This window comes from Nycticebus coucang, chromosome 3 (genome assembly GCF_027406575.1).
Source record: "Nycticebus coucang isolate mNycCou1 chromosome 3, mNycCou1.pri, whole genome shotgun sequence".
NCBI lineage: Eukaryota > Metazoa > Chordata > Mammalia > Primates > Lorisidae > Nycticebus > Nycticebus coucang.
This window is the reverse complement of record NC_069782.1, coordinates 45,057,081-45,291,237: the sequence shown is the minus strand read 5'-3', so window position 1 is coordinate 45,291,237 and position 234,157 is coordinate 45,057,081. Positions and strand designations below refer to the sequence as shown.

At 39.5% G+C, this 234,157-nt stretch overlaps 1 protein-coding gene and 2 long non-coding RNA genes across 6 annotated transcripts; 2 read left to right on the top strand and 1 right to left on the bottom strand.

Moving 5' to 3' along the window:
- Positions 1 to 52,230: 52,230 nt before the first annotated feature.
- Positions 52,231 to 164,889, top strand: LOC128581878 (uncharacterized). The gene is made up of 3 exons (XR_008378934.1): positions 52,231 to 52,285; positions 101,486 to 101,612; positions 164,871 to 164,889. It is a non-coding gene; the product is annotated as an uncharacterized LOC128581878 (long non-coding RNA).
- Positions 164,890 to 166,130: 1,241 nt separating this feature from the next.
- Positions 166,131 to 209,642, top strand: LOC128581877 (uncharacterized). Of its 4 annotated transcripts, XR_008378933.1 has the most exons (6): positions 166,131 to 166,479; positions 166,858 to 166,970; positions 167,694 to 167,832; positions 181,162 to 181,366; positions 209,121 to 209,285; positions 209,452 to 209,642. It is a non-coding gene; the product is annotated as an uncharacterized LOC128581877 (long non-coding RNA). The 4 variants fall into 4 exon arrangements; XR_008378931.1 differs by having other exon boundaries at positions 166,131 to 166,970; positions 167,694 to 167,812; XR_008378930.1 differs by having other exon boundaries at positions 166,131 to 166,970.
- Positions 170,749 to 224,329, bottom strand: E2F7 (E2F transcription factor 7). Its single transcript, XM_053585183.1, has 14 exons — positions 224,283 to 224,329; positions 223,854 to 224,110; positions 223,039 to 223,131; positions 217,674 to 217,949; positions 209,305 to 209,473; positions 204,155 to 204,445; positions 202,458 to 202,616; positions 200,937 to 201,071; positions 183,022 to 183,207; positions 182,482 to 182,554; positions 180,281 to 180,764; positions 178,625 to 178,880; positions 175,515 to 175,924; positions 170,749 to 173,782 (listed from the first exon to the last, which is right to left on the bottom strand). The coding sequence occupies exons 2-14, from the start codon at positions 223,884 to 223,886 to the stop codon at positions 173,615 to 173,617; spliced, it is 2,733 nt and encodes a 910-aa protein (XP_053441158.1). The 5' UTR covers positions 223,887 to 224,110; positions 224,283 to 224,329; the 3' UTR covers positions 170,749 to 173,614.
- Between the last annotated feature and the right edge of the window lie 9,828 nt (positions 224,330 to 234,157).

Below are 234,157 nucleotides of genomic sequence, written 5' to 3'. Positions count from 1 at the left end.
CCCATTATATTTGTAGCAACTTCTTCATTCTCTGGAACCCATCAACCAATTTTGAATTAATCTGTCATGGTCAAACTTGTCCTAAGGCAAGTTGAACCAAGGTTGCCTTTATTCATGACCTTGTACTTCAAGTTTAGATATTTCAAATATTTTTATTTTTATTTCATACCACATTTTAACAAAACTCTGAATCAGATGAGTTTGACTGTAAGCATAAGGTCTCTTTATTTTATTTTATTTTAGGGTGAGAATTGCTCCCCAGAAGCCAGCTGGATTTAGTGGAGAAGAATTTTTTAGTATAATATTTTTTTTTTTGAGACAGAGTCTCACTCTGCCACCCTGGGTAGAGTGCCATGCCATCATAGCTCACAGCAACCTCAAACTCTTGGGTTTGAGCAATCCTTCTGCTTCAGCCTCCTAAGTAGCTAGGACTACAGGCACCCACCACAATGCTGGGCTATTTTTAGAGACAGGGTCTTGCTCTTGCTCAGGCTGGTCCTGAATTCTTGAACTCAAGCAATCCACCTGCCTCAGCCTCCCAAAGTGCCAGGATTACAGGCATGAGCCACCACACCTGATCTAGTATAAAAATTTTAGTCAAATAAAAGAAAAATTCTCACTTTGCTAATCTACACACTTAGTAATACAAAAAGAAACAGCTGGTCTACCTTTGTTCTTAGCTAAGATTCAGCTGCAGTGGTAGTAATTAAAAATGACTCATGCTCAAGACTGTGATGCATCATCTGACAAAGATGATTTAGGTTTAAATTTTGAAAGGTAGATTAGATTGTTCTTCATGTTTGTCAGAGTTGCTTTTTTAAACTTGCCATGGAATCCTACTTCCTCATACTTGGTGTACTTCCTAACTCTTTTCTCCTGTAGGAACTATTTTCCTTCAGTGTTATTATCTTTTATGACAGTGTTTTGTGCTCTTTTCAACCAGAGCTTTGTAGTTTTTTTGAGCTCTGTTTATGCTTTGTATTACAACAGAGTTGTTCTACCACTGCTAGTACATACATAAAAAACACTGTTAGTTTTAACTTCCTAAATGGCCCATTCTATCCACCTTATTTCAATCCCTTGGATGTCCTTTCTCTCTCATTTTCGGCTGGTGACATTGTAATGCCCTAACTCCATTGTGTACATAGAGCCAGGTTTACTCCATTTTGCTAAGGACTTTGCTAAGAGCTTTTTTTTTCCTTATACAACATTTATTAGAGAATATCATATGAAATCATATGTAATCAAAAGTAAAATCATACAGACAATATCATATAAAATCAATACAATTACTGTTTTCTCATGGTTTAATTATTCTTTCTGAACAAAGAGTCAATCTTGACCCATCTCTTATTACAAACGTAAGTGCAGAAAGCACTCTCAACGCTGGCCACACCACTCAGCATACCTGGGCATTTTTCTGCAGCAAATGACTTCAACTGCATTATCAGATGCCTGACATCCTCTTCCTTCGGAGTCTCTTCCACAACTTCTGTTGAAACGTCATTGGATTCACCACACAAGACTTTCTGGGAGATCTTGTTTCGTAGTTTAAAATTTTCAAGCCAACCACTTGATGCTTGGAAATCTGCCACCACGAATTCCTGTGCGAATTTCTTTGCCACTTCTCAAATCATCGGTCCAGAGATCCGGGCATAAACTGCCCTCATTTGTTTGAACCAGCTTAATGTGGCTTGATTGACTTCATCCAGGGAAGTTTTCCTCTTTTTCCGCTGTGGTCTCCACTGTCTTTATTGTATTTCTCTAAGTACTCATGTTTACGTTTTTGGATGTTGCTAACTGTGGTCTTGCTAACACCAAAATGTTCTGCTGTCTTTCTCTGGCTGCTGCTTTCTAGAAAATGTAAAAGATCGACCTTTTCCTTTAATGTCAGCTCTTTGAGTTCTTTCTTTTGCACCATTATGTCTCAATTAAATATAAAATTTTCAGGTCATTGCAGGATGTACCAGGCCTTCACATCGAAAAATCTTTCCCAACACATGATAAACAATAGGACATTAGGCCTGATTTAACATACAGTAATAATATGATGTGAAAAAAGAACTTATACTAAAGAAAAAATAATACAATGAGCAAAGTTCACAGTTTCTACCTCTTGGTGTAGAGTGAACCGAACTGGTCAAGTTATAGAGGGTAAATTAATAATGTATGTTACACCGTCCAAGTAGTCAAGATACAACTTACAGAGGTGGTCTTCCATTGAGTTCATGTGGTACATGTCCAGTCTATGAACATTACATCAACTGAAAGAGATGGTCAATGTAGGGAGGTGGTCAACTACTGTATTTTCATATATGCAGCAGACTTATGGAAGAAAAGGATGATCCACAGCAGCCCAACCATGTCGTACACGTTGAGCACCACTAACTGGTTAGCCCCCCATCCTCCTCCCGGTGGCCGCCGCCTCGTCCTCCAGCCGCTCCGTCTCCGCGGGGCCCGAGGTCGCTGTCGCCCCCGCCGGCGCTTCCGGGGCCTGAGCCGGGCACTAAGCGCACAGCCCGGCCCGCGGCAGCCGGGACGGAAGCAGCCGGGCAGCTCAGAGGCGCCGCCGACCGGGGACTCTGCGCGGACCGGGCGGACCAGCGGAGGCCCGCTCTGCTAAGAGCTTTCAACAACAGGAAGCTCAGCTGAAAGATGCAGAATTTAGCAAAAACTACAAAAACCACAGCTCCCCCTTGTAAGTACTCCCTTTACCCCATAGATCTAATTTTGCAGGTGTTGGCTCTTGTGAAATTCAGCTATCATTAAGGACTCCCCCTCCCCTACCAAAAGCACCTAAAAGGTTTCCACGCCCTGCTTGTAGGGGTCGAGGCCTAAGCCCACTCTTGGCTGGGCTAATCAATACAAGACCCTTTCTTAATTTGGATTCAGTGTGCTGGCGTTTCTCTGTTCCACTGGCTTTGTGTGTATGAACATTGCCTTCTTTGTTCACATCCACAGCCCCCAGCCAACATTTCCTCACCCTCCTTCAAATCTGCCCTGAAGCATCCATATTTTCTCCTATGTTTATCCTTGCTGTCCCTGATCTTGGAGGAGAGGGTGAGACTCCCACTCCTTACCAAAAATATCCACTCTGCCTGGGTTTTTTGATCCATTTCATTGGCATTCTTTAAAGTTGTCTATCACTTAACAAGGGGATATGTTTTGAGAAAGGTGTTTTAGGCGATTCTGTTGCTGAGTGTAAACATCCTAGCATACCTGCACAGACCTAGATGGTAAAGCTAGCACACATGGGCCGTGCGGTACCTTCTGTTGCTCCTGGACTACAAACCTGTGCAGCCCACAACTATACTCAGTGGTATGGGCAACTGAGGCACAATGTAAGTATTTTTGTATCTAAATATAGAGATGGTGCTGGCTGGGTGTGGTGGCTCACACCTGTAATCCTAGCACTCGGGAAGGCTGAGGCCCATGGATTGCTTGAGCTCAGGAATTCGAGACCAGTCTGAACAAGAGTGAGACCCTTAGCCGGGCGTTGTGGCGGGCGCCTGTAGTCCCAGCTGCTCGGGAGGCTGAGGCAAGAGAATCGCGGAAGCTCAAGAGTTAGAGGTTGCTGTGAGCCGTGTGACACCACGGCACTCTACCCAAGGGCGGTACAGTGAGACTCCGTATCTACAAAAAAAAAAAAAAAAAAAAGAGTGAGACCCTGTTTCTACTAAAAATAGCCAGGCATGGTGGAAGGTGCCTGTAGTCCCAGCTACTTGGGAGGCTGAGGCAAGAGGATTACTTGAGCCCAGGAGTTTGAGGTTGCGGTGAGCTATAATGTCACAGCACTCTACTCTGACTCAAAAAAATCAAGATAACTTAAAAATAGTAAATAAACATGGAGAGCAGGTGCAGTGAAAACACAGCATTGCTGGGCAGCACCTGTGGCTCAAAGGAGTAGGGCGCCGGCCCCATATACTGGAGGTGGTGGGTTCAAACTCAGCCCCGGCCACAAAAAAAAAAAAAGAAAACATAGCATTGTATTCATAGTCCACTGTTGTATAAGCAGTCTGTTGTTGAGTACTCCCTTGCTCTTTAAGTTCTAGGTCTTCCCTGCTTCCTTTCAGGTGATAAAAATGCTATTTCTCCATATTTTAGAAAACTGGCAAAAATGTCCTTGACTCTTGTACTAGGTACTTGTGGTTCGTTTCTCCAGCATCCACCTCTCTCTATGTGGTTTCAGGGAAGTGATTCCACAGCCCCGGCTTGGGGCAGGGGTGGTGGGAATGTGACCTCATTAAGTTGGAGTGAATCTCAGGACTCTGCTGGGGTGCTGAGACAGCGCCATGCTCACCTGTTCTGGAAGGTGCTGCATCCACAGAAGAGCCCTGGAGTTACTGTTGACAATTTTGCTAGTAGAACCTGCGGAAGATGATTTGATAGAGGGAGCAGGACAAAGAAATGGAAACAGAGCTCTAAACAAACTACTTATCAAGTTTGCCTACCAGTGTGATCTCTTCCCTGTGGGAGCAAATGAGTTCCCACTGTTGTTTAATCCACTTTGAGATGGATTTTCTGTTACCTGTAATCAGGACTCTCAATGGTTTCGATGTTCCTCCTTTAACTGGTGGAATTTAATTCATTCCCCTCCCCTTGGATGTGGGCTATTTAGTGACTTGCTTCTAGAAAATAGAGTAAGGTTGGTGGCGCCTGTGGCTCAAAAGGAGTAGGGCTCTGGCCCCATATACCAGAGGTGGCAGGTTCAAACCTGGCCCCAGACAAAAACTGCAAAAAAAAAAAAAAGAAAATTGAGTAAGGTGTGTGATTATGATTCTGAAACTAAGTCAAAAAAGGCTTTCTCATTCTTCCTCCCACTTTCTGCTCTCTTAACCCCTGTGTGTCCGTCTGTCTCTTTCTCACTTGCTGGAGGGGAAGCCAGGTGCCACGTCAGGAGGACATTCAAGATGCCCGTGGAGGGCTCACGTGGGAGGAACAGAGGCCTCTAGCCAACAGTTCCAGAGGAGCTGAACCGTTCTGCCAACAAAAATATGAATGAGCTTGGAAGGAGATATTACAACCCTGTCAGGCCTTGAAATGATCCCAGCCTTTGACTGCAACCTTGTGAGAGTTCGTGAAACACTCACTGTGGCCATCAGGGAGTTCCTAATTGCCAAACCAATTACTATTTTTCGGTCCTTACCCTACTTGACCTGTTGGTCATTTGACAGCATTGAATGAATATGTGATTGTATAAACATGCGCAGAATGGAATGTTTTAGTAGGATTATGCTTCTGAAGTTTCGCACAAATATGAAACATGTATTTCTCTGGGAAATGATGTAAGGAAGGTTAACTAGATTTTGGAAACAATACACAATGGTATAATTGATAGGCACTTAATTATTTATGGCATGTGCCTGCCAGGAGTTTTGTGTAATCCTCACATATGGGATTAAAAGTCATTTGTAAAATGAAACTTTCTTGTAAAAGAAAAAAAAAAACTATCATGTTTCTATAGCTCTCACCTCATAAAAAAAGTGTTGAGCTATAGGAAAAAGGTTAATGCTTTTAAAAAAACAGCTTGTGTAAATTCTATATTTATATCTTTATAAGGAGTGTGGGCTTAGATTTTACTTTAAACATTATTGACTTACACTGTTCCAAAGAACATTATGGCAGCACCTAATTCCCATTCCTAATTCTTAAATAATGTCATGTGTTAAAAGATGTAAGCTTTTGGGTGGTGCCTGTGGCTCAACGGAGTAGGGCACTGGCCCCTGAGGTGGTGGGTTCAAACCCAGCCCCAGTCCAAAAAAAAAAACTGCAAAAGAAAAAGATGTAAGCTTTTGATTTATTTGTCCCTAAGTTCACTTCAATTAATATATATACACAGTGTGTGTATATCGCCTAAACCCAGGAGTTGGAGGTTGCTGTGAGCTGTGTGATGCCATGGCACTCTACCAAGGGCTACAAAAAAAACAAACAAAAAATATTAATTGAATGTTTCTCACCTGTCAAACACGGTAGAAATATTTTTCTGGTCCATCCAACAACCTTATAAGGTTGTTATCTATCTTTCCATTTTCCATATAATTAAAGTGGGACTCATAAAAACTGAATAACTTGTCCAAGGCCACATAGCCTGTAAGTGGCCGAAGTGGGATTCAAATCCAGTCTGGACCCAAACTTCACATTCTGTCCATTAATAAATGGGGCCTTTTAACAATGAAACAGTGATTCTATCCTGTCATGCTAGGGGAGTGGGGAAAAAAAGTAACTTTGCTTGAACACACTAAGACCTGCTAGCTCCTTGGGAGCAAGTCTTTGGGCAAATCAGACTTACACATTTCCAGTCCTCCGCAGCACAGCTGACTGAAGTGAAGGCTAAGGCAAGTAGTGCTACGCATGCACAATCCTAGCTGGCCTTCAACTAGGGAGCAGACTGGGATGGGGCCTCTGCTGAAGAGAGGTGGGATGAGGGGATGTGAAGAGGAAGCAAACACATTAAAAGGCATTGCACTTGGACCATCCTCTCAGGACTAAAGCCTGCCAGATGATGGATGAGCATGTTACATCACGCTAACACAAAAATATCAAAGTCCAACTTGGAGCACAGCCATTCTAGCCCGCGTCCTCTTTGGGGCATAAGGGTGATATAAATTCCTCATACAGAGTGGGAATGAGTAGACGTGTATGTGGCCTTGCCTTTGTCACTACCTATCTGTGAAATCTTTGGTGAGTCATTAAACTTCTTTGAACTTAGGTTTCTTAAGTCTAGTTGATCATTCAGGTCCCACGTAGCTCTAAAAGTCTACAAATCTATTAGTAGCAATTACATGGTATCGTAGGTGTGTATTTTCTGACAAGGAAAGGTGTTCACATGTATCTATCAGGGTTCTTAGTTGCAGATAACAGAATTTCCAAGAGGGCAGAATTCTAATGATGCTATAGAGTCAGCATCCCTGCCCGACCCCCAGCACCCCAGTTTTAAAGGATTCCCCATTGCTGCCTGTGCCTGGATGTCAACATCTGTTTTGCTTGATTCTGAGAATAGACCTCCTATTTCAACTACTAGAAGATCTGTTGTCACTGGCCATGGCTAGCCCCTGGTTATCCATTTATCTTCCAAATCTGGCTCAAGGTACCTGCCATCAGGGCTCGGTGGAAACTAGGTTATATGTGAAACCCAAGCTTCAAGGGAATCTTAGAAATGTTTAGCTTTCTATCCTCTGGAGTACAGGAAAGTGAGTGGTTGTTAAGTGAGGCAGTGTGCAATGTCTGCCACATCATGTTTCACTGCTGTGCAGAAAGTCAGGGAGAAATAGTCTATACACCATGGAGTTAGTTATTTTACACTATATAAAAAAATATGCTCCACAAAAATGTCTGAAAGGGTAGACTGAAATTTTAGTAGTGTTTTCCTTTGATCAGAAGGATTACTATGTTTTCTTTCTGCTTCTCTGTATTGACCAATTTTTCTGTCTTGAATGTGTATTACTTGTATAATTTCCTGAAAGAATGATGTTATTTATGTGCCTATGACTCTATCTGATGTAGAGGTAGTGTCCCTATCTGTTTTGTGTCTTGCAGATGTCTGTCTTCAAGATACAGGCCAAAGGATTGGACCTTGAAAATAACTTTAAGGGGCATGTAAATCATTATTCCAATTCTGATCACATCATAAAACTTCTAGGTATTAGAATTAATCTTTTAAATGGAGACTCAGAAAATATAGCAATGTCACAGAATTATCTGGAGGAGTCTCTTTTTTTCTCCCTTATTTTTTTTCTTTCTTGTGTCTCTCATTGTTTATAAAGCAATGATAAATTTTTATGAAGTTCACAGTGGTATTAAACAGTCTTGTTAATAAGCAAAGATAAATTTTAATTACAGATTATTTCCATGAAGGTCACACAACATTATCCACAGAAATGGTGAAGGAAAACAAAAGATAAAGCTGGAAAGGAAGTAAGAAGTAGACCTTATGGGCTTTGAACTATGTTAAGGAATTTGGACTCAATCTAAATCTTGTTTCCTCTAATTCCTTCAATGGGTACTGAATTTTTTTCAACTAGAAAATGCTAAAATATATTTAACCTATCATTTAAACTTAAAGCCTCCTTTTGAACTTGGAACAGTGGCAAGTGAGATTTCTAAATTGATATATGGGGTATCCATAAAGTTTGTGTACAGTTTAAAATAGTTGATATTTTAAACTGCACACAAAATTTATGAACACTTGTATAATTATGATTCATAAAACTCAGCTTAAACTAATTTATTTAGTGCCACAGAGGTGTTTGGTACCTATAGTGTGTTTATTGTACAAATTCTCAATTTGATTAAATCTAGTTTTTTAAGTACCTGTTATATACAAGTTACATTGCTAGGCTTTGAGGGGTATAGCATTTAAACAGGGGTTCTGTTCTGAAAGAGCTTACAGTTTAGTTTGGAAAACCAAGATATTCTCAAACCCCTGTGATACAGAGGATAAAGTGAGACATATTGTAACACAGGAATAAAGATGCTCAGATGAGGACATGACCTTGATACAAGGATGCAAGAACAGTCAGTTTGGTTTGGAAGGTATAGGAAGGTACCAGAGTGGGGAAGTGACACAATAAAAGAAGATGGCTGACAGAGGGGACAGTCTCAAGTCAGTCACCAGTGTGTTTGCCTGGAGCTTACCTGGGGAAACTGGAAAGGGAGATTGACACAAACTTAGCATTACTCTACACAAGGAGCAAAGAAGCGGAGGTGCTTATTGACCAACCTCCATCAGTCTTGGATCAGGGGCTTTTCTGTAGGGACCTATTTCAAGCATTTGTATTCTGCCAAATAAGAGAGCAGAGTGGGCTCTCTCAGGTTTGGAGGAAATTTTCAGTCAAATAAATACATATTGCTTCTAGAATGTGGAGTCTACCTGAGAGCATTTATGGTAAAGTTGGAGGCATATGGATGGAATGTGGAGATCTTGACGCTTCAGGGAGAATGTGGTGCTTCACTTGAACCTTAAAGAGGCAGGACACAAAGAGGTATAGGGAAAAGCCATTTCAAACACAGGGAATAGTTGGAATGAAGACCCAAAGAAGGCAAAGTTCAGGACACTGTAGATAACTAAAATAATCATTTGCTTTTCTCCCCATATTTTATTTTTATTTTTATTAATGCCTAGCATTTCACTGTGTTAACTCAGTGATTTTCAATGAGTGTCCTGCAGCACACTGGTGTCCATGAGAGGATCCTAGGTGTGCCTCGAAAACTTTCAAGGTCATTAATTATTTTCTAAAGAAGTTCAAATAACAATGAACTATGAAGTATATGTGCTTTGAAAATATATTTTTACTTTTTTTCTTTGATCAACATAATTTAAGTGTGCCAAGGGAGTTTAACTATAGGTTCAAGCATGCTGTGAAATATAAAAGCTCAAAAAAACACTTTGCTCAACCATTCCTCAGTATCTAAACAATCTAGGTTGTTTTCAAATTTCCTATAAAAAAAAGTTCATTTAATCAACAAATATATATTCCACAGAGACGGAGATGAGCAAGACAGATCTAATACCTATCCTTAGGGAGCTGACATTTGAGTAAGGGGCACCGTTGAAACACAGCATGGAGATCAGTTAGGCTGCCGTAGTTCACAACTGGGACACAGTGGTTCTCCTCTGGGAGAATCAGGTGGCTGGCTATGAACTCCTTACAGGCAGGACACTGGCTTCCTTACATTTAAATCCCAGATCAATATCACATTGTCTGGCACATAGTAGATGCTGGGTAAAATTTGTTAATTAGAGGACAGAATCCCTAAGTAAAATATGAAAGGGGTAATAGGAGAAATTTAGTTTAGATTCTTATAAAACAATCATTGTGCTTTGCAGCACATTTTTCCCTGTATAACTTTCTGCAAATCCTAAGATGTAAAATCTGTATTTCACATATAACCTTCTGGGGTCTTTAGCTCAGGAGGGAACATTTCCTTGGAATATGGCCAGCCAAGGCCACATCTCCCTTGTTAACACCATAAAACATAAAGAAAGCTCTTTGTTAAATCCTAGAAGCCAACTTTATTTATGGCATGGCTGTCTTCACCACTTGTGACTGCATAGAAACACCTGCCCAGGCATCTGGCTTTCTCTTGAATTATATCTCAGAAAGCAGTTGCATTCTATAATGTTTTATCTTGTGATGTTTTTGCTCTCACCAGAACAGTTTGTGAATCACTTTTTGTAGTTTTCATGTAGGCTACAGGATGAGCTTATTTTTATATAGATCCAATTCCCCTGTTTTCAGGACCATTTTCTCAAAACAACTTCTTATTACTACAAAAACTGCATCTTGAGCATCAAACTAGAAAGCCACGTTGGGGTGTGCCCTGCGGCTAGTGAGCTGGGTTCATTCTTCATCAGCTGAGCGTCTCATGTTCCAGTGTGCCACCTTACTCCAGCAGAGTCACAAGTCACAACAGCAATGGTGCTTCTTCTGATAAAAAGCTAACATTGAAAACAGCACATTTACAAATTCCAAGGAACTGCTCTAGTATTTCCCAAACCGGGTTCAAAGAAGCTTTAGAGTTTCTCAAGTACCTAACAGGTGTTTGGCAAAATAAAATGGTTCTGTTGTAAAATAATTTTGGGAAACACTTCAATTTCTATCTTCTTCTTGGAAAGTCATCAAAACGAACTAACATAACAGCTCCCTAACCTTATTTGACTACACAAACCTTTCACAAAGCAGCTATTAAAAAAGTCATAAAATACTAAGTTTATGAAGAATATCATTTGGAAAAATTGATCTACATGATTTCTGTGGAGTTGATCTCCTGGATTTATCAGATAAGAGGACAGGAACAGCATCTTAGTTCTTGTTCTCTGTGTCTGCCTATGTTTTCAGACATCAATACTTATAACTGTATCTATTACTAACAGGTTTTCTCTTAACTATCAGCGTGGTTCACACTCTATTGTTGATTCGTAGATGAATATCATTTGTGATGTCATCAGTTGAACAGTTTAACACAGAGCTTGTCAAAGTGTGGTTCTGGACCAAAGGTTCCTGAATCACCTTAGAGCTTGGTAGAAATGCAGATTTTCTGGTCCCATGTCTACTTAATTAGAAACTCTGTGGGACCACTATCTGTGCTTTACCAGTCATGTCAGTTAATTCTGATACATGCTGAAGTTTGAGACCTGCCAGTTGATCATAGTCTGAGATTTCACTTTCTGCTGAGAAAGAATAACAAAGACTGGATTTGCCCTGCTACACACACACACACACACACAAAATTGGGAGAAAGTATATAAAGCAATGGTTTTCACACATTAGACAAGAGGGAGCACAAGACAGTTGTGGGGAGCAGGCTGTGGCTGGCAGGGCCCCCACAGCCTGGAAGATGCTCAGAGAGCTTTCAACTAAAGCTTTCTCTGTTCCTGAATAATAAATCTTAAAAGCAAGTCTTGAAAGAGTCAAACTATTTTCAAAATGATATTAACTGTATCCCAGAAGAGAGCACAAGACTATTGATAGCTTACAATGACTGGTATCAAATAAAACTTTACCAAGTATGCAAAGAAAGTGGAAAATATAATTCATAATGAGGTAAAAAAATTGATAAATAGAAACATATCCAAAGAAAGGATATTAAAACAGGTATAAGTATATATTGTATGTTCATATAATAAAGTTGAAAATGTTTGAGTATGTTAAATGGACATATGGGATATTTTTATTTAAAGGTCCAAATTGAACTTCCACAGATAGTAATGCAATGTCTGAGATTTTTTTAAAATGTAAAAATATATTAGGCTCTGCAAGATAAAAAATTAAATAACTTCATGACATAGCAACAGAAGCTATCCAAAATGAAACACAGAGGGGGAAAAAAAAAGACAGAAAGAAATGACTAGATCATTGGTAAGGCATAAGACAATTTTATGTGACCTACTTCATGAATTTTGAGTTCCCAAAAGTGGAAGAGCACTAAGAATATCTGAAGAAATAATGACCAGGAAATTTCCAGATTGCATGGAAACTCTAAATCTACAAATACAAGCAATTCAACAACCCCCCCAACAAACAAAAACATGGAAACTACACAAGGCATATCATTACCAAAATGCTTAAAATCAGTTATGATGGGGGAAATATTAAAAGCATTGCAGTATAAACAGAGGAATAAAATGAAGATAATGACAGCAGACTTCTTGTGAGAAACAATGCAAGCCACTGGATAGTGGAACAATATCCTGAAAGTATTTACTGACAGAGAAAAATCTATCAATTTAGAATTTAAAAACCAGCAAAAAAAAAAAAAAAAAAACTTAAAAAAATGTAGGTAAAATAAAGTATCTTTTAGATATATAAAAGATGAAAGAAGCCATCCCAAGAGACTTGAACCAAACAAAATGTTACAAAGAAATCCTTTAGTCAAAGAGAAGATGATACAAGAAAGAAATCTGTACCTGCAAAAGGAACAAAGAACACTATGCAGGTAAATATAAATCAAATTTTTTGTTGTTGTTGCAGTTGTTGTTGTTTAGCTGGCCTGGGCCGGTTTTGAACCCATCCACCTTGATGCATGTGGCTGGCACTGTAACCACTGTGCTACGGGCTCTGAGCCATAATTAAAAAATTTTTTAATTAAAAAATCTGTTCAAAATATACTTGACTGTTTAACAAGAAAACACTAACAATGTATACAAAGTAGAGTTTATAATGTGTGTAGAAGTAAAATGTACGGCGATTATAGCCAAAGATCTGAAGGAGGGAGAAGGAACAGTGCTGTTACATTTTTATACTATACGTGAAATGAAATATTATCAAATGAATGTAAATTATATAGGTCAAGAATGTGTAATATTAACCCTAAGGCAGTGATTTTTAACTGGTGTGCCCTGAGAATTTTTAAAGGTCATTAATTAAATTATTTTCAAAAGAAGTTCAAAGCACAGTGGGTATATTCTTTCTGTACTCTTTTTTTTTTTGATCACCATAATTTAAGTGTGCCTTGCAAGTTTAACTATAAGTTCAAGTGTGCTGTGAGATAAAAAAGGCTTTAAGACACTGCTCTAAATCAACCACTAAAACAAAACAAAAACAAATAGTTATAGCTAATAAGCCATCAAAGGAAATAAAATAGCATCATATAAATAATCAAAAGAAAGCAGAAAATATTAAAAAGAGAACAAAGAACAGATGGATCAATAGAAAACAAATGGCAAGATGATAGATTTAAATCCAACCATGTATGTAAACAGTCTACACTCTTAGGCAAATAAATTAACTTTGATCTCTTATAGGCATTAAATTTCTCTCAAAGTTGTTCAGTGAAAGATTAGAAACTAGAACTAATCATAGTTATACTAGCAAAATAACCTTAGCAGTGATTCCTTTTCTACGTAAGCATATCACAGAGAGATGTCTAACAAGTTCAGCCAAGGAACACTGTGCTGAAGGCTCGTTGCATTTCTTTCTTCCTGGAGCATTTAACTCAGAGTGCCATAGTGTAACGATCAATGTTCAAAAGGGATTTCTGCAGTGACTATTCCCTTTCTCACAGGCTGAGGCTTAGGAGCACTATTAAAATGACTTTCCTGTATCTTCCTTAGACCCAAAGAAACTCTGAAACCCTTTTGGGCCAGTCTCAATTGTTTTGGTCATTGGCATCTGCTCTTTTGAAGTTCATCATGTGAAGTTACTTGGGCCTGCCCTGCAGCCTCATCATGTCTCCCACTAGCTCACTCCCAACACACCTCAACCTCCTTCCAGGCTTTGGGGCCTGTTTAATGATGTGTCTTTTTCCCAGGACACTTTCTCATCTGGCCAGTTTTGTTCACTTTGTGAATTCCTTTTCATCCTTTAGCTCTTAATTCTCAACTCTGGTACTACCTTCCTCCAGGCCACCCCACCCCTACCCCAAATTCTTACCACATTTTGAAATGATGTACTGTCTGGTATAATAGGATGGCAGAGATGGAAGCAAAAACACTATAAGTGCATTTATCACCTCCTCAGATTACAATAGTCTAATGCCGGCTGTGGCGAGGTACCTGTAGTTCCGGCTACTTGGGAACTTGAGCCCAGGAGTTTGAATCCAACCTCCATTACCCAGATCCAACTCTTTAAAAAAGTTTTTTGTCACTGGATTCCTCCCCCCACAATTTTAGACAGAATTTATGAATTTGATTATGAAGTTTGGGGAAATCAGTGGAGAGAAAATTTGAGAAACAGGTAAGCATAGAAGATCCATATTGGGGAAGGAAGGTACTAGGGGTGAAGGAAAAGTGGATCCAGATGAAGGAGCTAAAGTGCAGTAAATAAGGAAAGGACAGCAGGGATGTGAGCTCGGGTAGGAACTGGACAATGAGTGTGAAGCAAGGCATTGGCACAACTGTGGGATATGAGAGATACTGAGAATTGGAGAAAAGGCAAATGTTAACACATGTGTCTGTAGGCTATGAATTCATTCCCCTTTGACAACCTTTGAGAGGCACCATTAAGGCTGGAAGTTGCTTTAGTGAAATTTGGGTTGCTCTATTTATAGTATTTGGGAATAGGAGGTGCATAGAGAGACTGGTCCACATAGGGCATTGTAGTCAAGTGAGGCTAGAGGTGCTTTGGTTGACAAGGTCTATTCCCCCTCTATTTATAAGGCACCCCAGTTTCTTCTGGGGACTGACTGTCTTGACCATTCCCACTCCACAGGCTTTTACTGGAACTGGCATGTGACTTCAGCCTGGCCAGTCATAGTACCACATACTCCTGGCCAGGATTATTTTAGAAATGTGTGTGTGATCTGTTTTGAATTAATGAAGAGTTATGCCAAGAATATTTGTTAGGAGGAAACACTGTTCATTTATCACTGGGTTTGAACGTGGAAATGAAACTAAATACAGACTAGCAGGACTGAAAGAAGAGGCACCAGGTCCTGGTGACATTGTTTGAGCCCCTACACAAAACCATCCTCCACCTAGCTTTTGAGGCAATAAATACCTTTTTTTTTTTTTTTAATTTTGGCGTTTGCAATTTTGAGTTGGGGTTTTGGCCATTTGGAACTGAAAGAGTTCTAAATAATTATACAGCATTCAACTTATATCTGTGTTACATATGATTAACACCTGTCCCCATAATTAACTTTGATGAGCCAGGGACTATGCTTTTTTTTATTCTCCCTATGACTTAGTGTAGTATCTGGAATATTTGTTGGATAGATAAATAAATAAATAAATTCTGTATAAATATATTGTTTTGTGACTGGATATTGCATTCTGGGGGCCAGGATTTCTTGTCTCACTAATTTTGAGTGCCCAGACTAATGTACTAGGCTGAGAATATTTGAGGTACTTCATAAGTATTGGCAGAATAAGTGAACAAATATACAAAATCAAACCAGAGTAAGCACTCATATGGAAAAGCCAATTAACTTGGTTTTTATGAATTAATTTCTCAGATACATACACGTAATGTGTATAAAGCAAAACCTTAGTTCTTATTGAGAGAAGATAGTCAGGAAAAGGAAGGTCTGAGACAACAAAAGTCTTCTCATGGGAAGCCCCAAGGACACACTTACAAAGTCCTCCCCATGCTGACTCAGCTCTTAGGAATTTGTAGAAGGGTGGTGCCTGTGGCTCAGTCGGTAAGGCACCAGCCCCATATACGGAGGGTGGTGGGTTCAAACCCAGCCCCGGCCGAACTGCAACCAAAAAATAGCCGGGCGTTGTGGCGGGCACCTGTAGTCCCAGCTACTTGGGAGGCTGAGGCAAAAGAATCGCTTAAGCCCAGGAGTTGGAGGTTGCTGTGAGCTGTGTGATGCCATGGCACTCTACCGAGGGCCATAAAGTGAGACTCTGTCTCTACAAAAAAAAAAAAAAGGAATTTGTAGAAACTTAACATCCCGGGACCAGGAAACTAATGCTTGCTTCCACTTCTGTAAAAGCCTGAGCCCACCTTCTCCAGCTTGATTCAAACTGACCAATGAGAAGGGTACCTGTGGACAAAGAGTCCTTGACTGGAGAAAGGGAAAAGACAGAGCCAGTCAGGAAGTGTGACCATTGTGGACTCTAGTCTACCATGGTTCTTTTGGCTGCAATAAACTCTTCTCCATATCTTGGTGTTCAAGTTATTCTCTTTCCATTGGGCCCTTGTCTTCCCACAAAATTATAACAGATTTGGAAAACTGGAAATGAATTCAGTATTTATAACTACTATTCTATGCTTCTCCACTATTTTATATCATCAAAAGAGGTAACTTTTTACAACTGCACCTTTATGCTTCTTTGATCTTAAAGTCTAACTTTAAGAAACCCAAAGTTTAATGTAAGAGTAATGGTTAACATATCATTACATATTTATACATTTTCAGTATCTAAAGAATAACAATTTAAATGCTATTTATGGTATTTACAATGTCAAAAGTTAAGGCAGAAATTTAAGCTACATAAACTACATTTCTAGATCATTTAAAATTCTAACTTTTTTTATTTATTTATTTATTTATTTATTTATTTATTTATTTATTTTTTGTAGAGACAGAGTCTCACTTTATCGCCCTCGGTAGAGTGCCATGGCATCACACAGCTCACAGCAACCTCCAACTCCTGGGCTTAAGCAATTCTCCTGCCTCAGCCTCCCGAGTAGCTGGGACTACAGGCGCCCGCCACAACGCCCGGCTATTTTTTGGTTGCAGTTTGTCCGGGGCTGGGTCTGAACCTGCCACCCTCAGTATATGGGGCCGGCGCCTTACCAACTGAGCCACAGGCGCCGCCCTAAAATTCTAACTTTTAAAGATATAGAAGTAAATATCCAGTAAAAATCCTAAAAAAACAAACAAACAAACAAACAAAAAAACCCATAAGTAATTTTAAAACCCACTCAGGGACCCGGGCATGTAATGAATCTATTCTGAGAACAGGAAGAGAACTTAATTTTTTCATCATTTCCTCTCCCTCTTTAGGTCTTGCCTGTGATTCAACCTATATATATATGTGTGTGTGTGTGTATCTAGAGAGAGAGAGAGACAGAGAGAGAGAGAGAGAGAGCGATGCCTGAAAAACAATTGTATGGTGTGAGTTCTCTAAATCTTCTTTAGTAGTGGGGTGAAAAGCTGTGATTCCAGGCAAATGTAGTTTTTCAGGTGACCTTTTTCTCTCAGGACAGCACTGGTGAAGAGGAAAAGCTTTCCCCTTCTCCAGCAAGACCAAACTCAATCCTGAGAAACAAAAAGCTAACCCACAGGAACAAAGCAGGAAATTCCTTCATCAGTCTGTGACAGGCTTCTCATGTGTTCCACCTTTCTTTCTCTTAAGTGAAATAACCCAGTAAGTTCACATCATTGACCATGTCATGTGTAGGAATCTCAGATTTCTTAGGCAGATTTTATCAGTTAATTAATGCATGATGTTGGAAACTGTAGTAGTCAGTTCCCATTACAATGAGCCTTAGAAAAATAAAAAAAATTAAAACAAGAAATTTAGTTTTAACAGGCTCATGGTTAAAAACAAGTCTGAAAGAAACAACATTCGTTCACTTTGTTGTAACAAGGAGAAAGGATTGACCTTAGAATGGAGGAAATTCTTCCATTTTAAAGTTAATTCTAGAGTAAGGATTTAACAATTTATACAACATAAAAGGAAGTGAGTCTTTCTTTTACATCAGGACAAAACAAATATGTGGCTTTTAGCTACCATTCACCTTAAATTCCCCTCTAGAGGAAATAATTATGAGCCAGTGGAATATTTCTTTCTTTTCTTTTCTTTTTTTTTTTTTTTCTGAGACAAAGTCTCACTGTCTCCCTGGGTAGAGTGCCTGGTGTAATCATAGCTCACAGCAACCTCAAACTCTTAAGTTCAAGTGATCCTCCTGCCTCTTGAGTATCTGAGACTATCAGCACCTCCTAAGAGGCCCGGCTAGTTTTTTTTTACTTTTTAGCAGAGACCAGGTCTTGCTCTTGCTCAGGTTGATCTCTAACTTCTGGACTCAAGCAATCCACTCCAGAGTGCTACAATTACAAGCATGAGCCCTCAGTGCCCAACCAGAGTAATTCATTTTTTAAAAAGAGATGTGGAAAAGTATTTACAACAGAAAAAGAATATTGTGATCAGATCAATAGCATACGGATGTTGTGGATACTTTGTCATGATTTTTATATATCTGCTATATAAAATCCTTTATAATATTTATTATAATATTTTTGTGTGATATTACAATACTACAGCATCAATCATTTTACATTATTTTTTTGATAATTATTATTATTTTTTTATTGTTGGGGATTCATTGAGGGTACAATAAGCCAGGTTACACTGATTGCAATTGTTAGGTAAAGTCCCTCTTGCAATCATGTCTAGCCCCCATAAAGTGAGACACACACCAAGGCCCCACCCCCCTCCCTCGATCCCTCTTTCTGCTTTCCCCTTCATAACCTTAATTGTCATTAATTGTCCTCATATCAAAATTGAGTAAATAGGATTCATGCTTCTCCATTCTTGTGATGCTTTACTAAGAATAATGTCTTCCACTTCCATCCAGGTTAATACGAAGGATGTAAAGTCTCCATTTTTTTAATGGCTGAATAGTATTCCATGGTATATATATACCACAGCTTGTTAATCCATTCCTGGGTTGGTGGGCATTTAGGCTGTTTCCACATTTTGGCGATTGTAAATTGAGCTGCAATAAACAGTCTAGTACAAGTGTCCTTATGATAAAAGGATTTTTTTCCTTCTGGGTAGATGCCCAGTAATGGGATTGCAGGATCAAATGGGAGGTCTAGGTTGAGTGCTTTGAGGTTTCTCCATACTTCCTTCCAGAAAGGTTGCACTAGTTTGCAGTCCCACCAGCAGTGTAAAAGTGTTCCCTTCCCTCCACATCCACGCCAGCATCTGCAGTTTTGAGATTTCGTGATGTGGGCCATTCTCACTGGGGTTAGATGATATCTCAGGGTTGTTTTGATTTGCATTTCTCTAATATATAGAGATGATGAACATTTTTTCATGTGTTTGTTAGCCATTCGTTTGTCATCTTTAGAGAAAGTTCTATTCATGTCTCTTGCCCATTGATATGTGGGATTGTTGGCTTTTTTCATGTGGATTAATTTGAGTTCTCTATAGATCCTAGTTATCAAGCTTTTGTCTGATTGAAAATATGCAAATATCCTTTCCCATTGTGTAGGTTGTCTCTTTGCTTTGGTTATTGTGTCCTTAGCTGTACAGAAGCTTTTCAGTTTAATGAAGTCCCATTTGTTTATTTTTGTTGTTGTTGCAATTGCCATGGCAGTCTTCCTCATGAAGTCTTTCCCCAGGCCAATGTGTTCCAGTGTTTTTCCTATGCTTTCTTTGAGGGTTTTTATTGTTTCATGCCTTAAATTTAAGTCCTTTATCCATCTTGAATCAATTTTTGTGAGTGGGGAAAGGTGTGGGTCCAGTTTCAGTCTTTTACATGTAGACATCCAGTTCTCCCAACACCATTTATTGAATAGGGAGTCTTTCCCCCAAGGTATGTTCTTGTTTGGTTTATCGAAGATTAGGTGGTTGTAAGATGTTAGTTTCATTTCTTGGTTTTCAATTCGATTCCAAGTGTCTATGTCTCTGTTTTTGTGCCAGTACCATGCTGTCTTGAGCACTATGGCTTTGTAGTACAGACTAAAATCTGGTATGCTGATGCCCCCAGATTTATTTTTATTACTAAGAACTGCCTTAGCTATACAGGGTTTTTTCCGGTTCCATACAAAACGCAGAATCATTTTTTCCAAATCTTGAAAGTACAATGTTGGTATTTTGATAGGAATGGCATTGAATAGGTAGATTGCTTTGGGAAGTATAGACATTTTAACAATGTTGATTCTTCCCGTCGATGAGCATGGTATGTTCTTCCATTTGTTAATATCCTCTGCTATTTGCTTTCTGAGAATTTCATAGTTTTCTTTATAGAGGTCCTTCACCTCCTTTGTTAGGTATATTCCTAGGTATTTCATTTTCTTTGAGACTATGGTGAAGGGAGTTGTGTCCTTAATTAGCTTCTCATCTTGACTGCTATTGGTGTATACAAAGGCTACTGACTTGTGGACATTGATTTCATATCCTGAACATTACTGTATTTTTTGATGACTTCTAGGAGTCTTGTGGTTGAGTCTTTGGGGTTCTCTAAGTATAAGATCATGTCATCAGCAAAGAGGGAGAGTTTGACCTCCTCTGCTCCCATTTGGATTCCCTTTATTTCCTTGTCTTGCCGAATTATATTGGCTAGAACTTCCAGCACTACGTTGAATAGTAAAGGTGACAGAGGACAACCATGTCAGGTTCCAGTTCTAAGAGGAAAAGCTTTCAGTTTTACTCCATTCAGTAAAATATTGGCTGTGGGTTTGTCATAGATAGCTTCAATCAGTTTTAGAAATGTGCCACCTATGCCTATACTCTTCAGTGTTCTAATTAGAAAAGGATGCTGGATTTTATCAAATGCTTTTTCTGCATCTATTGAGAGGATCATGTGATCTTTATTTTTGCCTCTGTTAATATGGTGGATAACGTTTATGGACTTGCGTATGTTAAACCAGCTTTGCATCCCTGGGATGAATCCTACTTGATCATGATGAATGACTTTTTTGATGATAAGCTGTAATCTATTGGCTAGGATTTTGTTGAGGATTTTTGCATCTATATTCATGAGTGAGATTAGTCTGAAATTCTCCTTTTTGTTTGGGTCTTTTCCTGGTTTTGGTATCAGGGTGATATTTGCTTCATAGAATGTGTTGGGGAAGATTCCTTCCTCAATTTTTTGGAATAATTTCTGCAGTACAGGAATAAGCCCTTCCTTAAAGGTTTGATAGAATTCTGGTGTGAAGCCATCTGGACCAGGGCATTTTTTGGTTGGAAGATTTTTTATTGTTTCTTTGATCTTGGTGCTTGAAATTGGTCTGTTCAGGAGCTCTATTTCTTCCTGGCTGAGTCTAGGGAGAGGGTGTGATTCCAAATATTGATCCATTTCTTTCACATTGTCAAATTTCTGGGCATAGAGTTTCTGAAAGTATTCAGAGATGATCTCTTCTATCTCTGTGGGATCAGTTGTTATTTCCCCTTTATCATTTCTGATTGAGGTTACTAGAGATTTTACTTTTCTATTCCTCGTTAGTCTGGCCAATGGTTTATCTATTTTATTTATTTTTTCAAAAGACCAACTCCTTGTTTCATTAATTTTCTGAATGATTCTTTTGTTTTCAATTTCATTGATCTCTGATTTGATTTTGGATATTTCTTTTCTTCTACTGAGTTTAGGCTTAGATTGTTCTTCTTTTTCCAATTCCATAAGATCTCTTGTGAGATTGTTGATGTGCTCTCTTTCTGTTTTTCGAATGTAGGCATCTAAAGCGATGAATTTTCCTCTCAAAACTGCTTTTGCAGTGTCCCACAGGTTTTGGTAGCTTGTGTCTTCATTGTTGTTATGCTCAAGGAAGTTAATGATTTCCTGTTTTATTTCTTCCTTCACCCATCTGTTATTCAACAGAAGATTGTTTAATTTCCATGTCTTTGGGTGGGGTCGAGCATTTTTGTTAGAGTTGAGTTCCACCTTTAGTGCCTAATAGTCTGAGAAGATACAAGGTAAAATTTCAATTCTTTTGATTCTGTTGATATTTGTTTTGTGTCCCAGGATATGATCAATTTTGGAGAATGTTCCATGGGGTGATGAGAGGAATGTATATTCTTTATCTTTGGGGTGGAGTGTTCTATATGCATCTGTCAAGCACATTTGTTCTAGGGGCTCATTTAAATCTCTTATATCTTTGTTTAATTTCTGTTTAGAGGATCTGTCCAGCTCTGTAAGAGGAGTGTTAAAGTCCCCTGTTATTATGGTATTATCAGGTATCATATTGCTCAGACTGAGTAAGGTCTGTTTCAAGAATCTGGGAGCATTTAAATTGGGTGCATAAATATTTAGAATTGAAATGTCTTCTTGTTGTATTTTTCCTTGACCAATATAAAGTGACCATCTTTGTCTTTTTTGCCTTTAGTTGCTTTAAATCCACATGTATCTGAAAATAAGATTGCAACTCCTCTTTTCTTCTGAATTCCATTTGCCTGAAAAATTGTCTTCCAACCCTTGACTCGGAGCTTTAATTTGTCTTTTGAAGCCAGGTGTGTTTCTTGCAGACAGCAAATGGATGGCTTGTGTTTTTTTAATCCAGTCAGCCAATCTATGTGTCTTCAGTGGGGAATTCAAGCCATTAACATTTATTGAGATAATTGATAAGTGTGTTAGTATTCTATTCGTCTTATTTGGTGAGAGTCCATTGCTTAGTTTTATCTTTTGAATCAGTGTGGAGGTTAGGTTCTGTCCTTTAATTTCTGAGTTCTTACTTTGCTGCTGATCCATTGTGGTGGTCAGTGTGCAGAACAGGTTGAAGTATTTCCTGTATTGCTGGTCTTGTTGTGGCGAATTTCCTCAATGTTTGTATATCCGTAAATGATTTGATTTCTCCGTCAATTTTGAAGCTTAGCTTAGCAGGGTACAGAATTCTGGGCTGAAAATTGTTCTGTTTAAGTAGATTAAAGGGAGATCACCATTGTCTTCTTGCTTGGAAAGTTTCATTAGAGAAGTCTGCGGTCACTCTGATGGATTTGCCCCTGTAGGTCAACTGGTGCTTACTCCTGGCAGCTTGCAGAATCTTTTCTTTTGTCTTGACTTTGGACAGGTTCATCACAATGTGTCTTGAAGAAGCTTGGTTAGAGTTGAGGCAACCTGGGGTCCGGTATCCCTCTGAAAGCAGTGTGTCAGAATCTTTGGTGATATTTGGGAAATTTTCTTTTATAATATTCTCTAGTATGGCTTCCATTCCTCTGGGGCATTCTTCTTCCCCTTCTCGAATTCCTATAACTCGTATGTTGGAACGCTTCATAAAGTCCCATAATTCTGACAGTGAACGTTCTGTTTTCTCTCTCTTGTTTTCTGCTTCTTTTACTATCTGAGTTATCTCAAAAACTTTGTCTTCTACCTCTGAAATTCTTTCCTCTGCATGGTCTAGCCTGTTGCTGATACTTTACATTGCATCTTTAAGTTCCCTTAAAGATGGGAACTGACTGTTTCAGTTCCTTCAGCTCTGCTATATCCTTTTTATATTCTTCATATCGTTCATCTCTTATTTGATTCTGTTTTTGGATTTCCTTTTGGTTATTTTCCACTTTATTAGCAGTTTCCTTCATTGTTTCCATCATTTCTTTCATTGTTTTCAACATGTGTATTCTAAATTCCCTTTCTGTCATTCCTAACATTTCTTTATAGATGGAATCCTCTGCAGTAGCTACCTCATGGTCCCTTGGCAGGGTTGTTCTGGACTGGTTCTTCATGTTGCCTGGAGTTTTCTGCTGATTCTTCCTCATGAGTGATTTCTTTTATCTGTTTCCTTGCCCTAATTTTCCTTTCACTTCCTCTTGCTCTTTAAGTTCTCGTGCTGTGGACTAAGGGTTAGAGGACCAGAAGGGTGAGAAGGTTGAAGAGCAGAAAAGGGATGAAAGAAAAGAGGACTGAGTGATAAGAAAAGAAAAGAAAAATAGAGAAAGCAGAGGGGGTGGGTAAAAGGAACATTGACAAAAAGAAGAGAGGCACAGAAAGAGGGAGACAGAGCAATATAGGTTTACAGTAGGGTACTTTGACACAACCTTAAAAAAAACCCACCTTCTGGGGGTGCCAAGTTGGGTGGTTCCGTTGAGGTCAGCAGCTCTTTGCTAACCTCATCAGAGACAGTACCCCACCTCCACCAAGTAGAGAGGAAAGACAAAAATGCTATAAATCAAACTAAAACAAGGAAACAGAAAACTTTAAGGGATAAAATTGGGTGACAAAGCAAATAGCAGCGGTAGAAACACTAGCAAAAATGAAGTTCTAGTTATTGAAAAAGGCAGCAATGGGAAATTATAATTAAACTAGAAAAATTGAGAAGGAAAAAGGATCTGTATGGAAAAGGTTGAAATTAAAAAACAAAACAACATCGACAACATCAAAATAAACAAACAAACAGAAAAAACAAAACCAAAAAAAAAACACAACCAAAAACAAAGCAGTATGTATATGTTATTGAATATTGTCTGGGCAACACGTGGTCTTCTGGGGTATGAGATGTTAATCACAGTTCTATATGCTGGAGCTGCTAATTTCTCAAACCCCAGCAGGTAGATACCCTAAATCTCTCTTCAGCCCACTTAAAAGGCACTTTGAACTTGTAAACTTGCTGAGCAGAAGCTTTCCCAGGAAAGTGCTTGTCACTGGAATCACTGCTGAAGTGGCTATCCACTTACCCAGTGTGCCAAAACCGGTCTCACTCTGCCCCTGAGGGTTAGGGCTGCAAGGCAGCTCAGACCCCACCCTTAGGCTACTTGGTCACTGGGTTATCAGCTCCCACCCGATTCTAGCTCTGCAACCCTGAGGGTGGAGCTTGCTGGGGCAGATCACTCACAATGGCTCCCTGTGACCCACAGACAAACACTATTAGCTCCGTCTGGCTCAGCGGCTCAGACTGGGGCCCTAGACAACGGCCAAAGTTCTCCGCACTCCCACTCAGGCTCTCCCCAAGGCAGTTCAACTGAGTGCCAAGTCCAAAGACACCAAAACAGTTCACAGGTAAGGCCTTTCTGGTTTGTAGTCTCGCTGCTACTGAACTTACAGTTGTGGGCGGGTTTAGATGGATTGAACACACGCGACCACTTGCCGTTTTTCCACTGTTTTAGTCCTCCTCTTGGGGTCCAGAAGTCTCTCGCTGACTCCCTGTATCCTCATAGGAGTGATGATAGGCAGATCCCACCAGCCAGAGATGCCTGGAGTCCTATCTCCCCAGACTCACGGTGCCCAGATGCAAGGAAGCTGTTTCTCGGCCGCCATCTTGTTCCTCCTCCCCTATATGATCTTTACATTATTTTTTATACATAGTATACTTTGGGTACTTAATATTTGTTTGTACCAGATATATCATAGATGATCATTAGCTATTGAATAAAAGGATATAAAGTTGATTTGTTTTAGCAACTATTTATTCAAAAATTCTTCTGGACCAGGCACAGGGGCTCAAGCCTGCAATCTAAGCACTCTGGGAGGGTGAGGCAGGTGGATTGCTTGAGCTCAGTAGTTCCAGACCAGCCTGTGCAAGAGCGAGAACTCATCTCTACTAAAAATAGAAAAACTAGCTGGGCATGGTGGCACACACCTGTAATCCAGCTACTTCGCAGGGTGAGGCAGAAGGATCAGTTGAGCGCAAGAGTTTGAGTTTTGCTGTGAGCTATTATGCCACACAGTACTCTATCCAGGGTGACAGAGTGAAACTGTCTCAAGAAAATAAAATAAAATAAAATATTTTAAAAAGTCCTCTAAATTCTTATCTGGCTTTCTTTTTTTTTTGTAAGATAAACCTGATAATTTAATGTATTTATCTCTTCAACAAAAATATACCTAAAGATCCCACGAATGTCTAGAACCCATTGGTAGGTAGCCTTCTAAATGTCATACTTAAACATCAAATAAGATTAATTTACACCGCAATATTCATAGCCTTGGATGCCAAAATTAATTGATGGCTCTTCTCATACTTTATACAGAGGGAAGATTGTTTCTCTATGTCTCAGGGTGAGTTTTGCAAATTAAAGAGGACCTGATCAAGCTGTTTTATCATCAACTTATCTCTGAATGTTAATCCCTAGGATAAACAGAAGGGGAATTAGAATAGTTATTCAAATATCAGGGTTGTTTTTTTTTTTTATAAACTGAATCTTTGAGATATGCTATTTTAGAGAGGCTTGATAGGGATAGAACTTTTCTCTTAAATTTACAATAGCTCTGGCATTTGGTATCTCTGATTTTAACCATACAGGTTAAAGGTGGAAGGAGGTTGAGAAATGTGGAAGACTGGATTTCCCATAGATGGTCACTACTACATACATACCCTATCCCAGACACCCATACAAAGTCATGCTGGTGCTCCTCCTGTCAAGAGTTGGGACTGATGTTTTTTTCCTTTGGATCCAATAGATTTGAAACTATGGTGCGAGTGACACTACATGACTTCTGAGGCTAAGTCCTAAGAGGCAATAGACCTTCTGCCTCATGCTTTTGGATACTTGACCTTGAAACTTAACCAGCATGTTGTGAGGAAGTCCCCACCACAGAGACAGGATGTATGTGGGTATTCCAGACCTCAACTCTGGCTGATAAGCTGGCCAACAGTCAGAATCAATGGTACCTGGGAATGAGAAAGCCTTTAAGATAACTCCAGCAACAGAAATTGTCCAACTGCACAAGAAAAAAAACCCAAGAGAGAATTGCTGAGGTGAGTGAAGTAAAGGTCCAGAATTGTAAGTTAGCAATAAAATAATTGTGGTTGTCTTAAGCCACAAAGGTTTAGAGCAATGTTTTTCAACCTTTTTTATCTCATGGCACACTTGAACCTATAGCTAAACTTCCACAGCACACTTAAATTATGTTGATCAAAAAAAAAGTATAAAAAAAGTAATACTTGAACTTCTTTCAAAAATAATTTAATTAATTATCTTTAAAATTTTTGCGGCACATCAAAGATCTTCTCCTGACACACCAGTGTGCAGCAGCACACCAGTTGGAAATCACTGGGTTGGGGAAACACATTATGCAGCAGTAGACATTCAACCAGAACAAGACAATATACATACAACTGGAACAAGACATTCTCTCTATAATTCCCTAGGTATCCTTTTGTGGTCTAAAGAACTCACAGCATTCTCTATTTTGGGGAGAAGGTTTCCTTCCGATGACATAGCAAGAAACCATGCAAAGAGAAGTCACATTAGACTGCCAATTATGTAGCCCTGGGTGTTGAGCTTATCTCTTAGTTAACTTAAGACTTCTGGGAAAACAATAAAAGCCTGAAAAAATTAGGAGGATACATCAAAAAACTAGGACATAGAAAAACCCAATTATAAACTATGTATATGCAAAATCCAGTATAATTTTTTGTTTTTTAAAAATGTATTTTTTGCGTGCATAACTGAGCTCATTTGAAAGCATAGATTTCTGTCTGTTTTATTCAGGCTGTATTTTCAAGGCCTAGAATAGTGCCTGGCACAGGGTTCAACAAAAATATGTTGAATGCATGAATGGATGTAAACACACCTGGCAGAATAAGCACCAACATTGACTTCTGGCATATATGGTTGTGTATAGCTTTGCTTCTGTATTTCTTCTCTGTTTTGCCTATTTTGTCTACCATGATCATGTATTACTTGTATAAAATGCTTGTAAAAGACCATAGAGTTTTATAATAATTTTCTTGTATTCAATTATTTTTCTAAGCCAAATATCCTCTTTGAGAGAAAAGGTGCATGATAATAGATCTAAAGGCATGGTGTAGTGTGGGCATGGCTATTAATAAATAGAGATTTTTGGAGGAGGGGCAAGATGGCTGACTGGAGCAGCCTTTGACAGAAACTCCTGTCTAGAGGGAAGGATAATGTCCAGAAAGTACCCAATTAGCTGAAGATGGAGCCGAGCCAAGAGAGAAGAGTGATAACTGCAGGTCATCTCTGCTGAGGCAAGCTGCGACTCCAAGAAAGCAAACTTCAGGTACAAAATTCATCCCAAAGGAAAAGTGTCCATCCCTTCCCCCAAGAAATTTGTGGATTTTTTCCCCCTCTTTGATGCTCTTGTAGATTTTCTACAGGCAAGCTGTGAACTGAGGACCTCTTGCCTCACCCCATGGGTGAGAGCTGTAGGAAGTGGGGACTACTTCCCCAGAGGGACCATGTTGTGACCCTGAGCACTCTCTTGCCAGGCAGGAAAATTGAACTAACATTTTCCCTGCCATTCTGAATTTCCAGTCTACTCTTCCCCCGTTGCCTGACAATCCAATAGCCTAACCCCTACAGAGACTGCAGGAGCAGGCTAATGAGCAGTGTCCCCCACCTTACCGGACCAAGCGCCCCTCACCCCTCCAGGCTAGAGTTGCGTGTCCCACCCAGCCAGAGCCTTGTGCCTGCCCTGCTAGAACCGGGCCCTGCACCCTGCCCTGCTGGAGCCTCCACACTGCCCCTCCCCACCCACCTTGCCAGATTAGTGGGCTGAGCATTCTCCATGCCAAAGTCACAGGGTGCCCTCCACTGCCAGAACCGTATGCAGTGTCCCCCACCCTGCTGCTGGATCTGTGTGCCCCATGCTCCCAGAGCTATTCCTATAGCCAACTCCTTGGCTGTGGCAGTTGCCTGGGAGCTGCGCAGGGTCACTTCCCACAAAGATTCAGCAACAATAGAGCAATCCTGTCAGGGTGTAATCTTGGAGAGACACCTCCCTAACTCTGAGTACTGCCAGAGGAAACCAGCCCTCGCTCTGTAGGGATACTGGTGCTACAGAGTGGCTGGGGCAAAGGTGTGATGGCTGAGGGAGAAAGCATTTGTTGACTTGTTATCCTCAGGATTAGGCTGAGTTCAGGTGGAACACTCCCCAGTGGCTATTGACTACCCAAAGTAGGCAGGCCTCAGTTCCCCCAGCTGGCTGGTGGCAGAGAGTAGTGGCCAGGCTGAAGGGGCATTGACCTTCCTTTGATTTTGACAGGTGCAAAGCCCTAGCACATCTGCTTATTGGAGGGAGGAAGTCCTCACCCCTGTGGGGTCGCCAGTGACTGGGTGTGAAAGAGGAGCAAAGTGGAGAAGGAGACACAGCTCTGTGGTCCAATTCTGATACTGGGCAGGCCTTTCTGACTCCACAGAGCACCAGAGTGAGCCAAATTTGAGCAGCCAGTAGACTTCTGCCATCTAGTTGCTGGAGACCTTCCGAACTCTTTCACTTGAGAGTTCATGCTGACTGGGTCAATTGGTTTGGAAATCCTAACCTGGGCCAATCACCCAAGGGACCCTCTTTGGTGGTACCCTGGTTGTGTGGCAATGAGAAGGGCTGATTTTCCTCTTCCACTTGTTGTCCATTAGGAGTGGGGTGTCTTAGTGGCTTGTATTTTTCCACAGCTGAGACTTCAAACCAGAGTCACTGATCCACTAGGAATGGACAAGGACCACTGAATACAAGACAGATCCACCTAACCTCACCACACCAAGCAGGTTTCCTCAGCCTCAGACTGTAATAATGTATGGGTCCTACGCAAAGCTCTGGGGGAAAAAGCTGCAGTCACCAGTCCCAGATCCTTGACAAAGGGCTGGTTAACAACTCCAGGAGCTCCCAATCTAATTTCACCTTATCTGCCCATGTAGCCAACTGGTAAAAAACAATCATGAGGCAGAATCAGTGGAAAAACTCTGGCAACATGAATAATCAGAGTAGATCAACTCCCCCAAAGAACAATTTGGCAGACACAGCACAAGATCCCATTCATAAACAAATGGCTGAGATGTCAGAAAATGAGTTCAGAATTTGGATAGCAAATAAGATCAACAGAATGGAGGTAAAGATAGAATTAGAATTTCAAGGAGTAATTCAAAAGCTGTCTCAAGAATTCAATGAATTCAGACAAAATCACCAAAGATTTTGACACATTGAGATAAGAACTTGCAGCCCTCAAAGATCTGAGAAGTACAGTAGAATCTCTCAGTAACAGAATGGAGCAGGCAGAAGAAAGGATCTCTGACATTGAAGACAAAGCTTTTGAATACTCCCACACACTCAAAGAGGAACAGAAGTGGAGAGCAAAAACAGATCATTCTCTCAGAGAGCTCTGGGATAATTTGAAGAGATCTAATATTCACCTTATAGGAATTCCTGAAGGTGACAAGGTAGCTTTGACGGATACACATGCTCTTCTTCATGAAGTAATCAAAGAGAATTTCGCAGACATGCCAAGGGATTCTGAAATTCAGATAACAGACAATTTCAGAAGACCAGCACAACTCAACCTGAATAAGAAATCTCATAGACACATTATAATTAGCTTCACCAAAGTTAATATGAAAGAGAAAATTCTTCAAGCAGTCAGACATAAGAAAACCATAACCTACAAGGGGAAGAATGCTAGAATGACTGCAGTACTATCTGCTGAAACCTTTCAAACTAGAAGAGGGTGGTCATTGACCTTTAATCTCCTTAAACAAAACAACTTTTTTTTATTATTAAATCATAGCTGTGTACATAAGTGCAATTGAATGTACCCATTCTAAGATGCACCATAGATGTGGCCCCACCCATTACCCTTCCTCCACAAAAACCTCCCCCCTCCCTTCCCCTCCCTTGGCCCTTTCCCCATAGTCTTGTGCTATAGTTGGCTTATAGTCTTCATGTGAAAGCTATAATTTAGCTTCATAGTAGGGCTGAGTACATTGGATACTTTTTCTTCCATTCCTGAGATACTTTGCTAAGAAGAATACGTTCCAGCTCCATCTATGTAAACATGAAAGAGGTAAAGTCTCCATCTTTCTTTAAGGCTGCATAGTATTACATGGTATACATGTCCCACAATTTGCTAGTCCATTCGTGGGTCGATGGGCACTTGGGCTTCTTCCATGACTTAGCAATTATGAATTGGGCTGCAATAAACATTCTGGTACAGGTGTCTTTGTTATATTGTGAATTTTGGTCTTCTGGGTATAAACCTAGTAAAGGAATTATAGGATCGAATGGCAGGTCTATTTTTAGGTCTCTAAGTATTCTCCAAACATCCTTCCAGAAGGAACATATTAGTGTGCATTCCCACCAGCAGTGTAGGAGTGTGCCCTTTTCTCCACATCCATGCCAACATCTCTGGTTTTGGGATTTTGTTATGTGGGCTACTCTTACTGGGGTTAGGTGATATCTCAAAGTAGTTTTGATTTGCATTTCTCTGATGATTAAGGATAATGAGCTTTTTTTCATGTGCTTGTAGATTGTGCGTCTGTCTTCTTTAGAGAAGTTTCTCTTCAAGTCCCTTGCCCACCCTGAGATGGGATCACGTGTTCTTTTCTTGTTAATACGTTTGAGTTCTCTGTGGATTCTGTTTATTAGACCTTTATTGGAGGTATAACCTGCAAATATTTTCTCCCATTCTGAGGGCTGTCTGCTTGCTTTACTTACTATGTTCTTGGCCGTGCAGAAGCTTTTTAGTTTGATCAGGTCCCAGTAGTGTATTTTTGATACTGCTTCAATTGCCTGGGGAGTCCTCATAAAGTATTCACCCAGGCCAATTCCTTCAAGAGTTTTCCCTGCACTTTCTTCAAGTATTTTTATAGTTTCATGTCTTAAGTTTAAATCTTTTATCCAGTGAGAGTCTATCTTAGTTAATGGTGAAAGGTGTGGGCCCAGTTTCAATCTTCTACAAGTTGCCAGCCAGTTTACCCAGCACCATTTGTTAAATAGGGAATCTTTTCCCCACTGAATGTTTTTATTAGCTTGTCAAAAATCAAATAACGGTAAGTAGCTGGATCCATCTCTTGGTTCTCTATTCTGTTCCAGACATCTACTTCTCTGCTTTTGTGCCAGTACCATGCTGTTTTGATCACTATGGATTTACAGTACAGTCTCAAGTCTGGTAGTGTGATTCCTCCTGCTTTGTTTTTATTGGTCAGTAATGTTTTGGCTATTTGAGGTTTATTCTGATTCCATATAAAACGAAGTATTATTTTTTCAAGATCATTAAAGTATGACAATGGAGCTTTAATAGGAATTGCATTAAAATTATATATTGCTTTGGGCAGTATGGATATTTTAACAATGTTGATTCTTCCCAGCCATGAGCATGGTATGTTTTTCCATCTGTTAACATCTTTGGCTATTTCTTTTCTTAGAGTTTCATAGTTCTCTTTGTAGATATCTTTCACTTCCTTTGTTAGGTATACTCCCAAACATTTCATCTTCTTTGGCACTACTGTGAAAGGAATAGAGTCCTTGACTGTTTGTTTGGCATGGTTATTGTTGGTATATATAAAGGCTACAGATTTATGGGTGTTGATTTTGTAGCCTGAGACATTGCTATATGGCTTGATCACTTCTAAAAGTTTTGTAGTAGAATCCCTAATGTTTTCCAGATATACGATCATATCATCTGCGAAGACTGAAAGTTTGATCTCTTCTGACCCTATGTGGATACCGTTGATTGCCTTTTCTTCCCTAATTGCAATGGCTAAAACTTCCATTACAATGTTAAGGAGCAATGGAGACAATGGGCAACCTTGCCTGGTTCCTGATCTAAGTGGAAATGATTTCAGTTTAACTTCATTCAATACGATATTGGCTGTGTGTTTGCTGTAGATGACCTCTATCGGTTTAAGAAATGTCCCTTCTATACCAATTTTCTTAAGTGTTCTGATCATGAAGGGATGCTGGATATTATCAAAAGCTTTTTCTGCATCAATTGAAAGAATCATATGGTCTTTATTTTTAAGTTTGTTTATGTGTTGAATTACATTTATAGATTTACGTATATTAAACCAGCCTTGAGACCCTGAGTAAATCCGACTTGGTCATGGTGTATAATTTTTTTGATGTGTTGTTGGATTCTGTTTGTTAGGATCTTATTGAGTATTTTAGCATCTATATTCATTAGTGATATTGGTCTATAATTTTCTTTTCTTGTTGGGTCTTTCCCTGGTTTGGCGATCAAGGTGATGTTTGCTTCGTAGAATGTGCTGGGTAATATTCCTTCTTTTTCTATATTTTGGAAGAGGTTTAGTAGTATAGATACTATTTCTTCTTTAAAGGTTTGGTATAATTCTGATGTAAAGCCATCTTGTCCTGGGCTTTTCTTTTTAGGGAGATTTTGTATAGTTGATGCTATTTCAGAACTTGATATAGGCCTGTTCAACATTTCCACTTTGTTCTGGCTAAGTCTTGGTAGGTGGCATGCTTCCAGTTATTGTTTGATTTCTTTCAGATTTTCTTATTTCTGAGAGTAGAATTTCTTGTAGTATTCGTTAAGGATTTTTTGAATTTCTGAGTGTCTATTGTTATTTCATCATTGCCATTTCCGATTGATGAAATTAGAGATTTTATTCCTTTTTTCCTGGTTAGGTTGGCCAAAGTTTTATCTATTTTATTGATCTTTTCAAAAAACCAACTTTTGGATTTATTGATCTGTTATATAATACTTTTTTCAATTTCATTTAATTCTGCTCTGATTTGGTTATTTCTTTTCTTCTGCTGCGTTTGGGGTTGAAGTGTTCTTCTTTCTCCAGTTGCTTGAGATGTTCCATTAAGTTATTAACTTCCTCTCTTTCTGTTTTCTTCAGGAAGGCTTGCAGTGCTATAAATTTCCCTCTTAGGACTGCGTTTGCAGTATCCCAGAGGTTCTGGTAATTCATGTCTTGATTGTTGTTTTGTTCCAAAAATATGGTGATTTCCTTCTTAATCTCGTCTTTAACCCATGTATCCTTCAGCATAAGGTTGTTTAGCTTCCATGTTTTTGTATGGGTATGCAGGTTCCTGTTGTTATTGAGTTCAACTTTTATTCCATGATGGTCTGAGAAGATGCAAGGAATAATTTCTATTTTTTTTTAATTTGCTGAGGTTAGATTTGTGGCCTAGGATGTGGTCGATTTTGGAGTATGTTCCGTGGGCTGATGATAAGAATGTGTGTTAAGTTTTTTGGAGATGAAATGTTCTGTAGATGTCTGTTAAGTCCCAATGTTGAATGGTTGAGTTTAAATCTAAAATTTCTTTTGCTTAGCTTCTTTTTGGAGGATCTATCCAGGACTGCTAATGGGGTGTTAAAATCTCCAACTACTATGGAAGTGGAGGAAATCGAGTTGCTCATGTCTGTTAGTTTCCCTTATAAATTGAGGTGTGTTGTGGTTAGGTGCACAAATATTTTTTTTTCTTTCTTTTTTATTGTTGGGGATTCATTGAGGGTACAATAAGCCAGTTACACTGATTGCAATTGTTAGGTAAAGTTCCTCTTGCAATCATGTCTTACCCCCATAAAGTGTGACACACACTAAGGCCCCACCCCCCTCCCTCACTCCCTCTTTCTGCTTCCCCCCCAATAACCTTAATTGTCATTAATTGTCCTCATATCAAGATTGAGTACATAGGATTCATGCTTCTCCATTCTTGTGATGCTTTACTAAGAATAATGTCTTCCACTTCCATCCAGGTTAATAAGAAGGAAGTAAAGTCTCCATTTTTTTTAATGGCTGAATAGTATTCCATGGTATACATACACCACAGCTTGTTAATCCATTCCTGGGTTGGTGGGCATTTAGGCTGTTTCCACATTTTGGCGATTGTAAATTGAGCTGCAATAAACAGTCTAGTACAAGTGTCCTTATGATAAAAGGATTTTTTTCCTTCTGGGTAGATGCCCAGTAATGGGATTGCAGGATCGAATGGGAGGTCTAGGTTGAGTGCTTTGAGGTTTCTCCATACTTCCTTCCAGAAAGGTTGTACTAGTTTGCAGTCCCACGAGCAGTGTAAAAGTGTTCCCTTCTCTCCACATCCACGCGAGCATCTGCAGTTTTGAGATTTTGTGATGTGGGCCATTCTCTCTGGTGTTAGATGATATCTCAGGGATGTTTTGATTTGCATTTCTCTAATATATAGAGATGATGAACATTTTTTCATGTGTTTGTTAGCCATTCGTCTGTCGTCTTTAGAGAAAGTTCTGTTCATGTCTCTTGCCCATTGATATAAGGGATTGTTGGCTTTTTTCATGTGGACTAATTTGAGTTCTCTATAGATCCTGGTTATCAAGCTTTTGTCTGATTGAAAATATGCAAATATCCTTTCCCATTGTGTGGGTTGTCTCTTTGGTTTGGTTATCGTCACCTTAGCTGTACAGAAGCTTTTCAGTTTAATGAACTCCCATTTGTTTATTTTTGTTGTTGTTGCAATTGCCATGGCAGTCTTCTTCATGAAGTCTTCCCCCAGGCCAATATCTTCCAGTGTTTTTCCTATGCTTTCTTTGAGGATTTTCATTGTTTCATGCCTTAAATTTAAGTCTTTTATCCATCTTGAATCAATTTTTGTGAGTGGGAAAAGGTGTGGGTCCAGTTTCAGTCTTTTACACGCAGACATCCAATTCTCCCAACACCATTTATTGAATAGGGAGTCTTTCCCCCAAGGTAAGTTCTTGTTTGGTTTATCGAAGATTAGGTGGTTGTAAGATGTTAGTTTCATTTCTTGGTGTTCAATTCGATTCCAAGTGTCTATGTCTCTGTTTTTGTGCCAGTACCATGCTGTCTTGAGCACTATGGCTTTGTAGTACAGACTAAAATCTGGTATGCTGATGCCCCCAGCTTTATTTTTGTTACTAAGAACTGCCTTAGCTATACGGGGTTTTTTCCGGTTCCATACAAAACGCAGAATCATTTTTTCCAAATCTTGAAAGTACGATGTAGGTACTTTGATAGGAATGGCATTGAATAGGTAGATTGCTTTGGGAAGTATAGACATTTTAACAATGTTGATTCTTCCCGTCCATGAGCATGGTATGTTCTTCCATTTGTTAATATCCTCTGCTATTTCCTTTCTGAGGAGTTCATAGTTTTCTTTATAGAGGTCCTTCACCTCCTTCGTTAGGTATATTCCTAGGTATTTCATTTTCTTTGAAACTATGGTGAAGGGAGTTGTGTCCTTAATTAGCTTCTCATCTTGACTGTTATTGGTGTATACAAAGGCTACTGACTTGTGGACATTGATTTTATATCCTGAAACGTTACTGTATTTTTTGATGAGTTCTAGGAGTCTTGTGGTTGAGTCTTTGGGGTTCTCTAAGTATAAGATCATGTCGTCAGCAAAGAGGGAGAGTTTGACCTCCTCTGCTCCCATTTGGATTCCCTTTATTTCCTTGTCTTGCCTAATTGTATTGGCTAGAACTTCCAGAACTATGTTGAATAGTAAAGGTGACAACCTTGTCTGGTTCCAGTTCTAAGAGGAAAAGCTTTCAGTTTTACTCCATTCAGTAAAATATTGGCTGTGGGTTTGTCATAAATAGCTTCAATCAGTTTTAGAAATGTGCCACCTATGCCTATACTCTTCAGTGTTCTAATTAGAAAAGGATGCTGGATTTTATCAAATGCTTTTTCTGCATCTATTGAGAGGATCATGTGATCTTTCTTTTTGCCTCTGTTAATATGGTGGATAACGTTTATAGACTTGCGTATGTTAAACCAGCCTTGCATCCCTGGGATGAAGCCTACTTGATCATGATGAATGACTTTTTTGATGATAAGCTGTAATCTATTGGCTAGGATTTTGTTGAGAATTTTTGCATCTATATTCATGAGTGAGATTGGTCTGAAATTCTCCTTTTTGTTTGGGTCTTTTCCTCATTTTGGTATCAGGGTGATGTTTGCTTCATAGAATGTGTTGGGGAAGATTCCTTCTTCCTCAGTTTTTTGGAATAATTTCTGCAGTACAGGAATAAGCTCTTCCTTGAAGGTTTGATAGAATTCTGGAGTGAAGGCATCTGGACCAGGGCATTTTTTAGTTGGAAGCTTTTTTATTGTTTCTTTGATCTCAGTGCTTGAAATTGGTCTGTTCAGGAGGTCTATTTCTTCCTGGCTAAGTCTAGGGAGAGGGTGTGATTCCAAATATTGATCCATTTCCTTCACATTGTCAAATTTCTGGGCATACAGTTTCTGGTAGTATTCAGAGATGATCTCTTGTATCTCTGTGGGATCCGTTGTTATTTCCCCTTTATCGTTTCTGATTGAGGTTACTAGAGATTTTACTTTTCTATTTCTAGTTAATCTGGCCAATGGTTTATCTATTTTATTTATTTTTTCAAAAAACCAACTCCTTGTTTCATTAATTTTCTGAATGATTCTTTTGTTTTCAATTTCATTGATCTCTGATTTGATTTTGGAGATTTCTTTTCTTCTACTGAGTTTAGGCTTAGATTGTTCTTCTTTTTCCAATTCCATAAGGTCTCTTGTGAGATTGTTGATGTGCTCTCTTTCTGTTTTTCGAATGTAGGCATCTAAAGCGATGAATTTTCCTCTCAAAACTGCTTTTGCAGTATCCCACAGGTTTTGGTAGCTTGTGTCTTCATTGTTGTTATGCTCAAGGAAGTTAATGATTTCCTGTTTTATTTCTTCCTTCGCCCATCTGTTATTCAACAGAAGATTGTTTAGTTTCCATGCCTTTGGGTGGGGTCGAGCATTTTTGTTAGAGTTGAGTTCCACCTTTAGTGCCTTATGGTCTGAAAAGATACAAGGTAAAATTTCAATTCTTTTGATTCTGTTGATATTTGTTTTGTGTCCCAGGATATGATCAATTTTGGAGAATGTTCCATGGGGTGATGAGAAGAATGTATATTCTTTATCTTTGTGGTGGCGTGTTCTATATACGTCTATCAAGCATAGTTGTTCTAGGGTCTCATTTAAATCTCTTGTATCTTTGTTTAATTTCTGTTTAGAGGATCTGTCCAGCTCTGTAAGAGGTGTGTTAAAGTCCCCTGTTATGATGGTATTATCAGATATCATATTGTTCAGACTGAGTAAGGTCTGTTTCAAGAATCTGGGAGCATTTAAATTTGGTGCATAAATATTTAGAATTGAAATGTCTTCTTTTTGTAGTTTTCCCTTGACCAATATAAAGTGACCATCTTTGTCTTTTTTGACTTTAGTTGCTTTAAATCCACATGTATCTGAAAATAAGATTGCAACTCCTCTTTTCTTCTGAATTCCATTTGCCTGAAAAATTGTCTTCCAACCCTTGTCTCGGAGCTTTAATTTGTCTTTTGAAGCCAGGTGTGTTTCTTGCAGACAGCAAACGGATGGCTTGTGTTTTTTAATCCAGTCAGTCAATCTATGTCTCTTCAGTGGGGAATTCAAGCCATTAACATTTATTGAGATAATTGATAAGTGTGTTAGTATTCTATTCGTCTTATTTGGTGAGAGTCCATTGCGTAGTTTTATCTTTTGCATCAGTGTGGAGGTTAGGTTCTGTCCTTTGATTTCTGAGTTCTTACTTTGCTGCTGATCCATTGTGGTGGTCAGTGTGCAGAACAGGTTGAAGTATTTCCTGTAGAGCTGGTCTTGTTGTGGCAAATTTTCTCAATGTTTGTATATCCGTAAATGATTTGATTTCTCCGTCAATTTTGAAGCTTAGCTTAGCAGGGTACAGAATTCTGGGCTGGAAATTGTTCTGTTTAAGTAGATTAAAAGTAGATGACCATTGTCTTCTTGCTTGGAAAGTTTCATTAGAGAAGTCTGAGGTCACTCTGATGGATTTGCCCCTGTAGATCAACTGGCGCTTACTCCTGGCAGCTTGCAGAATCTTTTCTTTTGTCTTGACTTTGGACAGGTTCATCACAATGTGTCTTGGAGAAGCTCGGTTAGAATTGAGGCGACCTGGGGTCCGATATCCCTTGAAAGCAGTGTGTCAGAATCTTTGGTGATGTTTGGGAAATTTTCTTTTATAATATTCTCTAGTATGGCTTCCATTCCTCTGGGGCATTCTTCTTCCCCTTCTGGAATTCCTATAACTCGTATGTTGGAACGCTTCATAAAGTCCCATAATTCTGACAGTGAACATTCTGCTTTCTCTCTCTTCTTTTCTGCCTCTTTTACTATCTGAGTTATCTCAAAAACTTTGTCTTCTACCTCTGAAATTCTTTCTTCTGCATGGTCTAACCTGTTGCTGATACTTTCCATTGCATCTTTAAGTTCCCTGATTGACTGTTTCATTTCCTTCAGCTCTGCTATATCCTTTTTATATTCTTCATATCGTTCATCTCTGATTTGATTCTGTTTTTGGATTTCCTTTTGGTTATTTTCCACTTTATTAGCTGTTTCCTTCATTGTTTCCATCATTTCTTTCATTGTTTTCAACATGTGTATTCTAAATTCCCTTTCTGTCATTCCGAACATTTCTGTATAGGTGGAATCCTCTGCAGTAGGTACCTCATGGTCCCTTGGCGGGGTTGTTCTGGACTGGTTCTTCATGTTGCCTGGAGTTTTCTGCTGATTCTTCCTCATGAGTGATTTCTTTTATCTTTTTCCTTGCCCTAATTTTCCTTTCACTTCCTCTTGCTCTTTAAGTTCTAGTGCCTGTGGACTAAGGGTTACAGGACCAGAAATGTGAGAAGGTTGAAGAGCAAAAAAGGGATGAAAGAAAGGAGGTCCGAGTGATAAGAAAAAAAAGAAAGATAAAGAAAGGAGAGGGGGTGGGGATAAGGAATATTGACAAAAAGAAGAGAGGCACAGAAAGAGGGACACAGGGCAATATAGGTGTACAGTAGGGTACTTTGACACAACCTTAAAAAACCCCACCTTCTCGGGGTTGGGTGCCCAGTTGGGTGGTTCCCTTGAGGTCTGCAGCTCTTTGCTAACCTGGTCAGACACAGTACCCCACCTCCACTAAGTAGAGAGGAAAGACAAAAATGCTATAAATCAAACCAAAACAAGCAAACAGAAAACTTTATGGAGATAAAATTGGGTGAACAACCAAATGATAGCGGTAGAAACACTAGCAAAAATGAAGTTGTAGTTATTAAAAAAGGCAGCAATGGGAAATTATAATTAAACTAGAAAAATTGAGAAAGAAAAAGGGATCTGTATGGAAAAGATTGAAATTAAGAAACAAAAGAACATCAACAACGTCAAAATAAACAAACAAAAAAAACCAACCAAACAAAAATAAAAGAAAAAAAAATACACAACCAAAAACAAAGCAGTTTGTATATGTTATTGAATATTGTCTGGGCAACACGTGGTCTTTTGGGGTATGAGATGTTAGTCACAGTTCTGATACGACTGGAGGCTGCTGATTTCTCAAACCCCAGCAGGTAGACACCCTAAATCTCTCTTCAGCCCACTTAAAAGGCACTTTGAACTTGTAAACTTGCTGAGCAGAAGCTTTCCCAGCATTCTCGCTGGAATCACTGCTGAAGTGGCTATCCGCTTACCCAGTGTGCCAAAACCAGTCTCACTCTGCCCCTGAGGGTTAGGGCTGCAAGGCAGCTCAGACCCCACCCTTAGGCTACTTGGTTGCTGGGTTACCAGTTCCCACCCGTTTCTAGCTCTGCGACCCTGAGGGCGGAGCTTGCCGGGGCAGATCACTGACAATGGTTTCGTGTGACCCACCGCCAAACACTAGTAGCTCCGTCTGGCTCAGCGGCTCAGACTGGGGCCCTAGACAACGGCCAAAGTTCTCCGCACTCCCGCTCAGGCCTTCCCCAAGGCAGTTCAACTCAGTGCCAAGTCCAAGGACATCAAAAGAGTTCACAGGTAAGGCCTTTCTGGTTTGTAGTCTCGTTGCTACTGAACTTACAGTTGTGGGCGGGTTTAGACGGATTGAACACACGCGACCACTTGCCGGTTTTCCACTGTTTTAGTCCTCCTCTTGGGGTCCAGAAGTCTCTCGCTGACTCCCTGTATCCTCATAGGAGTGATGATAGGCAGTTCCCACCAGCCAGAGATGCCTGGAGTCCTATCTCCCCAGACTCACGGTGCCCAGATGCAAGGAAGCTGTTACTCGGCTGCCATCTTGCTCCGCCCCCCAGGTGCACAAATATTAATAATTGAGATCTCATCATATTGAGTATTACCTTTAACAAATATGAAGTGTCCATCCTCATCCTTAATTATTTTGGTTGGTTTAAAGCTTATTGCGTCTGCGAACAGGATTGCAATGCCTGCTTTTTTCTGCTTTCCATTTGCCTGGAATATAGATGACCATCCCTTCACCTTGATTCTATATCTGTCTTTTAATGTAAGATACCATTCTTGGATGCAGCAGATATTTGGCTTGAGGTTTTGTAACCAGTCAGCCAACCTATGCCTCTTTAGAGCACAATTTAAACCATTCACATTAATTAAAAGTATTGATAAGCCTTTCGAGAGACCGGTGGACATTTTTAATCCTTATGTGACTGTGGAAGTTGGAATTTGATCAAAAATTTTTTGGGTGGAGAATTACGCTGGTCTTTATGGAGGATAGGTCTAAGAAAGTCCTGGAGAGCTGGTTTAGTTGTGGCAAATTTCTTCAACATGTGAATGTCGTTGAAGTATTTAATTTCTCTGTCATAAATGAAGCTCAGTTTAGCTGGGTACAGGATCCTGGGTTGAAAGTTATTTTGTTTTAGGAGATTAAAAGTCAATGACCATCCTCTTCTAGCTTGAAAGGTTTCAGCAGAGAGATCTGCAGTTATTCTGATATTCTTCCCCTTGTAGGTAATGTTTTTCTTTCATCTGGAAGCTTTCAGAATTTTCTCCTTCATATTAACTTTAGTGAAATTGATTATGATGTGTCTGGGGAATGTCTTATTTGGGTTGAGTTGTGCTGGAGTTCTGAAACTGTCTGCTATCTGAATTTCGGAATCTCTTGGCATGTCTGGAAAGTTCTCCTTCATAATCTCATGGAGAAGAGGCTCTGTGCCTTGTAAAGCTACTTCGTCACTTTCGGGGATCCCTATAAGACGAATATTGGTTTTCTTCACATTATCCGAGAGTTCTCTGAGAGAGTGGTCTGTTTTTGCTCTCCATTTCTCTTCTTCTTTGAGGGTTTGGGAGCATTCGAAAACTTTGTCTTCAATGTCAGAAATCCTTTCTTCTGCTTGCTCCATTCTGTTACTGAGGGATTCTACTGTGTTTCTCAGATCTTTGAGGGCTGCAGCTTCTTGTCTCAACATGTCAAAATCTTTGGTCATTTGGTCTTTGAATCCGTTGAATTCTTGAGATAACTTTTGGAATTCTAATTTGATCTTATTTGCTATCCAGATCCTGAATTCAATTTCTGACATCTCAGCTATTTGTTTGTGCATGGGGTCTTTTGCTGTTTCTGCCCCATTGATCCATGGGGGATTTGATCTACTCTGATTATTTATATTGCCAGAGTTTTTCTGTTAATTTCGCCTCATGATTGTTTTTCACCATTGCCTCTGGCTGTCCTCACAGTTGGGGAGGTGTCTCTCCAAGATTAGACCCCAGCGGGATCACTGTATTGTTGCTGGATCTTTGTAGGGAGTGACCCTGTGTAGTTCCTCTGGGGCTGCTCTAGCTAGGGAGTTCTGGTTGTGGAAGCAGCTCTGGTTTGTGACACATCTGTATCCAGGGCTGTGGGTGGTGTGCACGGTTCTGGGAGTGCCAGGTGCCCAGTGACTTTGGCACAGACAGCCCAAGGCTCCAGCAGTCTTTGGCCAGGAGAAGAGCTCTGTGCAGAGGCAGGGAGGGCTCCAAAGGGCATGCAGCTACCAGAGTCCCTGTCCAGATGAATGGGCTAGTGTGGAAGCTGGGAGGACACAGGAGAGAGGACGCAGGGTTGCGTGGCTCCCACAGTTCCTGGTCAGGGAATGTAGAGGCCCGGTAGGTGCGGGTCACAGGTTGGGCATCACTGCACAGCTCTTATGGAGGTCTGGGCGGTGCCAAGCCCAGGAGTTTGAGGTTGCTATGAGCTGTGACGTCACAGCACTCTACCCAGGGCAAAAGCCCAAGGCTCTGGTGTGCCAAAACCGTCTCACTCTGCCCCTAAGGATTAAGGCTGTAAGGCAGCTCAGTCCCCACCTTTAGGCTGCTCAGTCAGTAGGTTACTTTGACCCGCCCAATCCTTGCTCTGAGACCCTGAGGGCGGAGCTTGCCGGAGCAGTTCTTTCACAACAGCTTCCTGCGCCCAGCTCAGTGGCTCAGTCTGGGGCCCCAGACAATGCCCAAAATTCTCCACACTCCTGCTCAAGCTCTTCCTAAGGCAGTTCAACTGAGCGCCAAGTCCAAGAACATCGAAACAGTTCACAGGTAAGGCCTTTCCGCTTTGCAGTCTCACTGCTGCTTGTACTTACAGTTGGCAGCGTGATTAGGTCCATCAAACACACACAACCACTTGCCAGTTTTCCACTGTTGTTGCCAGTTTTCCACTGTTTTTGTCCTTCTCTTGGGGTCCAGAAGTCCCTTGCTGGCTCCCTGTATCCTCAAAGGGATGATTACAGGCAGATCTTACCAGCCAGAGATGCCTGAAGTCTTGTCTCCCAGACTCGCTGTTCCCAGTTGCAGGGAAGCTGTTACTTGGCCGCCATCTTTAATGTCTCCCCTAAACAAAACAATTTTCAACCCAGGATCCTGTATCCAGCGAAACTGAGTTTCATTTATGATGGAGAAATTAAATACTTGAATGACATTCACACGTTGAAGAAATTTGCCATAACTAAAGCAGCTCTCCAGGATAGTTACAGACCTATCCTCCATAATGAACAGCACAATCCTCTAACACCAAAGTAAACTCACTCAGAAACTTTTGATCAAATTCCAACTTCCACAGTGATGAAAGGATTAAAAATGTCCACTGGACTTTTGAACAACTCGTTACCCAAAATACTACCAGGCTTATCAATACTCTCAATTAATGTGAATGGCTTAAATTGCCCTCTAAAGAGACACAGGTTGGCTGTCTGGAACCAAAAATTCAGGCTAGACATCTGCTGCATTCAAGAATCTCACCTTACCTTAAAAGATAAACATAGATTCAGGGTGAAGGGATGGTCACCTATACTTTAGGCTAATGGAAATCAGAAAAAAAGCAGGTGTTGCAATTTTATTTGCAGATAGAATAGGCTTTAAACCAACAAAAGTAAGGAAAGATAAGGATGGTCACTTTGTATTTGTTAAGGGCAACACTCAACATGATGAGATTTCAATTATTAACATTTATTCGCCCAACCAGAATGGGCCTTAATTTATAAGAGAGACTCTAACAGACATGAGCAATGTGATTTCTTCAAGCACCATAATAGTTGGAGATTTTAACACTCTTTCGGCAGTGTTGGATAGATCTTCCAATAAGAAGGTAAGGAAAGAAATTTTAGACTTAAACTTAACCATTCAACAGTTGGATTTAACAGACATCTACAGAACATTTCATCCTAACAAAACTGAATACACATTCTTCTCATCAGCCCATGGATCATCTTCGAAAATTGATTACATCTTAGGTCATAAGTCTAACCTCAGCAAATTTAAAAGAATAGAAATCATTCCTTGTATTTTCTCAGACCATCATGGAATAAAAGTTGAACTCAGTAACAACAGAAATCTGCATACCCTTACAAAAACATGGAAACTAAATAACCTCATGCTGAATGACAGCTGGGTCATAGATGAGATTAAGAAGGAAATTACCAAATTTTTGGAACAAAACAATAATGAAGACATGAATTACCAGAAGTTCTGGGATACTGCAAAGGCAGTCCTAAAAGGGAAATTTATAGTGTTGCAAACTTTCCTCAAAAGAACGGAAAGAGAGGAAGCCAACAACTTAATGGGACATCTCAAACAATTGGAAAGGGAAGAACATTCCAACCCCAGACCCAGCAGAAGAAAATAAATAACTAAAATTAGAGCAGAATTAAATGAAATTGAAAACAAAAGAATCATACAATAGATCAATCAAAAAGTTGGGTTTTTGAAAAGGTCAATAAAATAGATAAACCTTTGGCTAACCTAACCAGAAGCAAAAGAGTAAAATCCCCAATTTCATCAATAAGAAAGGCCACATAACAACAGACTCCTCAGAAATTCAACAAATCCTTAATGAGTATTACATAAAACTCTATTCTCAGAAACATGAAAATCTGAAGGAAATAGATCAGTACTTGGAAACATACCACCTTCCTAGGCTTAGCCAGAAAGAAGTGGAAATGTTGAACAAGCCTATAACAAGTTCTGAAATAGCATCAACTATAAGAAATCTCCCCCCCCAAAGAGAAGCCCAGGACCAGATGGCTTCATATCAGAATTCTACCAAACCTTTAAAGAGGAACTAGTACGTGTATTACTTAACCTTTTCCAACACATAGAAAAGGAAGGAATACTTCTCAACACATTCTATGAAGCAAATATCACCCTGATTCCCAAACCAGGAAGAGACCAAACAAGAAAAGAAAATTATAGACCAATATCTCTAATGAATATTAATGCAAAAATATTCAATAAGATCCTAGCAAACAGAATCCAGCAACACATCAAACAAATTATACATCATGACCAGGTGGGTTTCACCCCAGGGCCCAAGGATGGTTCAATATACATAAATCCATAAATATAATACATCACATAAACAAATTAAAAAACAAAGACATATGATTCTCTCAATTGATGCAGAAAAAGCTTTTGATGATATCCAGCATCCTTTCTTGATCGGAATGCTTAAGAAAATAGGTATAGAAGGAACATTTCTTAAACTGATAGAGGCCATCTACAGCAAACCCACAGCCAATATTGTACTGAATGGAGTAAAATTGAAATCATTTCCACTCATATCAGGAACCAGGCAAGGATGCCCATTGTCTCCACTGCTTTTTAACTTTGTAATGGAAGTCTTAGCCATCACAATCAGGCAAGAAGGCAATCAAGGGTATCCAAATAGGAACAGAGGAGATCAAACTGTCACTCTTTGCAGATGATATGATTGTATGTATGGAAAACCCCAGGGACTCAACTACAAAACTCCTATCAGTGAACAAAGAATATAGCAATGTCTCAGGATACAAAATTAACACTCACAAAATCTGTAGCCTTTGTATATGCCAACAATAGTCATGCTGAAAAAAAATGGTCAAGGACACTATTCCATTCACAGTAGTGCCAAAGAAGATGAAATATTTGGGAGTTTACCTAACAAAGGATGTGAAAGCTCTCTATAAAGAGAACTATGAAACACTAAGAAAAGAAATAGCTGAAGATGTTAACAAATGGCAAAACACAACATGCGCATAGCTGGGAAGAATTAACATTGTTTAAATGTCTGTACTACCCAAAGCAATACATAATTTTAATGTAATCCCTATTAAAGCTCCATTGTCATACTTTAAAGATCTTGAATAAATAATATTTTATTTTATATGGAATCAGAAAAAACCTTGAATAGCCAAAACATTACTCAGAAATAAAAACAAAGCAGGAGGAATCATGCTACCAGACCTCAGACTATACTATAAATCAATAGTGATCAAAACAGCATGGTACTGGCACAAAAACAGACAGGTAGGTGTATGGAACAGAATTGAAAAGGTGAACCCAGACACTGATCGTCATTTGATCTTTGATAAGCCTATCAAAAATATAAATTGGGGGAAAGATTCCCTATTTAACAAATGGTGCTTGGTGAATTGGCTGGCTACCTATAGAAGACTGAAACTGGATTCACATCTTTCTCCTCTAACAAAAATTGACTCACTGGTTAAAGGACTTAAACTTAAGACATGAAACCATAAAAATTTTTAGAGAGAGTGTAGGTGAAACACTTGAAAAAATTGGCCTTGGAGAATACTTTATGAGGAGGACACCCCAGGCAATTGAAGCAGTATCAAAAATACACTACTGGGACCTGATCAAAGTAAAAAGCTTCTGCACTGCGAAGAACACACTAAGTAAAGCAAATAGACAGCCTCAGAGTGGGAGAGAATTTTTGCAAGTTATATTTCCAACAAAGGTCTAATAACCAGAATACACAGAGAACTCAAACTTATTAATAAGAAAAGAACAAGTGATCCCACTTCACTATGGGTAAGAGACTTGTACAGAAGCTTCACCAAAGAAGACAGGTGCATGGTCTACAGACACATGAAAAAATGCTCATCATCTTTAATCATCAGAGAAATGCAAACCCAAACCATTTTGAGATACCATCTAACTCCAGTAAGAGTAGCCCACATCACAAAATCCCAAAACTACAGATGTTGGTGTGGATGTGGAGAAAAGGGAACACTTCTGCACTGCTGGTGGGAATGCAAGCTAGTACGTTCCTTTTGGAAGGAAGTTTGGAGAATACTCAGGGATCTAGGGATCTAAATGTAGACCTGCCATTTGATCCTGCAATTCCTCTACAAGGTGTATATCCAAAAGACCAAAAATCATTTGGCAATAAAGATATTTGCACCAGATTGTTCATTGTAGCTCAATTCATAATTGCCAAGTCATGGAAGAAACCCAAGTGCCTATCGACTCATGAATGCATCATTAAAAAAAATGGAGACTTTACCTCTTTTATGTTTACATGGATGGAGCTGGAAAATGTTCTTCTTAGTAAAGTATCTCAGGAATGGAAAAAAAATATCCAATGTACTCAGTAATATTACGAAACCAATTTATAATCACTCACACTTTCATATGAAAGATGAATTACAACAATAGCCCAGGATGAAGGAGGGAAGGGGAGGGCAAGGGAGGAGGGTGGGTCGATAGAGGGAGGGTTAATAGGGGGACCACACCTATGGAGGATATTGCAAGTACAAGTTGGATCCATCAGATATAGAACACAAATGTCTTAACACTGTAATTGGGTAAATGAGGTGAAGGCTATGTTCTTTAGTAGGACATGAGCACTCCAATGTGTATAAATAATTAAAACATTGAATCCCATAATGGCATAAATATATTCATGATCTATATAAAAATGACTTAATAAAACAAAAATAGAGATTTTCTTGGCCACCATGTGATTTCTCTACAAAATACCATGGAAACAGATTTCTGTCAAGAATCAAAGTAATTACAATATTTCACTTATTTTATTGTCTTATGTGCTCTTTATTTTAGCTCAGCTGGGATTCCTTTTGTCTGCTAATTTAACAACATCAGATTCATGGGTGCAATGGCACACAGCTGTAATCCTAGCATTCTGGGAGGCTGAGGCAGGTGGAAAACCTGAGCTGAAGAGTTCTTGACCAGCCTGAGCAAGAGTGAGACCCCCATCTCTACTAAAGACAGAAAACCTACGTGGGTGTTGTGGCGGGCACCTGTGGTCCTAGCTACTCAGGAAGCTGAGGCAAGAGGATCACTTGAGCCCAAGAATTTGAGCTTGCTGTGATACCACAGCAGTCTACCATGGGAAACAAAGTGAGACTCTGTCTCCAAAAATAAAAAATAAATAAAAATAAAAACGCCAGATCAAAAATATATATAAAACATAAAAAATGAAAAATAAAAACCCAGATCATCACCTTACTTCAAAAAATGCCTTGTGGAAGGTGTCTTGCCTCTACAATTGTTCAAATTTAGAGATGAAGAATAGATTTCTGTGTGCATGTCAATTCCGGCTGACTGTACTTGCAATTAACTAACAAGCTCTGGGAGGAGTTCAGGGCTACAATTACACCTGACTGATTTGCGATGTCTGACGTGGATCAGGTGTAAAGGAGAAGAGGCCTGGCTGCCTGTGAGCATGTGATTTGGTCAGTTACTACTGTCTTACTCTTTTAAAAGAGTATTAGATCTTACTTTTTTACAAATTATTGATCCTATATAGTTTCTTCTCATGAGATCAAAATGTCGTATGCAGGATAATGGTCCCCAAAACTGTCTATATCTCAATCCCTAGAAGTGAGGTAAGGGTCAGTCTTGCCTGAAATGACAGGTAAGATGATCCATTTGCTATGTAACTGGCATTTACTGTGACTTCTCTTTCTGTTGTTGTTATTGTGTAAATACGTCACACAGCAAAGGGGAATTAAGGGAGCAGATGGAGTAAATTTGCCAATCAGCTCACACAGTAGGGGAAGGACCCTGGATTACTGAGGTGGGCCCATCATGCTCACAAGCATCCTACTAGTGGAAGAGGGAGGGAAAGAAGTGAGAGGGATTCCTTGTGACTCCAGAAAGGAAAACCAGAGAATTGGGAGCCTGCAGATTCTGCTTGATGTCTGAAGGCAAAGGAAGGAACCCAAGAGTTAAGGAAAGTGGATTCCAGAAGATGGGAAAGGCAAGGAAACAGATTCTCTTCCACAGACCCCAGAAAGGAATGCACCCTGCTGGCTCCTGAGCTCAGCCCAGTGGGATCCATGTCAGACTTATAATGCACAGGACTGTAAGACAATAACTTCGTCTGTTTAAACTGCCACGTTTCTAGTAATCTGTTCCAGCTGCGATAGAAAACAAATTCACAAAATATGGCATATTCTACCCTTAAAAAGGAAAATGCTACTTCACAATCTCCTTTCAGAGGCTGATCCATTAGCTTTTTCTGGATATCCCTTTAAAACTCATTGCTAGTTCCATCTAACCCTTTCAGGATCAAGTCTCTGCATCTAATATCTTGTAGTAAACTGTATGAAAAACAAGCAGCTTTTACATGAATCATTACTGGTAGTCTGCAAATCTCCTTTCTCTCAAATAATTCTTGTCTATCCGGTAAGACCATAATTCACTGAACAATTATAGGCCGATAAAAGATAAAGTATTTGAAATTAGAGTGCAGTGTAATACAAGGAAGAGAAAGATTAATATTAGCTAGAATTATTGGCTGTGCCTTTGACGAGAAACTAGTCACTGAATATCAGATTAATAAAAAATATTATTTATTAAGAACTAACTATTGCTTTATGTATTTTATTTCATTTAATCTACAGAACAATCTTGTAAGGTAGGAATTATTGTCCTGATTTTACAAATGAGGAAATCAAAGTCTAGTTCAGGAATTAACTTGTTCAAGTAGGACTGTAGAAGTTGGGTAGATCAGGTAACATTTTCCTTGTGCCCTCTGACCTCGCACTCTCAAATCCCTAGTTCAATGACATGATAAACCTTTTGGAGCTTTGGGAATATGTAGATGATTTGTTTTAATATTAAGAACTAGGATTGGTTTTTAAAGAGCCAATAGCACTAATCTTTATTTAATGATTTTGCTTCTCAAATTTTGTCTCATATTAGAAACACCCAAGGAATTTCTGAAAATCCCAATATCCAGGCCATACTCCACATCAATTAAATTTAAATCTTTGCAGCGGATTTAGAAACTAGCATTTTTTTAAAGCTACCAAGGCAATTCCAAGTTTAGGAACTCCTGATCTACAACCAAGAACTGTATTTTCAATAGTTATCCCCCGAGCATTTGACTGTTTTATGGGATGTATTATGTGAGTTTACTGTTTTGTTTTGTTTTTTAATCTCCTTATTTTGAGGACTCACCAGAAAGTTAGTTCCTTGAGCTTAGAAGCTTACTGAAATTGAGCTTCTCTTGAACTATAGATTCATTTTTATTGGTTTTAGATTTTTGAGTCAGCTGGTAATATTACCTTTTCCCTTAATTTGTATATAAACATGTATATTTTTCCATTTGCAATTCTTCCAATACCCTCACTCTCTGTACTTTTTCTATTTGTATCACTAGTATATGTTTAAAGAATATCTGTGCTTATAGTCTATTTCTGTTAAGTTGGTCATATTATATTGACATTAAGTCAACTCAGGGCAGGAAAACCTTTTAAATTGTACTGTAAATAAAGGAAATCCAAACAAAGACACTACCAGTCTTGTGACCTAAGTTCTTACAGAAGAGGTAGTAAAAACTCGTATCCCAGCGAGGCCAGTCAGGAAATCTAAATAAATGAAATGGACCAGTGTGTTTGAAGAGAGAATGACAGGGAAGAAGAAAAGACAGACAGAATAAACAGAGTTCATTGTTGCCAGATCTTCCAGTCTTTAAAGAAAAGCCAGTTAAGTGTCTATGTATTTTTTAATGTCTGCTCAAAAAATTTTAATCACTATGTTATTCAAACAAAACATGTCTGTGCTTGGGACTCAATCCACTGGCCTACCACTTGCAATGTTTTAAGCACACAATGGCGAATATACAGGGGTGAACATCCTTAAGTGAGTGTCCTTGGTATCCAGCCTTGATTTAGAATAATAGCAGATGGTGCAATCCTGGTTCTGTTTTGTTTTGTTTTATTTTATTCAAGCGATAAGATCATTGGCTCCTTGACATCGGGGATAAAATTCAATATTATTTATGTGAACTACATTATAAATTGCATGATAAATTACACGTGTACTGAAACACAATTGTTTGATTTATGACTAGGAATACGATCATAAGACTGAACAATTCTGCATTAGTTAACATAATTGCCTAAATTACTGTTTTCTTGAGTGTGTATAGCTTTGTATTTATTATCTCTTAACAGTATCAATTAGTAAAGAATTAGAGAATTAAGATAATCATGCCTCTGGAAGATTTTATGGCATTGTGGTAACAGTAGCATTTGAGATTAGAACAATTGTTGAGGAACTGGGTTTAAGAGGAAGCAAAAGGATAAGAACCCAGGAGAATGGAGTTTATGTCTGTGGGTAACCAGTGAAATTATTTACTTAAAAGAGGTTTTGATAAAGATGGGTGAATTTCCAAAATAGGAGAAAAACTCATTTCAATCCCATTTTGGGGGAGGGGTGATGGGGGGGGTTTGAGGTGCTTTTGCTGAATGGGCCCGGGGTTGGGGGCTGGCACAGCTTTTGTGTGTGGGACATAGAACCGTACCTAACAAAATCAAATATTTTGACCTGGTTGCTTGTACTCTCACATTAACCTGAAAAAAATTTACTTAAAAATTTTTTTAAATGGCTGAATTTCAAATTCCATTTTTGCGAATACTTTTTATCTCTTGCTTCATTCTAGTCATTATCTATTAAACTCAAAGTCCCTTTTCTCTTCATTGCCTCATTTTTGGCAGAGCATGTGTAGACCAAGTTCCCCGTTTCTCTGATATTCTTCCCCTTCTGCCCTTAAGCTTTCATTTCCTTCTCTCTGGACGCTTTGAATTACATATAATAACACACACGGTTGTAGTTGATCAGTTCTGAAGTTCTGAAGAGTGGTAAGATGATTTACCTGCAGCCCACAACAGATGGAAGTTTAAAGAGTCTTCTTCTTCCTTTTTAAAAATTTGCTTAGCCACTGACTTGCAAAATGTGATTTCTCCATAAACTTACTGCTACTTTCAGTAGTTAAGCTCCACCCTATGGTCAGTTTCCTGAGGTTTGTTAACGGTAAACTCCTTAATTCCATATAACAAAAATAATATCCAAAAAGCCCAGTTTCTTTTAGCTCATTCTGTTGTAAACTAGGTGGCAGCTGCCAAAGGTGAAAAGGAAGTGATGATAATCATCCCTCATTTCCTAACATTATAAAATCTGATAACTGGCAGATTACAAACATACCCGGTAAGCCCTTCTGTTTACAATGCAGGTTAGTGATTTGACCAGTGGAGGTTCTGGACTCTAACCCTAAGGTCTTGGCTTTCACCTCACTGTAAAGCTCCTTGCCGTTGTCAAGGCATTTCCATATTTGAGCCTTTTAACAACACCATACAATAGGCAGGGTGGGAATTATTACCCCATTTTGGAAATGAAAAAATTGAGTTTCCAAGGTATAGAAATATATTCAAGGTCAAATAATTAGAAGCCAGAATGCTCCATCATATTCAGGGTCTCTTAGAGATTGAGAATGTCCAAGCCAGTTCCATTTCTTAAATCTTTTAATGCCTGTAGGAGACCATATAGTTCAAGGGAAGGAGAAGCGAGAGTTAAGCTTTGAACGCTCTGTAACTATCAGAAACACCTGTAATATAATATCTCGGTAATATGACACCTCGGTGATAAGGGCATGGGGAAGGGATTCGGCTCTCCTTAAAACAGAGCACAAGGGCACGAGCATCAGGACTTGGCAGTCTCCACACCTGTGGTGCAAATAGCCGCGGAATCACTTCTATAAACAGCTGCAGAGCGGTGAGTCTTTCCTTCATTCTCTCACGGATTCACTCACTCTGACTCTTTCGCTCTTCCTCAGAGAGCCCCTGGATTGTGAACACTGAGGTGCTGGGAGTGCTCCTGGAGAAGCATGGAAGTGCCTCACCCCTGCCCCGAGTAGCTCTGTCACTTGGCTGCCCCCCAGCTGTACTCTTCATAATAAACCAGTAATGGAAAGCAAAGTCCTTTCCTGAGTTCTGCAAGCTGTTCTAGCAAGTTATTGGAAATGAGGAGGGAGTTATGAGAACCACTAATTTGTATGTAACCCCTCTGTCAGAAATACAAGTGGTAACCCGTGACTGGCCACTGGTGTCTGAGAAGGGAGTGGGCTTGTGGATCTGACTTTAACCTGTGAGGTGTGTGCTGATGCTGGGTAATGAGGGCCGGAACTAACTGAAGGGTAGACCACTGAGCTAGTGTCTAGATAGTTGCAGAAGTGTCCTGGATGAAAACAGTTCAGGGGGTGGGGTGGGAAAGAGCATGGCTCTTTTGTTCATTTGTTTTCTTGGCTCCCTCATCTGTTCCTTAGTGTAGATGGAGCCCCCAGCAGACTTACCTCTCCAGGAAGGGCACTCGAGCTCAGCCCAGATCTGGGAATCCTGCCTTCCTCCCTTCCTTTTCTCCTGTCCTTTTCCCTCCTCCCTTCATCCCTCCCTTGCTCCCTCCCTTCCTTCCAAAAATATTTATCAAGCACTCATCACATTCCAGGCCTTGGGCTGTGGAGTGGAGCAGGGTTCCCAAGGCCCTACTCATACAGGGCTTAGAGTCTAGTCAGGAGAAAAAGAAAACAAATGAACAAGATAACGTGGGGTGAGTGATCAGTGGTGTGATGGAAACAAAACTAAAGCAAGGATATAAAGAGTATGCACCACCCGAGGCATGGGCATTCTATCCTCTAAATATTTGCTAATTTCCGGGGTCCCTCACTTATCTTTTTTACTTAGATAAAGGATTGGTCAGAGATAGTAAGACTTTTATCAGCCATTCCAGGGAGAGCAGCAGGAATCAAAACAAGACTAAAAACTCATGCCACGACTGATGTGGACGTGCACACAGGGACAGCTACGTACACCCCAGCACACAAACACAAATGCCTGAGGTGACGTAACAAGGCTGACTGATAATGGAGTGAAACCACAACTTGCTTAGATAGTCACTTTGAGGATGTCACCTTGGGAAGTTATTTAAGTATCCCATTGAAACTGCCATTGCTAAAACACTTTAAAAATTCTTTTTTGTGACTACTTGTCATCGAAGACCTTGTGGCGCTTTCTTTTAAATGATCTCTAATCCTAGCAAAATGTTTTTAAAGACAGATTTAAATTTTGTAAGGAGACAAAAATGTTTGGGGGGGCAATGCCAGAGACCATATTTTTGGTTTACCAAGTGTGTAGCAAATCTAAAAGTATTTTGAACTGAAGGGGTGGAGAGACACAAAGATAGTAGTTAGAATAAATGTGTCTAAATTTTGAAAATATGTGGTTATTTTGAGGAAGACAACATTTCATTTGAATCAATAAATTCTGACATATTCACTATAAATCATTGCTTCATTTATGCAAAGTAACACTTCTTAGTTTTTAGCTAGACAGACACAGATTTCTAGAGAACAGAAGTTAATTGCTTTAGAGCTTAAAAGTTTATTAGTTTTAGTTCCTTTTTGCCTCGTTTCTACCAAAGCCCACTACTAAAGGGATTTTGTCCTCTTTTTATTGATTATGGCCTCAGATAAAGAATTCTGTGACTTCTCACCTTATTATAACCCCTGGCTCTTTCCAGATCAAGCTGCAGAGCCTAGGAACATAGTGAAAACTGTAGAAATATGTCCAGAGTGTCGTAGTTTTCAAGGCATTTTCTAGTTTGGTCCTTTTAAAGTATCATGCAATCGTCAGAGGGCTTATTATCATTCTGTTTACAAATGAGTTAAATGGTTCTCTGATGATAATAGAAATATGTACAAGGTTATGTAACTGTGACCTGAATTGGGTAGATTATTTCAACAGTTGCGTTTTGATCCTATACGCTTTCCAGAAGGACACTTTGCTAAGGTCTCATGGAGAAGTTGGAGAAAGCTCATGTCTGATCGTAAAATTCAGGATATTTTTATCAAGTTCATTACCATTTATCCAAATACTTCAAAAGCGAAATGTGTTGTGTTTTAGTGTTTACGAAATCATGCGGCTATTTTTAAATGGCTTGGTATTTATTTTGGACTCTAACCCAGATTTTGTTCACAATTTTCCATCAGTCATCTATCTTGTTTGCTATTTGCTTATCAAGATTATGACCAGTTTAGGAGAAATTTGAGGAGGATAGATAGTTCAGTAGTTATTGATGTCTTTGCTATTCATCATTTGATAGATGGTTTTTGGGGAATATTTAAGAAGACAGAAGTTGCTACTGATGATCAGAGTAGCAAGGGAACGCAGGCTGAGGGCTGGCCACCGTCCTCCTGAGATCCTTGGAACTGAAATTACAGTCTTAAATTTACAGGAAAACATTTTTTTTTTTGACATAAAATAGCTTTTCTAAGTGCTGGAATGTATAATTTAAGGCTCTGACTACTCCTTTTTATTTTTTCTAAGAATTTTCACATATGTTATCTCTACCAAGTCCCAAGAGTTGGAAGATGATGTAAATTCCTATGCTTTTCAGATTAGGGAAAGGCAAGGCTCAATTTGCCTCCTGTCATGTAGATAATTCATGGTAGAACAAGAGCCCTGTCTAAGTCCAGTTTGCCTTTTGACGTGTTTTCTGCATGTGGACGTAATGACAGCAATGACTGTGGCCTGCCAGTGAGCATTTTAATATCTGAGAAAAATAACAGCTTGTATGCTTTCCTTCTGTGCCAAGCCACGCTTACCAGCCCCTTGCTATCTTTGTTCATATTTTAAAAAGTCTCTCTTTTCTGTGCTGGGGACTCAGGATCCACAGCTGGCTGGCGGGCCACATGGCCTCCCGTGCTCAGACGCTGGGGTGACAGGCAGGGGAGAGGCACGGGCCCTGAGGAGGGTCCCTGGCAGCCTTCGGGGGTCTCTGACCATGATCACCCAGAGGGCAGCGACCTGGCCTTTGCCATATTGTTCCCAGGATCTCTAATGACCGAAATGATCTCATTTCCACCTGCGTTCCCTTGCCTGGAAATGGGGAGATCCCTTAAATGGATTTGTTTATTGATCATTGAATATATATCAAGGAGCTTTTAATATAAATGGTCCCCCACCCCAGTGTGAATACAAAGACCACCCTGTATCACTGCCATGATGCCTTCTCTGCCCCGTTTAAGGTGTAGATTATTTCATCTTTTTTTTTTGTGGTTTTTGGCTAGGGCTGGGTTTGAACCCGCCACCTCTGGCATATGGGACCGGCGCCCTACTCACTGAGCCACAGGCGCCACCCAGGTGTAGATTATTTCAACTGGTTTCAGGCTGCCCATCACCAACTCTGCAGGTGGAAGACCGGCACCTGAAGCACAGACTGCTGCTAGCTGAGTGCCATCTGGGAACACAAAAGTGACTTAAGGATGTCTTTGGCGAGGATTTGGAAAATTTGATCTTCCCAAGAGTTGATTGGGTCACTTAAAATTTCCGGGAGCCTGAGGAGTACTGAAATAATTGCCTCTGAACAGTCCATAAATATATATTTAAAACAAGGGGGATATGAATAAATATATTAATGTTCTGGGGGAAAAAGCTCTCACTCTTAGATCTTATGAGTGCCTCTATTTTTGGATATATTTCAGGTACACAACATCTTATTCTTACAGTGTGAAATTGCAACTATATTGTAGTAAAGCAAATTAACATATCATCCCACACTGTTACTTTTTTTCTGAATCTAAAACTACTCTCTTAGCAATCATCCTGAACACAATTCAAAGTTATTAACTATTGTACTCAAGTTGTATGTTAAATCTCCACTATGCGTTCTTATACTTATGAGCTATTCATCTTACACTTACGAGCTTTCTTTGATTCAAAACATTGGCTCCTTTCTTGCCAGAGTCCTCATTATCTATAATACGTATTCTGCCACTTGGTTTGTATTTAATTTAAATCTCTAGTATGCTATTTAATCTGATATGTTTAATTCTTCATGTATTCAGCCCTAGTCTTGCCAACATGATGAGGTTTTGTGGGTAAGGACTGAGAAAGTTTTCCATGTGCAATTCAACTATTTTATTTTTATTTTTTCTTCAAGGTTTCTTGATTTTAAAGGTTTTGTAAGATCTATGTTAAAAGGAACATGTTCCCCCCCTCTTTCTTATTTTTCAATTAGTCATTCTTTTCCTAAATTAAAGACAATCAGAAAGGACTGTTGCCAATGTGGTTTTACATCCCACATTTTAAATTTTCTTCCTTATGTCTTTTTCTTTCAAATTGATGTCCAGATTCAAATAGTGAAGTATCTTTGTCCACTTTGTGCTACTACAAGAGAATACCAGAAACCTGGTAATTTATAAAGAAAAAAACATGTATTCGACTCCCAGCTCTGGAGGCTGGGAAGTCCAAGTCTGAGGGTCTGACTCTGGTGAGGGCTTTCTTGCTATATCATCTCCAGTCAGAAGGGAGAAGAGCACCAGAGACCGAGCAGGAGGGAGCAGAACTTGCCTTTGTAACAATCCTACTCCTGCAGTAACAACCCCACTCTGATTGATACCAACATTAACTCGTTAATGTCATAAATGTCACCTCCAGGGCTCTGTCCTCATCACCTAATCACGTCTTAAAGGTCCCACCTGTCAACACTGTTAACTGCCCAACATGTGAACTTTGGTGAGCACATTTAAACCATAATAGGAAGTTGCAAATGACCATGATCAGGGCCTGTTGTATAATTTACAGGGCTCAGTGCAAAATAAAAATTTGGGACCCTTTTTTCAAAAAGGAGAGGAAAGGGCGGCACCTGTGGCTGAAAGGAGTAGGGTGCCGGTCCCATATACTGTAGGTGGCAGGTTCAAACCCAGCCCCAGCCAAAAACTGCAAAAAAAAAAAGAGGAAAATTGCCATTAAAGATCCTAAACTATAGTCTCGGCACCTGTAGCATAGTAGTTAGGGCACTGGCCACATAAACTAGGGTTGGTGGGTTCAAACCCAGCCTGTGTCTGCTAAACAACAATGACAGCTGCAACAACAAAAAATAGCCAGGTGTTGTGGTGGGTGCCTGTAGTCCCAGCTACATGGAAGGCTGAGGCAAGAGAATTGCTTAAGCCTAAGAGTTTGAGGTTGCTGTGAGCTGTGATACCACAGAACTTTACTGAGGATGACATAATGAGACTCTGCCTCAAAAAAAAGAAAGAAAAAAAAAGATCCTAAACTATAAAGCTTTTTTCTTCACAAATACTTTATTACTTATAGAACGTAAGAGGGGTAATAGTGATAAGTGAATAGCAACATAAACTTATAAGTTACAAAATGGAACATATTTTAGGTGTCATAATTTTATATAATAAAATGAATAATGCTACTTTATTATTATAAAATCTTAATAGAGCATAACATTTTTTAGGTTCACCTTTTCTGCAAATTCATTTATAAGGTCATTAAAATCTTTACTTTCCCCATCAATATAATTAAAAGTGATACCAGTTACCCTTGATGAATGGAAGATGACAAATAATTTTTGTCTGTAATTTATTTGTAATTTATTTTTTTATTGTTAAATCATAGCTGTGTACATTAGTGTAATCAAGGGGTACAATGTGCTGGTTTCATATACAATCTGAAATATTCTCATCAAACTGTTCAACGTAGCTTTCATGGCATTTTCTTAGTTATTGTATGTAGACATTTGTATTCTGCCTTTAGTAAGTTTCGCCTGTACCCATTCCAAGATGCAAGGTAGGTGTGGCCCCACCCATTACCCTCCCTCCACCCTAATCTCCCCCCTCCCTTCCCCTTCCTTGGCCCTTTCCCCATAGTCTTCTGCTATAGTTGGGTTATAGCCTTCATATGAAAGCTATAATTTAGCTTCATAGTAGGGCTGAGTACATTGGATACTTTTTCTTCCATTCCTGAGATACTTTGCTAAGAAGAATATGTTCCAGCTCCATCTATGTAAACATGAAAGAGGTAAAGTCTCCATCTTTCTTTAAGTCTGCATAATATTCCATGGTATACATGTACCACAATTTGCTAGTCCATTCATGGGTCGATGGGCACTTGGACTTCTTCCATGACTTAGCAATTATGAATTGGGCTGCAATAAACATTCTGGTACAGGTGTCTTTGTTATATTGTGACTTTTGGTCTTCTGGGTATAAACCTAGTAAAGGAATTATAGGATCGAATGGCAGGTCTATTTTTAGGTCTCTAAGTATTCTCCAAACATCCTTCCAGAAGGAACGTATTAGTGTGCATTCCCACCAGCAGTGTACAAGTGTGCCCTTTTCTCCACATCCATGCCAACATCTCTGGGGATTTTGTTGTGTGGGCTACTCTTATGGGGTTAGGTGATATCTCAAAGTAGTTTTGATTTGCATTTCTCTGATGATTAAGGATGATGAGCTTTTTTTCATGTGTTTGTAGATCGTGCGTCTGTTTTCTTTAGAGAAGTTTCTCTTCAAGTCTCTTGCCCACCCTGAGATGGGATCACGTGTTCTTTTCTTGCTAATACATTTGAGTTCTCTGTGGATTCTGGTTATTAGAACTTTATTGGAGGGTTAACCTGCAAATATTTTCTCCCATTCTGAGAGCTGCCTGCTTGCTTTACTTACTATGTTCTTGGCTGTGCAGAAGCTTTTTAGTTTGATCAGGTCCCAGTAGTGTATTTTTCATACTGCTTCAATTGCCTGGGCAGTCCTCCTCATAAAATATTCACCCAGGCCGATTCCTTCAAGAGTTTTCCCTGCACTTTCTTCAAGTATTTTTATAGTTTCATGTCTTAAGTTTAAATCTTTAATCCAGTGAGAGTCTATCTTCGTTAATGGTGAAAGGTGTGGGTCTAGTTTCAGTCTTCTACAGGTTGCCAGCCAGTTCTCCCAGCACCATTTGTTAAATAGGGAATCTTTTCCCAACTGAATGTTTTTGATTGGCTTGTCAAAGATCAAATAATAGTAAGTAGCTGGATTCATGTCTTGGTTCTCTATTCTGTTCCAGACATCTACTTCTCTGTTTTTGTGCCAATACCATGCTGTTTTGATCACTATCGATTTATAGTACAGTCTCAGGTCTGGTAGCGTGATTCCTCCTGCTTTGTTTTTATTGCTGAGTAATATTTTGGCTATTCGAGGTTTTTTTATGATTCCATATAAAACGAAGTATTGTTTTTTCAAGATCTTTAAAATATGACAATGGAGCTTTAATAGGAATTGCATTAAAATTATATATTGCTTTGGGTAGTATAGACATTTTAACAATGTTGTTTCTTCCCAGACATGAGCATGGCATGTTTTTCCGTTTGTTAACATCTTCAGCTATTTCTTTTCTTAAAGTTTCATAGTTCTCTGTAGAAATCTTTCATGTCCTTTGTTAGGTATACTCCCAAATATTTCATCTTCTTTGGCACTACTGTGAAAGGAATAGAGTCCTTGACTGTTTTTTTGGCTTGGTTATTGTTGGTATATATAAAGGCTACAGATTTATGGGTGTTGGTTTTGTAGCCTGAGACATTGCTGTATTCCCTGATCACTTTTAAAAGTTTTGTATTAGAATCCCTAATGTTTTCCATATATACGATCATATCATCTGCGAAGACTGAAAGTTTGATCTCTTCTGACCCTATGTGGATACCCTTGATTGTCTTTTCTTCCCTAATAGCAATGGCTAAAACTTCCATTACAATGTTAAAGAGCAATGGAGACAATGGGCAACCTTGCCTGGTTCCTGATCTAAGTGGAAATGATTTCAATTTAACTCCATTCAATACTATATTGGCTATGGGTTTGCTGTAGATGGCCTCTATTAGTTTAAGAAATGTCCCTTCTACACCAATTTTCTTAAGTGTTCTGATCATGAAGGGATGTTGGATATTATCAAAAGCTTTTTCTGCATCAATTGAGAGAATCATATGGTTTTTATTTTTTAGTTTGTTTATGTGCTACATTTATAGATTTACATATATTGAACCAGCCTTGAGACCCTGGGATAAATCCCACTTGGTCTTGGTATATATTTTTTTGGTGTGTTGTTGGATTCTGTTTGTTAGGATCTTATTGTGTATTTTAGCATCAATATTCATTAGTGATATTGGTCTATAATTTTCTTTTCTTGTTGGGTCTTTCCCTGGTTTGGCGATCAAGGTGATGTTTTCTTCATAGAATGTGTTGGGTAATATTCCTTCTTTTTCTATATTTTGGAAGAGGTTTAGTAGTATAGGTACTAGTTCTTCTTTAAAGGTTTGGTAGAATTCTGACATAAAGCCATCTGGTCCTGGGCTTTTCTTTTTAGGGAGATTTTGTATAGTTGATGCTATTTCAGAACTTGATATAGGCCTGTTCAACATTTCCACTTCATTCTGGCCAAGTCTTGGTAGGTGGTGTACTTCCAGGTATTAGTCGATTTCTTTCAGATTTTCATATTTCTGAGAGTAGGGTTTCTTGTAGTATTGGTTAAGGATTTTTTGAATTTCTGAGGGGTCTGTTGTTATTTCATCATTACCATTTCTGATTGATGAAATTAGAGATTTTACTCTTTGTCCTGGTTAGGTTGGCCAAAGGTTTATCTATTTTATTGATCTTTTCAAAAAACCAACTTTTGGATTTATTGATCTGTTGTATAATTCTTTTGTTTTCAATTTCATTTAATTCTGTTCTGATTTTGGTTATTTCTTTTCTTCTGCTGGGTTTGGGGTTGGAGTGTTCTTCCTTCTCCAGTTGCTTGAGATGTCCCATTAAGTTATTAACTTCCTCTGTTTCCGTTTTCTTGAGGAAGTCTTGCAGTGATGTAAATTTCCCTCTTAGGACTGCCTTTGCAGTATCCCAGAGGTTCTGGTAATTCATGTCTTGATTGTTGTTTTGTTCCAAAAATTTGGTGATTTCCTTCTTAGTCTTGTCTACAACCCATGTATCCTTCAGCATAAGGTTGTTTAGCTTCCATGTTTTTGTATGGGTATGCAGGTTCCTGTTGTTATTGAGTTCAACTTTTATTCCATGATGGTCTGAGAAGATGCAAGGAATAATTTCTATTTTTTTTAATTTGCTGACGTTAGATTTGTGGCCTAGGATGTGGTCAATTTTGTAGTATGTTCCGTGGGCTGATGAGAAGAATGTGTATTCAGTTTTGTTGGGATGAAATGTTCTGTAGATGTTTGTTAAGTCCAGATGTTGAATGTTTAAGTTTAAGTCTAAGATTTCTTTGCTTAGCTTCTTTTTGGAGGATCTATCCAGCACTGCTAAAGGGGTGTTAAAATCTTTAACTACTATGGAAATGGAGGAAGTCAAGTTGCTCATGTCTGTTAGAGTTTCTCTTATAAATTTAGGTGTGTTGTGGTTTGGTGCATAAATATTAATAATTGAAATCTTATCATATCTGATCATATCTCATTACCTTTAACAAATATGAAGTGTCCATCCTTATCCTTCCTTATTGGTTTATTCCTTTATTCCTTTATATGGTTTAAAGCCTATCGTGTCTGCGAATAGGATTGCAACAGCTGCTTTTTTCTGCTTTCCATTTGCCTGGAGTATAGATGACCATCCCTTCACCTTGAGTCTAAATTTGTCTTTAATGCAAGATGCGATTTTTGTATGCTGCAGATATCTGGCTTGAGTTTTTGTATCCAGTCAGCCAACCTGTGCCTCTTTAGAGGGCAGTTTAAACCATTCACATTAATTGAGAATATTCATAAGCCTTTCGAGAGTCCGGTGGACATTTTTAATCCTTTTGTGACTGTGGAAGTTGGAATTTGATCAGAATTTTCTGGGTGGGTTTACTTTTGTGGTGGAGGATTACACTTGTCTTTATGGAGGATAGGTCTGAGAATATCCTGGAGAGCTGGTTTCGTTATGGCAAATTTCTTCAACATGTGAATGTCATTGAAGTATTTAATTTCTCTGTCATAAATGAAACTCAGTTTAGCTGGATACAGGATCCTGGGTTGAAAGTTATTTTGTTTTAGGAGATTAAAAGTCGATGACCATCCTCTTCTAGCTTGAAAGGTTTCAGCAGAGAGATCTGCAGTTATTCTAATATTTTTGCCCTTTTAGGTGATGGTTTTCTTTCATCTGGCTGCTTTCAGAATTTTCTCCTTCATATTAACTTTAGTGAAGTTGATTATGATGTGTCTGAGGCATGTCTTATTTGGGTTAAGTCGTGATGGAGTTCTGAAACTGTCAGCTATCTGAATTTCAGAATCTCTTGGCATGTCTGGAAAGTTCTCCTTCATAATCTCATGGAGAAGAGACTTTGTGCCTTGTGAAGCCACTTCGTCACTTTTGGGGATCCCTATAAGACGAATATTGGTGTTCTTTGAATTATCCCAGAGCTCTCTGCGATAGTGATCTGTTTTTGCTCTCCATTTCTCTTCATCTTTGACAGTTTGGGAGCATTCAAAAGCTTTGTCTTCAATGTCAGAAATCCTTTCTTCTGCTTGCTCCATTCTGTTACTGAGGGATTCTACTGTGTTTCTCAGATCTTTGAGGGCTGCAGCTTCTTGTCTCAACATGTCAAAATCTTTGGTCATTTGGTCTTTGAATTTGTTGAATTCTTGAGATATTTTTTGAGTTACTGCTTAGAATTCTAATTCAATCTTATTTGCTATCCATATTCTGAATTCGATTTCTGACATCTCAGCTATTTGTTTGTGCATGGGATCTTGTGCTGTGTTTGTTCCATTGATCCTTGGGGGAGTTGATCTACTCTATTCATATTGCTAGAGTTTTTCTGTTGATTTTACCTCATGATTGTTTTTCACCATTGCCTCTGGCTGTCCTCAGAGTTGGGGAGGTATTTCTCCAAGATTTGACCCCAGCGGGATCACTCTGTTTTTGCTGGATATTTGTAGGGAGTGGCCCTGTGTAGTTCCTCTGGGGCAGCCCCAGCCAAGGAGTTCTGGTTGTGGAATCAGCTCTGGAGTGTGACACACCCAGATTCAGCAACAGGGCAGGAGGTGGTACGCATGGTTCTGGGAGTGCCTGGCTCCCAGTGATTTTGGCACCGAGAGCCCAAGGCTCCAGCAGTCTCTCCAGCAGAGAAGGGCTCTGTGCAGAGGCAGGGAGGGCTCCAGAGGGCACGTGGCTACCAGAGTCCCTGGCCATATGAGCAGCCCGGTGTGGAGGCAGGACGCAGGATTGCATGGCTCCTGCAGTTCCTAGGGGCATGCAGAGGCCTGGCACCCACGGATCGTGGGTCAGGGGTCACGGCGCAGCTCTTATGGAGGTCCAGGCAGCACCAAGCCCAGGAATTTGAGGTTGCTATGAGCTGTGACGCTATGGCATTCTAGCCAGGGCAACAGCCCAAGGCTCCATTGTGCCAAAACTGGTCTCCTTCTGCCCCTGAGGGTTAAGGCTGTAAGGCAGCTCAGTCCCCACCTTTAGGCTGCTCATTCACTAGGTTATTAGCTCCTGCCTGATCCTTGCTCTGCGACCCTGAGGGAAGAGCTTGCTGGGGCAGTTCTCTCACAATGGCTCCTTGTGGCCTACAGCCAAACACTGTTAGTTCCGTCCAGCTCAGTGGCTCAGTCTGGGGCCGTAGACAATGCCCAAAGTTCTCTGCACTTCTGCTCAAGGTTTCCCCAAAGACAGTTCAACTGAGTGCCAAGTCCAAAAACACCAAAAGAGTTCACAGGTAAGGCCTTTCCGGTTTACAATCTCACTGCTGCTTGTACTTATGGCTGCCGGCGGGATTAGGTCTATCTGACACATGTAACCACTTGCCAGTTTTCCACTGTTTTTGTCCTCCTCTTGGGGTCCAGAAGTTCCTTGCTGACTCCCTTTATCCTCAAAGGGATGATTATAGGCAGATCCCACAGCCAGAGATGCCTGGAGTCTTATGTCCCTAGACTCACCGCGCCCAGTTGCAGGGAAGCTGTTACTCAGCTGCCATCTTGGATTGTCCAACTTTTGTCTGTAATTTTGAGAAAGTTTTTTTGTTGTTGTTGATGCAACTGTTACTGGGGCTTTTAAAAATATTTTATAATCTGTGACAAAATTCTTATAAATTTCTGATAAATTATTTTGATACTTAAATTTCAGTATATCTAGGGCTGATGGTTCCTGGGGAATAGATTTTCTAAAAAAAAAATGTAACTCTTCATATAACTCAGTTTTGTGTCAGTCTGAAATTAATTTGAAATGTAAGTTTATACAGTGGCATTTTAATTTTCTCTCTGGGGTTTTCTGTTACTTGTGGAGGCCAGTACAAGAAAGTGAAAGAGGCTTTTATGACATGTGTGCATTTGAAAATGTCCTTTTATGAATTCTATTGCTGTATCTTTAATTACAAGAACAAAATTAATGTTAAAACTCTTTCCCCTGTTAATAACTGGTTCAGTCAAACCTTCATATGAAAAGAAAATAGCAACCTTTCTCCCTGAATATGAAAACCTTTAAATTCAATTTCCATTTCTGATCCTGTAGACATTGCTTTGTAATATTGCAGTAGTTTTTAAAACCAGAGATTCTAAACTCTTTTAAGAATTCTAATAATTCTCTAATACATTTTCTTCCATGTCCATGTGTACACACTTGTATTTTGTAATAATTCACTGAGTGGCAGCAGTTATAGTCCTACTTTGTATCTGGGCAGAAATGCCAGGGGTAGATGCCCAAGGTGGCCTTCCACTGCTGGTCCTGGTGCTGGCTGAAATGAATTTGAAATGTAAATTTAAATTATCTGCACACATGCCTTTGTCTGGAGCTCTACTTGGGAGAACCCAGATCCTAACAGTTAGTGCAGTGCTTGGAGATATGATTTTGGACAAGACTAGTTTACTCACTAGCCATTCCTGTAACCCCATTTGCAGATACCCAACATTTTCTCATTATTTCATTAAACAAATATTAATTGAGCACTTACTCTGTGCCAGGCACAATAAGCAGGAAACAAAACACAAAAATCCCCACTTTGGTGGTGTTCCCTTGGAAAGTGTTACAGAAAGAAATACAGCAGGGGAGGGGTTCTGGGATTTTAAATAAGGTGTCAGAAATCAGAAATGGCCGCACTGAGCAAAGACTTCAAAAAATGGAGGGGCCATGCAGTAGCTTGAGAGAAGAGGGCTCTAATTAGAGGCAGGGATGACCGCAAAAGCCCCAAGGTGATAGAATTTTTTGTCTGTACTCTAAAAGCACCAGGCATGACAGCACAGCTGGAAGGCAGTGGCCCAGGGTGGAAATTATAGGAGCTGAGGTAGAAAAGCAGGCTGAATGGAGCAGGACCTTGAAGGTTGTGTGTTTACAAAGGAAATATTAACAATTTTTTTCAAAAGCTTGACATGTTCTGCTTTATAATCCAGGCACAACAGAGTCATACATATGGAAAGCCAACTTAATTGGATACCACAAACTCAACTAACTTTCCAACTTATTTTCTCATGGCTCTCAAAAAAAATTTTAGGCAGTCCTTCTAAATGTTTTATTTGGTAAAAAGTTCAAATTTTACTTCTGATATTAGTATGACACTCTTTAATTTCTCCATTAAAAAACATATTTTGAAACATTTATTTATTAAATTTTTATTCAGCAACAAATGTAAATTGCATTTACTTTTGTCTTTATTCCAAAGAGAACTTTTGTCTACTGGTAGGAATACTTGACATCAATCACTGCCTACGTTCTCTGAAGACCAGCTGATGATGTTGTACACATAATTATTCTCTTTGTTTGAAAATACATAGTTTCCACTCACATGGATTTGCATTTTGATTTTCTTTCCTTTGTTTTGCAGTCAAATATTTTCTTGTTAGCCAAGTATGTAAAAGAAATCTAAACTGAACTGTTTGAGCTCAGAGGTATGACATGAATATAACATGAAATTTTATATGAAGTCAATTATTCTCTGCCATAATTAAGTCAGAATGGCATAAAATTAGTTTTCTGGGTCTTTAGTCAATAGTGTTTTTGTTCAAAGTTTTGAAGATCATTTGAAATAGTCATTGAATCATTCAAAGAAGGCATTTTTCCCGGACTCTAAATGAGTCTCATTTAGATGTTGACAACAAGCAATAGACAAATATTTATTCATGTCCTGGGAGGTACCATTTCACATGTATCACTTACTTGTCTATTTTTTTCACTCTTAACTTGTTTCTCTTTTTTGCTTCTAACCTTTCCTTTTTTCTTTATACTCTACTTCCTTCCTCCGAACCACCCACCCTTAAAAGTTGGCCAACTTGCAGTTGGGGGGCCTGGAGCAGATAAGCTCTAGATTTCAGGCTGGACGAATTATTCCAGTTCCACTTGTTCTTCCATCAAAAGCTCTGTCTAACTGCTCGTGACACGTTCTCCAATGACCAGTGCACTTTCCCACAAGAACAAAATGTTCTCCTCTCTCAGCCAGATTAATGACCTGTGAAATCTTCAGGCAAAATGCTTTAATAAGAGTGTAGAAGTAACTCATGCACTTGAATGGTTGAAAATTTATTCTACTCTTAGGCTCCCTCCTGTCAACTGCATGAGGGCAGGGGTCAGGGGCTTTGCTGTTTGCTTTTATTCCCCCACCAGTAAATGAAATGCGAGAACATAGTCAACATTCAATGCATATTGCTCTAATAAACGACCTAAGAACAAATTTTATAGAGAGTATGGTCCTGTTTCTAAGTCAAAATATTCTGTATGAAAAACCTAGCTGAAAAGGGCAAAGTGATTTAGGAATTGACTTCGAGAAGTTAGTGAATCTGTGGGCAAATATCTGTTGAGAAGAACAAATCCAAATAGGAACTTCTGGAAAATGGCCTGTCTCATTTGACTAGTGGACTAGATAGTATTGAATCATTTCATTTTATGGACAAAATTTACTTTGTTATGTAAGGGCACATTTGGCAATTAATTCATCTTGGTATAAAGGTTGGAACCCTATTTAAAATAAAACATTTGACTGAAGTCATGGTGAAGTGCACATCTGACTTTTTTTTTTTTTTTGAGACAGAGTCTCACTCTGTGTCAGGGATAGAGTGTCGTGGCCTCAGCCTAGCTCATAGCAACCTCAAATTCTTGAGCTGAAGCAATCCTCCTGCCTCAGCCTCTTAAGTAGCTGGGATTTAATTTTTCTACTTTTCCTAATTTTTCTACTTTTAGTAGAGACAGGGTCTCACTCTTGCTCAGACTGGTCTCAAACTCCTGAGCTCAAGTGATCCTCATGCTTTGGCTTCCCGGAGTACTGGGATTACAGGTGTGAGCCACCATGTTGGCATTGGTGTCCTACAGTAGCCACTCACTGTTTTTCTCTAACTGCTCCTTGATTTTGGTTAATGTACCAGTTGTCTTGGCTCTGTTCTCCATTCCAGCAGAGGTATGTGATTCAAACTCAGCCAAGCAGAGCATCACGTTCCCTGAGCCACCATGACTGCACTGGGGATGGACTCATCAGCCAGTCACAGTAAATACAACACAGTGATACATCCGCTGAGATGCTCCGAGGGCAATCCCTTCCATTGTGCTCCAGGTTGTAGTTATGAAGATATTGGCTTTAGCTCATTTACCCTGCAGGATGAGAGTCTGTTTTACAATAAAAGAGCTAACACAGCAGATAGTAGATTTGTAAACTTGGGAGATGGAGAGCAACAGGGTTGAATTTGGCTCATGGGAGTATAATTTCAACTCCTGATTAGTCTATACCTAAGGCCATGCCTATCTTTGGATGCTTTCATAATATGAGCCAATACATTCAATTTAAGCTGGTTTGTGTTGGAGTTTTGATCCTTCATGACTAAAAGAGTTAAAAATTAATGTATATGATTTAAAAGAAAAGGTCTACTGGTCTCTTGTTTTTTCCTAATATATCTGTGCTGCTTTTATTTGGTCCTTGATCAAACTTGCCAGGATTTTTTGTTTATTTCTGTTTCGAAAGCTTTATAGATATTGTCAGCATTTGGTTCTTGTGATCCTCCAGTATTTTTCTATTTCAGTAATTCCTGTTCTTATTTTTATTATTTCCTTTCTGGTACTTCCCTAGGTTATACTCTTTCATGTTTTTTTCTCACTTCCTGTGCTGAAAGCATTTATTTATAGTTACTTGACTTTTCTAATCTATGCATTTAAGAATGTAGATATCTTTATAAGGACTACTTCAGCTGCATTCTGTAAGTTTTACTGTAGTATAATAGTTTCATGTTGTTTGGTTTTTAAATATTTTGAAATTTCTTCTTTGGTTTATTCCTTGATCCATGAACTCCTGACAATTGCATTTTAGAATTTCCAAATGCAGGTACTTGGGCAAGTTATCTTTTTCTTAATATATTCTATTTTTAATGAATTATGACTAGGCAATGTGGTGAGTATTATGTCAATTTTTTGGTAGTTCTGAGATTTGCTTTATGACTTCGTAGCATAAGGTCAGGTTTTATAAATAGTTCATGTGTTTGAAGAATTGTAGTGCTAAGGATTCATATATATTCCTATGTCATTATGTAATGTTTTTGTCTGAAAATCACATTTAGATGATATTAATATAGCTGTGCCAGATTTCTTCTGATTAGTATGTATTTATTACATCTCTCCCAATTCTTTTTCTCTGAAAAAAAAATTTTTTTTTTGAGACAGAATCTCACTATGTCACCCTCAGTAGAGTGCTGTGGTGTCACAGCTCATAGCAACCTCAAACTCTTAGGCTTAGGCGATTCTCTTGCCTCCGCCTCCCAAGTAGCTGGGACTACAGGTGCCTACCACAACACTAGCTATTTTTTGGTTGCAGTTGTTTAGCTGGCCCAGGCTGGGTTCGAACCTGCCACCCTTGGTGTATGTGGCTGGCACTGTAAACGCTGTGCTATACACGCCGAGCCTTCTCTGAATTGTTCATGCATTTATTTTCTTTTGTCAACAACATACATTTAGAGCAATTTCTAAACAGAAAGAAAAAACAATAAAATATATTACTAAAAAACTAATAGAGGCGAAAGATGAGATAATAAAATATGCAATTAATCCAAATGAAGAAATAAATGCACAAATAATGGGACAAATAGAAAACAAATTGTTTGATGAGAGATTTGACCCCACCAATATTAAAAATTTTAATATATTAAATAGAATTCACATTCCATCTAAAAGACAAAGATTTTCAGACCAAATGAAAAAAAAACTATCTCTGGATTCTTTTTCTTTATCAAGTGAGATTACCAGAGAGCTCAGTTTGTGCCGTCTCACTGCAGTCTATAAAATGCTTGCTTTTAGCTGTGCAGTAATGTTATGCTGTCTGCTTGGAGTCTTAGTTGATATAAGAAATGACCATATAAGGAATATTTCTGTGTTATCTGTAGACCCCCAATTAAAGACTTGATGTACTATGTGGTTCAATGTCTCATATAAATTATCATGCAATAAATCTGTCCTAGAGTTAGTGCTAGGAAAACTTTGGTCTCCTGACAAACTGAAAGCTTTCTCTTATTAGAGTTATATAAAATAGCATTTTTCTTTCCTATCTTTTATGTGATAAGTTTAGGGGTAAATTGCATGATTCGTTTTAGTGATTTTTCTTCATCTCAGTTTTCAGTAGAACTAGTTCTTCCTCCCACTTACCCACCACAAATTGTTCAGAGACTAAGGAAACAAAGAATACAAAGATATAAGAAAAAATGGTAAAAACAGACATATAAGTGCTATGAGAGAGATGTATGCAAAGTGCTCTGGGGACATAGGCAGAAATGATTCATTTCAGCTAGCTGGAGCAGGGTTCACAGTAACATCTGAAGCAGGCTTTAAGCACAAATCAGATTTCATCAGAAGAGAAAAACAGACTAGAGCAGTGGTTTCTAATAGAAATATAACATGAGCTGCTCAAGAAATTCCAGATTTTCTAGTAGACACATTAAAATGGTAAAAAGAAATAGATAAAATAATTTTAATAATATATTTTCTTTAACCCAATACATCTACTATATTGACATTTCAACATGGAATACTTTTTCAATAAAACATTGTTAATAAGATGTCTGCCATTACCTTCTGGTACAAAGAATTGGAATTTCAGTGTTCATTTCACACATGCTTCACATCTCAATCTGGACTAGCCAAGTTTCAAGTGCTCGAAAGTCACACATGGCTGGTGGCCGCCATATTGGACAGGGTGGGACTAGAGGACTATGAAAAAAACAAAATAGCATTTTTGAGAAATGACAAACATGTGGCGTGGACATGCGGCTAGAGTGTGGGAAAACATGTGTGTGTGCACTTTGAAGGGTAAATGGAAGAGAAAGGAACCAGAAAGCTAGATGGAGCAAGAATGTAAAAGGTATTTTGGCTTCGTTACATTGGAACTGTTGAAGGTTTTCCGCAGAGGAACGCCACTTTCACATGGAATTTTCAAACTTGAATTTGAGAAGCAATGTGAAAATAGATTTAAGGAAGGCTGGAGATTGGAGGCCTATTAAGGGACATAAGTGATCATTCATTGAAGAGATGAATGAGAACTTGGGTCTGCAGTTCTGACAAGGTGAGGGAAGAAGTTGACAGATATTTTTCAGTTAATATTAACAGGACTTGGCCACCGTTTGGATGTGGAGCATGACAGACTAAATGAAAATGACTTTAGGTTTTGAGCATGGGTAACTGTGAATACCTTTAAGTGAAAGGGAATTTAAAAATAAAGAATTTTGAAAGGGCAGTAATTCATTTGACCTGTTTTGTGCATAGTGGGTTGAGGATTGCAATAGACATTTGAAAATGTGAAGTAGTACTATGTTCAATAATGGCAAAACTGCATCATAAAAATGATAATCTCTACCAAATTGATAGCTGAATTTAATACAATATTAATCCTAATTTCAATTTTTTTGAACTGACGAGACTAATTATTTCATGTGGAAAAATTAACATGTTAAAATTTCCAAGAAAATGTTGAAAAAGCAGAAGACTATTGAAGTAGTTGAAGAGCCGAGTATGTGTTAAAATGTACTTGAACTGCTATAATCACATAAAATAGGAGAAAGAAAAGATAGTGAGTGTAGGCTGGGTGCCTGTAGCTCAGTGGTTAGGTGCCGACCCTGTGCACCAGGGGTGGTTGAACCTGGCCTGAGCCTACTTAACAAAAAAGAAGAAAAAAGATAGTGAATCTAAATAAAAGCTACATTCAAATGAGACTTGGAAGAGAATTTAGAGAGTTTAGGTACAGTTAAGAGAATTTAGAGAGTTTAGGTACAGAGACTGTTTTGAATCACCTTGGTGACAAAGTAAGTTTCTCTCTTCTTTTTGACCTCCAATCTCTTGTAACTGCCTACTATTGGCCAAAGCCAATTTTATTTTTTTATTTTTTTGAGACAGAGTCTCACTTTGTCACCCTCAAGAGAGTGCCGTGACATCTTAGCTCTCAGCAACCTGAAACTCTTGGGTTCAAGTGATCCTCTTGCCTCAGCCTCCCAAGTAGCTAGGACTATAGGCACCCACCACTACACCTGGCTATTTTTGTTGTTGTTGTTGCAGTTGTCATTGTTGTTTAGCAGGACTGGGCCGGGTTCAAAGCCACCAGCCCCAGTGTATGTGACTGGGGCCCCAACCACAGAGCTATGGGAGCTGAGCCCATTTTTAAATCAGGAAGCAAGCAGACCTGGCTGATATAGACCCTAGGGTCGGCTCTTTAGGCTACAGGGCTGGGCAGAGAATGAATCTGAGGGAGCAAAGTAACATTACTTAGCACATAGGGAAAGTTGATATAGATAGCTGCCATTTCAATTTACTGGGGGGAAATATTTTTTTTAAATGGCTCTAAATGGAAGAAAACAGTTGAATCACATATTTCAATAAGTATGTTCTGGATAGATTAATGATCACGATATTAAAATAGCATTTTTATACGTTCTGGTTGAAGAAGGACTTCTTAAACAAAATGGAAAACTGAAAACAAATCATGGAATGATTTACCTATATTAAAAACATTTTTCTGAATGGCAAAAGTCAGTATAAGCAATGTAAATAAAAAAATAGATTAAAAATATTTGCAATATATACGATAGATAAGAAGTAATATTTCCTGTATTCAAACAGCTACTAAAAGTTAATAAAGAAGTTACACAACTTTTAAAACATGGGCAAAGGATATCAATAGGCATTTCTTTTCTTTTCTTTTTTTGTTTTTTGAGACAGAGTCTCACTTTGTTACCCTTGGTAGAGTGCTGGGGTACTCTAGCTCATAGCAACCTCAAACTCTTGGGCTCAAGTGATCCTCTTGCCTCAGCCTCCCAAGTAGCTGGGACAATAGATTTGTGCCACAAAGCCCAGCTGTTTTCAGAGACAGGGTCTTGCTCTTGCTTAGGCTGGTCTCATACTCCTAAGTTCAGGTGGTCTACCCACCTGGGCCTTCCAGAGTGCTAGGATTCTGGCGCACCTGGCCTGAATAGACATTTCATAGAGAAGGAACGCAAATGACCACAAAACATATGAAAACAGTGTTCAATCTCACATTAATCCAGGGAAATTCAAAGCCAAACAATGAGCATAATTTTCAACCATCAGATTGGCAAATTTCCTCCATTATTTTTCTGTTATTGAAAGAAAGCCTACATCCATCTGGTAAAAAAGTCAAATGCTACCAAAGGGTATACAAGGAAGCAAGCTTCCTTCTTACTATAAATCTCTAGTCCCCCAGACTCTATCCAAGGCAGGCATCAAGAAGAGTTTTCTTATGTATCTTTCTAAAAATAGCCTCTGTATATCAGGTATACAGTGGAAAAATACATATATAGTAGTACCTCTGTAAGTTGACTATGCACAGGACTGTAGCCAACTGTTCAACATACAGAGGTGGTCAACATAAGGAACTTCCACTGAGTACATGTGGTGCATGTCTGGTCTATGACGATTAAGTCAATTTAAGGAGGTGGTCAACTATGGAAGTTCTACTGTAACCTAAAAAATTAAAAATTATAAACATGAGCATGCCATACTCATTATTCTGGACATTGATTTTTCATTTTCTATCAGTCTACTTCATTATCTTTTAGAACTATATAGTATTCTGAACTTAGTACACACCATAATTTAATCAGACTTTTAGGTTGATTTTAAACTGTTGCTACTATAAACAACAATAATAGGATTACCCTGTGTGTTCAAGTATACCTATAAGAAAATTCTGAAATGTGTTAATTGCTGGATCAAAGACTTTGGGCAATTCAGATTTATGGAGATTACCAAATTTTCTTCCAAAGTAGTCTCACCAGTTTCCCTCCCAGTAGCCGCAGGTGTTGAAGGATATTCATCAAACTGTTGACACCATTTACCTTAGGGGCTGGAATGAGTGGAGTCAGACTTTAAGTTGTTTTTTTTTTTTTTTTTGACAGAGTCCCACTATGTCAGCCCAGGTAGAGTGCTGTAGTGTCACAGCTCACAGCAACTTCAAACTCTTGGGCTTAAGTGATTATTTTGCCTTAGCCTCCCAAGTAGCTGGTACTATAGGCACCTGCTATGAGGCCCACCTATTTTTGTCGTTGTTGTAGTTGTCATTGTTTTTTGGTAGGCCCGGGCTGGGTTTGAACCCTCCAGCCCTGGTATATGTGGCTGGCGCTATAACCACTGAGCTATAGGCACCAAGCTCAGACTAAGCTTTTCCTCTATCTACCTCTGATTTGTTTTATTCATTAGAGCACCCGTAAATTACAAAGTAATTATTATTTTTTAAAAAATAAAGTAAATGTCAGTCTGAAGTTCAGCAGACATAAATGAGAACAGCCTCAAATTAAGCAGACAGCTGGGTATAGTGAAAATAGTCCTGTTTACATGCATGTTTTAAATGTAAGCCTCCTGGGAAACAGAAAGCCTACAGATTAATGTACGTGTGAAATACATCACTGTTTGGCTAAAATGGAAACTCTAGAGTTATCTTGAGCTGTGCAAGCCCCTATGGAGGTAAAAACCATCATCTCTACCTTTTACCTGCCCCATTTCTCTTTTTTTCTGCACACCACTAAACCACTGGAAAATATCTCTGTCTCTTCCTGAATGTGCATGTGAACTCCTCTTGAAGAAGGTGATTTATCTGGGCCATTAATATGAGTGCACCCCTGACTTTCTCATGAAACAGAAGTTATGTTTTAAGGATATTTTTAAATGTATACCTCTGTTTTCCCAGGCCTTTTGCATTTCCTGGGGGTAGCCCCTTCTCAATGAGATGCTATAGGCTTCTGGAGGACAAAAACCCTAAAAGGGCAGGGCACAGAGTGGGGCAAGTGTCTCCTGTGCCTTCCCAGCCCTACAGGCAGCCATCCTGTACTAGCACCAACCAAGGCGGAGATATGTTGGCAGGTCACTCTGTTCCTGTAATTATAGATCCGAATAATAGCCAGTGACATAGTTTACATTTATTTACATGTTTTCTTTCTTTTTATATTGTGAGCTCTCTGTGGGCAAGAATTATGTTTTATTTATTTTTGTATTTCTAGATTTTGGTATAATGCCTGGAATATAGGAGGGGTTCAATAAGTTTCAATGAATATCAGAATGGATGAATAAGTTTAGTAATTAAGAAAAACAGTATGCTATGTAAAACATAGCTTGGGGCTGAGCCTATTGGCTCACTCCTATAGTCCTAGCACTCTGGGAGGCTGAGGTGGGAGGACTGCTTGAGATCAGGAGTTTGAGATCAGCCTGAGCAAGAGTGAGACCTTGTCTCTAGTAAATATAGAAAAGATAGCTGGGTGTTGTGGTGGGTGCCTGCAGTCCCAGTTACTTGGGAGGCCGAGGCAGGACGATCACTTGAGCCCAGGAGTATGAGGTTGCTGTAAGTTGGGTTAGGCCATGGCACTCTAGCCCAGGCAATGGAGACAAATTGTCACAAAAAAAGAAAATGAAACAAAACAAACAAAAAACACCACCATACACACAGCTCGGGAATTAGACTTGTGCTCTAGACCTGCCTTCGCCATTAGCTATGTGACCTTGAATCACTTCTCATCTGAAATTCATTTTTTAATTAATAAAATGGAGATACTAACATCTAGCTTTCAAGGTTTTCTGGATGTATTATTTATTCAAAATCTCGATTTTGTGATTCTATATTTTATTATTTATTCTGAATTTATTAAGATAACAAATATGAAAATGCCTTTTTGAGGGATTAGCTAAGAATGGGAGTTGGGGTAAGGGTTTGTATTTTGTGTCCTTCAGTAGTTTGCTCTATATCCGCAGCAGAAGTAGGACTAACCCTCCATCTAAGTTACTGAAAGCGAATTCTGCTCTTATCTCTAACACCGGACACGCCTTCCTCAGGATGACTCTGTGCTGTTGAACATTTATTCTCCATTCTCCAAATTTGCGTGGCTCAACTCTTTTCAAATATTTGTTTTTACATGAATGTATCTTTGATTAATTTTCCTTTTCTGGAATATCTAAGGTTATGATTTGAGCTAATAAAACCACTTGTGAGATATACTTTTTGGATCTCTTCCCGGGAATCACTTACTTTTCCTGTTTTCAAATTATTGGAAGTAATGAAGTGAGTGCTTTCATGTAGTGCCAGAACTTAACATGCTCGAGGTGTTTATGTGATGGATGTCCCCAGCCAGGAAACTCCTCTTTACTATTAACTTTCTGTGGTCTGTATCCAAGGCCTCCACAGCATCTCCATTAAGTATCGTGGCCCCACAGTCCCTCTCTCTCTTTTATTTCTCCCTCGTGTCTCTCCTCAGCCTCCACTCTTCAGTCAAATGCAAGTCTGGTCAGTTGATGAGAGAGCAAAGCCAATTTACTTCAGTGTGTGCAGGTCCTGGGAAAGCACATTTCAGAAAGTTAGACCGGTTATAAGTAAATGAATCTCTTGTCCAGTGAATTCACTTTGTCTTTACTTTGTATAAAAGTTAAGCTTTTAAAAGACATATTTTGGCCGGGTGTGGTGAGTCATGCCCATAATCCCAGTGCTCGGGGAGCCTGAGGCAGGTGGATTGCTTGAGCTCAGGAGTTTGAGACCAGCCTGAGCAAAAACAAGACCCTGTTTCTACTAAAAATAGAAGAACTAGGCAGTCATTGTGGTAGGTGCCTTTAGTCCCAGCTACTCAGGAGGCTGAGGGAAGAGGATCAGTTGAGGTCAAGAGTTTGAAGTTGCTATGAGCTACAATGCCATGGTACTCTACAGAGGGTGACAAAGTGAGACTCTGTCTCAAAAAATAAAATAAAATAAAATAAAACTCTTCAAAGAAAACACAGGAGAAATTCTTACAATGTTGGGGTAGGGAAAGACAAATTAGCCAGGACATGTGATATACAAAGCTGTGATGGCTAATTTTATGTGTCTGTTTGGCTGGCCCATGGTGCCCAGATATTTGCTCGAAGATTATTCAAGATGTTCCTGTGAAGGTGTTTTTGTATGAGACTAACATTAAAATGAATGGGCTTTGGGTTGGGCCTCATCCAACAAGATGAAGGATTGAACAGAACAAAAGACTGACCTCTCTTGAACAAGAGGGAATTCTGCCACCAGCAGGCCTTCAGGTGGAACTGCGCCTCCTCCTTGGTGCCTGCGGCTGCTGCCAGCCTGCTCTCTCTCATCTGAGACTCAGCAGGCCTCCACCATCACAATCTCACTCTCTCTTTCTCTCTCCATACACACACATCTAGCTGTTTCTATGTCTCTAAAGAACCTTGACTAATACAAAATCATAAAAGAAAAATGGATAAACTAAATTTCATCAAAATTAAAATCTTTTGCTCTTCTAAAAATACCAGAAAGAAAATGAAAGATACACCACAGACTAGCAGAAATTATCTGATGTGCGCGCATGAAAAAGTACATGTATTCAGAATATGTGAAGAATCTTATAACTCCAGAAGAAACAGGCAGTAAATAAATGGGCCAGATCTGAAGAAGCACTTTCTAAGATAAGAGAAAGTAGAACCTCCATAAGTTGACCTAATTTGCATAGGCCAGACATACACCACCTGTACTAAGGCCTAGTTTCTTATGTTGACCACCTCCGTATCTTGACCAGTTTGTTGCAGTCTTTTAGGTGGTCCACTTAACAGAGGTGCTACTGTACATGAATGACCAATAAGCACATTAAAAAGGCACTTTTTACAAAAGGCAACTAGGCATTTTTAAGAGACAGAGAGTAGTGAGGGTTTGAGCAGAGTCAGGGAAGTGGAAATGTAGAAAGAGCTGGGAGGGTCCAGAGTGGTTAATGTGATCAGGCCTCAGACCCTTGGCATCACAGCTCACAGCAACCTCAAACTCTTGGGCTCAAGCGATTCTCTTGCCTCAGCCTCTCAAGTAGCTGGGACTACAGGCACCTACTTCAATGCCTGGCTTTTTTTTCTTCTTCTATTTTTGGTAGACACAGGTCTCACTCTTGCACCTATTGGCCTCCCAGACTGCTAGGATCACGTGTGAGCCACTGTGCCTAGCCTCCAGTAAAGTATTAACAATTAAAATTTCAAATATCCATTAATGATCTGGGTGTAATCCTAGGACTTTGGGAGGCCAAAGCTGGTGGATTGCTTGAGCTAGGGAATTTGAGACCAGCCTGAGCAAGAGCAAGACCCCATCTCTACTAAAAATAGAAAAACTAATTGGGTGTGGTGGCACATGTTTATAGTACCAGCTCCTCAGGAGGCTGAGGCAAGAGGATCTCCTGAACCCAAGAGTGTGAGGTTGCTGTGAGCTCTGATGCCAAAGCACTCTACCCAGGGCAACAGAGTGAGACTATCTCCAAACAAACAAAAACACAAATATCCATTAATGCAAACATTTATTTAACAGCTCTATTTAAATTGAGGAAACAGAAAATCTATTTTGAAATTTACCTTGGTTTTACCTATAATTATGGTATTTAGATCAGTAGTTGCAAACTTTCTGTAAAGAGCCAGTTTATGTTTTAGGCAGGTGATATTTTCCACCAATCTCTCTTTTTTGAATGACACTTTAAAAATGTAAGACCATTTATAACTTTGGGGACATACAAACTAGACTGCAGGCTAGATTTATTTCAATTCGAAGGACTAACTTGGGCCGGGTACAGTGGTTCATGCCTGTAATCCTAGCACTCTGGAAGGCTGAGGCCGGTGGATTACCTGAGCTCAGGAGTTCAAGACCAGCCTGAGCAAGAGCAAGACCCTGTCTCTAAAAAAACAAAGTGGCAGGGCATTGTGGTGAGCACCTGTAGTCCCAGCTACTCAGGAAGATGGGGCAAGAGGATTGCTTGAGCCCAAGGGTTTGAGGTTGCTGTGAGCTGTGACACCAGGGCACTCTACTCAGGGTGAGAGAGTTAGAGTCTCCCCCCCCCCAAAAAAAATATATATATACACATATATATATGCAAAAAATATATCTATATGCATATATATTTTTAAAAACTACAAAACTTTCTAAAATCAGTTGCACAAAAGGAGGTATATGTTTACATAATAGTTTCATTTAGTATAAAATATGAAGAAAATAATTAACTCAACTAAATATTTATATTTAAAAAATCCATCAAACAACAAAATTAGTAATAATTTAAATAATATAAAGTGTTTAAAAGTTTATATGTATAAACATACATATATTTTATATACTACACATCCCAAATATTTATAATTATATATTACATGTGTCTTAAGGTAATAAAACATATACTGAATCTTTTGTTCACCATTAGAAATAAGCAAATAAAAGAAACCAAAAAAATTCTGGGAAAAAAGCCCCCAATTTTATATAATTAGGAATCAAAATTCATCTTCTTAATTAGAAAATTAGAAAAAATAAAAATGTTTGGGTAAAAGGCTATTTTTCTATTCTGGAAAATTTTATCTTATATAATTAAGGGAATGTTATGTGAGAAGCCACATCCTTCAGGAAAATGAATTCTTAGATGTCCTTACATGACAACCTAGTGTAAATATCTAAAGATTTCTTGTTGATTATCTTTCTTAGATTAAAATATGAAAATCAAAATGGCATGTTGGAAGAATGATAAGTTACCATATTTTCTTTGCTGCTTTCTCCGTGTAATTTACTTAGGCATATACATAAACTAGTGATAATTTATGTAGTTTATACAGAACAGTAATTTCCCCCAGTTTTTGGGCTAACTTCAGTGGTTAATAAATCATTAGAAAGAATTCACTTTGGGGATAGGTGTAATTAATAATCAAGACTTCCAGACCATTCCCTCAAAGCCCCTGTATTAATCAAATAAACTCACATTTCTAAAGGCAGCAGATAGGCATCTATATTTCTGCAGGATGTATAAATTATATTAAGGATAAATATCTTGGAAGCATAATGATATCTTTTCAAATGCGTTTGTGCTTTTCTCTGACTTGTGGAGTAATTTGCTGTAGAAATTGAACAAATTTTTTTTATTTATTTATTTTTTGACTTTTTTATTTTATTTCATTGCTTATTTTTTATTTCTTTACTTTTTTTTGTTGTTGTTATTGAGACTAAGTCCCACCCTATGCCCCTGAGCAGAGTGCAGTGGGCGTGGTAGCTCACTGCAAACTCAGACTCGGACTGTGGGCATCCTGCTGCTGCTTTGGGGCAATGTAATTCTGAAGTGAACAAAATAGAGAAAATGACTAATACTGCAGAAAGTTTCTAAGTTTCAATCTTACAAGGAAAAGATAAAAGGAAAAATTTATCATAGGATATTTATTTAGGATATGCTCTGAAGAATTTCATGTTTTTATTATATAATTCTTCCTTTCAAAACATACATTTTAAGCCATGTGTGGTGGCTCATGCCTATAATCCTAGCACTCTGGGAGACCAAGGTGGGTGGATTGCCTGAGCTCAGGAGTTCAAGACCAGCCTGAGCAAGAGCGAGACCCCATCTCTATTAAAAACAGAAAAACTAACAGGGCCTCGTGGTGAGTATCTGTAGTCGTAGCTACTGGGAAGGCTGAGGCAAGAGGATTGCTTGAACCCAAGAGTTTGAAGGTGCTGAGCTATGACTCCAGGGCACTCTACTAGGGGTGACAGAATGAGAGTCTGTATCAAACAAACAAACCAACAATCAAAAAACGTTTTAGAGTTTCCTGGGGGACCCAGCCCTTCTCAAGGCATTGGCCAATCCTTCCTACAGTAAAACTGGATGGAAAATTGATGTACAGCAGGCCAGGTGCTCCTTCCTTGATAGATGTTGATTCATGCTTCTCTCAGATCTTAGATAGACCTAGGAAAATTTACATAAAACAAAGACACTGTGGTGATAATTGTGTGTGAGGCTACATGTGACAGAGCTGCTAGTAAAATAATAGTCATGAATGTATAAACGGCATCATGTTAGCATGTGATAAAGGAATGCTGACGTCTGCCATCCCCCTCAGTGCCCGGGAGGGTCTGAGACTCACCTCTGGTTATTTCTGACTTAACTGTGCTCCACTTCGGAGTCTCCAGTGGCAGCCAGCTTAGTTTCCAGGCCTCCCAGTGCTGCTAAATTTGCTTCTTGAGATAAAGGCTACTAAGGCTGTGGGGCAATCATTGGCAGGTAAGAAGACTTCCCTTCCTGCCGGCAGGTCTTGTGTCACCATGGCTTGGTGCCCCTGGGAAAGAGGTTTATCAGGCAGCTGTGCTACTGGTAATTTTTCAAGATATTCACTAGATGTCAAGATATTGTAATGGAGTACACACACACGTACACATGTGTACACACACTCATGCCCTCACATACACTGTCACAAACCATACACATATACTCACATATGCACAAAGTTAAGACAGAAATCTTTCCTATCCCCTCACAGTGACAGAAACTTTATAAATGCTGAGCAAATATTAGATTATGAAGACAGAGTTGACTATTCACCATAGTTTAATTTGGCAGGAGAAGAAACAGCTGTTGAGTCAAGTTTTAGTGATGCATGCATTATGTCTACAAGTTGGGGAAAAAACAGAAACACCAAACACAGGCCCTTGAATCAAACTTGCTCATGCTCCATTTCCAATGGAATAAAATGATAGCTAATTTTGGCAGATGCAGTAGTAATTCAGGGTTCTAAGTCAGCACAAAAATTTCTATGTCACAATTTTTCTCATGCAGGAAGGAATCTTGCAAACAATTGATCCTAAAACCCATTGGTGGGAAGCTTATAACCTTGGCATTATAGTTCATCAGATTGGTCAGGAGGGTGGCACCAACTTGTTTGTCCTTTTGACTCAAATAATCTTATTTCTTTATTTGCAGTGAAAATTATTGCTGTTGTATTTCACATTCATTTATATAAATGTCAGGGTCATATAATTGTAAGGTCACCTTGACAAAAGGTGGGAAAATTTTCTCCTTCTAATACATACTTTCTGACCCCTGACTAGTTTTTTGTTTGTTTTGTTTTTAATAACACAGGGAACAATACACCCATTGACAATTATGGCAAAGGCCTCTGAAAAGGCCACTGTAGGGTCAACACGCTCTGGGCTGCTTTTACTTAAATATTCTGGCACCAAATATGTGTAGGTTTTTTTTTTTTTTTTTTCTTGTAGAGACAGAGTCTCACTTTACCACCCTTGGTAGAGTGCCATGATGTCACAGGACTCACAGCAACCTCCAGCTCTTGGGCTTTTGTGATTCTCCTGCCTCAGCCTCCCGAGCAACTGGAACTACAGGTGCCCGCCACAACGCCCGGCTATTTTTTGGTTGCAGTTCAGCTGGGGCTGGGTTTGAATCCACCACCCTCGGTATATGGGGCCAGAGCCCTACTCACTGAGCCATAGGCGCCACCCATGTGTAGTTTTTTTTTCCTCACACCACCAATTCTCCAACTCTCTGGACGCTAGCTCTGTGTCCTACTATTCAATTCAGTCCTGACCATAGCTACCTAGGATTAGTGCAGACTCTACAGGTTAAGGGCTGAGTCCCGCAGGATGGCCCTCCCTGAAAGTCAGTCAGAGTTTCCAGTGACCCTACTGCACCTGTTTCAGATTCAGTGATTTGCTAGAATGGTAGCTCACAGGAGTCAGAAAAACAAAACTTTATTCAGAACTCAAGCAACCTGCACTCTCAAGCAACCGCCAGGCAATCGGGCTAAAAGAAAAAAGAAAAAAAAAATCAGAGTTAAACTCTGTGTGCCATGCTGTCAGTAAGCCGAACCTGTATGTGTGTGGCTCCTGTGCCTCCCACGTACTCTCTGTGACCGTTTTAAGTGTTAATGTGTGTCACTTAATGTTAAAAACATATGGCAGTAAAGTTGTAAAGTGTATTGACTGCCATGTACCTAAAATTGTACTGCACACTGCATTTGCAAAGCTGCTTTATAATACAGTTTTGCAAAACTGTGTTATATTAAGTGAAATTTGTCTTTGTTTTAATTTGCTTTTAATTAGTGTATTGCAATATTAATATCAAGTCAATAGGGTTTATGGTATGGTATGGGATAGTATAGTATGGGGTACAGAATTAGGCCTTTGTTTAACAGCAACTCTCAAGCAACTGGAAACCACATTTATCCAGAATCAATCAATCCCCACGGGTGCCAGAAATCAGAGAGATTCCTGTATTACCATTTATTATAAAGGATACAACTCAGGAATAGCCAAAGAAGAGATGCATGGGGCAAGGTGGGTGGGTGGGGTGGGGTAGCAAGTTTCCAGCCCTTTTTGGGAACACACCTTCCCAGTATATCGATGTGTTCACCAGCCTGGAGGTGCCCAGAACTCTTTCATTTAAGGGTTTTTATGGAGGCTGTATTACATGAACATGATTGATTAAGTCATTGTCAATTGGCAATTAATTCAATCTCCAGGCTTTTTCCTCTTCCCTGGAGGTGAGGAAATGAGGCTGAAGTTTCTAACATGATTGGTTCCTTTGGCAGCTAGACCCCTGAAACTACCTAGGGGCCCACCAAGATCCACCTCATTTACATAAGCTCAGGTGTGGTGTGGTTGAAAGCAGTTTATCACAAATAGCAGAAGATGGTCCTCTTATCTCTATTGCTCAGGAAACTCCAAGGGTTTTAGATGCTCTGTGACAAGAACTCTGGACAAAGACCAAACATATATTTCTTATTATACTGTTGGTACTCAGAAAATAGTATCCCAAAATGAAGGCCTCAGAAGTAGCCTCAGAAGCAAAAGTTTTTCTCTGAACTTTTTCTATCCTCCTCTCTCCTAGTCTCTTCTTAAGACCAGCTGTAGAAACTAGAATCCTTTCCCATGTCAGGGCTTCTTCTGTCCAGAATCCCTTTTCTGGAAACAGTCATAAAACCTAAAAATATGTAAAAACTGGCCATGAAGAAATTATCTGACCTACCTTGTTTGACTACAGGTCATAAGACCCCCATTCTAGAGAAAGCCCTGCCACACCCAGAAGGAGGGAATGCCGTTCAGAGGGGGCCAAGAAGAATCTGTACAGACAGGCCCTGCCGGGTTTCTTCACTCAGTCTATCAACGTTACATCACATTCTTTTTGTCCAATCATTTCTATATAGCTGTCTATACTGTGAGCTAAAATAAAACCTTAAGGTTCCCTCCAGTCCTGACTGACTGACTGGACTCTCCTCTTGGCCAAGGGGTTCTCCTAAAACAGAGTTGCTAGCCATGAGAAAGGAGATCAGACATGCCTCATGGTTTCCCCCTGCCTTCTTAGAGATTTTTTTTTGTAAAAAGAAATTACTTGGCCTAAGGTTCTGCAAGACATCCCTGCAAGGTCGTGAATATACATAACAAACCACTTGAGTCCAGGCTTATGTCCTATAGTCTGTTTCTGATTATAACAGACCCTTATCTTACCCCAAGCACTCCTTTTCACTGACTTCTGATCTACTAGACAGAGCCTAAGTCTTTTAGCCAATTGGCAGCTAAAGAATCTTTAAATTGGAGGCAAAGCAAGATGGCAGATCAGAAGGATCATTCAGCTGAGCTCTCCTAGGACAACTGGGGAAAAGGAGAGAACTGGTGCAGGGACCTTGCCCAGAGTTATCATTTAGGGAGCACAGTGAGAAGGTGGTGAACTAGATACAGTGTATGATCCCGAGTGGTGGAAATATGATGCATTAGGCAATTGATTGTGACCAGCTGGGGTTGGCTGGCCCCCCACAGAGGTCCAGGACACGAGGAAGCCTTTCCAGTGTTTTTGGTTTTGGAGGGAAGCTGCAAGTTGAGTGGAAAGCTTGCAAGAGTGGGCAGACTTGAACAGTATACAGTAACCAGATTTGAATACTAGTTGGAGTGGATTTGCCATATGTTTGGTGGCTTGTGAGACAGCCATACTGGGAAGGTCTCAGTGGCCAGGAGGCTGCCATTGTGGGAAGGCCCTGAGAATGGCTTAGCAGGGGCCTAAAGCATAGCCATCTTAATTCTGCCTTCCAGGATCAGAACTCCACTCTTGGGACAGGCTAAGGGACTCCCATACCCCATGGGAACCATTGTTAGGGGGCACTATAAGACCTGCCCCTGAAGGATTCTGGAGAGCTTTAAGATCCCAACCCGGCAGGGTCTGAATGCTGAGGAAACAATCAAGTGATCACCAAAGACAACTAAGTTAGGAATAAGGATCATACAAGTTGCCAGTTGGATTTTCCATCTCCTAAAAAAGCTATAGCGCCACCTCATGTCCTAGTGACATATTGCAACATATATATCCCTATTAAAGTTGGTCCCTTCTGCTATATATAAATAATATTTTTAGTATTTTTCTTTATTTTTATTATTACTTTTTTTACTTCCTTTATTCTTTTTTTTTCTCTTTTGTATATTGCTGAGGTTGCTACAGTTTTTGGCTATTGAGCTTTTTTTGTTGTTAGTTTTGTTGTGTTGTGTTTTGTTTTTGCTAATTTGTTTGATTTGTTCTATTCTTAACTTCCATTTTTACTTTCATCAAGAGCTAGGACTCGACTCATGTATTTTTGATCATAAGGAAGAGTTTGGCTATGCTCAGGCTGGTAAGGAGCTACTGATTTTGAGGAACCCACCCATCCCAGCCCCTCAAAATCCTTGAATTACAGGTGTGGCCTTAACACCATACTAATCAATACCATTTATTCTATCACTCTCATTCTCTCTTCCTGTCCTCATTCTCTCCTGTTCTTCAAATATTTCTTTCATTCCCCCTTCCATTTTTCTTTTCTTTTTCTCTTTCCTTCTTTCTTCTTCTTTATTTTTCTTTCTATTATTTTCCTCATGTTTCTCCCTGCTTGCACTTTACCCTGCTCTTCCTTTTGACCTAAGCTCTGAGACAAGGTAACTTGAAGCAAAGGAGGGAGTGAGAAGGAAAAAGGAGGATAAGAAGGTGAATAAGTAGAAAGAACACATGAGAAGGAACCAACAGAAAAATTTGGGCAACATGAAAAACCAAAACAGAGCAACTCCCCCCAGGGCCCATGAGGCAGTTACCACAGAAGACTCCACCAATAAAGAATTAATTGATTTGACAGAAAGGATAGATGATTAAAATATGGATGATAAAGACAATAAAAGGAATGGACAAGAAAATGGAAAGACAGAACCAAAAGTTGTACAAGAGATATGTAGAATATAGAAAGGATATGGTGGAGCTTAAGGAAATGAAGGAGACAATCAGGGAATGTAAAGATGCAGTAGGAAGTATCAAAAATAGGTTAGACCATGGAGAAGAAGAACCTCAGAGCTATAGGATAAAGTTTTCAAGTTAACCCAGGTAGTCAAAGAAGCAGACAAAAAGAGAGAGAAAGCAGAATAGGCACGTAGACAACTGCAAGACGCTATGAAGCATTCAAACATAAATAATAGGGATCCCTGAAGGGGAAGAAGATTGTCCCAAAGGATCGGAAGCCCTGCTGGAGACTATCATAAATGAAAACTTCCAAAGTTTTACTAAAGATGTTGGCATACTCCTTTCAGATGGATATTGAACCCTGGGTCATCTCAATTCAAACAGCTTTTCAAAGACACATTGTAATGAACTTGTCCCAAGTCATGATGAAAGGAAAAATCCTGCAAGCAGCCTGGAGTAAGCACCAACTGGCCTACAGAGGCTGAGCCATGAGGATGACAGCAGACTTTCCAAATGAAACTTTCCAAACCAGAAGAGCAGCGTCATCCACCTTCAATATTCTTAAACAAAACAATTTTCAGCCCCAAAATCTGTATCCTGCTAAACTAAACTTCAATATTGATGGAGAAATCAAATCTTTTGTGGATATACAAATGCTGAGGAAATTTGCCACAATAAGACCAGCTCTACAGGAAATACTTAGATCCATTCTCAACACAGACCATCACAATGGACCACCAGCAAAGTAAATACCCAGAAGGTAAAGGTCAAACTTAGCTTCCACAATGGTGTAAAGGAAAACTACATGCCAGACTTTCACAAAATAAGATGAATAGAACTCCAGCACACTTATCAATTCTCTCAATAAGTGTCAGTGGGGATGGAGCAAGATGGCGGCTGAGTAACAGCTTCCCTGCAACTGGGCACGGGAGTCTGGGGAGATAAGACTCCAGGCATGTCTGGCTGGTGGGGTCTGCCTATAATCATCCCTTTGAGGATACAGGGAGTCAGCAAGGGACTTCTGGACCCCAAAAGGAGGACAAAAACAGTGGAAAACTGGCAAGTAGTTGTGTGTGTTTGATCGATCTATTCCCATTGGCAACCATAAGTACAAGCAGCAGTGAGACTGAAAACTGGAAAGGCCTTACCTGTGAACTGTTTCAGTGTTTTTGGGCTTGGCACTCAGTTGAACTGCCTTGGGGAGAGCTTGAGCAGGAGTGCGGACAACTTTGGGCATTGTCTAGGGCCCCAGACTGAGCCACTAAGCCAGACGGAGCTAATGGTGTTCGGCTGTGGGCTGCAGGGAACCATTGTGAGAGAACTACCCTGACAGGCCCCGCCCTCAGGGTTGCAGAGCAAGGATCAGGAGGGAGCTAGTAACCTAGTGACTGAGCAGCCTAAAGGTGGGGACTGAGCTGCCTTACAGCCTTAATCCTCAGGGGTAGAGTGAGACCAGTTTTGGTGCACTGGAGGCTCAGGCTGGTGCCGAGGGTAGAGTGCCATGGTGTCACAGTTCATAGCAACCTCAAACTCCTAGGTTTGGCACCGTCCAGAACTCCAGAAGAGCTGCACCATGAACCCCGACCCACGACTGCCGGGCCTCTGCATGCCCTGACCAGGAACTACGGAAGCTGTGCAAGCCCACGTCCTCCCTCCTGTACCCTCCCTGCCTCCACACCAGCTCGCTCATCTGGCCAGGGACACTGGTAGCTGCATGCCCTCCAGAGCCCTCCCTGCCTCTGCACAGAGCACTTCTCCTGGCCAGAGACTGCTGGAACCTTGGGCTCTCTGTGCCAAAGTCACTTGGTGCCAGCCACTCCCAGAACCGTGCGCACCACCTCCCACCCTATTGCTGGATCCAGGTGTGTCACACTCCGGAGCTGCTTGCACAACCAGAACTCCCTAGCAGGGGCAGCCTCAGAGGAACTACATGGGGTCACACCCTACAAAGATCCAGCAACAATAGAGTGATCCCGCTGGGGTCTAATTTTGGAGAGACACCTCCCCAACTCTGAGGACGGCCAGAGGCAATGGTGAAAAATAATCATGAGGTGAAATCAACAGAAAAACTCTGGCAATATGAATAATTAGAGTAGATCAACTCCCCCAGGGTCAGTGGGGCAGACACAGCACAAGATCTTATGCACAAATAGCTGAGATGTCAGAAATAGAATTCAGAATCTGGATAGCAAATAAGATCAAATTAGAATTCCAAGCAGTAACCCAAAAGATATCTCAAGAATTCAACAATTTCAAAGACCAAATGACCAAAGATTTTGACACATTGAGACAAGAAGTTGCAGCCCTCAAAGATCTGAGAAAAACAGTAGAATCCCTCAGTAACAGAATGGAGCAAGCAGAAGAAAGGATTCCTGACAATGAAGACAAAGCTTTCGAATGCTCCCAAACTCTCAAAGAGGAAGAGAAATAGAGGATAAAAACAGATCACTCTCTCAGAGAGCTTGGGATAATTTGAAGAAAACCAATATTCATCTTATAGGGATTCCTGAAAACGATGAAGTGGCTTCACAAGGCACAGAGTTTCTTCTCTTAGATTATGAGCGAGAACTTTCCAGACATGCCAAGAGATTCTGAAATTCAGATAGCAGACAGTTTCAGAACTCCAGCACGACTCAACCTGAATAAGACATCCCCCAGACACATCATAATCAATTTCACTAAAGTTAACGTGAAGGAGAAAATTCTGAAAGCAGACAGATGAAAGAAAACAATCATCTACAACGGCAAGAATATTAGAATCTCTCTGCTGAAACCTTTCAAGCTAGAAGAGGATGGTCATCAACTTTTAATCTCCTAATACAAAATAACTTTCAACCCAGGATCCTGTACCCAGCTAAACTGAGTTTCATTTATGACAGAGAAATTAAATAATTTAATGACATTCACATGTTGAAGAAATTTGCCATAACTAAATCAGCTCTCCAGGATATTCTCAGACCTATCCTCCATAAAGACCCATGTAATTCTCCACCACAAAAGTAAACCCACCCAGAAAATTTTGATCAAATTCCAACTTCTACAGGCGCAAAAGGATTAAAAATGTCCACCAGACTCTTGAAAGGCTTATGAATATTCTCAATTAATGTGAATGGTTTAAATTGTCCTCTAAAGAGGCACAGATTGGCTGACTGGATACAAAAACTCAAGCCAGATATCTGCTGCATACAAGAATCACATCTTGCATTAAAAGACAAATTTAGACTCAATGTGAAGGGATGGTTATCTATACTCCAGGCAAATGGAAAGCAGAAAAAAGCAGCTGTTGCAATCCTATTTACAGACACAATAGGCTTTAAACCAACTGAAATAAGGAAGGATAAGGAGGGACACTTCATATTTGTTAAGGTAATGAGATATGATCAGATATGATAAGATTTCAATTATTAATATTTATGCACCCAACCAGAACACACCTCATTTTATAAGAGAAACTCTAACAGACATGAGCAACTTGACGTCCTCCAGTTCCATAGTAGCTGGAGATTTTAACACCCCTTTAGCAGTGCTGGATAGATCCTCCAAAAAGAAGCTAAGCAATGAAATTTTAGATTTAAACTTAATCATTCAACATTTGGACTTAACAAACATCTACAGAACATTTCATCCCAACAAAACTGAATACACATTCTTCTCATCAGCCCACGGAACATACTCCAAAATTGACCACATCCTAGGCCACAAATCTAAACTCAGCAAATTTAAAAAAATAGAAATTATTCCTTGCATCTTCTCAGACCATCATGGAATAAAAGTTGAACTCAATAACAACAGAAACCTGCATACCCGTATAAAAACTTGGAAGCAAAACAACCTTATGCTGAAGGATAGATGGGTTATAGATGAGATTAAGAAGAAAATCACCAAATTTTTGGAACAAAACAACAATCAAGACACGAATTACTAGAACCTCTGGGATACTGCAAAGGCAGTCCTAAGAGGGAAAGTTATAGTACTGCAAGACTTCCTCAAGAAAATGGAAAGAGAGGAAGTTAATAATTTAATGGGACATCTCAAGCAACTGGAGAAGGAAGAACACTCCAACCCCAAACCCAGCAGAAGAAAAGAAATAACCAAAATCAGAGCAGAATTAAATGAAATTGAAAACAAAAGACTTATAGAACAGTTCAATAAATCCTAAAGTTGGTTTTTTGAAAAGATCAATAAAATAGATAAAACTTTGGTTAACCTAACCAGGGAAAAAAAGAGTAAAATTCCTAATTTCATCAATCAGAAATAGTAACGATGAAATAACAGACCCCTCAGAAATTCAAAAAATCCTTAATGAATACTACAAAAAGCTCACTCTCAGAAATATGAAAATCTGAAAGAAATCGACCAATACCTGGAAGTACACCATCTACCAAGACTTAGCCAGAATGAAGTGGAAATGTTGAACAGGCCTATATCAAGTTCTGAAATAGCATCAACTATACAAAATCTCCCTGAAAAGAAAAGCCCAGGACCAGATGGCTTTACATCAGAATTCTACCAAACCTTTAAAGAAGAACTAGTACCTATATTACCAAACCTCTTCCAAAATATAGAAAAAGGAGGAATATTACCCAACACATTCTACGAAGCAAACATCACTTTGATCCCCAAACCAGGGAAAGACCCAACAAGAAAAGAAAATTATAGACCAATATCACTAATGAATATTAATGCTAAAATACTCAATAAGATCCTAACAAACAGAATCCAACAACACATCAAAAAAATTATACACCACGACCAAGTGGGATTTATCCCAGGGTCTCAAGACTTGTTCAATATATGTAAATCTATAAATGTAATTCAGCACATAAAAAAACTAAAAAATAAGGACCATATGATTCTTTCAATTGATGCAGAAAAAGCTTTTGATAATATCCAGCATCGCTTCATGATCAGAACACTTAAGAAAATTGGTATAGAAGGGACATTTCTTAAACTAATAGAGGCCATCTATAGCAAACCCACAGCCAATATCGTATTGAATGGAGTTAAATTGAAATCATTTCCACTTAGATCAGGAACCAGGCAAGGTTGCCCATTGTCTCCATTGCTCTTTAACATTGTAATGGAAGTTTTAGCCATTGCAATTAGGGAAGAAAAGGCGATCAAGGGTATCCAGATAGGGTCAGAAGAGATCAAACTTTCACTCTTTGCAGATGATATGATCGTATATCTAAAAAACACCGGGAACTCTACTACAAAACTTTTAGAAGTGATCAAGGAATACAGCAATGTCTCAGGCTACAAAATCAACACCTATAAATCTGTAGCCTTTATATATACCAATGATAATCAAGCCGAAAAAACAGTCAAGGACTCTATTCCTTTCACAGTAGTGCCAAAGAAGATGAAATATTTGGTTGTATACCTAACAAAGTATGTGAAAGATCTCTACAAAGAGAACTATGAAACTTTAAAAAAGAAATAGCTAAAGATGTTAACAAATGGAAAAACATACCATGCTCATGGCTGAGAAGAATCAACATTGTTAAAATGTCCATACTACCCAAAGCAATACATAATTTTAATGTAATTCCTATTAAAGCTCCATTGTTATATTTTAAAGATCTTGAAAAAATAATACTTCGTTTTGTATGGAATCAGAAAAAACCTCAAATAGCCAAAACATTACTCAGCAATAAAAACAAAGCAGGAGGAATCACGCTACCAGACCTCAGACTGTACTATAAATCGATAGTGATCAAAACAGCATGGTACTGGCACAAAAACAGAGACGTAGATGTCTGGAACAGAATAGAGAACCAAGAGATGAATACAGCTACTTACTGTTATTTGATCTTTGACAAGCCAATTAAAAACATTTAGTGGGGAAAAGATTCCCTATTTAACAAATAGTGCTGGGTGAACTGGCTGGCAACCTGTAGAAGACTGAAACTAGACCCACACTGTTCACCATTAACTAAGATAGACTCTCACTGGATAAAAGATTTAAACTTAAGACATGAAACTATAAAAATACTTGAAGAAAGTGCAGGGAAAACTCTTGAAGGAATCGGCCTGGGTGAATATTTTATGAGGAGAACTCCCCAGGCAACTGAAGCAGTATGAAAAATACATTACTGGGACCTGATCAAACTAAAAAGCTTCTGCACAGCTAGGAACATAGTAAGTAAAGCAAGCTGACAGCCCTCAGAATGGGAGAAAATATTTGCAGGTTATACCTCCGATAAAGATTTAATAACCAGAATCCATAGAGAACGCAAACGTATTAGCAAGAAAAGATTGAGTGATCCCATGTTAGGGTGGGCAAAGGACTTGAAGAGAAACTTCTCTAAAGAAGACAGACACATGATCTACAGACACATGAAAAAAAGCTCATCAGCCTTAATCATCAGAGAAATGCAAATCAAAACTACTTTGAGATATTACCTAACCCCAGTAAGAGTAGCCCACATAACAAAATCCCAAAACCAGAGATGTTGGCGTGGATGTGGAGGAAAGGGCACACTTCTACACTGCTGGTGGGAATGCACACTAATACGTTCCTTCTGGAAGGATGTTTGGATAATACTTAGGGACCTAAAAATAGACCTGCCATTCGATCCCATAATTTCTTTACTAGGCTTATACCCAGAAGACCAAAAATGACAATATAACAAAGACATCTGTACCAGAATGTTTATTGCAGCCCAATTCACAATTGCTAAGTTATGGAAGCCCAAGTGCCCATCAACCCACGAATGGACTACCAAATTGTGGGACATGTATACCATGAAATATTATGCAGCCTTAAAGAAAGATGGAGACTTTACCTCTTTCATGTTTACATGGATGGAGCTGGAACATATTCTTCTTAGCAAAGTATCTCAGGAATGGAAGAAAAAGTATCCAATGTACTCAGCCCTAGTATGAAGCTAAATTATAGCTTTCACATGAAGGCTATAACCCAACTATAGCACAAGACTATGGGGAAAGGGCCAAGGAAGGGGAAGGTAGGCGGGATGTTAGGGTGGAGGGAGGGTAATGGGTGGGGCCACACCTATGGTGCATCTTAGAATGGGTACAGGCAAAACTTATTAAAGGTAGAATACAAATGTCTACATACAATAACTAAGAAAATGCCATGAAGGCTACGTTGAACAGTTTGATGAGAATATTTCAGATTGTATATGAAACCAGTACATTGTACCCCTTGATTGCACTAATGTATACAGCTATGATTTAACAATACAAAAAAAAATAAGTGTCAGTGGATTGAATTCACCACTGAAGAGGCACAGGCTGGCTGATTGAACATTTTTTCATATGTCTGTTGGTTGCTTGTATATCTTCTTTCATGTTCTTTGCCCACTTCTAAATGAAATTGTTTGTTTTTTACAGTTGAGTTGTTTGAGATTCTTGTGTAAGAGTCCCTTGAAAGATAAATATGTTACAAATATTTCTTCCATTCAATAGCTTGTTTCTTCACTGTTTATTGCTATTTTTACTTTTAGTTTAATAAATAGTTTCATTTTTTAATTTTTTTTTCTTGTTGTCTGTGCTGTTGAAGTCTTAGCCATAAAATCTTTGCTTAAACCAATCTCCTAAAGTGTTTTCCCTCTGTTTTCTTTAAGTAGTTTTATAGTAAGATTTTAGTCCGAATTGAGCTGATTTTTTTATATGACGAGAGATAGGAGTCCACTCTCATTCTCTTACATACAGATATTCAGTTTTTCTAGCACCATTAATTGAAGTGTCCTTTCCCCAGTGTATGATCTTGGTGCCTTTGTTCAAAGTTAGTTCTGTAGAAATGAGTATTCATTTCTGGATTCTATATTCTATTCTATTGATCTATGTGTTTGCTTTTATACAAATACCATGCTGAATGCTGTTTTGGTTACTGTAGCCTTATAATATGTATTGAAGTCAGGTAGTGTGATGCTTCCAGCTTTGTTCTTTGTTCTTTTTGCAGAAGATTACTTTGGTTATCTGGGTTCTCTTTGGGTTGTACACAAATTTTAGAATTGTTTTTTCTGTTTCTGTGAAAAATGACATTGTTATTTACAGAGCAATTGTATTGAGCCCTTAGATTGCTCACAATTGTTATATTGCATACATAGCAGGGAATTTGCTTTGAGAACTCTGTGATAGAGGATACAATGTCTGGCAAAAGGGAACAAATTTCTGATTTGACTTTATAACAGCAGGGAGTCCCTGACTGGAAATTTGCTTTGCAGAATGTGGAGTAGACACTCAGGAATCGGTTCATGAAGTCTGCAGTCAGTAGTAGATTGGGAGAAATTAGAGCCACCTCAGAGGATTGCAACTCCAGGGTGCCATTCTCAGAGCTACTGAGGTGAATGACACCTGTGGAAGCTTTTCAGTGGACAACCCTGGGGAAAATAGATTAGACTTGTTTGAAATAACTTTCTTGGTTTTCTTCATTACAATTCAGCGATGTAAGTTTTCCCAGTTATATGCTTTATGTGACTCAAGCTCCATTTAAATTGTGTTCATTCTGGTTTTTATGATATAAAACATATACTATTAACAGAAGATCAAAGAGTCAACATTTAAACGTGCAAATAATGTAAACATCGCTTAACTAAATTTAATTATTTCTCAAACTTGGTAGAATAGGCTGTTGAGTTCATACAAACTTACTGGTCAGGAGGAAAAGTAAAGGAGAGCATTTTTCCCCTTGATAGTAATTAGATTCTTGATATTCTTTGAAAACAAGGCATAGAGTGATGATGTGCATTACCTAGTTCAACAAACAAAATGTATTTAGTGTATCTCTCCTCTGTTACTGCCCATTCTAACTTACTCTCATAGAGGCTCGCCTGTAGGATAGATGTGATTTTGCAGACAAGTACTATACAGAAAAGTCTTTCCAATGTACAGATATTACTATACTGTAAGTACCATGGAAATAGGCAATCTATCACTTAAAAATCACAAATTCTCACCAGAGTTACTATCCCTAATGCCATGTGGTTGTGAATGTTTTATAGATTTTTGATGTAGTCCAAAGAAAACAAATTACACCAACTCTCTCCTGCATTGTCAATTAGGTGAGCAGATGTGTCTGCTGAGAGGCCAGGTCTTTGGGGAACCATGCTGTGTTACCAAAATTAAAATTTGGCTGGATGTTAGGGGCTTCCAGCCCAAATCCCCAAATTACCAAAGCAAATTATTAAAAAAAAAAAAGACCGCTGCTTTATGAGTAAAGATTAGAGGATATTATCTAACAATCCATTAAAGATGAAAGCAAAAGGATTAAATGTCAGTTACTATGATTTTTATAGTCCTGTAGGTGTCACCATTCTTGGAGGGCTGTTCCTTTTTTAATTTTCTCAGTGCAGTAAAAATGAACTTGCCTACCCACCAATGCTGGCTTTGCCACTTGGCTCATCCTGACATTGTTACAGCACCCAAGTGTATGACTCTTTCAGATTTAATTCAACTGGATAAGAAATGAAATAACTTGAAATTGGCCTTGTTAACTTCCTATTCTATCAGATTAAAAAAGGTCTTGTCCCTGTGTGCAGTCCTTCGTCTCCAACACTACAGTTTTTTTTAGGGGATTTTGTTGTCTGGCTTGGATTTATTTCTGTGCTCTGGCCTGGCCACGTTCTCTTAATTTTCTAAATAGAAACTTAATACACATAAAATTAGTGTCAAATCCGATTATAGTGATTTGCATAAATCAGAATACATTTTTATTAATTTCTGAGGGCTGATCTCTACAAGAAAGGACATACAAATTTGCATGCTAATTAAGCCAAGATTGCCTTTGTTAATGAATATAAGCATGCATTCAGCTTTCTGATGAACAGGAAGGTGGGTGAAGGCACTATTCTGTGGGTGCTGACAGAGATAACAAAGCTGTGATATTTCACAAGGAAGGTCCATTTATGTTAAGAATATTTTTTTGTGAGTCTAGATTTTTTTTTCCACAACAAATACACGAGAAAAAAAACAACATAGATATATTTCCTTTGAGGAAATGGGGATTTGAAAGAAAAAGAATTTCTCCTGTTTACGGTAAAAAATTAGAATGAATAACTTATTTCAAGGATAAATCATGCTACATTCTTAACTGGCCCCTGATTACAATGATCTTGTTCTTCAGTTGACCTCAATTTTAGGTATACTTCCTTCTCTGTCTCTCTCTTACCTTTTTTTTTTTTTGCCCCCCGTAATGGGTTTTCAATGTTATTGGCTGGCTACATTTTATTGCTGCTAAAGAGAAATACAGAAAACTTGAAGAAGGTCAAAACCAAAAGGAGATTATAGATAGTGCAAGGAAAGGCAGGACCAATCCTGAACAGGATTTTGAAGAAGGTAAAATTTACTAGGATTTAATCTCCTTTTTCTATCCTTTTCTTCTTCTTTTGATTTTCCTACATGCCCTCATGTTTTGTCTCCTTTCTGTGTTTTTCTTTTACCTGTTTCTTGAGGTGTCTCATGAGCTCCCTGTATGGGCTTGCTTGGAAGAGTCACTCTATGCTCTGAACCTCTCTCGTGTTTTTCCATTCAACAAACTTACTTGTTCTGTGGCCCAGGGTTTGCTGAGGACCTTGTTGGCTGATATTTCAGTGTCTGCTATATGTTAGGGTCTGTTCTGAGGACTTTACATCTATTAATGCAAAATCACACTGCCTACCCAGGTCAATGAACATTACAATACCCATTTTATAGATCAGTAAAAAATATACAGAGATATTCACTAACATAAGCCATCATATCTCCTGCCTAGATTATTGCAATAAATTCCTGACTGGTCTCCTTATTTCCATCCTCTCTCTGTTTGGTTTATTCTTAACACAACAGGCCAAATGATCCTGTTGAAACTTAAGTCAGATTTTGTTACTCCTCTGGTTAAAATCTCCCATCTCAACCAGAATAAAAGTCAAAATCCACCCTGTGTTCTACAAGGTCCTCATGATTGGGTTGCTTCTCCAGCCTTTATCTTACTCCCTCATTTGCTCCTGTCAGTTACAGTGACCTCCTTGGATACCACCTTTCTCTTTACACAGCTCCCTTCACTGAAGGCTCTTTCCCCAAGTATCTTCCTGATTTCTTCCTTTTCAGCCCTTTCTCAAAAATCATCTATTTGGTGAGCCTTTGCTGTTCATCTTATCTAAAGTTGCAGCCTCACACCTTCAACACTTCATATCTCCCTTTTCTGCTTTATATCCTTTTTTTCCCTGAGCATCTATTATAGTCTAATATACATAAGCCTACTTATTAGTGGATTGTCTATCTCCTCCCGTAGCACATAAGCTCCATGATACAGAGAGAATTCTGTTTTAGTCATTGCTGTCCTTTGCACATGATGGGCAGTAAATAATCTGCTCAATGAATGAATGAACTTGCCCCGAGTCACTCAACCAGTAAGAGGTCAGATTAGATCTCAGGCTTTCTGACTCCAGAACTTTTACCATGAAATCTTATTATTCTGTGAACTGTAAAATATTAAGGAAATAACAATTGTTATGCATTATTTAGGGAGATTGATAGCATGAGGGGAGAGCACATGTACCACTTTCCTAAGCTGAGAATGTGGGAGTATTTGATGTTCTGTCTGTTGGTGCTTTTTATCAAGGACGACATAGGACTGGTGGAAGGGTAGGCTGCCATCTTCCAGCTGTAGAGTAGACCTGACCTCAACTCACAGCACTGGGAGAATGTCTGACAGCAGTTGTGCAGCTGCCATTGTCCACTGCAGTTTGTTTCCACCATTCTTCTCCGTCTTCCCTGTCTCTTTCCTCTCCAGTTAGTTTTCCCAATTTTCTGTTGGCCTCACAGCCTGAGGGTGGCACTTCTGGTCTTTGTCTCACTGTGCTGGTGGCATCTAAGTGAAGAGTCAGCTGACTTATCTGGTCTGGACCATTTCACTTTGACCATGCTAGTCCCTGAAATGATGTGTCTGAAACCTAAAGTACCTCAACGTTAATAAATTGCTGTCTTCACTCAGTCTTGGGTTTCAGGTCCCAGACTCAGAGACTGAAACAAAGAGAAAGCAAGCAAGCTGGAAGACCAGATGTAGAACAGATTAAAGTCCACACAGCTTGACTGGCCTCTTCCTACTTTTCCCATCACTGGATGGTCTGCTACTCCCAAACCCTACTTGGAACCCAGAGTCCTTCTGTCAAACCATCCATTCTTATTCTCAGAGATCTCCTTCTGCAAAATGTCTTAGTGTCTCATATTTCACTTACCTGAGTATTTTCTCTTAGGCTTAAGCCATTATAAGGGCTCCAGCCTGGTTGAGGTGAAGCCACGTACCTGCCTTCAACAGCTCACCCTCCTTGTCCTCTTTGCTTGCCTTACTGGACATTTTTGGCCTAGTTACTCAAGAGTCTTGAAGCCATTTACAACTATATGAAAGTTTCCAGAATCAATTCCTAAGGTTCCAACAAAGGAGTTACTTAAAACTGTTGCCAGTTCAGACACTGATAGGAAGAAAAAAAAAGTGAGATATTTTTAGGAAATCCAACTTAGACATTTTTAGGAAAAAGCTTATTTCAGATGGAGCAGCATACAAAAAAAAAATGGCTTGTCCATATGCTTTTTAAAAGATTGAGTTCACTCAGTGTGTTTTAAACATCAAGTAAAAGAACAAGGATCTGATTTCATCTTTCTTAGAGAGTAGGAGGCTCCTTCCTTTGTGACCTTACGGTTTTGCTCTCAGTCCCCCGTGTATGACGACTTTCCTCTCAGTCATAAAAGACTGGTTGTTTTGGCACTCTGGAAGCCACGCTCCATGTAAGAGTGGCGTCAGTGTTATTTATTGGCCGTGGAGTGAAATCCTGCTGACCTTGGTGATGGTCCAAGATCACTCATGTTGCAGACTGTTCTAGGATTACATTTTTCTGTTGCCTGTAGGCACCTCTTGTTCCTTTTGTGATCTATTTGGAGCCAATCTTCTCAAAGAACAGAAGAGGAACGCATCAATGAATCCTCACTCATAAGTTAACAATTGATTGGGGCTGGAAAAGAGAAATAATTGAATAATCACGATGATAGCAGTTGTTAACAGTTTTGAAATTTACAATATGCTAGTCACTGTTGCTGAGAACAGAGGGAAAGGAATAACTGTATTAAAATTATAATACTCAATATATGCACTGTTAACAAAAGATGAATACAAATCACATTTGACTTCTGCAATTACAAGAGGTGATCAAAGTGGTCACCATCAGTGTCCAGACACTTCTGATTAGGGCAAACTACTGCTTGAGCACATCGACCAAAGAGTGCACCTGTATTGCTGTGCATGCTGTTTCAGTTATTCCTTAAGCACCACCCGTGTAGCTACACCCTTTAAGGTCCCCCATAGGTGGAAATCAAGGGGAGTTAAGTCAGGAGAACGTGGGGGAAACTCAACTGCATCTCTTCGTCCTACCATTGTCCTGTAAAATTCTTGGTGATGTAAGCTCTCATGTCTCAGTGTATGGAATAATTCTGGGACACAAACTTCCCACACTGCTATTTTAAGAATTCATCCTATGCTTGTTCTGCTGAATCCTGTCTCACACTGTTTGGTAGACTCTGGTGAGCATGTAGACTGTTCCAACACCACAGCAGAAGAGACAGGACTTGTTGCCTGCAAGCTTTCCAGATCCTCCCTGTGCACATCACACACAGCACCATGAGTGTGGGGCTCACCATGAATGCATGCAGTTGTTGGGTTGTTGGAGGTTCTGTAGCAGATTCCCGCCTCCATTGTTGTCATACTTCCACAGTGTTCCCAACTTTCAAATACCGCTTCAAAAGGGTCTTGTGCTCCTTAAACAACAACCGTGCTCCCACAATTTTCTTTGCCCGTTCTGCCTGTCTCAGGGTGATGCTAGCATTCATTTGATTACCATCTTTTGCACAAATATCATGTTACATGTTGCAATTCAACTTCAAAAAGTAATACATAGATAACATCTCTTAAAATGTGTACACATATTTTTGCATCCCCCAGTATAATACTTAACATATAGTACTCAGTGAATTCTCATAGTTACTTGTCTTACAGATGAGAAAACTAATACACTGACATGGGAGGTACATTCCCAAGGTCACCCAGCTGGTCAGTAGGGTGTTTTTTTTACTTCCTTTTACAGAGCAGCGAACCTTCCTTTCAGCTTTTGGTTATTTATCTTATGGAATTTCATGGAAATTCCTGTCTAGTGATGTTTTTTTTTTCCTCTAAGTCCTGTTTGAACCCTCCCTTTCCCCAGTGAGCTCCACATACCATCATAGCATAATAGAAAGAGAAAGTATTTTGGAAATGGGCCAACCTATTCAACATTCATTATGCAGCTTTCTAAAGGTAAAGCTCCAACAGCATATAAATATCTTAGTCATGTGGGCCTCAGTTCCTCACTTAAATAAAAAGATAATAGGTTTTCCATAGGATTGATGTGATAATAAAATACAGTTATGCATATGTGTAACTTAATTATTCTTAGTACACCTGAAGTTGCCAAAATTTTCTGGTTTGTACATGATTTCATTCAATAAAAGCATACATGCACTTTTAAAAGCCTGTGAACTAATACAAATCATTATTTAAGTGTCTAAAAGAGAAAGGAAGGAGCAATTCATTATTAGACATTTATCAAAGCTTCCTAAAAATTCTTTCCCTCCACATTCTGGTTCACAGGACATCTACCACAACCTCTGTTCAAAAATACTGTTCTCTTTCTCTAACGTCCCAACTCTCCTGCCATTTTCCAGTCCTGCAAGATGGCAGCTTTTTTGTCTGAGCTTTGATAAGGAGACATTGCCTCATTTATCTCCAAAGCAATTTTTCTTCTTCAGCAAATACATACAGCAGCAAAAATATTGCCAAATTTTTACCCCCTCTTTTTTCTTTCACCTGTCTCTTCCTTCATCATTGCCTATAGAAATGATTTTTTGAAAACCAGTAACATTTTCTCCCTCTTTGTCTTGTGTTTTATAACTATCTTGTCTAAATTTTTCAAATAGATGGTAAGTTTTAGTGTGAAATGCTTTAGGCTGCAAATAACAGAAAATTGGACTCATAATGGCTAAAACAAAGATTGTTTTTCTTAGATACAAAATGTCAGGTTGATAGAAAGCAGCTAATTCTCCACAGAGGCAAAGTCTCTGCTCTGGTTAGGATTTTCATAGCATCAAGGGAACTTCTCCAGAGACCTAAGATGAGTTTTTTCTTACATCTCATTGGCTTGGACTATTCCAAACGGCCATGCCAAGCTGAGAGAGAAAGAAATTGGGATTGGGCCTCATATTGACCTTACTCCTCAAAGACAGAACATGAATGTATCTCGTCAAGTCCTCCCTTACTGTGCCTAATGCACTTCTAGAACATAGAGAGTACTCAATCAGTATCTGTTAAATTAATGAATTTATGAAAAAACAGTGGGTAGATGGATGGATGAATAACTTTTTGGCTGCTGAGGGCATAGAAGGCCTGAGGTAGTATTCTTTATAGGACTGTCTGGAAGTCAGAATGCAATGTAGAGGATTTTCCATGCCAAAATTAGGGAAAAATTAGCTTAAATGACCCACACGTGGATTTTTGGAAACTCTTCAAAAGGCTTAGAAACGTTCAAAGAACCTCCTATTGCCTTTTATGATGGTTGCATTAATATTAGCTGTAGGATTAGGTAAACTATTTCTAAAGACATCTGGAGAACTTGATTCTGAAATAGGCAAAATTATGACTCTTTGTTGATTAAGAAGTTATTTGTTTTTAACCTAAACATTTTTAAATTATAGAACTGATAAAAGGCTGGGAGAAAGTATACACAAGATGAAGAACCAAGCAATGGTGTTTGCATGAAGCCAATCCCACTAGGCCTCACTCTGCGATGTCCTTGACTCTTAGAAGAATCCTTTGTGTGTGGTAAGAATCCTCCTTCTTGGGATATAGATGTGCCCTTTGTGGGCTAGCTTCATTCCTGCGTTCGGTTTTTTATCTTTGTTGTTTTCTCTATGTTTCCTTTTTTCTCACGTATTTCTAATTTATTTACCATATTTTACGTACCTTTGGAAGATTTAAAATTCTTCAAGTATAAGGCAGGATATAAATAAAGAAGTAGTTAGCAATCACAGTTGGTGCTATCTTCTGTGCCCACTTCTGAAATAAAAAACTGTAATGATTTGCATTGTAAAATAATTAAGCATATTCAGAAGCCATCCAAGAATCTGAGACAGAAATGACATCAAAGGTGATTGAAAGTGTTAACGATTGCATTTGAAAAGAAGCTAGGCTTCTTTGAAGTGTGACACATTGTGAGTTCATGGGTGGTTTGTAAGTGCAATGCCAAGCTGTGAATTTGAGCTCCCATATGGTGTTCATATTTTCGACTGGCAAATCTGCTCTTGCACAGTTCTCACCTCACCATCCCCCAACATGCACCTTAATATTCCTTGGATGATTACAAATTATGGTCATTATCATAATTGGATTTTTGCCTTCAATTAGGTATATATGAAAAGGAAATCTTTTCCTTTTGTGGCACTTGGTTTGGACCTATGATACAAATGTTGCTTTTCATTACTGCATGTTAGACAAGAATGGAACCTAGCCAAAGCCTTATTTTAACAAAGGGAGAGTTTGGGGAGCAATTCTTTTAGTGTATATTCTCAGTCTGTATTATCAAGTGAGTAGTACTGAATCCTTAACAGGTGGCTTAGCAATTGATGCATAAAGGAAAAGAATGATTGCCACACCTAACGGCTTACAGATGTCCTGAGCAAGGACACACACAGACAGACTTCCTGTGTTTCATAGTGCAGTCTTCAGTTTTCATGTTCAATAATTTTTTATTCTTGACTGTCTACAAATGAATCCAATAGGTTTTTATTTCTGACAAGGAGTATTTCAACTGATGATGTGGAAAATCTGTCAATATAGGAAAGGAAATGAGAATTGATAGAACTAGAATGAATTTTTATTCTTATTTAGTAAAACTAAGGAAATGTGGTTGAACAGTGAGCACAAAGGCAATCGCATTAGGATTCCAGAATTCTCTGTTTCATAGTAGAGCTACTCTGGAACCGACTTTAATTTTATTATTTTATTTTTTTAATTTTTATTATTTTTTGCAACAGTCTCACTCTGTTGCCTAAGTTAGAGTGCCATGACATCATCAGTCGCTCACAGCAACTTCAAACTCCTGGGTGCAAGCAATCCTCTTGCCTCCGCCTCCCAGTGGCTGGGACTACAGGCCTGCACCACCACACCTGGCTAGTTTGTCTGTTTTTTAAATAGATATGGGGTCTTGCTCTTGTTCAGGTTGATCTCAAACTGAGCTCAAGTGATCCACCTGCCTTGGCCTCTCAGAGTGCTAGGACTAATAGTGCCCTGCCTGGAACCTACTATTAAATCTCTCTGTTCTCAAGTTAACCATCAGTTTTCATCGTTAACCAAGAATTGTTGGTACACTTAGAAACATTACAAAGCTCCATTTTAGACCAGCTGGTATCTCTTCCTTGCTCTATTGACTCCAGTCCCAGAGTGTTAGGTAATGTATGGCAAAGAGAAAAGTTGCTCTCCCCCTGAAAAAAAATCACAGAATAGAAATTGTTCTTGTGAAATTTGTCATAAGCCTCTAAAATACAAATATAACGCCCTGACAAAGAGACAAGTCAAGGCCATCATTTTCAATGTCTGCTAACATCACAGAGGAACAACAGAAACAATGTGACTCCTAGTGGAAGTCATATCAATACCATTTATATATATTTTTGTCAAAAAAGATCAAAGGTATATCAAGTTTCTAGATGTAACTGCTGGCTAATAGTGACTAAAAGGGAAAGAGGAATATATAAAAAAGCACCAGAGAAGTGTTATTAGCAAAGTCCCTAATATGAGGAACTCTATAGGGCAAATAATCTGGTCTCTTTGACAAATAAATTGCAAGGAAAGAAGAGGAGGAAACCTGTAGATGAGAAGAGACTTACAATAAATATCAAACAAAACCAGTATGTGAACTTCATTATTTGGAATCTGATTGGAAGCCCACTGTAACTGAAAAAAAATTATACAAATATGGAACTCTAAATGTTGACTGATGGCCTATTTAATGAATTATCTATTTTTATGAGTTATGACTTATCTGTTTTATGAGTATGATAGTATTAAGATTATATTTTTAATGTTCTCACCATTTAGTCTGACCGAGATGGCTCACGCCTATAATCCTAGCACTTTAGAAGGCCAAGGCAGGTGTATTGATTAAGCTCTGGAATTTGAGACCAGACTGAGCAAGATCCAGACCCTGTCTCTACTAAAAATAGAAAAATTATCTGGACATCATGGTAGGTAACTATAGTCCCAACTACTTAGAAGGCTGAGGCAGAAGGATCTCTTGACCCCAAGAGTTTGAGGTTGCTGTCAGCTAGACACCATGGCACTCTACCTAGGACACAAAGTGAGACTCTGTTTCTAAAAAAAATAATAATAATTCTCACCATTTAGAAATATATACTTTAATATCTATGAATGAAGAGAGAAGAAGTCTGGAATTTGCTTCAAAATAATTTGGTCCTGGGAAGACAGTGCTTTATTATTATTATTATTATTTTTTTTTTTGAGACAAAGTCTCAACTCTGGCACCCTGACTACAGTGCTATGACATTATAGCTCACAGAAACCTCAAGTTCTTGGGCTCAAGTGATCCTCTCACCTTAGTTTTCCTATTTTAGGAGAGACAGGGTCTTGCTATTCCTCAGGCTGGTCTCAAACTCCTGAGCTCAAGCATCTGCCTGCCTCGGCCTTCCAGAGTGCTAAGATTACAGGCTTGAGCCAACGTACCCGGCTGGAAGACAGTGTTTAAATGAAATAAGATTGGCCATGAGTCAGTTAATGCAATTTGGTGAAGAGCTTGGTGATGAGGGTTCATTTTACTCTTTTCTTTCATTTGTATTTTGAATCTCCCCAAATCAAAAGTAAATAAGCTGACTTCAAAAGTCTTCAGAACACACACACACACACACACACACCCTTTGTTATGAACTCATATTTTATCCTGACAGTGTCAAGTTTTGACATGAAATGCTCTTTCCCTGAAGCCTTTCTTGGTTCCCTCTGACTGGATTACCTGACCTGCATTTGTATGAACGCAGGGCTCTGTGCTTACCTCTCTTGTTTCTGACATCATGTCACAATTGCTTAGTCACTTGTAGAGTGGAATAATATGTTCAAGTCATATTATTTGTTTCCTGTACTTCTTATTCCTTGGCCATTATCCCACTAAACCAGCTAAGCATTTTGTGTTCCTTGCCTCAGGGAAGAAGTGGTAGAGTTGGGGGGGAGCGGCGCTAGGGAACCATGTGAGAGCCCAGTTGGCAGGTGCAGACGGTCCAGTCCCCATGCCAGAGTGCTTTGTACATCACCTTAGCTGTCCTCCTGTTAGCGCTGGGGTCTCTACATGTGGGAGAGGGGGAGATATGGAGGCAACGTGACCTGGGGAGAGGCAGAGAAAAGTAGATCCAATGGTGGGAGGTGCATGAACTTTGAACAAATTGAGAAGTGTCAGGAAGTGACAAAGAAGGGCTACAGTAACACCATGTTAGTGATAAATCCTGGCTGGGAGATGTAGACTAACGGGCTTATACGGAAGCCCAGACGGAATCACAGGATCCACCCCTCCACCCCCCACAGGCAGGCTTTCCTGCTGGTGGTGATGGGGCATCCCATGAGGTTCTTCTGGTAATCATGTTTGCTACTAAGAGGAAAAAGGGAGGAGATGACATGAACATGCCTGGTTTATTCTTCCCAAATTTATAAAAAGAAAAGTGACTATCTTCACCCATCTGATGAAATTGGGCTGGAGAGCCACCAGCTCCACGCTGGTTGACATGAAAGGAAGCACCAGGAATGGGGGAGAGGCTCTCTTTTCTGATAGTCAGCAGCCAGAACACCACTTATTGTCATCTGGGAGAGTGATTGGTGCAAGGCTTTGCTCATTACCCAATCAAATGGTCCAAGTCGGGTAACCACCACATCAAAACCCAGGCCCCAGAAGGGCTGGCAACTTTGAGCTCTCCCACTTACCCATGGAAGTGATGAAATACATTTCTATCATACTATTTTTGGTCTTCAAGTATATCATTTTTTTGAGGGCCAAGATCAGGTTTTACTCCAGATTGTATTAGTGCATGTCAAAAAGTACTGAAATGAATTATAACAACATTTCATTAATACTATTTTTATCAATCACAACAGCTAACCTGAGCATTGAGATCAATTCCACTTGTCTTGCAGGTTAATTCCACAACCAATCATAATCTCACTTACACTCAGCTCTAGATTGCCACCTATTACCTAATTTTGTCAGTAAATCTTCAGAACAGTTACTGTCTTGTGGTGTTCGCAGTGACTTCACTCTTAAGTAGTTGAAATAGTTAATGGAGGCTGTAAATTTACCAGTATTTCTTCCTCTTTATGTCCTAGAGTTCTGAAAATTAAATGACTTAAGTGTTCTAGCCTTATTTCTAATTTAATGCAGTATCAGACAATAAATCAGTCCTTAAATATTCATGTCACTATTACAATAGATACACAATTTATCAACTTAATACAAAAATGTTGTGCTTTACTATCAAGATGAATAGGAGGAGTCTCATTTCTAAAATTCAGTTTGCCTTTTTCTTCAGACTGCACAGGTTTCACATATGTATTTCATCTTGGAGCAGACATTTCCCAGTTGCTGGCTACTCAGCCCCCATGCCTCTTCCTGCCTGTACCCTGATTACACTTAGGAGAACTAATTCTCCCTATTGTGTGTGGTGGTGGTGGGGTTGAAAATCCACATATTTTCCCCTTCTACTTTTGACTTAACAGTGGAAGCTCCTTGAAACTCCTTCCATCAGATCTGTTTTCTTATCACTCAAGAACAACCAAGAGATACATGGTATTATCAGAGTCTCGTGCAACTTTAAGTCTTGAGTGGAGTTAAGTAAGGGTGGAGGAAACTGTTGGGAATTTCTGCATACCAGTGGCAGCATTTGGGTATGGCTGACAGCAGTTCCTGCTACAAAGACCTTCTGAAGTCTCCTGGTTATGTCTTTTTTCAGACCTTTCTTTCCAATTTTTGATTCCTCCATAACTTTTCAATTAATCTCACTGTTGATGCTTCTGTTTGCCAAGACAGTTTCTGTTGCTTGCTACCTTAGAACCATAGCTGATTCACCCACCTGGAGGAAGCATCATGAAATCAAAGAAACCCTAAGATAAGAGTCATGGGACATGAATTATAGTTGTGGCTTTGCAATTAACTTGCTTTGAAACCCAGTAGAAGTATCCTAGTCTATAGACTTCAATTTCTTAATCTATAAAGATATTATAATAGGCCAGATAACCTTGAAGCTTCAGTTTTAAAAGCAGAATTTCATGACTTGTATTGCTATCAGGATATAATGATTAAATTAGAGTGGCTACATTTTCAGCATTGTGGTTAAAAAATAAGAACTTTTATAAACATCTCACTTGATGTTTTAATGCATGGCGTGCTATGCGAATCTGTTAATCCTGAGTGAGCATTTACTCTGTAGCTCATGTCTTGGGCGCGGTGAGCAGGTACTAGAGCAGATTCCTACAACAGAGAAAATAAGGGGCATGTCAATGCCTGTGCTTGGAAAATATTTCCTCAGCTCACTGGGTGTTTATGACAGAGGTAGCCTCGAAGATGATTAATGGAATTGGCTTTAGATCCAGAGAGCAGGAAATGCTGACACTTTACATTAACATTAAAATGAAATCCAGTCAGCAGATATTTACTGTGGGCAAGGCATCCTGCCTTTGTGAGGCCTTGTCTCTGTGGTAAGTTTCAGGAACACATATACCATCTGTGATTTGGGGAGTGGTTTACATTGAAGGTTTCCTAACATTTTAAGGCTTTCCCTTGTTCCCCTTGTTTCTTGTTGCATTGGTTTGGGGCTATTTCAGTGACCAATCAATGGTACAAGCACCAACTGCCAATCGCTTCAGATTTGAACTAGACTTTGTGACTATTACACTTGGCCTGTATTTCACAGCTCAATAACTCAGCAAATAATACTATAGTGACAATGCGTCTAATGGCAGTTTAACAATTATCCTGACACCATAAAATACTTAGCAAATGTACTTTGTGATCACAATGAATGACCTGAATGCAGTTTGCTTGACTACCAAGATCAAAGCATATCTAGTTCACTGGCCTTATGTGGATGTCAGGTCTCATGAGACATTTACTTCAACAAAGGTGGTGTTTGTCACTTCTCAGATTCCTGCATTGGCTTTCTATCTCATTCTGAATAGAAGTTAGAAGTTGTGGAATAGCTGGTAACACCCTGCACCCCACAAACACACACGTGTCCTGGTCCTGGTTCTCTCTTGCATCATCTTGTCCCATCTTCCCTCACTCATGTCACTCTAGCCACACTGGCCATCTCACTGTTCCTCAAATACCCCAAGCTCTTGACTGACTCAGGAATATATATATATATTTTTTGAAACAGAGTCTCAAGCTGTCACCCTGGGTAGACTGCCATGGCGTCACAGTTCACAGCAACCTCAAACTCTTGGGCATAAGCGATTCTCTTGCCTCAGCCTCCCAAGTAGCTGGGACTACAGGCGCCTGCCACAACACCCGGCTATTTTTTTGTTGCAGTTGTCATTATTGTTTTAGCTGGCCTGGGCCGGATGGGTTCGAACCTGCCACCCTTGGTGCATGTGGCCAGCGCCATCCACTGTCCTAAGGGCGCCAAGCCTGTCTCAGGGATCTTCACTTGTCTGAGTCAAGAGCCCTCTAGCACCCTCCAAGCAGGGTGAAGGAGCTCTTTGCTGCCACTGGAACCCAGCCCCAAGCCACCGCTGGCCACCAGCACTGCATTCTGCTACTGTGGGAACCACAGGGTCTCCTGGTGGGTGTTGGATGTTGTCTACTGTTCAACAAAGCCAATTCCATGTCAGTTTGCTGTGCTGAAGCCAGGACACCACTCCTGCTGATGCCTTCTCCATGAGACCGAGTGCAATACCACAGATTAGCGTAACAGTAAATAATTTTTATGGAGTACTTATGATATGCCACAAACTTTACTCAATACTCATATAACAATTCTGTGAGATGGGCACATACTCATTTTGTAGATGGCCAAAACAGAATCTTTGAAAGAGTTAATAATCTTGCCTAAAGTCACATGGGTAATAGGGTCTGGGTTTTTTTTTTGTTGTTGTTGTTTGTTTGTTTTTTATTGTTGGGGATTCATTGAGGGTACAATAAGCCAGGTTACACTGATTGCAATTGTTAGGTTAAGTCCCTCTTGCAATCATGTCTTGCCCCCATAAAGTGTGACACATACCAAGGCCCCTCTTTCTGCTTTTCCTCCCCCCCATAACCTTAACTGTCATTAATTGTCCTTATATCAGAATTGAGTACATAGGATTCATGCTTCTCCATTCTTGTGATGCTTTCCTGAGAATAATGTCTTCCTCTTCCATCCAGGTTAATATGAAGGATGTAAAGTCTCCATTTTTTTAATAGCTGAATAGTATTCCATTTATTGAATAGGGAGTCTTTCCCCCAAGGTATGTTTTTGTTTGGTTTATAGAAGATTAGGTGGTTGTAAGATGTTAGTTTCATTTCTTGGTTTTCAATTCGATTCCAAGTGTCTATGTCTCTGTTTTTTGTGCCAGTACCATGCTGTCTTGACCAGTATGGCTTTGTAGTACAGACTAAAATCTGGTATGCTGATGCCCCCAGCTTTATTTTTGTTACAGAGAACTGCCTTAGCTATACGGGGTTTTTTCTGGTTCCATACAAAACGCAGAATCATTTTTTCCAAATCTTGAAAGTACAATGTTGGTATTTTGATAGGAATGGCATTGAATAGGTAGATTGCTTTGGGAATTATAGACATTTTAACAATGTTGATTCTTCCCGTCCATGAGCATGGTATGTTCTTCCATTTGTTAATATCCTCTGCTATTTCCTTTCTGAGGATTTCATAGTTTTCTTTATAGAGGTCCTTCACCTCCTTCATTAGGTATATTCCTAGGTATTTCATTTTCTTTGAAAATATGGTGAAGGGAGTTGTGTCCTTAATTAGCTTCTCATCTTGACTGTTATTGGTGTATACAAAGGCTACTGACTTGTGTGGACATTGATTTTATATCCTGAAACATTACTGTATTTTTTGATGACTTCTAGGAGTCTTGTGGTTGAGTCTTTGGGGTTCTGTAAGTATCAGATCATGTCGTCAGCAAAGAGGGAGAGTTTGACCTCCTCTGCTCCCATTTGGATTCCCTTTATTTCCTTGTCTTGCCTAATTGTATTGGCTAGAACTTCCAGCACTATGTTGAATAGTAAAGGTGACAGAGGACAACCTTGTCTGGTTCCAGTTCTAAGAGGAAAAGCTTTCAGTTTTACTCCATTCAGTAAAATATTGGCTGTGGGTTTGTCATAGATAACTTCAATCAGTTTTAGAAATGTGCCACCTATGCCTATACTCTTCAGTGTTCTAATTAGAAAAGGATGCTAGATTTTATCAAATGCTTTTCCTGCATCTGTTGAGAGGATCATGTGATCTTTATTTTTGCCTCTGTTAATATGGTAGATAACATTTATGGACTTGCGTATGTTAAACCAGCCTTGCATCCCTGGGATGAAGCCTACTTGATCATGATGAATGACTTTTTTGATGATAAGCTGTAATCTATTGGCTAGGATTTTGTTGAGAATTTTTGCATCTATATTCAGGAGTGAGATTGGTCTGAAATTCTCCTTTTGTTTGGGTCTTTTCCTGGTTTTGGTATCAGGTTGATGTTTGCTTCATAGAATGTGTTGGTGAAGATTCCTTCTTCCTCAATTTTTTGGAATAATTTCTGCAGTACAGGAATAAGCTCTTCCTTGAAGGTTTGATAGAATTCTGGAGTGAAGCCATCTGGACCAGGGCATTTTTTGGTTGGAAGATTTTTTATTGTTTCTTTGATCTCAGTGCTTGAAATTGGTCTGTTCAGGAGCTCTATTTCTTCCTGGGTGAGTCTAGGGAGAGGGTGTGATTCCAAATATTGATCCATTTCCTTCACATTGTCAAATTTCTGGGCATAGAGTTTCTGGTAGTGTTCAGAGATGATCTCTTGTATCTCTGTGGGATCAGTTGTTATTTCACCTTGATCATTTCTGATTGAGGTTACTAGAGATTTTACTTTTCTATTTCTCGTTAGTCTGGCCAATGGTTTATATATTTTATTTATTTTTCAAAAAACCAACTCCTTGTTTCATTAATTTTCTGAATGATTCTTTTGTTTTCAATTTCATCGATCTCTGATTTGATTTTGGATATTTCTTTTCTTCTACTGAGTTTAGGCTTAGATTGTTCTTCTTTTTCCAATTCCATAAGATCTCTTGTGAGATTGTTGATGCGCTCTCTTTCTGTTTTTCGAATGCAGGCATCTAAAGCGATGAATTTTCCTCTCAAAACTGCTTTTGCAGTATCCCACAGGTTTTGGTAGCTTGTGTCTTCATTGTTGTTATGCTCAAGGTAGTTAATGATTTCCTGTTTTATTTCTTCCTGCACCCATCTGTTATTCAACAGAAGATTGTTTAATTTCCATGCCTTTGGGTGGGGTCGAGTGTTTTTGTTAGAGTTGAGTTCCACCTTTAGTGCCTTATGGTCTGAGAAGATACAAGGTAAAATTTCAATTCTTTTGATTCTGTTGATATTTGTTTTGTGTCCCAGGATATGATCAATTTTGGAGAATGTTCCATGGGGTGATGAGAAGAATGTATATTCTTTGTCTTTGGGGTGGAGTGTTTTTATGCGTCTATCAAGCATAGTTGTTCTAGGGTCTCAATTAAATCTCTTATGTCTTTGTTTAATTTCTGTTTAGAGGATCTGTCCAGCTCTGTAAGAGGTGTGTTAAAGTCCCCTGTTATGATGGTATTATCAGATATCATATTGCTCAGACTGAGTAAGGTCTGCTTCAAGAATCTGGGAGCATTTAAATTGGGTGCATAAATATTTAGAATTGAAATGTCTTCTTGTTGTATTTTTCCTTGACCAATATAAAGTGACCATCTTTGTCTTTTTTGCCTTTAGTTGCTTTAAATCCACATGTATCTGAAAATAAGATTGCAACTCCTCTTTTCTTCTGAATGCCATTTGCCTGAAAAATTGTCTTCCAACCCTTGACTCGGAGCTTTAATTTGTCTTTTGAAGCCAGGTGTGTTTCTTGCAGACAGCAGATGGATGGCTTATGTTTTCTAATCCAGTCAGCCAATCTATGTCTCTTCAGTGGGGAATTCAAGCCATTAACACTTATTGAGATAATTGATAAGTGTGGTAGTATTCTATTTGTCTTATTTTGTGAGAGTCCATTGCTTAGTTTTATCTTTTGCATCAGTGTGGAGGTTAGGTTCTGTCCTTTAATTTCTGAGTTCTTACTTTGCTGCTGATCCATTGTGGTGGTCAGTGTGCAGAACAGGTTGAAGTATTTCCTGTAGAGCTGGTCTTGTTGTGGCGAATTTCCTCAATGTTTGTATATCCGTAAATGATTTGATTTCTCCGTCAATTTTGAAGCTTAGCTTAGCAGGGTACAGAATTTTGGGCTGGAAATTGTTCTGTTTAAGTAGATTAAAGGTAGATGACCATTGTCTTCTTGCTTGGAAAGTTTCATTAGAGAAGTCTGTGGTCACTCTGATGGGTTTGCCCCTGTAGGTCAACTGGCGCTTACTCCTGGCAGCTTGCAGAATCTTTTCTTTTGTTTTGACTTTGGACAGGTTCATCACAATGTGTCTTGGAGAAGCTCGGTTAGAGTTGAGGCAACCTGGGGTCCGATATCCCCCTGAAAGCAGTGTGTCAGAATCTTTGGTGATATTTGGGAAATTTTCTTTTATAATATTCTCTAGTATGGCTTCCATTCCTCTGGGGCATTCTTCTTCCCCTTCTGGAATTCCTGTAACTCATATGTTGGAATGCTTCATAAAGTCCCATAGTTCTGACAGTGAACGTTCTGCTTTCTCTCTCTTCTTTTCTGCCTCTTTTACTATCTGAGTTATCTCAAGAACTTTGTTTTGTACCTCTGAAATTCTTTCTTCTGCATGGTCTAACCTGTTGCTGATACTTTCCATTGCATCTTTAAGTTCCCTAATTGACTGTTTCAGTTCCTTCAGCTCTGCTATATCCTTTCTATATTCTTCATATCGTTCATCTCTTATTTGATTCTGTTTTTGGATTTCCTTTTGGTTATTTTCCACTTTATTAGCAGTTTCCTTCATTGTTTCCATCATTTCTTTCATTGTTTTGAACATGTGTGTTCTAAATTCCCTTTCTGTCATTCCTAACATTTCTTTATAGGTGGAATCATCTGCAGTAGCTACCTCATGGTCCCTTGGTGGGGTTGTTCTGGACTGGTTCTTCATGTTGCCTGTAGTTTTCTGCTGATTCTTCCTCATGAGTGATTTCTTTTATCTGTTTCCTTGCCCTAATTTTCCTTTCATTTCCTCTTTCTCTTTAAGTTCTCGTGCCTGTGGACTAAGGGTTATAGTACCAGAAGGGTGAGAAGTTGAAGAACAAAAAAGGGATGAAAGAAAGGAGGACCGAGTGATAAGAAAAAAAAAGAAAAATAGAGAAAGGAGAGGTGGTGGGTAAAAGGAATATTGACTAAAAGAAGAGAGGCACAGAAAGAGGGAGACAGAGCAATAGAGGTTTACAGTAGGGTACTTTGACACAACCTTAAAAAACCCCACCCAGTTGCATGGTTCCCTTGAGGTCAGCTGCTCTTTGCTAACCTGATCAGACACAGTACCCCACCTCCACCAAGTGGAGAGGAAAGAAAAAAATGCTATAAATCAAACCAAAACAAGCAAACAGAAAACTTTACGGGATAAAATTGGGTGAAAAAACAAATAATAGCAGTAGAAACACTAGGAAAAATGAAGTTCTAGTTATTGAAAAAGGCAGCAATGGGAAATTATAATTAAACTAGAAAAATTGAGAAAGAAAAAGGATCTGTATGGAAAATGTTGAAATTAAAAAACAAAACAACATCAACAACATCAAAATAAACAAGAAAAACAACCAATCCACCCCCCCACCCCCACCCCCACGAAATAACACACAACCCAAAACAAAGCAGTATGTATATGTTATTGAATATTGTCTGGGCAACACGTTGTCTTCTGGGGCATGAGATGTTAATCACAGTTCTGATACGACTGGAGGCTGCTGATTTCTCAAACCCCAGCAGGTAGACACCCTAAATCTCTCTTCAGCCCACTTAAAAGGCACTTTGAACTTGTAAACTTGCTGAGCAGAAGCTTTCCAAGGAAAGTGCTTGTCTCTGGACTCACTGCTGAAGAGGCTATCCACTTATCCAGTGTGCCAAAATCGGTCTCACTCTGCCCCTGAGGGTTAGGGCTGCAAGGTGGCTCAGACCCCACCCTTAGGCTACTTGGTCACTGGGTTGCCAGCTCCTACCCGGTTCTAGCTCTGCTACCCTGAGGGCGGAGCTTGGCGGGGCAGATCACTCACAATGGCTCCCTGTGACACACAGCCAAACACTATTAGCTCCGTCTGGCTCAGTGGCTCAGACTAGGGCCCTAGACAACGGCCAAAGTTCTCCGCACTCCCGCTCAGGCTCTCCCCAAGGCAGTTCAACTGAGTGCCAAGTCCAAAGACACCAAAACAGTTCACAGGTAAGGCCTTTCTGGTTTGAAGTCTCGCTGCTACTGAACTTACAGTTGCGGGTTTAGACGGATTGAACACATGCGACCACTTGCCGTTTTTCCACTGTTTTAGTCCTCCTCTTGGGGTCCAGAAGTCTCTCACTGACTCCCTGTATCCTCAGAGGGGTGATGATAGGCAGATCCCACCAGCCAGAGATGCCTGGAGTCCTATCTCCCCAGATTCATGGTGCCCAGATGCAAGGAAGCTGTTACTCAGTCGCCATCTTGCTCTGCCTCCGAAGCCACCTCAGGGTCTGGGTTTTAACCTAGGCATTATGACTCTAGAAACCATGAACTTAATGACTCCAGAATCAATGCATTCACTGTCCCCACTATGTTGGGTTAAAAATGGGAAATTGCCTGTTCTCCTACCTTTTTGTCACTTTAAGCATAATGTGTTCATGAAGTTTTCATTTAAAAAATTAGCTACAATTTTGAGCAGTTTTTACTCACTGCACCAAGGGGCAAATCTGCTTTCAGGCTATGTGCTAAAAATCAGAATCAGAGTGAATTTGATTCCAGCTGGATATTATGATTGGATCTGATATCACTCCTAAAACATTTAGCAAAATGTAAGAAAGCTTGTCTATCTTATGATCTGAATTAAAACTATGATGAAGGTGCTCATGAGGTACAAACAACCCAATCACAATATTTGAATTTTTTAGGTAGAGTCCCTCTTGTAGCTATGTCCTGAACCCAAAAGGTGTGCCATACACCCCTACATTGTGCCTATTCAGTGGGAGCACCCCAAACCCCTCCTCTCTCCCTCCTGCCTCATTCCCCCTCCCCCCAACTTGAGTTGAAATGCATTTTTCTCTTCTATGTGGATACGTACTAGATCGTCTGCTGGCTTCATACCAGTATTGGGTACATCAGGTATTTGCTTTTCCATCCTTGTGATACTTTATTGAGAAGAATGTGTTTCAGTTCCATACACGTTAATACAAAACATGTGAAGTCACCAAGTGATGATTATTTTTGAGATGGCTCAGGCTTTGGGTTGGAAAAAGTAAGATATCAGTTACCCAGGCCCTGCATATTACCATTCCCACTTGTAGGGGAGAGCACCTCTGCTTTTATCATTTTATTTGTTCTACATTTTGGACTTCCTGGTATGATTTCTGTTATGGAAAGTCATCTGGTATTTGAAAAAAGGAAGAAAAACAGGAAAATCCCAGTCACTATTGGTGTTCCTTCCTCTTCCCTCTTTTGGTTGGGCCTGTTGGGGCCTAGTAAGGAGAATAATTTATGTTAGGATTCCTGGGGATTTTGTTAACAAGAATAGTATATTTTGACAAGGATCAACTTGAAGGCCCCTTCTGGACAGAGGTTGACTTCCTGGCAAGGATGCCTTTGAAATGTTTTTTTAGGTTTCTGTTTTGAAGTATAGGGATAAACAAAGCGGCCCTTTAAATAGTTCCTATTGTCTTTGTTTCTCTTTTCTTGAGGGATAAAAATAAAAATTATATATTAAAAAAAAGCCCCCAGCTGCTGGTAGTTTAAATGGCTCAAGTATCTCCACAGAGAAAAATTGTGTGGTTACTGGGGCCACGTGAAATTCTGATTTGCCAAGGGGATACAGCTCCGTCTGAAGCTTCGCCAGGACTTGCACATCTGGGTGGTGGGAGGGGTGAGGGATTCCACCATGACAGCTGCTGTACTTTCAAAGCTGAGAGAGCAGCATCAGCTCATGGTTCCCATAAGCCAATGGTTCTTAGCCTCCCAATGCCTTCTAAGGCCGTGACCCATTAATACAGTTCCTCATGTTGTGGTGACCCCAAACCATAAAATTATTTTCATTGCTACTTCATAACTGTAATTTTGCCACTGTTATGAATTGTAATGTAAATATCTGATATGCAGGATGTATTTTCATTGTTACAAAGGGGTCGCGATCCACAGGTTGAGAACAGCTGCCATAAGCCTTCTTTTCCATTTCATGTTCGCTGCAGAAGCTGTATTCAAAGTGGAACACAATTGCGTACAGGTATAAAACTGAAATTAGTTTATCGTTTGGTTAGGTGCCTTTCAAACTGAGCATTTTGAGTCCAGAATTAAATGTAGTGACAAAGTGGGTAAGGACCTATTTACATTTTAAAACAACCAGCTCAACAGGTGCCGTGTGAACGTGGCATAAAATGTGGCATTAGAAGAAAGGAATCTCAGCATACGTAATTCAGGACATCAAACACCAGAGAAAGCCTTCTTACTGTTAAAACAGTAACAGAAAAATTATTTTCTCATAATAGTTCCCATGCTTGGATCCCCTTGAATAGGACATAGTTACTGAAATGATCTTTTTATGGTTCTGGGTTGCTATTCCTATAATTATTGGCCCACCAGTTTCTCTACATTTTTTTGCAATGTCATTCTATTCTGCAGCTTGTTTTTCTTCAAAGAAGTAAGAAATGGATTTCTTGGTGCCTGGACCTATAACAAACTGTAGCAAACTCTAGAGCTCTTTGCTGAGTACATGAATGAATGCAGGCATTTCATAGTCCACTGAAAATGAGCAGGTTGAAGCATTTATTTGAAGTCCATTATTTCATCAATAGTATTCTATTTTCTGAGCTGGGCAACCTTTCAAAACTGGATATAAATTCTCACACTTTATACACATTGATTCTGTTCAATTTATGGAAGACCCAAGAGGTTATTTTGGTAGGAAACTCTTGAAGTTCAAACTTAGAGGTAAAGCTGAATTAGGTCAATGCAAACACGTGACATCTAACTTACCATATGGTGTTTGACGTTTGTCTATTTTGAAGTGTAGTAGCATTTTTTTAAATTTAGTTTAACCCTTAGAACCCTTGGTTGTTCTACAATGAGTTAGAGTCATTCCCCCTGCTTTCTGAAGGAATGGCCCTTTCAAATACATGGAAACCAAGAGGGGAATTTATTCCTCCCCTGAATGTTCTGTACATTGGCTCTTAAAGCTATTTCTCTGGAGAGGACCAGAGTGCTGATATTATTTCTTATTCAAAATATGTCAAGGATAAATAGAGTTCAAGATGTAGAGTTGAGCTTTGTAGAGCAGGCACACAACACTTTTATATAGTGTGATCCATCCCCCTCAAACTAGAAAGATCTTCATTAGAGTTAGAATGTTTACCTTGAAAGAGAACTTAGAAATCTAGTTGATGTGGGACTCCTTGGAATCTATATCTGGCTTCTTCTAGAGTATTATATTCTGTCACTTCATCTCCTTATGACATCCCCAGCCTAATTTATGATAGCTCTGCTAACAGAATAGTTCTTTCTCACAATGAATTAGAATTTCCTTTCTGTATCTTTGGATAGATGCTGGTTTGCATAGATCCAAAGGATGGAGGTAGGACTGGTAGGTGAAATCCTATCAAGAAGAATTTTCTACTGGTCAAAATTATCTGGGCAGGGAGTGGCTGCTGCAGGGTAGTGGTGGTAATGAGTGTCCATTTGAGGTAGTCTGAATAGCTGATGGCCAGGCATACTGTAGAGGAGATTCAAGCATCTAACCATGTTTGAGACAAATGATGTTTGAAGGATTCATCCAACCCTGACATGTTATGATTCATTTTATGATATAATTCTTTAGCTGTCTCTTTGGGGCTCACATATGTATGTCAAACTGTCTACTTGCCATCTCCACAGATGTCTGAATGTCATTTCTAACTTAATGTATCTGACACAAGACTTTTGATTTTTTGATCTCTTCTTCCAGACTTGCTCATCCAACGATCGCCCTCAATCTGCCTCATGTCGGTATGTGGCTCCTCCTCTACAGAGCAGTCAGAATAATTTTTTGAAAACTTTCCCACTGCTTCTCATCTTACCTCCTATTCACTTTGTTTGGAACTTTACTCTCCTGCATATTTGCATGGCTAACTCTTCATTTCTTTTACCTCTGCTCAAATACCACCTCTACAGAGATGCCCTGGGACCATGGCTTCTTGACATAGCACTCCCTGCGCCCCTTCCTTGTTATTCTGTCTCCCTTCCCCACTCTATTTTTCCATAGTAAATGGATATCACCACCTAATATTTATTTACTTGTTTACTGAGATATTATGATTGATTTTAGGATACACTTCCTTAGCTGTCTCTTTGGGACTCCACGTGTGTATATTAAATTGTCTGCCTCCATAGATGTTTAATTGTTGCCTGTCTTTTCTCTGTCTATATTGTCTGTCCCCCTAGCTAAATATTAAGTTTCTTTGGGAAAGAGAATTTGTCACATTCACCGCTGTATCATCAGTGCTAAGAACCATTTTTGATCAATAACAGCTATTCAATAAATACATGTTAAATGATGGAAATGAGTAGTAGAAATTTAAACAAGAAAATAAAAGGTAAAAAATGTAGCATAAGCCAGTACACACAAATACAGTGCCAAGAAAGAAAAACAATGCTTATGAATTTTTCATAATAAAGAAAAATACATTAAGAACTTTAATGCTTGTTTGCAGAATCATCTTCCCAAAGCAGACATCTTCCCACAAACTTCACATAGTCATTAGTACATATGTTAGCAGCCATCTTCCCACAAACTTCACATAGTCATTAGTACATATGTTCACTCTTTTTTTTTTTAGAGACAGAGTCCCACTTTGTCGCCCTTAGTAGAATGCTGTGGCATCACAGCTCACAGCAATCTCCAGCTCTTGGGCTTAGGCAATTCTCTTGCCTCAGCCATTTGTTGCAGTTTGGCCAGGGCCGGGTTTGAACCCACCACCCTCATTATATGGGGCCTGCACCCTACTCACTGAGCCACAGGCGCCACCCTGTTCACTCTTCTTTAATTTTTACTTTTTAAATTTCAGGTTAATGTGAGGGTACAAACAACTATGTTACAATGTTTGCATTTGTTAGGAAGAGTCCTCTTGGCCTTTAAAAGGAATGGAAAGATTGTGAATCTCAACAGCACTGACTGTGATCCGTTTTCCTGGAGTATAAAGATCCCCAGACACACTGGACACCAGAATTGGTTGACACTAGTTGATGGGCAGGGGACCATGGTATGTAACGTAGTGCTCATTGGTTTTATTCCTAAGTTAGTCTTATGAGCAGAAGACAGATCCATCTTTCATATCTAGAGGGCAATCTTTATTTGCCCCTGTCAATAGATATGGCCTTTCTCATTCCAAATCCTTTGGGCTTTCTAATCTACATAAATTATTAAGTTTCAAGGTCTTTGTTTAAATGCAGCAAACCTCCATTTTAAATTGAGATGGAATGACATAGTCACTTTGAATTCTGTCACACAAAATGGTAATTACTTCTCTATTCTTTGGTCCAATAAGATAGCTTTGTTCTAAATAATAATAACTAATGTATACATTTTCCCAAAATCAATGTTACTATATTTTACAGCAATTTTTCAGTTGCTATTAACAACAGGAGCAGAGAGATTCTCAGAGTGAGTACATTTTAAATCTTTCCTACGTAATAAAAGTTGTAAGTGCCAGGGGGGAAAGCAATCAATTTTTATTTTTCTTGAAACCTGAATACATCATTTTTTGAGCTATCACAGAATTTAAAACTTGTTAAAAACAAATTTTGTGGGAATTATTTACTTCAGTTCTTGAAGACCTGTATTTGAATGAGAAATTCATCAGAGAAAAGTCTCTAGATCGCTCATGGAATGAAGTTATTTTTTAAATGTACGTTTAGGGTTATACATTAAACGAAGGGAAAATCTTGTAAATCTGTGGCATATTCTGGAACATAGCTTAGCAACTTGTAAAGTATCAGACTCCTTGACCCAATAATCCCAATTCTAGGCATTTTCCTTGTAGAGATAATCACATAAGAATGCAAAGATGTAAGCACATGAATGTTTCTTATGAATCTGTTTTTAATGTAGAAAACTTGGAAATAGCCCCAATATCCTTCAATAGGGGACCAATTAAGTAAATTACTGCACATGTGAACAATGAAATTCTAAAGTCATTAAACTTGACATAGCTCAGTATTTATTGAGGTGGAAAGATAATTTGTGACACACTGGTAAGTGAACAAAACAAGTGAAAAAGGCCTAAATGTGATTCCACTTATGTAAAATTATGTCCTTCTCTTTCGAAAGATAGCATTAAAATGGTATTTGTGATTATGGGAAATGGCATTCTGATGATTTTTTCTTAGACTTTTTTGTTTTTTTTTTTTTGCATTTCTATAATGTATACGTATAATTTTAATAGAAATGATGCAAATTTCAGACAAATTTCTTAGAATTAAATAAAATCTAATTGCAAAATACTATCAACACCTATTCACAGCAGAAAATCTAACTGTAGTCCATTTGAAATCAGTGTGTTTAATGTAAGAAGAACTACTATATAAAAATGTCTTTATGAAAATCAAATTTTAAGAGAATTTATAAAGCTAATGTAAACAGCATGACTTAGAATGTTTTATTAAGGTATTATGATTAACAGATAAAAATTGTGCATGTTTGGGCTCAGTGCCTGTAGCTCAGAGCTGCTAAGGCTCCAGCCACATACACTGGAGCTGGCAGGTTCGAATCCAGCCCGGCCTGCCAAACAAAATGACAACTACAACCAAAAAATAGCTGGGCATTGTAGAGCGCATGTAATCCCAGCTATTTGGGAGGCTGAGGCAAGAGAATCACTTCAGCCCAAGAGTTGGAGGTTGCTGTGAGCTGTGACTCCACAACCCTCTACCCACGGTGACACGTGTCTCAGAAAAAAAAATGTGCATGTTTAAGGTATACAACATGAGGTTTTGACATGTGTATACATTGTGAAATCTTTACCACGTCGAAACTAACATATCCATCACCTCACCCCGTCACCCTTTTTTTTTTTTTGTGGCAAGGACACTTAAAGTCTACTCTTTCAGCAAATTTCAAGTCTACAATACATTATTATTAACTATAGTCACCATGGTTTACATTAGGTTTCCAGAAATTATTCATCCTTTAACTGAAAGTTTGTATCCTTTCATTAACATCTCCGCTTCCCCCTCCCTCCCACCACCTCAGTTCCCTGGTGGACTTCCTTCTACTCTCTGTTACTATGAGAACTGAGATAACCATCTGACTTGCTGTTTTATATTCCTGGGACCAGAAATGATTTCCTTCTTTTTAAAGGATGAATAATATTCCATTATATATATAAACATTCCATATGCATATATTCCATAATATCTTACATGTATACGTATATATCACCTTTTCTTTTTATCCATCACTGAACGATACTTAGGATCTTAGCTATAGGGGATAATTCTGCAGTGGACGTAGGAGTGCAGACATCTCTTTGCAATAGAGATTTTATTTTCTTGGGATATCTACCCAGAATTAGGACAGAGTAGTTCTTACTTTCATGTATTGAGAAACCTAACACTCAATAAATTATTAGAACAGGTGTTCCAATTTACATTCCCACCAACATTGTACAAGGGTTTGTTTTTCACTACATTCTCACTAATATTTGTTTTCTTTTGACTTTTTTTAATTTTTAATTTTTATTTATTTATTTATTTATTTTTTTGCAGTTTTTGGCTGGGGCTGGGTTTGAACCCATCACCTCTGGCATATGGAACTGGCGCCCTACCCCTTTGAGCTACGGGCACCACCCTCTTTTGACTTTTTGATGATAGCCATCTTAGGAAGTGTAGTTTTCATTAGCGTATCTCTGATAATTCGTGACATTGAAGATCTTTTCATATACTTGGCCATTCGTATGTCTTCTTTGGAAAAATATTCAGATTTTTTGCCTATTTTTAGTTGAGTTGTTTGGTGTGTTTTTCCTATTGAACTATAAGAGTTTTTGCAATGTATAAGGATCTTATATTTTCTGTTTATTACATATTTTGGATCTTAATCCTTTATTGGAAATATGGCTTGCAAATATTTTCTCCCATTCTATAATTTTCTTTTCAGTTTTTAAAGGTTTATTTTTCTGTGCAGAAAAATTTTAGTTGGTGTAGTCCAACTTTTAAAATTGTGTTTTGTTGCCTGAACTTTTGATGTCAAATCCAAAAAATTGTGATCAAGACAAAGGTCATAAAGATTTTCACCTGTATTTCTTTGAAGAGTTTTACAGTTTCATGCCTTACATTTATGTTTTAATCCATTTTGAGTTAATTTTTGTGTGTGTTGTAAGATAAGAGTCCAGTTTCATTCTTTTATCTGTTGATATCCAGTTTTCCTAATACCATTTGTTGAGGAGACTATCCTTTCCCCATTGTGTATTTTTGGAGCCTTTGTCAAAAATCAGTTGACTGTAAATGTGTGGGTTTATTTCTGGGCTCTCTGTTTCATTCTGTTGGTCTGTGTGTCCATTTTTATGCCAGTACCATACAGTTTTGACTACACTGGCTGTGTAATGTAATTTGAAACAAAAAGTGTGATATCTCCAGCTTTATTCTTCTTGTTCAAGATTCCTTTCACTATTTGGGGTCATTTGCGGTTTCATATAAATTTTAGGATTTTTTTTCTATTTCTATGAAAAATGTCATTGGGAATTTTGATAGGAATTGTATTAAATTTGTAGATCACTTTGGAACATTTTAACATTATTAATTTTTGCAATCCATGAACATGGGAAATCTTTATATTTGTTTATTTCTTCTTTAATTTCTTTCATCAATGTTTTATAGTTTTCAGTGTGCAGGTCTTTCACTTCTTTGATTGGAATTGTTCCTTTGTTCCTAAGTATTTTATACTTTTTGATGCTACTGTAAACAGGATTGTTCTCTTAACTTCTTTTTTATATTTTATTGTTAGTGTATAGAAACACAACTAATTTTTGTTATTGATTTTGTATTCTACAACTTCAGTGAATATATTTTAGTTCTAACACTTTTTTGGTGGAGTATTTAGAGTTTCCTATATTTAATGTTATATTATCAGAAAGCAGATACAATTTTACTTTTTCATCTCCAATTTAGATGCCTTTTATTTCTTTTTCTTATTTAATTGTTCTTGCTTGGACTTCCAGTACTATGTTGAATACTATGTAATACTAATACTAATACTAAATAATACATAGACTTCCAGTACTATGAGCACACTTGTCTTTCATATTTTTACCATTAAGTATGACATTAACTGTGGGATTGTTATATATGGCCTGTATTGTATTGAAGTACATTCATTCTACACCTGATTTGATGAGTATTTTTATCATGAAAAGATGCTGATGCTATATATTGTCAAGTACTTTTTCTGCATCTGATGGTATGATCATGTAGTTTTTATCTTTCATTTTGTATCATGTTGTATCACATTTATTGACCTACATATATTGAACCATCCTTGCATCCCAAATATAGACTCCACATGATCATGGTGAATGATTCTTTTAATCTGTTGTTGAATTTAGTTTGCTTGTAATTGTTGGAAAATTTTGAATCTATACTTATCAGGTATATTGGCTTATAATTTTATTTTATTTTCATATATATTATCATTGTATGGCTCCTTTTTTTTTTTGCAGTTTTTGGCTGGGACTGGGTTTGAACCCGCCACCTCCAGTACATGGGGCTGGCACCCTACTCTGTTGAGCCACAGGCGCCACTCCATTGTATGGCTTTGATATTCAGATAATGCTGCATTTATAAAATAAATTTCTAAGCATTTCCTCCTCTTTAATTTTTAGGAGAGTTTGAGAAGGATTGGTATAGATTTTTCTTTAATGTTTGACAGAATTCACCAGTGAACTTATTTTTTTTAGGAGATATTTGATTACTGATTTAATCTCCTTACTTGTTATTGATCTGTTGGTCTGGCCAATTTTTGTTGTCTTTTCAAAAAAAAAGCAACTCTTAGTTTCACTGATCTTCCATATTGTTTCTCCGGTTTTTATTTTGTTTATTTCTGCTCTGATATTTATTATTTATATATATTTCTATTTATATATTGGTTATTCCAGATCTCTTAATTTCTTTGTGTAGAAACAAGTATCCACATGCTGTCATTTTCATTCTGCCCAAAAATCTTTCTTTAAGCTGGGTGTTGTGGCAGGTACCTGTAGTCCCAGCTACTTGGGAGACTGAAGCAAGAGAATCACGTAAGCCCAAGAGTTTGAGGTTGCTGTGAGTTGTGACACCACAGCATTCTACCTAGGGCAATAGCCTGAGACTCTGTTTCGGAAAATAAAAAAAGAAAATCTTTCTTTAACATTTTTTGTGGTGCATTTTCTGATGTTGTGTTCTGAACATTTTTATTTACTTTTATTATTGAAAGATATTTTCACTGGAATGTTAGGTTGCATTTCTTAGCACTTTAAACCATTGTTTCCTGGTTTGTATAGTTTCTTAGGAGATTCTGTGGGTATTCTGATCTTTATTCTTCTTGTAGAAATTTGTCTTTTATCTCTGGTTGCTTTAAAGATTTTCTCTTCATCACTTGTTTTGAATAATTTTGCTTTCTTTGTGTATATAATGCTTTCATTGACTAAAAGCTCTTGGATCTGGGTTTATAGTATCCATCAAATTTTGGGGAAAATATTTGACCTTTAATTCTTCAATATTTTTTCTAAACCTCTCTATCTTTTTAAAATTGCAATTACATGTGCTAGACTGCTTGATATTGTCAATGATGTACTTTTCATTTTTTTCAGTCTTTTTGTGTTTAAAATTGGATAGTATATATCTTCAAGCTTTTTCTTTCTGTATTGTTTAATATTCGTTCAGCTCTACTGAGTTTTTTGTTTGTATTTTTCAGCAGTTTCAGAAGCTCTCTTGTTTCCTTTTCTCTTCAAACTGATAGCAAACTATTTTTCCTTATTTCCTTTTTATATCTTCTTTTTTCCTCTTCATTGCATTCATGTTTTTTTTTAAATTCTTGAGCATATTTAGCATATTTATAATAGTTGTTTTCTTTTCTTTTTTTTTTATTAAGTCATAGCTGTGTACATTAATGTGAACACGGGGCACCATACACTGGTTTTATAGACCATTTGACACATTTTAATCACACTGGTTAACATAGCCTTCCTGGCATTTTCTTAGTTATTGTGTTAAGACATTTACATGCTACAATTACTGAGTTTCACATATACCCTTATAAGATGCACCACAGGTGTAATCCCACCAATCACCCTCCCTCTGCCAACTTCACCCCTCCCTCCCTTCGCTTTCCCCCTTCCCCCTAGTATTGGGTTATAACCGGGTTATAGCTTTCATGTGAAAGCCATAAATTAGTTTCATAGTAGGGCTGAGCGCATTGGGTACTTTTTCTTCCATTCTTGAGATACTTTACTAAGAAGAATATGTTCCAGCTCCATCCATGTAAACATGAAAGAGGTAAAGTCTCCATCTTTCTTTAAGGCTGCATAATATTCCATGGTGTACATATACCACAATTTATTAATCCATTCGTGGATCGATGGGCACTTGGGCTTTTTCCATGACTTAGCAATTATGAATAGGGCTGCAATAAACATTTTGGTACAAATATCTTTGTTATAATGTGATTTTGGGTCTTCTGAATATATGCCTAGTAGAGGAATTATAGGATTGAATGGCAGATCTATTTTTAGATCTCAAAGTGTTCTCCAAATATCTTTCCAAAAGGAATGTATTAATTTGCATTCCCACCAGCAGTGTAGAAGTGTTCCCTTTTCTCCACATCCATGCCAACATCTCTGGTCTTGGGATTTTGTGATATAGGCTAATCTTACTGGAGTTAGATGATATCTCAAAGTAGTTTTGATTTGCATTTCTCTGATGATTAAAGATGAGGAGCATTTTCTCATATGTCTGTAGGCTGTGCACCTGTCTTCTTCAGAGAAATTTCTCTTCAAGTCCCTTGCCCAGCCTGCGATGAGATCACTTGTTCTTTTCTTGCTTATACATTTGAGTTCTCTGTGGATTCTAGTTATTAAACCTTTGTTGGAGACATAACCTGCAAATATCTTCTCCCATTCTGAGGGCTATTTGCTTGCTTTACTTACTGTGTTCTTGGCTGTGCAGAAGCTTTTTGGTCTGGTCCCAGAAGTGTATTTTTGAAGCTGCTTTAATTGCCCGGGGGAGTCCTCCTCATAAAATACTCACCCAGACTGATTTCTTCAAGGGTTTTCCCTGCACTCTCTTCTAGGATTTTTCTAGTTTCATGTCTTAAGTTTAAATCTTTAATTCAGTGAGAGTCTATCTTACTTAAAGGTAAAGGGTGTGGGTCCAGTTTCAGTCTTCTACAGGTTGCCAGCCAGTTCACCCAGCACCATTTGTTAAATAGGGAATCTTTTCCTCACTGAATGTTTTTAATTGGCTTGTCAAAGATCAAGTAACAGTAAGTAGCTGGATTCATTTCTTGGTTCTCTGTTCTGTTCCAGACATCTACTTCTCTGTTTTTGTGCCAGTACCATGCTGTTTTGATCACTATCGATTTGTAGTATAGTCTGGGGTCTGGTAGCGTGATTCCTCCTGCTTTGTTTTTATTTCTGAGTAATGTCTTGGCTATTCGAGGTTTTTTCTGATTCCATATAAAACGAAGTATTGTTTTTTCAAGATCTTTAAAATATGACAGTGGAGCTTTAATAGGGATTGCATTAAAATTGCATATTGCTTTGGGTAGCATGGACATTTTAACAATGTTGATTCTTCGCAGCCATGAGCATGGTATATTTTTCCATTTGTTAAAATTTTTGGCTATTTCTTTTCTTAGAGTTTCATAGTTCTCTTTATAGAGTTCTTTCACGTCCTTTGTTAGATAAACTCCCAAATATTTCATCTTCTTTGGCACTACTGTGAATGGAATAGAGTCCTTAACTGCTTTTTCAGCTTGACTATTGTTGGTATATATAAAGGCTACCGATTTATGAATGTTGATTTTGTAACCTGAGATGCTGCTGTATTCCTTGATCACTTCGTAGTAGAATCCCTGGTGTTTTCCAGATATACAATCAGATCATCTACGAAGAGCTAAAGTTTGATCTCTTCTGATCCTATATGGTACCCTTGATCACCTTTTCTTCCCTAATTGTGGTGGCTAAAACTTCCATTACAATGTTAAAGAGAAGTGGAGACAAAGGACAGCCTTGTCTGGTTCCTGATTTGAGTGAAAATGATTTCAATTTAACTCCATTCAATACTATATTGGCTGTAGGCTTGCTGTAGATGGCCTCTATCAGTTTAAGAAATGTCCCTTCTGTACCAATTTTCTTAAGTGTTCTGATCATGAATGGATGCTGGATATTATCAAAAGCTTTTTCTGCATCAATTGAGAGAATCATATGGTCTTTGTTTTTTAATTTGTTTATGTGCTGAATTATATAGATTTATGGATATTGAGCCAGCCTTGAGACCCTGGAATCAAACTGACATGGTCATGATGTGTAATTTGTTTGATGTGTTGCTGGATTCTGTTTGTTAGGATCTTGTTGAATATTTTTGCATCTATATTCATTAGTGATATCGGTCTATAATTTTCTTTTCTTGTTGGGTCTTTTCCTGGTTTGGGGATCAGGGTGATGTTTGCTTCATAGAACGTGTTGGGTAGTCTTCCTTCTTTTTCTACATTTTCAAACAGGTTGAGTAATATAGGTACTAATTCCTCTTTAAAGGTTTGGTAGAATTCGGACGTGAAACCATCTGGTCCCGGGCCTTTGTTTTTAGGGAGGTTTTGTATGGTTGATGCTATTTCAGAACTTGATATGGGCCTGTTCAGCATTTCCACATGATTCTGGCTAAGTCTTGGAAGGTGACGTGCTTCCAAGTATTGGTCAATTTCCTTCAGATTTTCATATTTCTGAGAATAAAGTTTCTTGTAATATTCATTAAGGATTTTTTGAATTTCTGAGGAGTCTGTTGTTATTTCATCTTTGTCGTTTCTGATTGATGTGATTAGAGATTTTGCTCTTTTTTTCCTGGTTAGATTAGCCAAAGGTTTATCTATTTTATTGAACTTTTCAAAAAACCAACTTTTTTATTTATTGATGTGTTTTATAATTCTTTTGTTTTCAATTTCATTTAATTCTGCTCTAATTTTGGTTATTTCTTTTCTTCTATTGGGTTTGGGGTTGGAATGTTCTTCCTTTTCTAGTTGCTTGAGATGTCCCATTAAGTTGTTAACTTCCTCTCTTTCCTTCTCTCGAGGAAGGCTTGCAGTGATATAAATTTTCCTCTCAGAACTGCCCAGAGGTTCTGACAATTCATGTCTTCATTGTCGTTTTGGTCCAAAATTTGGCAATTTCCTTCTTAATCTCATCTCTGACCCAGCTATCATTCAGCATTAGCTTATTTAACTTCCATGTTTTCCTATGAGTGTGCAGATTCCTGTTGTTACTGAGCTCAACTTTTATTCCATGGTGGTCCGAGAAGATGCAAGGAATAATTTCTATTCCTTTAAATTTACTGAGGTTAGACTTGTGACCTGAGAGGTGATTGATTTTGGAGTAGGTTCCGTGGGCTGATGAGAAGTATGTGTAATCAGTTTTGTTGGGATGAAATGTTCTGTAGATATCTGCTAAATCCGAATGTTGGATGGTTAGGTTTAAATCTAAAATTTCTTTGCTCAGCTTCTTATTGGAGGATCTATCCAACACTGCCAAAGGAGTGTTGAAATCTCCAACTACTATGGAGCTGGAGGAAATCAAGTTGCTCATGTCTGTTAGAGTTTCTCTTATAAAGTGAGGTGCATTGTGGTTGGGTGCATAGATATTAATAATTGAAATCTCATCATATTGAGTATTACCCTTAACAAATATGAAGTGACCATTCTTATTCTTCCTTACTTTTGTTGGTTTAAAGCCTATTGTATCTGCAAATAAAATTGCAACACCTGCTTTTTTCTGATTACCATTTGCCTGAAATATGGATGACCATCCTTTCATCGTGAGTCTATACTTGTCTTTTAAGGTAAGATGTGACTCTTGCATGCAGCAAATATCTTGCCTGAGTTTTTGTATCTAGTCAGCTAACCTGTGCCTCTTTAGAGGACAGTTTAAGCCATTCACATTAATGGAGAATATTGATAAGTCTGGTAAAATTTTGGGTATCAAGTTTTTCGAAAGCCCAGTGGACATTTTTAATCCTTTCAACACTGTGGAAGTTGGAGTTTGATCTGAAGTTTCTGAATGAGTTTACTTGAGTGGTAGTGGATTGGGCTGGTCATTATGGAGGATAGGTCTGAGAATATCTTGAAGAGTTGGTTTGGTTATGGCAAATTTCTTCAACATTTGAATGTCATTAAAGTATTTAATTTCTCCATCATAAACAAAATTCAGTTAGCTGGATACAGGATCCAGGGTTGAAAGTTATTTTGCTTTAGGAGATTAAAAGTCGATGACCACCCTCTTCTGGCTTGAAAAGTTTCAGCAGAGAGATCTGCAGTCATTCTAATATTCTTCCCTTTGTAGGTAATGGATTTCTTACGTCTGGCTGCTTTCAGAATTTTCTCCTTCATATTAACTTTAGTAAAGTTAATTATGATATGCCTGGGGAATGTCTTACTGGGATTGAGTCATGCTGGGGTTCTGAAACTGTCTGTTATCTGAATTTCAGAATCTCTTGGTATGTCTGGAAAATTCTCTTTCATAATTTCATGGAGAAGGGCCTCTGGGCCCCGCGAGTCCACTTCGTCAGTTTCAGGGATTCCAATGAGGCGGATATTAGCCTTCTTTGAATTATACCAGAGCTCTCTGAGAGAATGATCCGTTTTTCCTCTCCATTTCTCTTCCTCTTTGAGAGTTTGGGAGTGTTCAAAGGCTTTGTCTTCAATATTAGAAATCCTTTCTTCTGTTTGCTCCACTCTGTTACTGACGGATTCTACTGTGTTTTTCAGATCTTTGAGGGCTACAAATTCTTGCTTCAGTGCATCAAAATCTTTGGTGGTTTTGTCTTTAAATTTGTTAAATTCTTGAGACAACTTTTGAATTTCTCCTCGAATTTCTAATTCTGACTTTTGGATTGCTGCTCGAATTTCTAATTTCAAATTTTCCTCCATTTTATTAATCTTGTTTGCAATCCAAATTCTGAGTTTGATTTCTGACATCTCAGCCAGCCGTTTATGAATGGGATCTTCAGTTATATCTGCCATATCTTTCCTTGGGGTGGTTGATCTATTCTTGTTATTCATGTTACCAGAGTTTTTAATGCTGATTTCACCCCATGATTGTTTTACACCATTTGATTTTTTTCCCCTGGAGCTTTGTCGAGGACCCGTGCAGTGCAGAGGACCCCTGAGAAACTGGGGTCCTGTCTGGTTTGGTGGGGCTAAGTGGTTCTGTCTTGTTTTCAGCTGGTTTCTGTTCGACCCTAGTGAAATAGTTACTCTGTGTTGAAGTCTCAGCTGTGGAGAAATACCAGCAATTAAGTCACCCCGCCTCCCACAAGCAACAATTGGAAAAGGAAAATCAAACCTTCCTACAACCACCCACCCAGGGCACCACCTGAATAGTCCTCAGGCAATTGGCTCTGTTCAAAAGGTCCAAATCAATTGTCTCAGTCAGCACCTGTCTCAGGTGGGAGAGTTTAAAAGGTCTCTGGCAACTGGATCACAGGGGTCTGGTGACTACTCTGTTATGGCTTGCTCCAGTGCTGCGTGGAGTCAGGAGGAGCCACCCAGCAAATAGATCAGTCTGGGAAGGTTGATGCCTCCTTCCCCATCTTGCACCTCTGTCACACCCAGTCACTGATAGCCCCACAGTTGCCTGATCCAGTTGCCTGTAGTGAACAGATACTCTAGGGGTTTGTACCTGCCTGAATCACAAAGAAATCTATTTCTGCTCAGTCAGGCCACTGCGCTCGCCTCTATCTAGCAGGGGGAGGTGAGGCCTGACAATCTCAGGTGCTTGATGGAGGCTGGGGTGTATTCACTCAGTTCTAGCCCCACCCCTGATTGATGTTACTGACAGAACAGAACAACTTTGCGGGAATTTGTTTTTGTCCCTGCTAAATCCCTGCAGAAGAGAAGCTGTTTTGAGTTCCCAGAGCCTGTGTCTCAGGCCCTGTCTTTGCTCCTGCAGGTTTGTATTCGGTTACCTGTCAGTTCTAGCCTCCTGTCTTCCTTTGTCTATAGGCTGATGATCCTCTGCAGGCTGGATGTGTCTTAGGCTCAGTAAAGTGGTCCTCTGGGTCAGCCCTGCCCTGGGAACTTCCCAGGTCTGCGAGTGTGTTTCTAGTCCCTTTGCTCCCCTCAGGTCAGTACCGCCTCAGGCAAACCCTTTACTCACGGGACCTGCGTTTCTGTCCCAGATCTGTTCCATGGTGGTTGCCACCTGAGTAGATGCCTGGCCTCCTCTGGTTACCCAGGGAGACAGGAGCTGTGGCTTCAGAATATCCTGGAGTGAACCCTATTGTTGCTAAAAGACAACTGCTGCTCTGCAGGAGTTCAGGTCACGGCTGCTCCAGTGTGGTTCCCTCTCAGCCGACCGTCCTCTGCTCACTCCTTTTCCCCAGAGTCGGCACTGATTAGCTGCAGTTTAGGCACTGTCCACACCCCTTGAGAAATCACCCAAGAATCTGGACTCCTGGGGGACAGGCCTCCAGACCATAGAGTGAGAGTTGAGGGGAGTGCTGGGAGCTCAGAGTTGCAGGTAGAGAATACATACAATTTTATACAGTTTTATGCCTGGCAGGGGAACGCCATGGCACCCTAGGAGGGAAGGTAGGTCCAGTTTTTAGAGGGTCTCTCCTGTGGAGTGTAGTGGGAGGACCTTTGAACTCTGTATGCTTGTTTGTGGGGCACTCCAAGCCGTTTTCATGGGGGAGGGGACTCCCGTCCACTTGGTGATGGATTTTGTACCTTTTGTTTGTATCCTTGGGGTTGCAGCTTGCCTCAGCAGGGTTGATGTGCATTCTTCAACTTTCTCTCTTGGTGCAGCTCAAATCCACCAGGTTGCTTGCTAAATTTCTGTCTTTCAACTCTCCTTCTGGATGGGAGCCTCTGTGGAAAGCTGGCTCCAGTCAGCCATCTTGTCTCTGCCCTCCTATAATAGTTGTTTTAATGTCATTATCTGCTAATTCCATCATCTAGGTTATTTCTGAGTCTCTGTTGACTAATTTTTCTCCTGTTTATGGATAACATTTTCCTGCTTCTTTATAGCACTGTTAATTTTTTATTGGATACATTACTTTGTGAATTGTGCATTGTTGAGTGCTAGATAGTACTGTATGCATTTAAAGAATGCTAGACTTTGTTCTGGTAGGCAGTTAAGTTACTTTATGATTAACTTGATTCTTTAAAACAGCAGTCCCCAACCTTTTTGGCATCAGGGAATGGTTTCATGGAAGACAAATTTTCCATGGACTGGGGCCCGGAGGCAATGGTTTTTATGACTCTGCAAACAATGGTCTCTGTGCAATCAAACCTCTCTGCTAATGACAATCTATATTTGCCCCCCAGAACTGGCATCACCACCTCTGGTCCACCTCAGATCATCAGGCATTCACTTCTCATAAGAAGCAGGCAACTATGTCCCTCACATGACAGTTTACAGTAGAGTTCATGCTGCTATGAGACTCTAAGGCTGCCACTGATCTCACAAGAGGTGGAGCTCAGGTGGTGATGCGAGTAATAAGGAGCAGCTGTAAATACAGATGAAGCTTTACTTGCACACCTGCTGCTCACCTCCTGCTGTGTGGTCTGGTTTCTATTTCTTTCTTTCTTTCTTTTTTTTTTTAGAGACAGAGTCTCACTTTGTCACCCTCAGTAGAGTGCTGTGGCATCACAGCTCACAGCAACCTCCAGCTCTTGGGCTTAGGCGATTCTCTTGCCTCAGACTCCTGAGTAGCTGGGACTACAGTTGCCCGCCACAACACCCAGCTATTTTTTTGTTGTTGTTGCAGTTTGGCCAGGTCCCAGTTCGGACCCGCCATTCTCGGTATATGGGGCCCGCCCCCTACTCACTGAGCCACAGGCACCACCCTGTGGTCTGGTTTCTAACAGGCCACACACCAGTACTGGTTCCTGGCCCTGGACTTGGGGACTGCAGCTTTAAAGACTTTGTTTATAAATTTTCCAAGGACAATTCTAGAGTAGCCTTTATGCTTAGGCTATTTAGCCCCACTAATAATGTATAACCCTTCCTAGATCTTTATAGATCTTTATTGAATGATTTGCATATTTAACAAAGTCTTTGCTTTTGCCATATGTGAGCCATGTGTAAGCTGTGGGACTTGCTTGGCTTCAGCTTCCTGAAAATCATTCTTTCCCCAGCATATATCTATCCCTGGTTTCATGGAGTTTCTCTCTACACAAGTGCAGACTGGGATTCAGGCAAAATCTCAAGGGGATTGATTTCACAGAAGATTTCCAGAACTTTTTTAAAAAATAATTTACTCCTCTTTGCTACTATGACCCGTAAATATTAGCCTCTAAAGCCAAAAATTCAATATCTGTGTTTTCAACTCAGCAAGATTGCCAGGCAGTTTGGTGTCTGCCTCTCTGTGGAATGTGCCTCTGCCTGTTAGGACTTTGTTTCCCTTCTCTAAAGGATCACAGTCCTGTGCTGCCTATTATTAAATGCTTAAAGATAATTGTTTTATGTATTTGTCCAGTTTTCTAGCTGTATATAGTAGAGAGCAATTCTTTTTTTTTTTTTTTTTGTAGAGACAGAGTCTCACTTTATGGCCCTCAGTAGAGTGCCATGGCATCACCCAGCTCACAGCAACCTCCAACTCCTGGGCTTAAGCGAGTCTCCTGCCTCAGCCTCCAGAGTAGCTGGGGCTACAGGCGCCCACCACAACGCCCAGCTATTTTTTGTTGCAGTTCAGCCGGGGCCGGATTTGAACCCGCCACCTTCGGTATATGGGGCTGGCGCCTTACCGACTGAGCCACAGGCGCCGCCCCAGTAGAGAGCAATTCTATAGGTCTAATCCCTTTTTAGCTCTATGACCTGGGCAAAGTATTTTCCCTGTCCAAATATCACTTTTCTCAAAGTGAAAAATCATATTCTAATAATTATAGTATGGTGCAAATTAAATGAGATAAATGTGTCCTGTACTCTGCCCATCATAAGCTCTTAGTAAAAAGTAGCTGCTATTAACAATTTAAAGTTGACAGTCACACAAGAAAATGTTACAGAGCCAATTGGCCTTTTGAGCTTGAAATGTTCTATCTCAGCTGGGGGCAGTGGCTCATGCTTGTAATCATACCACTCTGGGAGGGCAGGTGGATGGATTGCCTGAGCTCAGAAGTTTGAGACCAGCCTGAGCAAGAATGAGACCCCATCTCTAAAAAAAATAGCTAGGTGCTGGTGTGGATGCTTGTATACCCAGTTACTTGGGGGGCTTGAGGTAAGGGGATCACTTGAGCCCAATAGGTTGAGGTTGTTGTGAACTATGATGCCCCAAGCACTCTCCTGACAGTGACAAAGTAAGACTCTGGCTCAAAAAAAGAAAAGAAAAGAGAAGAAAAGAAAGAAAAGAAATGTTCTATCCTCATTGAGTGACTTATTTTCCTTTTGCTTTTCTCTACTCTACTCATCCACTCATAAGAATTGGCTAAAGTCCTCTACTGCTAGCTTGAACAACAGAGAGAAAAGTAGGCCAAAAGGTAACAAGCTTGAGGGTTTTTGTGTGACTATGAACAACAGAATATGATGTACCTGGGACAGTGACTTGGAAAATTAGCTAATCCTGGTTGAATATCACTAAGAGAGTTTCATGTATGAAACAGGTAAAAGGTAAGGAATACATATAACTAAACTAAAGCTGGAGGAGTGAGGATGTTGTAATTAGGATGATTTCACCTTCAATTAATGGTAAACCCTTAATTCATAGTGGCTGAAAGAATAGTAAGTGTATTACCTTACATAAAACATTTATAACACATACCGTTCAGAGGCAGGGTAGATTCCAGGGCCATTACCTCAGTGCCTTGGTTCTGCTTCTGCTCCTCTGTGAGTCCTTGAGTCTGCCTGACTGCGAAGCTTTAATGACTTCATAACATTTGGATGAAGAAGAAGAACCTTCTCATCCAATTCTCTTTTTAAAGAGTAGATACATTTCTACTAAAAAGTCCTCCTGCCCCCCACCGGCACAGATATATTCACCTCTCTTTTGATAAATAAGGTTAAATACCTACTTTTAAGCCAAGGAGAGATGGATTGTCTCACTTATGTTGATCATGTGAGGTAAGTAGGAGCATCAACTACTGCTGTTTGAAGGCTTCGGGTGGTCATTGACGCGGAGCTTAGACCTGCTTATTGAAATGGTATGAGACAAAGGGGACTACAAGCTCTGGTGGCATGTAGCAGAGTTTTTTATTTCTACCTGGCTTATATAGCCAGTTCTGCACATACACGCTGTTAATCAAATCACACAATCACTTCATAGGTATATTGTAAAGACAAATTAACCTTTTCCTGGAATCTGCTAATCTACTGATCAACTGATACTCATTCTTCTAAACTTTCTATTATATTTAAAAATTGTAGTCACAGAAAAAATGTGCTGTTAGCCATTTTCCCATAAACTGCTAAGTCACAAGACTGCTCTGGGAAAAAGGTTGATCGTTCATCTGCTCCCTGGAGGCCCAAACCACCTGGAGGCAGAGACCTTATCTCACAAAACCACAGCCCAGAGATTCCTAAGATGTACCAATGAGGTGCCTGCACACCTCAGCCCCCTCGGCCAGCTTCTGAGCACTGGACTTTTACCTACTAAGCACTCAGGCTTAACGGCCTTATCAGGGTTCTGCCCCGGTTTCTTCCTTGCTGTGCAAAGTAAGAATTTGTCTCTGCCCTCTCTCAGAATGGTGGGCACAGAGGCATATAGAGTTTTTACCTATAAACTACTGGAACCACCACAAGAAAAAAGTAGATTTTAAAGGGGGTTTTAAATAAGGGTTAGAGAGAGCAGGGGGTGTGCACGCTATTTTCCTTTCTACAAAACAATTACAGATGAGCCTTGATTTATAAGAGGGTTATATGCTGATAAGCCCATTGTAAGTTAAAAATATTCTGAGTCAAAAATGTATTAATGCCTGATAAGCCCATTGTAAAGTTGAGAAGCTGTTAAGCTGACCCAGTGTAAGTTGGAAACTGTCTGCATCAGTGTCCAATTGGTGGTTGGTGAAGGGGTGTGTGGTGACACCTTAAACAGTAACAGAGGTCTACAAATAACTGCAAGGGTTGACCTTGAAGGCCACCTACCCATGGCAGAACCTCTACTTGGACAATTTTGTTAATGAATTGTGGGAGGCTGCCAAATTGATAATCAATTTATCCTGTGGTACCTCTAGCTCTACCAGGGAAGACTGTGGCTCTTATTTAAATTGGTTATTTATCCATTGAGTTAATCTCAACCATCCATCTTGAAAGCTTACTTTTATCCTAAGTTTATTTCAAATTCACAAAAATGAGTTAGTTAATGAGGAAGAAAAAATGATATTTTGGGTACAAGGTTGGAAAGTTTACCAGCTGTTTGTTAGTTGGCATAATATTGAAAGCATTTTACTCTAAATAATTATGGGACAATTATAAAAATAATGAGAATGATTGGATTCTGAATAAAGAAACTGGCTGTGCCATACCCGAGGTAAGTTATTTTACCAATTTAGAAAAATCAGGTAGCTTTAGGAGCTGGTAAAGATAAACGGTAGTTGAAATTAAACTTCAAAACTCCTCTTTTTAAAGTTCATGTAGCAATGACTAAAAGCATTAATGAACTTACTTCTAATGTAAAGAGTACTTTCTTTCTTTTTTGAGACAGAATCTCACATTGTCACCTTGACAGAGTACCATGGCATCATAGCTCACAGCAACCTCAAACTCATGGGTTTAAGTGATTCTCTTGTCTCAGCCTCCCAAGTATCTGGGACTACAGGCGCCTGCCACATGCCTGGTTATTTTTAGAGATGGGTTCTTGCTCTTGCTTAGGCTGGTCAAACCTGTGAGCTCAGGCAATCCACCTGCCTCAGCCTCCCAGAATGCTAGGATTACAGGTGTGAGCCACTGCACCCAGTTGTAAAGGGTACTTACTTATGCTTAAACTTTAACCAAACATGAAAGGATGTTGGATTTTTTCAAATGCTTCAAATCTTTTTATGATTAAAAACTCTCAGCAAACTGGGAATAATGGAAAATCTATCTGAACATAATAAAGGCCATTTATGAAAAACACACAGCTAATATAATATTTCATAGTGAAAAAGTGAAAGCTTTAACTTTAGGATTAGGAACAAGTCAAAGACAATCACTCTTCATGACTTACATTCAATTTAGTATCTGAAGTCCTAGCCAGAGAAATTAGGCAAGAGAAAGAAATAAGACATCCAAATAGGAAAGGAAGCAGTAAAATGATCTCTATTTACAGATGAAATGGTTGTATATAGAGAAAACTCTTCAAAAAAACTGTTAGAACTAATAAATAAATTTAGTAAAGTTGAATAATATAGAATCAACATACAAAAATTGGTTGTGTTTCCACATACCAATAATGAACTATCTGTAAAAATCCCATTTACAAAGCATCAAAAAGAATAAAATACATAGGAATAAACATTGATAAAAGAAATTAAAGAAGACATAAAGAAATGGGAATACATACCATGTTCATGGACTGAAAGAATTAAATATTGTTAAAATGTTTATACGACCCAAAGTTATTCAATGCAATCTTCACCAAAATCCTGCTGACATTTTTCACAGAAATAGAAATAAAAATTCTAAAATCTTTATAAAAACACAAAGGACCCCAAATAGCCAAAAGAATCCTGAGAAAGAGGAACCAAACTGAGGTACAAGGCTTCCTGATTTCAAAATACATTATAAAGCATACTGTATTTAAAACAGTATGGTACTGGCATAAAGATAGATATATAGACCAGTGGAGCATAATAAAGATCCTGAAATAAAAACACACATAAATAGTCAAGTGATCTTTAGCAAGGGTACTAAGAATATGTAATGGGAGAAGAATGAACTCTTTAACAAATGACATAGGAAAAATGGAATATCCACATGCAAACGAATGAAATTGAATCCTCATCTTACACCATAAATAAAAATCAATTTAAAATGAATTATAGACTGATATACAAAACCTGGAACTGTAAAACTCCTAAGAAAAAAATAGGAAAGAGGCTTCATGACATATCCAAGAAATCATTGCCAAGACCAACTTAACTGAGGGAATGGGGAGATGCTATTCAGTTGAATAAAGTTTCAGTTATTTAAGATACAAAAGTTTTAAAGATCTTCTGTACATTGTGCATATAGTGAACAATGCTGTATTGTATGCTTAAAAATTAGCTAAAAGGGTAGATTCTATAGTACATTTTTTACTACAATAAAAAAATTTAACTGAACAGTATAATGATCTGTTTAATTTTGTTTGCATCAATTTCTTCAGCCTATATCAGTTTGGGAAAAATCAAAGTGAAGACAGCAAGCAGATGAATATCCATCATTCAAATATTCCATCAAAGGACTTTATTTTTTTTCCACTTTGGACATGCTTTGAGGGAACTGGTGGACAATGATAAATAGACCATCTTGTGTATTTTTATGTTTTCAAAGCTTTCCCAAAATTTCTAGCATGCACTGACATAAAGGTCAAACTTTGAAGGTATTAATTATTTTCAAATGGTGACATTTATCTATCAATGTTAATATATAACCATGTTCCAAAATGATATTGAGCTGACTGTTTTTCCAAGTTTATAAGTGTCAAATAATCCCCTTGGTCAGAAGCACATGGGTAGACTGAATACATGAGCAACACCGTACTGTAATCAGTTAAATCAGAGCTATAGTATTTTTTTTAATTGGGTCTTTATTTTTATTATTTTTATTTTTTTCATTTTTCTCAGTTCTCTTTCAATATTTTTATTTTTAAAAATTATTTTTTATTAAATCATAACTTTGTACATTGATGCATTTGTGGGGTTCAGGGTAATACTTTGATATACAATGTGAAATGCTGACATTGAACTAAGTAACACATTCATCACAATTATACTCATTTCTTAATAGTTTTGAAATGTACCATTGCATCATGCAAATTAGGTGAGGTCCCCCCAAATACCCTCTCTCCTCCCATATCCCCTCCCCTCCCTTCTATTTTCTGGACTATAGTTATGTTTTGCCATTCATATGAGTGTGTAGATGGTTATATATTGATTTCATAGTAGTACTGAGTACATTAGATATGCTTTTTTCCATTCTTGAGACACTTTACTAAGAAGAATATGTTCCAGCTCCATCCAAGTAAACATAAAAGTTGTGAAGTCTCCATCTTTTTTATGGCTGCATAGTATTCCATGGTGTACATATACCACAACTTGTTCATCTCTTCATGGTTTGATGGGCACTTGGGCTGTTTCCATGTCTTGGCTATTATGAATTGGGCTGCAATAAACATTCCGGTGCAAATGTCTTTGTTGTAAAATAATTTTTGATTATCTGGGTATATACCTAGTGGAGGAATTGCAGGATCGAATGGTAGGTCTACTTTTAGTTCCTTGAGTGTTCTCCAAACTTCTTTCCAAAAAGGTTGTATTAGCTTGCATTCCCACCAGCAGTGTAGAAGTGTTCTCTTCTCTCCACATCCATGCCAACATCTGTACAGAGCTATAGAATTTTTAAAAAGTTCAATATAAAGTTAAAAAGTCAAAGAGCCACAAAGTCTAAAATATGTTGACTTAAAGGTGCTATCTGAGCAGGGATTATTTAAATTAAGGTTAGGGTTAAACTTAAGCAATACTCACATCTAACACACTGACCTTATAGTAATTGTGTGTGAGTGTGTGCATGCCCACACGTGTGTGTGCATGTATAGAGTCTTTAGGTTTCTCTACATACAAGATCACATCATCTGCAAACAAGGATAATTTGAATTCTTCCTTCCAAATTTGGGTGCCATATTTTTTTTCTGTTGTCTGACTGGTTTAGTCAAAGAACTTCCAGTACTATGTTGAATAAAGTGAGTGTCCCTGTCTTGTTCCAGATCTTAGAGGAAAGGCTGTCAGTTTTACCCCACCAGTATGATACTTGCTGTGGGTCTATCATCCACAGCTTTTATTGTGTTTAGGTAAGTTCCTTTTATATCCAGTTTTTTTTTTTTTATTATAAAGAGATGTTTATTGAATCCTTTTTCAGTATCAGTTGAAATGATCACATGGCTGTCTTTTGTTCTGCTGATAGGATGTATCACATTGATTTGTGTATGTGGAACAATCCTTGCATCCCTGGGATGAATCCCACTTGATCATGATGAAACAATTTTATAATATGTTGTTGAATTTGATTTGCTAGTATTTTGTTGAGGATTCTTGCATCTATGTTCATCAAAGATACTGGTTTTGTTGTGCCTTTGTCTGGTTTCAGTATTAGAGTAAGACAGGCTTCATAGAATGAGTTTGAGAGTATTTCTTCCTCCTCTTTTCTTTTTTTTTTAATAGTTTACGTAGGCTTGGTATTAGTTCTTTGCGCTTGGTAGAATTCAGTAGTGAAGCCATCAGGTCCTAGGATTTTCTTTGATGGGAGGCTTTTTGTTACTGCTTCTACCTTATTACTTGTTATTGGTTTATTCAGATTTTGGATTTCTCCCTGATTCATTCTTAGGTTGTATATGTGTCTAGCAATTTATCCATTTCTTCTAGGTTTTCCAATTTATTGGCACATAGTTGCTTGTAGCAGCCTCTAATGATCCTTTGTATTTCTCCAGTATTCATTGTAGTGTCTCCTTTACCTCTCTGATTTTGTTTATTTGGATCTTCTCTCTCTCTCTTTTTCTTAGTCTGGTTAAAGGTATGTCTGTTTTGTTTATCTTTTCAAAAAGCAACTTATTGTCTCATTGATTTTTTGTACTTTTTTATTTCAATTTCATATTTTTTTTGCACTGATCTTCATTATTTTTTCTCTAATTGTGAATTTAGTTTGCTTTTGGTTTTTCTATTCTTTGGAATGCATTGTTAGGTTATTTATTTGAAGCTTTTCTACTTTTTTTGATGCAGGTACTTATTGCTATAAATTTTTCTCTTATCGAAATGCAAATCAAAACAACCCTGAGATATCATCTAACCCCAGTGAGAATGGCCCACATCACAAAATCTCAAAACTGCAGATGCTGGCGTGGATGTGGAGAGAAGGGAACACTTTTACACTGCTGGTGGGACTGCAAACTAGTACAACCTTTCTGGAAGGAAGTATGGAGAAACCTCAAAGCACTCAACCTAGACCTCCCATTTGATCCTGCAATCCCGTTACTGGGCATCTACCCAGAAGGAAAAAAATCCTTTTATCATAAGGACACTTGTACTAGACTGTTTATTGCAGCTCAATTTACAATTGCCAAAATGTGGAAACAGCCTAAATGCCCACCAACCCAGGAATGGATTAACAAGCTGTGGTATATGTATACCATGGAATACTATTCAGCCATTAAAAAAAAATGGAGACTTTACATCCTTCGTATTAACCTGGATGGAAGTGGAAGACATTATTCTTAGTAAAGCATCACAAGAATGGAGAAGCATGAATCCTATGTACTCAATCTTGATATGAGGACAATTAATGACAATTAAGGTTATGGGGGGGTGTTGCGTGAACCAAGACGCGAATGAGCAGCAGCTTTGCTGTAGGTGTAAACTCGCTCCTGTAATTATTAAGTCAAGAAACAGACTATACACCGTTTGATGGCATATAGCAAAGTTCTTTATTCCAAGTTTAAGTTTTATACTCTTCCAGTCACGTACACACCTAATCCATTATCTATTAGCTGAATTTGAACTTGAAAGGAAATTTATCATATCAATGTAACCACTTGTGTAGTAAATCTCTTCCTCTAAACAGTGACTAGTTTTCCGAGCAGGGCACAAAGACGAAAACAGCTATGGGGGACAGAGTTAATCTTCAAGCATTCACTCAGTTTACTCAGTATGAAGTAACGACTGTGACCTTCCTTCAGGGCAGAGCACCTATAGACCTCTGACAATATGTTGTTAACATATGTCAACCCTCTGGCCCGTATCTCTGAGGAAGGGCGGCATGCCCTTGGATCTCAGGCTTCACGGGGTGTACTGCTTCAGAGAAAAGGCCTAAGGAATTTTCCAAAGAGCCTAACTCTGTGAGTAACCCAGGGGGGTCCAAGCGTCTTAAGCCTCTGGAAGAAAAGCATGTCATTTTAAACTCACACTGAATTTACTTTGTGTGCTTGATGTAGGATAACTTTATTTCTAAATATGATCCTACAGGGGGGAAGCAGAAAGAGGGATGGAGGGAGGGGGGTGGGGCCTTAGTGCGTGTCACACTTTATGGGGGCAAGACATGATTGCAAGAGGGACTTTACCTAACAATTGCAATCAGTGTAACTGGCTTATTGTACCCTCAATGAATCCCCAACAATAAAAAAAAAAAAAAAAAATTTTCTCTTATCAGTGCTTTGACAGTTTTCCGTAGGTTTAAACATGTTGTGTTTTCATTTTCATTTGTTTTGAGAATTTTTTAAATTTCCTCTTAATCTTTTTATCACCCTACTGGTCATTCAGGAGCATATTATTTAATTTCCATGTGTTTGTATAGTTTCTAATGTTCCTCTTAATTTCTAATTTAATTCCATTGTGATCAGAGAAAATATTTGATATGATTCCTGTTTTCTTTTTTGAATTTTTGAAGATTTGTTTTGTGAACTAACATTTGGTCCATTTTTTGAGAATAATTCATGAGCACAGGAGAGCAGATATTCTGCAGTTGTAAAATGAAATGCTTTGTAAATATCTATAGGGTCCATTTGGTCTATAGTGCAGATTAAGTCCAATGTTTCCTGTTGATTTTCTGTCTAGATCAGTGGTTCTCAACCTTCCTAATGCCGCAGCCCTTTAATACAGTTCCTGTGGGTCGCGACCCACAGGTTGAGAACCACTGGTCTAGACGATGTAATGCTGCAAGTGGAGTGTTGAGGTCTCCAATGATTATCGTATTCATTTGTATATCTCTTTTTAGCTCTAATAACATTTGCTTTGTATATCTGGGTACTCCAGTGCTGGGTGCATATATATTTAGAATTGTTACGGTGAATCAATTCCTTTATTATTATATTATATATTAATTTCTTTGTCTTTCTATGTGGTTTAAGTCCTGAAATCTATTTTATCTGATAGAAGTATAGCTACTACACTTTTTTGGTTTCCATTTGTATGTGCTATCTTCTTGCATCCCTATATTCTCAGTCTACACGTGTCTTTAGAGGTGAAGAGGGTTTCTTGCAGACAATGTATAGTTCTCTCTCTCTCTCTTTTCAAATCTATTCAGCCATTCTATTTCTTTTGACTGGAGAGTTTAGTCCATTCACTTTCAATGTTATTATTGATAGGTAAGAACCTATCACTACTGTGTTGTTATTTGATTTCTGGTTGTTTCATGGTCCTCCCTGTCTAATTTTCTTCCCATCTTCCTCTGTTAAAAGTGATTTTCTGTGGTTCTTGCTTTTTATTTTTTGTGTAGGTTGTAGGTTTTATGATTTGAGCATACCATGAGGCTTGCAGGAAACATTTTATAAACAATTGTTTTAAACATATAACTGCTTACAAACAAACAAACAAAAAGAAATCTAACATAAATTTTATCCTTTAACTCCACCCTTCCCCCCACCAGCTTTCTAAATTTTTGTTGTTTCCATACATATCTTTTTATTCCATCACTCAGAAATTTGTTCCAATTATTTTTGATGGGTTTGTTTTACAATCTTTTACTCGAGATGGTTTATACACAATTACAGCAATTAAATATTCTGTATTTGTGTCCTTACTGTTACCAGTGAGTTTTATACTTTTTAGATAATTTCTTATTGTTGATTAAGGTCCTTTCCTTTCTGATTGAAGAACTCCTTTTAGCATTTCTAAAATGGGTCTGGTGTTGATGAAATCCCTCAGATTTTGTTTGTCTGGGAAAATCTTTATTTCTCCTTTATGTTTAAAGGGAATTTTTGCAGAATACAATGTTCTAGGGTTAAGGGGCTTTTTTCCTTCAGCACTTTGAATATGTCATGTCACCCTCTTCTGGCCTGTGAGGTTTTCACTAAGAAGTCTGCTGCTAAATATATTGGAGCTCTTTATACTTTTTTCGTTCTTTTAAAAAATCTTTTTATTTTTGCACCTTCCTTAGGGCCTATCCTTGACTGTTGACTGTTGGGTGCTTGATTATTAAATGTTTCAATGCCTCGAGGCAGTCTTGTGTGGGTTAAATCCGCTTAGTGTTCTATGACCTTCCTGAATATTGATATCTTTTTTTTTTTTTTTTTTGCAATTTTTTGGCTGGGGCTGGGTATGAACCTGCCACCTCTGGTATATGGGGCCGGTGCCCTACTGCTTGAGTCACAGGCGCCGCCCAGAATATTGATATCTTTCTCTAGGTTTGAAGCCTTCTTCCTTATTATTTCTTTAGATAAACTTTCTACCCCAATATATCTATGTCCTTTTTAAGGCCAATAACTCTTAAATTTGTCCTTTGGATGCTACTTTCTAGCTCTTATTCAGTGTGCTTCATTCTTTTTCATTCTTGTTTCTTTTTTTTCAAAGAAAAAAATGTCTATTTATTCAATTATATAGACATAAATTTAAGAAAGAAATGTGATCTTTTACCTTTTAACAGTTGTTACAAAATCAAGAAACTGAATATGAGATATTCCTTAAGTAATAGCTATCCAATAGCATTTGCTCTGTGGCTATATGTGATATATATTTTTTTTAATTAATTTATTTTTATTGTTAAATCATAGCTGTGTACATTAGTGCAATCAAGGGGTACAATGTGCGGGTTTCATATACAATCTGAAATATATTTTCATCAAACTGTTCAGCGTAGCCTTCATGGCATTTTCTTAGTTACTGTATGTAGCCATTTGTATTCTGCATTTAGTAAGTTTCACCTGTGCCCATTCTAAGATGCACTGTAGATGTGGCCCCACTGCATTACCCTCCCTCCACTAAAACCTCCCCCCTTCCTTCCCCTTCTTTGGCCCTTTCCCCATGGTCTTGTGCTATAGTTGGGTTATAGCCTTCATGTGAAAGCTATAATTTAGCTTCATAGTAGGGCTGAGTACATTGGATACTTTTTCTTCCATTCCTGAGATACTTTGCTAAGAATATGTTCCAGCTCCATCCATGTAAACATGAAAGAGGTAAAATCTCCATCTTTCTTTAAGGCTGCATAATATTCCATGGTATACATGTACCACAATTTGCTAGTCCATTCGTGGGTCGATGGGCACTTGGGCTTCTTCCATGACTTAGCAATTATGAATTGGGCTGCAATAAACATTCTGGTACAGATGTCTTTGTTATATTGTGACTTTTGGTCTTCTGGGTATAAACCTAGTAAAGGAATTATAGGATCGAATGGCAGGTCTATTTTTAGGTCTCTAAGTAGTCTCCAAACATCCTTCCAGAAGGAACGTATTAGTGTGCATTCCCACCAGCAGTGTAGAAGTGTGCCCTTTTCTCCACATCCACGCCAACATCTCTGGTTTTGGGATTTTGTTATATGGGTTACTCTTACTGGGGTTAGGTGATATCTCCAAGTAGTTTTGATTTGCATTTCTCTGATGATTAAGGATGATGAGCTTTTTTTCATGTGTTTGTAGATCGTGCGTCTGTCTTCTTTATAGAAGTTTCTCTTCAAGTCCCTTGCCCACCTGAGATGGGATCACGTGTTATTTTCTTGCTAATACGTTTAAGTTCTCTGTGGATTCTGGTTATTAGACCTTTATCGGAGGTATAACCTGCAAATATTTTCTCCCATTCTGAGGGCTGTCTGCTTGCTTTACTTACTATGTTCTTGGCTGTGCAGAAGCTTTTTAGTTTGATCAGGTCCCAGTAGTGTATTTTTGATACTGCTTCAATTGCCTGGGCAGTCCTCCTCATAAAATATTCACCAAGGCCAATTCCTTCAAGAGTTTTCCCTGCACTTTCTTCAAGTATTTTTATAGTTTCATGTCTTAAGTTTAAATCTTTTAACCAGTGAAAGTCTATCTTAGTTAATGGTGAAAGGTGTGGGTCCAGTTTCAATCTTCTACAGGTTGCCAGCCAGTTTACCCAGCACCATTTGTTAAATAGGGAATCTTTTCCCCATTGAATGTTTTTAATTGGCTTGTCAAAGATCAAATAACGGTAAGTAGCTGGATTCATCTCTTGGTTCTCTATTCTGTTCCAGACATCTATGTCTCTGCTTTTGTGCCAGTACCATGCTGTTTTGATCACTATCGATTAATAGTACAGTCTCAGGTCTGGTAGTGTGATTCCTCCTGCTTTGTTTTTATTGCTGAGTAATGTTTTGGCTATTTGAGTTTTTTCCGATTCCGTATAAAACAAAGTATTATTTTTTCAAGATCTTTAAAATACGACAATGGAGCTTTAATAGGAATTGCATTAAAATTATATATTGCTTTGGGTAGTATGGACATTTTAACAATGTTGATTCTTCCCATCCATGAGCATGGTATGTTTTTCCATCTGTTAACATCTTCAGCTATTTCTTTTCTTAAAGTTTCATAGTTCTCTTTACAGAGATCTTTCACATACTTTGTTAGGTATACTTCCAAATATTACATCTTCTTTGGCACTACTGTGAAAGGAATAGAGTCCTTGACTGTTTTTTCAGCTTGGTTATTGTTGGTATATACAAAGGCTACAGATTTATGGTTGTTGATTTTGTAGCCTGAGACATTGCTATATTCCTTGATCACTTCTAAAAGTTTTGTGGTAGAATCCCTAGTGTTTTCCAGATACACAATCATATCATCTGCGAAGAGTGAAAGTTTGATCTCCTCTGACCCTATGTGGATACCCTTGATTGCCTTTTCTTCCCTAATTGCAATGGCTAAAACTTCCATTACAATGTTAAAGAGCAATGGAGACAATGGGCAACCTTGCCTGGTTCCTGATCTAAGTGGAAATGATTTCAATTTAACTCCATTCAATACGATATTGGCTATGGGTTTGCTGTAGATGACCTCTATTAGTTTAAGAAATGTCCCTTCTATACCAATTTTCTTAAGTGTTCTGAGATGCTGGATATTATCAAAAGCTTTTTCTGCATCAATTGAGAGAATCATATGGTCCTTATTTTTTAGTTTATGTGCTGAATTACATTTATAGATTTACATATATTGAACCAGCCTTGAGACCCTGGGATAAATCCCACTTGGTTGTGGTGTATAATTTTTTGATGTGGTGTTGGATTCTGTTTGTTAGGATCTTATTGAGTATTTTAGCATCAATATTCATTAGTGATATTGGTCTATAATTTTCTTTTCTTGTTGGGTCTTTCCCTGGTTTGGGGATCAAGGTGATGTTTTCTTCATAGAATGTGTTGGGTAATATTCCTTCTTTTTCTATATTTTGGAAGAGGTTTAGTAGTATAGGTACTAGTTCTTCTTTAAAGGTTTGGTAGAATTCTCACATAAAGCCATCTGGTCCTGGGCTTTTCTTTTTGGGGAGATTTTGCATAGTTGATGCTATTTCAGAACTTGATATAGGCCTGTTCAATATTTCCACTTCATTCTGGCTAAATCTTGGTAGGTGGCATACTTCCAGGTATTGGTTGATTTTTTTCAGATTTTCATATTTCTGAGAGTAGAGTTTCTTGTAGTATTAGTTAAGGATTTTTTTTTTTTTTTTTTTTTTGGTTTTTGGCCGGGGCTAGGTTTGAACCCGCCACCTTTGGCATATGAGACCAGCGCCCTACTCCTTGAGCCACAGGCGCCGCCCAGGTTAAGGATTTTTTTAATTTCTGAGGGGTCTGTTGTTATTTCATCTTTACCATTTCTGATTGATTAAATTAGAGATTTTACTCTTTTTTTCCTGGTTAGGTTGGCCAAAGGTTTATCTATTTTATTGACCTTTTCAAAAAACCAACTTTTGGATTTATTGATCTGTTGTATAATTTTTTTGTTTTCAATTTCATTTAATTCTGTTCTGATTTTGGTTATTTCTTTTCTTCTGCTGGGTTTGGGGTTGGAGTGTTCTTCCTTCTTCAGTTGCTTGGGATGTCCCATTAAGTTATTAACTTCCTCTCTTTCTGTTTTCTTGAGGAAGTCTTGCAGTGCTATAAATTTCCCTCTTAGGACTGGCTTTGCATTATCCCAGAGGTTTTGATAATTCGTGTCTTGGTTGTTGTTTTGTTCCAAAAATTTGGTGATTTCCTTCTTAATCTCGTCTATAACCCATCTATCCTTCAGCATAAGGTTGTTTAGCTTCCATGTTTTTGTATGGGTATGCAGGTTCCTGTTGTTATTGAGTTCAACTTTTAATCAATGATGGTCTGAGAAGATGCAAGGAATAATTTCTATTTTTTTAAATTTGGTGAGGTTAGATTTGTGCCCTAGGATGTGTTCGATTTTGGAGTATGTCCCGTGGGCTGATGAGAAGAATGTGTATTCAGTTTTGTTGGGATGAAATGTTCTGTAGATGTCTGTTAAATCCAGATGTTGAATGGTTGAGTTTAAATCTAAGATTTCTTTGCTTAGCTTCTTTTTGGAGGATCTATCCAGCACTGCTAAAGGGGTGTTAAAATCTCCAACTACTATGGAAGTGGAGGAAATCGAGTTGCTCATGTCTGTTAGAGTTTCTCTTATAAATTGAGGTGCGTTGTGGTTGGGTGTATAAATATTAATAATAGAGATCTCATCATATTGAGTATTACCTTTAACAAATATGAAGTGTCCATCCTTATCCTTAATTATTTTGGTTGGTTTAAAGCCTATTGTGTCTGTGAACAGGATTGCACCGCCTGCTTTTTTCTGCTTTCCATTTGCCTGAAATATAGATGACCATCCCTTCACCTTGAGTCTATATTTGTCTTTTAGTGTAAGATGCGATTCTTGTATGCAGCAGATATCTGGCTTGAGTTTTTGTATCCAGTCAGCCAATCTGTGCCTCTTTAGAGGGCAGTTTAAACCATTCACATTAATTGAGAGTATTGTTAAGCCTTTTGAGAGTCCAGTGGACATTTTTAATCCTTTTGTGACTGTGGAAGTTGGAATTTGGTCAAAACTTTCTGGGTGGGTTTACTTTTGTGGTGGAGGATTATGCTGGTCTTTATGGAGGATAGGTCTGAGAATATCCTGGAGAGCTGGTTTAGTTATGGCAAATTTCTTCAACATGTAAATGTCATTGAAGTATTTAATTTCTCTGTCATAAATGAAACTCAGTTTAGCTGGGTGTAGAATCCTGGGTTGAAAGTTATTTTGTTTTAGGAGATTAAAAGTTGATGACCATCCTCTTCTAGCTTGAAAGGTTTCAGCAAAGAGATCTGCAGTTATTCTAATATTCTTCCCCTTGTAGGTAATGGTTTTCTTTCGTCTGGCAGCTTTCAGAATTTTCTCCTTCATATTAACTTTAGTGAAATTGATTATGATGTGTCTGGGGGATGTCTTATTAGGGTTGAGTCGTGCTGGAGTTCTGAAACTGTCTGCTACTTGAATTTCAGAATCTTTTGGCATGTGTGTAAAGTTCTCCTTCATAATCTCATGGAGAAGAGACTGTGTCCCTTGTGAAGCCACTTCTTCCCTCTCCGGGATCCCTATAAGACGAATATTGGTTTTCTTCGAATTATCCCAGAGCTCTCTGAGAGAGTGATCTGTTTTTGCCCTCCATTTCTCATCCGATTTGAGAGATTGGGAGCATTCGAAAACTTTGTCTTCAATGTCAGAAATCCTTTCTTCTGCTTGTTCCATTATGTTACTGAGGGATTCTACTGTGTTTCGCATATCTTTGAGGGATGCAAATTATTGTTTCATTGTGTCAAAATCTTTGGTCATTGGGTCTTTGAATTTGTTGAATTCTTGAGATATCTTTTGGATTACTGCTTGCAGTTCTAATTCAATCTTATTTGCTATCCATATTCTGAATTCGATTTCTGACATCTCAGCTATTTGTTTGTGCATGGGATCTTGTGCTGTGTTGCCCCATTGATCCTTGGGGGAGTTGATCTACTCTGATTATTCATATTGCCAGAGTTTTTATGTTGATTTTGCCTCGTGATTGTTTTTCACCGTTGCCTCTGGCCGTCCTTAGAGTTGGGGAGGTGTCTCTTCAAAATTAGACCCCAGCGGGATCACTCTATTGTTGCTTGATCTTTCTAAGGAGTGACCCTTTGTAGTTCCTCTGGGAACTTCCTCCAGCTAGGGAAGTGGAAGCAACTCCAGCATGTGACACACCCAGATCCAGCAACAGGGTGGGAGGTGGTGTGCACGGTTCTGGGAGTGCCTGGTGCCCAGTGACTTTGGCACAGAGAGCCCAAGCCTCCAGCAGTCTCTGGCCAGGAGAAGGGCTCTGTGCAGAGGCAGGGAGGGCTCCAGATGGCAGGCGGCTACCAGTATCCCTGGCCAGACAAGCGGGACAGTATGGAGGCTGGGAGGACACAGGAAGGAGAATGCAGGATTACACGGCTCCCACAGTTCCTGGTCAGGGCATGCGGAGGTCCATTATGTGTGGGGTCGCAGCACAGATCTTGTGGAGGTCCAGGCACCGCCAAGCCCAGGAGTTTGAGGTTGCTATGTACTGTGATGCCACAGCACTCTACCCAGGGCAACAGTCCGAGCTTCCAGTATGCCAAAACTGTCTCACTCTGCCCCTAAGGGTTAAGGCTGTAAGGCAGCTCTGTCCTTGCCTTTAGGCTGCTCAGTCACTAGGTTACTAGGTCCCGCCCGATCCTTGCTCTGGGACCCTGAGGGTGGAGCTTGCCAGGGCAGTTCTCTCACACAATGGCTCCTTGCAGCCCAGCTCAGTGGCTCTGTCTGGGGCCCCAGACAATGCCCAACGTTCTCCGCACTCCTGCTCAAGCCCTCCCCAAGGCAGTTCAACTGAGTGCCAAGTCCATAAACACTGAAACAGTTTACAGGTAAGGCCTTTCCGGTTTGCAGTCTCACTGCTGCTTGTACTTATGGTTGCCAGCATGATTAGGTTGATCGAACACACACAACCATTTGCCAGTTTCCCACTGTTTTTGTCCTCCTCTTGGGGTCCAGAAGTCCCTTGCTGACTCCCTGTATCCTCAAAGGGATGATTATAGGCAGTTTCCTATAATGCCTATAATAGGAGTCTGGAGTCTTATCTCCCCAGACTCACTGTGCCCAGTTGCAGGGAGTCTTATCTCCCCAGACTCACCGTGCCCAGTTGCAGGGAAGCTGTTACTCGGCCGCCATCTTTAATATTCTGCCTTGTTTCTTTTCTTTCTTTTTCTTTTTTTTTTTTGTTGTTGTTGTTTTGGGCTGGGTTTGAACCCACCACCCACCACCTCCGGCATATGGGATGGTGCCCTACTCTTTTGAGCCACAGGCACTGCCCCATTCTTGTTTCTTTTTTATTTTCTGTGTATTTTCAAATAGCCTGCCTTCAAGCTCACTAATTCTTTCTACTTCTTGGTCAATTCTGCTGTTGAAAGATTGTGATGTATTTCTCAGTTTGTCAATTGAATTCTTAAGCTCCAAAATTTCCACTTGATATAAAAGAACATTTTTTCAATCTCTTTGTTAAATTTCTGTGTTAGACTTCTGAATTCCTTATCTGTGTTGTTTTGGAGTTCACTGAACTTCTTCAGAACAGCTATTTTGAATTCTTTACCTGAACGGTTACACATGTTCACCACTCCAAGATTAGTCACTGGTATCTTATTTTGTTTGTTTAGTTTGTTTGGTGATTTGATGTTTTCCTGCATGTTCTGATGCTTGTGGAAGTTTGTCAATGCTTGGACAGTGAAGATTTCAGTATTTATTTTAATCTACACAGTTTGGACTTGCTTGAACTTATCCTTTTTGTAGAGGCTTTCCACATATTCAAAGGAAATTGAGTATTGTGATCTAAGTCTTTGTTAACTGTAGCTGTATCAGCACTGAAGGCGCCCTAAGCCCAGTCCTACAGACTCCTGGTGGTATGATCTTGGTGAACTTGGGTAAGATATGGGAGCTTTCTCTGGATTACCTGGCAAGGTCTCTCACCCTTTTCCTTCACTCTTTGTGCTGGGGTGCTGGAGTTGGTGGAGGAGTGATATGGCTATTCTGTGACCACTAGTGCCAAGTGACACCTAAAGCCAGCCCAGTCTCATTCAAAGCCCTGGTGACTATTGCCTGGGCTACTTCTGGATGTTTGTTCAAAGTCCAAAGAGTATTTAGTCAGTACGTAGTAAATTCTGCCCTTTAGGATAGTATATTTCTTTCTGGCCCAGGGTGAATCTAGAAATACTGTCCAGGAACCAAGTCCTAGACTCAGTGGTGTCAGGAGTCTGCATAGCCCTTTATTTTACTGTGGCTGAGCTGGTATTCAAGTTGCAAAACAAAGACCTCCGAACTCCTCCCTTTGCTTTCTCAAAGTGGAGGAAGATACCCTTGAGCTGCTCTGTCTGTAGTTGGGGGAGGCATGACACAGGCCCTGGTCTGGCCCTGCTGCTGGTGTCTCACTGGGTCACATGTACCCCTAGTCCACTGGTTCTGAGTCAGCCTTCCAGAGAGAGCACATGTGGAAGGAGGAGTTCCAAGTTCAAGTTGATCCAGCATGACCTCATCTTAACTTGTTTACATCTGCAAAGTGCTAGGATGGAGGCGGGCCCTGAATCCATGACAGGTCTTACAAAATTTATCGGGAGAGGGAAACGTAAAAATACAGAGGAGACATACGTAAAAGAAGGCCATGCAGCAACCCAGGCAGAAATTGGAATGATGTTACTATAGTCAAAAAATGCTCAGGATAGCCAGAAGCTACAAAGACTCAAGGAAAGATTCTTTCCTAAAACTTTTGAAGGAGTATGGCCCTGCTGACACGATGGGTGAAGGTGTGTGTGTTTGTGTGTCTGTGGGGGAGACAGAGCAATGGCAGGGAGGCAGCTTCCTCAGTAAAGAAAGCACCACTCGCTAGGGGCCTGAGAAATGCAGGAAAGTGGCTTTCAGGACAAGAGTGCTCAAAGCGTACCCAATGGGGAGAAAATGTTTAATAAAAGGAAAAATATTTTCTACTTGCTAAGGTAAAAAAAATGCCGCACCCTCGGCATCAGGCCGCAGCGAGGTGGCGCTGTCCGCATTGTAAAATGACGGAAAGGAGGTCTGTGCTCCCCGGAGCGAAGCCCCCAGCACCCCCAGTGTGCGCAGCAACAGAAATGTTGCCCAGCATGCCATTTTCTATCGCATTAATCTAAGGGTATGGCTTTCTGTTACAATGTACGTGCATGTTAGACTGAATGTCTGTTTGTCCTAATAAGTAAGCAATAAGAATGAACACAAAGATAGCTGGTCCAGAAACAGCACAAAAAGTGTGACTGTGCCAGACTCAGTGGCTCCAAGTAAGCCTGCACAACAGCATGTTCCCACCATGAATGTCAGTGAGCTAAGACAATGCAGGCACAGCAAACAAGACGTTTAAACAAGATGTTCCAACACGACATGCACTATCACCACCTGCAGTAAAACTTTACTTAGAAAAACATCTTGCTTCACTAATTTTCATAAGTAATACAAATCAATAGAGTAGTTTAGTGTTTAACAAACAATTAATTATGAATCAAAGTATAGTTACTAATAAGAGTAAAAATATATAGAAAATATATATAGAAGTAGTCAAGCATTATACATAAAAGAATATGTCCAACTATTTTAAAAATAAGATTATAAGAAACTGAAAAGAGTTACAGAACTGAGAGAAGTTACAAACCTTGACATTCCTGAGAAAAGAGGGAGTAAGCAGGTGTTACTGATAAATCACCTCCCTCCGGAGAGCAAAACCTTGAAAACATGTAATGCATGATAAACCGCATATGCAGACACAAAGATAATTTACAAGTATAAGCAGAATAAAGATTGCATTGTTTGAACCTTGGAAAAAAAATGTATAAATACCAACATATACCCTCAGTAAATTTTGCAGCTGCTTACTTCACCAAGTGCTGTGTGGCAGACTGTCATTTTCCTGCGTCGACCTTTCAACTTTCCTCGTTCCTTCTCCCTACTTTCCCTCGGACTGAAGCCCACCGGCAGGGCGGTCCGTGGCAAAAAAAAATGTGAAACTGTTGAAGCATATACTTCCTTAGTTGTTCAATCTCTCCTCTTTCACTTTACAATGATTTTCCTTCTACTTTCTTACCTCTATTCCAGCCCCAGACTAGCTTACTAACTTGAAAGCCTACTTTATGTCATCTTGACTACCATTTAAAATTTCCTGGGCATCGGTGATCTGTAATTGTGTTAAGTTACTTGGTCTTTCTCTCCTGGTAAAACAGAAAAGTAGTCTCAGGACCTCACAGCCAGAACATGAATACAGCATATGTTAGAGTGCTAGGGCTGCTGTAACAAATTTACCCCCAATGATGTGGCATGAAACAACATAAATGTACTTTTTCACAGTTCTGGAGGCCAAAATCTGAAATCAAGGCATTAGCAGGGTCATGCTCCCGCTGTGGTTTTAGGAAAGAATCCACCTCATGTTTCTGACGCTCTCCAGGCTGCTGGCAATCCTGAGCATTTTTGACAATAGTAGCATCACTCTGGCCTCTGCCTGTGTTGTCACGCAGCCTTCTTTAATGTGTTTCTCTTCTGTGTCTTCAAATTTTCCTCTCTTTATACAAACACCTGTCATTGCCTCTAGGGCCCACATCAATCCAGTGTGACCTTGAATCTTTAACTTGATTGTATCTGCAAAGATCCCATTGTTCAATAAGGTCACATTCACGGATTCACAGGTTGTGGGTGGACATGAGTGGGGGAGACTCAGGCTATTCAACCAAATGCAGAAGGGAAGTCCCAAGGGTAAACTACATCAAGGAGAAATCATCTCTTCTATTCCATCCTCACCCTCACAGATACAAACTGATGCACTTGAAATCTTCCATCTCTGTAGCAAGAGTCAGCAAACCAAATAGTTAAAACTTAGGCTTTAGGAGCTATCCACTCTGCTGTTGTAGTGTATGGATGGATAACATGTAAACATGTGATCAAGGGTGCATTCCAATAAAACTTTATTTACAAAAATAGACTGTAGGTTGGATTTGCCTTTAGATTGTAGCAGTGGTTCTCAACCTGTGGGTTGCAACCCCTTTGTAACAATGAAAATATATACTGCATATCAGATATTTACATTACGATTCATAACAGTAGCAAAATTTCAGTGATGAAGTAGCAACGAAAATAATTTTATGGTTGGGGGTCACCACAACATGAACTGTATTAAAAGGTCGTGGCATTAGGAGGCATTAGGAAAGTTGAGAACCACTGGGCTATAGTTTTCCAACTCCTGAATTGATAAATTGCTAATAAAGAGAGAGAGATACAGCTGCCTAAATTCCTTTCAACTTTGGTAAAGATTTTAGAGAAACTTTGGTAAGGATTTTAGAGAAACTTTGGTAAAGATTTTAGAGAAACTTTGGTTTAGTTGTGGTTCAGAAGAAAATTGAATTTATAATGTTTTCCAAGGAATTATATCCACTAGCTTCAACAATTATTCCTTTTCCTTCTACTTTGGCTGTTGAGCATTAGAATAGAAGAAAAGGAGGGAAAAGTTTAAATGTGCCAGGCATATTGGAGTTAAAGTGCTAGTTGAACACTACTGTGAACACAAGGTGGTTTGTATTTTGCAATAAAATAAATGTTGAAGCTATTCTAGGAAATACTATAACAGTCACACAGCTGTAACCAAGTATGCCAATTTAGTCAAGTAAAAATAGTGCACTGGAGAGCAATATAGTGTGGTACGGAAGATATTCATGAACTTGGAGGTCTGGTTATGACCACAGTGACTAGACCCAGGAGAAGCAAAAGGGATTGACTCCGTGCTTGAAAATATGGAATAAGACCAAGATTGCCTCCATGAATAATCAGCACTCCTGTTTATTGCACTATCAAGTCAATTACAAAATATTAACACAAAGCAGGATGGAAATACTTGAACAGCATTAAATAGTGAGAACGATAGTTGGAGAAGAATTTCACCTTTTGAGAGTGACACGACTAAATACTCTGAAGGGCACAGCTATGATTTAATAAAAAGGAAAAAAAATACTCTGAGGGGGGTTAAAATAGTAACTTTATGGCCACCCTATGTTTTCCTGCCACAGGTGGGAATATTAGGCCATCACAGATTTATCTCACTAGCCTTTAACATCATTTGACTAACATTTCTTTTTGTTTGTTTGTTTTTGTGTTGAGATAGAGTTTCACTCTGTTGCCCTGGGTAAATGTGGGAATGTGGAGGGGAAAGGCCACAGAAAGGAGACGAAGAAATGATTTGACCCTTCTTGCCTCCCGTGGAGGCTGCTGTACAACTTCTGGCCCTTTGAGATGGTCTTTCTGGTTGTCTGGCTGGTCCTGGAGACTCCCGTCTCATTAGGACAAACAAGGACCGATGGCGACTTTACACACATCCTTGCTTGGAAGTGCTGCAGAGCCGTGTGGACGCTGAAACTGAGGCGGGCTTTCCTCTGGTGATGAGCGTCACTTGTCAGTTTCAGTGGATCAGAGTCTTTGCAACAGCCAGGCTGGCCCATGGAGACCTGGACTTCATCTGGACTTCCTCCCACTGATAAATGGGCAATATGAGCCTGGAATTTACGCTCTGTGGTTAGTACTTGGGGTTGAGAGTGAAGCATTTCTTGGGTATTGGACCTTGGATTGTGCATTAGAATATGGAAAAGGGGAAATCACGTTGCTGTCTCAGAGCTACATTAGTAAAATAACACAAATAACGCTCTGTGGACGAGTACCTTAACGAAGCACCAAATTCTCAATTGTCGTCGGTCAAGAGGAAGAACTGCAAGGCCTGGAAATCTAATTGAATCCAGACGGAATGTGAGGAAAAGTACCGTTTCCCTGAAAATAAGACCTCCTCTGAAAATAAGACCTACTTACAGGAAAGATAAGACCTAGCGCATCTTTGGGAGCACACCTTAAAATAAGACTCTGTCTTATTTTCGGGGAAACAGAGTAGTAACCTAGCTATTGTTACTATCATATCTGAAGGCCCACTCTGGGATGAAGAAGGCTGAGTGAGGTAAGCCAGAGACAAGAGGGAAAGCCTGAAGAGTAAGAATTGTCCAGTGTCACAGCTCCGCCTGTTAGCAGGGGGGCTTTGACCAACTGGTAAGTATATTCCCACCCAATGGGCAGTTATACTGATACAGGATTGCTGGTATGGGGTCTATTAATTGTGCTGAGGGTTTAAAGTTATAACATTATTCAAGCTTGACAAAACCTCATGTGATTATTATCATCCCAGCTCTTCACCTGGGTTCACTCCCAGGTGAAGTTAAAATAGTAACTTTATGGCCACCCTATGTTTTCCTGCCACAGGTGGGAATATTAGGCCATCACAGATTTATCTCACTAGCCTTTAACATCATTTGACTAACATTTCTTTTTGTTTGTTTGTTTTTGTGTTGAGATAGAGTTTCACTCTGTTGCCCTGGGTAAAGTGCTATGGTGTCATAGTTCACAGCAACCTCAATCTCTTGGGCTCAGGCGATCCTCTTGTCTCAGTCTCCTGAGTAGCTGGGACTACAGGTACCCACCACAGAGCCCAGCTAGTTTTTCTATTTTTAGTAGAGATGGGGTCTCGCTCTTTCTCAGGCTGGTCTCAAACTCCTGAGCTTAAGCAATCCACCCTCCTTGGCTTCCCAGAGGGCTAGGATTATAGATGTGAGTCACCACACCCAGCCTAACATTTGGATTTTAACTCTGTATTTGTCAACTGTATTTGTTGGGGTAGACCAAACTGCTGTACCAAATAGGCCCCGAAATATAATGTATCAAACACAAAAGAAGCATGTTAATTATAGTACCAGGCTCAATAAATATTAGCTGTTTAGTACCTACTTGACACACTTTCCTCAAAACCCCTGTGCACCTTAAGTATTATGCCCATTCCACAAATTAGGAAACTGAGGTCTCACAGCAAGTAAATGGCAGAGGTAGAACTAGAATCCCAAACCTTGCTTCTAACCACTCACTGAGTAATACTTCTCGTAGGTTACGTGGGGGACATAATTGGCCCCTGGCCTAAGAGAACTGAGTTTTCTATACTCTGTTTAATTATTTTCCATGTTAAATAGATCTAAAATGTAACTGTTAAAATTGCTCTCCAACCTAGATCTGAAGAAAGATGGAACTGCCTTCAGTATGTTGTATGGCACCAGTAGCCCGCTGGCAAACAGTGTACAGAAATACTTGCTGACATAGACCAAAAATTTGAACTTGAATAACTTTGTTATTTCCAAAGGAGACCTTTTAAAATATTTCCCTTGAGAGAGTAACCACAAGGCAAGGTTATACTTTAAGAAAATAAGTTTGAGTAGAGAAGATAGTTAAAAAAAAATATTATTTTACATTTTATAAGTCAGAAACCATATGGAATTTCCATTCTCACATAGCTCATAAATGACTTTGCCTGGCTTTCTTGAAACATGACCCTGTAAACTCCAAACTCAGCAAAGTCTGAAGATGAGTTGGTGTCTGGAACTGATATTCTGAACACCAGAATGAGTTGTTCAGGAAAGAAGGGAGACATAGGAGCAGTGAGACATCTTTTGCAGCTATCAACTTCTGACCTCATCTGACCTCTCAAGGCCCTAACAACTTTTTTGTTTTTGAACTAGAGAAGTACTCTTGTTTTTTGCTTTTGATATTTTCCTAGAAAATGAAGACAATTAGTATATCAGTCTAAGAACATTTGTATGCCATGATCTATGAGCAGGTAATTGAGTGAAAACAGTGGTTCCTTATCAATCTGATTACTTGATGCTCTTTGGTTTAATACTTTTAGATATTTATTCAACATTTATTTAATGAGTGGTTGAGACTAAAGGACTCATTTTTTGTTTTTTGCTTAATATTTTCTATTTTTCTGGAAACAGAAACAATATACATTTTTCCAGTTATGTAAGAAAGCTATTAAAGCCAGGCATGGTGGCTCACGCCTATAATCCTAGCATTCTGGGAGGCAAGGTGGGTGGATTGCCTGAGCTCAGGAGTTGGAGACCAGCCTGAGCAACAGCAAGACCCCTTGTAGTCTATTGTAGTCTATTGAAAATAGAAAAAACTAGCCACTTATAGTCCTAGCTACTCGGGAGGCTGAGGCAAGAGGATTACTCAAGCCCAAGAGTTTGAGGTTTGCTGTGAGTTATGATAATGCCACAGCCCTCCACCCAGGGTAACAGAGTGAGACTCTGTCTCAAAAAAAAAAAAGAAAAAGAAAAAGCTATGGAAACTAGAGTTTGTTGGCAAACATTTCCTCTGTGTGTGTGTGTGTGTGTGTGTGTATTCCTATGATTCTTAGATGGATCTTTATGGATCCCTGGGCTAGCCTGATCCCTAACCCAGCTCTGTATGTAAGGTGTCCCTTGTATTGGTTAGCAACTACTGAATAACAAACCACCCTAAAATGTAATGGTTTAAAACAACAACAGTGTATTATTACTAGGTATCATTCATGAGTCTGTCTATATAAACAATAATTCGCTAGGTCTGGTGACCTGGCCTGCACTTTACTGATTTATCTAAGTCTAGGAAGGTCACTGCTGGCACAAACACTGGCACCTAAGTTCCAGAGTTTTGTAAATATTCTAGAATATCTAAAAAATGAAACATGGAGAATCTAGTATTATTTTGAATGTTTATTTTGTTGTTTAGTAAATCAAATAGTTTCCAATGAGAATTTAGAAAGAGAGAATCTTAACCGTAACTAAAATAGCTAATGTTTCTTGAGCAGGCTAAGATTCCTGTTTGACAAGAAGTTTTATAAAAATCACCTCATGTCTATTTTACGGTTCTGATGTCAAAACAACAGTGTACCTTTCATCTAACTGAATCTTATCAAGTTGTCCTGTTCTGGGGTGTAAAAGTCTTCATGAAGTAGGATGGAATATTAAAAGAAATATCACATTTTAACTACTTAACCTAGTGCCTAGTATATAATAGGGGTTCAACACAATTACGATCTTTTTTTTTTTTTTTATTGTTGGGGGTTCATTGAGGGTACAATAAGCCAGTTACACTGATTGCAATTGTTAGGTAAAGTCCCTCTTGCAATCATGTCTTGCCCCCATAAAGTCTGACACACAGTAAGGCCCCACCCCCCTCCCTCTATCCCTCTTTCTGCTTCCCCCCCCATAACCTTAATTGTCATTAATTGTCCTCATATCAAGATTGAGTACATAGGATTCATGCTTCTCCATTCTTGTGATGCTTTACTAAGAATAATGTCTTCCACTTCCATCCAGGTTAATACGAAGGATGTAAAGTCTCCATTTTTTTTAATGGCTGAATAGTATTCCATGGTATACATATACCACAGCTTGTTAATCCATTCCTGGGTTGGTGGGCATTTAGGCTGTTTCCACATTTTGGCAATTGTAAATTGAGCTGCAATAAACAGTCTAGTACAAGTGTCCTTATGATAAAAGGATTTTTTTCCTTCTGGGTAGATGCCCAGTAATGGGATTGCAGGATCAAATGGGAGGTCTAGCTTGAGTGCTTTGAGGTTTCTCCATACTTCCTTCCAGAAAGGTTGTACTAGTTTACAGTCCCACCAGCAGTGTAAAAGTGTTCCCTTCTCTCCACATCCATGCCAGCATCTGCAGTTTTGAGATTTTGTGATGTGGGCCATTCTCACTGGGGTTAGATGATATCTCAGGGTTGTTTTGATTTGCATTTCTCTAATATATAGAGATGATGAACATTTTTTCATGTGTTCATTAGCCATTCGTCTGTCATCTTTAGAGAAAGTTCTATTCATGTCTCTTGCCCATTGATATATGGGATTGTTGGCTTTTTTCATGTGGATTAATTTGAGTTCTCTATAGATCCTAGTTATCAAACTTTTGTCTGATTGAAAATATGCAAATATCCTTTCCCATTGTGTAGGTTGTCCAATTACGATCTTTTTAATAAGGCAAAATGGGCCCTTATTACCCTGTTTCCCTGAAAATAAGACATCCTCCGAAAATAAGACCTACTTACAGGAAAGATAAGATGTCCCCTGAAAATAAGACCTAGCGCATCTTTGGGAGCACACCTTAAAATAAGACATTGTCTTATTTTCGGGGAAACAGGGTAGTACAGTGTTTGGGGACCATGCTCAGAGTTGCTCATGCATCCTGGGTCTCCTTTTCCTGTATTTATCTATGGGGATGTGATTTGCCTTCCTATTAGCATAAGTCATAAGCATCCTGCTCTGTTTTTCAGGAAAAGGAGGTGATTTGGGCTACAGGCATATTTTTATTAGAGAAAATGGGGCAGTTAATGGTTAGTGTTCGAGATCAACAAAGCTCTTTCAGTTGCTTAGCAACTGAAGCTGGGTGGTGGGCAGAGACTGTGTAAAAGCAGGAGGGAAGAGAAAAGCAGAGAGGCGTGTAAAAAATGAATTTAATGTCCGGGTTATTTCCAGGTGGGTGAGGAGAGAGATTTAGATAGCTCTGCTATGTATAGCAAGAACTTATTTGTTATATGACTGGAAATTTTAATGAAATATTTCAAAATTCAGCCGTGGTAAGTTACAGTTGACATTTATTGTTCTAACGCAAGGGAAATAAAAACTGTTGATTTAACATGTTGATTGCATGTGTGGAAAGACAGGAATGGTTTAGAATCCTCCAGCCTTGGCGATCTGTCGGGCTGCCTGGACACTACTGCCACCGTGTGGACAGTGCTGGGACCCACAGGGAGCTGAAGGGCGACGGTGGGCAGGGGAGGCTCCCTCTCTGAGGAGCTTGGCGGTGGCTCTAGGATGGTTTTGCTCATGTGACTCTGAAAATGACTTAAAAATTCTGCCACATCTTTAACTTAGTATATAAAACACTTGCTTATACATTTGAATGGTTGGAGGGAATATCATGTCTTGTGGTTTATGAACATTGGCATTTTGAAATAAAACAGCCGTATCGCTCCTTTAAATGTATACAATGGAATTTAAACACCATAGGAGTTTGATACACACCATCAGCTATTTTGAAAAACTTTGAGCAAGTTTTTCTAAGTGAGTAATTTTCACATAATCCCTTTTCCTACTTGAACCTGTATTTGAATTCCACTTCTCTAACAAACTCATATTGTAATGTTTTATGTATACATATTTTAGAATATATAATGTACTATATAATATTATGCATATATAAAGCATTATATATATTTCTCTAACAAAAATAAATGTAAGAGTTAAAATTCAAATTATAATTTTTTTGTGACTCTAAGTCTTTAGTTATCTATATATTTTAGTTTACAATTGATTAAAACAAATATATTTAAAATGTCAATCAATAAGTATTAAACATTAAAAAGTAAATCTTTATTTAAAAATCTACCTCTTAGAGGATACTTTTAAAAAATTAGTTTACATACCCATGATGGATATTCATTGTTGCTAGAATGAGACTAAGATCAGCATAAATATTATCCATATTTATCATTTTTTCTAGTTGTAAGCCTAAAAAAGCTTCATTCACAGAAAGAAGTAATGGGATGGGAAAATTTTTTTAGGCATCATTAACACAATTTTTTGAACAATTTCCAAGTTACTTGCCCAAAATGACCTAGTACACTTTCAATAATTTTCTTTTCTAAATGATGGGTGTATAGTTGGGTTAGGTTTTGCTTTGAGGTTGTTGACTGCAAAGGCATTGGAAACTATTGATCCTGTAAAAGGATTCGTTATCCAGTCCAGTCATTAGAATAATTCCTCTCTCAGTATAAATACTAATATTTCAAATCACTCCTGTGATGGATGTGCCAGAGGTTTCTACACTCCAGACAGTGCACTTGTGTAACGTTCAACTGTATAGGAGACAAGCTTTTATTTTGCTGTGGGAGAAAGAATGTAGAGAAAGAGGAGGTAGGAACAGTGTAATGGTTGACCAGAGATAACTAGGCAAATAAAATTTTAAAGTGAATACAAATAGAATTTGAAGACATGGAGAAAACTTATTTCCTTAAGATTATTTAAATGTAGCTATCCTCTGAAAAGTTTGTGCACGCACAAGGTGAAATCACTGGTTCATCCCCAAAATGAGGCCATCAGGAAGGTTTCCGTAAGTCTGAAGACAAATTGGGCTGTGAGGGTAGGAACCAAGTGGGCACAGGTAAGTTTTCAGTGCCGACTTCACTGAATTTAAGACATTCTTCTCTATTTCGCTGTAAAGTTTTCTGCATTTAAAAAAGGAGAAGAAAAGAAGGTGCTAGGAGATGTTAGTAGCGATTTCGAAAGCTCTGATTTTCTTTTCTTTCTTTGTTTGTTGAGACAGAGTCTCACTTTGTTGCTCAGGCTGGAGTGCCATGGCCTCACAGCAACCTCAAACGCAGGGTTCAAGTGATCCTCTTGCCTCATTCTCCTGAGTAGCGAGAATGACAAGTGCCCGCCACAATGCCTGGCTAGTTTTGCTATTTTTAGTAGAGACGGGGTCTCACTCTTGCTCAGGCTGGTCTCAAACTCCTGACCTGAAGCAGTTCTCCCACCTCAGCTTCTGCGAGTGCTAGGATTACAGGCATGAGCCGCTATGCCAGCCAAATTTCTGATTTTCTGAAATCACAGCCATGCTATGTGGTTCTGTCACTTATTATGCTTTTTAAATTGTGCCTGTCAGGATAGCCTAAATTAGGCTGGGGCAGCAAACAACTCCAATTTCAGCCACTTCAAAATAAGTTTTATGTCTGCTCATGCTGCGTATTCATTGCAGGTTGGCTGCACCGTGGCAGAGCAGCCCCCATCTGGGGCATCTAGTTTCTTGGCAGAGGAAAAAAACAAGACACAGAATACCATCCGCAGGCTATCAAAACTTCTACTCCAAAATAACCCCACATTACATCCGACTATGTTTCTTTAGAAAGAGCAAGTTGGTGGTTTCTGCTGAGTCTGATGCAGTAAGAATGTATAAACTGGATCTTGGATCAATATTATAACTCCTTGCACCCCCCAACCCCAAATCTGGTCACCCTTGATTTATTGCACAAAGACGGTTATCAGCTGGGCATGGTGGCTCACGCCTGTAATCCTAGCACTCTGGGAGGCCAAGGTGGCCTTGCAAGAGCAAGATCCCGTCTCTAAAAATAGCCAGGCATTGTGGCAGGTGCCTCTAGTCCCAGCTACTTGAGAGGGTGAGGTGAGAGAATCACTTGAGCCCAGGAGTTGCTGTAAGCTATGATGCCACTGCACTTTATGAAGGGTGACAAAGTGAGACTGTCTCAAAACAAAAAATGGTTATCATTTTCCAAAATTGGCATATTCAAAATATAGTTGACCCTTGACCTGCATGGGTCCACTTACATGTATAATGTGGATCATCTTATTTAGTTGTTTTTTATTTATTTATTTACAATTTTTTTTTTTAAATTGGGTCTTGCTCGGTTGTCCAGGCTAGAGTGCACAATCACAGCTCACTGTGGCCTCAAACTCCTGGGTTCAAGGAGTTTGAACCACCTCAGCCACTGAGTAGCTGGGATTACAGATATGTGCCACCACACCCAGCTGGTACAAGGACTTTTTTCAATGACAGTCACGCCAAGTGTGCCTGCCTCTCCTTCCACTTCCTGCAGCTTTTCCTCCTCTGTCAGCCCCGAGACAGCAAGAGCAACTTCTCTTTCCCCTTCCTTTCCAGCCTACTTAATGTGACGATGATGAGTACAAAGAACAGGTATGATGCTCCACTCCATAAAAGTGGAGTTGAATACGTTTTCTCTGTCTTACGATTTTTTAATCACATGTTCTTTTCTCTAGGTTACTTTATTATTATTATTGTCGTTGTTTTGAGACAGAGTCTCACCATGTTGCCGTTGGTTGAGTGTTATGGCATCACAGCTCACAGCAACCTCCAACTCTTGGGCTTAAGTGATTCTCTTGCCTCAGCTTCCCAAGTTGCTGGGACTACAGGCACCTGCCACAATGCCCAGTTTTTTTTTTTTTGCAGTTGTCATTGTTGTTTAGCAGGCCTGGGCCAGGTTCAAGCCCGCCTGCCTCGGTATATGTGGCTGGCGCCCTATCCACTGAGCTACAGGCGCCGAGCCAGCTTACTTTATTATTAAAAGCACAGTATGTAATGCATATAACATGCAAATTATGCATTAAGGACTGTTATTGCTGAGGCTCTGGTCAACAGTAGGCTATTAGTCAAACATTATATGCACAGTTTGATAGCAAAGGGCTTGGTTCCCCAGTCTGCATTGTTCAAGGATCAACTACATTAAATTTTACAAAGCATTTCCAACATACAGAAAACTACAGAGATGAGAGGACTCATAGCTCAGAATTGCCAATGGTTTGCAATCGCCAATTGCCGTATGCATTTGCCATATTGACTTCGGATCCTTTGTAAAAAAAGAAACAAAATATTATGGCAAAATATTATCAATGAAGTTAAAGCACTCCGCTAGGCCTGTCCTTTTTTAAACTCCTTCCTTTCTAGAAGTAACCTATTCTGAGCCCAGTGTGTGTCCTTTGTGCCTATTCTTTTATGTAGTTACTATAAAAGTGCTTTAAAAATTTACATAATATAAAAAGTACATGTCTTTTTACAACTTACTTTTTCATTCAACATTATATATTTGTTATACATTTTAGATACAGTCATCTTGTTGCCTGTAAGTTTAGTTGTTTCATTTACACTATTTAATAGTACATAATGTGAATAGATCACAATTTATCCACGTTTTGGAACTTCAGTCTGTTTGGCAGTGGTTCTCAGCCTTCCTAAGGCCACACCCCTTTAATACAGTTCCTCAGGTTGTGGTGACCTCCCAACCATAAAATTATTTTCGTTGCCACTTCATAACTGTAATTTTGCTACTGTTATGAATCGTAATGTAAATATCTGATACACAGGATGTATTTTCATTGTTACAAAGAGGTCGTGACCCACAGGTTGAGAACTGCTGGTTTGTAACTTTTTGTTGTTACAAATAATGGCCCAGTAAGTACCTTTATATGTGTTTCTTTGTGTACGAGAGAGTTTCTCTAAGATTTATACCCTCAAAATGACGGATAATTGCTTTTCAAATTGAAGCTTTGTAAATGGCAGCTCCAAAGGGGTATGCTGCCCAGGAAAAAAAGACTGTGGCTCATTCTTACCCAAAGCGATTTTCTTGTCAGAGAGAACTAGAAAAAGTCAGAAGATTTCTCTGGGCCTGTGAACTGTGAGCAAAGCGTTAGGAAGTTTTCCTGTGGGCTGGGAGTGACATACAAGCAGGGCACAGAGGTGCAAATTTGAACAGGTAAGAACTGAGAGCCAGGTTTCCCTTCCCTGCGGCTTGATGCCACGTGACTGTGGGGATGGGGGGTTGCAGTGAAATGCAATGGTTGCTGGCCTGCACCTATTACTGCTTTTTCCATTCTGAGGGAACCTGAATTTCAGTCAGGTGTCACCTCCTCTCCTGTCCCTGCAAAGCCCATGTGCTTCAGTTCTAGGCCTAAAGGGAGTAAAGATAATCCTCTGTGGACCCAGCTGCTCTAGAAATGGACAGTGAACTCCTTCTGGGCCAGTAGGAGACTGGAAGAGAGATGTCCTGGGGAGCTCTAAGAAAGTGGTTTCTACTTCTCCAGAACTTCTAAAGAGTTGGTTTTTTCTCTTTTGAACTTGGCAATTGCCGCAGAGTGTGGATAAAACTGGCATGTGGAGTGAGGCAGAACCCAAGGAATAAGGCAGAACCCAAAGAATTGGCGTGAAAATGAGCTGGAGGCCTTGCCTCGCTCTGCTTCTGGTGGGGTAAGTCAGCGAGGCCCCTTACTGTCCCTGTTTGAATTATGTTTTTCAATACTTGACACACAAGTACCCCAGCTGCTTCTCGAGAGAGGCAGGGAGCGTGTGTGGAGTAGGGGTGGAATCGACTGACAGTAATTTCTGCCAGTGTGTAGAATGAGTGTTTAAAATAGAAATTATTTTCAATCTTAGACCTATAGAAAAGCAGCCCTTGCTTTGGCTGGTTCTAATATGCTTGACACCACAGGGTAGTTAAAATAATATCAGCCTGGTCCAAATTCAGTTATTACGGTTCAAATTTCAGTTACTATGATATGCTGTATTAACTGTGTAATTACGTAAAATACAAACTTGGGGGCTTCTGACCACAGATCTTTCCAGGGATAGCAGATGTCTGTCATGGCCAATGAGCCATCACGTCAGTCCTCTCCGAGTCTGCTGTTGATGCACAGGCCGTCTCCTCACGCGCACAGCAGGGCGTGGAGTCATGTTGCTTTTTTATTTCCCAGTGATAGATACACAATATTTTAATAAAGTGAATAATCAAAAGAGACTTGGTTAGCAAATACGAAAGTAAAGTGCCATCTGAAAGGCATGAGATGTGCAGAGAGAGGAACTTAAGGCAGGTGAACTCACCAGCATGGGCGAGGAAAGTGGTTGCGGTGAAACAGATGAAAACGCTCCAGAGGAAATGATGCAAAAATGACATTTTATCCATTGTGCCCCCAGCCTTGTCAAAAACGTCATTTGAAAATCAGCTCTTGGAGATATTTCTTTTGAAGCTGATCCAAACTTGGAAAGGAGTATGACAATTCACCAGGACAAAGAAAAGACGCTGAGTACTCACCGTAAGTTATAGCTTGTTAAGGTAAGTGCTCTTCAAACTGCATTTGACGCATTTTCACAAAGAAATAAAAGTTTAATTCTCAGTGTTCCAAATATTTAAAACTACACACTAAATAAATATTAGATTTATCCCTTTTTTCATTTCTTTAAATATTTATAGCCAATAGAAAGAATGTCTTTAATGTTTTGATAAAAACTGGAAAGGTTGGCTTGCCTGGTCACTTTTATAGTCTTTCGTTACTGTGTAAAGGACTGCCTGCAGAGTGAAATCATGGTGCTCTACACACGCAGGTTTGTGGTCTATCATATTCACACCATCTGAAAATTGTAAATGACCTATTGGGTAGATTTTTATGGACTAGTCCTTTAACATTTTGTTGAAACAATTCGGCTTTGCTTGGAAAGTGGCTTGGCATAGGGGCAACTGCACAGGATTGGGGCAGAGGGAGTCTTGTGTTTTGGTCTCAACTTTGTGGTTAAATTAGTGTGCAATTTGGGGCAAGTCACTTAACCTCCATATTTCTATTGCCTCCCCTGTAAAATAGGTACACAAATAAGATAACTTCCAAAGTTCTTTTGGGCACTAAAGTCTATAATTCTCCACCATTAAAGAAAGAAAAAGAAGGTGAAATCCCATCACCCTATTACTTTTTTTTGTTGTTTTTGAGACAAAGTCTCACTGTTGTCCCATGCAGAGTGCCATGGTGTTGTCATAGCTCAGAGTAATCTCAAGTCTCTTGACCTCAAGCGATCCTCTTGTCTCAGCCTCCCAAGTAGCTCAGAGTACAGGTGCCTGCCATAGGTGCTTGGCTAATTTTAATATTTTTAGTAGAGATGGGTCTTGCTGAGGCATGTCTGGAACTCATAAGCTCAGGCGACCCACTCACAGGCGTCCTCAAACTTTTTAAACAGGGGGCCAATTCACTGTCCCTCAGACCATTGGAGGGCCAGACTATAGTTAAAAAAAAACAACTATGAACAAATTCCTATGCACACTGCACATATCTTATTTTGAAGTAAAAAACAAAATGGGAACAAATACAGTCACACTGCCTCTTGTGGCCCGCGGGCCACAGTTTGAGGACCCCTGCTTAGACGCTGGAGTGCTAGAATTCAGGCGTGAGCCACCACCCTGGCCCCTCTAAGATTTTTTTGAAAAAAAAAAAAAAAGTTTGTGATAACTCATCTATCCCAAATTCTCTCCCTGCTAATTTTCTATTGGATGCACATTTTGTGGCAGGTGAAGTGTACAGACATAAATCATCCCCGGTCTCTGCTAATATTGATCTCTTTTCTTTTCAGGGAAGAGTAGTTTTTGAGGCTTGTTTGGAGGACTAATTCTTTGCTTTTCAAAGTACCTTCTGCTAAACTGTAATTTTGTAAGATGCTGTATGAAAAAATGGTCTCATAAGCAAACATCTTTATAAAAATATTGTATATGTAGTATAGTTATTACAAATTTAAGTCTCTAATAAAAAGTTCATTGTTTAATTTTGTTTTACCGGTGTTACTCAATTTTATCTGAGTCTCAACATCAATTAACAACTGAGTTCTTCTGAGAGCACATTTGGAGAAAGATTGGATGCTTGTAGAGAAAAGCCAGGCAAATTGAAAACTACCAGTAGGCTATTTACCAAAAAGAATGTAGACACTAGAGAATGAAAAGGAAACAACTTTAGCTTTATATCTTAACTTTAGAAGCATTTTCAGGTCGGAAAGGGCACTGAATCCAAGCAATCTTCACAATAAAAACAAACCAATAGATATTGAAAAAATCAGTTTGATGAGTATGAAATATTAAGTGCCCTAATAATTACCTAGGAAAATGCAAATCCTGGACAATGGATGCTTCTAACTGTTGTAACAGGATGTTAAACGGTAAGTTTGTTTGTTGCACCCAAGTATGTTGTAATCCAAAGGTGTTACATTCTGCAAAAGTGACAGGTTTTGCAAAACTAGCTAGTAAGGCCATTGAGTCCCTACACTCACAATAAGGTTGTGAAAAGATTGAAGACATGGAAGTGAATTTAGTGAGGATTTCTTCGGAGAGTTATGCCGAAATTCCTCACCTCTGCCTCCCAAGAGCCAGTAAGGGGAGGTGTTTGAGGTATCACTGGCCTCCCACCTCTTTCTTGGGGTGGGAGATGTGTTCTGGTACCTCACTTGTCTGTGGGACGTAGGGGTTATGGGTGGGCCAGCAGCTTTGGCAATGGGGGAAGAGAGGCCTGTGAGTTTGGCTGGGTCTTCTCTCTAACACTGGGGCAAAGGGCACTGGATGTGGGCTGATGGGAGACAGGGCCAGTCTGGGAAGGTCCTAAATGCTGCCCAAGAGTCTGTGGAGTGGACAGCAGGAAACCAGAGGCTCAGGGAGAACAGGACCTGGAGGAAAACATCTTGCTTGGAACACAGAACGTTCAGGCACCTTTTCCCAGGACAAGGCCTCTAAAGAACCATCCGTGGGAATCAGCCCCCCCAACTGCTTAGCAGGGGAGTCTGACAACGAGTGACATAGATGACACGCTGGAGATAGGAAGAGCTGGGGGAAATCAGATTAAGTCGGCTTGTACTTCATTTAAAAGTAAGAGTTACAGCAGAATTTGACTTTGAATTAAAGGCGAGCATTGGCTAAACTGAGGAACACCGAACCTTATGGATACCATGAGAAGTCAGGTCTACATACACTTCTGATTCCCATAGTGGGTAAACATCAGATTCATCCAGAAGCTCCAAAGCTACAGTGATTCGGACTCTGTAGAAATCAGAAGCTCAACTGCACAGTCCCCCCATCTCCCATGTAATTCTGAGGCACTGGGAGGTCTCAGCAAAAAGATCTGACTTGGACTTTTAAAGGCCTGGTGGGCTTTGCTGTAACTGTTAATGGTTTTACTGAGAGCACAATGCAAAGAAGTCCACCAAGAAACACAACCAACATCTCTTATTAAATGAATTTTTATTGCTGTTTTATAAAGCTTAATATTTTTCTAAAAGAAAAAGAAATCAACTCACATGTAGAAAGTTACAAGCAGATAGCTATAGATAACATAGCCATTAGGAAAAAGAGCACAGCTAAATGAATGGAAACAAAGCAGCAAGCAGTAATAAAATTAATACCTACATAAATCTAGCAGTGCAATAATAAGATAAGTGGAAAGCAGCTTTACGTTTAAAAAAAGTTATTTAAACACAGAAATAGCACCGAACAAAAAGGAATTGAGAAATGTAAACTTGGTAGGTAGATTCAAGTATAAAAGTTGTACCCCCAACTCTTGTACCAGAATGGAAGGGTTTCACAAACCCCGACCGTGTAGGGCGCACACACCCTCAGTGCCGACGCCAAGCTGCATTTTCTTAGCAGGATCACCAACGATTATTTTTTTCCCTCCTATTAAATTATACAATAGACTCAAGATTGCCATTGCTTCTTCATTACCCCGAACTACCAAATCTAGCCAGCAGCTTCACTACCATCCGCTGTTCTGTAAGACAGAAACAACCGCTGCATTGTTTTATTTTTATATATCTTAAAGCCTTATGAACAAGTGGGTATTGAATACAAAAGTAACTTGTCCTTGGTTTTCTATTGCTAGGTGTAGTAACTAAATCATAATATTCTCATTTATGGGATTGCTTAATACCCCTCAAGAACCAGGAATTCTTTGAGGTTAATAAGGTCAAACTGTGAGCAGAATAATAATAATGGAAGAAGTTAAAATAAGTGGATGACATCCAGGAAAAGTGAAGAGAAACCCAGCTTGTGTTTCCATCTAAACGCAGACCTCTCAGTGAAAATATTCTGTGTAAGTTCTTAGCATGGCAGATTTAAAACGGACATACCCTGCACAGATTTACATGTTGCATATCCTGTAATTTACCTGAAAAAGGCATATTTTTAGTTGTTTTGATAGGAAGCCTATCAGTATTATTTCAGAGTAATCATTACCATGCAATTGTTGACAGCTGGAACTCCATTTTTCATCTAACTCTAGAGAAGATAGTTAAAAAGGGAAAAAATACAATCTTGTAAACTTTAAAAGTTTAGTGTTGATAAAAAATTTTTGTAAGTAGCAAGTTTACTTAATCTGGCTACCTACCTCAAGTTTTAAAAAATCTTATAGGGACAATAAGGCTAATATTATCCTGTAGTTAATATAAAGCTACTTTACTCAGACTCCCAGAGTCTCTTAAATTAATATTTTTATTCTTTCATAAAGCAATTTATTGGGTCCAAAAAATAAAAATAAAATAAAATCCTACATCGAGATTCTAAATCTAGATAGAAGTTTTGAAAGAGAGGAAGAAAAGATAAAGGAATGAAGGCAGGCGGGCAGGAAGGGAGTTATTTACTCTGAAGTAATATAGGTTGGAATACAAAAAACTAGTCTGGCTACTTAATGAACTCTGCAGGGATGGGGAACCTGTGTCCTTGAGGCCAATATGTGGCCTTCTGGATCCTTGAATGCGGCCAAATTTTGCAGAACAAACTTTTTTAACAAAGGGATTCATTCTGTGATGTTTGGATTCAGTCGCGGGGTCACCTGTGGGGATCTGGAGGCCACACGTGGCCTTGAGGCCTTAGGTTCTCCACCCCCGTGTGGTTTAACAACACAGCTTCTAGAACTGTATTCATGTTAGAACAAGGAACTCCTGCACTCACTGTTACCATTTTTCAGAAGTACCATCTAACTATGGTTTGAAATATTCTTGGATATGGAACATAATGTGTCCATTTTCCCTTTTACCCTTCATAACATAAAGAAGTAAAAGAAAAAGAGAAAAGAATCACCAATAGCCCTCTATCCATTTCTACTCTTCAGAAATCAACGAAAAGGTCTCATCCAGGTTCTGATTCTCCATGTAACCTACCATCCTGATTCATTTTACAAATAGCAATTGTTAGAAGGCAGCCATACCTGATACTCTACAGTTAATATTTAAATAAAAAACACAGGGCATGTAGTGAAGGGAATTGAACACAGTAGGATTTTTAGAAATAAACAGTAAAACCTCCGTGTCCACACAGTTATTTGAGAATCAGCGGTCAGGCTGCTAGAGTTCATCTTATTTTCATGCCCACAGACAGGGTTGGCACAGTTCATTTACAGCAAGGTGTGGTATTCACAGTTATTTTGGTCTTGATATCTGTCATGTATATACATTTATCCACATTATAACTAGGTTGCAGAATTTAAGTGCAGGGCAAATTATAGGGAAAAAGTACAAACATTCAAGTCGTCACACCCTGAAAAAAATGAGTTAGGCTGTAGTTGTAAACTTTTTGCACTAAATCCCATTTCAGGAACAAAATAAATAATACCATAGGATTCACAACTGAAGGTGGCTTCAGGACGAAGCCGAAGGAAGCAGTAGCTTTTTTAAACTGCAGGAAGGAAGTTTATCTCACCACAGATTGACTCAGGGCAAGTGGAATTGCAGGTGAAGAACGCTTACCCTCGCTAAGTGCTAGCCAACACCCCCGTAGAAAAACCACAAGGCTCCGGCAGCCTGTGCAGATCTACTTCTAGCCAGAAGATGATTCTTGAATCAAAACCACAAAAGTCAGCCGGTGCTTTCACTGTGACACCACGCGGACGGTCCGAATTCTAACTGTATTAAATGCATAATTAATAACAATTACCTTCAGGAAAATAGAATGATTCATGATGGTGGGAAGTTAACAGAACCAGTTGATGAAAGCGAGAGAAAGGACGTGTCCTCACTACTGGACAGTTCGCGTCCTGCTTAGGACGTCGCCTGGAACACAGGGAAAGAGTCAGAAGGTTTGAGTCCACCACCCGGGGCGGAGGTCAGTCAGCCCCGCTGCCGGAGATCTCCAGTCTCCTCTGAGCCGAACTGGCGTTTCGTGACGGATTCTTTTCTCTTCTAAGGACAGGGTCTCCCAGGCTGCCAGGTGTTTTGAAAAATGTCTCACGCTGTGTGTGTCGGATGCTCTTGGGGGTCACTGGAACTGGAGACTAAACAACAACAAAAAAGAGTGGAAACCGAAGTGAAGTCAAACTGTCTCAGTCTGTTCCCGAGTTTCTTCATCCAGGCAGTGGGGATGATGAAAGTTCTGACTTAATAGGGTTGTAATAATTAAACAAGATCATATTTGTAAGCACCTTAGAACATGTGAGGCAAATATTATGTGTGTATGTGTTCGCTCTTTCTGTTATTTGCTAATACATCTTTATCCTCTCATGTTAACTATTAAATATTTATCCCCTTAATGGGCCCCTAAAATGGCAGGAACCATTATCCTGGTTACCATTGTATTTTCACTGTCTAGATGGGTGCCCAGTGTATAACTACAGAGCAAAAGGCATATATAATCTTTTATGACCTTTTGAGAAGCTAACATGTTTATTTCAATGTCTAGCAAACTTTTGAGGCTCTGAATAACTTATGTAAAATATTTCTGGCTGGCCGGGTGTGGTGGCTCATGCCTATAATCCTAGCACACTGGAAGGCTGAGGTGGGTGGATCACCTGAGCTCAGGAGTTTGAGACCAGCCTGAGCAAGGGTGAGAGTAAGACCCCATCTTTACTAAAAATAGAAAAAACTAGCCACTTGTAGTCTCAGCTGCTCAGGTGGCTGAGGCAAGAGGATTGCTTAAGCCCAAGAGTTTGGGGTTCCTGTGAGCTATGATGATGCCATGGTACTCTACCTAGGGCAACAGAGTGAGACTCTGCTCAAAATAAATAAATAAAAGAAAATAAAATATTTTCGGCCAAACACAACCCTTTCTCTAGGAGAGTAAGTAACCACTCTGAACGATACCTAATACACTATGTGTAACAGGAACGCCACAAATATTTGTTGACTGATCTACAAATGGAGTTTGGGGGTCAAATACAGTACTGATTAACTTATATTGATTATATACTTCTATACACGGACATTTTTATGTTTTATGAGTATATATATCTATATATATACACATTTGCCTTTAAACATACATTTTAAGAAATGACTGATACTAAGAATCTTTGAGTTAGTATCAATTTTTGTTTCCTTTGATTGCTTCTATAGCTACACAATTAAAATTTAGGGTGGTTTGTTTTAAATAAAAGCTTGGCGATCAGTGAAATCATGTAAATATCCAGCATTTCTCAAAAGTTCCCCTGAATTATGCCTAAAATAGGCCCTCTCTAATTCTAAATACAGAACAACAATTAAAAAACACATGGTTGGATGGACGAGGTGGCTCACACCTGTAATCCTAGAAGTCTGGGAAGCCAAGGCCGGTAGATTGCCTGAGCTCACAGGTTCAGGACCAGCCTGAGCAAGAGCAAGACTCTGTCTCAAAAAATAGCTAGGTGTTGTGGTGGGTGCCTGTAGTCCCAGCTATTTGGGAGGATGAGGCAAGAGAAGAGAATCGCTTGAGCCAGGGTTTGAGTTTGCTGTGAGCTGTGACGCCACAGTAGTGCATAGGGCCAACAACGTGAGACTCTGTCTCAAAACCGCCCCCCAAAACAAACAAACCCACAAAAAAACCACATTGTTGTCTTTAAATCACAGAATTTCTTACCTCATGCCTTGATGATTTATAAAATAAGAAAATAACTCTGGGTCTTTGACGGAAGCCAGGCGGAGCCTGTCCTAGTGCCTCTGTCCTACAATCTCACGGCTAAAGTTAAAGCTAATTCAGCACAGGCATACTCCATCCTAGAGTGATGGGGTCTTCAGGACAACTTTGGGTCTCACCTTTTGTAATTGGATGACTGAGACTGGATGTCCCACATAAATGGGGGACTCAGGTTGGATGACATTGTGTGACCTTGACATAACCGGACTCAGGTTAAGTGAGGGCTGACCCTGAAGCTGAGGGTCTGCAGAAGGGAGTGTGGATGACTTTGGATTAACCATGCCTACAGGGCTGAGGACGAGATGAGCTGTTGATCCAAGGCCAGGCAAGCTGAAATTCATAGGTCCTGCGTTTGCAAGAGCACCAGGAGCTCCAGGCACTGCGGGAGAACAGAGCACAGGAAAAGGGCCCGGAGTTGGAGACGGCAAGACCATGCAGGGAACACCGAAGGGCGGCAGCTGACCCGTGGGCGGGCCCCCAGCGTGTGGGGTCTGACAGCCAGGGAAAACCACGTTAAAGCCATTTAATCCTGAAACGGAAGCAGAACAAGGGACGATCAACACAACATGAAGATGCCGCTGAAGCTCACATTCCTCATGGTCCTTGCAAATGAGAGTCCACAATAAATCAAAGAATGATGAAACCTTCACTTGGCTGACCCTGCCCAGCAGCAGCCAGGCCAGCATGATGGTCCCTGTGATCATCTGTTTCATGCCTGCAAAGGGTTCTTGAAGGGAGTTACAGGGAACCCAAACTGAGGAGGAAGTGAATCTTGCATGAGAATAATGACATCTCTCCTTCTGTAAACTTCTAACTGAAAATTTATATTTCGCTCGATTATGATCACAGGCAATACGACAGTATTAACAGTAACAATTACTAGTAAATTTTTGTCTGTCACTAGTAAAAATTACAGAAATGTTCATATTACATCACAGCTGTTACAGATTTCTTAATACACGGTTAAGGTTATCAGAACGTGCAGATTATGACAGTGTTGGACTTGCCACTAGATCATTTTATTATGATAAGTACAGCTGACCACTTCGCTACGCTGACCACCTCCCTGAGCTGACCTAACTTTTAAAGACAGGACATGCACCACATGTGCGTACCAGTACAGTGGGCCTGAGCCCTTATGTTGACCACTTCTGTAGGCTGACCAGTTTATTACAGTCCCTTGGTCAACTTACAGAGGTTTGGCTGTGATTTCAAAAGTTATTTTTCTAATTATATTCAGTATAATTGGCTTCCTTTGTAATCCTACGTATTTCATTCTATACATCTGTAAACATTGTTTTTTTTGAGACAGAGTCTCACTTTGTCACCCTCCATAGAGTGCCGTGGCGTCACAGCTCACAGCAACCTCAAAACTCTTGGGCTTAAGTGATTCTCTTGCCTCCGCCTCCCAAGTAGCTGGGACTACAGGTGCCCGCCACAATGCCTGGCTATTTTTTGGTTGCAGTTGTCATTGTTGCTTAGCAGGCCCAGGCCAGGCTCGAACCCGCCAGCCTTGGTATATGTGGCTGGCACCCTACTCACTGAGCTACGGGCGCCAAGCCACATCTGTAAACATTTTGAGGGTAATCCTTGGTCTTCACCAGGCTGTCAAAGGGTCCACGGCAGAGAAGAAGTTAAGAATCCCTGTGCTGGGCTGTGATTTTCGCTCAGCGGGGGCAGAGTCTGTTTTTGTTCATCAGTGTACACTAATACCGAACAACACACAAAAAATATTTGCTAAAGGAATAAGAATGTTTTCTAGATAAGAGAACAATAATAAATACCTTCCTAACCTGTTCTGGCAGGTTAGGCTTAAGCTAACTAGCAATCAAGAAAAATCAATGTAAGTATCTTTGCATCAAGACCAGCTTTACGCACACAGTACATATTTTAAAAATTAACTATCATATTTCAGGTTTAACTCAAAATAGTAACAGAATTTATTGAGTGTCACTAAGGGCCAGGCACTATTATTCTAAGTGCTTTAGATGAATTATCTTAATAAATTTAAATCAATTTTCATAGCACCCCCATGAAGCAGATACTATTTTTATTGCTGTTTTACCAATGAGTCTGAATACTTAAGTTCATGCAGATGATTCAAGGTGGTAAGTGTTAGGCCCTCCAGACTGCTACTCAACCACAACATCTTTAGTACTTCTATCAGGGGTCCTCAAACTTTTTAAACAGGGGGGCAGTTCACTGTCCCTCAGACCGTTGAAGGGCCAGACTATAGTTTAAAAAAAAAAAAACTATGGGGCGGCGCCTGTGGCTCAAGGGGTAGGGCGCCGGTCCCATATGCCGGAGGTGGCGGGTTCAAACCCAGCCCCGGCCAAAAACCAAAAAAAAAAAAAAAAAAAAAAAAAAACTATGAACAAATTCCTATGCACACTGCACATATCTTATTTTGAAGTAAAAAAACAAAACGAGAACAAATACAATTATACCGCCGCATATGGCCCGCGGGCCGCAGTTTGAGGACCCCTGTATACTGCAGAGCTCAGAATGCTAGCTGCACATAATGGCCAAGAGAGTCACACTACAGGGCGTCTATAAAGTTCGTGCGCGATTTAAAATAGTTTAACATAGTAAATTGCACACAAACTTTATGTCCACCCTGTATTATACCAAGTCAACACCAGATCCAGCTGCATTATAAAATAGAATCATGCCTTGAAGTTTTTGGGCTTTTTTCACCAAAGTTAAATGTTTTTTTTTGATGGCAGAGTTTTACTGTTGCCCTGTGTAGAGTGCCCTGGCATCATCATAGCTCACAGCAACCTCAAACTCTGGGCTCAAGTGAAATCTCTTGCCTCAGCTTCCCAAGTAGCTGGGACTATAGGCAGTTCGTTTTTCTAGTTTTAGTGGAGATGGGGTCTTGCTCTTGCTCAGGGTGGTCTCCAACTCCTAAGCTCAGGCAACCCACCCACCTGAGCCTCCCAGAGTGCTGGGATTACAGATGTGAGCTACTGTGCCCAGCCTGTATTTTTTTTTTTTTAATTACCCACTCTAATTATTTTCCCAGTTTCCCTAAAGGTGGTGAAAGCAGAAGCAGCTTCTCCTTTCATTTTATAGATGGAGAAAACTAGGGGGCTAAGAGTAAAATGACTCAGAGGCGACAGACAGCGGCATGCCAATAAGATGCTTTTGTCAGGTGACACAGAATTTAAGAATCCAATTTAGGGTATGACTACCACGAGGGACTCTCAGACATGATGACATCCCTTACCGGCTGGAGGCTGCACAGGCAAATATTGCAACAAAGAGGACTCTTTGGTGCCTTCATTTTCTTTGGAAGGCTTTTCTACATGTGCATTTCCTGAAGGATCTCCCCACTCAGAGGAAGCAAAGCAGTTTGCAGTAGTCTTTCCTGAAGCCTCCTCTGAAGCAAGGAGCTGGCCGTTCCCATGAATGTCTTCGAGGGGTGTGAATGCCCAGCCACTCAGAGTCCTGGGAGAGGCAAAGTCTGTGGAATCTGAGGGTGTCTAAGCACAACCAGACCAGGAAGCAGAAAATCAAGTCAAAATTTCAGCAGTAAATCTTAAATAACAGCTTTCTCAACATAGCAAACACAAACAATAAAGTAAAACAGTTGTATGGTACAATAATTGCGTGCATTGTAAGTTGTTTTAATTCTATCTATAGGAATGGTCTGAAAAGAAATGTTATGTGGTGAGCCTCTACAGGCTTATGACTTCCAAGTATGGAAATGATAGAGATTTTAGCAATGGAAAGCTGGCCATGGTATTTAGACGGTAAAATTTCCAAGCTGGTAAAAAATAAAGGGTGTTGAGTCTACAGTCTTTTGGGGACTTACGTGGACTATGAGCTGGCCCCAACTAGCTGTTTTAATTTACTAAGACCCGTGCCAGTCAGCCTTTCATTTCTGATCTGCAACTCAAGCTAGCTACAAAATAAGAAAAATTTATTTTGGCAAGATAAAGGAGGAGAGGAGAAAGGTCCCTAAAACATGGGATGAACCCAACAGAGCGTGCCATGCTGACCCACTGCAAACTGCTGTAATGACCGCACTTCTGCTTTCTGAGAGTTTTACTGGTCATATCTCATTAACCTCTGAAGGGCTACTACGTGGGGACATGGACGGCTCCTATTTTTTTGCCATTTTGTAGCCAGGGAAACAGGATCACTGAGCTGTGAAGAGAACAGACCGAGCACAGACTCACTCTGGAACTCAGCTGCATACTGGTGGAAGATTATTTCAGTGATCCCAAGTTATTTTTTTAAAAAAAGGATGCAAAAAAGACTAGAAGAAACATACAAACATGTTAACAGCGATTGTCTCTATGTGGTAGATGATGGGTAAGGTTTATTCTTCGTATTTTTTTTAGCATTTTATACAAAGTGTGACTTTCATAAAAATCAGTTTTCTGACAGTACTATTTTAAGGCAAGATTTTTGGGAGAGCCAGTCCACTGCTTAATTATGTAAGTGACACATGAAATAGCCTCACATTCCAGACTCCATGGCTTATTTTTATTTATTTTTTTTTTGAGACAGTTTTATTGTTGCCCTTGGCAGAGTGCTTTCCAAGAGTTCTCAGCTGTGTGGGCATGACAGCTCACAGCAACCTCAAACTCTTAGGCTCAAGAGATTCTCTTGTCTCAGCCCCCCCCATGTAGCTGGGACTACAGCAGCCTGCTATAACACCCGGCTATTTTTAGGGACAGGGTCTCGCTCTGGCTCAGGCTGGTCTTGAACCTGTGAGCTCAGGCAATCCACCTGCCCCGGCCTCCCAGAGTACTGGGATTACAGGCGTGAGCCACCATGCCCAATCTCCATCGCTTATTAATATCCACGTGTCTCCATTAGGAAGAAGCTCGGGGCCGGTGGGACGTCACCAGACACACCCACTGTGCTCCCTCACCTTGAGCATGATGAGTGACAGGGGGCTGTCTTCCTGTTCCCTACTTTGTCTTTTTGTTGCTGGCTCCTCCTCTGACTTCTTCTCACAGAGGCGCTTCTGAGCGGGGGGTGCAGACAACAGCTCTCCTGCACCTGGGGCTTCGGAAATTCTGTCATCCTTTTCTGGCCCTGACCCTGGGCACGGCCCCTCCTGCAGGGCCCTGTACAGCATGAACAGCGAGGTGGCGGGCACACACAGGAAGGGCTGGCTGGCAAGCAGCGCTGGCTTCAAGCTCTCCACAGCAGAGGCTACAGACGTGACTGAGACATCTACTTGTCCATTCAGGCTGTTCTGCCCCGAGAATGTCTGCAGGTCCAGCTGAGCAACCGAAAATACTGGGTGGGCTAAAGGATTAACACTGTATTCAGGGTCGATAGGGAAAGGAACAACAGGGTCCAAGCTGCTTGATGGAGGCCCCACTTTCTTACTGTCCGAGGCTTCCCCCCTGTGATAAAGAGAAACATAACAAATACCATCGAGTTAGCATGTTCGACCAACTCCTCACCCTTCGCTTCCCCAAAGAGAGCCAGAAGCGAGATAACAGTGCTCAGGCAGGTATTAAAACATACTCCCTGAACCCGTATTAGCTCACCCCAGAGCCAGATGACGAGGTACAGCCTGGATGGGAGGGTAGGGATGGGGTGACGGAGCCAATGTGCGAAGAGCTGCCAGAACCTTAGGTGAGAGCTGCCCTGGTGCTTGCTTCTTCTCCGTCTAGCAGTTATTAATTACTGAGCACTTACCCCCTTGCCAGGCATGTAGATACTATTATGATTAGCATAATATTATAATAATTTTATACAATTATGCTAACAGCTACTTTCATCTCCCTAACTTACCAGCGTGAAAACCAGAAGCTCACAGGCTAATCGACCTGCCTAAGGTGAGACAGCTCTTACGCGGGAACCTAGGACCCACACCCACATCGGCTTGATGCCGAAGCCCCAGTTCTCAGTCACTGCAACAAACCCTGGGTGGACAACAGAGACTGGACCTCACTTTGATTTAGGAAACAACTAAACTAGTTCGTCTCAAGCACAGTGTGAAGTAAGTGAAGCAGGCAGTGAGTGAGGAAACAAACTTACCCACTCAATCACTTTCTCTCATGCTTGCCTCAGTCTGTTCAGTATTACGACAGCATTCTTAGACAGCATGTATTCAAAATTAAGTCCCATCAGTATAGGAGATCATAAACAATGACTTGGCCTTTTATATTGAATAGTTTCCAAGGATTCAAAACCGCATTTAGGTTTTCAGAATACTTTTAGGAACAGATGAGGAAAATCCTTTAAGATAGTTAACAGGCCAGGTGTGGTGGCTCACGCCTATAATCCTAGCACTCTGGGAGGCTAAGGCGGGAGGATTGCTAGAGCTCAGGAGTTGGAGACCAGCCTAAGAGGACACTCTGTGTCTACTAAACTAAAAATAAAAATAGTTAGTAGAGGCCAGGGACTTCTTTCAGCCTTTGTGATGGAATCACAAACACCTATTTTGCCTCTTTGCATCATCTCACTGTCCAATATGCCTCTGAGAACAAAATGCAGGGCCCTGGGCTCCTAACACAGCCCCCCGAATGAGCAATCGGTATTGCTCAGGTCTGAAAAAACATGATTTCTTTCGAAATCAGAGCCCAAATTTAAGTCAGACAGCCTGGGTTTGGATGCCAGTTCTGTCTCTTATCAGCAATGAGACCTTGGGCAAGTTATTTAACCTCTTTGGCTTTCAATTTTCTCTCTGTAAAATAAGGATGATGGACCTACCTCGAAAGATTATTATTATGATCAGATGGGCTAATATACATTAAAACCTTTGGAACAGCACCTGGCAGTCAGTAAATAAAGTCGGCTGTGATGATGACAGGATGATTTATGGGACCATGATGCTTGGTGTCAAGCTTGTAGCGAAATGTCTTTTCTTACTGTATTTATCTTTTTATGTGGTTCTCTCTTACCTATCCCTCTATAGCTTACAGGGTAAATTTTTTATATTTTTGTGTCCCTGGTGCTATTTCCTACTCAGTGTTAGACACATAAAGGAAACTTATCAATTCATAATGAACAAATAGCTGACTTAAATTTTACCTTTTAATGGGTGGCATTTCACTACAGTCAAAGTTAATATTAGCACACAGAATGCACTCCGAGTTATTCTAGACTACTTACCAGGAATTGTCTTCTATTTTCTGTCTGTAGACAGCGGCTAGGCTTCCAATTTTTAAAGAGTAGCACCTTGATCCTGAAAGGGAAAAAATGAAGGTTTAACAAATACGGAATGGGACTTATACACACCAATTTCATACAGCAGAATTTGAGATTCTCAGCTCAGGGATTACAAGACTATCTCAAATCTGCTCTGGTTTTGATTCAAAGACATTTCTAGAAGCTAGCTGTTAGAATTCAGGTCTCATTAAGAATTAGTAAGAAAAATAAGTGTCGCTTTGTAAGTCTAATGAATTTCTGAGATACAGGCCAACCGTGGCAAGCCAACTTATCTTTAAGGCTGACCAAGATTAATTTTAGGTCTGAGGCCATGTTCACACCCTGTGAAGTCATCTTCTTTGCCCCTAGTAACTGTTTCATTTCAAACAAGTGAAAAGCAGACCTCTGGAAAAAACAGGCAAGGCCTGAAGAGTCAGCTCATGTTAAAAAGCTGCAATTACACAGCAGCTGATGGACGCCATGAATTAGGCAAGGGCAAGATACCTTGTTCTTCTCTGCATGGGCTGCTGGGTTCTGAGTTTACTTTCCTCTGATTCCTCCCAGAAGCCTGAACTGTGTTAAAAGAGCCATGACGAGCCAGCTTCTGTTTTGTACAGACTTGAATCTGACCATATGTTTCTCTTTTCAATTCTGGTAAGACAGATGCAGAAACATCCACTCGTTCTTCATCTAAATAAATGAGAGAATTGGCAGTGTTTTATACAGCTATCCTTCAGGATTATTTTAGTCTTTTTAAGAGACTATAATTTTAATGGAGCTACCCTAGAAATCAAAGTGATTTTATGAGCCTTGTCTCAAACCTCAATTTCTTTCGATGTACTAATTTTTTCCCCAAAAGTTAGTGGATGACTATAAAATGAGATTGAATCCATATATATTCTAAAGTTATTTGAACTGCAACATAAGTAGAGAAAGATGTTCTTCAACCCAAATTAGAAGGAAGCTGACATTTTGGATGCTCCATTTGAGCAAGGAGTATCAAAGGAAAATCCAACCATGCTCAGCCCCACATGCATATTTTGACATTCACTGTCAAGATTAATTGAGACCAGCCTCCTATGCCACAGACATGGGGCAATGAACATGAGAAGTCTATTTTCTATCATGCTTTATTATCTCTCTCTTATGCGGTAGGAAGCTCAGTTACTAAGTGACCAAACAAATAAGGTCAGCAGGAGTGTCAACGGTTCAAATGCTGCGGTGCAAGGGGGATGACAGAAGCCTGGTGGCCTTGCAGGCACATTTTGGGCTTTAAGAAGCCTGAGATAGAATTCCAGATAGAATTTTCTATATAGACTCAAGTGGCCACCCCTGTTGTCCAGATGGCCAATCTTACTTGTTCACTTGTGCTAACTTTTTTCTAAGCTCAAAGCATGCACATTTTAATTATAAAAACAATCTAATAAATGGAAAGGCCCAGTTAGACTTACATTATGAAACATTTTCATGTTAACACAGCTTCAAAACTGAGAAACAAAATTACCTTATGGTTTCCTTTTTTTTTTTTTACCTCTAAGTTTTCTTTCTTTTTTTTTTTATATATATATATTTTTTTTATTGTTGGGGATTCACTGAGGGTACAATAAGCCAGGTTACACTGATTGCAATTGTTAGGCAAAGTCCCTCTTGCAATCATGTCTTGCCCCCATAAAGTGTGACACACACCAAGGCCCCTCTTTCTGCTTTTCCTCCCCCCCATAACCTTAATTGTTATTAATTGAACTTATATCAGAATTGAGTATATAGGATTCATGCTTCTCCATTCTGGTGATGCTTTACTAAGAATAATGTCTTCCACTTCCATCCAGGTTAATATGAAGGATGTAAAGTCTCCATTTTTTTTAATAGCTGAATAGTATTCCATGGCATACATATACCACAGCTTGCTAATCCATTCCTGGGTTGGTGGGCATTTAGACTGTTCCCACATTTTGGCGATTGTAAATTGAGCTGCAGTAAACAGTCCAGTACAAGTGTCCTTATGATAAAAGGATTTTTTTCCTTCTGGGTAGATGCCTAGTAATGGGATTGCAGGATCAAATGGGAGGTCTAGCTTGAGTGCTTTGAGGTTTCTCCATACTTCCTTCCAGAAAGGTTGTACCTGTTTGCAGTCCCACCAGCAGTGCAGAAGCGTTCCCTTCTCTCCACATCCACGCCAGCATCTGCAGTTTTGAGATTGTGATGTGGGCCATTCTCACTGGGGTTAGATGATATCTCAGGGTTGTTTTGATTTGCATTTCTCTAATATATAGAGATGATGAACATTTTTTCATGTGTTTGTTAGCCATTCGTCTGTCATCTTTAGAGAAGGTTCTATTCATGTCTCTTACCCATTGATATATGGGATTGTTGGCTTTTTTCATGTGGATTAATTTGAGTTCTCTATAGATCCTGGTTATCAAGCCTTTGTTTGATTGAAAATATGCAAATATCCTTTCCCATTGTGTAGGTTGTCTCTTTGCTTTGGTTGTTGTCTCCTTAGCTGTACAGAAGCTTTCCAGTTTAATGAAGTCCCATTTGTTTATTTTTGTTGTTGTTGCAATTGCCATGGCAGTCTTCTTCATGAAGTCTTTCGCCAGGCCAATATCTTCCAGTGTTTTTCCTATGCTTTCTTGGAGGATTTTTATTGTTTCATGCCTTAAATTTAAGTCCTTTATCCATCTGGAATCAATTTTTGTGAGTGGGGAAAGGTGTGGGTCCAGTTTCAGTCTTTTACATGTAGACATCCAGTTCTCCCAACACCATTTATTGAATAGGAAGTCTTTCCCCCAAGATATGTTCTTGTTTGGTTTATCGAAGATTAGGTGGTTGTAAGATGTTAGTTTCATTTCTTGGTTTTCTATTCGATTCCAAGTGTCTGTGTCTCTGTTTTTGTGCCAGTAACATGCTGTCTTGACCACTATGGCTTTGTAGCACAGACTAAAATCTGGTATGCTGATGCCCCCAGATTTATTTTTATTACTAAGAAGTGCTTTAGCTATACGGGTTTTTTTCTGGTTCCATACAAAATGCAGAATCATTTTTTCCAAATCTTGAAAGTACGATGTTGGTATTTTGATAGGAGTGGCATTGAATAGGTAGATTGCTTTGGGAAGTATAGACATTTTAACAATGTTGATTCTTCCCATCCATGAGCATGGTATGTTCTTCCATTTGTTAATGTCCTCTGTTATTTCCTTTCTGAGGATTTCATAATTTTCTTTATAGAGGTCCTTCACCTCCTTCATTAGGTATATTCCTAGGTATTTCATTTTCTTTGAAATTATGGTGAAGGGAGTTGTGTCCTTAATTAGCTTCTCATCTTGACTGTTATTGGTGTATACAAAGGCTACTGACTTGTGGACGTTGATTTTATATCCTGAAACATTGCTGTATTTTTTGATGACTTCTAGGAGTCTTGTGGTTGAGTCTTTGGGGTTCTCTAAGTATAAGATCATGTCATCAGCAAAGAGGGAGAGTTTGACTTCCTCTGCTCCCATTTGGATTCCCTTTATTTCCTTATCTTGCCTAAATGTATTGGCTAGAACTTCCAGCACTATGTTGAATAGTAAAGGTGACAGAGGACAACCTTGTCTGGTTCCAGTTCTAAGAGGAAAAGCTTTCAGTTTTACTCCATTCAGTAAAATATTGGCTGTGGGTTTATCATAGATAGCTTCAATCAGTTTTAGAAATGTGCCACCTATACTTATAATTAGAAAAGGATGCTGGATTATCAAATGCTTTTTCTGCATCTATTGAGAGGATCATGTGATCTTTATTTTTGCCTCTGTTAATATGGTGGATAACATCTATGGACTTGCGTATGTTAAACCAGCCTTGCATCCCTGGGATGAAGCCTATTTGATCATAATGAATGACTTTTTTGATGATAAGCTGTAATCTATTGGCTAGGATTTTGTTGAGAATTTTTGCGTCTATGTTCATGAGTGAGATTGGTCTGAAATTCTCTTTTTTGGTTGGGTCTTTTCCTGGTTTTGGTATCAGGGTGATGTTTGCTTCATAGAATGTGTTGCGGAAGATTCCTTCTTCCTCAATTTTTTGGAATAATTTCTGCAGTACAGGAATAAGCTCTTCCTTGAAGGTTTGATAGAATTCTGGTGTGAAGCCATCTGGACCAGGGCATTTTTTGGCTGGAAGATTTTTTATTGTTTCTTTGATCTCAGTGCTTGAAATTGGTCTGTTCAGGAGCTCTATTTCTTCCTGGCTGAGTCTAGGGAGAGGGTGTGATTCCAAAATTGATCCCTTTCCTTCACATTGTCAAATTTCTGGGCATAGAGTTTCTGGTAGTATTCAGAGATGATCTCTTGTATCTCTGTGGTATCAGTTGTTATTTCCCCTTTATCATTTCTGATTGAGGTTACTAGAGATTTTACTTTTCTATTTCTCATTAGTCTGGCCAATGGTTTATCTATTTTATTTATTTTTTCAAAAAACCAACTCCTTGATTCATTGATTTTCTGAATGATTCTTTTGTTTTCAATTTAATTGATCTCTGATTTGATTTTGGATATTTCTTTTCTTCTACTGAGTTTAGGCTTAGATTGTTCTTCTTTTTCCAATTCCATAAGATGGCTTGTGAGATTGTTGATGTGCTCTCTTTCTGTTTTTCGAATGTAGGCGTCTAAAGCGATGAATTTTCCTCTCAAAACTGCTTTTGCAGTATTCCACAGGTTTTGGTAGCTTGTGTCTTCATTGTTGTTATGCTCAAGGAAGTTGATGATTTCCTGTTTTATTTCTTCCTGCACCCATCTGTTATTCAACAGAAGATTGTTTAATTTCCATGCCTTTGGGTGGGGTCGAGCGTTTTTGTTAGAGTTGAGTTCCACATTTAGTGCCTTATGGTCTGAGAAGATACAAGGTAAAATTTCAATTCTTTTGATTCTGTTGATATTTGTTTTGTGTCCCAGGATATGATCAATTTTGGAGAATGTTCCATGGGGTGATGCGAAGAATGTATATTCTTTATCTTTGGGATGGAGTGTTCTATATGCGTCTATCAAGCACAGTTGTTCTAGGGTCTCATTTAAATCTCTTATATCTTTGTTTAATTTCTGTTTAGAGGATCTGTCCAGCTATGTAAGAGGAGTGTTAAGGTCCCCTGTTATGATGGTATTATCAGATATCATATTGCTCAGACTGAGTAAGGTCTGTTTCAAGAATCTGGGAGCATTTAAATTGGGTGCATAGATATTTAGAATTGAAATGTCTTCTTGTTGTATTTTTCCCTTGACCAATATAAAGTGACCATCTTTGTCTTTTTTGACTTTAGTTGCTTTAAATCCACATGTATCTGAAAATAAGATTGCAAATCCTCTTTTCTTCTGAATTCCATTTGCCTGAAAAATTGTCTTCCAACCCTTGACTCGGAGTTTTAATTTGTCTTTTGAAGCCAGGTGTGTTTCTTGTAGACAGCAGATGGATGGCTTGTGTTTTTTAATCCAGTCAGCCAATCTATGTGTCTTCAGTGGGGAATTCAAGCCATTAACATTTATTGAGATAATTGAGTATCCTATTCGTCTTATTTTGTGAGAGTCCATTGCTTAGTTTTGTCTTTTGCATCAGTGTAGAGGTTAGGTTCTGTCCTTTAATATCTGAGTTCTTACTTTGCTGCTGATCCATTGTGATGGTCAGTGTGTAGAACAGGTTGAAGTATTTCCTGTAGAGCTGGTCTTGTTGTGGCGAATTTCCTCAATGTTCGTATATCTGTAAATGATTTGATTTCTCCGACAATTTTAAAGCTTAGCTTAGCAGGGTACAGAATTCTGGGCTGGAAATTGTTCTGTTTATTTATATTAAAGGTAGATGACCATTGTCTTCTGCTTGTAAAGTTTCATTGGAGAAGTCTGCGGTCACTCTGATGGATTTGCCCCTGTAAGTCAACTGGCGCATACTCCTGGCAGCTTGCAGAATCGTTTCTTTTATCTTGACTTTGGATAGGTTCATCACAATGTGTCTTGAAGAAGCTCGGTTAGAGTTGAGGCAACCTGGGGTCCGATGTCCCTGTGAAAGCAGTGTGTCAAAATTTTTGGTGATATTTGGGAAATTTTCTTTTATAATATTCTCTAGTATGGCTTCCATTCCTCTGGGGCATTCTTCTTCCCCTTCTGGAATTCCTATAACTCGTATGTTGGAACGCTTCATAAAGTCCCATAATTCTGACAGTGAACGTTCTGCTTTCTCTCTCTTCTTTTCTGCCTCTTTTACTATCTGAGTTATCTCAAGAACTTTGTCTTCTACCTCTGAAATTCTTTCTTCTGCATGGTCTAACCTGTTGCTGATACTTTCCATTGCATCTTTAAGTTCCCTAATTGACTGTTTCAGTTCCTTCAGCTCTGCTATATCCTTTCTATATTCTTCATATCATTCATCTCGTATTTGATTCTGTTTTTGGATTTTCTTTTCATTATTTTCCACTTTATCAGCAGTTTCCTTTATCGTTTGCATCATTTCTTTCATTGTTTTCAACATGTGTATTCTAAATTCCCTTTCTGTCATTCCTAACATTTCTTTATTGGTGGAATCCTCTGCAGTAGCTACCTTATGGTCCCTTGGCGAGGTTGTTCTGGACTGTTTCTTCATGTTGCCTGGAGTTTTCTGCTGATTCTTCCTCATGAGTGATTTCTTTTATCTGTTTCCTTGCCCTAATTTTCCTTTCACTTCCTCTTGGTCTTTAAGTTCTTGTGCCTGTGGACTAAGGTTTTGATGAGTCCTTTTGGTTCAGGACCAAACGGATGAGAAGGTTGAAGAGCAAGAAAGGGATGAAAGAAAGGAGGAATGAGTGAAAAGAAAAAAAAGATAGAGAAAGGAGAGGGGATGGGTAAAAGGAATATTGACAAAAAGAAGAGAGGCACAGAAAGAGGGAGACAGAGCAATATAGGTGTACAGTAGGGTACTTTGACACAACCTTAAAAAAAACCCAACCTTCTGGGGGTGCCCAGTTGGGTGGTTCCTTTGAGGTCAGCAGCTCTTTGCTAACCTGGTCAGACACAGTACCCCACCTCCACCAAGTAGAGAGGAAAGACAAAAATGCTATAAATCAAACCAAAACAAGCAAACAGAAAACTTTACGGGATAAAATTTGGTGAAAAACCAAATAATAGAGGTAGAAACACTAGCAAAAATGAAGTTCTAGTTATTGAAAAAGGCAGCAATGGGAAATTATAATTACACTAGAAAAATTGAGAAAGAAAAAAATCTGTACGGAAAAGGTTGAAATTAAAAAGCAAAACAACATCAAAATAAACAGAAAAACAACCAAACCAAAATAACAGAAAAAAATACACAACCAAAAACAAAGCAGTATGTATATGTTGTTGAATATTGTCTGGGCAACATGTGGCCTCCTGGGGTATGAGAGTTAATCACAGTGCAGATACGACTGGAGGCTGCAGATTTCTCCAACCCCAGTAGGTAGACACCCTAAATCTCTCTTCAGCCCTCTTAAAAGGCACTTTGAACTTGTAAACTCGCTGAGTAGAAGCTTTCCCAGGAAAGTGCTTGTCGCTGGAATCACTGCTGAAGTGGCTATCCACTTACCCAGTGTGCCAAAACTGGTCTCACTCTGCCCCTGAGGGTTAGGGTTGTAAGGCGGCTCAGACCCCCGCCCTTAGGCTACTCAGTCACTAGGTTACCAGCTCTAGCCCGATTCTTGCTCTGCGACCCTGAGGGCGGAGCTTGCCAGGGCAGATCACTCACAATGGCTCCCTGTGGCTCACAGCCAAACACCAATAGCTCCGTCTGGCTCAGCGGCTCAGAATGGGGCCCTAGACAACGGCCAAAGTTCTCCGCACTCCCGCTCAGGCTCTCCCCAATGCAGTTCAACCAAGTGCCAAGTCCAAAGACACCAAAACAGTTCACAGGTAAGGCCTTTCCGGTTTGCAGTCTCGCTGCTACTGTACTTACTTACAGTTGCTGGCGGGTTTAGACCGATTGAACACACGCGACCACTTGCCGGTTTTCCACTGTTTTAGTCCTCCTCTTGGGGTCCAGAAGTCTCTCGCTGACTCCCTGTATCCTCACAAGGATGATTATAGGCAGATCTCACCAGCCAGAGATGCCCAGAGTCCTATCTCCCCAGACTCACGGTGCCCAGATGCAAGGAAGCTGCTACTCGGCCGCCATCTTCCCGCCCTCCAGTTTTCTTTTTCTTATAACAAAAGCCCAATAAAGGGTCCTTTCAGAAAAATCCGGAAATGACAAAATCAAAAGGAAAACAGGTGAAGCTAGTAGCAAGGACCATATTGCCTCCTTCCTGGAACAAGTAACATGTTGGACAAAATGAACAAAACAGTGGCGCTAAGACACTGGGTATCAGGACATTAGGGTGGTGGTCTTTATAGGCAGGAATCTAATGAGCTGAGCTCTGATGGTTCTAGCTTACTGTCTGGGGAATGTTTCTAGGTTGCGATGCTGGGAAGGGGAGCTAGGTAGAGTTTTGTGGTCTCCATAAGTTGAGGATGCAGCTGGGTGTCCTGGAAAGCCAAGGCAGCTAGAGTTTGCAGGGCCAAATGTGGAGAGGAGAGGTGTGCAGAACAAGAGTGCTGGGGGTTTGCAGAGTCTTCCTCAAATGTTCAGTGGAGGGAACAGGTGTCTGTTCACTGATACATACATTCACTGATGGATGTGAGAAGGCTACCCCAGGCCAGGGACAGAAACTCACCAAAGGAGTGGAGGGAACAGGTGTCTGCAGCTCATACAGGGCTGATGATGGTGTCTGTTGCCAGTAGCTACAGTGGAAAAAACCTCCAAATTCAGGGTGCATTATTTACAGTACGAAAAAGGAGAAGGGATGCCTCGGTAATGGGGAAAAATGTACTGAACTAAATGCTGATGATGTCCTGCCCAGCAAAGCTTAAACGCAAGATCAAAAAGCATCCCTGTTTCCCTGCATCCCAGAACAAAGATCAAGAACATTTTTTTTTTTATTGCTGGGGATTAATTGAGGGTACAAGAAACCAGGTTACACTGACTGCATTTATTAGGCAAAGTCCCTAAGATCAAGAACATTTTTAGGAGCACAAAAAATGTCTACTACTTAACGACGTATAATTCTCAGTGTCTGGCACACTATTAAAAAGTACCATGTACACAGAGAAGCAGGAAAATATAACCCAGACTAAGGAGACATTGATCCAGGAGTGACAAAGATGACAGACTAGTAACCAGCACATGAGAATAGTTATCAGACTTGTGTTCCATAAATTTAAGGAGCTAGAAGAAAGACTGAACATGCTAAACAGAGACATCAAAAACTTAAGGGTCCAAATCAAACTACTAGAGATAATACAGTGATGGAGATGAAAAATATAGTACACAGGATTCAAGGCAGGTTAGACATTCCAGGAAAAACAATTTGAACTCAAGACACAGCAATGAAAACTGTATAAAAGTGAAACACAAAGAAAAAAGACAAAGAAATGGAAAAAGCAGCAGTGAACTAGGACAACTTTACACAGACAGATACGAGCACAACTGGAGTTTCCAAACACAGCAGATGAGGAGACAAAAAAAAAATTTGAAGAAACAATGGGTGAACATTTGCCAAATTTGGCTAAAAGTTTAAATCAATAGCTGAAGAAGTTGAAGAAACACAAGTACAAAAACCACAAAGAAAAGATCACCAAGTCAAATGTCATCATGTTGCTTAGAACCAGCTATAGAGATTTCAATGATTTAGATAAAATAAATATATTAAAAGCAAACAGGGAAAAATGACATATTCCATACAGAAAAACAAGATGATGGTAGATTCCCTGTCAGAAACAATGCATGGTAGGAGAGAGTGGAGCAATTTCTTTAAAGAACTGAAGGAAAAAAATCTTCGATCTAGAATTCTTTCAAAACCAAAGCAGAAATAAAGATGTTTTCAGACACACAACAGTGGAAGACTTTATGATTGGCAGGCCTGCACTATAAGAAATGTTAAAGAAAGTTCATTGAGCGGAAGAAAAATGATACTTGTTGGAAACCTACTTTTACAAAAGGGAATGATGAGCACTGGAAGTGGTAACTACATGGGTAGACAAAAGAAATTTTTCTTTCTAACATCTCTTTAAAAGATTTAAACTATTTAAAGGAAAAATAACAACGAAGCACTGTGGAGTTTATACTATACAGAGCAATAAAAGGTTGACTACAATAGCACAAAGGTTAGACAAGGAAAAACAAAAGGATGTTCTTGCAAGGTTCTTATACCATATATGTAGTGTTACTTAAAAGTAGACCAATAAAATTAAAGATGTATATTATAGACCCTAAAGCAACCATTAAAATAACACAATAAACAATTATAGTCCAGTGGTCCCAACCTTTCTGGTACCAGGGACTGGTTTCTTGGGAGACATTGGAGCTCAGGTGGAGATGCGCGTGATGGGAATGGCTGTGAACACAAGAGGAAGTTTCCCCTGCTGGCCAGCTGCTCACTCCTGTTGTGTGCCCAGTTCCTAACAGGCCAGGGACTTGAGGACTGGAGTTACAGCAAATAAAGCAATAAAGGAAATAAAATGGGAGCATAAAAAACAGTAACTCCAAGAGAAAGAAAAAGGAAAAAGAAACAATGAGCAAATGGGCAAATACAACACGAATAGCAAGATGATGGATTAAAAACCAAAGAGATCAAGAATCACATTAAATGGGGCGGCGCCTGTGGCTCAAAGGAGTAGGGTGCTGCCAGCCCCATATGCGGGAGATGGGTTCAAACCCAGTCCCGGCCAAAAACTGCAAAAAAAAATCACATTAAATATAAATGGCCTAAATAATACCATTACAAATTAGAAATCATCAGATTCAGATTAGATTTAAAAATCCAACTATATATTGCCCACCTGAAATTTACCTTAAATATAGATACAAATTGCTTAAGAGTAAAAGTAAAATATTCATTATGAACATTTACAAAATATTTACAAAATATTCTTTTTGTGTTTGTCATCTCTTTGTAGAATTTCCTAACAAACATTTTGTAAATAAAGGTATATATAGCTACAATTTCCCATTTTCCCTGTGTATGTACTTTAGAGGGGGTACTTTTGGGATACTCTCTAGATTTCAGAGGACAGAGTATATCACCAGGAACAAAGAGGGTCATTTCATAATGATAAACGGGTCGGTTCATCAAGACACGATTCTAAACATTATGCAGACAGAGCTCAAGACAGCTTCAAGATACATGGAAGACTTCACAGAACTGCAAAAAGAAATAGACAAATCTGCAACTATAATCAAAGATGTCAACATCCATCCATTGATAGAACAAGTAAACATAAAATCCGCAAGGATATAAAAGACTGGAAAATATTGTGAACCAACTTCAGCTAGTTGTTATTTATAGAACATCTCACCCAACAACAGAATGTACATTCTTCAAAGTATTTATCAAGATGGACTATATCTGTACTATGAAACAGGACTCAATAAGTTTAAGAAAATCAAATTATATGAAGTGTGTTTTCTGATCACATGGAATGAAATTAGAAATTGCTAAGAAAAAGATATCCAGAAAATGCCAGAATATTTGAGGACTACAAAACACATTTAAATAATTTGTGGGGCTCAGCGTCTGTAGCACAGTGGTTACAGCGCTGGCCACATACACCCTGGTTGGCAGGTTCGAACCCAGGCTGGGCCAGCTGAACAACAATGACAACTGTAACAAAAAAATAGCTGAGTGTTGTGGCAGGTGCCTGGAGTCCCAGCTATTTGGGAGGCTGAGGCAAGAGAATCACTTGAGCCCAAGAGTTTGAGGTTGCTGTGAGCTGTGAGGCCACAGCACTCTACCGAGACTGACATCCTGAGAGTCTGTCTTAAAAAAAAATAAATAAATAAAAAATAAGTAATTCGTGGGTCAAATTTATTGGGAAAGAAGAAAAGTCTAAAATGAATGACTTCAGCTTTGACCTTAAGAAACTAGAACCAGAGGGGGGAACCTGCAGCTGTAGGCTACATCTGGCCTTCTAGGTCCTTCCCTGTGGCCTTCTGACTGAATCCAAACTTTACAGAACAAATCCTTTTATTTTTATTAACACATTTTTGTTCATCTTTTATATTTTTATTTTTAAAATGAACATATTTTAAATGCCAAAGAACAACATAAGTTTCAAAGAAAAAATCCTTTCACATTGACTGGTGTAATAAGAATATTAGTAAACCATAAGGGCTAAATTGAACTTCCCCCACCTGACTGGCGCCACCCCCACAGGAGGCTGGTTGGTGAGAGTTCAGGGGAGTCAAGTACTCTGGTCTGTTATCAGCTTTGGACAGAGGGGCACTGTGTTTCTGTTTGCAGTGGAATTTGTGAGTGGTCGCATGGCTTGACAGTGATTTTTAATTCTCTCTGCTTAACAGCCCATCACATCAAAGATGACCACGAGTACACTGAAGGAAGGAAACATTCTAATAGAGAGTGGGGACTACAATACAATGTACTGTCTGGTTTCTGCTAAAGATACGACCATTTGCTTGCTTTGTGATGCTGTGCTATCAACATTACAGAAGTCCAGTGCTCATCAGCATTATTACAAGTCATGAGGACCACAGATATTTTACATGAGAGGGAGAGGCATGAAAGCTTGTATAGCAAAAGTTAAAAGATGAAAAGCAGAAGCAAAGGCAATTTTTTCAAGCAGCAATGAGACCTGGAAATAATGCCATTGAAGTGACTTATAAAGTAGCTTACATATTTGGGGAAAAAAGGTAAGACATGCAGTTCTAAGAAATGGTGAAAGAATGCACTGTTGAAGTTGTAAGGTGCTTACACCCTGGTAACTTTTCAAAATACAAACAGCTGCCTCTTTCAAGGAGAACCAGACCTGACTGGCTGCATGCATTAGCCTTCGACTTAACAGAACAATTTCATGCAATACTCCAAAAGTAAAAAACCAATTGCTTTGGATGAATCAACTGATACGACTGCAGGTTTTATGCTTTGTTCGGATCATAACAGAAGACTTTCTTTGCTTTGAAGAGCTACTGGCTTTGGGCACTCTTGCAAACAGAACATTGGGAATAGGTACCTACAAAAACTTTCAAGATAAATATCATGAAGTTGGACTGAATTTGGTAAATTTACTGAGTGTTATGTACAGATGGTGCACCTTCAATGACAGGAAACACAAAGATTAAAAAATTAACAAATCCAGATGCTCTCATTTCATAATATCTTCCATCAGCAAAACCTCTGTGCCAAAGTGACTATTTTAAGTGACACTTCGCAACAAGTCAAAAGTATTGTTAACTACATTAGTGCAAATGCAACAAACACCCCTTCCTGAGTTTCTCGTAACATGCTGAAAGTTGAAAGAGGAGGTATTCAGTGTGGATTTACCATATCATGCTAAGTGTGTTGGCTATCATCGGGACAAGTGTTAAACAAAATATTATCTCTGAGAACAGATAGTTAAATTTTATGAAGAACAGAATCAGCAATGTGAATTACTGAAAAGATTTCTATAGGAATACAGCATTTCTACGTGTTCTATCATGTCAAATCAAAATGGTGAATAGTTCTTGGCAAGGTAAAATTGTGTATGATACATTGCAAAAATTCCAAGCATTTTGAAAAAAGATAGCTTTTTTCAAAAGGAAACTTTGGACGAACATTTTCCCTGGATAGCAAAGGTCACTGATGAGCAGGATGATATATGCGAATCCTGAAGAATACCCCGCGGTTACAGACCTATTAGAGAATACAGTGAAAGGTTTACTGACTTTGAGAATCAGTGGTGTCACACTCAAATTAGCACGTGAGCCTCACCTAGCTGACATCACTAAGGCATCTAAGGAACTACAGATGGAACTGATTGAGCTCATAGCAGATGACATTTTAAAGTCATTGTTTGATGCTAAGAAAGACCCAATTGAAACATGCAAAAATACGGTAGAATATCCATGCCTTTGGCAACTTGCCCTCAAAATGCTTTCTTGCTTTTCAACCACTGAACTGCTGTGAAGCTACAGTCTCCTACCTAACCCAAATCAACATGCCCTACAGTCCCGACTGACTGACACCTGTCTAGAGGAGCAGCTGAAACTGCAGACCTTCGGGCTGCAACCAAACATTCAACTGCTTTCCAACAAAAATTAATGAGGCCTTTCAAAGGGTCCCCACCCCTGAACTAGAATAAGAACAAACTGAACTCAAAGAAGAAAGTAATACGAAGATAACCTGAAGAGCCCATATGCCATTAAAGAATTATAACCTGCTGTTAAAACCTTACCCATCAAAACTCCATACCCAGATGACTTCTTTGATGAATTCTACCAAACTTTTAAGGAAAAAACAATACAACAAACTCCTCCAAAAACTTGAAGAGGCATGATTATTTCCCAATTCATTTTAAGAGGCCAATATTACCATGATACCAAATAGACAAACAGATCAATACAATAGTTTGGAGTCCAGAAACAGTACCACATATATATTTGCTTAAAATATTTGCCTAGAATAAAGGAAATTTAGCACAGAAAGGATACTTTCTTCAACAAATGATGTTGGTACAACTGGATATCCATCCATATGCAATCCCTCCATCTAAAAAGCACCCCATTGATGCCAACCTCACACCATATCTGTGACTTTGTGTTAGGCAAAGATTTCTTAGATACAAACTGAAAGCATGGTCCACACCAAGAAAAAAATAAAAAATTCAGACTTTCTGATTTTCATGAGACCCTGTTAGAATGAGAAGACAAAGCCACAGACTGAAAGGCAACACTGGAAAACCACCTCTCTGATAAAAGGTTTGTATGCAGAATGTACACAGAACTCCGTAACAAGAAAGCAGACAACCCCAAAGCAACAAAAAATGGGGGAAAGATCACAATATGTTGCTTCTTCAAGCAAGCAAGCTATACAGATGGCAAAATAGGGGCGTGAACAGAAGCTCAACATCACCAATCTTAAGGGAAGTGCGAATTAAAACCAAAACAAGATACCACTATACACCTATTACGATGGCTAAAATTAAAAAGGCTGACCACGTCAAGTTTTGGTACAATATGGTTGAACTAGAACTCTCATAGCTTGCTGATGGGAATGTAAAATGTTACGATTACTTAGGAAAACAGTTTGGAAGTGTCTCAAAAATCTAAAACATCCACCTACCATATGATGCAGTTATTCCACTCCCGGCAGGTATTTATCTAAGTGAAATGAAAGGGTTTGTCTTACAAAGACCTGCACACAAATACTCATAGCTTTATTTACAGTAGCCCCAAACTGGAAACGGTTCAAGGTGATGGATGAAGTACGGTGTATCGATACAACAGAACTCTTTAGTAAAAAGGAATAAACTATTAATCTCTCAAAAATAATTATGCTGAGTGAAAGAAGCCTAATAAAAGAATATACACTACGGAGTCATTTCGTATTTTTCACAGTCACTGAAAACACTGAATTAACAAACAGTAAACCATTGCTCCTAGGGGACAGCCAAGTTTAGGTTCCTGAAAGCCGCTGGGTATATTTTTGTCAGTTGATCAATATATAACCTTTTTTTAAAAGACATTTTATTTATATGTGTTTTTGATTCAGTAACATTGAAATCGGCCGATGTGCTGAACAAAGTGTATCTAGACATATGTATGTTCTCTGTGGGGCACGTCCCAGCTTTCTGCCACTGGGAAACACTAGACAGCAATGGTTGGGAGCCATGTTGAATGGTAAATCACCAACAAAAAGCATAAAAATGTGAAAATGCAAGACTAAAAAGACAGCATAAAGGACACTTGTTTATGGTACATGAGGTGCAACAAGAAGGCAGAGTGGCACCTGCTTTGACCTCATCAGGAGACCCAAATGTTCTGCCATTCCGCACACGTCTACAAATAACTGAAAACACCATGAGCGCTGACTTTGGAGTTAGAAACAAAATGAGTAGGTAGAGTTGCAAATACGGAATCTGTGAATCATGGGGATTGACTATATATGATTCACAAAAAAAATAGAGAACACAACAAATATAGAGTGGAAAAAAAACAGGTGAGTGGTTGCCTGGGGGTGGGAGTTGGGGCCCAGAGGGAGCCATTACCGAGGGGCGGGAGACTTCCAAATGCTGTATGTCCATTACTGCGATTGTGGTGATATTTCACAGGTGCATGCAGATGCAATAGTTTATCAAATTGTAATTAACTTCCCGCTATTTATTGTGTCAGTGACACCTCAATAAAGCTGTTATAAAGAAGAAAACACGGAGGCATAATACACTGTGCCAGCTGGTTGGGAAAGGAGGGGAGAGACATTTGTGAGGTTTGACTATAAGGAAGCAACTGCTGCCTAAGGGGTGAAGGAGAGGGGATCAAGGAAGCAATGGTGACTTCAAATGCCACCAACTTGGTTGGTGGGTGGCTGGTGATGCTATTAGTAGTGGAACCAGGGAATACAGAGGACCAGGTTTCTATAAGGTAGAGAAAATAAGTTCAATGTAAGGTTCCTGGCCTGGCTGCAAACTCCCTTCCCCACATCACATCACAGAGAGCTCTCATGGGCTGTCTTCCTAGCTGCACAATCACAGGAATTCTAGGACTCCTCAACACCAGCGAATCTCCCCAGCTATCTTACTTTTTCAATGGCACCACCACCTCTGAGTCCTTCCTCTCTTTTAATCTCTACGTCCAAAGACTTGACAATTCTTCCGATCACATCCATTTCAAACTTCTTGGTTCAACTTTTAAGACTTTCAAAAAATGTGGTGCCAACCGATCACACTGTCTTTTATTATTCTCTGTCCTATGCTCTCCTCTTCAATCAGGGCTCTGATGTCTCCAGCATATTCCTTCATCCCTCTAAAATGCCACAATCTATCAGAATTTCACCACTCTGAATTCCTGCAGAGCCAGTACCATCCTGTCTAGTGCTGCAAACTGGAGCTGATTACAAATCTTCAATAGAAGCTCAAGCGAGTAAGGCACTGTTCTGATACTATGGAGTAATCAACGATGAATAAAGATGATGTCTGGCCTGGCCTCAACCGCGGAGAGCAGGGGCAACTTCTCCAAGCACAGTAATACTAAATTGTAATCGTTCAGACGAGACACTCTGGGTGATCAGGGAAAACGTCATGTAGAAATCGACACTTGAACCTGATCTTAAACATTGAGTAGAATATTTTTAGGTCAAAAAAGAAGAGGGCTTCACAGGTGAAAAAAAAAGAAGTTGAAGGCAGAGAAACAGAAGATGGCCAAGCTGTGTACTTCTGCAGGCCAGAGACAGTGCCACCCATCTTAGGGCATTTGGTATAATAGTCGGCGACCTGTACACACTAAGTAAGTATTTCCTGGGTTGAATTAGTTACACTTGATTTTAAATGGTTTCATCTAGGTCCAAAGTGAATAATGTGTTGTAAGTGACGTGGAGAGCTATGTCTTTTATAAGCCTGGTTAAGTGGCACAAATTTATACTACTAACACCAAAATTGGAAGGGTAATTTAAAAATAGCTTTAATGGCTTTTTCCCATGCAGTGAGCTGTATGTAAAACAGCTGGTGCAGTAGGCCAGCCCTGATTGCTGGGATAGTCCCTGTGACATAGAAGATAATGCCCTATTTTAATCCAGTTAAGTAAAATTGCGACATTTGTAACCTTTTAAATAAATTACAAGAAAGATGTCCATTACATCTATATTGAGATACAATCTTACCACATATTAGTTACCCCATTATCAGCTTTGTGATAGTTATTTGATGTAATTTTTATATTATCTGGAATTCTGAAGAAAAACCTTGTTTTTACTCTGCAAATGTAGAAACAACAACCAGTGTTCAAAAGAGATGTTGTTTTGGGGGTGACAGAGTCTCATTCTGTCTCTCTGTGTTGAGAGCCGTGGTGTCATAGCTCACAGCAACCTCAAACTCTTGGGCTCAGGCAATCCTTTTGCCTCAGCCTCCCGAGTAGCTGGTACTACAGGTGTCCGTCACAACGCCTGACTAGTTTTGCTATTTTTAGTAGAGATGGGCTTTCACTCTTGCTCAGGCTGGTCTGGAACTCCTGAGCTCAAGGGATCCACCCACTTCAGCCTCCCAGAGTGCTAGGATTATAGATATGAGCACTGTGCCCAGCCAAAAGAGGTGTTTTTTTTAAAAAAAATTCTTGGTCCCAAATTTCCAGGAAAAAGCTTTGGAACAAAATTTAAAAAACTAAAGAGGTAAAATTTTAGTTACAGAAACTTTCACATTACATGCTCTCGGATTCCCCTTCCCGCTGTGTTGTGAGTCAGCCAGCCCACACCATTTGCAGCTAATGCTCATCTCCACAAAAGCTAAGTCACTAGTCTAGCTTCGTACGTGACATGGATTGTGGGAAAACAAGGAGATGACTGGATCTCATTGTGTAGGAGATGGAGGGTGGAGCAAAGAAATTGGGGATTGCAAATGAAACAGGTCCCCAGCAACACCATGCCGCCTCACCGCTGGAGCTGAAGTCCACAGGCCCGATCCACTTGAAGGCTGGTTTCCGGCCACGTTCCTCTGTCACATGCACTTTCTTTATCAGAGCCAAGCTGGTCAGAACATTAGCTATATCATAGAGGCGTCGTACCTTGGCTTGGAGATAGAAAACACAATTATGGTCATGCTGTCTGGGACACCATTATGTTTTAGTTTGTGTGACAGGTAACTTTTCTCAGCTATCATAAAAACCTCAAGTGGAAAGCAGTGGGGTGGGAAGAGACCACTGACTGCCATGAAATCGCCCTGAGTTTTATGTATTTGCAGCATCCAAGGACACATACTTAGGGAAGGTTGGTGCGTCACTCCATTTCCCCAGCTTCACACCTCTTGCAAGAGGTGCCTGGTGACACGCAGGGAGCACTGAGATTGCAGAGACACCAAGGAAGGATGTGGGCTGTAATTAAAGGCTTAGGAAATGTAACTATGATACAGCACGTCAAAGGTTTGCCCCACAGGAGACCGTGGCAGTAGCTCCGCCAGACAGCTGGTTTGTGAAAATGACAGGGATTCCCACAGCTTCCTGCCAGGTTGCACTGCTGAGCACACAGGATGCCCAGGACTCAAGGTCACAAGGTCCGACTGTGCTGAAGAACAGGCAGCTCCTCAACTGGAATCCTGGCATTCTGGCCACTCAGTGGGAAGGGATGAGCATCCCCTGAATCCTAAAAAGCTTTTGAGGGAGACATCTACAAATGCACGCAATGGAGGAAAACTCAGAAGGGGCAGTAACACATTGAACAGGTGGGGTGGTGACCAGGGTGTGTTTTCTATTTAAGAAATCAATTTACAGCCAGGAAGCCCACTTGACCTCAAGGCTAAAATCAAGAGTTTGATTATCATCTAGAAACATTCTGCATCATCCAGCCGCAGCTCTCTTCTTCCCAATCGTGACAGGGCTGGATTTTATCTAGCCATTTCACCTGCAGGGAGGGCTAGGATTCCCACTGGAAACAAAAGCACTAGAGAATGTTGAGCTCGTGATTTCCAGGGAGCTTGACCTGGCTATTAGTAACCCAGGGAATTTGGCTCAGGATCCAAGCTGGGCAGAGGATGCACTTGAGCGTGAAGCTCGGGCACCGTCTTCCTGCCGAGCGGCCGTGCCCACTGTCTCACCCTGGCCAGTCCTCTGGTTCTTCAGCTCCACCCTTCAGAGGAGCACGTGGGGTGTGGGGAAAAGGGGAAGAAAACTCAGACATTCGGTCTTGGATACTAAAGAGACACACAAAGTAATTCACACCTGACTGGCATTCAGGGACAGCGTTCTGCTTCTCACTGTCCAGGCAAGGCATCTGACAGGCTTTAAGAAGATTCTAGTATGTGACTAACTCACCTCTTACAGCAACAAAAACCTTTCTAAGTGTAGGAAGGAGTACTTGTCTCTCTACATAATTTTTCTCTCAGGTGTAGGAAATGTCAATGTATGAAATCCCATCCTTTTTTTTTTTATGCTGATAAGTGGAATTAGTTGAGGATTCTTACTTTTAAATTTACTGTGGTCTGGGGTATCTTGGCCTTCTTCGATCAGTATTTTGGCTGCCACATCCAGAGTAACGATCTTGGTTTTAGATACGAGGAACAGCATGACAAACTTCTGGCTCATAATTCTCAGAGACTTGTCTTTTCTACTGTGTGCTGATGCTACAGAAGGAATAAAACAAAAGCATCAAAACACATGACTTTCTACAAGAAGACTGTACTTGCATTTGCCAGAATTATCTAACTCTACCAGCAGACCGCAAGATAGCCCTTGTTTTTTTGTTTATTTTATTTGAGACAGAGTCTCACTCTGTTGTCCTGGGTAGAGAGTGCCTTGGCATCATCATAGCTCAAAGCAACCTCAGACTCTTGGGCTCAACTCCGATCTTCTAGCCTCAGCCTCCTGAGTATCTGGGACCACAGGTACCTGCCATTATACCTGACTAGTCTCTCTATTTTTAGTAGAGACAGGGTATTGTTCTTGCTTAGGCTGGTCTCAAACCCCTGAGTATAGGTGATCCTCAGCCTTGGCCTCCCAGAGTGCTGGGATTAGAGGTGTGAGCCACCGCACCCAGCCAAGATCCTCCTTATAGGCAGAAAGCTACAGGATACTTATCACAAAAGTCAGCTCCTAAGGAAGTGAGCCGGATGTTCTTGTGGCTCATGAAATTACTCTAGAGGAGGCATAAACTCCAAATGCATATTTGAAAACACTCTCAATGCTTTGTATTTATACTTCATAGAATCACAAGTGCAGTTTTTCTAAAGCAACTTCTTAAAAAGATTAATATAAGATAAGAAGACCGGGTAGGGACATGCAATTGTTTTCAGAGTATCAACTCTTCTCTCAAAGACAAGAACTCCTATTTTTGTTTCTCTGTGCCCACAGTATCTAGACCACACACTAAACATAGCTGGTGCCCACCTCTTGCATTTCTTCTCAGAAATACATGAATAAGTTAACTAGACATAAATAGGCTAATTAGATGTATACTCCCGTGGGCGGCAGGCACACAGTCCCCACCAGATGGCTGTCTTCTCTGGTTATTAGGATGAGTCCCGGTTCACAGGGTGGAACTAACAGGCAGTGAATCTCATGAAAATCAGGCCCTCCCCTTTCATGTTTATTGCTTATATTTGCAAGCGGAATGTGAGTGTGATACTTGTACTCCGTCATCTAAGCAACAGAGAAGGTAAGAATGAAGAAGCTCCATGGTTAAAACAAGAGGAAGCGTAACACAGTTGGGAGGGAAGAACAATGCAGATATAAACCAGAACTTCTGCACCAAACAAAAGCAGGGGGTGTCTATCTTATCAACATTTTCTACAAATGGGGTTCTTTTCTAAGTATTCTGCTCCAACATCTAATTAGATACCTTCTTTGAAAAGCTAACTTCCTCAAATTAAATATTACTTAAACATCTCACAAAAAGAAAACAGCATGGGGCTCTTCATCTAAAATGGGAGCACTGTCAGTAATCGCCAGATCCGACATGCCAAACACCAGTGAACAGGTTTCAAATGAGGTTGAGCGGGCAGCCCAGCTGGAGCCACCTGTCTTCCATTCAGCAGTAGACGGAATAAGAGGACACCTCCCTCAAGGGTCGTCAGTCTGCCACTTCCCACCTTAGCAGTGAATCTCTTTAGAGGAGACCACCACTTTCTCTCTGCCAGGACTTATGAGGTTACAATGGACTCACAAGAGGTATAGTCGGGTTCAGAGAAATCCAGTAACTGTGGGTCTTGGGCCTCTGGGTAGCCATCTTTTTTCCGTTCTCCAAATTTGTAATCCATCAGATCTAGCTCTTTCTGCTGGAGGTATGCCATCTGCTCTTCATATTTCTGCTCCTCTCCTAGTCTCTGGAGATTCCTCAAGGTTTTTGGCAGGCTGTGCCGTCCATGCCAGCCATACTGATTCTTGGCCACCCGGCTGACCAGATGCAGTGATTCCAGCACATTCACAATGTCATAGATACGCCTCCTTTCCACACCTGTTTGAAAACAGAAGCCAACAGACTTCATGCAGATGAACATTTTTGAGCATAAATTCCTTGAGGGCCTGGACCGTGTCTGTGAACTACTTTGTATGATGCCCAATGTAATGCCCAGCAAGAGAGACATCTGATAAGTTCAACCTGTAAGGATGGAAGCAACAAAAATTATTTTTCCTTTTCCTTCTTGGGATCCAGCCCTCAAAGAGGTAGGATAAAACACCCATCTAGAGATGGTGATAGCTCCATCTGTATGACGTAAACAGTACAGCCACTGTTCTTTAGACTTGGTAGGCAAACCACACAAACATTTCAGCATGTTAAAATTGGTGGTACTGAGACCCTTGATGAATGGATGACTGATTTCAACTTGTATTCCTAATTATGAAGACTATAGAATAAAGTATGTCCAATAACTAATACTTATGGGATAATACTACCCTTTTTGGGAATTCGAATAATATAAAAAAAATTACCTTGATGACTCTCTTGATGGACCAGTAAGGAAAACAGATAGTAAATATTATATTTCCTAGGATGGGTGTGGTGGTTCATGCCTGTAATCTCAGCACTCTGCGAGGCCAAGGCAGGTGGATTGCTTGAGCTCAGGAGTTCGAGACCAGCCTGAGCAAGAGCGGAAACTCTGTTTCTACTAAAATTAGAAAAGACTACCTGGGCATAGTGGCACATGCCTGTATGCCTGTAGTCTCAGCTACTTGGGAGGTTGAGGTTAGATCACTTGAACCCAGGAGGTTGAGGTTGCTTTGAGCTACAATGACACTGTGGCACTCTACTCAGGGTGGCAGAGTGAAAATAAACAATTGTTTCCTATTTTGGACTGGAAACTCACACATCAAGGGCTTGAGCACCCTTCTCAAATTGCTGGAGGAAGCTATAGCCAGGGCTGGAACAATAACACAGGAGTTCCCTTTTGTTCATCATGACCATTGCCAACTCTCTGTGTTCTAGTTCACCAAATCCTGCCCACCTCAACAGTGAAGCACAGAGACTCTAGAATAGGTGGACAATGAAATTTATCAGTTTACGTCCTACTTTCCCAACTCTCCCCAAATAGCTAAGATTATGAGCTAGCCATTGAATTTATCAAAAATATTTACAGTAAGAGGCCAGGCACGGTGGCTTACACCTGCAATCCTAGCACTTTGGGAGGCTGAGATAGGAAGATAACATGAGGCCTCAAGTTCAAGACCAGCCTGGGCAACATAGCTAGACCAGTCTCTTCTAAAATAAAAAATAAAAAATCAGGTCAGTATTGTAGCATTTGTCTCTAGTCCCAGCTACTTGGGAGGCTGAGGTGAGAGGACTTTGAGCCTAGGGGTTGCAGGTTACAGAGAACTATGATTACATCACTATACTCAAGCCTGGGCAACAGAGCAAGACCTCATCTTAAAAAAAGTATTTACAGTGTTCAAGTGATGGAGCCCTGCAGTCAGACCACCTGGACTTGAATCCCTGATCTATCTAGCCTTTATTAGTTGGGAAGTTACTTACCTTTTCTGTGCCTTAGTATTTATCTTATAAAATGATGAGGATTAGATGTAACCACATTGTAAAGAGTCCCCAGTTGGCATTCATTTTAAATAGACACTTCTGTAAACAATTGTTACATGGTATTAGAGGTACCCCAAGTCCCTGCTAGCATAAGAGGTCACAGTAGAAACCGATTCTAAAAATCTCATGTCTGTGACTCACTCATTCTGTTGTAGAAACAGGCCCTGGGACACATGGCCCACTTTGCTCTCATCTAAGTATCCATAGCAGAAGCCTCCAGGCATCTTGCAGGAAAGTAGCCCCAGCTGCAAAGATGCCCTCTTTCTTTTAACTTGCCAGGAGCTATTATATAATCAGAGCAGATTCAGTGAATGTAGCTGTTGGCCTTTCAAAGATTTAACACAAGAAATACACCAGATCACAATGAAACTCTGGAGTGGAGAGGAAGTTCTAACCCAAGCATGAAGAGGCCTTTCACAGTCAATCAGAACATTTCAGCTCATGACCCTGAAAGGCTGGCTGCCCTCAGAAGCTCAGACTTCGGTGCCAGATGCCTGCTGGAAGGTGCTGGCAGGAGCAGTCAGCAGCCCCTTGTCCAGAACGTCCTGCTTTTTTATTCCAGTCTGTTTTCATATATTAACACATCTTGTTTAGAGTGTAACATTCTATAAACCTTCCCATTAGAAATGTCATGTGAAAGCAACTGAGACACCCCAGGGCCAGCCATATGCCCACCTGCTTTGTTATTCTGCATTCAATAACAAGCTGTTAAGTCTCCATCTAGTGGCTAGACATCCCAAGAAGAGAAAATAAAAGAAGCGTCTGACCACTTGGAGTACAACAATACATAATAAGCACGGTAGGTGTTTTGTAGGTGGTTTTGGCAAAAACCAATGTGGTGGCTGCTTGCCTCCCTATTCACTCACCCCTTCAATCCGGCTTCAGTTTAATAGTCCACTGGCTAGTGCATTAAAAAGTTCCATTTCACAGGTCTCAAGGCCCATTTGTTACTCTGGGGGCTTGCTCTGTCAGGAAGGGTTTCCCAGGAGCAAGGTCTTCTTTTTTTGTCCAGTAGATCTGTTCACCCCTATCATATGGTCAAGGACTTACCAATTGTTGCCACACTTCCCTTAGTTCCCAATGGAACTTACTAAGAACAACTCTCACTCCAGTGTACTAGGCTTTGCTATTTTCCATTTACTAAAGACATTCTCAGTTCTTTAAATTCTCACCCATAATATCAACATCTACATAGCACCAGAATCTGAGAAACAGGGCAAGGTGCATGCTCTGCACATCCTTGGTTTAATTATGGTCTTGTGGCTTGTAGCCTGAGATGTAGGAGAAAGTTTAGACTCAGTCCCCAAAGACAGTGACCACTAAAACACCTTTCAGCAAGGGATCCCATTTTTCAACTTCACACAAAGAAATACTCATTGGGCAAGTCTGGGTGATCCGCAGGCATTAGAAAGCTATTGTAAAATTCCCTGGAGTTCTGCTCCAGACATCCATAATGTGGGGATCCACAGAATGATCTGTAGCCCAGAGGAGGGTCCTCCCTGGAACCTGTAACACAGCCCTCCAACACCTACTCTTTTGTCTTCTGCAGTAATATCAGTGCAAGACTCTGGGTGGAAGCTGGACATAAGGAGGAAGTAGGCTTCACGAACCCCAGCGAGAGGGACGCTCTCATCTTCCCTCCGACTAGTGTCCAGGACTGGGTGCCTCACTGGCTGTCCACCACACCTCTGTGCAGCTGGGTCACTTTCCTTTTCCTGATCAATTGCCACCAACCCTAGATTATAGTGTCATAATTCCACTCCAACGTGGCTTCCCAGCCCCAGCACTCTACTTCCTCTTCTTGGCTACAGAGGGTGACAGGACGTCTGGGGGTGGGGAGAGGCCTTCTGGTAAGAGCTGAGTAGAAACTATTCCATGCATCAGTAACAGCTAGCCATGCCAGGCACTGACTTAGGCACATTACAGACATTATCCCCAACTTTGCTATGTCTCTCTTGCAAGGTAGGTGCTGTAGTCTCTAAGCTATAGACAAGAAAAGGTTAATTAACTTCTTATAGTTCTTACAGCCTGTACATTACAGAGCTGGGCTTCCAATCCAGCTTTGTCTGATTCAAAGCCCAGGCCATGGTCTTCCCATCACAACCCACTGCTTCTTCATCATTTCCGTTTCCAGCAACCAAAATCTTTTTAGCTATCAGCGTGAATAACGCAGACTGATTATCATTTATTAGGGCCCATTCCTCCAGGTTATGCAAGAAGTAGAACTAAGAAACAAATAAGAATTATGACTTATCTTTATTTAGTTAGCTGATCTCTTTTTATTCTGTAACGTAAAACCTTCCCATTTTTTAAGGGGGCACCCTGACATTTTCAAATCGCTGTGATTTGCGCGTAAGTAATGACTGTCAACGATACGTTCATCCTGGAACCCACTGCAATCATGCCCACCAGGGGTCGCTGTGCTGAAGCAGCCGTGTACCCATTTACAGCCCTTGCCCGCATCCTGCAGTGCAAACTCCGGCCACATGAACGCACATATCCCTCTTATAAGGTTTGGCTGAGTCATGTCCAAATGTGCTTTTTCTAGTTGGATAGGCTTGCTGTGATGATCATGGTATAGGGCTTTAAGCTTAATAATGTTCATCTCTCTTTTTTTTTTCTTTTATTTATTTTTTTTTATTGAGACAGAGTCTCACTTTGTGGCCCTCGGTAGAGTGCTGTGGCATCACAGCTTACAGCAACCTCCAACTCTTGGGCTTAAGCGATTCTCTTGCCTCAGCCTCCCGAGGAGCTGGGACTACAGGCACCCACCACAACGCCCGGCTTTTTTTGTAGAGACGGGGGTCTCACTCTGGCTCAGGCTGGTATAGAACCCCTGAGCTCAGGGCAATCCACCAGCCTCGGCCTCCCACAATGCTAGGATTACAGACATGTGCCACCACGCCCAGTTCTGAACTCCTAGAAACATTATAAAACATGAAAAGCAGGCTATTTCTAAATATTCTTTGAGTTTGTTGAAAGCAAGATGAATTTAAAATACGAGATACTCATTGCAATGTAAGTCTCATAAAGATATTGCCTATTATGAGAATATTTTGTAAGGTTCAATAAAACTGAGTTTCTATTTGGTCCTTATGTCTAGAAGGCTCCCTGAAAGTCTATGCATAATGAAGAGAAATTCGATCATGACGAAGGAAGCTCTGCCTGTTTCTCTGTCCTCATCCTTTTTTGCAGGGCGCCCCCTACCGGAAGCCTTTGGCCTGCCAAGGAAACCAGTTTACCACGGTTCTCGGAGACAAGCCTCCAGGTAACCTCGTGATACTTACCCAGACTGACAGCAACTTCATCCAGGGAGATGGTAGTTTTCTCAGTCGACAAGGGATAACTGGGATAGCGAGCTAGAAACTTCTGGCACAGGAGGCCTAAACTTTTCTGTTTTCTGCTTGGCCTCTGCTTTTCAAATTCGTCCACAGTGCTGTCCCCAACAACATCAAGCTACAGAGGGCAGAGAGAAGGGAGAGGAAGACGTCACGGTCAACATCCTAATGGAGAAATTCCAACAGCTGGTATTGGCAAACTGAGGGGACCTCTCAATCTAAACATATATATTCTAATCGAATTTTCTATATATTTTACCTGTTGCCTTGTCTGGACTGAATTTTTTCTCCTTTGTAATTTGAGAAACTGATTCCATTAAACGTTTTTAAAAAAATGAATAAAATGCAGTTATTTGTAAGTAGCTACACCTTTGCTACTAGTGTGCTCACTGGACCCATGGAATCAGCATTGCCAGAAACTGATTAAAGACAGAATCTCAGGCCTATCCCAGACCTACTGTATCAGAATCTGCCTTGTCAGAAGATTCTGGGTGATCCCTCTTGACATGAAAGTTTGAGATGCACTGGCCTGCATCATGTCTCCAAATTGTTTTACATTTTACAATTAACCAAAGGTTGATGAAACTGCACCAGGGCAGTTAAATCTTATTCTCTCTTATTCATGGAACTAGAATCCTGGTCTTGTCAACCCATCTTTGAACGGGGCTCCGTTCAAGCCTCAAGAAAGTAAAAATCTTTTTAATGGACAGATTCAAGGGGAAAAGTGAAATGATTATTTCAATAGATTCAGAAAAAGCATTTGATAAATTTTACACTCATTCATGATTTTCAAAAACGCTTTTAGAAAACTAGGAATAAGAGAGAACTTTTTCCATGAGGTATATTCATGAAAATACAATAGTAAACATGTATCTTAATGTTTGAAAACCTTGGAGGCCTTCTTGTAAAATCAGGAAAATGACAAGGATGTCCATTACCACTTCTCCTCCTGTATATCAAATTAGACCCTAATCAATGCATAAGGACAAGAAAAAAAAATTGAGGCACAGGCACCAAAAAGGAATAAACAAAACTTCATTCTGCAGAAGATATATCATTTTTCACATAAAAACCTTAATAGAATCTAAGAGAAGTTATTAAAAATAATAACAGGATTTAAAAAGGTAGTTGCATACAAGACAATATATTTTTAAAAATCAGCTGCATCCCTATACAATAATAACAGCAAATGAATCGAAAAGAGAACATTCACAACAGCAACAAGAATGAAAAAGTTGCTAGGAATAAATATTGCAAAATCTATTTGCATAGAATAGTAAAATTTAGATTTTAAAGAATATTTAAAACTTAGATATACTATCTTCATAGATAGAAAGACTCAGTATCATAAAGAGATTAATTCTTCTCAAATTAATCTATAGAGTCAATGAAATTAAAATTAAATGCAATTTAAAGTACACATATATGGAAGAACAGAGAGCCAAAAACAGCCCACATGCTCAAGAAAAATAAGTTGAGGGTCCTACTTTACCTGACATGAAGGCGTATTACAATAGAGTACTGGAGTAGGGATGAACAAGTTGGCCAACGGTACAGAAAATAGTCCCAAAACACATATATGGAACTTTGACATATTAAAGAGGTAGCATTGCCAACTGGGGGGAAGAGAAGGAACTGAATAAATGGTGCAGGGATAACTGATCATCCGTGTAGAAAACGAAGATCTATTCTCGACTCACGCCATACACAGAGGCAGTTCCAAATGCTTAAACACATGAACAAATAAAGCAAATTTTAAATGAAGAAAATAATTTTCTAACCTTGGGATAGGGAAAGATTTTTTAAATAGACACAAAAAACATTACCCTTAAAAGAAAGAATATCTACACTGGACTATGTTAAACTTAAGAACTTCCGTCCATCAAAAGGAAACAGTAAAGAGAAAGAAAAGATGATCACCAAACTGAAAGAATATGTACGTGACATATATAATTGACAAAGGTGTAGTATCAAAAATATATAATATAGTCTCCACTGCTATTCAACATAGTAATGGAAGTCTTAGCCATCACAATCAGGCAGGAGAAGGCGATCAAGGGTATCCAAATAGAGTCAGAAGAGATCAAACTCTCACTCTTCTCTGATGACATAATCCTATACCTGGAAAATCCCAGAGACTCAACTTCAAAACTCTTAGAAGTGATCAAGGAATACAGTCGCATCTCAGGATACAAAATCGATACTTACAAGTCAGTAGCTTTTAACAATAGTGAAGTTGAAAATATAGTCAAGGACTCTATTCCTTTTACAATAGTGCCAAAGAAGATGAAATATCTGGGAATTTACCTAACAAAGGATGTGAAAGATCTCTATAAAGAGAACTATGAAACTCTGAGAAAATAAATAGCTGAAGATGTTAACAAATGCAAAAACATACCATGCTCATGGCTGGGAAGAATCAACATTGTTAAAATGTCCATACTACCCAAAGCAATCTACAGATTTAATGCAATCCCTATTAAAGCACCATTGCCATACCTTAAAGAACTTGAGAAAATAGTACTTCGTTTTATATAGAATTAGAAAAAAACTCAAATAGCAAATACATTACTCAGAAATAAGAATAAATCAGGAGGTATCACATTACCAGACTTCGGGCTATACTATAAATCTATAATGATCAAAATAACATGGTATTGGCACAAAAACAGAGTGGTATATTTATGGAACAGAATACAGAACCATAACCAGCTACTTATCATCATTTGATCTTCGACAAGCCTATCAGAAACATTCAGTGGGAGAGATTCCCTATTTAATAAATGGTGCTGGGTGAAATGGCTGGCGACCTGTAGAAGACTGAAACTGGACCCCTACCTTTCACCATTAACAAAAATGGATTCTCACTGGATAAAAGATTTAAACTTAAGACATGAAACTATAAAAATACTAGAAAAGAGTAAAAACACTTGAAGATATTGGCCTGAGAGAATATTTTGTGAGGGGCTTCCCCCCCATCCCCGGGCAATTGAAGCAACACTAAAAATACATTACTGGGATCTGATCAAACTAAAAAGCTTTTGCACAGCCAAGAGCACAGTAAATAAAACAAACAGACAACCTTCAGAATGGGAGAAGATTTTTGCAGGTTATACTTCTGACAAAGGTCTGATAACTAGAATCTACAGAGAACTCAAACTAATCAATAAGAAAAGAATAAATAACCCCAATTCTACAAACACATGAAAAAATGCTCATCATCCTTAATCATTAGAGAAATACAAATCAAAACCGCTTTGATATATCATCTAACTCCAGTAAGATTAGCCCACATCACAAAATCCCCAAACTACAGATGTTGACGTGGATGCGGAGAGAAGGGAACACTTCTACACTGCTGGTGGGAATGCAAGCTAATACGACCCTTTTGGAAAGAAGTTTGGAGAACACTCAAGGAACTAAAAGTAGACCTACCATTCGATCCTGCAATTCCTCTACTAGGTATATACACAGATGATCAAAAATTATTTTACAACAAAGACATTTGCACCAGAATGTTTACTGAAGCCCAATTCGTAATAACCAAGACATGGAAACAGCCCAAGTGCCCATTGACCCATGAATGGATTAACAAATTGTGGTATATGTACACCATGGAATACTGTGCAGCCATAAAAAAAGATGGAGACTTCACATCTTTTATGTTTACCTGGATGGAGATGGAACATATTCTTCTTAGTAAAGTATCTCAAGAATGGAAAAAAAAAGTATCCAATATACTCAATATTACTATGAAATCAATATATAATCACCTACACACTCATATGAATGGCAAAACATAACTATAGTCCCGAAAGTAGAAGGGAAGAGGAGAGAGAGGGGAGAGGAGGAGCAGACATGGAAGGAGAGAGGGTATGTGGCGGGGGGAACCTCACCTAATGCACCTAATGTGCATGATGCAATGGTACATTTCAAAACAATATTAAGAAATGAGTATAATTGTGATGGATGTGTTACTTAGTTCAATGTAAGCATTTCACATTGTATATCAAAGCAGGTTGCTGAACCCCATAAATGCATCAATGTACAAAGTTATGATTTAATAAAAAGTAATGGTAAAGAATATATAATATGATCAACTCCAAGAAATCAGTATAAAAAAAATTAACAACCCAATGAAAAAAGGCATTTCACAGAAGTGGGGAAGACATGATGAGCAGTAAACATGTGGAAGGAAGCTTAACCTCTTGAGTACCTGAGGAAAAGTGAACAAATACCACAAAAAGATATAAACTGTATTTCCACTAGATTGGCAGAGATTGATAAATTTGATAATTTCAAGTGTCAGCGAAAATGTGGATCAATAGATATTTATACACTACTGACAGAAGGAAATAGTACTTTAGGAAGCAATTTGGCATTATCTTGTGAGTCACTGCATATCCAATGAGCTAGCAATTCTATAAAGTACATACCCTAAAACAGTGCTGTGGCTTTTAAACTTTTTGCTCACAGGATCCCTTTTTATCTTAAGAATGACCGAGGACCACAGAGAGCTCTTTGTTTATGTAGGTTTTATCTACTGAAGGTTACTACACAGTTATGATTTAATAAAACAATTAAGAGGAAAAAAATAAAATGACCAGAGAAGTGGCAAAAAGCCAAAAAAAAAGAAAAAAAGAAAGAAAGAAATTAAAAGTGAGATGGTTAATGTGTTTTGTGAGAAAAGAGTCAGCGTTTTAGACATTTTCTTTTCTTTTTTTTTTTTTTGAGACAGAGTCTCAAGCTGTCGCCCTGGGTAGAGTGCTGTAGCATCACAGCTCACAGCAACCTCCAACTCTGGAGCTTAAGCGATTCTCTTGCCTCAGCCTCCCAAGTAGCTGGGTCTACAGGCACCCCCACCCTGCCCTGCTATTTTTTGGTTGTAGTTTTCATTGCTGTTTGGCAGACCCGGGCTGGATTGAACCCACCAGCTCTGTGTATGTGGCTGGCACCCCAGCCGCTGAGCTATAGGCGCTGAGCCTGTTTTCGACATTTTTAAACAATCTTTTTAAGTGTCTAGAATAACAGAGGAGAACTGCATTCTTCTGTTTGTTTTTGTATTCAATCTGTTCCAACATCCACCTCATACACTTCCGGGAAGACTGCAGTATATGATTGGAAAAGATGAGCCAGCTTAAATTGCAAATGCTTTAGTATTATAAAAATAATTTTGACCTCTTCAACCATCTGAAAGATTCTTTGTGGACATGTGGTCCCCAGATCACACTGTAAGAACCACTGACCTAGGGAACTCTTGTACATGTACTCCAGGAAAAACAAGAATATCATAGCAGTGTAGTTCCTATTAGTCCTACATTGTAAATAACTCAGACAGGAAAACAGATAAATTGTGCTCATATAATGGAATAGCCTGCAGCTATGAAAAATGAAAGAGTATACAGCTACATGCAAAAAAACAGACAGATCTTAAGGATGTATATTGATTGAGAAAAAGCACACCCCAGAAGACTGTATACCACATACGGTTTCAATTTTACGAAGCCTAAAACCAAATCAAACCAACCAAGAAAACCTAAGCAGTACACTAGACGGGAACACGATAAATACAAATTTAGAGGCGCTGTTACCCTGTGGAGGAGGCAGATGTAAATTAACAGCAAGTTCTGGGCTCAGCGCCTGTAGCTCAAGTGGCTAGGGTGCCAGCCACATGCACCAGAGCTGGCGGGTTCGAATCCAGCCCGGACCTGCCAAACAACCATGACAACTGCAACCAAAAAATAGCCGGGCGGTGAGGCAGGTGCCTGTAGTCCCAGCTACTTGGGAGGCTGAGGCAAGAGAATCGCTTAAGCCCAAGAGTTTGAGGTTGCTGTGAGCTGTGATGCCAGCACTCTACCCAGGGCAACAGCTTGAGGCTCTGTCTCAAAAACAAACAAACAAAAAAAGAACCCAGCAATGTTCTGGGCTTCGGGCTGAGAGGGAGATTGTACAGGATAAGTATATTTTATATGGTCAAACAGTGTATCAAAAGGTAATAAAGGGCAATTTTAAAAACATATTAAATGCCTGTTTTATAAACTTTTTAATTTTAGGCATTTATTTCTAAGTAGTGATAGATCAGTTAAAATCTCCTTATAAAGCTTGGGTACAAAAATTAAAGATTTAATTGTTTTAGGGGCATGTTAAACAACTAGTCCTACCAAAAATATCAATGATGTCACCTTATGAAAGAGGTCAGTAACAGTCTCTATTGCATGCTATATTTTTGTCACTTAAAAAAAATATGCCTAAAAGAATTAGCTTTCGAGTCCTAACAACAAAAAGAAAACAAAACCTAATATTTATGACAGCATGTGCTTTTGACAGCAAAAAGCACACTTGATTGTATTTCGTTTTTTAGAGCAGCCCCTACTCAAGCCAGGGCAGGTACTACGACCCCCATTTTACAGATGATAAACTAGGGTACAGAGACCCTGAGTGATTTTCTCCAGCCACCTAGCTAGTGATTTGAACCCAAGCTCTTTGTGCCTTCCACATTAAATATAAAATGGAAAGGAAGCTGAAGAATAACCCAGACTTAAAAAAAGAATTATCGGGCGGCGCCTGTGGCTCAAAGGAGTAGGGTGCCAGCCCCATATGCTGGAGGTGGCTGGTTCAAACCCAGCCCTGGCCAAAAACTGCAAAAAAAAAAAAAAGAATTATCCAATTTTTCTCACTTGAAGCATGTCAAAACTCGTGTGATTTGTATTTAGTCACATCAAAGAATCTGTTAGTTCTACCACTCCACTGACATGTACAGCCGATTAAATTCATTTTGTTCTAGTGCTTTCAAGGTATGATTCAGGATATCTTCTTCTCCCCTCCCAATTTCTTAATTTTGGCAATTTTTATAGCTTAAAAAAATTCACCAAAATGAGAAAAATACCTAAGAACACTCAAATCTGCAAGAAACTTTTCTTAGCAAATGTGGGAAAAAGTTTAACAGAACAATGAAAATCACTGACCATTAAGTTTTTTCTTTTCTTTCTTTCTTTTTTTTTTTAAGAGACAGAGTTTCATTTTATCACCCTCGGTAGAGTGCCGTAGCATCACAGTTCACAGCAACCTCCAACTCCTGGGCTTAGGTGATTCTCTTGCCTCAGCCTCGCGAGTAGCTGGGACTACAGGCGCCCACCACCACGCCAGGCTATTTTTTTGTTGCAGTTTGGCCGGGCTGGGTTTGAACCCGCCACCCTTGGTATATGGGGCCAGGAGCCTACCCACTGAGCCATAGGTGCCACCTGACCATTGAGTTTTTTAAAAAGTACTGACAAACTGCTTATTCAACAGCTCTGGTTCTCCATAGGGCAGGGGATTTAAAGATGACTTAATGTCAATAAAGCCCAAAGCCAGCACACTGAGCACAGGTGAGAATGGAATTTCCCAAGTCAAAAATATTTAGATTAATGTCATCTTTAAAACATGAACAAAACTAAAACTCACAGTAGCATTAAAAAAAATCCAAATTCCTTCAATTAATCAAAATTACTAAATATCATTACTTTAAAAATATTTTATCTGGAACTGCAAACTAATACAGCCTCTTTGGAAAGAAGTATGTAGATTCCTCAAAGAACTCAAATTAGACCTCCCATTTAACCCCACAATCCCGGCATCTACCCAGAAGAAAAAAAAATCATTTTATTCTAAGGACATTTGCACTGGATTGTTTACTGCAGTTCAATTTACAATCGCCAAGACCTGGAAACATCCTAAATGCCCATCAACTCAGGAATGGATTAACAAATTGTGGCACATGCACACCATGGAATATTATTCAGCCATAAAAAGATGGTGATTTTACATTCTTCCAGTAAAGTGTCTCAAGAATGGAAAAGAAATTATCCAATGTACTCAATACTAATATGAAGCCAGCAGATGATCTATTGCATGCCCACGCAGGAGAAAAACTCATTTCACTTCAAGTTGTGGGGAGGGGTGACAAGAGAGGGGGAGGAGGTTGAGGTTCTCTCGCTGAATGGGCGAAGGGTGGGGATGTTGGGCAAACTTTTTGTGGGGGGGACATAATTACAAGACAAAATCAAATATTTTGACCTGGTTGTTTGTACCCTCACATAAACCTGAAATAAATATACTTTAAAATATATATATGTATTTTATTGTTTTTAAATGTGTTCTGGGCCAGAGAGTATCATACAGAAGAAAAGAAAGCATGCATTATAAAAAATAGAACAGACCAAAAATCTGCCATAAATAAAAAGATAGCCAGTTTAAGAGGAGATGAAAAGTCGAGAATTGTTAATAATCAGGTAAAATTTTTTAGGTTCTATGAAAGCTTTGAGGAGCACAGCCTGTACCTGTAGAGAGTCTGTAAACGCATCGTCCTTATTTTCGATGGGTCTGAAGAGTCCCTTTTTCTTCTCCCGGTCCCTGATGTCTGGGCTGGCAGCGCTGATGAGCATCTTCAGGTTAGCTGTGGGTGTCCACGGCTCTGCCTGCTGTCTGTCTGCATGTTTCACTGGAGTAATGGGATTTCTCTCTGGAGTGAAGATTTTTTGCTTCGATAAATCAATTGGTTCATTTTTTATTGGCGTCTTTGGGGCCATCCTCAATCGATCAACAAATATATTTTCCTGTCGAATGACAAAAAAAGGGACCTTTTAGCAAGAATGAGAAAGGGTAGCTAGCAGTTAAGAGCATACTTTGTTCCCACCATTCACTAAGACTTGAAAATGCATAAACAGTCTGTGAAGCTAGTGAATGATGCCCCATGATCATATCAATGTACGCAGCTGTGATTTAATAAAAAAAAAAAAAAAAAGAAAAGAAAATGCAGATGCTTGGGGTTGAAAAGTATCAGGACAGGACTAATGAAAATCAGACAGAAAGCTTCCCGGCAATCAAAGGGTGCTTCCAATGAGGAATAGATTATAATCTATTTAAACATACTCCTTTTAAACACACTTGTGGTCGCCTCTCTGTGGGAGAAGTCAACGAACATACCTGTCACTGGTGTTTGCTTGCAATAGGTCCGATGAGGCCAACATAGGTTGAAAACACATTGTTCTAAGTGCCACCTTTTTAAAAAGACTATTTACAAGCTTGGGTTCACCAGTGAAGGGCAATTATGCTTTGGGAGTTCAATGTTCCCTAGTGCTAACACAGCAATGAGTAGCAGGACCAGTTAACGGAAGAATATCCAACAAAATACCACGTTAAGCCAGCCTAGACAGCCATGCTGTCTAATATTCTCCCAGAGCAGTGCTCCTCCCACATACTGATATGTGATCTTACTTCGCAGGACTCATATGCAGCTCCCACCAGATGAGATTTGCCCTTTGAGTTTGTCATTCAAACTGGCTTGTTCAACAAAAGCCCACTGATCCAGGGCTTAGACGCCCTGGTGGCAATATCAAATTGCTATTGAGGTGTCTAAGTGCTTAACTCCCAAGTTCTGTTAATTGTTTTGCAGCCTGATAATAGTTTGTGGGAAAGCACCTGTCCTCAGACCACCGCTCTGAGTATGTGATCTTTCATAATTATAAGAAAAGATTACCAATGGTTCTATTATGAAAAAGGACTACGTATATAGGACCCAATTTAGAACTACCAAGTATTTAAAACAGATTCTCCTAAAATAAATTTCAAAATATTCAACAACAGAATTCAGACTAAGAGGATTCAATAATTCAGTGTTCAAGAAAAAAAAGATTCTGCTTTTCCTATAGCATTCCCTTCCAGCCAGCAGTGTCTTACATGACTGTGAAGGTGGCTGAGTTAAATATCTGTCACTCTCTTTCCTGTACACGCATCACTCTGAAGCTGCTGCAGGCACAGATTTTGGCTGAGTAGTGATTTACAGAAGGTGCTTTCCTATAAGTGAGCAACATGTGAAGAGGTAACAGATTGTTTGGGAGGAACTAGAGTTTGTGTAAGCTGAGCTAATCTTGTTGCTTGGATCAGCAGAGGCTGTAAGCCAGTCATGGTAACGTTCTGTCCCAGCAAAACAGGAAGGAAGTGCAGGGGATGGGGATTCCTCCTGCCACAGCCCAGAGTGTGGGGTCCACCCACCTCCTTTAACAAGTCCCTGCTGGCACACTATTCTGGCAAAGGTTTCCTTCCAAAAAGGGAACTCTCAAGGGAAATTACAAAGTGTTTACTACACGCCGTGCCCTGTTTCCTGTCCTTTACGTGTCCTTTCCTCCTCCAATCCTGTCATATAGGTCCTATTGTTTTTCCAGTTTACAGAAGAAGAAACTGAGGCACAGAGAGATCACATAACTTGCCTAAGGTCATATCCCACTTCGTTCAGTGTAAAACCATTGGTTTAAGTAAAAAACAGCTGAAGGCAGATGTTTCTGAAATTCCACATGTAAAAACGAACTTCTCAGGCCGGGCATGGTGGCTCATGCCTGTCATTCTAGCACTCTGGGAAGCCAAGGTAGGTGGACTGCTTGAGGTCAGGAATTCAAGACCAGTATGAGCAAGAGTGAGACCCTATCTCTATAAAAAAGTGAAAAAGAACAAAAAGCAAAACAAAAAACAAAAGGGCATCATGGCGGGTGCTTATAGTCCCAGCTACCCAGGAGGCTAAGACAAGAAGATCACTCATACAGCACTCTATCCTGTGTGACAGTGAGGCTGTCTCAAAACAAAAACAACAACAAAAAAATGACCCTCTCTTGGAGGAATTTACTTTTTCACAGTTCCAACCAAAGGTACTAGATGGCCAGGGTTCCCATCAGCATTTAGGAAGAGGAAGCAGTTATCCACATAGGCCCTGGGGCCAGCCACCTGCCTCTGCAACTTATCAGCAGTGAGTGTGGCAAGTTTTGGTACCTCACTGTAGTTTATTTCTCTCAACTGAAAATGAAGTTCATAAAATGCCCACCTCAAGGATTATGAGAATAGTTCCTTGGCCTATAGTAAGTGCTCAATAAAACTGTGCCTATTTTCTTTCCCATCTTTCTCATTCTTTATTACCTTCACTCTGGCTCTTTGAGCCAATATCCTACACTGGATGGGACTGCTGTTTAACTTGTTGCCTGTCTCATATCAATGAGACCATGTACTCAAAAGGTCAGGGAGTAAGTTTCATAGGTGTCATTCATCCCAAATTTTGGCATAATACCTTGCCCATTACATGTGCGCCAAGAACACTGTACCTTAATTATCCCATTATTCCAAAAGGTGCCCTCATGGTAGAGGGTGTGGTCCAGGCACGCTGAGTGGACAGAGATTTACTTGCCTTCTCTATGCTTCCACATACCTGCCCTCCTGGGAATGATGAGTTCCTACTTTTTCCAGAGAGAGGGAAAACTCAGAATGATTTTATTCATACACTCTGACATGTTCACTGCAGTTTTATGAATAAAGTAGGAGGGGAGTTAGGGCACATGGTAGATTATGATTACATTACACCTCTACAGCAAGAGAAAAAAATGCCAAGCAAATCATTTTCTAAGGTCTCAAGTGGGCAGAAAGTCAACTGCAATCTGGCCATACCCTGCTCCATCTGTCTGTCTGACATTTATAGAGAAGTGGTAAGGGGACTGGAATGGGAATTTGTAAACCTGATTTTCATCTCAGCTCTGTTTGTAACTTTCTGATCCTGGCTGAATTGTTCACTTTGTCCGAACCCAAGTTTCTATATGCATAAAATAAGGGTTTCAGACTAAAGTATCCACCCATAAGATTTTTCTAGCAAGGCTTCCCAGCTGTGTAGTGGACACTGGGATGCACCCAGATCTTCTTAGAAATGAATGACTCATTCCCCCCGCAAGTAATGCCAACATTACAGTCTTAACTGGACTGAAAGAGAGCTGAGTCATCTAGGATCATACTCCTTCCTGGGAGGCCTATCCAGTACTCATAACTAACAGAACTGGCACTAACGTGTAAAAGCCTGGCCTCCTTGCCCCAATAAGGGGTCATTCTAGAACTCCCCATAGAGTAACTCAGACATTTGGGTCCCTGAAAGTCTTTTTGGTAACAAAGGGCAGGGCCTGCATCAAACTCATTTTCAGGTAAACAGTTTGATTCAATAGTGTGAAGAATATGGGCTGATGGGTGATTTAAAAAAACCCAACAGGGGAAGTACTATATATCACTTCTAATTAATGGGGGGAAATGGCCTTAGGGAAGCTATAAGACTCATTAAATGACCACATCCTTAGTATCCAGAACATACATATTTGTTGAAACATCTTGAAAGTATATTTGTTCAATAGCTAATAAATGATGAAGCATGAAATCAAATCCATGGCCCTGTGACTCCAAACATCATGTTCTCACCATCCCTAGAAAACCACCTTCTTTTACTTCCTAGCAACTTGAAAAAGAGACAAAAGTCCTTCCTAGTACCATGTTATCTCTGCAGAAGCACTATTTTCTTCACTTGCCTTCTTTTTGAAGGGACATGATCTCTGCTCATACATTCTATCATTCCAAAGATTGTATCCACTTTCCCAATATCTTTTGCATCATTTGAGTTTTCCTGTACACCCATGAAAATGTGGATGTTCAACTGGGCACAGCACTTACTTATGCTAGAGAAGAAGGGACCTGTTGAAGGTACTTGATAAAAGTCATTGACCCAGAAGTACAGAAGTGGAACACTGACTTATACTTTATAGAAATGTACAGTTATACATTCTTTCAAGGCTTAGTTAAGATGGAAAAGGCATTACATTTGTGGGTAGAAAACATGAACCAAAACCTGTTCCAACTGACAGCAACTGGGTTCAGTACTACGCAGTTTCAGGCATCCACTGGGCATCTTGGATGTATCCCCTGTGGAAAGGGGGACTACTACATGTACTACTTTTCCTAACAAAAATAAATCAAAATGCTAAACAAACAACAACAAAAAACCCTACATGGAAAAGCAATTTCCCACCTATCCAATATTAACAAGTGTCAAATATTCTTCAAGGCCCATGTAACAGGTGCTTTACTCCCAGGCAGTTTCACTGATGCCTTAAAGTAAGACCTATAGAAGAGAAGAGCCCCCGGGAAGTTCAGTGCCCAAGGAGGTTGCTATTCACAGGTTGATACCCCAAATTTCTAAAACTGGACTTGTTCAATCTATTTGCCTGTACTTAAAAATACTCAGATAGACTTCAGACATTGTTACAGTTTTACTCTGTAATGTTGAAGATACCACTTGAGTCTTACAAATCACACTGATACACAAAAGGAAGGAATGGCTCAGTAGCATTCATGGAAATGCTATCAGTAGCACTGTTTGCTGGTGGGCTGAGTCACTTTACCTCCTTAGATGGAAGGCACAGGTCATGCTCTTGGGTGAATGGAATAGCTTCTAGAAGCTGGTTCATTGATATGAAGACATTTCACAGAACTTTAATAATCCAGTATTTATAACTACAAAAGTCTTTTTTTCTGGGAACTGAGGCTTAACATTCCTACAGAGCATTAGCTGAACCACCCTTGACAACTGTATTACAAACTTTTGACTGCTGTGTCCAGCATAATATCTCTGATTTGCATAATTGGTTCCAACATTACACTTAACCTGGCTTCTTTCTCTACAGCACAATGACTGACCATACAACTGCAACAATAATGATTTGGATGGCTCCATTTAAAAAAAGTATGTTTCCACAATATTCGTTGAAATTAATTACCATGTTTATAAAACAAATACAAGTGGCACTCTGGAACACCTAATTGGATTAGACCTCACCATCCTAGCCTGCTTACCTTTTGTGCATGTTCTCCCTCTTCAATTGCAAAAGCTGGTCTTGACTGCCTGGGGTTGATCAGATCTTTTAGTGTTAAGCAATTTACCTCCATCTGTAACGCAAAATTACTTTAGAAAATGATCTTACAACTAGATTATTTTTTTCTTCCAACAAAATATCTATGTATTTATTACTAGTTTGTGAACCTGAACTTCCCCTTCCCTAAACTCATTCTGGGAATTTCCAGTATTGTAGACACCTTCCAACCCTCTCGGAAACTCACATGAACACCTAAAGTATGCTTAGCAATTACTGAAATTCTGGGAAGAAAATAAAATCAACAAAAATAGTAATTCTTTATATATATATTTAAAAAACAACAATAAGACAAAATAAAGTTACAAGTCACGAGTGTGTGGGGAAATCTGTCAGAAAAGCACAGGGTCTCCCAGGTCAGTTAATTTTGGCGCAAAGAACTGAGAGGAATTCGACTTTGAGGGGGTTTGAATTGGAGGGGAAGGAAACCTGATCGCTAGACCAAACCCACTGAGAGCTAAGCACGGCCCCTTCTCTGGCCTCCAAGCGGAACCCCAAAATAAACTCTTCCAATGAGGACCCCCAATCGTGGGGAAGGGTAAGTCCTCTCTACTGCCCGGCTGGAAGGAGAGCTGGACCCGGCACAGACCTCCAGCTCCCAGTGCAGCTATCGAAATACCTTGATCTCCCACCAGCCGGGAGAGCAGAGAGGTCGCAGGCCGGTAGCAGGAGCGGGAGGGGTCCCTTCACCCCCAATTCCCGCCTCCCCACGGTCGCCGGGGCTGCACGGTTACTTACTCCGGTTTTGCGAAGGAGGCTTCCCGCCTCCATCCGGACCTCCTCAGCCCCACACCGATGCAGGAAGGGGGTGCGGCGATCAGCAGCTGGGCGGCGACATCGGTAGGGGAGAGCGTGGCGCGCAGATACCCGCGCCAAGTGCCCTGTACTGGCGGAGACCAGATAGCGCCCGGGTAGCGCCAGCGCTCTGAACCCCAGAGCGCGACTCCAGCCTGTATCCCAGTCCCCGCTAAAACACCTCCTCTGGCGCCTTGAGACTGAATTTGAGAATCCACCAATCAGCAGCGGCCGGCGGGGCAGCCCCTGCCAATCGCAGGCCGCACGGCCCGGGCTCTCCGCCCCTCACAGTCTTGGCGCTCTGGGACGCGCGTTTCGCCCTCACCCGCCCAATTGTTGCGGCCTCCGCACCCCCCACCCCCTTCCGGGTACCTGGAAACCTTGAGCCCGGGAGCCAATTCTTGCCGGGGACCCAGGCTTGGGCGGCCGCGGGAAGCCAAGGTGGGGGCGGTGAGGGGCGGGGGCTGGAGAAAGAGGAGGAGAAGGGGAGAGCTCTTTTGTTATGCATAAAAGACCCGCTCAGTTCCCCGCGGTTTGCAGCGCCGGGAGACCGCGGGCACAGCCGGGGGCGGGGGGGGGAAGCAGATGGGGTTTGGAAAAACGATCTTCGTGCCCTGGATGCTGCTGTCGCCACCCCGTCTTCCCCCGCTCCACCCGCCCGCGGTAACCTCCGCGGAAGCTGAGTTGTCCAGACTTGCCTGGGCGAAGTCCCTAACCCCGAACGCAGGGGTGACACGTGAACCATGGTTACGGCTGGGGGCAGATGGCGCGCGGGTTAGATGCGAGCCGAAGCTGGTGTATTTTGTTATTTTAAACTTAACTTTTTTTTTGTAAGTCCGGAAATGTTTCTTGGCCTTCCCTTTTGGGAATATCGCAAATAATTAGAAAGGAAAAAGGCTTATTTATTTTAAAGTAATTCTGTGTAAAGTGAATTGGCATTCATACTACAGTCGTGAACATTTCTTCAACATTACTGATTTGTATAAAATGTTTCACTTGCTTCAACTTTAGTTTCTTATTTATAATAGAAATTGTTTAGAACACTTAGATTTATTGAAAAATTGAAAGATTATACAAAGAGTTCCCACATACCCAGCATCCTGTTTCATCTCCATTAACATTTCATATTAGTACATTTATGAAAATGAATGACCCAATATTAGTATTTTATTTTTAGCAAAGTCATTGCTTTATTCAAGTATCCTTAATTTTTACCTGATGTCTTTTTTTTCTGTTCCAGGATACCGCATTACTTCTAATCTCCATATCTCCTTCGGTTTCTCATACTTTTCATCGTTTTTGATGAACTGGACAGTTTTGAGGAGTACTGGTCAGTCACGTAGGACCTAGAATCTGAGACAGCTGTCTTTAAACCATGACTACAGATATTTCCCTACAAACCAGATACTTCACAGCAACGGGATCATTCTCCTTATCCTTTATGTCCCAAGTTTCCCCTTTCATCCCATACCCTCCCAAATATATATATATGTACGTTCAAAAGAACTCTTGGCAGAATTCAGAATATTCAATCAAATCTTCCTCTTTGTGCTCTAGATTGCTGGTAAATACAGCCTAAAAAGTACCGGCATATGGTAAAAAGACAACAAAGCACCCCAAACTTTAAACGTAAAGAAAAGTAACAGTAGTAATAATTTTTTGACATTTTTACGATAGAAATAACATCTTGAACTGAAATCTATTTAGTAGCTGGATGCATAAAGAAAAGTACAAAGAAAAATTGTAATTTATTAAATTTTATACTTGGGAAAGCAAAAAATTCAGATGATAAAAAAATGTTTTTATAACTGTATTAATTTTCTGAAGCTGCTGTAACAAATTACCACAGACTGGTTTAAGAGAACAGAGATTTATTCTCTCACAGTTCTGGAAGCCATAAGTTAAGGTGTTCACAGGGCTATAATCCCTCTGAACTCTTACAGGAGAACCTGTCCTTTGCTCCCTCCGGCTTCTAGTGGCTGTTGGAAATCCTTGACTTGAGGCTGCCTCTGCCAAATCTTTGCCTCTGTGTCACATTGCTTTCTCTTTCCTCTATTGACTCTCCTGTGTGTATTTTATGAGGACACTTGTCACTGAATTTAGGTCCAACCTGGATAATCCAGGATAGTCTTATCTCAAGATCCTTATTTAATTACATCTGCCACGACCCTTTTTCTAAATAAGTTACATTCCTTCCTGGGTTCTGGGAATTAAGACATGGGTATACCTTTGGAGGGGAGCCACAGTTAAGCTTTCTAGACCAGTAATTTTCAACCAGTGCTCTGTGGCACACTGGAGTTCTGTAAGAGGATCTTAAGTGTGCCTCGAAAATTTTTAAAGATCATTTTCGAAAGAAGTTCAAAGCACAGCAAGCATATTCTTTTTTTACACTTGATCTTAGCCAAAAGGCCAAGAAGCGATTAGCATATTCTTTTTTTAACTCTTTTTTTGATCAATATAATTTAAGTGTGCCTTAACTGAATGTTCAAGTGTGACGCGAGATTTTAAAAAAAAGGTTGAAAAAAACTGTTCTAGACCAGCATTCAAATTATTAAAGTTCATTCATTTATCTGATATGTTAAAATACTAGTGATTGTTGCAATTACAAACCTTTTCATAGCATTTTCAATGTAAAAATACTTTTTCTAATCGTTTCAGTACAAATGTAACCTCTAACCAAATCAGGAAGAACTTAGTTAATAAGTAACTTCAGGCACTTGTAATTTCATTGATTGTTTAAGAGTTATGTTAGATTTGGAGGAAAACTGAAATATGAACGTTTGATGGACAAATTCAGGGGGCATTATTCCAACATACTATTTATATTAATGCTTTCAAGTCTCAGAATTCTTAAAATAATCTTTCCATTCCACAGTTATTCAGTTGATGGCTAATGTTGGCTGAGAACCATGCTGGGTCATTGAGCGGAGTCCCCACATGTAATCTGTCCCTATGAGGTGATCTTCCTCATGACATGGTAGCTCAAGAAAGTTGGATTTCTTCTATGGTGGTTGCAGGGTCCAAAGTAAGTGTCCCACGTGGCAAAGAAAAAGTTGCATAGCCTTCTGTGACATAGCCTAAGAACTAAGATTGCATCAATTCTACTATACGTTTTTGAATGAAGCCCTCAAAAGCCCATCTATATTCAGGAGGAAGGGAGATATACCCCACCTCTCAATGGAAGAAGTGTCAAAGAATTTGAGGCCTAAATTAATTAATTAATTAATTAATTTTTTGAGACAGAGTCTCACTTGGTCACCCTCAGTAGAGTGCCGTGGCATCTTAGCTCACATCAACCTCAAACTCTTAGGTTCAAGTGATCCTTTTGCCTCAGCCCCTAAGTAGCTGGGATTATAGGTGCCCGGCTATATTTTAATGATGGGGTCTTGCTCTAGCTCAGGTTGGTCTCAAACTCATGAGTTCAGGCAATCCACCTTCCTCGGCCACCCAAGTACTGGGATTATAGGCATGAGCCACCGTGCCTGGCCCTTGAGGCCTGATTTTAAAACTGCAAGGCATTGACTTTGGAACAGTACAGTATTACCTATGTGACAACAATCCCTAAAGTTCTATTTTGTACTAAGCCAATCTTGTCTTTGCTTTAGAAACATCAGGGGGAGATTTTTAAAAATACCAATAGCTGACTCCCACACCCAGGCATTTCTAATTTACTCGATCTGGAATTGGAATTGGGTATCAAGTACTTTTAAAATGCTTGGTGTCTTATTCCTTAGCATCATGCAAATTGAAAACTTCGTTCCTTGATTTCTTTGGATGCTTCTGACTTAGTGGTTTCAGAAATGAGTCCTCAGGTTTCATCAATGAGCGCAGAAGGAGCTGGGCAGTTTTAGTACCCTCTGGAGTAGATACAGAGGTTTCAAGGATCTTGCTGTTTCATGACGATGCCTGTGGTTTTTGGCAGGAATTGAGGTTGTTAAATGAGAAATCTGATGGGAGATATATCTGATCAAGGGCTGTGATGTTAGATAACATCTAACATTCCTCTTTGCAAAAGACTTACTCTACAATTTCCCAAACGTGAGAATAGTTTTATTTATTTATTTATTTTTTGCAGTTTTTGGCCAGGGCTGGGTTTGAACCCACCACCTCCAGTAGATGGGGCCGGCGCCCTACTCCTTTGAGCCACAGGTGCTTCCCTGAGAGAATAGTTTTTTTTTTATTTTTATTTTTTTTTATTGTTGGGGATTCATTGAGGGTACAATAAGCCAGGTTACACTGATTGAGAGAATAGTTTTAGATCTCACAATTTATCACACTTTACAAAAATAAAAAAAAAAGGTGTGGGGGGGGCACTCCTTTACAAAAAAAACCACCACAACAAATGAGATCAATCACACTTCACTGAAAGAGTATACTGTTATGAAGTGCCATTCTTTTGGGCCAATTCTAGGGCAAAATAGTCTGAATTGTCCAGTTAACGCATCAACTTCCTCAAATATTTTCTTTTTCTTCCACTACTGCAAACACAATCATCTTGGTGTGGCATCTTTTCTGCAAAGTGCAATCACAAAAGGGAAGTGGAAATTGAGTTTTCACCACACAGGCAATAGAGATTTTGGTGTCATAGTTTGGAAATTTCTCTGGTTTTGTTAAAAGGATCGCTATAACAGATCCTAAACTGAGGGCTTCCGTTGAAAATGGACTTTGTCTTCAGCCATGCACGAGGCAGACAATGTGATCCATTTGCTTCTCTAACTGCTAACAAGTTCAGGAAAGACAAAAAATTTATTCTTGGCCAACCAAGAATAATGCTAGAAGGAAAATGAGTTAATGATTGGTTCCTGCTGAGACCTTAGCATCCATAAAAAGAAGACAATACCAAAGGGCAGTTATGGCTCCCATCTCAAATGATATCCAGATGTCCAGCTACTTAAAGGGAGGTGACTCAGCTGTGATTGTATGTCCCAGAGGAGTCAAAGGGAATTCATTCTTTATCTTTTACAAACGCCTTGTGAACTATGCAGCAAGGCCCGTTTTCCCAATAGTCATGTGATTTGCACTCTCACTGAATGAAAGATAGTATATTTGACATTCAGGTATGTATATGTGTGCATGGCTATGTTCGTGTGTGTGTGCTGAAGGCTGGGATGGAGAGGGAGGTGAGTTGAAACAATCCAGACCGCAGAAGACAGAATGAATTTTGAGTTGAGTGTTTCTAGGAATAGTGAGAGAATGGAGAGTGTACCATGGGGACACTCCTTTACAAGTTGCCACGTTTATACTATAGGTTTGGGCATGGTTGTTTGGAGCCACCAAAGTGCACCTATTGGTACAATAAAAATGGGATTGACCCCTGTCCTGGAAAAGAGATTCTGGAGAAAATGGGGGAATAAAAGCATCTCCTTAATCTCCAAAAGGGAAGACTCCGGAGTCTTTTCCAGAAGGGAAGTCACTTTGAGTGGCAAGAAGACGTAGAGTCTAGATCAAGGTTGTGAACTTTCTTGGTAAACAGAAACAAAAGGTATTGCCTACAGAGGTATAAGTTTTCTCTGGAGAGTGTTGGTGCTGATTTGGAAGACCTCTGAAGAACCCTGTCATTCTGTTATCTAAATACTTATTGGACACTTGGGACAGCCTCTTAAAATGACTTCCTACTGACTCTTACCACTCAGTGTGGATATATAAGAATATTGCTGAAATCACTTTGGTGAAAGTGAACACATCTCTACTTGTTAAATTACGTTATTTATATCCATGTATGTATGTCCATACGTGAATAATGAGAAGGTTTTTATTTTATTTATTTTTTTAGTCAGAGTCTCAATCTGTCACGCTGGGTAGAGTGGTGTGGTGTCATAGTACACAGCAACTTGAAACTCTTGGATTCAAGAAATCCTCTTGCCTCAGCCTCCCAAGTAGCCAGGACTACAGGTGCCCGCCACAATGCCGGGCTGTTTTTACAGATTGGGTCTTTCTCTTGGTTAGGCTGGTCTTGAACTCCTGAGCTTAAGAGCAAGTCAAGTGACCTTTGTGGTCTTCATTTTTCTAAGCTTAGAATTAAATGGTTAGAGGTAATTATCTATAGCTACCAAATGGCATTATTTTTGTAGCATTTATTTATTATAATATTTTGTAAAACCAAATGAACTTGATATAGGCCTGTTTAACATTTCCACTTGATTCTGGCTAAGTCTTGGAAGGTGATATGCTTCCAAGTATTGGTCAATTTCCTTTAGATTTTCATATTTCTGAGAATAAAGTTACTTGTAATATTCATTAAGGATTTTTTGAATTTCTGAGGAGTCTGTTGTTATTTCGTCTTTGTCGTTTCTGATTGATGAAATTAGAGATTTTACTCTTTTTTTCCTGGTTAGGTTAGCCAAAGTTTTATCTATTTTATTGACCTTTTCAAAAAATCAACTTTTTGATTTATTGATCTGTTGTATAATTCTTTTGTTTTCAATTTCATTTAATTCTGCTCTAATTTTGGTTATTTCTTTTCTTTTGCTGGGTTTGGGATTGGAATGTTCTTCCTTTTCCAGTTGCTTGAGATGTCCCATTAAGTTGTTAACTTCCTCTCTTTCCGTTCTCTTGAGGAAGGCTTGCAGTGCTATAAATTTCCCTCTTAGGACTGCCTTTCTGGTATACCAGCGGTTCTGATAATTTGAGTCTTTATTATCATTTCATTCCAAAAATTTGGTAATTTCCTTCTTAATTTCGTCTATGACCCCGCTATCATTCAGCATAAGGTTAAATAGCATCAACTATACAAAATCTCCCTAAAAAGAAGAGCCCATGACCAGATGGCTTCACAACAGAATTCTATCAAACCTTTAAAGAGGAACTAGTACCTATATTACTCAACCTTTTCCAAAATATAGAAAAACAAGGAATACAACCCAACACATTCTATGAAGCAAACATCACCTTGATCCCCAAACCAGGAAAAGACCCAACAAGAAAAGAAAATTGTATACCAATATCACTAATGAATATTGATGCAAAAATACTTAACAAGATCCTAACAAACAGAATCCAGCAACCCATCAAACAAATTATACACCATAACCAAGTCGGTTTTATCCCAGGGTCTCAAGGCTGGTTCAATATACATAAATCTATAAATATAATTCAGCACATAAACAAATTAAAAACAAAAACCATATGATTTTCTCAATTGATGCAGAAAAAGCTTCTGATAATATCCAGCATCCTTTCATGATCAGAACACTTAAGAAAATGGGTATAAAAGGACATTTCTTAAACTGATAGAGGCCACTTACGGCATACCTACAGCCAATATTGTATTGAATGGAGTTAAATTGAAATAATTTCCACTCGGATCAGGAACCAGGCAAGGTTGCCCATTATCTCCACTGCTCTTTAACATTGTAATGGAAGTTTTAGCCACCACAATTAGGGAAGAAAAGACGATCAAGGGTATCCATATAGGGTCAGAAGAGATCAAACTTTTGCTCTTCGCAGATGATATGATTGTATATCTGGAAAACACCAGGGATTCTTAGAAGTGATCAAGGAATACAGCAGTGTCTCAGGTTACAAAATCAACACTCATAAATTGGTAGCCTTTATATATACCAACAATAGTCAAGCTGAAAAAACAGTAAAGGACTGTATTCCATTCACAGTAGTGCCAAAGAAGATGAAATATTTGGGAGTTTATCTAACAAAGGATGTGAAAGATCTCTATAAAGAGAACAATGAAACTCTAAGAAAAGAAATAGCTGAAAATGTTAACAAATGGAAAAACATACCATGCACATGGCTGGGAAGAATCAACATTGTCAAAATGTCTATACTACCCAAAGCAATATACAATTTAAATGCAATCCCTATTAAAGCACCATTGTCATACTTTAAAGATCTCGAAAAAATAATACATTGTTTTATATGGAATCAGAAAAAACCTCAAATAGCCAAGACATTACTCAGAAATAAAAACAAAGCAGGAGTAATTACGCTATCAGATCTTAGACTATACTATAAATCAATAGTAATCAAAACAGCATGGTACTGGCACAAAAACAGAGAAGTAGATGTCTGGAACAGAATAGAGAACCAAGAGATGAACCCAGCTGCTTACCGTTATTTGATCTTTGACAAGCCAGTTAAAAACATTCAGTGGGGAAAAGATTCCCTATTTAACAAATGGTGCTGGGTGAACTGGCTGGTGACCTATAGAAGACTGAAACTGGACCCACACCCTTCACCTTTAACTAAGATAGACTCTCACTGGATTAAACTTAAGACATGAAACTATAAAAATACTGGAAGAAAGTGCAGGAAAAACTCTTGAAGGAATTGGCCTGGGCGAATATTTTATGAGGAGGACCCCCCACTGGGCAATTGAAGCAGCATCAAAAATACACTACTGGGACCTGATCAAACTAAAAAGCTTCTGCACAGCCAAGAACATAGTAAGCAAAGCAAGCAGACAGCCCTCAGAATGGGAGAAGATATTTGCAGGTTATGTCTCCAACAAAGGTTTAATAACCAGAATCCACAGAGAACTCAAATGCATTAGCAAGAAAAGAACACATGATCCCATCTCAGGGTGGGCAAGGGACTTGAACAGAAACTTCTCTGAAGAAGACAGGCACACGGCCTACAGACACATGAAAAAAAGTTCATCATCCTTAATCATCAGAGAAATGCAAATCAAAATTACTTTGAGATATCATCTAACTCCAGTAAGATTAGCCCATATCACAAAATCCCCAAACCAGAGATGTTGGTGTGGATGTGGAGAAAAGGGAACACTTCTACACTGCTGGTGGGAATGCAAACTAATACGGTCCTTTTGGAAAGATGTTTGGAGAACACTTAGAGATCTAAAAATAGACCTGCCATTCTATCCTATAATTCCTCTACTAGGTATATATCCAGAAGACCAAAAATCACATTATAACAAGGATATTTGTACCAGAATGTTTATTGTAGCCCAATTCATAATTGCTTAGTCATGGAAGAAGCCCAAGTGCCCATCGACCCATGAATGGATCGATAAATTGTGGTATATGTACACCACGGAATATTATGCAGCCTTAAAGAAAGATGGAGACTTTACCTCTTTCATGTTTACATGGATGGAGCTGGAAAATATTCTTCTTAGTAAAGTATCTCAAGAATGGAAGAAAAAGTATCCAATGTACTCAGCCTTACTATGAAACTAATTTATAGCTTTCATATGAAAGGTATAACCCTATTACAGCACAGGAATATGGGGACAGAGGCAAGGGAGGGGAGGGGGTAGGAGTGTTGGAGGAAGGGCAGTTGGTGGGACCACACCTACAGTGCATCTTAGAATGGGTACAGGTGAAACTTACTAAATGCAGAATATAAATGTCTGAACACAATAACTAAGAAAATGCCATGAAGGCTATGTTGATCAGTTCAATGAAAATATTTTAAATTGTATGTAAAACCAGCACATTGTACCCCATGATTGCATTAATGTACACAGCTATCATTTAATCAAAAAAAAAAAAAGAAAAGAATTTCATTGTGTTACAAAGAGAACTTTGAGGTGAAGTATGGTGGAGAAAGAAATTTGGAGTTAGTAGCTCAGGGAATGAAAATTTAAGTTCGAATCCTACAACAATGCCTTTTCCTCACCCAGAGCCACCTCATCATATGTGTATGTAGGGCTTTCTACTTGGAAAAACTAGGGAAGTGGGACAGTGAACACAAATGGAAATATAGCATCTGAGGGATTCACTAAACAGGGAGACATGTTTAAAATATTGTCGGTGAAAATCCTTGCCAAAGTGTAAACTGTGCCTGGATAGAATGACCATTTAACCCTCATCACCTATGTAACACAATAAGCCATCTTTCCTCAAGCCATACCTGGGGGAGAAAATAGGGTTAGCCTTAAAATATAAAACATTATTTTCTCAGTAATACCTTATATAAAATGTTGAAATTTCTAGTCTTATTCAAAGACCCAACTTGCCTTCCCAATAAATTCTGGGAGTCCTCAGCTATGTGTAATTTTAAACAAGTTCTTGCCACCTTCCCCGACATCGAGGCCTGCCCTGCTATGTGTTGGTTTCTCTTTGCATGACATCAACCATCTCCTGGTAGCACAACTCCCTCCTGCCAACAAAGCTGTCATCACTCAGAAGGGCAGGGACGTTCAGTGATGCCACTGTGCCCTCCATCAAGGGTGCCACTGCTGCTGCTTTCATCAGGTGAAGCCAGACCTGGATCTTTGCTGCTTCTAGGATTGGTGCCGCTGCCACCGAGTATGGAGATGGCACTGG

Excerpts from the sequence above, each read along its gene's own strand:
- E2F7 (XM_053585183.1), bottom strand. The coding sequence starts at position 223,886 with ATGGAGGCGGGAAGCCTCCTTCGCAAAACCGGA. Across the intron at positions 217,950-223,038 it reads AGGGAGAACATGCACAAAAG|GAAAATATATTTGTTGATCG; the intron begins GTAAGCAGGCTA and ends GTCATTCGACAG. Across the intron at positions 175,925-178,624 it reads GCCTGTGCAGCCTCCAGCCG|GATTAAATGGCTTTAACGTG; the intron begins GTAAGGGATGTC and ends CTTCCGTTTCAG.